Raw genomic sequence first — 278,472 nt, forward strand, 5'->3', positions numbered from 1 at the left:
TCATTTTCATGTTTATAGCCATGGAGGAATGTCCTTAATTGATGACCTTGTTCAAGGATAAACACGTCCTGTTTTAAAGATAATGAAAAGCTTAACTTTATCTTTGTATTTACAGTCTTGATGTTGGTGATGATTTGGTGGGTGTGTGCTTAGCTCCAAACTCATCAAGATGCATACATTAAATATGGAGAGCTTAGCCAGGGGCTGGTGGCTCACACCTATAATCCTAGCTACTTAGGAGGCAGAAATCTGAGAAACCCAGATTGAAGCCAGTCCTGACAGACAAATCCAAGAGAGTCTTACTTATTGAGAGAAAAAAAAAAGCTAAGAGAGAGAGCCTGGATCCTGAGGTTAAGCCCCAATATCAGCATAAAAAGAAAAAATATATATGGACAACATTTTGCATGTCAGTCACATTTCAATAAAATGATTTTATAAAATAAATGTGGCATGTCATTGTACTTGACATGTCTTTCAACACAAAATTGTGAACAATTATTTTAAACAAATCTATTACATGAAATATTAAAGAATGTGAACTAGTAATGTTGATTAAACCCTTCCTTCCTTCTTTCTTTCTATCTTTCTTTTTCTTTCTTTCTTTCTGTTAGGGTTTTAAAAAGAGGTACTCGAGTAAGAACAGCACCAGCACGTGGTATTCAGGTAATGGTCAGGTTTATTCAGTAGACCTGCTGGGACCAGGCAAGGTTGGCACTTCCACGTGGCTGGGAAAGAGAGGAAAGAGCTAGAAAAGAGCAGAGAGCAGAGAGAGAGCAGAGAGGAACAGAGAGCCTCTGGGCCTGGGCTAGGCCTTATCTAGGGTATGGGCGGAGAAAGGTGTGGCCACATCAAATTCAGATGTGACCTCAGCGGATGCAGATGTGACCTCTTCCAGGTGTCCCAGTTGCCTAGGTAACGCAGGTACTGGGTGGAGACTTTGCTGAGAGGAGGGTGGAGTCTGCTAGCCATCCAGGAGCGGACCTTACACTTACTTTCTCTCTCTCTCTCTCTCTCTCTCTCTCTCTCTCTCTCTCTCTCTCTCTCTCTCTCTCTCTCTCTCTCTCTCTCTCTCCTTCCTCCCTCTCTCCCTCTCTCTCTCTCTCCTTCCTCCCTCTCTCCTCTCTCTCTCTCTCTCTCTCTCTCTCTTTCTCTCTTTCTCTCTTTCTTTCTTTCTTTCTCTTTCTTTCTTTCTTTCTTTCTTTCTTTCTTTCTTTCTTTCTTTCTTTCTTTCTTTCTTTCTTTCTTTCTTTCTTTCTTTCTTTCTTTCTTTCTTTCTCTGAGAAACATTTCTTACTTGTGCCCATTAATTAATAGGACCTGGATAAAGGCTTGGTATTCCAGCCTCTTCTACATTTTGATTTGATTTGGAGCCAGGGTTAGGACTTGAATTCAGGGCCTTATGCTCAAGTTTAAAATCTTCTGCTCAGGCTGGGAAAGTGGCTCAGTAGTAAAGCACTTGCCTTGCATGCCTGAGGCCCTGGGTTCGATTCCTCAGCACCACATAAGCAAAAAGAAAAAAGCCAGAAGTGGCTCTGTGGCTCAAGTGGTAGAGCGCTAGCCTTGAGCTGAAGAGCTGAGGGACAATGCCCAGGCCCAGAGTTCAGGCCCCACGACTGGACCAAAAATAAATAAATAAATAAATAAAATAAAATTTTCTGCTCAAGGCTAGCCCACTACACTTGAACAACATTTCCACTTCTGTTTTTTTGCTGGTTAAGTGGCAATGAGAGTCTCTGATTTGTCTTCCCAGGGTAACTTTGAACCTCAATTACAAGCCTGAGCCACAGGCTTGGACTCCAGTCTGTTCCCTTTTGTATCCATGTTTTTTTTTTTTTTTCCTAAGCCATTCTCTTCTCTTTTTATATATATTATTTATTGTAAAAATACTGTACAGAGGAGTTACAATTACATGAGTAAGATAATGAGCACATTTCCTATCCAGTATTGTCACCTTCTCCTTTATTTTTCCCCTACCATCCCTTCCTTCCCCACTTCCCCGACTTCTACCTCCCCACCCCCCAAAGTTGTAAAGTTCATCTTCAATATAGTGTCTTGTACATCTCGTTGTTACAATGAGTTATCCTGTAACCTTATTTCAGCATTTTGTTATTTCCCTTCTCCTCCCCAAATTAGAAAAAAATGTATATACAAGATTCAGGGCACCAGAATCAAATACAGTGAAAATAAGGATTATACCCTGGAGGAAGAACATACAAAAGAAACAAAAAAAAATCACATGGTACATTATAAGTACATTAAACACAACATCAAGAAAGATAAAAACCACTTGTGTCCCTATCTTAGGGTTCATTTCGCTTAGCAACATCTTATATGGTCATATGTACATAGCTTTTGAGCTTTTCTACTTGTCCTACACATGTACTAGTTATTGCAAATAAGGGAAACCATGGGACCTATGTTTCTTTTTTTTTTGTCAGTCGTGGGGCTTGAACTCTGGGCCTGGGCATTGTCCCTCAGCTCTTCAGCTCAAGGCGAGCGCTCTACCACTTGAGCTACAGCGCCACTTCTGGTTTTCTGGTGGTTTATTGGAGATAGGAGTCTCACCGTCTTTCCTGCCCGGGCTGGCTTTGAACCGAGATCCTCAGATCTCAGCCTCCTGAGTAGCTAGGATTACAGGCGTGAGCCACCAGCGCCCGGCTGGACCTGTTTCTTTGTGCCTGGCTTTCTTCACTTATAATTTTTTCCAAGTTAAAATTAAATGTCCCAACAACAAATCCTTAAAAAACAACTGCCAGATTAATAAGTGGGCTAAAAAGACTTAAAGAGAAACTTCTCTGAGGAGGAAATAAGAATGGCCAATAGACACAGGAAGAAATTCTCAACTTCTCTAGCCATAAAAGAAATGCAAATCAAGACAACTTTGAGATTCCACCTCACCCCAGTTAGAATGACTATAATCAAGAACTCTAATAACAACAAATGCTGGAGAGGATGTAGACAAAAGGGAATCCTACTGCATTGTTGGTGGGAGTGTAAACTTGTTCAACCACTTTAGAAAGCAGTAAGTTTCCTCAAAAGACTCCACATAGAGCTCCCCTATGACCCAGCAACCCACTTTTGGGCATTTACCCAAATGTTTACAAACAAGACCATACTAAAACTACCAGCACAACTATGTTTATTGCAGCATTATTTATAATAGCTAAGATCAACCCAGATGCCCCTCAGTAGATGAATGGATCAAGAAAATGTGGTGTATATATACAATGGAATTCTATGCCTCCATCAGAAAGAATGACATTACCCCATTTGTTAGGAAATGGAAAGACTTGGAAAAAATTATATTAAGTCAAGCCATTCTCTTCTGTAGTCACTTTACAACCATCTTGGCAGCCAGGAAGGAGAGGACAGGAGCCCAGACCACTGCCAGGCATCAATGACTCTTCCTGTAGCAAGGCCCCACCTGACCCATCCTGAGAGACCAGGACTGAGTCCCAGTTTGGGTCTGAGACTGTTTTAACTCTGCCTCTCTGCCCCCAATTCTCCTTACTTAGCCTAAGGCAAATGTCCGCACTCAAATACCTGAAGATAGACTGAGGCAAGGACAGATTTGATATACAGAACAACTAAAGTCTGATGCATGGGTGCATAAAAACTCCAATTTCAGATTCTCTAACATCTTATTCAGCCTTACCTGTGAGATTTTTTTTTTTTTCTTATTATGAGTTCTAGGTCTTGAACTCAAGGGCCTGGGCACTGTCCCTGAGTCTTTACAGCTCAAAGCTGGCACTCTACCACTTGAGCCATACCTCCACTTCCAAATTGTTCCTGGTTAATAGAAGATAAGAGTCTTCTGCCTGTGCTAGAATCAAAACAGTGAACCTCAGATCTCAGCCTCCTGAGTAGTTAGGATTACAGGCATGAGCTACCAGCACCCATCCACACCTTAGATATTTTAAGGAGATGCTTGTACAGTAAATTAAATATAAGATGTTAAATTTGATCTAAACAGAGCATACTCTTCCTTCAACAATTTCAGAACTTACAATATCACTCTGGAGAAAATTCTGCCAGTCACTTTTTTTTTTTTTTTGTCGGTCGTGGGGCTTGAACTCTGGGCCTGGGCGCTGTCCCTCAGCTCTTCAGCTCAAGGCGAGCGCTCTACCACTTGAGCTACAGCGCCACTTCCGGTTTTCTGGTGGTTTATTGGAGATAGGAGTCTCACGGTCTCTCCTGCCCGGGCTGGCTTTGAACCGCGATCCTCAGATCTCAGCCTCCTGAGTAGCTAGGATTACAGGCGTGAGCCACCAGCGCCCAGCTTGCCAATCACTTTTTAAAGACATTATTGAACTCACTCATTTTAAAGGTACAATTCAATAAAGTTTCATACATTTTGCAATTTTCTTTTAAAAGTGATTAGCACTGGTAAGAAGCTGGTAGGAGTTGTCCTCAAGCTATGAATCATTTTAATTCAGGTATGTTGGCTGTTCCTGTTCCTAGGTTACTCATTTGTACTGAACTCACAGTTCTTGCTTGCTAAATGATTGAAAGGTCTGGTTTCCTCCATGACAGATTCAAACAATAGATAGGTACCTCTACATTGTAATCAGAATATTAAGAAGCCCACTAGATAATCCTACTTAACTTCACCATAAACTCTAAAGGCAGGAAAAGATATGCTAAACACTTGCAATAGTGCTGGTAGTTTGTCTTCTTGCCATCATATGTTAATATGGATTATTCTAATTAAATTAGTCATTAACTAAACTACTCTCTGCTTCTTTACAGATGTCCAACTTATCGGTTATCAGGAGAAGTACATAATTTAAAGGTGCCATGAAGTTTGTACTTCACCTATGAAATAGTGATCTTAAACAGCTTGCTCTAATTTTTTTTCATGTGTGTTGGTACTGAGGTTTGAACTTAGTACCCCTCTCTAACTCTTGCTTGGCTTTTTTACTCAATGCTGGCACTCTACTACTTGAGTACACCCCATGTTTGGCTTTTTACTAGTTAGTTGAAGATAAAGTCTTAGGGACTTTTCTGCCCAGGTTGGCTTTGAACCTTGCTCTTCAAATCTCAACCTCCTAAGTAAGTAGGATTATAGGCATGAGCACCAGTGCTCAGCTCCTTGCTATGATATTTTAGGAGCCAACAAGTATAAGTTAGCACTAATGTGATTAACTCTGAAAAAAATGGTTATGTTTTCAATGAGCCTATCCCTAATCAAAAACTAAGGAAGGATAGAAGAAAGGAAAAGAGGGAAGGAAGACTAAGAAAGAAACAATTACAATTGCTCATCATCCCTCAGCTCTTGAGTCTGTTCTGAAAGTCTCTCACATAAAATGGTTCTGTATTTACATAGGATTTATGTGTATCCTCCCATGTACTTGAAATCTAGATTATACTTTGTATAATACACATGCTATGTAAACAGCTGGTATGCCTTGTTGTTTAGAGAATAATGACTCTGGGAAGAAAGTCCATACATGTTCACCATAGTTTATGCCTGAAGTAACTCCATGGACGTAGAAAGTCGGGGTCCAAAGTCAGCTTTTTAGACAGCTTCAGTTTTAAGCCTTCTGTGTGCTTTGGACTTCCTGCTAAGCGGTGGGAGACTCAGCAATAACTCCAGGCACATTTCTGAAGAAATAAAGGTTTGTTCTAAGGTAAGAACACTAATCATAAGATCATAAATGTTAGCCGGGCGCTGGTGGCTCACGCCTGTAATCCTAGCTACTCAGGAGGCTGAGATCTGAGGATCGCGGTTCAAAGCCAGCCCGGGCAGGAGAGACCGTGAGACTCCTATCTCCAATAAACCACCAGAAAACCAGAAGTGGCGCTGTAGCTCAAGTGGTAGAGCGCTCGCCTTGAGCTGAAGAGCTGAGGGACAGCGCCCAGGCCCAGAGTTCAAGCCCCATGACCGACCAAAAAAAAAAAAAAAAAAAGATCATAAATGTTATACAAAGGAATTCATATTTAGGCATGAATTATACAGAAATACATTATCAAAGCATGTGGAAGACAAGAGATCTATATAGATCATAAGTATTAGGAAGAGTTTAAGAAAGCAAACAAGATATAAAGTGGACCCAAGGGGTCTTTGTTATTTTCTTTTATTACTATCTTTAAGTAGCTGTACAAAGGATAGTTGGTATTTTTAAGAGAAAGTTTGAAGGTATATATGGTTATAATTTCAATAGAGTAACATAACTTTTATTTATACAGCCTCCTATATTTATAGCCTCTGGAGGAATGACTCAAGTGGTGGAGTGCCATCCAAGCTAGCAAGCACTAGGCCCTGAGTTTAAACCTTAGTACCAGCTAGATGCCAGTGGCTCATCCTATAATCCTAGGTACTCAGAAGGCTGAGACTTGAGGTTTATAGTTTAAAGCCAGTATAGGAAGATAATCTTAGAGTCTCATGTCCAATCAACTAGCAAAAAACTGGAAGAAGAGGTATGGCTCAAGTGGTAGAGAAAAGAAAAAACACACACACAAAAAAAACCAAAAAACAAGCTCAAGAGCACCAGGCCCTGAGTTCAAACCTCAGTACTGGCAAAAAAAAAAAAAAAAAAAAAAAAATCAAACAGTAGCAATAACAGCAACAATAAATAGAAAAGAAAGCCAAGGCACTTGAGGCTTATGCTACTCAGCTGATCTGAGGATTGTTGTTCAAGCCAGCTGGAATAGGAAAGCTCATGAGAGTCTTATCTCCCAAAAGCCAGAAGCTATGGTAACCTTCATGGAAGGGACCATGTACGCATGTGCCCAGAGGTGGTTACTGATCCCCACTTTCATTGTCATTCACAGCATGGAGGACTTTGTCCCCTGGGTCTATTCATCCAAGATCAAGCTGTACATGCTGGCATACAATGAAGAGCATGATGACTTTGATCTTGGATGCCTAGTGGGTCTTCCTCTTGTCACAGCTACCTTTTATAGATGAGTAAACTGAGGCTTGATGTCAGAGACATTGAATCTGCTGTGTGTGTGTGTGTGTGTGTGTGTGTGTGTGTGTGTGTGTTAGTCAATTGTGGGTGCTTAAGAATCCAACCGCACAACTTTAAGTCATAGGATTTAAGTACAGGGGTAGGGAATATCATCTGTCTTCTAAGAAATTTTCTTCAAATTTGGACTGATACTCAAATGACCACTTTTGAGGACATTGGAAATCAGTTTTATACTGCAGCGTGGATTTTCTTTTTTTAGCTTCTTGGGTCTAAAATACTGTTTGAGTAAAAAGTCCACCCTCCCCTTCCTTAGTTGTCTTGACGCTGGACTGTGTGGCTCAATTTATTGAATTGGAACGCTTACCCATGGTTGTGATTAAACTGTGCACAGATGGAGAGTTTGGGCTTAAGCTTCCATAAAAATGCATGAGAATTTATTATTCAAGGGTCCCTCTCTCTCTCCTCTTATAAAGCAGTGTTCTTCTAATGCCAATAAATGGCCCTGCCACTCTGTAAAAATAAATAAATAAATAAATAAATAAATAAATAAATAAATAAATAAATAAATAAATAAATAAAACAGAGAGAGACAGAGACAGAGACAGAGAGAGAGACAGAGAGACAGAGAGAGAGAGAAAGAAGCACAAAGTGAGCTACCAAGACTTAAAAAGACAGGGGTGAACTTTAAATACATATTACTAATAAAAGAAGCCAACCAAAAAGGCTACATAGTCTGTGCTTCTACGTCCATGATATTCTAGCAAAGGTAAAAACCTGTAGACAGTAAAAAAAAAAGATCATGTTTGCCAAGAAACAGGAAAGAGGATAAATAGCAGAACATAGGGAATTGTTAGGACAGCAAGTCTATTCTGCATGATACTATATTTTTGGGTACAAATTATCAATGTGTTTAAGTACCTGGACTGTTTATAGAGGGAGTGAACCATAAATTATGGGTGTGAGTTATAATAAGGTTTGCATCAGTCATTGTGTTCGATGTGAAATCTCTTGTGCCTTCCTTGGTGCCATAAACTTAGAGCTGCTCTAAAAAAGCAAAAATCTATTTAAAAACTACTACTTCAGGCCAAGTGCTGGTGGCTAAAGCTTGTAATCTTAGCTATTCAGAAGACTGAGATTTGAATTGCAAAAAGCCAACCAGGGCAGAAAAGTCCATGAGAATTAGCTTCAATTTACCACCAAAACACCAGAAGTGGAGCTGTGGCTCAAGTAGTAGATCTCTACGGGCCTTGAGCAGAAAAAGTCAAGAGAGGGTTAGAAGCCCTGAGTTCAAGCCTCAGTATTCATACACACACACACACACACACATACACACACACACACGCATGCACAAGTACTCTGATCAGATGAAGATTATGCATCTATCCACATACATAATTTGTAAACCACCTACTTATATAATTTGTCTGGCAATAAGCTTTGTTTAAAGAAAGAAGGAGGGATTGGTATTTGGAACTCCAGTTTCAAATTTCTTCTGCAAAAGTTTGGCCCTCTAGAAACTTCCTTATCTGCATTCTCAAACCATTAGAAAGATAGAAGACCAGATTGTAACATCACAGTCAATATTGAAAGGGACAACACAGGAGGCAAAAGTCTAACTTGAATAGCTTAGGGTAGGTCAGGTAGTCTGAATGTACAGAGTGACAAAGTATAAATAACATTTTTTTTAAGTGACCAAAAATACTTCAGCAAGTATAGTGGCTCATGCCTGTAATCCTAGCTACTCAGGATGCTGAGATTCAGAGGGCTGTGGTTCAAAGCCAGCCTGGGCAGAAAATTCTGTGAGACAATGTATCCAAAATAACCAGCAAAAGCAGAACTGGAGGATTGGTCAAGTGGTAGAGTACCAGCTAAGCAAGCAAGCTGAGCAAGCAAGTCTAGCAAGTGCAAGGCTCCAAATTCAAATCCTGTAGCACCACCACCAATAACAACAACAAAAATAAAAGTTAAAAAAGGAAAAAAGAAAAGAAATAAAGAAAAATACTTCCTGGTCCTAAACATGTAAAACTGTTCAAATGCGTAGAGATTGTCACAATAAAAACATCCAATTACTAATCACTATCTTCTTCTTTTTAACTGTATAAACCTAGTTTTTCACCACCACGACTAGAGCACTTCAAACCTCTTACTTTGAAATGAAGAACCATAGCTGAATTCAGCATAGGGAGAAAAGTTCAATCTCCCCGCCCCCCCCCCAAATCCTTGAAAAATCCATCTTTTTTTTTGTGTAGAGTTTTTGCATTCCAATTCCATACTGCCTGAGTCACTTAACCACCTATTTGAATGTTGGTCCTTTTTGCTTTATGTGTATGCCAGCCCTGGGGCTTGAACTCAGGGCTTGGGCACTGTCCACGAATTTCCTTTGCTCAAGGCTGGTGCTCTACTACTTGAATCACAGCTCCACTTCTAATGTTTGTCCTTTAATCATTTTAAATTTTGACACTTAAGCCTACTGCAGTGGCCCATCTATGTAATCCTAGCTACTTAGAAGGCTGAGAGCTGAGAATTGTGGTTTGAAGACAGTCTGTGAGACTCTTAACTCCAACTAACCATAAAAAAAAAGGATGTGGTACTGTGGCTTGAGTGGTAGACTGCGAACCTTGAGCAAAAACACTAAGGAACAGTGCCCAGATCTTGAGTTTGGGCCCAGTTTTGACCCAGGAAAGAAAAAAAAAAAAGCAAAAAATCTTGACTTTCTTTTTTATTTTGCCATTTTAAACATTCTTACTATTGTTATTTTGTCACGTGAAACTCTTGGGAAATAAATGATCTCTGTCATTTATTAAATTTGGTAGTAGCCAGTTATTTGACATTGGTTCCTTACAGACTTTTCCATTTTCAAATAGGAGCTTGTCTTTATTCTCATTATTGTCTCATTATTCTTCCAGCACAGAATGAGGACAGCCCCCACCCTCTAGAGGAGTTTACCAATACAGGACAATTTTCTTATCTTAGATGACCCTGCACCAAACATAAATTATAAATTATAAACTAATGTCTGTCTCAGGAAGACACCTGAGACCACAAATTTTCCTGTATTTCATGGTAGATCAACTTTCGTCATCAAGATATATAAGTAGGGGCTGGGAAGATGGCTCAGTGATAGAGTGCTTGCCTTGCACCTGGGTTTGATTCCTCAGCACCACATAAGCAGAAAAAGCCCAAAGTGACACTGTGGCTCCAGTGGTAGAGCGCTAGCCTTGAGCTGAAGAGCTGAGGGACGGTGCCCACGCCCAAAGTTCGGGCCTCACGACCTGCCAAAAAAAAAAAAAAAAAAGACATATAAGTAGATGAAGTTTTATCCACTTTACCTTTTTTTTTTAATTTAATTTTATTTTATTTGTGAACATACTGTACAGAGGACTTACAATTACATGGGCAGGATAATGCGTACATTTCTTACCAAGCATTGCAGCCTCCTCCTTTGTTTACCCTTCACATCCCTTCCCAGCCTCCCCCCTCCCCCCCAATCCCAATCCTTCTCCTTCTCTCCCCTTCCCCCCCCCACCGACGTTGTAAAGCTCGTTTTGGACATGACAACTTGTACTTCTCATTGTTGCAACAGGTCCACTTGTATCCTTAAACAACTGGTTTTTCCCCATCTCCTCCACAAGTTATACTGACATCAAATATAGTGAAAGCAGGGGTTATACTGTGGAGGAGGGACATACAAAGCAACAAAGAGATAATCTTATAAATGCGTTAGAAACACATGCATGAAAGAAAAAAACATTAAAATATACATCTAAGGGTTCATTTTCCTGACATCACATTATCTGACCTTTTCCGCTTGACTCATACCTATACTAGATATTACAAATAAGGGAAACCATGGGACCTATGTTTCTTTGGGCCTGGCTTACTTCACTTAATATAATTTTTTCCAAACCTTTCCATTTCCTAACAAATGGGGCAATGTCATTCTTTCTGATGGAGGCATAGAATTCCATTGTGTATATATACCACATTTTCTTGATCCATTCATCTACTGAGGGACATCTGGGTTGGTTCCATATCTTAGCTATGGTAAATAATGCTGCAATAAACATAGTTGTGCTGGTAGCTTTAGTGTGGTCTTGTTTGTAAACATTTGGGTAAATGCCCAAAAGTGGGATTGCTGGGTCATAGGGGAGTTCTATGTGAAGTCTTTTGAGGAACCTCCATACTGCTTTCCAAAGTGGTTGAACAAGTTTACATTCCCACCAACAATGAAGTAAGGTTCCTTTCTGTCCACATCCCCTCCAGCATCTGTTTGTTGTTGTTAGAGTTCTTGATTTTTGCTGTTCTAACTGGAGTGAGGTGATATCTCAATGTTGTTTTGATTTGCATTTCTTTTATGGCTAGGGATGTTGAACATTTCTTCATGTGTCTATTGGCCATCCTTCTTTCTTCTTCAGAGAAGTTTCTCTTTAAGTCTTTAGCCCACTTATTTATTGGGCAGTTGTTTCTTTGAGGATTTGTTGTTGGGGGGTTTAATTTTTTGAGTTCCAAGTATATTTTAGATATGAGACCCTTGTCCGTTGTATGGCTAGTAAGGATCTTCTCCCAATCCAGGGCTTTCTATTGATCTTGCTAGCTATGTCATTTGCCCTGCAGAAGCTCTGCAACTTTATGCAATCCCATTTGTCCAACCTTTCTTTGATTTGTTGTGTTTCCGGGTCTCTATTCAGAAAATTTTAGCAGGTTATAAAATTAACCCCCCAAAATCAATGGCTTTTCTGTATGCCAACAATGAGAAAAGTGTGGCTGAAATTAGGAAAGCAACTCCATTTGTAATAGCCCCACAAAAAATAAAATACCTAGGAATTAACTAAAGAAGTGAAGGACCTCTATGATGAAAACTTTAAAATCTTAAAAAAGGAAATCAACACAGAACTTAAAAAATGGCAAAACCTCCCATGCTCCTGGATTGGAAAGATTAACATCGTGAAAATGGCAATACTTCCCAAGGCTATCTACAAATTCAACGCAATACCTATCAAAATTCCAACCTCATTCTTCAAGGAAATAGAAGAGGCAATCCAAAAATTCATATGGAACAATAAAAGACCCCGAATAGCAAAAACGCTCCTCAATGGAAAGAACACTGCTGGAGGAATATCAATACCAAATTTCAAACTCTACTATAAAGCCATAGTAATCAAAACAGCTTGGTATTGGCATAAGAACAGACCTCAGGACCAATGGAATAGAATTGAAAACCCAGAAATGAACCTACAGACCTATAGCCATCTAATCTTCGATAAGGGAGCTAAAACAATAGAATGGAAGAAAGACAACCTCTTCAGTAAATGGTGCTGGCAAAATTGGTTAACTACATGTAGAAAACTAAAGCTAGATCCTTATATATCACCCTGCACCAGAATCAACTCCTAATGGATCAAAGACCTTGAACTCAAAGCAGACACTCTGAAAACATTACAGGATGGAATAGGAGAAACCTAGGTCTCCACTTTACCTTTTATTGATGGTTGCATCTCTTGTTTTTGTTGTTGTTGTTTTGGTTTGGTTTGGTTTTGGTCAATTTTGCTGTCCCTCAACTCTTCAGCTCAAGGCGAGTGCTCTATCACTTGAGCCACAGCGCCACTTCCAGTTTTCTGGTGGTTAACTGGAGATAAGAGTCTCATGGACCTTCCTGCCCTGGCTGGCTTTGAATTGTGATCCTCGAATCTCAGCCTCTTGAGTAGCTAGGATTACAGGCACGAGCCTCCAGCACCCAGCAAGCATCTTGTTTTATCCAGCGGTATCAAAAGTCTTATTTCCTGTTCCACCGGAACATTAGAGCCAAATCTAAAGAACAGGTATTGTTGCTATCATCTGTATTCCCAGGCATTCAGGAAGCAGAGATCAAGAGGATCATAATTAAAGCCCCAATATTACAAACAAACTGTGTGTGTTGATATACTCCTGTAACCTCAGCTCTATGGGAGGCTTGGGTAGGAGCATTTCAGGCCAAGGATGGCCTAGCCAAAAAAGTTCAACACTCTGTCTGAAAAACATAAAGCAAAAATGCCAGAAGTAGAGCACTTAAAAAGAAGAAAGGAAGAAGGAAGGAAGGAAGGAAGGAAGGAAGGAAGGAAGGAGGAGGGAAACAGGGAGGGAGGGAAGGAAGGGAAAAGAAAAGAAAAGAAAGCTCAGTATATCCTGTCATACTGGAAGCATCCTCCTCATTCCCTCCTACTGCAGCTGTACCTTTAAATGATGCTTATTATGTGTTTATGTTTCTAGTACCTCACACCTAGAGGATTTGGGGATGTTTTATTTCAAAACATCCCATAGATTCCACTGTGTGGTTATTTGTTGACTCGGGAGACTTAGATCTGAGAGTCGTGGGTCAAAGCCAGCCCAGGCAGGAAAGTCTGTGAGATTCTTTTTTTTTTTTTTTAATTTAATTTTATTTTATTTGAGAACATACTGTACAGAGGAGCTACAATTACATGGGCAGGATAATGCATACATTTCTTACCAAGCATTGCAGCCTCCTCCTTTGTTTACCCTTCACCTCCCTTCCCAGCCTCTCCCCTCCCCCCACCCAATTATACCCCCCTCCCCCCCCCCACCGACATTGTAAAGCTGGTTTTGACATGACATTTTGTACTTCTCATTGTTGCAACAGGTCCACCTGAATCCTTAAACGACTTGTTTGTCCCCATCTCCTCCACATGTTATACTGACATCAAATATAGTGAAAGCGGGGGTTACACTGTGGGGGAGGGACATACAAAGCAACAAAGAGATAATCTTATAAATGCGTTAGAAACACATGCATGAAAGAAACGAAAACATTAAAATACATATTTAAGGGTTCATTTTCCTAACATCACATTATCTGGCCTTTTCCGCTTGACTCATACCTATACTAGATATTGCAAATAAGGGAAACCATGGGACCTATGCTTCTTTGGGCCTGGCTTACTTCACTTAATATAATTTTTTCCAAACCTTTCCATTTCCTAACAAATGGGGAAATGTCATTCTTTCTGATGGAGGCATAGAATTCCATTGTGTATCTATACCACATTTTCTTGATCCATTCATCTACTGAGGGGCATCTGGGTTGGTTCCATATCTTAGCTATGGTAAATAATGCTGCAATAAACATAGTTGTGCTGGTAGCTTTAGTGTGGTCTTGTTTGTAAACATTTGGGTAAATGCCCAAAAGTGGGATTGCTGGATCATAGGGGAGATCTATGTGAAGTCTTTTGAGGAACCTCCATACTGCTTTCCAAAGTGGTTGAACAAGTTTACATTCCCACCAACAATGAAGTAAGGTTCCTTTCTGTCCACATCCCCTCCAGCATCTGTTGTTGTTAGAGTTCTTGATTTTTGCTGTTCTAACTGGAGTGAGGTGATATCTCAATGTTGTTTTGATTTGCATTTCTTTTATGGCTAGGGATGTTGATCTGTGAGATTCTTATGTCCAATTAGCCACCAGAAAACCAGAAGTGGAGCTGTGACTCAAAGTGGTAGAATGCCAGTCTTGAGTAAAAAAGCTCAGAGACAGTGCCCAGGCCTTGAGTTCAAGCACCATGACTGACAGTAACAACAACAAAAGACTTTTTTTTTTTTTTTTTTTTTACAGTGAAAACAGGGTTTATACCACGGGGGAGGGACATACAAAGCAACAAAGAAATGTGTTAGAAACAATCGCATGAAAGAAAAAAAAACCATTTGAATACGTATCTTAGGGTTCATTTCCCTAACATCAACTTATCTGACCTTTTCTGCTTGACTCAGACATATACTAGTTATTGCAAATAAGGGAAACCATGGGACCTATGTTTCTTTGGACCTGGCTTACTTCACTTAATATAATTTTTTCCAAGTCTTTCCATTTCCTAACAAATGGGGCAATGTCATTCTTTCTGATGGAGGCATAGCATTCCATTGTGTATATATACCACATTTTCTTGATCCATTCATCTACTGAGGGGCATCTGGGTTGGTTCCATATCTTAGCTATAGTAAATAGTGCTGCAATAAACGTAGTCGTGCTGGTAGCTTTAGTGTGGTCTTGTTTGTGAACATTTGGGTAAATGCCCAAAAGTGGGATTGCTGGGTCATAGAGGAGGCTCTATGTAGAGTCTTTTGAGGAACCTCCATACTGCTTTCCAAAGTGGTTGAACAAGTTTACACTACCACCAACAATGCAGTAAGGTTCCCTTCTGTCCACATCCTCTCCAGCATCTGTTGTTATTAGAGTTCTTGATTTTACCCATTCTAACTGGGGTGAGGTGGTATCTCGATGTTGTTTTGATTTGCATTTCTTTTATGGCTAGAGAGGTTGAGCATTTCTTCATGTGTCTATTGGCCATCCTTCTTTCCTCTTCAGAAAAGTTTCTCTTTAAGTCTTTAGCCCACTTATTCATTGGGCAGTTGTTTCTTTGAAGATTTGTTGTTGGGAGATTTAATTTTTTGAGTTCCAGGAATAAACAAAAAACATTATTAATTAATTTAATAAAAAATATTTGCTATGTCTCACTATGTGCCTGCATCATGTGTTAATTGTTGTTATTCTGAAAGACAGAAAACATAATTTTACATATATTTTCAAAGCTAATAATGTGACTTATAGTTGCATATCTAGACAAATTACTCCAAAGAAAAGAAGCATTTTTAAAGACAAATTTAAAATGAAATTTTTTCAGTTGACAAAACAATTCATTTAGCTACTATTTTAAAGAGGTTACTATTGATGTTTGAAAAATTAATCACTTGTATCAATCAGTTTTTCACTGGTGTCACAAAATATTTGAGGCTGGTCACTTCGTAAAGAAGTTTATTTAGTTTATAGTTCTGGAAGCTCAAAGTCCAAGATCAAGTTACTTTTGTGAAGGCCTAATGGCTGATGGTATCATGGTGAGAATGAAAGAAGGGGATCACATGATGAAGCAGGAAGCCAGAGGGGGGAGAAGAGTGGGTCTTGCTCTTTTACAACAACCTTCTACCAGAGCTAATCAGGTTCCTAGAAAACTACATTAGTTAAACCCCTGTTAGAGTATAGTTTGCCACAACTGTATTGCCTTGCACTAAGATCCACCTTTGAAGGTTCTGTCACCTCAACAGGACCACATTGAAACCTTGAGCACATGAGCCCTTGTGGGACAATCCCACACTTAAACTATAGTATGATCTATGCAGGAACCTCAGAAGAATAAAGCAGACTAGGGAGAGAAAAGGAGGGGAGGTTTGCAGAAGAGGTATGGAGAGGTATTTTCAGCCATTGTGCCTTCTCTCCTAACTTCAAATAGGGACTATTTGTATTGGTTTTGGTTGAAGTGCTCATTTCTAAAGGTTTTCCTAAGGTGGAAATTTAAGATAACTCAAGTAGAAATTTCCTTTAAGAAGATGTAGCTGGATGCTGGTGGCTTATGCCTCTAAACCTAGCTGAGATCTAAGGATCACAGTGTGAAGCCAGCCCAGGCAGATAAATCTGAGAGATTCTTCAATTAATCATCTGACTCAAGTGGTAAGGCACCAGCCACGAGTAAAAGAGCTAAACCAGAGCTTTTTAAATTTACTTTTTATTTTCTCTGTCCTTCTCTGTGTGTCTCTCTCTGTCTCTGTCTCTCCTCCTCCTCCTCCCCTCTTTTTTTGTGCTAGTTCTGGGGCTTGATCTCAGGACCTTGTACTCTTCTTTTTTAGCCTTTTGACTCAAGGTTGTCACTCTATAAGCCATAACTCTGCTTCTAGCTTTTTGTGGTTAATTGGAGATAAAAGTCTCAAATTTTCCCCCTAAGCTGGCTTCCAACTATAATCCTCAGATTGCAGCCTCAATAGTTAGGATTATAGATATGAGCCACTAGCATCCACTTCACACCCATTGTTTTTATTTTACTTACTTTTAAAGACTATGTTCAGACTTAAGTCTACATAAGTATAAACCACTGATTTCATAGGTGTGTAATCTCAGTTCTTGGTATGAGAATACTTCAGCACCAAGGCCAAAGATTATCAGTCTATTTGCACATCTTCAAACTGTCAGAACCTCTAAGGAAAATTTATGTCCAGTTTGTCTTTTTTAAAAGCTATGTTTCGATAAATCCTACCAAAGTGCCACAAGCAAGGCTGTAAATCACTTCACTGGCTGAATAATGGGACTTTTATACTATGAAACCATGCCAAGAAGCCTAGTGGCTTTTATTGAGATTGAATCTTCTGTAATATTTAATATCTACTCACCTTTAAAAAAGATCTATTCTGATACTAACTAAAAATATTTCCCCCATAATTTTAGTTGAATAGCAAATAAATAGAAGTCAATGGTATTAATTCTAAAGGGTTTGAAGAGGTTTATTACCTATCAATAGAAGGAATAAAACAGAATCGATAGAAAATAAACAAATCTAAATTTAGAGCCAGGAGCTGTGCTACTCCTATTACTCCTAGCTACTCAGGAGACTGAGATCTGAATCTCAGAAAAAAGCAGAAAAAGTCGGTAAGATTTTTTTATCTCCAATTCATGAGTAAAAGGCCAGGTGGAAGTGGTAGGGCACCAGCCTTGAGCCAAAAAGCCAAGTGAGAGCCTGAGGCCCTGAGTTCAAGCTCTAGTATGGGCACAAAACAAAACTAGGTTCACTAAATCAGTGAGAATAAGTTCAGGGTTTGCTCCTAACTGTGATTTGTTAACAGAGGGATAATGGTGTGGTTTCCTTCTGAATGACTTGTTTCCAGGCTTACTCTTAGTTTATTTGATAAAACAAAGAGATGCCCCTTTGGATGTCCCACATTCTTCTCTTTCTCAATCATATTCACATAGTTACACAGAAATATACAGATGCTGGCAGCAAACTGCACTAAATTCCTAAAAGCACATGAGTCCTGTTGGGAGAAAAGTACATATGTTACACCAAAGCTCGATTTGTACCTGGTAGAGCCTTAGTAAATTTGGGAGATTAGTCCTAGAACCTCAGAATTCCAAAATACAGAAAAACAAGTCCCTAGACACTATGTTGAAAGTGAACGATACAATTTGTGGGTGGGGACAGGAGGGGAAAACTGGGAGAGAGCGAAGGAAGAAGTGACATTGCCCAAAAGGAAATGTATTCTTTATCTGACTTATGTAACTGTAACCCATCTGTACATCACCTTAAAAAAAAAAGGCCAACCCTAAGCAGGAAAGTCTGTGAGAGTCCTGTCTCCAATAAACCACCGAAAAGCTAGAAGTAGAGATGTGGCTCAAGTGATAGAGCACTAGCCTTGAGCAAAAAAGCTAAAGGTGAATGTAACACCTTGAGTTCAAGACTCAGTACCAACATAAAAAAAAATGAGAAAGGAAAAAAAAAAATCAAAAGAAAAACATACAAGTCCCTTATATAAAATAGAATAATTATTTGCCTAGACATATCCTTTCTATACTTCACTATATTACTTATGATATCCAATGCAATAGTTGTTATACCACAGTGTTGAGGGAACACTGATAGAAACATGTCAGCACTTACTTAGTATAAATGTAACCTCTTTCCAGTATTTTGTTCCATAGTAGATTGTATCCAAGCAATGGAGTTCTCTGATACAGAAGCTCAACTGATTACTAGGAAAATGAGTGAAATGAACCTTTGTTAGAGACAACTCTATGTGCATCCAATTAGGAAACTGACAGTCTGGACCATGGATTTTTATTTTAATTAAGTAATTAATAATCAGGTAATGAATTTGCCATGCTGGGGATGGAAGATAGGCCTTTAGGTATACTAGACAAGCACTCTACCACTGAGCTAGATCTCCTGCCCTTATTCTTTTGGTTTTGGTTTTTGTTTTTATTTTTTGTTTTTGTACTGGAGCTTGAACTCAGGCCTGCAGGGCTCTTTCTAAGAGCTTTCACTCCAGGCTGGTGCTTTACCACTTGGATTTAATTAGAAATAAGAATCGCATGTACTTTTCTTCTTCGGGCTAGATCTCAGCCTCCTAAGTAGATAGGATTATAGGTATGAGACCATAGCATTATGTAACTCAAGCTAGCCTTGAATTGTGGTGTAGCTCTGGCCTACAACCTGCATCCTACTGTCTACATCTCCCAAGGCCTGGGATTTACAGGCCTTGAAGGGTCTTCAAAGCACAGGTCCAGATGCAGACCAAAAGGGATAAGACCACCAAGCTCTATCTTTCTTTCCCTCTCTATCTTACCCTAATTCTGGGCATGATGGAAAAGACCCTTCCCTTCTCTGAGCTCATCTCAATAAGCTCAGGTAACTGACAGAGCCTGTTTGAGCTACTCATTCAGAAGTCACTCTTGTTCTTTTCCTGACTAGAAGTCTTCTTCTTCAATCTGCTACTGCCCCACAACCCACCTGCCATCATTTTATTTAATTCTGCTGACTCTACATATTCTTTCAATGTCTCCGGAAATCGGCTCCTCTAAGAAGCTTTTCCCCAAGTCCCAGGTGACCTCTCCCCTCCTGCACTGTCCTCCATTCTTGGCTCTCACTCAAACCAAGTACAATCTTTGCCTGTTTCCATAACCTTTTGAAATCCCACTCTTGTCAATCAGGGCTCTAGAAGATGAGATGGCACACCCAAATTCAGAAGATTAAAAGGGAGGTAGGAGAGGCCGGAGGGAACCAGAAAAGATGGTACAAATCTAGCTAAATAACTGTTGTTGGTGCCCATCCTAAGTTTGAAGAGATGAGAAGGGAGAGAAGAAAGAGAAAAACATATTGAAGAAGTTACCTGGTGAAGAACAGTGCATGCCATTGTTTGACAGTGGCCTAGACAATCTTGCAGAGACAAGCAAAGAAATAACTACCCCCACCTCATTTTCCTCCCTTCTCCTGGACCTCAGGTCAGGGTTTCCCACGCACCAAACTCAACAGCAATCAGAGGATAATACAAAAGAGTTAAAATGATCTTACAGCTTTGCATCCACAGCTTTGCAGGATAGGAAGTAGGTATAGCGATATAAATGGGTTCAAGGTCACTTGTGTATTGGTTCACCAGTCTCTCTCAACAGGCTGAATGACCCAAGGACAATGTTTCTTTTATGTCTGCATCTCTGGAATCTAACATACACTAGGTTCTCCAGAAATGCTGATGGTTTGAATCAGAGAATATGATAATATACACCATCTTTTGGAGGCAGGAACTATGCTTTCTGGAATCTCTGCAGATAATGAAAAATAGTATTTAATTTAAAATGTCTCGTATAAGGAAATATCATTTGGTCAGAAGAGATGGATCCTCAGGGATCAATGCTGAAATCAGTCATGTAATGGTCTCCAAAAAGAGACACCTAGCTTTACAACAGACAGTATTTTTAACAATGAAACCACCGATGCAGAAATACTGGGCATGTGGCCATTTAAAAATGATAGCCCTTGATAAAACTAAAGCCATATTATTTATTAAAGAGTAACCCCAAAGTGAGCTAAGACAATGTAGTCTACTTTGATTAATTTGAAAAAATTGTGCCAAAAGAAGGTAAGAGTCAAGGAGAAGGAGAAGGAAGAGGAGGAGGAAAAGAAGAAGCAAGAAGAAAAAGAGGAAGAGAAGGAGGAAGAAGAGGAGGAGGGGAGGAGGAGAATTAAAAAGAGGAGGAGGAAGAAGAAGAGGAAGAGGAGGCAGAAGAAGAAAAGAGAAGAAGAGAAAGAGGAAAGAAGAAGAGAAGGAAAGGAGGAGAAAAGAAGAAAAGGAAAGAAGAGAAGGAAAGAAAAGGAAGAGGAGGAAGTGGAGGAGGAAGAGGAAGAGGATGAAAGAAGAAAAGAAGAGGCACTGGTGGCTTGTGCCTGTAATCTTAGCTACTCAGGAGGCTGAGTTCTGAGGATAGTGGTTTGAAGCCAGCCCAGGCTTCTGTGAGACCTTTTAGAAAAAGGCTGAAGTGATGCTGTGGCTCAAGTGGTAGAACACTAGCCTTGAGCCAGAAAAGCACAGGGACCATGCCAGACCCTGATTTCACACACACTCTCTCTCTCACACACAAAGGAAGAAGGAAAGAAGAAAAGGGGGATGAGAGGAAAGAAGATGAGGACCAGAAGGAGAAAGCAAGAAAAGGAAGAAGAAAAAAAAAGGAAAGGCGAAAGAAGAGGAGGAAAGAAGAAAGGCCTTAAACTTCAACTCTCGCCTCACTCCCTAAATAAACCTCCAAGATAATCCTCTATATATCTTGTCTCTTACTAGCCAATGGGTGAAAAGAATCAACTAATAAACTCACTTTGAGGGACCATGTATCCATTGGATTGTAGAAATCTGGATCCCTTAATGATTATGTAACGTCCTCTTTCCTTTCCTGGCAAACCTAAGACAAGAAACTAATTAGACAAATCCTTGAGATTTTGAGATGTCTTAGATTTTATAGCAACAAATATTTTACCCAGAAAAATGCAGCCATAAAATCATGTCTTAAAATCTTTATTTGTGTTTAAATGTTACCACCATGATTATCATAGTACATAGTCTCAATCATCATAGATTTTTTATTTTAACCAGGATTCTTTCTCAGCTTGAATCTCATAGTTCAAGGTCCTTGTATTGTTGTCTTCTTTTTTTTTTTTTTTTTTTAATTTTTTTTATTGTAGAGATACTATACAGAGGGTTACAGTTACATGAGTGAGGTAATGAGTACACTTCCACTTCCTCTTGAACATTGTTACCCCCTCCATTGTTTTCCCCCTACCATCCCCTCCCTCCCTCCCTTCCCCAAGGTTCTTTTTTTTTTTTTTTTTTTTTTTTTGATCGTGATTAAGTGATTACTTAATTTCCGGAAATTCACAGTATTGTGGAATAATGATGCTCATTTAAAGTCACAAGTTCATTCTAACTTTCCTGGAGCAAATTGTCTATCACAGTCTATAATATATAACGGTGCTCATATGTTATATACCATATATGTGATCAGCAGCATGGGGATATTTAGTAGTGGTTCAACCAGATGAGTGGGAGTTCTTTGTTTCTTAAGTCCTGTTAGTTTTGTCATATCACCTAACATTTTGGATTCATCATCCACTTATCAGGGAGACCATGTACTGTTTGTCTCTTCGTTCTTGGCTTACCTCGCTCAACATGATTCCTTCTAGCTCCATCCATTTCCCTGCAAATGCCATTATTTTGTCATTTCTAATGGCTGCATAATATTCCATTGTGTATAGATACCACAATTTTTGGATCCATTCATCTGTGGTGGGGCATCTAGGTTGTTTCCATATCCTAGCTATTGCGAACAGTGCTGCAATAAACATGGAGGTGCATGTGTCCTTGTATATTGGTTCCTGTTGTTCAGGGTAGATGCCTAGAAGTGGTATGACTGGGTCGTAAGGGAGGTCAATCTTTAGCTTTCTAAGGACCCTCCAGACTGCTTTCCAAAGTGGTTGTATGAGTGTACATTCCCACCAGCAGTGTAATAGCGTTCCTCGTTCTCCACATCCCCTCCAGCATTTGTCGTTGGCTGATTTGTGGATGTGGGACATTCTGACTGGGGTAAGGTGGTATCTCAGGGTTGTCTTTATTTGCATTTCCTTCACCACCAGGGATGATGAACATTTCCTCATGTGTTTCTTTGCCATTTTTATTTCTTCATTTGAGAAGTCCCTCTTTAGTTCCCTTGCCCATTTAGTAATTGGTGTGTTGGGTTTGGGAGGGATTAGTTTCTTGAGTTCCCTGTATATACAGGATGTTAACCCCTTGTCTGATATATTGCTGGTAAATATTTTTTCCCAATTAGTTGGTTGTCTTTCTAGCTTGGTTGCGATAGCTTTATCTGTGCAGAAGCTTTTTATTTTAAGGTAGTCCCATTTGTCGAGTCTCTCTCCAATTTGTTGTGACCCTGGGACTCTGTTCAGGAAGTTCCTTCCTGTGCCTATTAGTTCAAGTGTCTCTCCTACTCTGTCCTGCAGTAGTTTCAGAGATTCAGGTTTAATGTTAAGGTCTTTAATCCATTTTGAGTTGATGTTGGTGCATGGTGATAGGCTGGGGTCCACTTTTAGTTTTCTGCATGTGGCTGCCCAGTTTTCCCAGCACCAGCGGTTGAAGAGGCTGTGTTTCTTCCATTGTATGTCTTTGGCTCCTTTGTCGAATATCAGCTGGCTGTAGGCCTGTGGATTTATTTCTGGATCTTCTATTCTGTTCCATTGGTCTTCGGGTCTGTTTTTGTGCCAGTACCATGCTGTCTTTGTTATTATAGCTCTGTAGTAGAGTTTGAAGTTCGGCATGGATAGCCCTCCCATATTGTCTTTATCCCCTAGAATTGTTTTGGCTATTCTAGGTCTTTTGTTGTTCCATATGAATTTTTGGACTGTTTTCTGTATTTCAGTGATGTACGTCATTGGGATTTTAATAGGAATTGCGTTGAATTTGTATATTAGTTTTGGAAGTATTACCATCTTTACTATATTAAGTCGGCCTATCCAGGAGCATGGGAGGTCTTTCCATTTCCTAGTGTCTTCTGCAATTTCTTTCTTTAACTTTTTATAGTTCTCATTAAATAGTTCTTTTACATCTTTGGTTAGGTTAATTCCTAAATATTTTATTTTTCGGGAGGTTATTGTGAATGGGGTTGCTCCCTTTATTTCCCTCTCTTCCTGTACATTATCAGTGTATAGGAAGGCAACTGATTTTTGTGGGTTTATTTTGTATCCTGCTATTTTGCCAAAGTGATTTATGATTTCTAAGAGTTTGGGGATGGAGTTTTTGGGATCGTGGAGGTATAGTATCATGTCGTCTGCAAAAAGGGATAGTTTAACTTCTTCTTTTCCTATGAGGATCCCTTTAATGTCTTTTTCTTGCCTTATTGCCCTGGCTAAGGGTTCTAGGACTATATTGAAGAGGAGTGGAGACAGTGGGCATCCTTGCCTTGTTCCTGATTTTAGGAGAATTGGTTGTAGCTTTTCCCCATTAAGTATAATATTGGCTATTGGTCTGTCATAAATGGCTTTTATTGTTTTTAGAAATGTTCCTTCTATTCCTATTTTCTCCAGAGCTTTTAGCATGAATGAATGTTGAATTTTGTCAAAGGCCTTTTCTGCATCTGTAGCGATAATCATGTGATTCTTGACCTTGGCTCTGTTGATATGTTGGATTACATTTATTGACTTACGTATGTTAAACCATCCCTGTGTCTCTGGGATGAAGCCTACCTGGTCATAGTGAATTATTTTTTTTATGTGTTTCTGGATTCTGTTAGCTAGAATCTTGTTAAGGATCTTTGCATCTGTGTTCATCAAGGAGATTGGCCTGTAATTCTCCTTTTTGGTTGGGTCTTTGCCTGGTTTGGGGATGAGTGTGATATTGGCTTCGTAGAATGAGTTTGGGATAGCTCCTTCCTTCTCTGTTTCTCTGAAGAGCTTGAGGAGTATGGGTATTAGTTCTTGTTTAAAGGTCTTATAGAATTCTGCTGTGAATCCATCTGGTCCTGGGCTTTTTTTTGTTGGAAGACTTTTGATAGCTTCCTGTATCTCATTATAGGATATTGGCTTATTTAATTGGTTAACTTCTTCTTTGCTCAGTTTGGGCAACTTGTATTTCTCTAAAAATGCATCCATTTCTGCCCGATTTTCTTCCTTTAGAGAGTATAGCTTTTGAAAGTAGTCTGTTAGAATTGTTTGGATATCTTGGGTACGTGTGGTGATGTTTCCCGTGGCATCCCTAATCCTATTAATATGGGTTTCCTCTCTTCTTTTTTTAATTAATCTAGCCAATGGGCCATCAATTTTGTTTATTTTTTCAAAGAACCAGCTTTTTGTTTGGTTTATTTTGGTTATGGTTTTCTGATTTTCTAATTGGTTAATCTGTGCTTTTAATTTGGTTATCTGGCTTCTTCTAGTAGCTTTAGGTTCCATTTTTTCCTGTTTTTCTAGCTGTTTTAATTGCAACGTGAGATTATTTACTTGGTCTGTCTCCATTCTCTTGATGTGGGCACTGAGGGCAATAAATTTGCCCCTCAGGACTGCTTTTGCTGTGTCCCACAAGTTTCTTTGTGAGGTGTTTTCATTTTCATTGAGTTGTAGGAAATGCTTTATTTCTTCTCTGATCTCTTCTGTTATCCAGGCATTGTTAAGGAGTGTGCTGTTCAATTTCCATGTATTGGAGAAATTTCTGCGGTATGCTTTGTTATTGAGAGCTAGCTTGATTCCACTGTGGTCAGATAGGATACAGGGGATTATGTCGATCCCTTTGTATTTGCTTAAGTTCCTTGCATGAACTATGATATGGTCTATTTTGGAGAAAGTTCCATGAGCTGCTGAGAAGAATGTGTACTGTGTTGTTTTAGGGTGAAATACTCGGTAGATGTCAGTTAATTCCGCTTGCAGTATGGCCTCTCTTAATTCGGTAGCTTCTTTGCCAATCCTCTGGTTGGTAGACCTGTCCTTTGGTGAGAGTGGTGTGTTAAAGTCTCCTAGTATTATCGTATTGGGATCTATTTTATTCTGTAAGTTTGAGAGCATTTGTTTGACATATCTGGGTGCACCAATATTTGGGGCATATAAGTTGATGATGGTTATATCCTCCTCTTGGATTGTTCCCTTTATTAATATGTAGTGTCCGTCCTTGTCTTTCTGTACTGATTTTAATGAAAAGTTTATTTTGTCAGATATCAGGATAGCTACACCTGCTTTCTTACTGGGGGCGTTTGATTGGTAGATCCTTTTCCACCCCTTCACTCTGAGTTTGTTTGTATGTTTGGCTGAGAGGTGGGTCTCCTGAAGGCAACAGATGGATGGGTCTTGTTTTCTTATCCAGTCCTCAGTTCGTTTTCTTTTAATTGGCGAATTCAGCCCATTTATATTAAGAGAAAGTATAGAGAGATGCATTGTTGTCCCTGCCATTCCGTTTTCCTAAGTTTTTCTTTTTTCCTTTCCTCCTGTGCTTGCTCAGTTAGACTTTGAGTAATGCCTGTTTGGGGCAGGCCCCAGTTCCTGGCTGCTTTCTTCAGGTTGTGTCCCCCCTCTTAGAATTCTTTGTAATGCTGGCTTAATGTTTATGAATTCATTTAGTTTTTCTTTGCTATTAAAAGTTTTCAGTTCTCCATCAAATGTGAATGCTAGCTTTGCCGGGTAGATCAGTCTGGGTTGGCAGTTATTGGCTCTCAGGGCTCGTATGGTGCTTTCCCAGGCTTTTCTTGCATTCATTGTTTGTGTGGAGAGATCTGCAGTAATTCTTATTTTTTTCCCATTGTAGTATAGCTCCTTCTTCATTTTTGCTGCATGCAGGATTGTTTCCTTATTATTCAGATCTATCATTTTTACTATAATGTGTCTAGAAGTGTTTCTCCTGGGGTCTTGCTTGTTGGGTGTTCGATAAGCTTTTGTGATGTAGTTAAGATGGTCGTTTTTGAGGTGGGGAAAATTTTCATTGATTATCTTGTTAAATAGGTGTTGCATTCCCTTGCTCTGGAATTCCTCACCTTCGTCCACTCCAATTATGCGAAGGTTAAATTTTTTAGCATTATCTGCTTGCTCTTGAATATCCCTTTGGTTTAATTTGAGTAATTTTTCCATATCTGTCACTTTTTGGTCCAGTTGGTGTATTCTGTCTTCTGTATCTGACACTCGACCTTCCATTTCATTCACTCTGTTGACAGTGGCTTCTATTGTGGTTTGCATGGAGGAAATGGATCCCTTTATGGATTCAATGTTGGTTCTCAGAGTACTGATCTCACCTCTCAATGAGGTATGCATTACCTCTAATTTGGCGTTTATCTCACTTCTTATTGAGGTTTGTGCAGCTTCTATTTTTGCATGCATCTCTTGTTTGATACCCTGTATCTCTTTGGATAGTTCATCCTTGTGCTCTTTCAATTTCTGATAAATTTCTCGCTTTATTTCTTGAGTCATTGCCTCCAGCAACCCTTGGAAGTAGCCTTTGTCTTCCATTCCTGCTTTGCTCCCACTGGGGCTCTCCCCTGTGTGGCTGCTGGCTTTTGGGGTGAGCTTGCTGTCCTGGGTGGTAGTAAACCTTGTGATTTTTCTCTGTGATTTTCGCATGGAGGTTCAGGAGACTGCTCTTCAATTTTGTTTTGGTGTGTCTGTCTTTGCTTGGTTGCTGATTCTGTATTGGTAGAGAGAGTCTGTGCCTGATCTGGGTTCTGTTGGGAGCCTATTTCCAGCTGCTATTCTGACTTACTTAGGATTTTCAGCTCTCTGCTGTAGATTGCTGACAGTTCCCGCCTTTGGAAGGGTTGAGCAGCCTAGACTGCTTGTGTTTGCTCCTACGGGTGCTCTTGTGAAGAACAGATGCTCTGGATGCACTCTCCCAAATGCTGGAGTCTGCTATGGGCTCCTGATGTGTTTTTGTTTATTTGTTTTGGGCTGGTTGTGGGCTTGAACTCTAGGTTTGGGTGCTGTCCCTCAGCTTTTTCAGCTCAAGGCTGGCACCCTACCGTTTGAGCCACAGCACCACTTCTGACCCTTTTTGCTTTTGTGATGCTGAGGAATCAGATGCAGGGCCTCATACATCCAAGACTATCACTCTATTGCTGAGCCGCCTTAACAGTCTGAGCTCCTGCTTACTGTCAGGTGCTGGCAGCCTGTGTTGCCCAATTCCCAGTCTAGGGTATATGGGTGGAGTTTTGGTGGGGTTTGGGCTTCTCTTGTCCTGGGCCTCCAGGTCTTTTGTTGTCACAGGCGTGCTTCCCGGGGGAGTGTTGTTTCCTGGTTTTCTCCCCTCTGTTGAGGCGTATGCTCAGCTTTTTACTTCAATTGGGAGGAGTTGGTTGTGTTGTTCAGGCGCCGGATCCCCGGGCCTGGTTCCGGCCCCAGCCTGGAGCGCGCTTGTTAGGCCTGTGCTGATGTGTATACCCCTTAGGTTATACAGCCTGGGGGACACAGTTCAAATTTCTTCTACCTGTTGGTAGTCTTGACCCAGGGGCGCTGTTCCTGGCTTGGGCATTTAAGCTCCCTTCCAGGGGTGCTCTTGCTCTAGCCTGGCCAGCTGAGTGTGCTCCACGGGCTGGTGGAGCTCTCAAACAGTTCCCAGTTTTAGTGGGTCCTGTGGTCCGGGTGCTGGGGTAGGGAGTCTAGGTCAGGGTCTGGGGATTCCCTCCAGCTCTGGTCTACCTTGAGGGATACACTTCCCCTGTGGGGTACTCACCCTGGAGCTGGTTGTTTCTGTGTGGTGTAGGTCGTCAGTTGTTGTTGCAATCCGGGCTGGGTTGGGCGGTGGTGGCTCTGTGTGATTCTTTTCTGTCTCTGCCTCTGTCGAAGCTGTTGGGTCAAGAGTGTCCACGCTCAGGCAGCTTCTTCTCGGTACCTCTGGGGCCCAAGTGACCCCGCCGGGTTGTTGCGATCGTGATCGGGCGGGCGGGTGGTCTGCAGACAGGACCCTTTGTCGCGCCGAGCCGCTTTGGCGGGATGGAACCTCTCTGCTCGGGTGGAGAGTGCTGGATCGTTACGATCGCGATCAGGCGGGCCGGGTGGTCTGCCGCAGGTCCTTTTGTCACTCTGCTGATGCCGAGCGGCTTTGGCGGGATGGAGCCTCTCTGCTCGGGTGGAGAGTGAGGGGTGGGGGTGGGATCCTCGTGGAGACTCCCGGCTGGTAGGTTTCTCTGTTCCTGGCGATCTGCTGTTCTGCAAACCAGTACCTGATGTTCTGAAAGTGGCCCCCTGTGTCTCTGCTGTTTCTCTGGGGCTCCCACAGCCCCCGCCGGGCCGGCTGGCCGGCGGCTTGGCGCGCTGCCGCGCGGCCAGTAAAAGTTGGGGGAGGGGTCTTCGCTTTTTTCTGTTTTGAAATTCTTTTCCTCTTTCTTTTTTGTTATTCTCCGCCTCTGGTTTTTCTCTGAGTGTTCGTCTTTTTGTTGTTGTCGGTCTCTTGGGGAGATTAAGCGTTGGAACTCGAACTCTCTTTTTGGTTGGAGAGAGCTGTGGCGTTCCCCTACTGCCCCGTCGCCATCTTGGTCCCCCCTCCGTATTGTTGTCTTCTTAAGAAATATCTTTTAGAGTTTGTTTTTTTTTTTAACTTGGAACATGATAGAAAATAGAATACCAAATGGCATGAGGTATTATACAAGGTTCAAAGCTCTCTTATGTTTCATTTCATTGTACAGTAAGAAAACAGAGAAGCCACATTTTGAGAGGTCAAATTGGGGGTCTTTATTAGAGCAGTGGCAGTCTGCAGATGGATTCCCGTCCCAAAGATCTGCAGCCCTAAAAATATACTTAACACTGTCAGGAAACAGAGCCATGAGAGCTGGAGAGGAAAGGAAAAGCAGAAAAACAATACCAACAAACCAGATCAGCTCCGTTGGAGACCTGAAGTGGGACACCATAGTGACTGTATAAGAATTCCAGGAGACAGAGAGACCAGACACAGGACAAGACACATGGCATAATGGTGTCTGAACTGGTCCGGACCTAAACAGGGTCAGGTCAGGAACAGGGTCACAGGGAGTTTGAGAGCTCAGGGCCCAAGACTGGCAGCTCCAGTAACCTATTGTTACTGCCCCTGGCTCTAGAAATTCAGGCATGCCCATCACCTGGGAGGTGGAATTTCCCTGCCTCTACCATGAAGACAAGATGGTGCCAGTTAAACCCAATACGCTAGCCACCATCATGTGGCCAAGATGGCACTGAGTAGATTCAGCATCCCTACTTCAATTTCTTTTTTTAAATTTAATTTTATTGACAAGGTGATATACAGAGGGGCTACAATTACATATGCAAGGTAATGAGTATATTTCTTGTCCAACATTGTTACCTCTTCCTCATTTTTCTCCCACTTTCTCTCTCCCCTCTGCATTCCACCCCCAGTTGTAAAGTCCATTTCCAACATAGTGTCTGAACACCTTTGAGAAATATGAGTCTATTATTGTTCCCATCTTGTAAGTGGTGGACTAGAGACTAAGAGGGTTATGTATAAAGTGGATTTACAGAGTTATATAAAGGTTAAGGAAGATAATTATCTAGTCTGCCTGCAACCTGGTAAGTATTACAAGTTAACATTTTCTTTTACCTTTAACTTTCTTATAAGTTAACCTATTGTTGTGTGACAAACTGTCCCAAACAATGACTTGGAACAGTTTATTTTCCTCACAGAATTTGATCTAGAAGATATTAACTAGGGCTGAAGAACGAGTTTCCTGGGGCATCTCCCTTTCCTTCTGTGATGTTTTTGCAGGTCTTTTTACATGGGAGCTCCAGAGTGTTAGGTCTGTCCAAGTCTGTGTGCAAATCTGCACAAAGGCTCCCCCTTTCATCCCCCCACTTATCCATACAGGAAGTATCTGCCCAGCACCTTGGTTACCTAGGTGATGGGCACACCTGGAGGCAGTTACCTCCACTTTCTCTGAGGTCACGTCCTGGACTTCCCCAGTCATACCTCTTCCCCTCCCCCCCCTTCCTACTTAACTATGTGGTAGCCCCTTGTTTTCCTCCAGCAGACCTCACTGTGGGGCCCGCCAGCAGTTTGCTCCCTTCCTAATAAACTGTTTTCTGCCTGAGCCATGTTGTAGTTTTCTTTCTGACAAACCTTACACAGAGTAACTATGATATCTAAAGGCTTGAAGAGGGAGAGTGGAAGAAAAGGAAAAATAGAGAATACAGATTGAGATAAAGAAAGCGACAGACAGACACTGACTCAATGCCTCAAGACCTAAACTTAGAAGTTGCAATGACATTACTACCACCAGATTTTCTTAGAGGCAAACAACTAGGATTGTGCACATATTCATGGAAGAAAATTAGATTCTATCTCATGATTGGAGGAATGTCAAAGAATTTGTGGACCTGGATTCAAATGACCTTCCTTTCTAAAATGCTTAACTAAAGTAACATGGGATGTGGAGCTCAGGGTAAGCCACGCATCTCAGGTCAGTTAGCTGTTCAATGAATGGTCCCATTGTTCAGAGGCAATCTAAAAGCTGCCTTTCTTTGCCTGATGCAGGTGGCTCACACCTGTAATTCTAGCTACTCAGGAGGCCGAGATTTGAGGGCTGCAGTTCAAAGTCAAGCCTGGGAAGGAAAGCCTTATGTCCAATTGTGTGTGTGCATGCGCACACACACACACACACACACACACACACACACACACACACACACACACACACACACACATACACACCACAAACTGCTTTTGCTGGGCCTGTGAATTGTTATTCAATTGTGAGAAAAGAGAAGCCACATTTTGAGAGGTCAAATCGGGAGTCTTTATTAGAAAGCTGGAGGCTGCAGATGGGACTCCTGTCTCAAAGACCTATAGCCCAAAACAGAGCTAGCACATAGTTTTTAAAGACAAAATCCACATGTTGGTGTGCAGACCAAGCCTTAACCATCTTAACAAAAGTGATACACATAGGCAGAACAAACTGGGTAAGGATACTTAAATCAAACAAAAACAAAGCAAGATCGATGAGGATAACTTATTCCTAATGAAAATGTCATTCGTGGGCAGAGCTGACTCTCCAGGGGAACACTAAGAGGCATCAGGACCCCAATTATCTAGGGGAAACATGAGCTTCTTGGAACCCCAAGCTCATGACAATCCAAAGAATGTCCTCTATCACCTCTAGAGTTCTGAGTCCCATCTTCTCCCAACTTCTATCAAGATGCCAAGATGGCATTACTTAGATCCAGCATCCTTATAAACGCTGTATACCCAGCCCTCCATTTTGCGTATGTGCCCTTTGACCTGAACCAGTCTCTCTTGCAGTCACTTTGTATTCAACTCCAGGAAGGAAGGGGGTTACCTATAAACATTTTGTGATAAAAGGCAAAATGTTCCTTTTTTCATCATTTGTGGCAAAAGGTGAAAGTTCCCCAAACAGCATAACCAAAAGCTCAGGTCAGACCACCTGCTAGGCAATGGTGAATTCCTTATTCCTGCTCCTCTCAAGTGATAAAGTACTAATAATTTCTTTCTTGGAGCCTTTCAAAAGACAGTCCTGAGACAGATTGTTACCTCCCACCCCACCACTCCAAACCCCAGGACTTCTGAACCTGTCTGTGACTTGGGACTGTTTTACCTATGCATTCTTCTCATTCCTGCTTCCAATTCTTCTATTTAACTTAAGGCAAATGTTTCTTCCCCTGAAGTCAGCTGATGGTGGCAGAACGATATTTGGAAGTGCTGTCTTCCTGTAGCTTCCATATAGTAACTAATCTCCTTTCTCTGCCCTTTATCATGTCTCTTTATTTGGCATATAGGCACAAGTGGCCAGATCTGACACTTAAACTCCTGGCATTTGGGCTTGTATCTAAAAACTCATTTTCACCACCGATATTAGACCCAATTTTGTAACTGAGTATCTACCCTCATTTTTTTTTTTTTGTTCTATCCCAGAAATTCTCCTGTGATAGTTCTAACAGGACAAAAAAGCCATATGTACCCCTGAATAGAGTCAATCTTTTTAATTGCCTTGAAAACTCTATTAATTTTTCAGGAAAAAAAATCTTACCAATAAAGCAGCCATTCACATTTTTCTCAAACATCTGTGTGTTTTATTTTTCCCCCAACAGATGTATTCATTTGCATTTTCCCCCAGATGAATCACTTTTGGGGGTGTTATTTCTGTCTGCATTTCTCACCTCTCTGGATCCTTTTGTATTCTCAAACCTGCAGTTAATATCACCTCCCCCTACTAGAATCTTTCCTGACTCTATTAGCCATGCTCCAAGGCTTTCAGCAAGGGCTGGTGGGTGAAATATTCTTTAAGACTAGGATCTGACTTTTGCTGGAGGCAATTCCTTTGTTTTGCAAATTTTTTCCCCTGGGGGCAAAACTTTCTCAGCTCCAAATTTCAGTCAGAGTTAGCATCCCATTTTAGAAAACGTGGAGATTTGAACAATGAAGTAGCCCAGGAAACTCAGTGAGCTCACTTAGCAGTTTTTGTAATTGTAGGGAGTGAGATGATTTGCTTTTCCCTTTTGGAATTCCACGCCTTACTCAATCCCTACTCAAAGGGAGGGTGGAAGGAGAATTATTGAAAAATGGATCAAGAGGTTACCTGTTTATCCAGTGGCTATGAGGTCTCTGTAGATCAGAACGATCCTCAGAAATGGTACTGCCACATAAACAGTTGTATTTTGTAGCAGCCACATTTGATTGGTTGATTTACTTATTTATTGCCAGTACTAGGCTTGAACTCAGGGCCCAGTTGCTGTCCCTTAGCTTTTTCCTTCAAGGCTGAGATTCTACCACTTGTGCCACAGCTCCACATCAGGCTTTCTGGTGTTTAATTGCGGATAAGAGTCTCATGGTCCTTCTTGTCCTGGCTGAATTTAAACCGTGATAACTCAGATCTAGCCTCCGGAAAAGCTAGGATTACAAGTGTGAGCCATCAATGCCTGGCTTAGTAGCCACATTTTAATTTGAATAAATTAGTTTGTAATTCATTTGAATAAACTTAATAAATATTTAGCCCAACATATCCAATTATATTTATGAAACAAAAGATAACGCATGGAATATTTTGTTATTTTCATACTGATTCGTCCAATGCATATTTATTCTAGTTCCAGGCCAACTCCTTGGGAACTACCCATATTTCCACTGATCAATACCCAATAGCGTACTGATAGCACAAATAAGCGCTTCCCTTCCGTGACTTTGTTGGGACTCTGACATCTCAAACACTTCCTTGACCTTCAGATCGCGGCTCAAAGCATCTGTTCCGGGGAGGACCCCATCTAACTCAATCCATCCCGCCATTTTTTTTGGGGGGGAGTGGGGGTCCCATTAGCTTGTTTTGTTGGGAGTGATTTCGTCTAGACTGACCTCATTTATGAGCTATTTGCGTGGGGTTCACCAGGGCAGGGATGTTAACAACCTGTTTTATTTTCGGTAGTTTCCCCCTGGCGGAGCCCGGTGCCTGGCACCCAGCAGGACCGACCATACTCTTCCGCGGGACCGAGCAATCGCGTGTCTTTCGCAACGCAGCAGGAGCGGCGAGTGGCAGGTGGGGCGCCCACGTTCCCCCCCCCGCCCCGCCTCCAGCGGCCACGCTGCGCTCCCCCGCCCGGCAGGCGTGGGTGTGGGGCGAGTGGGTGTGTGCGGGGTGTGCGCGGTAGAGCGCGCCAGCGAGCCGCGCCAGCTGAGCCGGGAGCGGGGAGCGCGGAGCCGGGCGGAGCCGCGAGCGCAACGCTCAGTCCGCGCGCGCTGATTCCTCCCGCAGCGCCAGCCCGGCGGGGCAGGTCGGAGGTGGGTGGGCCGCACCGCCAGCCCGCCCGCGGGGTCCCTGTTGGCCGCCCACTGGCCGCCGTCGCCTCGAGAGCGGCGAGGAATTGAGAGGCTGCTCCCGGAGAGGGAATCCAGAGAGCCCGATCCAAGCCGACGCCGGGGACATTGTTCCCGTCGGCCGAAGGGGCACGGCGACCCTCGCGGGTGCCCGGGATCGGAGTCGCCACCCCGGCGCGGCGTCCGCGTCCTCACGCGCTGGCTCGCTGCGCTCCGGCGCGGGTGCCTATGCTCGGCCTCCGACAGCGCTCTGGAGTGACCCGGGGAGCCCCTGGGAGCCCGGGTGAGTGGCCGCGCGGGCGGCGCCCGAGCCCTCCCAGGCCCCGCCGTCCGCTGTGGCTTTCGCGGCGGCTGCTCGGCGGGGTTTGCCCGAGCAACGCCCTGGGCTCCCGGGAAGGCCCAGGCTGGGGGTTGGGGGGTAGGGTGGGGGTGGGGAGGAACTTAGCTGGGGGGGCTGCTTGGGGAGGGGTGGTGGTTAGAGGCCCGCCGGCATCCCCTGTTTCTTTAGCCCGGGTTAGAACAGGTGGCGCGGGCCGGGCTTGGCGCTTTGTGTTGGGGGGCGCAGGGGCTCGGGGCCGGCGGCCGCTCCCTTCCCTCCCCTGCTCCCCCGGGCGGCCGCACGCCGGGTCGGCCGGGTAACGGGGAGAGTCGTCAGGAATGTGCCGCTGGGGACTGCCTGGCTCTCGGAAGGGGAGGTGGCGGGAGGGGCGGGAGCCCAGAGGTGGCGCGGGGGTGTCACCGCAGAGCCGCGCGAGGGAGATGCTTTCTTCCATCCAGGCGCGTTCCGCCGGGCGCGGGCTTCATTCTTTCACTGCGCCCCTGGAGGTGGGGAGCTGGGTGGGCGTGTGTGCAGAGAAAGGGGAGGGGGGGGGAGGCCAGCCGTTTCCGGAGCTGCTTTTGGAACCTGGGTAAACAGATCTGCGTCCGGGACTCAGACCTTGGGGTGCGGTGGTTCCCACCTTCCCGCGCCCGAGGTGGCTGGGAGCCCCTAGCCCGGGCTTAACAAAGAGTGTGAGTCTCCTCCCTGCGGGGAGGGGCGGCTGGGGAGACCTGGTCTCCAGCGTTCGCGTCTTCGTTCTGGGCATACATAGACTTCCTCCTGAGCTTGTCATTTCATCATCATCATCATCATCATTGCAATTCTTTCTTTCTTTTTTTGTTTTAAGGACTGGAGACTGATGCATGAGGGACCCACCTTGGAGCAGGAGCGGTGGTGATGGTTTGGGAAGCGGAGCTGAAGCGTGCTGGGCTTTGGTGAGACGTGACAGTTTATCATGACCGTGTTCAGGCAGGAAAACGTGGATGATTACTACGACACTGGCGAGGAACTTGGCAGGTAACCAGGGGTAAAGGAAGCTCACGCTACTGAATCGTGAGGATGCATAATGTCGAGGGCTTGGGCGGGTAAACATCTCCCCTCTCTCCCGTCCAGGAGATGTGTAAATTATGGGAAAGAGTTTCCCACCCAGCCAAAGCCAGGGACCAGAAATAAACTGCCTGACCCAAGTGGGTGGAGGAGAAGGCTGTGGCTTAGTGTTCAATTATTATGCAGAGTATATTGATCAGAAGCCCTGGTTAGGAACATATTTAATTGTCCACACTAACTCCTATTAGCCCTTGCCTTTCTGAGACAATGAGGCAAACACCAAGACTCTAATTGCAACTGGAGTTAGCCCTTCTGGTGTGATTTAAACAGAATTCAAAGTAATTAATAGGCCTTTTGTGTGGTAATATTTTACTCCCGAATTTTCAATGTAACATGAGCAAACATTGGCTGGTGGTAAGTGGAAATTTTCCTGAGGTTGATGTTGGGCTTGGCTTTTGATATTTCTTCCAATCAGGAATTTAATTACTCACTTGGTAGTAGTGGTTGGTTTGGTTTCATTTACAATGTTCAATTTTTAACAAACCAGTGAGAGTCTAATGTGGCTATTTGGATTCAGAGCATACTTCCGTGACTGTTGGAACTGTGGTTCTTAGGAAAATGTTTCAGTTTCTAGGTAAAAAAAGAATTATGTTTTTGGAAGCAGTCTAAGAACTGCTGACCGGTTCCCTTGAGCCCTCCATAGAAGGATTGTACCCTGATTTATGTTAGAACGCTCCATTTTTCATACCTCAACTTGAAATTCCACTGTAGTGTGTTTGCATGTGAGTGACATGGACAAAGTATCTTAGACAGATAGAAACAATGTGTATTAGACAGTATGCTGATTGAACTTTATTTTGTTTCATACACACCTGATGTCCTCATACATTGCTTCTTTTTTCTTCATTAAAAGGAAATAATAAAAAAAATACATCCAGCCAGACATTGGTTGCTCATGGCTGCAATCCTAGCTACTCAGGAAGCAGAGGATTGTTGCTCGAAGGCAAATGGGGAAGAAAAGCCCATGTGACTAAGTATTTCCAACTAACAGGCAAAAAGCCAAAAGGAGAGAGGTGTGGCTCAAGGGATAGAGTGCCAGCTTTGAGTGAAAAAGCCAAGGGACCATGCCCAGGGCTTTTGTTCAAGCCCCATTACTGACATACACACAAAAAAGTACACTCTAGGGTTATGATAGCTGACCGTAGGTAACTTCTTTTTTTGAATTAAAAAATAGAAATTATTGTAATGTAACAGTGTTTTTGTTTGTTTTGTGGGGCTTGAATTCAGGACCTAACCCTGATTTGTTGTTGTTGTTGTTTGTTATTTTTGGTAAAGACTAGTGCTCTACCACTTGAGCTACAGCTCCTCTTCTGGCTTTTTGGTAGATTCTTGGAGATAAGAGTCTGAGAGACTCTCCTGTCCTGGATAGCTTTGAACTGTGATTCTCAGATCTCAGCCTCCTGAGTAGCTAGGATCACAGGCACTGGCATATAGCCAACAGCAATTCTGTATATGTTTGGAATTGCTCAAAATATTGATGGCTCCCAAAGCTTAGAAGAGGCTACCTGTTGCAGATTTAGTAAGTGAATGAAGAAGGAAAACCACATTCCATGGATACATTTGAGGTTAACACTTAAAAATGCGTGGGTTTCACTGGAATTGAGTCACTATTCCTGTGGCTTTGAGTTAAATGAGTGTATATGATGTTTTCCTTTGGTACTAGAAAATAAGAAAAGGTGAAAAAATAGCTTTCAGTTTCATTTGTATAGCGTTGCCTGTTTATATAAATTACGTTCCAAAGAGAGATGGTTAAAATTAGGTGAGATAATTTTCTTTTGAATTATATACATTGATTATGCTTTTTTGTTAGTATCTTTTGGTAGAATTATGTGTTAAGAGAAAGAAAAAAGTGAAGCCTCCTGTGGTTGACAGAAGGGTTTGTGATCTTCATTTACTAGTGACAAGGGAAGGTGTCTGGCTCATCTGTAGCTTAGCATTTTGCTTTGATTTGGGATCTATTTCTTGTATAATAACATTTTATCCTACGCAGAACCAACTGACAAATTGTTTACTCAGTAATTTATGTGACTTCAGAATCTGAAAGAAGTGCTCTACAAAACTGGGTGTTGGGCATTTAAAAAATACTCATAACCATTTATTTCACATTGCTTCTGTTTACATTGCTGTTGATTTTGCCAAAAGATGATGTAAATGGTTGACTTGCTGTGCAGGATTTGCAAATCCTGGGGTTTTATGCCTGCCTTATATATAGATACTTCCCCAAAGGAAGTCTTGATGTAATTTGTTGGACACGTAGGAATGATACTACCAGTATGTATCTATGTGTCATGTGCCACTATGAAGATTAGAGTAGAGAGAAGCAGGAGCTTATTGGTAGAATAGTGGAAATGGATGCCCAGTGCCTCTGACTTATGCCTGGAATCTTAGCTACTCAGGAGGCTGAGAGCTGAGGACTGCATTTCAAAGCCAGCCTGAGCAGAAAAGTCCCTGAGACTCTTATCTCCAATTAACTAGCAAAAAAGCCTGAAGTAGAGCTGTGGTTCAAGTGATAGAGCTCCAGCCTTGAGCAAAAAAGCTAAAGCCTTTTGAGTTCAAGCCCCAGAACTCATGCAAAAGAAAAGACAGAAGAAAATACAATATCATGAGTGTTCAATGTGTACCTATGTCTGTGTATACTGCTTAAGATTTCTGTCACCTGTCCATGTTCTTACAAACTACTGTGATTGTTGCAGGAATGCTAGGGGGAAAAATACATATGTATGTGTGTATATATGTATTATATCTTAGTTCAAAACCAGATCTGTTACTTGCTAGCTATATAATCACCCCCTTTTCCCCACGGGGCTTGAACTCTGGGCCTGGGCACTGTCCCTGAGCTCTTCAGCTCAAGGCGAGTACTCTACCACTTGAGCCACAGTGCCACTTCTGGTTTTCTGGTGGTTAATTTTCTGGGCTGGCTTTGAACTGTGATCCTCAGATCTCAGCCTCCTGAGTAGCTAGGATTACAGGTGTGAGCCACCGGTGCCCCACTGTCAGCTTTATAATCTTGAACAGGTTATCAACCTACTATGACATGAGACATCCAGTGCATTTGTTTTGTTGTGAAAATCAAGTAATCTAAGGTATGTAAGCATTTTATCAGCAGAAAAGAATTAAACAAGTAAGATATTATCCATAGGTCTGGTCAATGTTGGGTGCTCCAGGAAGGCTAGAAACTTACTCTGCTTCTTCTTCTTTTTTTTTTTTTTTTTGTCGGTCGTGGGGCTTGAACTCTGGGCCTGGGCGCTGTCCCTCAGCTCTTCAGCTCAAGGCGAGCGCTCTACCACTTGAGCTACAGTGCCACTTCCAGTTTTCTGGTGGTTTATTGGAGATAGGAGTCTCATGGTCTCTCCTGCCTGGGCTGGCTTTGAACCTCGATCCTCAGATCTCAGCCTCCTGAGTAGCTAGGATTACAGGTGTGAGCCACCAGCGCCTGGCTTACTCTGCTTCTTAATATGTTTGAATTATCATCTGCTTATCCATTTTGGGCAAAAGGTCATGGCAGAGACTGGTAGCTGACAGACTTTCCATTTAGATTCTTTATTTTATCTTTTTTTGTTGGTCATGGGGCCTGAACTCTGGGCCTGGGTTTTGTCCCTCAGCTCTTCAGCTCAAGGCTAGCACTCTACCACTTGAGCCACAGTGCCACTTCCTGCTTTTTCTGCTTATGTGGTCCTGAGGAATCAAACCCAGGGCTTCATGCATGCAAAGCAAGCACTCTATCACTGAGCCACCTTCCCAGCCCCCCCATTTGATTTTTTACTCTAGAAAGTCCTCTAGGATCATACCCTCTGTCTGAGGAGGCTGAACAAAGAACTACTTCCCTTATGTGCTGTATTGAACTTTCCCATCTGTTATTACATTGGGCTGTTTAAATGGCCCAGGATGCCCTAGCATCTCTTATCAGTTGGCACTTCAGGAAGGTGATGCAGGCTGGCTCCTACTCTCCCTCCCCAGCTCCAGTTACACCTTTGGTATCATTCAGCCTAACCTGTAAGCTTCGTGGGCACCACTTGGCCCACTGCTTTTCTGTGTGGGACCTGCCTTCATTCCTGTCCCATTGTCTGATGTGATCTAAAGACTTGAGGTCCATTCATTGTCTTTTCATGATATTTTCCCCCTTTTTAAAAGGGAGACAAAACATTGTGTGAGACATTGCTTTGGTCTATGGCCATGGACCTACCCATAGTTGACATTACTGTTAGTCTTGTGTTGCTCTTTGTAGCTGTCCTATGAGTTTCAAGGTTTGTTCTGTGGTCAGTGTCCTTAGGTCCTTTCTCTACAGGGTATGCAGTGCTGAAGAACATCATACAGATGTGTGATCAATGTCTCTGGAGAGCTATGACTCATCTGTCCGTGCTGTATTAAGACCAGAATAAGGAACCCAGAGGCTCACACCCGTAATCCTAGCTACACTGGAGACTGAGATCTGAGAATCGGGGTTTGAAGTCAGTCCAGGCAGACAAATCTGAGAGATTCTTGTCTCTAATTAACTTAGCAAAAAGCTGGAAATGGAGCTGTGGCTCAAGTGGTGAAACATTAGCCTTGAGAAAAAATGTTAAGAGATAGTCCTAAGTTCAAGCCCTGGTACTAGTACCAACAAGAAAGAAAGAAAAGAGGATGGATTGAAGATGCAAAGGCAACTGTGATGTTAGAAAGGCAGTGTGGACTCACCTTAGAATAACTTCCTTGGAAAGAGGGAGACACCTAGAAACAGTGGCTCCAAATATCTGATTCATACTCAGTACTTAATGTGTTATATTAGTAACCTGTTTTGTATGTCCCAGCATTTACTACTGAATAATAATTGCTTTTTTGATCATCTACTATTTCTATAACACTGTGACATTGGGCCTACTTGTGTGTGTGTGTGTGTGTGTGAGCGCACATGCACCAGTAATGGGGCTTGAACTCAGGCCCTGGGTACTGTTGTTTAGCTTTTTCCTCAAGGTTTCTTTACCAGTTGAGCCACTGCTCTACTTCTGGCCTTTTGCTGGTTAGCTGGAAGTAAGACTCTCATAAACTTTACTGCACAGACTGGCTTTGAACTGCAGTCCTCAGATCTGGCCTTCTGAGTAGTAGCTAGGATTATAGATGTGAGCCATTGGTGCCTGCATTATGTGTATATTTAATAACCTGTTTTCTGTGTCACAGAATTTACCATCCTGCATGTAATTGCTTATTTGATTATCTGCTGTTTTCATGGGGCTGTGACCTCAGACCTCCTTATTTTCAATTTCTAATGCCTAATGAAATACATGGCACTAGTAGATGTTCAGTAAATGCATATTGATTGATAGAATCTGTCAATATATGGAAATCATCTTGGAAAAATTATATATGAGTGATAAGTATGGTGAAGATGAACACTGAGGATAGAAGAAAGCTGCAGCTTATGAAACCAAGGACTGATTTTGCTTCTGCATTCTCTGTGATGAACAATAATGAACACAGCCACCCACCAACATTCCCATGCACAAGATCAATTTTAAACAAACCCAGTGAAGTGGAGCATTAGATATTTTACATTGGTTTGGATGATTGTTGGAAGCTAATAATTCAAATTTATAACATTCTTCTTTTGGCATAAAATCCATAGGCATTTTAATTGAAGTAAGAAATTGTCTTGAGCTCTGACAGTCCATGCATGTGTTTTATTTGGTTTGCTGTGGACAGCAGGAGTTAGTTCTGTGAATAATAGCACCCGGATGTGGCTAGAAAGATGAAGGCATTTTTTTTTTCTCTTTGGTAATGGGTGGACTAGGGAGGGCTCCTGGGTAGGGCGGTGCTGAGTGTGGTATCTCTTAGGTGAAAGGCAGCCAAGGTGGTTTTAAAAAATAATTCTGCTGTTTATTGAGATGTTATACAGAGGGGCGACAATTTCATTAGTCAGTATATTCTTTTTTTGGACAATGTCACCCCTTGCTTTACTTTCCCCAGTTTCCCCTCCCATCCCTGCCCTCAAGTTACAATAGATCATTTTCCACAAAGTATATATTGTATGTATGTATGTATGTATGTGTGTGTGTGTGTGTGTGCGTGCACACTCATTTGGTACTAGGGCTCAAACTCAGGGTCTAGGTGTTGACTGTTGGCATTTTTGCTCAAGGCTGTATCTCTACTATTTCCACAACCCCATTTCTGGCTTTTTTAGTGATAAATTGGAGATAAGAGCTTCAAGGACTTTTTATGGGCTTGATCCTCGGTTCAAACTTTGATCCTCATATCTCATCCTCCTTAGTAGCTAGGATTATAAGTATGAGCTATCCACTCCCAGCTAACATGCTTCAGTCTTGATGTGGCTTCTTTTTTTTTTTTTTCGGTTGGTCACGGGGCTTGAACTCTGGGTCTGGGCACTGTCCCTCAGCTCTTCAGCTCAAGGCTAGTACTCTACCACTTGAGCCACAGCGCCACTTCTGGCTTTTTCTGTTTATGTGGTGCTGAAGAATTGAACCCAGGGCCTCATGCATGCATGCATGGCCTACCACTAGGCCACCTTCCCAGCCCTTGATGTGGCTTCTTGATAGAACCAAGAAACATAGTAAACACAAGACAGAAGGCTGCTGCTAGTGTAACACACAGTACTACTTACTATGAATAAATTTTTTATTTAGCAGAAAGTGATGTGTTATATAGTAGACATATAAATGGGTAATAATTGTTTATGATTAGCTATTATCATATACAGGGTTTTGTTGGGGCATACCTTTAGGTTCCTGAATGGCTGGCTATAGATGTATTGTTATGCCAGTTAGAGGACTGGCTGGGTTTTATACTTCTAATTTTATTTAAAAATTTTGCCCATCCTGGGGCTTGAACTCAGCGCCTGGGTCCTGTCACTGAGCTTCTTTTACTCAGGGCTAGCACTTTTACCACTTGAGCCCTAGAACCAGTTCTGGCCTTTTCTGAGAAGTTTATTCGAGATAAGAGTCTCATGGACTTTCCTGCCCAGACTGGCTTTGAACCACGATCCTCAGATTTCAACCTCATGAGTAGCTAGGATTACAGGCATGAGTCATCAGCCTGACTAGGATTTTTTTTTTTGGGTCAGGTCGTGGGGCCTGAACTCTGGGCTGGGCGCTGTCCCTCAGCTCTTCACCTTAAGGCTAGCGCTCTACCACTTGAGCCACAGCACCACTTCCGGCTTTTTGCTTATGTGGTGCTGAGGAATCGAACCCAGGGCCTCAGGCATGCAAGGCAAGCGCTCAACCACTGAGCCACCTTCCCAGCCCCTGACTAGGATTTTTTTATTTTATTTTATTTTATTTTATTTTATTTGAGAACATACTGTACAGAGGGGTTACAATTACATGGGCAGGATAATGCATACATTTCTTACCAAGCATTGCAGCCTCCTCCTTTGTTTACCCTTCACCTCCCTTCCCAGCCTCCCCCCTCCCCCCCCCCACCGACATTGTAAAGCTGGTTTTGACATGACATTTTGTACTTCTCATTGTTGCAACAGGTCCACCTGAATCCTTAAACGACTTGTTTGTCCCCATCTCCTCCACATGTTATACTGACATCAAATATAGTGAAAGCGGGGGTTATACTGTGGGGGAGGGACATACAAAGCAACAAAGAAATAATCTTATAAATGCGTTAGAAACACATGCATGAAAGAAACGAAAACATTAAAATACATATTTAAGGGTTCATTTTCCTAACATCACATTATCTGACCTTTTCCGCTTGACTCATACCTATACTAGATATTGCAAATAAGGGAAACCATGGGACCTATGTTTCTTTGGGCCTGGCTTACTTCACTTAATATAATTTTTTCCAAGCCTTTCCATTTCCTAACAAATGGGGCAATGTCATTCTTTCTGATGGAGGCATAGAATTCCATTGTGTATATATACCACATTTTCTTGATCCATTCATCTACTGAGGGGCATCTGGGTTGGTTCCATATCTTAGCTATGGTAAATAATGCTGCAATAAACATAGTTGTGCTGGTAGCTTTAGTGTGGTCTTGTTTGTAAACATTTGGGTAAATGCCCAAAAGTGGGATTGCTGGGTCATAGGGGAGTTCTATGTGAAGTCTTTTGAGGAACCTCATCCTGAGCATATTAGTAATGTGTTGTGCCGTTATAATTTTTGTGACATCACTGGCAGTAAGAATTTTCCAGCTTTATTATAAACATCTGCATGAAGTACATAACTGTGTTTGAAGTTTATCTCTCTTAAAATTTGTCTTCCTTTTACTGGGCACCGATGGTTCTTGTGTGTAATCCTAGCTACTCAAGAGACTAAGAACGGAAGATGAACAGAGATACAAAAGGGCAGGGAAATCCCAGAGACTATTACCTCCAATTAACTACCAAAATGCCAGAAGTAGAGTGTGGTTCAAGTGATAGAGCTTCTGTCTGGGGCTAAGGGACAGCGCTCAGGCCCCGAGTTCAAGCCCTAGTACTGGCACAAACAAAACAAAACAAAAACTTAAGCATTGTAAGAAGGCCTAATAATTTTCTGCCAGGCTGACAAGAGAGCTGGTGATGCTAATAGTGCTATTAGTGATGCTGGCTTGTTTGCCAGCACTATGAGGAGGCCTCATCTAGGTTTAGTGGGACCAGGAGCAGAGGGCTCCTGGGGGAAATAAGGAACACTGAAGTCAAATTTCTGGCCTTTATGTGTCTTCAATCTGGGCTTGAGTCTTTCCCCCCCACCCCCATTTTGGAACCTAAAGGCTTCCTCTAATACAGCTGTGCCCCAGCAAATCCCTGAGACACACTTGGAAGCACACAGAGATGAGTACCCAAATTAATGCCAGGAGATACATACAAGTGTTTTATCAGGGGAGGTGACCCTGTCTCTTTCAGTTTGTGCTCCTGTCTGCCAGACAAGTTAAAACCTCTTAGAGGATGACTAGTTGGAAAGGCACAAAAGCCAGTGGCTGCATACCTGCAGGTACAGTGTATGTGTGTATTTTGGGCAGGTAAGGGAGGAGACAAGATGACAAAGTCAAAGTTATTTTGCTTGACTCAGCAAACACACCCCTAATGTGTGTGCACACATACACATGCGTGCATGCATAAGCTGGTACTGGGACTTGAACTTAAGGCCTTGGGCTTTCCCTGCTCCAGAACTTTCATCTTTAATTTTTCACTAACTGCTGTGTATCCCTAGCCCTAACAAAGCCTTCTGTGCAAATGAAATAAAATAGGATCTGAGAAGAGACGTATTTTAAATCAAGACACTGGAAGCTGTCTACTGACAGGAGGGGCAGTTCCATAGGATGCCAGTTGTCCTGGGGACTTGAACTTGGGTGGTTGGTATAGACCTCTTCTCATTTATTTAGTCAGTGTTTAGACAGGTCTAGTGACAAGAGATAGGCCCAGAGCCCTGGCCAGGCTTGTTCCATTAGACAGTTCTGCTTTTCCTAAGCCTCATTAAGTTGGTCATTCAGAGGGGTCTTTCGGGCTGCTGTTGAATGGAGTCTGCCCCAACAGGGTGTGTGAGAGGGTGGGCTGGAATAGTAACCACTTCAGCAAAGGTTTTCATTGGCGGTCCTGCCAAAGACAGAGTCTTCTTCTGGTAGCTCAGAACTCTTGGAGGCCTCTAGGGTGCCCTGGGACCAAGTGGCTTAGGCTCTGTGGTTAGGAATGGACATGGGGCATACTTTTACTCAAGTCCCAAAGTTAATAGTTTAGCTTTTTAGAAACTTCACAAAACCACATTCATCATTATTTAACTTTTGAGTAAGGTAATGTAAAGGAATCTGGTCTCTGCCCACTGGACCTACATGCTTATGAGCAAGTTTCTCAGGCCATTGGTGTATGGTTGTTTGGGACTTCATATGGGAAGTTTGGATTGTTTGGATAAATGATCACAAAATGCATCCTCTCTTCACCTTGAACATTATATGCCAATCTAATACTTATTTATAACATATTTTATGTACACTACAACTTCTTTTTGGGCATGTGCCAGTGTTTCAACTCTGGGCCTGGGTGCTGTTTCTTAGCTTCTTTTCTTTGTCAAGGCTGGCACTCTACCACTTGAGCTACAGCCGCATATCTCGTTTTTTTTTTTTTTTTTTAAATTTGATACAAGAATTTTACAGACTTTCTTGCCTGGGCTGGCTGTTAACCTTGATCCTCAGATCTCAGCCTCCTGAGAAGCTAGGATCACAGGCACATGAGCTACCAGTGCCTGACTAAATGAAGCCTTTTAAGTGTGCAGGTAGGTAGTGCAGAGGAAAAGAAGGTAGCATTAGATTTTTCTGTATCACCTAACTGAAATGAATTTAATATCACTTTTCTCTGGCAAGCACATCTTTCTTTGATAAAACAAGAGGTGTTGTTGAAGCCCAACAGTTTAATGTGGTTTTTTTATTATGAAAAATTCCTAAACCCTAAACAAGCTTGTGATTTATTTTCAATCCCAATCTGAAACAAAACAAAACAGTCATGGGGTGGTAACTAATCCCTGGAGACGCCTGACAAGTGTGGGCCACAGTGACGCATGTATGTCCCTTAGGTCTTTTCTTTTTTTTTTTTTTTTTGTCGGTCGTGGGGCCTGAACTCTGGGTCTGGGCGCTGTCCCTCAGCTATTCAGCTCAAGGCTAGTGCTCTACCACTGGAGCCATAGCGCCACTTCCTGCTTTTTCTGTTTATGTGGTGCTGAGGAATAGAACCCAGGGCCTCATGCTTGCAAGGCATGCACTGTACCGCTGAGCTACCTTCCCAGCCCCTGTCCCTTAGGTCTTTTGTAGGCATTGTTGAGGCCTGTGGTTATGGATCATGCTGTGGTCACTTAAATACAATGTCACGTATTCCAGACAGATAGTCACGAGGCTTTGCTCTTATGTCCTGCCTGTTGGTGTTTCCATTTTGAGCTTGAGGCATTGTATTGAACAATCGAATATGTGCACATGTATACATGGGATAACTTGGGGCTTGAACTCAAGGCCTTGTGCTTTCCCTCCGCTTTTTCTGCTTACAGTTGGCATTCTACCACTTGAGTTCCAGCTCCACTTCTGGCTTTTTGCTGGTTAATTGGAGATAAGACTCTAAATGGTCTTTCCTGCTCTGGTTGTCTACCAACTTCAATCCTTAGGTCTCCGCCTCCTGAGTTGCTAGGATTTCAGAATGATCCCCGGGGAGGCTAGAAGGAGGAGAAGGTTGGGAGAATATCCTTATATTTTCCCCCCTTTATAAACATTTAGTTTTAGAAATGTTTGTGCAAATGAATGCTTTGAAATGTCTGATCTCTGGTGCATAAAACATTTATCTCAATGATGCTTGTATTCATAGATTCGAGTTTTGGCTGGGAAATTTGGCTTCCAGTATGGACTCTATTTTGAGATACATTTTTATTTCTATCAAAACTGCCTGATTATTCTTGTTTAAATATGTATGATGAATGATGTTCATTTAAAAATATTTAAAAATTGTATTAGAAGTTAAGCATCTTTAATCAGAAAATCTGAATTGCTCTAAAGTATGAAACTTTGAGTGCTCACATGATGCCACAGGTAGGAAATTCCACAACATGAAACTGCTTTATGTACAAATTATCTTTAAAAACTACTGTATAAACCTGGTGCCAGTGGCTCATGTCTATAATCTTAACTACTCAGAAGGGTGAGATCTGAGGATCCTGGTTCGAAGCTAGCCCAGGCAGGAAAGTCAATTAAACACCAAAAAAGCTGAAAGTGGGGCTGTGGCTTAAAGTAGTATTGAGGGCAAAAGCTCAGGGACTGGGCCCAGGCCCTTAGTTCAAGCCCCAGGACTGGTGCATGCGCGCGCGCGCACACACACATACACACACACACACACACACACACACACACACACACACACACACACAGAAAATTGTGTAAAATTACTTTAGCACACACACACACACACACACACACACACACAAAGAAAATTGTATAAAATTACTTTAAGTCTCTGTGTACAAGAGTCTCTGTGTACTTTAAGTCTCTGTGAAACTAAATCAATTTTATATTTAGAGTTGGGTCCCATCCCCCAAGATATGCAGTTGAAATCCAATCCATTTTTTAATAAGGGATATTCAGCTTCTATAAACATTCACTTAAGCTGGGAGCTGGTGGCTCACATCTGTAATCCTGGCTAAGATCTGAGGATCACAGTTCAAAGCCAGCCTGGACATGAAAGTCTTATCTTCAATAAACTACCAAAAAAAGCCAGAAGTGGTGGAGCTATGACTCAAGTAGTAGAGCCCTAGCCTTGAGCACAAAAGGGAAAGAGCTGAGGCCTAGGCCTAAGTGTGAGCCCCAGGACTGGCACCAAACAAAAAAATGCACATAAAAGAATGAACTAATTTCCACTGTGGTTCTGCCTACTTTTAAAACCATATAACTTCCCCTTTACCTCTCCTCCTCACCTCTTTTCTCCTCTTCCCTTCCCTCTTCTACCCTCCCCCTCCTTTCTCTTTCCTCCTCCTCCCCCTTCCCTTGTGCTGAGGGTTGAATCCCAGGCCTTATGCATACTAGGCAAGCACTCTACCGTCAAATCCTTCTCTGCCTCCTTTCCTCCCCCCCCCCCCCCCCCTCTTTTTGGTCAGTCATGGGGCTTGAACTCTGCCTGATCACTTTCCCTGAGCTCGTCAGCTAAAAAGCTAAACTCTACCACTTGAGCCACAGCACCACTCCCAGTTTCTGGTGATTAATAGGAGATAAGAGTCTCACTGATGTTCCTGCCCAGGCTGGCTTTGAACTGTGATCCCCAGATCTCAGCCTCTTGAGTAGCTAGGATTACAGGCATGAGCCAACAGCATCTGGCCCAATTTTCTCCTTTTAACATAAAGGTTGTCAGACTTTTTGAGACCCTACCATAGCCCCACTGCATGTTAGCCCATAGAGTACAATTTTCCAATTGAAAAGCAAATAATAGAGAAAATAGTGCTTTTCTTTTGTCCTATTATGTAGAGGATTAGATTTTCCTCTGAGCTGTCTGTCTGCCTAACCACTCATATGCCTGCCCAAGATCAGGTTGAATGAGAATTGGATGGGGGTAATAGAAGAAGTACAAACAAAAACAAACAAGCAAAAAAAAAAAAACCTACCAAACAAACCTGAGAGATCTGTTGGGACCAACAGGGAAAAGGGGTCAGTTTTAAGTGTTGATTCCGTCTGCTATTTTTGCCTTCCTTTGAGAAATTCTTTTTGCCTCTGTGTATAGCTCAGTCCTTTAGCCATCTGTGGTTTATGGGTAAGCAGCAGAACTGTGTGTCTATGTGGGAAAGTGATACAGGGTGCAGCCCTTAGCATAATATTTAATACACTGGGAGTTGAGCTGCTTGCTTTCCACAACAAAGCTATAGGCACCATAGTTTGTGTGTGTGTGTGTGTGTGTGTGTGTGTGTGTATGCTGTAGACAACAGACTTCAAACAAGTAACTAACTTCTTAGGTTAGAGATGCAGAATGGCACATGATACAAATATGCTGTCCTCGAAATCTGGTAAAGCCAACAGGTGCTAAGAACTTACTTGCTGCCTTAAAAATACAGTTTGAGCATCTCTAGTTTGAAAAATCTGAAATCTGAAGTGTTGTTTTTGAATACTGAAATGATAGTTGAAAAGCTTCAGATTTTGGAACACTTCAGTTTCCATATTCAACCCATAAATATATTAATATTCCCAAACTGGAAAAACTGAAATCTAGACTACTTCTGGTCCCATGCATTTTGAATAAGGGATGCTCAAAATTTAATATTTTATCAATCTATCAATCATTGTAATGGAAAACAGAGCCTGCCAGGGGAACACATTGTCCACTTGAAGAGAATGTAGAGGGCTATCTTTCTAAATGTTCTCTTTGCTTTTCAGAGAATGTACAACCAGCATGTGAACTACTATTAGTAATGCCAGAAACTTCCATTGCCATTGTGCTGAGGAGCTACTCTGGCTTCGGATGGCTACAGGGTCATTTTTCTTCCCTGTGGCATGCCAAGGGGTCCCTGTCTCTGCTCCTCTGTCACCTGCATGTGATACATGGTAGGGGCTGGCCCCTTTCTGCTGCTCCTTTCCTCACTAATAGCACTGAGGGTAGAAGAGAAAGCTGATTCTAGTTCTTCTAGTTAAGATTGATAAGGAGCTGCTAGGAGCATTCTCATGCACTCTACCTCACTGAGAGCTTCAGTCATCTGACTGGATTGTTTAGGAGAGGAAGTGAATTAATACAAGTGGAATGTTTCCCAAGATCACCCACTCCCCCCACATCCTTTGACTCAGAGAGATAAGCATGGACAAATATCACAGTAGATTGAGAAGTGGTAACCTGTTGGCATGAAGTCGCTTGGTTGTGTTCATAGTCACTCAGGCCTTGAAGGAGCACATCCAGATTAAAGAACATTTCTATATAATATGGACTTCTTTTATGTCAGAAGCAACATTCTCTTATATACAGAGTTTATTTCATTTTTGTACCAGTATTGGGGCTTGAACTGAGGGCCTGAGTCTGTCCCTTAGCTTTTCCACTCAAGGCTAGAGCTCTACTACTTGAGCCACATCTCTACTTCTGGCTTTTTGCTGATGAGTTCGAGATAAGAGTCTCATGGACTTTCCTACTCACATTGGCTTTGAATTGTGATCCCTAGATCTTCGCCTTCTGAGTTGCTAGGATTACAGGCATGAGCCACTGATGCCAGACTCTGATAGTTTCTTTTTATTTCTTATTTTTACCATAGATAGAACGCAAGGCCCAGTGCATGTTAGATAAGCACTCTACCATGGAACTACCCCCAGGCTTAGATGCAGATAATTTTTAAAAACTTACCTATATTAGAGAGAAGTTATAATCTGGAGAATAAGAGGCAAATAAAAAAAAATGAAATGACCTGACCAGTCTCTACTGAGAGCTTTCTCCAGAGCTGTGTGCATGGAGCTCTGCCCTGATTTCCTTATCCATTAATTTGGATTAGGTAACTGGTCACTCTCCATTCTTTTATAATTGGTACGTATGTGTGATTTGGGGCTTCCCCTCTGCATTGTGGGATTTTTTTTATGGGGAGAGACATGGCTTTGCATGTCTTCTGAATTGTTTGAGACTCATTTAAGTGCACAGTAGGCTTTGTTTACTGTACAAAAGTGTACAACTAAAAATTAGAATAGAAGTTGACTCTGTTTCCCACTCCTGTAACAGTAATTTATAAATGAACATTCTGGAACCGACAGGGCCTGTGTGCCTTGTTATCCCATGGTGAAGAAGGAAATGGCAAGAATAAGCCAACAAGAGAAAGCTGGAAGAAAGCTGATCCTGCTCTCTTACAACAACCCTCTGTCAGGATAACTAACCTGCACCTAGAAGAATGATAGTGATCCATTCATAACACATCCTACTAGGCCTCAAGTTCAGGTAATGCTACACTTGTATGTAATAAGGTTTCAACACAGAATTTGAGGGGGACATTTAAACCATCATAGAATTGAGAACCTCAATTCCACATAATGGTGTTACCCTGGAAACTTCACTTCTGTGAGACTCAGTTTTCTTATCTGTAAAGTGGCCACAATAATTGTTGCAGCTTCCTAAGGATGTTGGGAGATTATCTGTGAAAAAAGTGCTTGGCACACACTGCTAGGCACATAGGTGCTCAAGAGATGGTAGGGTTTTTTGTTTGTTTTTGTGGGGGGTTTTTGGTGCTGAGCCTGGGGCCTGGGTGCTGTTGCTAAGCTTCTTTGGTTCAAAGCTGGTGGCCTACCATTTGAGCCATAGTGCCACTTCTGACTTTTGCTGAGTAACGTATTGAAGGTAAGAGTTTCTTAAACTTTTCTGCCTGGGCTGGCTTTGAACTATGATCCTCAGATCTCAGCTTCCTTAGTAGCTACAATTATAGATGTAAGCCACCAACCCACAAGACAGAAAGAGTGAAGGAGAGGGGGAAAAAAAAAGAGGCTAACACTGTTTCTGATTCTGTTGCTGGATTCATTCTTTATTTACATGCCCGATTTCTAGCTTGGATTCCCTTCCTCTCTGCTCTATCCTTAACCCATTCTCCCTTGTTTACCTGGTTTTCTTTCTTTCCTTTCTCTGTTCTTCCCTCCTTTTCCCTCCCCCCCCCTTTCTTCCACTGGTTCTGTGGCTTGAACTTAGTGCTTTTCATTTCTACCTGGGTTGCTTGTTCATAACTGGGGCTGTGCCACTTGAGTCATGCCTTTAGTTCTGCTTTTGCTAAGTAATTAGAGATGGAATCCTGTGAACTTCTCTTCCTGGGCTGTTTTTGAGTCACAATTCTCCAGATTTTGGCCTTTAGCCTAATGAGGATAACAAATGTGAGCTACCTTGCTTGCTTCTTCTGGTTGGCTGGGCCCTAAGACTCTGTTTTTGGCCCTAAGAAGCTGTTTATGGGCTGGGCTTCCTCAGTGAGTCCTCTAGCTAGGTGGGTTTGTTCTTGGAAATATCTAGGCTAAGAATTTAGCTCTTCATTTGAAATGGGAGCTGCTGGATGCAGAGCTTAAAGAAAGACCTTTTACATAGTTCATCCAACTTGAAGAAAGGGAGCTTCTCAGTTAGGAGGCAATATTTAGGAGCTAAGATAATTCAGCGGCACTACCATTTACTCATCCTGGCATGATGGGGAGCCTTGTGTGTATTCTTAAGTTTCCACAAGTAGATTTATATTGGAAGCTAAAAAAAATTACCCTACATGTTCGAATAATAATACAACAAATCTGATCAGGGAAAGAAATGATTTTTATTATGGACCTTTCTGGAGAAAGGAATCTGGAGTGTGCATGACTGTGTGAGTTGTTGCAGAATGGAGACATATGACATACGGCAGATCAGGAGGCTCCCTTCATTTCTGACACGTACTAATTTGAGATGTGACTATGGGTCCTTGGCCAAGGCAGAGCTGTTTGTGCCAAGAAAAGCCTGTTAGATTGGTGTCTGAAAGGCTGGATTGTTAAGACTTGCTTAATGACCAGGCTCTGCCAGCTGCTGCGGGAAAATGCCCACTTACACATCTCAGTGCTCTCCTTTTGTGCCTGGAGTGGGGTCTGGCTGTTTGAGGAACATGGCTGCTGAAGGAGAGTCTACTTTAAGAAGATTCCTTTTCTTTATTCTTTTGGCCCTTTGAGTGGATCTCTTTAGTTAATAAAAGTGACACCAGACTTTTACGAACTTGGAAAGAAAGTACCTGGGATAAAATACCAAGGAGTGAAGATTGTAAATTAACAAATAGACAAATAGACTCTTTAAAAAAACTGTGGTTTGAGCTGTAGTCTTTGTCCTTTGCTTGGTCATTCATTTAGATTTGATTGCCCATCTGAATAATGTGGCATGCTCAGGGTGTTGGTGTCCAGGGTGCTGGATAGGGCCTGTAGAACAGACAAACTTTTTATATACCTAATAACCAATAAAGGAAAGCCTAAATTGGAATTGAGATAAGCCAGGCATAGGTAGCTCACACCTCTAATATTATTTAGGAGACTGAGATCTGAGGATCACGGTTCAATGAGAGTCTGTAAGACTCTTATCTCAAATTAACCAGCAATAAGATGCAAGTGGAGATAGGACTTAAGTGGTAGTACATTGGCCGTAAGCAAAAAAGCTAAAAGACAATACCCAGACCCTGAGTTCAAATCCCAGCACACACACACACACACACACACACACACACACACACACACACTTTCATAAATTCCACAGGGCTGGGATTACAGTTCTTTGGTAGAACATTAGCTTAGTAAGTACAAGACTCTGTGTCCAATCCCAATCACTGTAGAAACAAAGCAACAAAATGAGATAAACATTGTGAAGGTGGGGGATTTCAAGCAAAGAAAGACTATTCTGACGTGAAGAATTCATCCTTTCAACATCCATCCATCTCTTCATTTATCCTAATTGCTTGTGAAGGATATAAAAATGTAAGCATCAGGCTCAGGTACAGATAGTTATGTGTGTCTCTAAACACACATTTTCTGGAAGAAACTGGCAAACCGACTAGATAGAAGAAGACAAGGAACTAAGAATTACTAAAGACCAGCATGTGGAGGTAGATAAGTCCCACCATATGAATAAAAACCTGGGTTATAGAAAGATGATCCATCTTGGATAGTGTGTTTAAAATGGTAGAGGCAACAGTTGGACTCCTAAACTTCTACGTCATGACACAAAATTGAATGGTGAGCTGTGTGGCTCCTCTTAGGACCACCTCCTCGCCATTGTCTTAAGGGAGAAGTTGGAAGAAATTTTTAGTATCTAGTGCAGTGCTAGCTCATGATACACCCAATATATGTTTCCTTCTTTGCTTCCTCTCCACCAGGACTTCTCATTGGCACTAATGATAGTGTGGATGGATAACCTCTGTCATATGGGGGCATCCTGTGCATTGTAGGAAGCCGTTAGATACCCACTCCAGCTGTGATACACAAATATCTACCGCATTGGTGTGTGTGTGTGTGTGTGTGTGTGTGTGTGTGTGTGTGTGTGTGTGTGTGTGTGTGTGTTCAGAATCCTTCTCCCCAGTGGAAACCACTTGGCTTCACAATCCAGACAGATCAGTGTTGAGTGCTTGTAACCCCACTGGGCAAGAAAAATTCCCTTGAACTTCCTATGGAATGAGCCAAACTGAACATAGAGACTTTGGGTGTCCAGAGCTGAGGTGGGAAGAGAATGGGCTGTCAGATGTTATATGTACAAGTCTGAGTTTAGTCATTCTCTTTCCCTGGCTTGTGTAGGCTGCTTGGAGTACATGGCCTGCTAGGTCCCTGCTGTGCCCCAAAGGTCTGGGCTGTTAAGGTGCAGAGAAGCTGCCTGCTGCCTGACACTTAGACCTGGTGTGACAGTTAACATGTGGATCCACTGTCCACCTTCTTGCTCATTCATCACCATTGTGACTGCTTGCCTATTACCTATTTGTAGGATTATTTTGAAGTACCCTTCTCTAAAGACTGGATCTATCTAGGAAATAGAAAGGAGGCTTTTTCTTCCTTGCCTTTTTAGTTTTCTTTTCTTTTTGTTGTGTTTGTTTATCTGTCTTTGGGAAGGTAAGGGGAGGCATAGAAATAGGACAGAGGGTGAACAAATTTAGTAGTAGTACTCAGGAGGCACTATGTTGAAAGTGAACTGTACAGCTTGTATGTGCAGATGGGAGGGGAAAACTGGGAGGGAGTGAGGAAAAGGGTGACATTGTTCAAAAAAGAAATGTTCTCTACCTGACTTATGTAACTCCTCTGTGGATCACCTCTATAAAAACACTAAAAACATTTAAAAAAATCCCAGACTGGATCTAGGTCTGTGTTTTCTTCTCTATTATCATATCAAACAGATAAACTAGCCTGAAACGGATAAACTAGCCTGAAGTAGGTCTTAGTGTCGTTCCCCGCCTTCCCTTCTCTCTCCCCCAGCCCCCTCCTCCCCCCATTGCATGCAGTACTGGGGAGGTTGAACTCTGGACCTCATGCTTGCTAAATAGGTGCTCTACTGCTACCACTTGAGTCTTGTCTCTAGCCTTTTTTTTTTTTTTTGCATTGAGTAATTTTGAGATAGTCTTGCCTTTGTTTTGGATGAGCTGAATATCAACCTCCTTATTTATGCTTTATGCTTTTTTTTTTTTTTTTGGTCAGCTATGGGGCTTGAACTCTGGGCCTGGGCGCTGTCCCTCAGCTCTTCAGCTCAAGGCGAGCGCTCTACCACTTGAGCTACAGCGCCACTTCCGGTTTTCTGGTGGTTTATTGGAGATAGGAGTCTCACGGTCTCTCCTGCCGGGGCTGGCTTTGAACCGAGATCCTCAGATCTCATCCTCCTGAGTAGCTAGGATTACAGGCATGAGCCACCAGCGCCCCGCTGCTTTATGCTTTTTATAGTGGAATAAAAGGCATTCACATTGATCTCTGCTTGTTTCTCTTTTTTGGTGGGGGAGGGGGAGGGGGCTGGTCCTAGGTTGGCCTGGAACCAGTCAGTATCTTCCTGATCTGAGCTCCCAGTGTGGCTTATTTTATAGATGGTGTGTTATTGCTCCCAACTGTTAGTTGAGATGAGGCCTTGGGGCTTTTTCAAACCCCAGTACTACTGCTTAGAATCCTGAGTTGCTAGGATGACACGTGTGACCCACTGTACTTGGCTTCTTAGTGTATGTTTAAATAATTGACTTGAATAAATGGAATGGAGGGATTACATCGGTTGTTGGAATGAGCCAAACCTGACATGGTTAAACTTAACTGAGATGAGAATGAAGCTAGACAGATAAATTACAGCCCAAAGAATTGCTTCAATGCCCCAATTTTTGAGCTTTGATAATCCACAAGTAGCCTTGGAATTGGTAGCTGTGAATGTATTACAAAGGAAACCCAGGTTTCACCTGTGTCCTAGAAATTGAATGTCCCCACTGGGAAAGTATTGGTTGATCTGATTTCTATAAGGTCATTCTGCACATGGGACATGGTAATGTTCTGTTGTAGGGAACCTGTTACCTTATAAATAATGCACTAAACTGAGCTTTCAAGTCAGCTATCCTGTACAACTCTTTTTTTGCAAGTTATTAGCTGAGTGTAATTTATCAGGCTATTTCAGGGATTGGAAACTTTTCTTCCTCCTCCTCCTCCTCCTCCTCCTCCTCCTCCTCCTCCTCCTCCTCCTCCTCCTCCTCCTCCTCCTCCTCCTCCTCCTCCTCCTTCTCCTCCTCTTCTTCCTCTTTCTCCTCTTCTTGTGTTTGGTCTCATGATTTCTGTTACAACAACACAGAATTTTCCCCAAACACTTCAGAGATTGGCAGTCTTTTCTTTTTCAAGGATTACCCTTGTAATTTCTGTTGCAATTTAGACTGCTGGAGTTTGAAACCAGTACAGATAATCTGTGTCCCAGTGGGTGTGGTTGTATTCTAATAAAAACAGGCTGTGGCATGTGTTTACCCTGTGAGCCATACTTTGCTGGGCATGTAATATAAAGAAAATGAAGTAAATATGTTGAAGAGATAGCCACAACTTTATGTGTATTGCTGCATTGTTCACAAGAACCAAGATAATAGAAGCAAAGCAAATGTTTATCAATGGAGGCATAAATGGGGAAAATGTGCCCTATTCTGCATCCCTGTCATCTGTGGAGATGGATTCAAGACCTCCTGCACATACCAGGTCCCTGGAGGAGGTGTAATAGTTGCATATAACACGCACACATTTTTCTGCATACTTGCAGTCATCTTATATAGTATAATACAAATGCAATGTAAACAGTTTCACATTGTATTATTTAGGGAATAATGACAAGGAAAAAATTGTTCATTTTCTTGAAAAGAAGCAACCACAGTAGGTATCACTATATAGCACATGGCTGATTGGTTCAGTTCTGTTTCAAGGGTACAGACTGTAATCATTGGGCTGTTCCTATAGATGTAGGGTTTGTACATATTTTCATCTTTAGACTGACTCTGGGATGTCAGCCTCATAAAGGTACAGCTCTCTGCTGGTTAAGGTTGATTCCTTTCTTCTGCATAAGGGGAAATAGTCTTTCAGGTCTTGATTTTTTTATTTTTATTATTATTTATTTATCTATTTTTGTTGGTTGTGGAGCTTGAACTCTGGGCTTGGACTCTGTCCCTCAGCTCTTCAGCTCAAGGCAAGCACTCTACCACTTGAGCCACAGCGCCACTTCCAGTTTTCTGGTCATTTATTATAAGAGTCTCACAGACTTTCCTGCCCAGGCTGGCTTTGAACCGTGATCCACAGATCTCAGCCTCCTGAGTAGCTAGGATTACAAGTGTGAGCCACCAGCGCCTGGCCCAGGTCTTGATTTTTCAATGGCTTAGCCAGTGTAGGTCTGAGAGAAAGACACATGTATCTGTGGCAGAGTCTGAGCGTCATCACACCTTTCCTGGGCCTAATGTTGTTGGGATCTTTTGCTTGTTTGTTTTGCATATCTGCAGTTTAAAAATGGAAATCCAAGGGACCTGGTGTTAACCTTTATGATATTCCTCTCTGCCATCAGTTAGCCTGTCATGTCAAATCTCACTGTCTTTTAATGATGCTCGAAACTGGAGCTTCAAAAAGGCAGAAGGAAAAATTTTAGAACACAACTGACTTTTTTCATGATAAATTTTAATTAACCTGAGTGTGCGCAGAAAGGTTCATGATGTGCTGTGAAAGGGAAGCATTTAATTGTGGGTTAAAATGACTTCTATAGGATGTGCTCAGATCACTAGGAGAAGACCAGAAGGGTTCCAGCAGAATTGTGTGAACGAGTTGAGCTTGATGGGAAAATGGGCTTCTGGTGCTGAGGTTCTGGGAGGCTTGCCAGCTTTTACAAGGTGAGAATTAGCCTCTCTGGCATTTGGGGAGGAAGCAAGGAACCACCACTGTGAGCTGTGACAGGATCCGGGGAGAGCCCAGCAGCCCTGCTCAGACAGGCTAGGGTCAACAGGAGACAGAGCAGTTGCCAACCTCATTTAGTATTCATTCATTCATTCATTTGTTGGGATGCCCTTCCACCAGTCATAAGGAAGGGAAGGAAGATAGTTGCTTGAAAGTGGAAGGCCTGGAGAAAGTTGTTTGGGATCAGGTGTTTGAGAATCAGCTACTGATCCATGGGAAAGATTAGGGTAGTGATAACAACTTTATGGCTTATTTGATTTGTTTTCAGTCCATGTAGTCAGGTGGTTATTTTATCTTTCTTGAATAGCCTGGGAAATCAGAGTTCAAGCAAGTAAAATTTCAAAGGTATAACTCAAGTTGATTGAGTTATACTAAATATTAGCTCTAAAATCTGAAATTTAGCCTTTTTTTTTGGTGGTGGTGGTACTGGGAATTGAACTTGCTACATAGGGCCTTATGCTTATTAGTAGGTACTCCACTGTTGGAGCTGCAACCCCAGGACTTCAGCTTGTCTAAACTAGTAAAGTCCTTGCAAATACGCCAAAATGCAAAAATTAAAAGCCCTGTAAAATCTGAAACGGCTAAATATTTCAGATAAGGGGTACTCAAGCTGGGTGAATGTGTGTTTGTATGTATTCATATCTGTCTTTTTCTCTGTATCTATCCATCCGTATATACTTCACCTATGAATGTTACATACACACAGATATATGAATATTTGTACATAAATGTTTTTATCATAAATTTTACTGAAATAAAGTCTACATCAACACAGTTTACAAATAATAAACTGAGCTCTTTTTTGTTGTTGGTCGTGGTGGTCCTGGGGCTTGAACTCTGGGCCTGGGCACTGTCCCTCAGCTCTTCAGCTGAGGCTAGCATACTACCACTTGAGCCACAGCGCCACTTCCTTTTCTGAATGGTTTATTGGAGATAAGAGTCTTAACACTTTCCTGCCCTGGCTGGCTTTGAACCACAATCCTCAGATCTCAGTCACCTCAGTAGCTAGGATTATAGTGTGAGCCACTGGTGCCTGGCTAAAATACATTCTTTATTGTGCATTCCAATAAAGCCAATTAAGTCTACAGAATGCTTTCATTGATTTTCTCTTCTCTTCTCTTCTCCCTCCCTCCCTGCCTCCCCACCCTCTCTCCCCCTTCCTCCCTTCCCTTCCCTTCCCCTTCCTTCCTTCCTTCCTTCCTTCCTTCCTTCCTTCCTTCCTTCCTTCCTTCCTTCCTTTCCTCTCCCTCCCTCCCTCCCTCCCTCCCTCTCTCCCTTTCTCTCTCTTTCTCTCTTTCTTTCTTTCTTTCTTTCTTTCTTTCTTTCTTTCTTTCTTTCTTTCTTTCTTTCTTTCTTTCTTTCTTTCTTTCTTTCTTTCTTTCTTTCTTTCTTTCTTTCTTTCTTTCTTTCTTTCTTTCTTTCTTGCTGGGGTTAGCCGGTGATTAACAGTGGTCTGACAGAGTTGCATCTGAATTTGTCAGTTGTTTTCCTATAAATCTGATGCCCTCATATATGAGATATGATCTACAGTTGGACACTTGTATAAATCACATGCAAGGAAGCTGACCTCTGTTTTGGCTTTACCCTTGCTCATTGCAATGGCAGGAGCCATCTTTTCAGAGATTGGGGCATTATTTGATTCTGTATCATCGAACAGCTGCCCACAATCAGCTCATAGGATTTCTGAACAGTTGGTTCTTGAAAGTTAGCAGGAAAGCCTGGATACTGACTCAGATCTCTCTCACACATTGCCCCAGCCTCCTGAGTCTCTGAATATGTGGGTAGACATTGTAATTGTTGGGATGGATGAGAGGTTTCAGAGTTGGGCCTAGGTACAGTTCATGAAACTGTCCAGACCCCACGAGGACAAGGTCTTCAGGCTGCAAACTCTCAGGATATCAGGCTATCTCCACATCTGAACTACTGGCAGGACCTTGTGTCCCATTCTATCAGTGTGACAGAAAGAAGAGCAGAAGGACATTTCCTTCACATCCCCTTCTTCCAGGTTTATTTAATCTTCCAACATTTTTATTCCCTTTGAGGACATAGGAGACTTCTTTGTCCAGCCATTTTATAGTTTATGGTAGTCATGAATACCAAACTAGAATGACCAATTATGAAGAATAGGGATTTTATATACCTGTTCTTGTACAGGTATATATATGTTCTTGTACCTGTTCTTTATACTTTTTTTGCAGTTAACTAGGCAGTATGTTCATGTAGTTTAAAAGCCAAAGAGGATATCGTCCTGCCTTCGAATGACTAGTTTCTATTTATGATCTCTCCTTCTTGGTGATAGTTAGATTTCATCTATGCATACTTGTGTAAATAAAATTGTGTACATCCTATGGATTTTTTTTGAGGAGGTGGGTTGGGTGGGGGTTGGTTGTGGAGCTTGAATTTAGGGCCTAGGCGCTGTCTGTGAGCTACAACGCTCGTGTTCTACTACTTGAGCCACAGCGCCACTTAAGGATTTTTTTCTCAGTAGCTTATTGGTAATAAGACTTTCACAGACTTTTCTGCCCAGACTGGCTTTGAACCGCGATCCTCAGATCTCAGTCCCCTGAGTAGCTAGGCTATAGGCATGAGCCACTGGTGCCAAGTTAGTATTTCTATGTGTTTGCTGACATGATATTCTGTGATTTTATTTTATTTTTTGTGGCAATACTGGGACTTGAACTCAAGCCCTTGTTCCTGAGGTTTTTCACTCAAGGCTGGAGCTCTACCACTTTACCCACAGGTCCACTTCCGGTGCTAATGTATTACTTTTTGCAATTCATAATGAGTGAAATTATTCCATTACTGTGAGGAAAGAAACAATCTTTCCCTATTTTATTCATTTATTAAATCTGTTACCCATCTGTGCACTTTTGGAGTTATTTTCTAATTTTTTAATTGTAAGCAATTCTTCAAGGAATACCTTGGCAAATAATGTTGAAACTGTCAGTAGATACGTTGATAGAAGTGTAATTGCTGTGTTAAAGAGTACATGCACTTGTATGGCTTTTTTATTATTGTTGTTGTTATTGTTATTAATAGGAGGTAAATTAGTTCACTAAGCTTTTTCCTTTGGTTCTTGCCACATAATAGAGTTTTATTAATTTCTGACATATGAATGGGTAGGAACATCTTTTTCTTTTTAGTACCAGGTTTTGAACTCAGGGCCTTATGCGATGCTTGCTCTGATTGCTTAGCTGGTGTTCTCTTACTTGAACCATGCCTCCAGCCTGACTTTTTGCCAGTTACAGACTTTGCTACCTAGGATGTCTTGAGCCTGTATCTTCTGGAGCTTCGTTTCCTGCATAGCTAGGATTACAGGAGTGGGCTAACAACACTCAGCAAGTGTAAAAATCTTCTAAATATGTTCAAGAACTGTGTTTACTGTGAGCTTTCTATTTATACCTTTTGCCTGTTTTTCTGTAGCTTTGTGGACTTTTATATGTAAGCTCTTCATATATTAAAAGTGGAGCTATGTCTACAGTAGTGTTTATGTACCTTTTCTTTGGGCTATCATTTTGTCTTTTGATACTTCTAATGTTTCCTCACATAAATATTTTGTATTATAGCAAAGCATACATAACTTAAATTTATTATTTCAGCTAGTTTTCTTTCTTTTCTCTCTCCTTCCTTCCTTCCTTCCTTCCTTCCTTCCTTCCTTCCTTCCTTCCTTCCTTCCTCTGTCTTTTCTCCCTCCCTCCCTTCCTCCTTCCCTTTACTCCCTCCCTCCCTTCTCCCTCCCCTCCCCCCCCACAGACACACACTTGAATTGGGGCTTGAATTCAGAGCCTCACATCCTCACTTTTTCCACTCAAGGCTGATGTTTTAACACTTGAGCTACACCTCCTCTTCTAGCTTTTTGCTGGTTATTTGGAGACAAAAGTCTCTTGGATTTATCTGGCTGACCTGGTTTTGGAACCTCCATCCTCAGATCTCAGTCTTCTTAATAGATAGTATTACAAGTGCTAGCCTCCAGCCCTACTTCACTTTAACCTTTTCTTTTGGGAGGAGGGTCAGTCGTGGGGCCTGAACTCTGGGGCCTGGGTGCGGCAGCTCTTCAGCTCAAGGCTAGTGCTCTACCACTTGAGCCACAGTGCCACTTTGGGCTTTTTCTGCTTATGTGGTGCTGAGGAATCAAACCCAGGGCCTTATGTATGCAAGGCAAGCACTCTACCACTGAGCCACCTTCCCAGCCCCAGTTTTCCTAGTTTTATGGACTATGCATTGACTGTTATGACTTCTTTCTCTCCCCTTTCCTCTCATTATTTGCTTATACCCCTCCCCTTGACCTACCCACAGGGCCTCATGCATGCAAGGCGAGCACTCTACCACTGAGCCCCCATTTTTTTAACCATTTAAAAAAGTACAGTCAAGGATCAAGTTATGAGCACATACTTGAGCAGCTGCCACCACCATCTATCCAGAACTTTTTCATTATCAGATAGTTTCCCCATATACCATTTTTTTTCCACATACGATCACAGTTAGGAAGGCTGCTCTCACTGTGGGTTTATGTGAAGATACTCTCTCCTGGTTGTTTCTCATCCTTGTATGGTTTTTTTAACTTACGGTTAGATCTGTGTTCCACCTGGAATTCATTTTGGTGTAAAAAATGAGGCATGACTGCAAGGATTTTTTTCTGTAGAGCCTTTCCCTTGCCATTTGGTCATCGGAACCTGGTTTGAGGGCCAGCTGGATTTAACCAGGACAGTTCTGGCACCGTCGGGAAACACAAAAAGCATTCTTTTTTTTAGCTTTGTGGTGGCTTCAGAAATTAAGACTGAGCCAGACAGAGTCTGGGGAAACACAGGCTCCAAAATACTCACCATGCTTGCGTCCACTCCTAGAATCTCAGGCCTGCAGTGGCACTGTCTAAACCCCTTCAACTATGCCTATCTCCACTGAGAGAGCTGGATGAATAGGTACTGTACTGTCTCTGGACAAGGCATACCACAGGGATGAACAGTTTGTGCCCTGATCAAGATACTTCGGGAGCCTGGGCTCGGCCTAAAGCCAGGCAGATGCTGGGGGGGGGGGGGAGGGGGCTCTGCTGGGGGATCTGTTCTTGTTCCTAATTGGTCCAAAGACATTGAATCAGCCAGTGACGTTGTGACATTGGGACTATTTCTGCATTCTCTCGCCCAAATGGTATATAGCCCATAAAATCTGTCCATCTAGTCTAGGTGCTCCACATGTGCTCCACATGTGTGTCTCTTTGCCCTCAGGGCAAGAGAGTACCATATGTTCTGTCAGCTGAGGTTAGAAAGGAGAGTGAGGGAAGGCACAGACATCCTGACCTCAAAGATCTTGAAGTTCCAGTTTTAACTTTATTGTTGTTGTTTTTGTTTGTCTTGGGTCTTGAACTCTGGACCTGGGTGCTGTTCCTGAGTTCTTCAGCTCAAAGCAAGCACTCTACCACATGAGCCACAGCGCCACTTCTGGTTTTCTGGTGGTTAATTGGAGATAAGAGTCTCACGGATATTCCTGCCCGAGCTGTCTTTAATTTAAACTATGATCCTCAGATCTCAGCCTCCTGAGTAGCTAGGATTACAGGCATGAGCCACTGGCTCCTGGCTTTTATTTTACTTTTTGCTGTGTATACATACCCTGGTATTTGGGCTTGAACTCAGAGCCTAACATTCTCACTTGGTGTCACCCCCTCCCCCCACTTCTCAAAGCTGGTACTCTACCACATGAGTGACACCTCCACTCACAGCTTTTTGCAGGTTATTCAGAGTTGAGAATCTCATGGACCTTAACTTTCTCAGCTGGCTTAGAACCGCGATCCTCAGATATCAGCATACTAAATAGCTAGGAGCCCAGCTCAAAATTGCTTGCTTTAGTTGTTAGTACTGGGGTGTGGTCTCAGGGTTTTCCACCCAAGTTTCTTGAAAACTGAAGTAGACATGGCAGAATTTCCTTTGCACAGAATTCCAAGTGACAACAAATAGGGTCGGTTCACATCCCAGATAGTGTGAACGGAGCACCCCAAGCTCTCTTTCATCTCCCTTTTTTTTTAAATCTCACATGATCCTTTAATGGGAATCTATTCAAGTATAAGAAGGAGTCCCATGTAACTACCATGGCCTCCAAGACATACAGTAGTTCTATAATCTCCCACATTCATTTTTTTAATTAAAAAATTTTTAGTAAGTATTTTTCTATTGTGAAATTACCATACAGAGGGTTACAATTACATGAGCAAGGTAATAAGTACATTTCTTATCAAGCATTGTTGCTTCCTCCTTTGTTTTTCCCCTACCATCCCTGCTCTTCTATCTCCATGACTACACTCCCCCTCCTACCTCCCCCCCCCAAAGTTGTAAAGTTCGTTTTTCAACATAGCATTTTGTACATCTCATTGTTGCAATGGGTCCACCTGTATCCTTATTTAAACCATTTGTTTTTTTCCCGTCCCCTCCCTGAATTATACCAACATCAAATACAGTGAAAACAGGTGTTATACCGGGGAAAACAGGGGACATACAAAGCAACAAAACAATCACCTTATAAATATGTTAGAAACAGTAGCAAGAAAGAAAAAAAACCACTTGTGTCCTTACCTTGGGGTTCATTTGGCCTAACATCATCTTATCTGACCTTTTCTGCTTGACTCAGACATACACTAGTTATTGCAAATAAGGGAAACCATGGGACCTATGTTTCTTTGGGCCTGGCTTACTTCACTTAATATAATTTTTTCCAGGTCTTTCCATTTCCAAACAAATGGGGCAATGTCATTCTTTCTGATGGAGGCATAGAATTCCATTGTGTATATACAACATTTTCTTGATCCATTCATCTACTAAGGGAAATCTGGGTTTGTTCCAGAACTCAAAAAATCAAATCCCCTAACAACAAATCCCCAAAGAAACAACTGCCCAATAAATAAGTGGGCTACAGACTTAAAGAGAAACTTCTCTGAAGAGGAAAGAAGGATGGCCAATAGACACATGAAGAAATGCTCAACCTCTCTAGCCATAAAATAAATGCAAATCAAAACAACATTGAGATACCACCTCACCCCAGTTAGAATGGCTATAATCAAGAACTCTAATAACAACAGATGCTGGAGGAGATGTGGCCAGAAGGGAGCCCTACTGCATTGTTGGTGGGAGTGTAAACTTGTTCAACCACTTTGGAAAGTAGTATGGAGGTTCCTCTAAAGACTCCACATAGAGCTCTCCTATGACCCAGCAATCCAACTTTTGGGCATTTACCCAAATGATCACAAACAAGACCACACTAAAGCTACCAGCACAACTATGTTTATTGCAGCATTATTTACCTCCTATATTTCTGTGTGCCTTGTAGTTCACCCCACCCCCACCTCCTTCCCTCATATCTGCCAGCCAACCATTTACGAGTCCTCTGTTTTAAGTCAGTCTTTTTCAAGAAAATGTGGAGATAGTATCACAGTATATCTGCTGTTTAATTCTGACACAAAATACATTTCACATTTATGTATGCTGTTGCTATATTCATGGTTCTTCCAATTTATTTATTTATCTGAATATCTCACAGTGTGCCTAGACTGGCATTGTTCTTGATTTTCCTGCCTTAGCTTCATGCCCAGCTAGTTCATCTTTCTTTATTGTTTGATTATACTGGATGTCTATACACAGTTAATTTTTTCATTTATCAACTGCAAATCCCAAACACAATTTTTTTCAGTGCATTATGGAAGTTCTATCTTATTTAGTTTTGCTTTCAGTTGCCCATGGTCGACTTTAGCAAATTTGAATGGAGGGTTTGAAGGCCTGGCACTGGTGGCTCATGCCTGTGATCTTAGTGACTCAGGGTGCTGAGATCTGAGAATCCAGCTTGGGCAGGAAAGTCCATGAGACTCTTATCTCTAGTTAGTCACTGGAAAACTGGAAGTGGAGCTGTGGCTCAAAGTGATAGAGCACAAAAGCTCAGAGAAAGTACCCTGACCCTGGGTTCAAGCCCCACAACTGGAAAAAAATGCTTTGAAAGAGAGAGCGAAGAAGAGAGAAAGCAAAGGAAAGAGAGAGAGAGAGAGAGAGAGAGAGAGAGAGAGAGAGAGAGAGAGAGAGAGAGAGACTGACCATATTCATCTGTTTTATTACATTATAGTGTTATAATTTTCATTACGTATTTTTTTGCTATATCTGATTTGTAAATTAAATATTATCATTTTTTATGAATAGGAAAAACGTATGCACAGAATTTGGTATTACCTATGCTTTCACATATCTATTATAGGTCTTAGAAAATGTCCCCTGTAGATCAGGACTATATTAGCCGTATTCTATTTGGTATCTGATTTGAGGGCAAAGCTTTTTGGGCAGTGTCCCTAGAGACAGCCTGTAATTATGTACCAAATAGTCTTTACTGTGGTGGTAATTGGTGATGTCACTGTGCCCAAGACTGGTTGCCATCACACCATTCCACCATCCGTAATTATTCTCTGCTTGTCTCTTGGGAGTGAGAAGAGTGGCCTTCTTTGATGTGGAGGCCAATTAGAAATGTTATAAGAAGATTTCTCTGACAAGTCAGAACCCAAGCTAAACCATCTCCATATGCTGTTTTTTACTTCAAAGACAGTTGGAGGATAGTGAAACAGATTTCTTTCTGCCAGAATAGAGGAAGATGCCTTAGAAGTGGAGACCAAGAAGGAAGGGGAGGGAAGGGATCCATTGGATGCATGGTCTTAGACAGGCTGGGAAAGTGCAGTGTTACTGGGCTCACAGTATTATTATTTGTGACGTTTGTTGCCTGTATTATGGAAACCAAATTCTGTAAATATTTTGTAAGAGCAAGTCTAGTGTGTAGCTTCACACCACAGTGAGGAGATTTGGTGTCTGCATATTTCCTTGGTGGGTTGGATCCTTTTGGGCAACCCTCTGAACCTTTACATGATGTTTTCCCAATGACGTCTAAAAGCCTAATGGAGGCATGGAAGACATTCAGTCTTTGAGGACATTGATCAGCCTTGATTTGTGTACTCTTGAGTGTTCTCAGCTCCTCTTTCTGGGGTGAAGGATGATGTAGGGTGGATGTGGTTGCTTCCAGCTTTGACTCCTCTCTTTGAGGAAGCTTGGTCTTCACTGTTGGTGATGTCAAAGTGGAGGGAACTTTAAGGAGTGACATTGTCTAAGACTAAATGTATTTATTACCCCTCTGTGTATCGCCTTTATAATAACAATAAAAATATATACCTTAAAAAAAAGTGAAGCCTAGGGCATTTGTGAATGAATTAGTGCTGTCACTTACGAGTGGGCCAGGTCTCACGGGACTGGATCTGTGATGTGAGACTGGATTAGAGAAGGGGAGGGGTGGGAAGGAGGGAGATATCACCAAAGAGCAAGCTAGCCCTTCTTAGCTCTTCCCTTTCTCCTACTTCCTGTTTTTCCATTTGATCTCGCCCTCTCCTGGGTCCCTGCCAAGGTGCCATAAACTGTGATGTAGCCTCACCAGCAGTGGAACAGCCAGGACTATTATCCTTGGGAGTTCCAGCCTCCAAAGCTCAGAGTTGTATAAATTTCTTTTCTGTATCTAACCTCAGGTATTTTGTTATAGCAACGGAAAATAGAGTAAGAGAGACATAGTGGGTTTCTCAGAACCTAGCACACAGCAGTCTTTGTGGCCTGCAAGTCGACAATAACAACTCCATGCTGCAGGAAGGTTCTCTGTTCACTATTGATCCCAAGATGTAAAGGGAGCTCATACTTTTGCACAGCCTGTACTGGCCAGGTTGCTCCCAATGCTAGCAAGCACAAAGTAGAGCTTGCTCTGGCTGGGGAAAGATCCCCATGTTTTCTGAATTCACATATCCAAGGAGGGTGATCTAGCAAAAGATCCTCACAGCCTTTAAAAGAGACTCAAATAGATGTGTGTGCAGTACTGTTCTCCATTAACAAATCTATCCAGACAAAAGCTAGTATTTTCTTTGGACCTTTCCCAACACTGTACCTCTTTTTGAGCAGTTATTGGCTGGCTTATTGGGACTTCCTCTAAGTGGTTATTTCACATCCTTCTTTTCTTACAAGTAGTGACATTTAAAATATGTTTGCTTTGAAACCAGCGCCTTCAGCCGGGAGAAAATCTTAGGCTGGGAAGTGATCTTATAGCTGATGCTTTGTCTGTATAGTTAGAATACACTAATCATTATTCTTCCATTACTGTTGCAATCTACTGACCTTAAAATGGAAAATTAAATTCGGAAAAGATTCCCATTACACACACATGTACTTTACAATATTTTGTATAATTGTACATAGCTGGTTTGAACTCCAGGCATCAAGCTGTGAGGTAATGGCATGAAAATTAATGGGCAATGTAAGACGTACAGACTTTGCACACTTCCTATTAATCAAGCTTGAATAAATGCTGTGTGCCTAAGTACATGGACACATTGTCCATTTGGTTGCTTGTTTCAGTCGGCTTCCTTTTCCTGGAATGATCTTACCCTAGAGACAGCCACATAGTTAACCCTCAGCTTCTCAAGGAAGCCCAGCTTGACCATTATAAAAATCACCTCACCCCCATCTTGAACTCTCCTTCCCTCCCTCTCTCCCTTCTTCCCTCCCCCTTCCCTTCCTTCCTTCTTTCTTTCCTTCTTGGTTTCTGTTTTCTTTCTTACTGGGGCTTGAACTCAGGGCCTTGTGCTCTCAACTTGGCTTTTTTGCTCAAGGCTGTCATTCTAACATTTGAGCCACAGCTCCACTTTCTGCTTTTCTGGTGGTTAATTAGCGATTGATGTGTTAGATTTTCTGTCCAAGTTGATTCCAAACCAAAATCCTCCGATCTCAACCTCTTGAGTAGTTAGGATTGCAGACATGAGCCCTTGGTGCCCTGCCAGTGTTGGTAGTTTTGTTTAAGCTTTTCTGACTAGTACTTGGGATTAGCAAAAGCAACAGTTTGATGATACCTTTCTCTTTTTCCCAGCAAGACATTACTGTTGACTGGTATTCTGGCATTGTTACTCTGTTCATTATGACTTACACAATGGCAGCACAGCATTCCAGACTGTGAAAAATAAGCTGACCCTTAAACATGGTTGTTTTGTGTAGTCATCAGAAACTCAAAGGAAACAGTTACATCACATCTGATCTTAATGTCCAAGACACTATGCTTTTAGAACATGCTGTTGCCGGTTCCTGTGTTTAGCCTTTGATATAGGGTGGTTTGATTTTAAACGGGCAAGTTGATTTCATGTTGTCTTTGTAGGAGAAATTTATATCATGCACAGTAACAACTGTGGTCTTTCCAAGGGTCAGAGAATAGATCTGCCTTTTTTGGGAACCATTTTGAAATGGAGAAAGAAACATGCAACTATGAATTGCAGCTGTGTGTTCCCTTTTAGTTATAATAATGGCTAGAACATTCTTCAGGTCATGTTTTTACATCTCAAGTAATAATTTCCCTTTGCTTAAGGAATATGATGTTGGCTCTTTAAAATGACAAAGGGTAGCCAGGTACTGGGTGTCTCACACCTGTAATCCTACATACTTAAGAAGCTGAGATCTGAAGATCATGGTGCAAAGCCAACCTAGGCACACAAATCCAAGAAACTCTTAGCTTCATTTAGCCAACAAAAAGCCAAAGTAGAGGTGTGGCTTGGAACAGAAGGGAGAATGTGAGACCCTGATTTCAAACCCAGTACTGGCACAAAAACAAACAATTAAATAACAAGGCAGAATGTTACCTAAATTTTAAACCCCACCTTCCAGAAAAATTATGACATTGTAGAATTGTGACAGACTGAAAGACCGGGGTTGTGGGTTAAGGATCTTCCTGGGAAGGCCTCCATAGTAACCTCCAAGGAAATCCCTAGGGGGCCCTTTTGAAAGTCAGCTTCTGGAACAAGGTGGTCACTGGGGTGCTCCATATTCATGTAGGCTTCCTTGCAAGCCAGGCTTGCAAGTAATTTCCTCCCCCCCCCCCCCCCCCCCCCGCCCCAAGGAGAATGGAGCAGCTGTGAGCTAAACATCAACATCAGGCCTTTTAAAAATAGAGACTGGTGAATTTAACAAACACTTGCCCTTTGCACAGGCTAATAGAAGCATGGATTTATTTTACAGTGTCTAACCCCAAGAGAAGAGGGACGGGGAAGAAGAGGCAGAGAAGTCTTATTCAAAAAACGTTACTTAAAGAAATAGCGTTTCCTTTTTCCCTACTGTGGGCTGGGTGTATGGCCCTTGGAGTTTTATAGGAGCTTACTGGTAAGAATTTGCCTTGAATATCAGAGGAGAATTTGGGCTGGGTGGGGGTGGGGGTGGGGGTGGTACTGGGGCTTGAACTCAGGACCTGAGTACTGTTCCTTAACTTTTTCTCTGAGATGTGGCACTCTACCATGAGTCATGTTCCACTTCTAAGTTTTTGATGGTTAATTGAAGAGTCTCCCAATCATTCCTGCCTAGGCAGGCTTTGAACCTCAATCCCCAAATTTTAGCTTTCCAAATGGTAGGATTACTAGAGTGAGCCACCAGTTCCCAGTTTGGCTTTGAATGATGATCCTCAGAACTCAGCTCCTGGGCAGCTAGAATCATAGGTATGAGCCACAGTGCCAGGCACAATGGTTAAACTTGATGGACTGACAAATACATAGGAGATTTGGAAAGTGTATTTCTGCAGGTATATGTTTCTGTGAGGACTTTTCCAGAAAAGATTAAGGGTGAAGATCTGCCCTGACTGTATGGGCAACACTATCAACTGGGCTGGGCCTTAGGTGCAAAGAAATAGGAAAGAAAAGGCAGCGCTATTCCAGGCATGCTTTCTTCTCTCTGCTTCCCAGTGAACTGCTTTGCTCCACTATTCCCTGTCTACCAGGCTTTGCATCACCCTGGGTTCAAAGCTATGGAGTCAGCTCACCATGGGCTGAAAAGGCCCAAACCACCAGCCAGAACACAAATCTTCCTCCCTGAAGCTGGAATGTGTGTGGTACGGGGAGAAAACAGAGAAGCCACATTTAGAGAGGTGGAATTGGGAGTCTTTATTAGAGCACTGGTAGTTTGCAGCTTGACTCCTGTCCCAAAGATCTGCAGCCCCTCAGATACACTTAACACGGTCAGAAAACAGCCATGAGAGCTGGAGTTGAAAGGAAAAGCAGAAAACCAATACCCACAAACCAGATCAGCTCCAATGGAGAGCTGAAGTGGGGTGCCATGGTGACCAGAGAAGAGCCAGAAAACAAGACAGGTGGCATGGTGTAATGGCGCCTGAGCTGGTCTGAGCCTAAATAAAGTCATAGGGAGTTTGAGAGTTCACAACCCAAGACTGGCAGGTCCAGTAACCTATTGTCCAAGTCCCTGCCCCTGCCACTAGAAAGTCATGCATGCCCATCATTTGGGAGGTAGGCTTCTCTGCCTCCACCATGAAGGCAAAATGGCACCGGTTAAATCCAATACCCCATCATTTACCACATGGCCAAGATGCCACAGGTTAGATTCAGCATCCCTCCTTCAGTATTTTGTCTTGTAAAGCAGTAACAATTACTTTTGAATTGCTCTGCTAAACCAATTATTTATGTTTGCACTGGGGCTTAAACTCAAGGCCTGGGCTGTGTTCTGAGTCACAGCTTGACTTCTGGCTTTTTGGTGATTAATTGGAGATACGAATCTTCCAGACTTTCCTGCCTGGGCTGACTTTGAACCAAAATCCTGAGGCATCAGCCTCCTGAGTAGGTAGGATTACAAGCATAAGCAACCTCTACCCAGCTTTGTTTTATTTTTTATTATCTTTAAGTAGTTGTACAAAGAGATATCAATTTAACATATCAATTTGTAAGTACAATACATCTTGATCAATGTCACCCCTTCCATCATTCTCCCCCATCTCTCCCAACCCATCTACCTTCCCAGATTACCTTGCTCCAGTTTCACATATTTACATTGAATATTATGACTATAATCACCCATCGATTTTCTCTTTCCACTAGTTTGCCTTCCCTTCCCTCAACCCAGGTACTAACTTCCTAGGTTTCATTTTGTTGAACTGTAAATTAGTTGTTCAAAGGGATTATACCATTGGAATTCTCCCTGTTTTATTATACTTTAGTCAATTTGTTGGTGTATATATGCATATGACCTTGTATATGTTTTTATATATGTTTATAATTTAGGCCTAACTTTTACATATGAGAGAAAACATGCACCCTTCCTTTCTTGAGTCTCACATTTCTTTTCCTTATAGTGTTTTTCAGGTGCATTTAGATAGTATTTAGATAGTATAGCAGTTTCTTTGGCTCCTTCTATGAACTTGGAAGAGGTAATATCCAAGTTTCTTTTTTTTTTATATTGTTCTGAATTCTTTGATTCTTGGGAAAGTTGTTTAATAAACAGCATTCTTTTCAGTACATCTCACAACTGTTGGTATATGTCATGTGACATGCAGCTACAATGCTGATGGTTATTTTGGATTTTTTAAAAAAAATATGCTTCATTGCCCATGTAATTGTAACCCCTCTGTACAGTATTTTCACAATTAAAAAAATATGCTTCAGAAGAGGTAAGAATAGGGCTGGGAAGGTGGCTCAGTGGTAGAGAGCTTGCCTTGCATGCCTGAGGCCCTGAGTTCAATTCCTCAGCACCACATAAGCAAAAAGAAAAAAGCCAGAAGTGGCACTGTGGCTCAAGTGGTAGAGCGCTAGCCTTGAGCTGAAGAGCTGAGGGACAGTGCACAGGCCTAGAGTTCAGGCCACATGACCGGATCCATTCCTCCCCCCCCCAAAAAAAAGAAGAGGTAAGAATAGCAAAGAAACACATGAGGAAATACTCATCACCCCTGGACATAAAGGTAATGCAAATCACAACAACTCTGTGAGATCCCGTCTCACCCCAGTTAGACTGGCCAACCTTGTGAATTCAAACAACAAAAAATATTGGCAGCGATGTGGGGGAAAAAAGAATCCCATGTACTGTTGGTGGGAATGTAAAGTAGTACAACCACTCTGGATAGCAGTCTTGAACAAAACCTAAACATAGATCATCTCTATGGCCTAGCTATACCACTACTGGACATCACAAGCCAGGGTCCCATAAAGACACCTGCACATCCATGTTCACTGCTGCAGTATTCATAATAGCCAAAATATGGAAACAGCCCAGATGCCCCACAATAGATGAGTGGATTTAAAAAATGCGGTCCCTTTATACAATGGCATTTTACACAGCCATTAGAAAGAATAATATTATATCATTTGGAGGGAAATGGATGGACCTAGAACAAGTCATGTTAAATGAGGAAAGCGAAGTTCAGGGAGAAAAACAGAGCATGCTTTTTCTCATATGTGGAAGCTAGATCTAAAATACACAAGGACATGATAATTTACAAGACAGTAGACACACACAGTGAGACCAAAGAAGGACAGTCTTGTAGGAGGAGCACAAAGATACAATGTCTATGTGCCTCTGATCCTATAAAGTACTATGTATCGAAATGAACTCCAAGGAATGTGAAGGGGGTTTTTTCCTTGTAATTTCTGTTTTTTGTTTTTTTTTAATCTGTCTGGTTAGTTTGTCTTAGAGTTGGTAGAGGGGTGAACAAGTGCAGCAGTGGTGTCACTGAATACTGTATTGAAAGTGAACTATACAACTCATGGGTAGAGATGAGAGGGAGGGATGACATTATGTGAAAGGAAATACACTCATTGCACCATTTATGTAATGAATCCCTTTGCACATCATCTTTATAATAATAACAAATAAAAATATGCTTCAGGGCTGGGAAGGTGGCTCAGTGGTGGAGCGCTTGCCTTGCATTCATGAGGCCCTGGGTTTCATTCCTCAGCACCACATAAGCAAAAAGAAAAAAGCCAGAAGTGGCGCTGTGGTTCAAGTGGTAGAGCTCTAGCCTTGAGCTGAAGAGCTGAGGGACAGCTCCCAGGCCCAGAGTACAGGCCCCATGACCGGACCCCCCCCCAAAAAAAATATATGCTTCAGTGTTGTTTTGACAAGTTTGGCTTAGAAATTGTTAACATGACACTTCTTGCTTGCTCTCAGGGCAAGGTATTGGTTTTTGAAACGGTCTCAATAAGTTGTAGTCCAGTCTGCCCTCCAACTCTTGCTTAGCCCCCTAGAATACTGAGTTTACAAGTATCTGCTACCACACTTGGCTCATAGGGTCCTAGGATCCCTAAAACAATGCTGAGTCCTCTGCAGATATTCCCTAGATAATTACTTTTCACTAAGTTTGTTTTCAATTAATTTGTGTGTGTGTGCGTGTGTGCATTTGTGTGTGTGTGTGTGTGTGTGTGTGTGTGTGTGTACTGGAGTTTGAACTCAGGGTCTAGGCACTGTCTCTTAATTATGTTGCTCAAGGCTGGTACTCTGTCTCTTGAACTACACCTTCACTTCTAGCTTTTTGGTGATTAATTGGAGATAAAGAGTCTCACTGACTTTCCTGCCCAGGCTGGCTTTGAACTGCATTCCTCTGATCTCAGCATCCTGTATAGTTGGTATAACAAGTATGAGTCACCTACGCCTGGTCACTGGGTTTAAGTTATTGCTATTATATCAGTTATAAGCATATTCCATTTTTATCAGTAGACAATATTAAGACTGGTAAAAGACAAGGATTTAAATGCTTTTCTGTGAAGAGTCCTTACTGGAAAAGTGTGAGGCATTTTTTTTCCCCTCGGTGTATTTGTTGTACTGACTTGACTGGACAAATATATTTATCAATAGGAAAAATAGGTTTTAGAATGCATCTTATTTTGAAAACGAAAAAGGAAAGCCTCTCCATCGATTCCTAGCAATGGCTTTGTCTTTCTATGTGTGCATCTAGCCCTGGGCAAGTCCTGCTGTGTTGGACCTATTGTATAGCTGAAGTCATCGCTAGTTTGAAACTGCATTTCCATTAGCTTCCTCCCCCTTTCTGTGCTCAGTGACCCCCGATTTATTCTTCCCTCTGCACCACTGAGGAACAGGAAAGCAGCCCAGATTGTTCCCAAGCTCCTCCCATGAGGATCTGCTAGATTTATTTTATCTTGTATCTTGTATTTTACAGGGAATGGATCGATTTCAACATTGAGTTACAGAAAACTATTTAAAGCCTTAATTCACGTTAGTGTCAGTTTTTATAAAGGTATAAATTGAAACATTCTCTGTATGAGATCAACATCTTAATATTGTAAGTGCTGGAGCTATAGGTTTCTCTAACATGAGACGCTTCTGTGGAATGTTAAATATATCATAGTCCTTTAGTGTAATTTAGGAATTCTCTCCCTGCGAAGAAGTCTCTAGTCTTGGCCCTATGTAATCTAAATATGTAGTCCTCCAGAATTGTAGTTTTCTTTAAATCCACACTTAAGAGTGTGGATCTTTATGGATCTATAGACGTTTGTCATTTTTTTCTTTTCTTTTTGACAGTTCCAAGTTTTAAATTCAGGGCCTTGCACTTGCTTTATACTTGCTGGCACTTGGAGGATGTATCTAGCTGCCTTTTGTCTGGTTATTTTGAAGGAGTCTTGCAGACTTTTCTGCCCAGAATGGCTTTGAACTGTGATCCTTTGGATCTCAGTTCAGATCCTCTTGAATAGCTAGGATTACAGATGTGAATCACCAGCACTTGCCTTATTCACTGGTTCATTACAAAATTATTAGAAGATATATGTTATTTTCAATTAAATGGGTGATGATATAGTAAGTGCCCTCTCCCCAAGATGTACATTTCAGGCAGTATAAATATGTTTATAAACAGAAGAAAAAAGCTAGATATAAACCAGGGTGGTTATCTTAAAGGGAAGGAGATTCTTACTTGTTTTTACTTTGGGCAATGCTAAAGGTCAGACCCAGGGCCTATGACATACAAGGCCAAAACTCTACCACTGAACTCTCTCCCTTCCCCAAGCCCGCAGTTAGACAGTTTTTCTTTTGTTCATAAAATTTTTACCTTGGTAAAAGAAGTAAAATGAACAGGCTGATTTATACCTATTCCCTAGTCCCTCTGAAGTGAAAGGGGATTTGCATGCCTGCAAATTAATTAATGTTTTAATGTGTTGCTTTCTAGATTTATTTATTGCTTAAATTAACCCCAGAGAGCTCTTGGGTCAAGAGTCATAGAAGCTTGTTGGGTGGAATAGGCTCCAGCCTGGGGATTCCTTCAAGGCTGAGTGGATTTTCTGCTTTTGTTTTTGTTTTTATTTCTCAGAGCTACTTGCTTTTAGATGTAAGTCATAGCACGAATCTGCAAACCAGAATTTTTGTTTTTGTTCTAGTACTGGCATTTAAAGTCAAGGCCTGGGTGCTGCTGTTTCTTAGCTTTTCTTACTCAAGGTTGGTCTTCTATCACTTGAGCCACAGCTTTAATTCTGGCTTTTTGCTGGTGGGCTGGGAAGGTGGCTCAGTGGTAGAGCGCTTGCCTTGCATGCATGAGGCCCTGCTGGTTATTTGGAGGTAAGAATCTCACAGATTTGCCTGCCTGGCCCAGCTGGGAACCTCCTGGATCCTAGATCTTAGCCTCCTGAGCAGCTAGGATTATAAGCTTGACACACCAGTGCTCAGCTTCAGAATTTTGAAAACGCTGGAATAAACATGTGGCCCAAAGGTGGTTTATAATACTGATTTCCTGGAGGCATATGTTAAATAGTTAAAAGCTTTTATCTGTCCTGACTAATTTCTAAAACTAAAAGCCTAAGACTCTGACAGATGGATTAGTTAAATAAAAAAAAAAAAAAAAAAAAAAAAGAACAGATCCACAAGTCATTTGGGAATTGCAAAAATGTTTGGAGACAATATTAACTGAATCAATAAATAATGTAATAAGAAATAAAGCATTCCAATCAATATCTGACCCCTTCCATGACCCCAACTCATGGCAGCCTTATATTTAAGGGTATTTGGCAGACTCTTGAATTTCTTACATTTATTTAGTATTTCAGACAAATGATACCCTCTTTGAGAATGTTTTGTTCTTATTAAAATTCATCATTGTTTCCTAGATGCACAATGACAATGAAAAGTGAAGGATAGGGGAGAATTTTAATTAACCCAATCATTGTATAGTTAGTGGATTAGCAGCCTCAGCTATTTTTTGTTTGGGGGTGGGGTGGGGTGGAGGTGGCATTTGGGATTTGAGCTCGACCCTCACATATGCTAGGCAAGGTACTATATATACTATATCACTTGAACCATATCTCCAGCCCTGCAATCCAGTCTTGCATCCTCAACTTTATCATCTGAGCCAACAGTAGGCTTTTTTGTGTATGTGTGCATGCCAGTATCAGGACTCTGGACACTGTCTTTTAGCATTTTTGCTTAAGTCTGGTGCTCGAATACTTGAACTATAACTCCACTTTTGTTGTTGTTGTTGTTAATTAGAGATAAAAATCTGCACAGACTTTACTGCCTGGGCTGACTAAGAAACTTGATTCTCAGGTCTCAGCCTCCTGAGTAGCCAGAAGCACAGGTGGCTCTCAGGTAAGAAATCCACTCTTAGTGAGTTTATAACCTTTATCACCCACTGGTAAGTAGTGCATTTGTGGCCTGCCTGACTGGGAGACTGATTTTAAGGGTCAGATGCTTTAGGGTATAATAAAGAGCATTTGAGCACGCATACACACACACACGTGTGTGTGTGTGTGTGTGTGTGTGTGTGAATTGTACAATTTATATATTGGCGTGTTTATTTTGTCTGACTTTTGTGTGTATAGAATATAGTATATGTGGTGTTTTTGCAATGTATATGGTATGTGCGGTAATAAGTATGCTTGTGCATATGTGTGTATGTGATATGTGTGAGCTATGTGAAGCATGTATGTGTGTTTGTGGAGTAAGTGGCATGTGTGTGTAGACATGAGATACGTTTATGCATGGCAAGTGTGTAGTTGTGTGGGAGTGTAGGGTATGTGTGTGTGTGCTTACGTTTAAGGGAGTAATGGGGAACTCTATAAATGATGCCTTATGCTTTTTTTTTTTTTTTTTTGGTGACAATACTGGACTCAGGCTACTGTCCCTTAGCTCTTTGATCAAGGCTAGAGCTTTACCACTTGAGCCTCAGCTCCACTTCTGGCTTTCAGGTGGGTTAAATTGGGGATAAGAGTTTAAGGGACTTTTCCTACCTGGGCTGGCTTTGAACTGTGACCCTCAGATCTCAGTCTCCTGAGTAGCTAGGATTGCAAAAGTGAGCCAGGTCACCAGGTTCCTGCTCTGCTTTTAATGGAGTTGTACTGCAAGTTTAGCAGAAAATCTTAGTGTGAGGACCAGGTTGGTGCTGAGGCCATGGAAGGGGCGTCTTCAGAAAATTAGGCCCAGATGCTGTCAGCTTTGAGAACAGAAGTTGTTCCTGGGGGAATGTGGTGAGCCCCATTCCTAACAGTGGCGTCCTGCCTTCAGTCCATTCTCTCACTGCAATTGCAGTTATTTTACTGGTTTAAAATGCTCTTAGAGTTGCAGATGGCATGACAATTTCAGTGTCTTCCCATTTGGGCTGTAAGGTCAAAAGGATTCTAATTAAAGCTAAAAGTACAATCTCAGTGTCAGTCTTTAAATGAATTCAACACAACAACTGTGGAATCTTATCAGGGAAATTTAAAATGCTGATTTCCTACAGAAGCATAGTATAATAATTGAATCCCATAATAGGACCAAAGCAATGGCTTCCTACATTCTTTTTTTAAAGAAAGACTTTGCCTCTATAGTTGCAAAAGTGACAGTGGCCACTTGAGGGAAAGCTTGAAGGAAAGAAATAAAATCACTTATAACCTTAATCCTTCCCTCCCTCCCTTCCGCCTTCCCTCCCTTCCTCCCTTCCTCCCTCCCTTCTTTCCTTCCTTCCTTCCTTCCTTCCTTCCTTCCTTCCTTCCTTCCTTCCTTCCTTCCTTCCTTCCTTCCTTCCTTCCTTCCTCTGCCCTTCCTGCTCCTCTCCTTCCTTCCTTCCTCCCTTCCTCCCTCCCTCCCTCCCTCCCTCCCTTCCTCCCTTCTTCCTTCCCTCCCTCCTTCCTTCTTTTTCCTCCTCCTTCCTTCCTTTGTGCACTCCCTCCATCCCTCCTCCCTCCTTCCTTTCCTTCTCCTTTCTTCCTTCCCGCCCTCTTTTCTTCCCTCCTTCCTCTCCTCTCTTTTTCTTTCTCTCTCTCTCCTTCTTTCTGTGTGGTACTGAGGTTTGAACTCAACACTTTGTGCTTGCTAGGCTTGTTTGTTTGGTTAGTATAGTACCACTTGAACCACACCTTCAATTTGCTTTTTGCTGTTTTGGATAGAAGTTGGTGGACTTTTCTACCTGGGCTGGCCTCCTGAGTAGAATTACAGGTGTGAGCCACTAAAGCCTGGTTCTTGGAGCTTTTGAAACAGCAAATTTGTTTGGAAATGAAGTAATGTACGGAATAACCTTTGTAGGTGATTTAGATCTTTTATGAAAACTTTATTAGCTTCTGTTGTGCCTTCAGGCCAAGAGCCAGACTTATCTAGCTACTCAGGAGACTGAGATCTGAGAATCACAGTTCAAACCCAGTCCAGTTCAAACCCAGTCCAGGCAGGACTGTGGGGGAGATTCTTGTCTCCAACTAACCACTAAGGAATTAGAAGTAGTTGTGGGTGCTCATGTGGTAGAGCACCAACTTTGAGTGAAAAAGCTAAGGGAGAGCTCCTGGGCCCTCAGTTCAAGCCTCAGTATCTCTCCCCTCCCCGCCCCCTCCCCTAAGATAACAGTTCCTGAGTATTGAAGATGGTGGTAGTAGGTATGAATAGTTTTTTCTGTGGGTTATTTCACGAGCCAGCCTATGCATTCTAAGAAATTGCTGCCCATTTCACAGATGAGAAAGCAGAGATTTGTTGAGGTGATGGAATTTGCCCTTGGTCATACAGAAAGTTAAGGAACAAAGTAAACCAAGCAGCCAGATAAGCTGACAGTACCACCTGGGTTGCTGACTTTTGTCACTAAATCAGCATGAGACGGCAGGCGGTGTGTGCATGCCACCAGATTACTGGAGCTGCCTCCTACATGTTTTGAGAGACATCCAGATTCTTCTTTGCTTTTTGTGCCATTAATGGAGCTTGAACTCAGCTTCATGCACTTGCTTAGCTTTTTCTGCTCAAGGCTAGCACTCTACCATTTCAGCCACACCTCCACTGCTGGCTTTTTGCTGATCAGTTGTATTAAGAGTCTCAGATTTGTTGCCAGAACTAGCTTTGAGCTGAGACCTCCTGAGTAGCTAGGATTACCGGCTGAGCTATTAACCTTCCATCATTTTTTTTTTTCCTGGTTGTGGGACCTGAACTGGGCCTGGGCACTGTGCCTCAGCTCTTCAGCTCAAGGCTAGCGTTCTATCACTTGAGCCACAGCACTACTTCCAGCTTTTTCTGCTTATGTGATGCTGAGGTATTGAACCCAGGGCCTCATGCATGCAAGGCAAGCACTCTACCACTGAGCCACCTTCCCAGCCCCAAGACACCATTATTTATCTAGCACCTATGGAACAAGTTGGCTTACATTCAGTAAGTTAGCACGGCTCCACAAATTCTGGGAACTGGGAAAGAAGCTATGACTGAGTAGTTACCTAAATATACATGACCAGTGGAGAAGCCAAACTAGTCTAACTCCAGGTGAATGCCCTTGCCCTTGCCCTTGGAGGTGTGTTTGGCCTGAGAAACCATGCAAAGCCCCTGCATCAGGCCTTCAGATGGTATGTCTACATACATACATTTCCCCTCACCATGAGAGTCCATGAAAATATATCAAATGGAGTTGACCTTTCACCTCCATCACATCTAGCCAGGGGACCACTTGGAGGCAGGCAGGCACAGGAGAAAGATTATTACAAGGTTTATTAGAGGAGCCATATTTGCCATGGAGTGAAAGCACATGGCCACCTCCACTATCTAGGTAGCAGCAGTGTCTGGGGGTAGGAAGTGAGGTAGATGGGAGTTTAGGTGGGTCTGGGTGGGGAGAGGGAGGGGCCAGCTGTATGGCAGGAACTCTAGAGGAGGGAGCGAGCAGCTCAGTTTTGGTGGGGCTGAGGACCAAAGGTGGGCATAATGCTTACAGGAGTTATGATCTTTAATAGGTGTACAGTAACTTGGCTTATGTTAACATGGGATTTTACAATTTAGTATCATAGGACTGTATGGGTAGCCGGTTAGAAAGTGAATGATTTTTATTTTTCTACAATGAAGAAATGTAGATTTCTGAGAAGTGTTTGAAATACAACGTATGTTATATAGAACAAGTTAGAGACTGTTAACATAAAAGAACACTGAAAGAGTATTATTTAAAGTTTCATTAGGGAAGATGGCTTTATCCCTGGGAAGGAACAAAGAGAAGGAGGGAAATATGAAGGACATCTTCACACAGACACATTACAAGGGCTTCTGTAATGGACATGTGTGTGACCCCTTCTTGCTCAATGCTTACAACTAGTCATTTTTCATGGAGGTAATTTCCATTGTTTCTCAGATAAGCATAACTATAAATGGTTTTAAGGCAGGGGTGTGTGTGTTGTGGGGGGGTGGTAATGGGGCTTTAACTCAGGACCTGGTCACTGTCCTTTAGCTGTCAATCTACCACTTGAGCCACAACTCCATTTTCAACTTTTTGGTGGTTAATTGGGGATAAGAATGACATGGATTTTCCTCCCCAGGCTGGCTTCAAACTGAGATCCTCCCATCTCAGCCTCCTATGGAACTAGGATTACATGCATATGCCATCATTACTCAGTTTGAAGGCAGTTTAAAAATAACAACAACAACAAATTTTTAAACATTTCTGGAGGCATACACTTGGATTCTGAAACAGTTAAGAACACAATCAGTCACAAGATAATGAAACGATTATCTTTTCATCTCTCTGGGCTTTTTGCAAATTTGTCCTTTGTTCCGCAATTCCCTTGGGAAGCATTGCTGGGTTTGGCAGTGCAGATTGTGAGTTGGGTAATGTGATTAAGACTTGGGCAAAATGTAAAGCACATTTTTAAATGTTCAGGTTAAATGTATTACAATTTCAGGCATTTGGATTTTGTTTATTATAATTATGTGTATAGGTTGAATAATTGGCTACTCAGAAGATTTCCTGTGGCCTTAATTAGCAGTCTCTCTTACTTAAAAATAGACTCATGTTGAGATTGTAAATATGGCATCTCTCATAAGGCATGAAGTGATTTCAGTTTCAGAAGAGGAACGCACATGATTAAGTCTATATGAGATGAACTAAATAATTATGCACCAACATAATTTATTATTTATTTATTTATTTTGGGTCTGGTCGTGGGGCCTGAACTCTGGGCCTGGGCGCTGTCCCTCAGCTCTTCAGCTCAAGGCAAGCGCTCTACCACTGAGCCACCTTCCCAGCCCAATTTATTATTTATTATAGTTCTGTTGGTTGTTTTTGAGCACAGAGCCCTTGAACAGGCTCAGTACTCTCACTTGAGTCACACCTCTAGCTCTACTTTTTTTGTTGGCTATTTTGGAAACAGAATCTAGTGGACTTTTTCTTTCTTTCCTTCCTTCCTTCCTTCCTTCCTTCCTTCCTTCCTTCCTTCCTTCCTTCCTTCCTTCCTTCCTTCCTTCCTTCCTTCCTTCTTCCCACCCTGCCTCCCTGCCTCCCTGCCTCCCTGCCTCCCTGCCTCCCTCCCTCCCTCCCTCCCTCCCTTCTTTCTTTCTTCCTTCCTTCCTTTCTTTCTTCCTTCCTTCCTTCCTTCCTTCCTTCCTTCCTTCCTTCCTTCCTTCCTTCCTTCCTTCCTTCCTTTCTTCCTTTCTTTCTGATTGAGGCTTCAACTCATGGCCTCATACTCTTGCTTAGTTTTTTTTTGCTCATAGCTGAGCCACACCTCCAGTTTTGACTTTTTGCTTAAGAGTCTCATAGATTTGCATGCTACAGCTGGCTTAGAACTGTGATCATTGGATTTCATCCTCCTGGGGATAACTAGGATTCTAAGTGTGAGAGACCAGCACTCAGCTTCTAGGAAAGATGTTTTTGGTTTTCTTTTTGGCCTAGGTTGGTCCTGAACCACAATTCTTTGGATCTCAAGCTCCTGAGTAGCTAGGGTTAAAGGCACAAGCCACCAGGGTCAGTGTTGGGCCATGTGTGTGTGTGGGGGGGGGAATTAGGGGGGTGGGTTAGGTGCCTGGCCTGCAGCATTTATTTCTAATAGCAAAATTTGGATAGTCCTTATAGATTGTTTTTCTTCAGGCTCTCATTGGCCAGATGGATTATGGACATAAGATGTCAAACTGGGAATATGGGAGACCTGGATGGTGGTAATTTTTGGATGAGTATTTAAGACTGGCATATAATTTCCTCAATAGTGAAAAGGCCAGTGGATGAAATTGGAAAGTGAAGATGTACGTCTTCTCCCACCTCCATAAGAGGAAGTAGCCGTTCTGCTCTGCTTTCTAGCAGATTAACTGATCAGACACCTGGACGTTGCTAACAGAAACAAGACCCATCTTCAGACCTGAGGGTGGTGCTCCCATACTCTGTGAATTTGATGGGTTGCTTTTCAACTTGCCTTCTTCTGTCTCTTGGGCCTCCCTCCACACATCACAGCAAGTAGAGAGACTGGCATTTTTATGTGGGAAATTCCAGTCCTCCAAGAGCCTGGTGTCCCTCCTTCTTGCAGACCAGGCTTCCTGGCAAGGTGTTAGGAAGTGCTTAATGAGCTTTAGAATGTTTCCTGTGAACCTCTGACCCATTATTAATAGTCTTGGCTCTGGCACCTACTGGAGATGGAGAGATCCTAATGGCTCTTCTGATTAAGACATCCACAAAACTGGAGGCCACAAGGAGGAACTCGAATCTATTTCTCTGGATTTTAGCTGAATATTAGAAGCTGTTGGAGGAAAATTTCCTAACCAGGCATCATTCTGAGTGTTTATACTTGTCCTAGCTAATGACTTTGGGCATGATATTTCCACTGTAAAAGGAGCAACTTCATTTTGTTGTATTATGGGCTAAAAGTAAACAATTCCTTATGGTCCTGTAAGATCATTTTGCCACATTCCCAAAATGTATAAAAGAAGAGTTGTTTTCTTTATTATCATGTTCTTTATCCCCTTCCTCTTCCTCCTCCTTCTTCCTTCTTCCTCCTTGTTTTTGATACCAGTATTGGGACTTGAATTTAGGGCCTGGGTTTTGTCCTTTAGCTTTTTCACTTAGGGCTGGCATTTTACTACTTGAGCCTCACCTCCACTTCGTGTTTTTGGGTGGTTAATTGGAGATAAGAGTCTTACTGACTTTTCTGCCCAGCCTAGCTTTTAATCTTGATCTTCAGAACTCAGCCTCCTTAGTAAGTAGGATTACAAGGCATGAATCTTCTTTTATTCTTCCATCTATTTTTCTGCAATACCTGGTTGATAACACGATCAGTATAAGCCACTGGGCAATTGAAAAGCTCCACTGATTTATAGAATCAACAAGAATAACCTTAAAAGGTATTCAGATTTTGTTTTGTCTCTCAAAAAGAAAAGCAGAGTGTTATTTGCATCCTTTTTTCTTCTTTTTCAAGGAACTGTGCTGAGACAGAACTCCCCACATTTAGCTGTGTCTTTTGGGGAGTACAGAATTGATCTTATTGCTGTGTTGAAGTTGTGTTTCAGATGGTTTCTCTATTCCAGGTCTTCCATAAGGAATGTACCTTGGGAATTCACTTCCAAGTCAGGATCTCCCTCTTAGGCTGTTGGTTGATAAAGATTATCCTCACTCAGTATTTTAAGAAAGCACATCTCTCAGAGAAAGCACCTAATATAACCCATACCTTCTTTAGTTTTGTTTTTGTTTTGGTGCTGGTTCTGAGGCTTGAACTCAGGCTCTGGGTGCTGTTTCTGAGCGTCTTTTGCTCAAGACTACTACTTGAGCCACAACTCCACTGCTGATGTTTTTGGTTGTTTTAGTGGAGATTAAGAGTCTTACAGACTTATCTCTCCAGGCTGACTTTGAACCTTGAGCCTCAGATTTCAGCCTCTTGAGTAGCTAGGATTAGAAGGAATGAATCACAAGTATCTGGATAGTATTTTTAGTCTTTTTTTTTTTAGTTTTAATTTTTTTTCTTATAATTTGTTTTGATTGGTACTGGAGTTTGAACTTAGGGCCTTATGCTCTCATGCTTGGCTTTTTCTGTTCAAGGCTAGAACTCTACTGCTTGAGCCATACCTCCACTTCTGGCTTTTTGATGGTTAACTGAAGATAAGAATCTTATGGACTTTTATGTCCAGGCTAGTTTGGAACCTCAATCCTCAGGTCTCTTAGTAGCTAGGGTTACAGGCATGAACCACTAGCACCTGACTCCGAGTTGGGTATTGAAGGGTATTTCTTTATGGGGTTGAAGAACTGGCTGGTGGGTCCTCTCCCATCCATTTCTAGCAGCCCTTCCTACATGATGCTCCAATCCCATCAAAAAGTAGCACTGACAAACTACAGTGATCATGCTGTTGTGTGGACAGGATATGTCCCTACCAAAACTCATGTTGAAATCTGATTCTCAGTAGGTAGTGTTGAGCAGTGGGGGAATCTTTACAAGGTGTTGGTCATGGGGGCAGAGTCCTCATGAATGGATCTGTAGTCTCAGCAGTTCAGCCCCCTTATTTCCTCTGCCTCACATGTCAGCTTCTCCTTGTGCTTTTTGACATACATGAAACAGCACATGGCTCTCAAAAGAAATCAGGCAGATGCTAGTTCTTCTCAGTCTCCAAAATTGTGAGCTGGAATATGTCTCTTTTCTTTATAACTTATCCAGTCTCAGGTGTTCTATTACATCAGCAGGAAGACATATTTTTAGCCCAATAGCTTCCTCTTGCATAGTTTAGCATGCTCTTTCCCTAGGTAACACTAGGCCCACTTAGTAAACGCAGTAATTGATTAACCTCTACCTCCTTTACCTGGAAAGGGGACTCCTTTGGGGCAGCTAACACCATGTAAGGCAACAAGATCCCCTAAACCTAACAAGTCATATGGGTCACCTGAGAGGTCACTCCTTTGGGGCAGCTATAACCATGTAAGGGAGCAAGATCTCTCAAACCTTGGAGACTATAAAAAGGCCAGCACTTCCTCTCTTGTGAGTAGGGGTCTTTCCGGTCCCTTTACTGACAATAAACCTTTTCTTTGTACCTGGATGTCTGCATGGTTTTCTGGCAAAGTCTAATTTACTCTTAACATATATTGTCTTGTTAATTTAGATTTTTAAACCTATCTTTTGGGCTCCCTATGAGATTAGTGATGAAATCCTTAAAGATCCAAAGGCCAAATCAGGGTGTGATGGTGCACACCTGTAATCCTAGTGCTTGAGAGGCAGAGACAGGAGAATCTCAATTTTGAGAACAGTTTGAACTACATAGGGAGTTTCAGGTCAACCTGGGCTGCATAGGGAGACCCTATCTTTATGAAGCATAAACAAACACAAAGATCCAAATGTCTTAAGACTGGTGACTGTGGGTGAACGGTGGGGCAGCAGGCAAAATCCCCCAGGGCTGTCAAGAAAGGGGGAGAGACGGAGCCTATGGGAGCCCATCCCAGGTCTACAGCAGAGCTTGGGACAGAGCTCAGTGTGATGGAAAAGGGTGAGCTCCATGACCTTTTTTCAGGGCAGAGTGGGTCCTGATACAGTGACATGGAGAAGCTGTAACCAAACCAAGTGTTCCTGCCGAACCCAACATTAAGGACAGTCTTGAGATAAACATCACTGGGGTGCTGTGATCTTGGAGTGGCGAAAGTCTACCCTGCAACAGATGCAAAACTCAGATGCCTCTGTAGCCATCAAAGCTAGGATCTAGATGAACAACTCCACTCTAATCTCAGCTGCCAGTAAGCCAGGGGGCGGGCTTCCTGTGAGGAGTCCCTGTGATATCCCTGATCAAGTTCTAAGACAACCACAAGGCCTCTCAGGGCCAGCTCTCCTTTCAGGCTGCTAGTCTGGGAAATGTGATCCTAAGCTCCTCAGCCTAGGCAGGGACATGTCAGGCCCCACCAAGAGTCATCTCACACTCTCCATGACCTGGCAGGAAACCCAAAGCCTGGCCCGAGCAGGAAATAGACCAGGAATGCCTGTGCATGTGAAGTACTCAGGAAGTATGGAAAAGTTTGGTTCACCAAGGTTGCTTAATATACTACTGTTCCACAGCCCTCTGGACCTGGAAATCAAACATCCCACAAAGGAGAAGGAAGTGATGTTTATGGAAAGAGAGTGTCAGCCCATATTGTAACAAGATAACTCTTTCCATAGGGCTTTTGAAACTCTTGTCCTGGTAGATTCTGTGGCAACCTGTCCTGTGGCTACTGTGACATCTCTTTTTGCCAAGTACAAAATAAATTTACTTAAAACTTGTCTGTATATTGTAGAATGCACTTTGGTTTTTTTCTAGTATTGGGGTTTGATCTTGGGGCTTCACATTCTCCCATGGCTTTTTTGTTCTAGATTTGTGGTCTACCATTTGAGTCACACCTCCACTTCTAGGTCTTCACTGGCTATTTGGAGATAAGTGTCTTACAGACTTTACTGCCCAGGCTGGCTTTGAACTGTGATCCTCAGATCTCAGCCTCCTAGGTAGCTAAGATTATAGGCATGAATCACTGCTGCCAGCCTCCATTTAAACTATTTAAAGTGCATAGTTCAGTAGGATTACGTACGTTCTAGTAGTTGCCACATCCATCTCCCAAACTTGGATATTCCCAAGATGAAACTCTGCCCTTCTTTCTCATCACTAACCCTTCATTTCTCCTTCTCCCTGGCCCTTGGACCACCATGCTATTTTCCATCTCTGAATTTAGAAGTGCTTTTCAGAAGACATACTCTGGTCCTTGGTATTATTGATATTTAAGTTGTGGTTGGCTAGTTAGGCAAGAGACAAAGCAAAAAGGTTATTTATCTGTCTTTGAATATTTTGGTTTTTTTCCTCACTGGTTCCAAGGTCTTGAATTCAGTGTACCTTTCTCATAACTGGTACTTTACGACTTGAACCACATCTTCAGTCTCTCCTTTCAAGTATTTTCTACTGTGATTTTCCCTCCCTCCCTCCCTTCTTCCTTCCATCCATCCTTTCTCTCTCTCTCTCTCTCTGTCTGTCTCACTCTCTCTCTCTTTTGTCAGTTTGGGGCTTGAACTCAGGCCTGGGCACTATCATTGAACTTTTCTTCACAAGCCTAACACTCTACCACTTTGAACCACAGCTCCACTTCCTGTTCTCTGGTGGTTAATTGGAGATAAGAGTCTTAGGGACTTTCCTGCATGGGCTAGCCTTGAACCATGATACTCAGCTTCCTGAGTAGCTAGAATTACAGGCATGAGCCACCAGCACACAGCTTCTATCTTGATTTTTGCCTGTCATATAGGGTGGGAGTAGGTGATTGGGAATTTTTGATATCTGCACGATCTCTTACCTCCTCTGATATTCTGAGTGTATGCATCTGAATAATTAATATCATTGCCAGTTATTTATTTATGCATCTTTCATCTAACTATGAGTCCCTTAAAGACATGGGCCCTGTCTGCCTCTATTGTCCTTGGAACCTCAGATCTGAGCACTGTGTCTGTCATGTACAATGCTCGAGATTTATTTTTAATTTTTCATAGTTGAGAGTGACAAGTAGAGAAAGAGGAAGAGAAGAGGATGAGACATGTGGCCCATGGGCAGAAAAACGTTTGGCAACACCCCCACTTCACTGATTTATGGCATGTTCTATGGAAGGAAAACAGGGAAACAGATTGGGAAACTGCTGCAAATTAAGTAAACTGTAAACTTAGCCTTCAGACAATGCCCTTTGAATATGTATTCCTTTCTTCTTAGAAAAATGCTCTCAAATACCCAGACACATAAGCGTGAAGACTCAACAGAGTATCAGATTCCCAGATCAGAAATTCAGTTCTAAGACTGGGAAGAGCAGCATATACCTATAATGCCAATTTAGGAGGGTGAGGCCAATATAGGGGAGTTGGAGGCCAATAGAGGCTATATAGCAAGACTTTGTCAGAGAGAGAGGGAGAGAGAGAAAGAGAGAGAGAGAGAGAGGTCCTGCATCAAGGTATAGAATAGAAAATATTTGTATCTAAGTAAGTTAGTTTGCAAAGAGCTACTGATTATCAAAATTTTGTATTTGATTTTGTCATCAAGAAACTCTTCAAAAAATCTAAGGGAGGTTGCTTGTTTATTTATTAATACTAGTTTGTTTCGTTTGTTTTGCTGTGTAGTCAAGGTGGCCTTGAACTCACAATTTCCCTTCTGACTCCCAAGTGCTGGGATTACAGGTATGTCCCAACACACAGCAACATGCTTTTACAGTCATGTTCTTAAGGAAGGTTTTGTGTTGCTGCTTTCAAAAGTTACTGTTTCTGCTGGCACCGGTAGCTCATGTCTGTAATCCTAGCTACTCAGGAGGCTGAGATCTGAGGATCACCATTCAAAGTCAGCCTGGGCAGGAAAGTCCGTGAGACTCTTATCTCCAATAAATCACCAGAAAACTGGAAGTGCCGCTGTGGCTCAAGCAGTAGAGCGCTTGCCTTGAGCTGAAGGGCGCAGGGACAGCGCCCAAGCCCAGAGTTCAAGCCCCAAGACCACCACCACCACTACCACCACCAACAGAAGTTATTGTTTCCATTTCCTGCAGTGCCTCAAGTAGTATATTTTAGCTCAATAGTGATCATTCAAGACTTGTGAACTATTGGAAGAAACAGTAAAAATCAGTTGTAATAAACTCATCCCCCCTTCAAAAAAACCCCAAAATAACAACAACCCAAACAACCCACTGTTTACCTTTTCTATCAGGAAATTCAGGGGCTAGGAGTGTAACTCACTGGTAGATCTTGCCTGACATGTGCAAACTCTGGGTTCTACACAAAGAACTTCAGAAAAACAAGTTCAGTTCACACAGTTTAACCTCTGCATCTGTCGTGACCGAGGCTCATTCACAAAAGCCACCGCACAAAGCACTCAGAGCCAAAGGATTTGCGGGTGCACACACAGCTTCTGAAGCAGGAGTGTACCAGCTGCTCCTGTAGGTAGGAGGCATTCTGGGGGACTTGCTTAGTCTGTCTCCATGGCAATCTGGACTTAGAGCACAGAGCCTTCAGGCTTCTGACAGGCTGACTACTTTTGGGAGATGACAGGACCAGTGGATTCTCCTGCCTAGGCCTCTAGGCCACCTCCCAGAAATCCAATAGCTGCATGGCTTCTGTTCTGTGATGTTCTGTGCTCCATTGGATTTTGAAAGAGAAACCCTGCCAGTGGAGAGTTCTCTGCCACAGCCTGATTTAATGATAGCATAGTGTGTGTGTGTGTGTGTGTGTGTGTGTGTGTGTGTGTGTGTGTGCTTGAACTCAAGGCTTTTTTGTTCAAGGTTGGCACTATACCCCTTGAGCCACATCTGGCTTTTTGGTGGTTAGTTGATCTCTTGGATTTGTCGGCCCAAGCTGTCCTTCCATCTTCAGATCTCAGTCTCCGGAATAGCTAGGATTACAGGTGTGAGCCTCTGGCACCTACCTGTTGATGGCATCTTTTGGAAAGGCTCCTTGTTCTCTGGAGGAGGTTCTGGGAGCCCAGGAACTTGCTGGAACAGAGGAGGAACCATGCCTCACCCCCAGCCCTCAACAAAGCTAGTGGGAAGAGACCCAGCCTGCTGTATTATGACCAAAGCCCTGTTACCCTGTTGTGTTCAGGGCAGCCACCCTGATGACTTAGGGACTTGGGGTTTATATAACATCCCTTTTCTCAGCAGTGACTTCTGCACTTCTGAAAACCCCAGGACCCAGTTCCTGATCTAGCTGTTCCATTAGGGCAGTTCTGCAACACAAGTGTTCTTCAGCAGAAGTTACATCAGGTGATTAGGTCAGAGCTAAGCCTGGTTTTCACTGTTTTTTTTTTTTCCTGGTACTAGGGCTTGAACTCAGGGCCTTGGCATTGGCTCTTAGCTTTTTTGCTCAAGGCTGATGCTTTACCACTTTAGCCATAACTCCAATTTTTGTTGGTTAATTGGAGATAAGAATATCATAAACTTCTGCCTAAGCCAGCTTCCAATCTTGATCATCAGATCTCAGCCTCTGGAGTAGCTAGGATTATAGGCCATTCATGCTTGCTAACTTTTAAAGCGACATACCTGCCCTTCCTTGTGCTCTCTCTCTTCCACAGACACAAAAAGGAGATGGGAAAGACTCCCGGGGGCCATCTGCTACTCTTCCTCAAGCAATATTAGTAATGAAACCAGCACAACCCAGCTACCTCAAATTTAGGGGAAAAAACAAAAAGGAAGTTTAGCAAGGATTTATTCAGTACTGTGGGACAAAATCTGGAGACATAAGAAAGAGGAAGAAGAATTCTCCCTGGTATGTAGAAAGGAAAACATAAGACACTTGCAAAAAAGAAAATTAACTCTTCTGAAATTTAGAAACTTACTAAGCAGGCCTGGGCATGGTTGTAACCTCCTGTAATCCAGGCAGAGGGAAGGAGCGTGGTTTGAAGCTAGCAGAAATTCTATCTGAAAAACTAAAGCAAAAAGAAGTGAAGGTATGGCTCAAATGGTAGGACTTCAGGCCCTGTAGCCTCAGCAAAACAATGCTGAGCACTGGAAGAATCTGAACACTTACAGTTAAAAACAAATAGGCAGGACTTGAGAAACAAAGGACTTCCATTCATTCTGCCTTATCATTGCTAAATGACTCCCTGTTCTTGACCAAATATATGGAGGGAAGCTAGGAGGAAGACACAGAATCAGAGGGAAACGGGAAAACATACAACAGAGGGGCCCATCAGCTGCACATAGATGAAAATGAGCTAAGCAACCTAAAGATAGCGATGGGAGGGGAGGAATGAGAGGGGAAGAGGGAACAGCTTACACTAAGCAAAAGGAAAGAATTGTAAATATCACCTGATGTGGAAGAAAAAATTGTATTGTGAAAGCTCATAGAATTAAAAAACTTTATAGACCATGATAATGACAATTTGCGTTGTGAAAGTTAAAATGTGTTTGTGACTTTAACTAAGTAGCACTATGCCACGATACTATGAAATATGTGAAATTTATGTAATCTCAAAAACCAAAACAAAACCAACAAATAAGAGTCAGGCAAGTGTATACTGCTTAAAAGTTATTGGCTTACTAAAAGGTAGGCTAGTTCCATATCAATATCATTTAACAATGATTAGGAAAGTTATTCCTTAAGGGGAATTTAGGTTGTTACTAGTCTGTTCTAGATACTGTTCTGTTCTTAAAAAGACAAAAGAGAAAATAAGGCATACTGAAGGAAGGAAGAATTAAAGTGCATGCAACCACCCTAATTATCTTTTGGGAGCAGAGGAAGTGTTGTTCATTTGCATCCCAATCTCCCTTACAGAGACCCAAAAATAGAAGGCAATTTTGGGTAGACATTTCAATAACAATCACTCATGTGGCTGAGCTCCTGTGTTGCTGGGAATTGCTTTTGGTGCTTTTGTTTTCCTCACATAGTACCTCTTTCACCAGTCCTGTGAGACTGGTACAAGGATCGTGTTGATTTAATAGTTGAGGAAACTAAGGTGGTATAGTCAGTCTTCAGATTTCCTAGTTCAAAGTGGCAGAGCTGGGTACAGTGCACATCAGTGAGCTGTATACACTGTGTATCTGCCTCCAGTACCCATAGTGAACAAAGGAGCTCAGTTTGCTCTGATCACTGACATTCATTGGAAAAACTTTTATACATTAGCTGGTGTTCTGGCCACTGGGAATCTAGCAGTAGACAGTCTGACTGACCCCATGGTACAAGTGGCATGTGGGGGCCAGGGGATTGGTAGAGATAGGGAGCCATGATGTTTTTTAGGAAAGTCTTTTGATCAAGGCCATGGTTGAATACCCTGGAACTTTTGGTCATAGAGTAAGGCATGGGAGTGGGGATTGCAGGCCCGTGAGACCCTGTAGCCAGCCCATCCTCTCTCCTAGGACAGTTTTTTCATTAAGTTCTTAAAGAGATGGTGGGATGAATTTTGCTTGCCTTCACCTAGGAAAGGACTAAGAATGAATTATCCCTGCTGGGCCAAAAGGCTGTTGGCTTAGATAGAGGCCTTTTGCTTGTTCTTGGGTCTCCTCTGAGCTAAGGCTGTGATCCAGGAAGAGTGGTGGGTGGACTGAGATTAGCTTCCCTGAAATATGAGCAGCTTGTGGTCTGGGTGTGGGTAGACTTCTGCTTTACCACTGGCCCCTAGCCAGTCTTATCTCCTGTGGGCAGAGAAGAGGAAGGAAAGGCTAGTTCTATCCCTACTTTCCTCCATGGCTCCCTACCAGAAGTCAGGGACAGGGCCTTCCTCCAGTCTGATATGGTACCTAAAAATTCCTCTGTGAAGCCAGGGGTGGCTAAAATTCTGGTCTCAGAACCTTTGTTCAATGAGAAGCTTACTTGCTGGCCTCATCTACCCAGAGAGTCCACTGAGGAAGCTGACAATCAATCTGAAAACATATTGGAAGCCTGGGCTTCTTCATTTCCAATCACATTCCCTGTGTTCAACTGCCTTCTTTGTCCTTCCAAATGAGATTACTCATCTTATGGGGAGAACATGGGTGTCTTCCTATGACTCGAAAAGATCTTTTGTTAGAACCCATTTATATTAAGAAATTATAAATGCAATGCCTGTCATCCCAGCTACTCAATGCGTGGAAATAGGAGGATCCTGATCCAAGGCTAGCCCATGCAAAAGCCTAAGACTCTATCTGAAAAACAAAAGCCAAAGGACTAGGGGGTGGGACTCAAGTGGTAGAGTGCTTGTCTAGCAAATTGGAGGCTTTGTGTTCAATTATGGTACCACATCCCCCTACTCTCATAAATATAAAGTGATTATAATACTAAATGTATATAAATCTTACATTGGCAGTTATTTGGGTGTAAGTGCCTGCACCAGGCCCCAGCAGACTAGGCAGAAATCGAAGCAAGTCACTCCCATCAATATTCACCAACTTTTTGTTGTTTTTTTTTGTGTGTGTTGATAATGGGGCTTGAGTTCAGGCTTGGATGCATCCCTTAGCTTTTTTGCTCAAGGCTGGTGCTCCTATCACTTGAACCACAGTTTTTTAATCATAAGCCACCCATGAGTCAGGATGAGGCCAGGAGAGGTCAGGATGAGGGCTGACTTTCAGCAACATTTAGCTGTAAGACCAGAGAAAAGAAACTTCATGGAACATAGAGAGATCCCAGCCCTGGGAACCCATAAACCAGCAGTGCATAGCTGAACAAAGCAAGTTCAGATTCTGCCAGGGGGAGATCTGGGGTCTCAGGAATAAACCCAGGAAAGCACCTTGAGATTTATACCTGGTTTGGCCTCTTATTCGTTCAGGGTCATGACTGTGGAGGCAATGGTTTCTTCTGATTCTATTATTTCAACCCTGGGAATGTTGACAAAAAGAAATCTTTGTAAATGTCCTCTGACAGGCAAGGAACTTGATAGGACCCTAAATTCTCTATCCCCACTGTCTTCTGTGGATTTCCTGTAAAAATAGATTATTCAGTTTCCTAAACCCAAGGCAAAGAAACAAGGAGACAGAAGGAAGAGCAATTAGGTAGAGGCAAGTGGGGAGCAATGTCTAATTGGCCTTTCATCTTGTGTGTGTCAAAGTCTCTTTTTTCAGCATGGCAGCTAAAGATTAGGTGTAGGTAGGTTCATTGCAGTTATATTGTGAGGATGATCCAGATGCCAGTGGCTCATGCCTGTAATCCTAGCTACTCAGGAAGCTGAGATCTGAGGATCTTGATTCAGAGCCACCATGGGGAAGAAAGTCCATTAGAATCTTATCTCCAGTTAGCCATCAAAAAGCCAGATGTGGAGTTGTGGCTCAAGTGGTAAAGCGCCAGCCTTGAGTGAAAAAGCTAAGGGAAAGACACCAGGCTCTGAGATGAAGCGTGCACACACTTGCATGCACACACACACACACACACACACACACACACACACACACACACACACACACACACACACACACAGAGTTGGGTGCTGATGGCTCATACCTATAATCCTAACTACTTAGGAGACTGAGATCTGAAGATTGTGGTTCAAAGCCAGCCTGGGCATAAAAGTCTGAAACTCTTATCTTTAACCACTAGAAAGCGAGAAGTAGAGCTGTGTCTTAAGTGGTTGAGCACTAGCCTTGAGCAAAAAGTGGACAATGCCCTGAGTTCAAGCCCCAGTATAAACACACACACACACACACACACACACACACACACACACACACACACACACACACACACCCACCACTTCCCTCCGCCCCCACAAAAGTTGGGCAAAATCAGGTCACTATGTGAGCTAGCCTGAGCCTCTAATTCATGTGTCCTAACTCTGGGAGCTAATGGAGCCTCTTGTGTCTGGACAATTGAAGTTACATTGCTGATGGAGGAAAGTGTGAAAAATTGATGGCTGATTCTTGAGTCTGTTGTCTGGGACCAACACCAAAACTTGTTATTGAACAAAGAATTAATGTGGCCATATCCAGTTAAGTATCATGGGGGTACCCACTTTTCATGTCACAAGGAGACACCGGAGTTCTTTATGGTAAGAAATATTGCAGGAACTATTTAAATAGAGATATATTTTTTACAAAATAAGGGTCAGGACTTCTACATTATTTAGACCTGATAGAGGTTGAGAATGCCCACAGGACCCCTTACTATATAGTGGTTTTGCTTAATCTCAGACACAGTGTCCAGAAGGAAATGAATACATCTTGCCAAGACTAACTCATAAAATAATAGGATGTCAGCATCCCAAATTTGGAGCATGATTGAAGCATCAGGTGGCGGCTATTGCAAAATAAAGACAATTTGCTGCCTATGAAGCTTAAAAGAAGAGTTGAGGAGGATTCTACCTAGACATGATGACTTGGTTTGCTTTTTCGTGAAATCCAGATTAGACACTGACCTCACAAACATTTTTATTTACTTCATGGCGAATGATGTAATTTTGAATGAAGGTTAGAAAATGGGAAAAGAGACAACAATTGCAGAGGAATTTTTATAGGTGTGAATTCCTTTCTGTGTACTGATTGTCTTCTTGTCCATTTGTCTTAAGCTTTTTTTTTTTTTATGTGAGTACTGAGGTGCAAATTTAGGATCTTTATAGCTCTTAGCTTTTTTGTTCAAAGCTTGTGCTCTGCCACTTGGTCCATATCTCCATTTCTAGCTTTAAATGTCTATTGGACTTCCATGCCCTGGGTTAGTTTTGAACTGTGATCCTCAAATCTCAGCGTCCTAAGTAGCTAGGATTACAGGCATGAGCCATCAGCATTTGACTATTTCTTTTTCTTTTTCCAAATGGAAGACACTTTTGATTCCTTATTAACTGTGACTTTAGACATTCTTTGTTGGTATCATTCTTTTCTTTTTTGAAGTAATCATTCTTTCTTGAACTTAGGAGGAATATCCTAAGTTCAGAAACATATGCATTTGTGAAACTTGCACTTAACCATCCACACAGCTGCTATATAAAAAGAATGGTAGAAGTAAAAAGCTAAATATGACATTAAGATCTTTGAATGCTTTTGAGTGTAAGTGGTCTCTGTTCCAATTTAAATGATAAAGTATGAAACTGTGCACTGCTAATATTGTCTTTCTAAACTTCTTAACTTCTAGTGTTGCTTTTTTCCCCCTCTTTTTACTTTATCTTCTTGTCCCCCACATTTTTCTATTTCATTATTGCTACTCACTATTCCTGGTACTGTGTAAATACTTGGTTCATTACATGGCAAGCACTCTACTAAACTGTCTCCATGTATGTTTTCATTATTGAATAAACACTGAGAGGTAGATGTTCTCTTCATTTTTGACAACAATGACATTGAAACAAGAGAAGCTTAGCATCTTGCCAGATATTACACAGCATTGAATGGCTGAGCTGAAATTTGAACTATTGGACTATACTTCAGCTGACTTCCTGATGGCTGGTTTAGAGATTCCCTGCAAGGAATGAAAGGATTGCCATTTGTCCTGAATGTGATGTTGTGATACGCCTTGACTGCTCTCATTTCTGATCAACCCAGGGAATAATTAATGATTACTCACCTTCCAGATAGTCCATCAAGGGTGATACTTAAAATTCTGTGTAGGAAAGTGAAGGACTCGGAGGAGAGGGAGAGTGAACAGAGGAGAATCTATAGGAGGTTGTGCCTTGCTAGCCATCAGGAGAATGAAGGAGCCGGGTCTAATGGGGTCCCTTCTCAAAGTGCACCTTCCCAAGGTATGCTGGGAAGATGCAGGTTCTCACTTGGTCTGGAAAGACATGAGTTTTTATATTTCTAATAGTCCATCTGTGAGAAGAGAGAAACCTTGATGATGGTACTCATGGCCACTCACTGGAGAATGTGACTCATAAAGGGATCCTGATTGTTTAATTGTTTGCGTGGCACCTAGAAGGTGCCAGGTGGAATTCCTACCCAGATGGAATTGTCCAAGGGGTGATAAAGGAGCAACAGTAGATGGAAAAGAAAATTGTAAGCCAGTGGCTGGTGGCTCACCCCTGTAATCTCAGCTAGTGTGTGTGTGTGTGTGTGTGTGTGTGTGTGTGTGTGTGTGTGTGTGTGTGTGTGTGTGTGTGTGTGTGTGTGTGTGTGTGTGTGTGTGTTGTTGTTGTTGTTTTAAACTCAGTCCTGGGACGTTGAACTCAGGGCTTTGTCTCGCGCTCTCACTTAACCGTTTCTCTCAAAGTTGGCACTCTACCACTTGAGGCATACCTCCACTGACCCTCGCAACATAGGAGGCTGAGGAAACAAGCTTGGGCAGGAAAGTCCTCTAGACTCTTATCTCCAATTTAACCACCAGAAAGCCAGAAGTAGAGCTGTGGCTTGAGTGGCAGAATACCAGCCTTGAGTGATTAAAGCTAAAGGACAATGCTTAGGCCCAAAGTTCAAGCCCAAGGCTGGCACCAGAAAGAGAATTAAAAAAATAGAAATCTGTGAAAAAAATTATTTTTGGTGGTACTGGGGCTTGAACTCGGGGCCATGTACTTGTTAAGCAGATACTTCTACCACTTAACACACTCTACCAGCCTCTGAAAAATTCTAATTTTTAGAAAGTTCTGAGTACATTGATCTACTTCAAAACATTTGTACCTAGGTCTAAAGCCTGTGATTTGCTGAAGAGTCAAAGGCAGAGAGTCAAACCTTGTGTTTAGATGAAACATGACACACATCTCAGCTGAAGTAGGGGTTGAGTCCACTTTGCTCTTATACAAACTGTCTGGTCACAGAGGACAAGCTTGGTCATTGTGTAAAACTTCTATGGAAAACTGCATTTTGTTAAAGGCAAAAAATACATGTATTAGGAATGTTTTCCTATCTAAAAACAGTGCACTCTAAGGACCTGGTTATTATATGAAGCTAACCTTACTTCCTGATGAACCCTTCATGGACTAATATTGTGTTACACAGAGGATTTCAGCAGGCAGTACTAAACTTATATGGGTGGTTCAGCTGAGGATATACATGCACTGCTTATTACATGTAGTTTCTTCCAAAGCAAATGATCATCACACTAAAATATACTCCTATTGGCAAATCAAGTGAAGGCAAAGTCATAGGGATGTGGCGGACTTTAGCAATGCTTGGCCTCCCCTCCCACATAGTGGGTGCCAAGTCAATCTGTAGCTGATTATTGTCTTGAATTTGTACTCAAATTAGCTGTGTAGCAAGCCATCTGCCGTCTTCTCCAGTCTCCCTGGATGGGCCCTAGAAGAGGAAAATCCTGCCAAAATGCAAATAATCTCAATAGAAAAGTAGGGAAACGAAAAGATAAAGGCTTGAGAAGAATGGGATTAGGGAAAGGAAAGGAGTGTGGGAAGGAATAAGTGATTACTTTCTCTACACTTGTCTTTTTTTCTTTCAATGTGTCTTCAAGTTAGAGAAATACCAAGGTTAGATCAGGAGACTTAGGTCCAAATCAGAGATGCTGGGTCAGACTGGAATTAAGAGAGAATTAGGTTCAGTTGCCAGAGTACCTTTTTTAGCCTTTTTTTTTTTTGGGGGGGGGTTGGTCCTGAGCCTTTGAACTCGACTTGGGGGCTGTCCCTGAGCTTCTTTTGCTCAGTGCTAGTGCTCTATCACTTGAGCCACAGTGCCACTTCCAGCTTTTTTTGAGTAGTTGGTTGGAGACAAGAGTCTCAGGGACTTTCCCTGCTTGGGCTGGCTTTTAACCATGGTCCTCAAATCTCAGCCTCCTGAGTAGCTAGGATTACAGGAACGAGCCACTGGTGCCTGGCTTATTAGCCTTGTCTTTTTTTTTTTTTTTTTTTTTGACCAGTTATAGGGCTTGAACTCAGGGCCTGGGCTCTGTCCTGAACTTTCACTCAATGTTAGTGCTCTACTACTTTGACCCGCTACTTCTGGCTTTTTCTGTTTATGTGGTACTGCGGAATCGAACCCAGGGCTTCATGCATGCTAGGCAAGCACTTACCACTAAGCCACATTCCCAGCCCTTAGCTTTGTCTTTTGAACTGAAGAACTGCACCCACTTGGTTTCCCTGCCATCTTTGACAATGCAGTTACTGCCTGAGTTCTAGGTTTTGAGGCTATGCTCTGAGGCTGATATAGGAGGTAGGCCAGGAGTTAGGAACCTGATGGCTTGGATGTTAATTAGAAAAAAGTATCTGGACTACTGACTTTTAACAGGCTGTGGATCTAGTTACCCACAGTCCACCTAGCCTATGGAGAATTAACAGGATGTCTGACCACCCAAGGTTAAGATGTCTTGCCTGTCAATTGGGAGGAGTTGATGATGCCTTGCTTAGTCTCTGGAAGTGTGCATAAACCCCAATAAAGAGTTGAGGTCCTGGGAACCTGCAGTGCATTGCTATTTTTTGAACCTTCCCCAGTACATTTCTGTCCCTCCCTCCCTCCCTCCCTCCCTTCCTTCCTTTTGTGGGGCTTGAACTCTGGGCTTGGGCACTATCCCTGTGCTCTTCAGCTCAAGGCAAGTGCTCGACCGTTTGAGTCACAGCACCACTTCCGGTTTTCTAGTAGTTTATTGAGATGAGAGTCTCACAGACTTTTCTGCCCGGGCTGGCTTTGAACTGCGATCCTCATATCTCAGCCTCCTGAGTAGCTAGGATTACAGGTGTGAGCTAACGGTGCCCAGCTTGCTCTGCTACTTTGATTTTGCTTTGCATAAAAGTCCCCTGTAGCCAGGTGCCAGTGGTTCACACCTGTAATCCTAGCTACTCAGGAGGCTGAGATCTGAGGATGCAGTTTGAAGCCAGATTGAGCAAGAAAGTTCATAAGACTCATACCTCCAATTAACTATCAACCAGAAGTGGACCTGTGGTTCAATGGTAGAGCACCAGCCTTGGACAAAAAGGCTAAGGGCAGCAAGAATTCAAGTCCCAGTATGTGCATGCACACATGTACACACACACACGCACATCCGTACTACCAAAAAGCCAGAAGTGGCACTGTGTCTCAAGTGGTGAAGCACTAGCTCTAAGCAAAAAAGCTCAGGGACAGTGCCCAGGCCCTGAGTTCAAGCCCCAGGACCAGCACATGCTTAATTAAAGAAATTAAACTTCCATGGTTTCCCTTATTTGCAATAACTACTATATGTCTGGGACAAGCAGAAAAGGTCAGATAAGATGATGTTAAGCGAAATGAAGCCCAAGATAGGGACACAAGTGGTTTTTTTCTTCCTTGCTATTGTTTCTAATGTATTTATAAGGTACCATGTGACTTTTTTTGTTGTTTTGTATGTCCCTCCCCCACAGCATAACCCAGTTTTCACTGTATTTGATGTTGGTATAATTGGGGAGGGGAAGGGGAAAAAACAAATTGTTTAAATAGGGATATAGATTGACCCATTGCAACAATGAGATGTACAAGACTATGTCAAAAAACGAACTTTACAATTTAGGCAGGGGGTGGGGTGGGTGTAATTGAGGGATGTGGGAGGGAAGGGATTGTAGGGGAAAAACAAAGGAGGAGGCAACAATGCTGGATAAGAAATGTACTCATTTACCTTGCTCATGTAACTAACCCCTCCGTACAGTATTTTCACAATAAAAAAAACTTATTAAAAAAATGAACTCTTCTCCATGTCCTTTAAATTCTCTGATAAAACCAACAACTTTCTGGCCTCTGTACCTTTTGACCTTGGGTACAGGATGACAAGGCTGCACTTGACCTCCTCAGATTTGCCTTAGGCTAGGAGACAGGCCGGTGCCTCCTGAACTCTCTCCAGGCTCAAGAGCTCTATGTGTTGGGCTGAATGTCCTGAACCAATTGAGAATAATGATCACAAACATGAGTTCACTGCTCTTGGTCACATCTAGTTTCTGTCTGTGTATAGACACTCCAAGGAGCCATTACTGTTCCCTCTAAGTATTGATGCCAAGAAAACCAAGGATCCAGGGAGATCATAGTATCTGCCCAAGAACTCAAGACCAATGAATAGAAGACCAAAGCATGGTTACAAATCCTACCACCAGTTCTGCCCCTGTAGGGTAGTGGTGAGCTTGGTCTGCAGAGGGCAGTTAAGAATGAAAACGAATAGGCGTAAGGCAGAAGGGAGCAATGGGGCCTGCGTCCACACAGAGAAAGGAGGGTTATTTATAGGGGCAGCCATTATTCCCTTGGTTCTGGTCACCTGTGTGGACATGGGCCTATGCTGCCAGCTCTTTAAGTGTTCTAAGAAATGCCAGCACTTAAAGAGTTTTAAAATATCTACAACAGATTCAGTTCTTTACAGAATAGTAGCCCAGTGCTGTGTCGCAAGCAGATATTCCCATAACCCTTCAGTTATGATCAGTGGATTAAAGCCACATGTTCTGGCAGATGGGACTTGGCTGCATTTGAGGGTACTTACATTTTAGAAGAGTTTGTTGAAGTAATTTACTTTCTAATGAATTCAGTCCCTAAGGGAGGTGTTTGTTTTTTAATTTTTCTTTAATCTTTTTAACCTTGATACCTACTGAAGGGTCCCCCAGCTTCAAGGAATGTTGACTGGAAAGAGAAGGAAAACTTGGGTGCCCCTAGGGAGAGTGGCCCCTTGACTGTGCTCTCCTGTGTTCTCTGCATGGTGTTCTGAGTCCCACAGGGGTAGTAGGCAACCAGAGTATAGAAAGGGAGGACCGACATTGAAGTACCTTGAGAGCTTGTTAAAATGCAGATTGCTGGGTTCTGCCAGGAGCGGAGTGGGAACCTAAGGCAGAATCCTGGAATTTGTATTATTATTATTATTATTATTATTATTATTATTATATTGTACCAGTTGAACTTAGGTCCTGTGGCACTGTCCTTTAGCTAATTTTGCTTAAGGCTAGTACTCTACCACTTGAGCCTCACATCCACTTTCAGCTTTTTGATAGTTAATTGGAGATAAGAATCTCAGGGACTTTCCTGCCAGCTGGCTTCAAACCAGAATCCTCAGATCTCAGCCTCCTGAGTAGCTAGGATCGTAGATGGGAGCCACTGTACCTGTATTGGAACCTGTATTATTAAAAGTAACATTGCTAACCAGACTCCAGTGACCCTTGGCCTTAATACTGCACCTCAGGTGCCTAGAGACACATTGACACAATGAACTATCTCAGTAGGAATACTTTCCATCCCCACTTTTGACAAGTGTTTGAGGAGGAAATAGATTTGAGGAAGTGGCTGTCCACGCAGGCTCACAACGTTTGTGATTACCTAAGTTTGAAAAGCTGAGTTTCAGATTGAACTGGCCGAGCTTGATCTGGGCAATCTCATTCTAGATTAGATCTTTGCTTTCTGCTTGAATCACAGTTGTCCTTGGAGAGGTCTTAGTGATTTTGTGCCTTTGCTTCCTATCAGGAATGAATGTTTGAAGAACGGCACGAGGGGCTGGGAATGTGTCTTAGTGGTAGAGTGTTTGCCTAGCATGCATGAAGCCCTGAGTTTGATTCCTCAGCACCACATAAACAGAAAAAAACCAGAGGTGGTGTTGTGGAGTGTTAGGCTTGAGCAAAAGAAGCTCAGGTAGAGTGCGCAGGCCTCAGTTCAAGCCTCAGAACTGGCAAAAGAAAAAAAAAAAGAGAAAAAATTGGCACCAAACAGCTGTAAACGCAGGGCTAAACACTGCTTTTTCCCTTGCTTTGTTTTTTCTAAGACTCTAGAAAATAGCTAATATAGTACAAATATAGTACATATCTCTTTAGGTTAGAGAAATCACAAAAATATGCTTGTAGGTGTCTAAATATCATGTTTTTATTTCTAGCAATATAATATGTATATTTTGGGCTCTTATTTTTATTTGTTTTTGTGCTGCTACTGGAGCTTGAGATCAAGACCTTTCTCTCTGGGCTTTTTCTGGTTTAAGGCTGGTGTTCTATCACTTGAGCCACACCTCCACTTCCAGTTTTATTTATTTTTTTACTGGTTAATTGGAGATAAGAATCTCTCAGGTTTGTCTGCCTGGCTGGTCTTGTAACCATGATCCTTAGATCTCAGCCTCTTGAATAGCTAGGATTTTAGGTTTGAGCTACCAGGATATCCAGCATGTTCTGGCTCTTAAAAAACCTCCCAATCTGAGTCTTAATACCTCTTATCTTAAAGTTTACATTGCATGTCATTCTTTGCATAACCCAGTCATTGGCTAATATTTTCTTTGTCACTTAGTGATAAGAGAAGAAATTTCTGTTAGTTACCGTCAGGAGAGAAGGCACACACATGACCCATCACCTCATTTTCATATTTACATGAGACCCACTTCGTTGTTGTTTTCTTTGGGCTTTTTTGTCTACCTTAGACTTTACTTTTGACTCCAATCTTGTCTAATGATTAACATGGACATGCTACAAGTTGTCAGTTAACAAATTATGTTAATGTTTAGAGATCTATTGATTTATCTATCTACTATTATTTGTGCCAGCAGTGGGTCTTGAAATCGGAGTATAGGCTCTATCCCTTAGATTCTTGATGTTCTACCATTTGAGCCACAGCTCCACTTCTGGCTTTTTGATGGTTAATTGGAGATAGGAGTCCTGTGGACTTTTCTGCCCCAGCTGGCTTTGAACCATGATCCTGAGATCTCAATTCCTACCTACTCAAAGTAGGTAGGAATATAGTCATGAGCCTCTAGGGCCAGGTTAGGTGACTTAATTTTATTATATTTTTAAATGACTATGAAGTAAATCTGACATTGATATGTCTTTATATCATCAGATACTTGACTTTACCAGTGGGAATTCTGTCCTGCAGTTGGGCCACTTGCCTCTGACATAAATAGTGCCAGTTTTCTGCTGTAAAGCTGTGATTGTATGATACAAATGAGCAATACATTTTATTTCTCATGGAATTTCTAATGGAAGTTGCTAGAGTGTTATGAGCAACCAATTATGAGAGAGACTGGTTCCAAAGATGGAATCACCTGTTTACCTTTCTTTTCTTTCTTCCTTCTTTCTTTTTCTGCCCTCCCTTCATCCCTCCCTCCCTCCCTCCCTCCCTCCCTCCCTTCCTTCCTTCCTTCCTTCCTTCCTTCCTTCCTTCCTTCCTTCCTTCCTTCCTCTCTCCTCTCCTCTCTTTCCCTCTCTCTCCCTCCCTCTCTTTCTTTCTTCCTTTCTTCCTCTCTCTTCCTGTGCCAGTACCTCCTGCTCTCACTTGGCTTTTTCACTCAAGGCTGGCTTGAACCACACCTCCACTTGCAGTTTTTTGTTGGTTAATCAGCAGTAAGAATCTCATGGACTTTTCTGCTCAGCACGGCTTTGAACTATGATCTTTTGATGTCAGTCTCCTGAGTAGCTAGGATTACAGATGTGAGCCACCAGCCCCTGACTTGTTCACATTTCTGACTGCCTGATCCTTCGATTCTTGTGGCAGGAGACAGCAAAGAGAAGGAAATGCAGAGCATTGCGTGAAAGTGTCAGTGATTTCTCTTTTCTTCATGATGAGTGTCTTCTGCATAGCTTGTTTCCCATGCTTCCTTGTGAAACTGACCCCCAAACGCTCTGATAAGAGGAGAATGAGTAAGTAAACACTGCCAGGGTTCGAGGCTGATATAAAAGTCACTTGGTTTTAGTGAACCAGAGTGGAACACGAGCCTTTTGTTTGCTGTTGAAAGTTTTGCACTTGAATTTCAGGTTGAACTGTTTAGTTCATTAAGGAAGACGTGCATACCTCATGCCAATGCCTGTTTTCTTTAGGCCTTGAGAATAGAAGGCATTGTGCATGTGGTATACACACACACACAAAGCGAACAGTGACTTCTTTGTACCCTGGGAACAAAAGCCATTACCTGAGGACAAGATGGGGGACTTTAGACTTTTGCTTGCCATTTCCCCTTTTTGCAGAATCAGCTACTGGGATCCGTGAAGCAAGTGTGTGAATTGTTATGCCAGTGTTTTCCTGTGAAATTCTAATCTGTAGAGTGATTTATTCTGAGTTTGAACCAGAGTAGAGCTTGGGGATGCGCTCAGTAGTAGAGCTCCAGGTCTTGGACCCCAAACCCAGCATTGCAAAAAAAAAAAAAAAAAAAAAAAAAAAGATAAGCATTAAAAAAGAAGGGAACGTGGCTCACTGGGGGAACTGACTTTTTTTTTTTGGGGGGGTCTGGTCATGGGGCCTGAACTCTGGGCCTGGGTGCTGTCCCTCAGCTCTTCAGCTCAAGGCTAGCGTTCTACCACTTGAGCCACAGCGCACACTTCTGGCTTTTTTCTTTTTGCTTATGTGGTACTGAGGAATCGAACCCAGGGCCTTGAGCATGCAAGGCAAACGCTCTACCACTGAGCCACCTTCCCAGCCCGGAACTGACTTATTCTGAGCACTGCCTCTCTTCCCTCCCCCTTCTCCCCTCCCCTAGAAGTCAAGCAGAAGGAGGAGGTAGACAAGGGAATAGAGCTTGCTTCTTCCATCCAATCTGCCTCTTTGCAGGAGCTCCAGTGACATAAATTGGTGGCTTCATTATATATCATTTGCCCATCTGCCTTCTGAAAGCTGTGGGGGAAATTCGCTCCACTCAAGAAGTGCTCACATCCTTTATTTGTAGTTACCTGAGGGTAGTGGACATGCCAACATGAGGACTCGGGACCTCTACTTTTTCTGGTACTTACCCACTCCCTGTGGGCCTTCTCTCTTGTAACATAGGGGTTGGAAATTTCTCTCCCGAGAGTAGATTTTTGTTGGCTTACCACTGGGCAACCCCAAATCCCTGGTATCTTCCTCCCAGGACATTTCTAATTTTATTTTATTGGAGCTTGAACTGAGGGCCTGGGCTCTGTCCCTTAGTTTTCTCCACTCAAGCCTAGTGCTCTACCACTTGAGCCACAGCTCCACGTCCAACCTTTAAGTAGTTAAATGAAGATAAGAGTCCCATGGATTCCCCTGCCCATGTTGGCCTTGAGTCATGATCCTCAGACCTTAGCCTGCCGAGTAGCTAGGATTACAGGTGTGAGCCATCAACTCCACCATGCCTCCTTTTATCAAGCCATTCTGTTAACCTATAGACTTTGATTTCATGGTCCAGTGTGGCTGCTCCTAGCCGCTATTGCTCCTAGCATCACATCTTCCTTCATTCTGGAAGAAGAAAGGCAGAGAGGCATGATCATTTCCATTAAAGTCATTTCCTGGGTATTCAGTTGGCTAAAACATAGTCACCAGACACAAGGAAGAAGAAATGGAGCTTTCATACTGACTGGCCAGCTGCCACATTGGCAGTTCTAGGGGTCACAACATGGGAAAAATCCATTATTGGGGTCGATAATTATCCCTACTTTACTATGATCTTCCTATGATCAAATCCTGTCAGTCTCTACCCATTTAGGTAGTGTGTAGATCTGGTCCAACATTTCAGATGGGTGCTCAGCCATTCTACATTATGAGGAGGGCCATCCAGATTATTTAACTATTAAGAATTAGAGAGCTAGCTGGATTCTGGTGGCTCACCTCTTATCCTGGCTACTCAGGAGGCTTAGATCTGAGGATTGTGGTTTGAAGCTAGCCCATGCAGGAAAGTTCAGGAGACTTTTCAATAAAGTATTCATAAAAATCTGGAAGTAGCTTAAGTGGTAGAGTGCTAGCTTGTGCAAAAGAAGCCAAGGGACAGCACCTAAGCCCTGAGATCAAGGCCCAGGACTGACCCATCCCCCCTCCAAAAAAATTAGAGAGATTTCAGTCAGGTGCTGGTTGCTTATGCTTGCAATCTTATCTACTCAGAGGCTAAGAACTGGAGGAACACAGTTTGAGGATAGCCCAGGTGGAAGAGTCCTTAGATTACATCTCCAAAATAAACAGCGGCCACACAGGGCTAGAGGCATGGTTTAAGTGGCAGAGCATCAGCCTAGCAAATATGAGGCTTTTGAATTCAAAGCCCAGTTGCTTCCCCCCCCCAACAAAAAAGGATTAAGTAAAAATGTAAAGTGTGAATGAGTGATACTGTGTTCTTTTTTAGATGCTTCATTCAGTACCTAGAAAATACCTAGGATACATTTCTATGCAGGTAGAGGCTTATAGTGGGCTGGCTGTAGGTGAACACACCTTCTCTCTCTCTCTCTGTTCCTTTCCTTGTGTCTCTTTCCATTTCGGTCTCCATTTCTGTCTCTTTCTGTGTCTGTGTCTGATTCTCTCTTACCTGACAGAAAAGTTTTCCTTCAAGAATACAATGTACCAAAAGAGGTGGGAGAATAAGAATAATTTCCTTCAACCCGATCATGCCAGACTTGAACAGAACAACCCTTACCTCCTCAGGCATTAAGGAATTCCCCTGGCATGAGAAATCTAGGACAGAACTGAGATACAGATAGGATTTATACTGGTTGGGCCCCCAGAGGGAGGACGAGAATACAGTTAAGTCCTGGGAGCAAAGTATCCAGATCTCTTGGGCTTATAGATTTTATCAGTGGTTTGATGTGTTTCTTTTATTAATTAGCTCAGGTGAATAATAATCATACCTACCTTCAGTCTTTCCTTCCTCCCTTCCTCACTCCTTCTTTCCCTTCTACTCTTCCTCCTTCCCTCTCTTTCTCTCTAACAATCTCTTTAATGTTAGCATATAGCATATTTCAAATGTAGGTAAATTTTATGGTCTTACGGTCTTGTTCTTCACACAGTCACACAAATACACAGAGTAGAATCAATGAAAATTTGAGTTTTTATTAAAGGCTGGCTGGGCAAAAGTATTTTTCTGTACTTTGAATGCTTCACTGATTTGATCTGTACTAAAGAATTAGAAACAAAAACAGAAGCAAAGCCCAGAGGATTAACTAGTATTTGCTTTTATATTTTCCCCTACCTTATCTAAATCCTATTTTCTCCATAGAGTAGTGTTTGCTTCTAGGGGAAGTATTTGTCTTCTCCCATGTCTTCTTGGAGGAGAAAAAACTTGGGTGTCTTATAAGGTGGGGGTCCATTTTGTCTGCTTCTCAGAAGCTGCCTGTTCCTGACAAATCACCATGTTTCTGTGGATCTGTTTTCATCTTCCTACATTGTACTTGACTACTCCCTCTGCACAGGGTGGTTCTGGGGACAGTGGGAACTGTACACTGTGCACCGGAAGGGTGCAGCCCAGCACTTAGCTTCATAAATGGCCATTTTCTCTTTTATCTTGATTTTCCCTTTGACTTCTTTGGATCAAAACTCTGTCAGTCAGTGCTTAGGGGAAGAAATAATAATATGGTTTACCAGTTAAATCCATGTCATTCTGGTATGGAACGCCAAGCCAATTTTTATCAGTGGTTCTCTGATCATCAGTAGCAGCAGTGTTGGAGTTTTGTAGCAATACATTTTTTTGTGGCAATACAAACTCTCAGGTCCATCCCAGACTTAAAGGATTTTAAATCCTGAAGGTGAAGTCCAGGATCTGTGTTTTCACTAGGCTTGTAGGTGATGAATGCAAGCTAACATTTAAGAGCCATTCATTTCTCTATGTTGGTTCATGGACCTTATTGGACCCTCGGTTCTCCTGGGGTGCATGTTAAAGTGTAAAAGCCAGAATGTTCACCTGGAGACACTGATTAAAAGCTACAACTCAGACATGAGGACTTTTATATAAAAGCATGCAGTACTATTGTAGTGTGTAGCCAGGCTTAAAAAATTCTGCTCAGATGAGTTTTTCTCTTGTCTTCTTTCTCCTTCCCTCTTCTCTTGTTTCTTTTAACCTAAAACTATGTTACGATCATGTGCATGGTTTTAAAAAAAATTCCAATTTCAAAGCTTGCATCTACTGCACCATGTGGGTTTGTCATAATTAGCTCAACCATTTTCCCTTAGTTAATGCCAATCTTATTTTTTTCCCCAAAGAAATCTTTTCTGATTATTTCCTTAGGGTAGATTCCTAGAAGTAGAATTACTGAGCCAAAAGTTACAAACATTTTAAAGGTTCTTGTTAAATAAGTCAATTTGTTTCCAATCCTGTTGTACCATTTCACTCCCACTCCCTGGATGAGAAAATATATTTTGTACTTTTGTTGATATTGGCTGCTACCTCAAAAAATAAACTGAAGCTACTGCAAGAAGATATTTGTCAATTTGATGGGCCAAGTGCTTTTGTTTTTGCCTCCTAGAGCTCTTGGTGGACATGTGGTCACAGATTTCTATATGAATGTATCTTTGTGTGTGTGTGTGTATGTGTGCGTGCGTGTGTGCGTGCGTGTGTGTGTGTGTGTGTGTGTGTGTGTCTGTACTGGGGCTTGAACCTAGGTCTTCACAGTCTTGCTTGGCTTTTTCACTGATGACTGGAATTCTACCACTTGAGCAACACTTCTACTTCTGCCTAGGTGGGCTTTGGACTTAGATGATCACATCTCAGCTTCCTGAGTAGCTCAGATTACAGGCATGAACCAGCAGTATGCCCACCTTACAAATCATGTTTCTCTTTCAGTGTCTGAGAACTTTGGTTTGAGGATTTTCATATTATCTTGGGATTTGAAACCATCTGGAATTCTTATCTTTGTACTCGTGTCCATCACCATTGTATCTGGGCTTCATCATTAATGCTTTTATTTATTTTTAACCTGCTCATCCTCTGCACATACCAATATAGCATTTTGGATGATACCCTTAAGGCAGTATTCAGGAATATTGCAGCAAAAGGCACATATAGCATTACAGTCAGGTTACTGATGTATATATCATCTGTTGGGAGATGCATCATTCCACCCCTACCAACCTACATGCATACCACATATGCACATTTGCACCCATTCACACACATGCACTCACATGGACTTCTTCATTGCATCTTAAAAAAAAAGTCTTTAGGATCCCCATCTGAAACAGTATGAGAATCCATTGTTTTTGGCTTTCATTGACAATATTTGATGGAAGTACTAAGTGACTTGTAATCACAGACACTCAGTTGAATGGGCACTGATGGCTCATGCCAGTTGGAAGATTGCGGTTCAAAGCCAGTCTGGACAGCAAAGTCTGTGAAACTCTTATTCCCAGTTAACTACTAAGCTGGGAGTGGAAGCATGGCTCAAGTGGTAGAGCAACAACTTCAAGTGGAAAAAGCTAAGGGACAGCACTCAGGTCCTGAGTTCAAGCCCATTACTGGTACAAACAAACAAACAAAAGAAAAACTGACTGTGCTTTGCTTAGGTAGAGAAAGAGGGAGAGGCATTTTCACTGTTAAAATTTAACATCTTGTAACTACAACTGGTCACAGTAGCAAAGCTGCACGAGTCAGTAGCTTTGGGTTTGGGAGAATCGTAGAGAAAGTCCTGGGCTAGGAGAGTAGTGATGAGGTGGTGAGTCCGTGACTGTATCATTCCCAAGGCTGTTGTGGCTCACATTCTAGTTGCTCTCCTTTCAGATATGTAGATTTCAGTGCTAGCTTCGTGCCTCAGCTTATAGCACTTCTGGTTCAGAAGCCAAGCTGTTGATGAATTCCAAGTGGCTTGGTGTTGTAGTCAGCCCACAGTATTAATGTGTACCTGGCTGTAGGATGCCTACCTTCATGCAATTCTAAAATCTGTGGTTGCTCAAGTCCCTTATATAAAATGGCACTGTATTTGCATAAAACCTATGTATATCTTCCTACATACTTTACATAATCTCTAGATGACTAATAATAACATAATGCAAGGAAAATGTTATATAAATGGTTGTTAGGCTCCATTGTTTAGGGAATAATGACAGATTAAAAAAGTCTGTACATGTCCAAGACAGATGCAGTTTTCCTCCCAAATATTTTCTACCTATGATTGATTGCATCTGTGGATACAAAACGCACAAAATGAATAATGCAACTGTAATTGGAAGGTGAGGAAGAGACAAAGGTAGAGAGAAGGAATCCAATTTTAATCTAGGGTCCGGGCCTCAGATTTACACCTTCTCTTTTATTTCTGTGCACGGAGAGTCCTGTGGTCTTCCTCCTCAGTTTATGGAATTGGGCTGAGTGATATTGCTGGAATGACTGATAGCATTGTCACAAGGCTCTTAGATGTGTTCGGCCCCATCCATCTATCCATCCTTCTATCCATCCTTCTATCCATCCATCCATCCATCTATCTATCTTTCTATCCATCCTTCTATCCATCCTTCTATCCATCCATCCATCCATCTATCCATCCATCCATGCATCCATCCATCACCTCACTGTTGGGAAAATGGAGGAGAATAGAAAAGGAATAGGCTGGACTCAATTCTCAACAGGCAAGGACTGTTTATTGAGGGGCACAGACCTTCCCTCGGATTTGGAGGTTGTGCAAGGGACTGGATTTTTGGGGTGGACTTATATAGGCTTAACAAGGAAGCAGAAAATAAACAAATGAGTTACCGTTTTTTGGGGCCCAGGGTGGTGTCCTTGTCCAGGCCCACAGTGGAATTCTGGGTATGGGGGTTGTTGTCTCTTGTGGGCCAAGGACAAACACATGAGCACATACCTGATGCTTTGCTTAACCCTAGGGAATAAGGTAGGACTCAAGCCTTCATATTCCATCTTCAGATACATAAAAAGATTGGGAGAGGCAAGTCCTACACTCACCATTCCAGTAAAATAAGCAATATTGCCCTGCACCAGTGACTCACGTCTGTAATCCTAGCTACTCAGTAGACTGAGATCTGAGGATTAGAGTTCTAAGCCAGCCAGGGTAGAAAAGTCTATGAGACTCCTATCTCTAGCTAACTAGCAAAAAGTCAGAAATAGATCATGGTTCAAGTGGTAGAGCACCAGCCTTGAGGGGAAAAACCAATGTGTGAGGCCCTAACTTAAGCACCAGTACCAGTCCCCACAAAAAAATGTAATACTATCTAACCTACTACTAGAAAGTAATTGCTTATGGGTCTTGGTTTTCTAAAGCACAGCAGTGGTATACATACAATCAAGCATGTGCAATTAATTATCTGGCAACACAACAGTCCCTGGAATATTAGAGAATTCCCCTCTGCCCCCCAATGGAACTAGACCTTATTAAAAACAAGGGCTTTGGTTACAGTAAACAAAACTATTGAGGGGACAGGCAAGGAAAATCTTTTTAACTGTGGTATGAAGAATCCTTTGATTATAAATTGAACTGTCCATGCTCCTTTTGAAAGGTCAAGATGATTTCTTTAGTTCCTAATTTTAAAAATAAATAAAATTCTGTGATCATAGTCAGCTCATTTTGGGGATGTAACATTCTGTATAATGGCACCCATTGATGATCTCCTAATGCCTGAATCTGAGTATAAATGGCCTCATATGGTAAAAGGGACTTTACAGGGATTTTGACATAGAACTAACTAATGGAGTGCGAGATGATGTTCTCAGTGAAGAAGTGAGGAAGCAATCTCAGACAGTCTAACAACTTTTTTTTTGAACAAGTATTTGGTTGGAAAATGCAATCTTCCTAGAAGACTCCATTTGGAATTTATTATCACTTATCTTTGGAGGAATTGTTCATTATTGAGTTCATCAGGTGTTGCTGAGCACTTTCTGCACACAAGGTTTTACAGGTAGCTCTTGTTCTGATGAGTTTGCACCTGATTGGAGACCCCTATCATTATGGCTGCCTGTGGTATCTCAGTAGAGATTAGATCGCCCATGTAAGGGAGACCATAAATGGATTTCCCAAAAAAGACAGACTGTAGTTCAGGTAACAGATGATCATTACAGATTCACACATGTTCAACCAAGCATGGTCCCCCAAAGTAATAACTAATAACATAAATAGCAAAACAAAAACATTTAAATTTCTGGATGCATATTACATAGTTCAGTTGATGCAGAGACACTCTTGAGTATGTTTCCCTGTCCTTAATTTTGTGAAAATACACCTCCCCTAAAGCACAAGGTAGATATGAATGTACTTAACTGAAGTGATAAGGTGAAACTTTAATTTATTGAAAGATGGAATGTCTTAAGCAGAAGTTGGGTGGTATGAGAAACTCCAATCAAGCATTTATGGTACAGTACCAAATCTGTATCCTGAACAACAAGAGATTTTTTTCCTCCAGGGTGGTCTCCTTGAATCTTACACCCACAGGATTTTTACTATGTGCCCTTTGTACAACTTAATGTTGACTCTATTGTAAGTGTAGATAACACAGACTGCCAGCTTCAGGCAAGAAGATGGAGGCATGACCCAGTTAGATAACAATCAGGTAACTTACCCTCCTTGTTTTCTGTCCCTTTAACCACTTAGAACTGGGAGGCAGGCTTGCTTTCCACTGCTGTCCTGGTTAGCCACAAGAATCCCAGGTTTCTGGATAGCAGGGATTCATCTTGTCCTTAAATACACACCTAATTCCTCAAATTGCATAGTTATTGTGCTTTTGTTTTCATTTTGATTGCCAAGGGGTGGAGCTGGAAATTGCAGTAGAGGGGAGGAATGTCCCCTGAGGCTGGGCTTACCCTTGAGATTAGCATCTTAAATAAAGCTTATAATATATGGATACTTACATTCAGATTTGCTGCTGCTGATGAAACCAAGCTGGCATTAAAAAACAAAACAAAACACTTCTAGTTACAACATCTAGAAATCAGATAACTTATGGGAAGTAACCTCAGAGGCTGTGATTTTGGAGGACTTGAAGCCCATTTCAACTTAGAAATGCAAGTGCTCCAGTATCATGGTGGGTAGGTTGGTTGTAAATTAGAATCTGATTCTTCGAACTACTCCAATTCCCTGTTGGCTCTGTGGAAAGTAAGCTGTTGTGGGTCAAAAGCAATGTGCTCACATGACTAGCCTTCAAAATGGTCAGCTTCTAACCTACCTGACTGCACCAGCTTGGAAACGTGGAGAACCTGTGCCAAGCTGGAGGTGTCTGCTGCCAGGGAACAAACCAGCGATTCATCCTGTACCCTTTACCTGGAATAGATCATGTGCCCTGCCCTGAGGTCCTGTGCTGTTTTAAACATTTATTCCTTCTCATTTTCCTTAATTTGAGACTTGGGTTTAACTGAAACTTAACTTGAATACGACCTCATATAAAGAGTTCATTACTTTAAAAACAAAATTAAACTAAAAAAAAAAAAAAATTCCAGCCGGGCGCTGGTGGCTCACGCCTGTAATCCTAGCTACTCAGGAGGCTGAGATCTGAGGATCACGGTTCAAAGCCAGCCCGGGCAGGAGAGACCGTGAGACTCCTATCTCCAATAAACCACCAGAAAACCGGAAGTGGCGCTGTAGCTCAAGTGGTAGAGCGCTCGCCTTGAGCTGAAGAGCTGAGGGACAGCGCCCAGGCCCAGAGTTCAAGCCCCACGACCGACAAAAAAAAAAAAAAAAAAAAAAAAAAAAATCCAGGCCTTCAAAGCTATAGTACTTAAAGTGATCACTTTTGTTTTCAACAAAGATTTATTTTATGCTCCTCTGGAATGTAGCTCCATACTAGGTATAGCCTTCTCTGGTTCCTTCCCTAATGAGCTGTAGTTACAAGTGAGTTCTGAAGTGGGTATCCATAAAAAAGGAGTTGCTAGAATCTTGGCGGCTTTTGTGATTGCACCAAATACTTTTAAACAATGTGAAGTGGAGGTGAAATGAGTTCAGAGGTTTGGTGTGCTCTCTAAAAGCCAGTGGATCATTAGAGTACCTGTGACTGTAATGCATAATCTGTTGAGTGACTGGGCAGGAAGGGCTGGCAAGTTTGAGACTGATCCTCTCTTCCATTGCTTCCCTATTTCTGTGTTGCCTTTCTCCTGACTGTCCTCATGTTTTACCAACTGCCCCAGAATCTTTGTGTCATAAAGGACTCAGCTGCAATTGGATGCTCAAAATTGAAGCAGTTCTTGTAAGTGAAGCCCCTAAATCGTGTTATTTTTCCATCCAGAATCAATTGACTCTTGGGATATAGGAATTTGTTTTCTCCAGATTATTAATGGGTATACTTGTCCCCTATTAAAGTGGTATGCCCTTCATCTTTTCTGTTATTTTATAGGAGGAAGGAAGGAAGGAGAGAAAGTTTGTTAAGAAGTTGTAATTCTCAGCTCAGAGAGGGAAGAACAACATTCTATTATTACAGGTTTCTTTTTGATTTGTGATATATTAAAGAATCCTTTTCTCTGTCCTATGCCTTATGCTGCTCATTGAATGAATGAATGAATGAACAGTGAATGAATGCAATTAGCCATGGGGAATTCAAGTAGCAATCGAGTTATTCCTCAGCATATTTAAACTTGCCATTAGCAAGCAACCTATGGGTAAATAAATATAGCACTTTTAGTGAGTCCCATGCCATAGGGCGATAAACTTTCCTGACTTTGATAAGCAAGACAGAATAATGGGATAGCAGTTATAGGATTCTTAGAAGGGAAGACAAAAATGAATAAATGATGCATGACTTTTGTTAGCAGTGAAAATCAGGGGCTCATAGACTGACTCCCTTCTCCTCTTCCTCACTCTCTGGTACCTTCTTGCTGAAAATGTTACAGTACCTCCTGATCCCTTGACCTCCTCTCAGCTATAGTCATCTCCACAGCAGTCTGCAGAAGTATTCCCCACCACCCCCATCCCCAGATAGCCATTCCTCCTGCCCACTGTCTCATGCATCCTTCCACCATAACAGCTCTTGAGTTGCTAGAATTGAGTTGCATGAGCCATTAGCTCCCTGCCTCTATTTGTTTTGAACACTGAGGTTGAATCCCTTATTGCAGCCTTACGTATTGTGCTGCAGACAAACTTTGATGGTTGCATTTTTGGATCCAAATTTGTTTATATGAACCAGAGGTGAAACTAACAGGAACTGGCCAGAGAAGGCTATACGGAGACTTGGCAAATGTATTTGAGTATGTACATGCTTTAAGTCATCCAGTTGACTTGTAGACTCATAACAATAGTGTTTATCCAAAAGAAAACCTATCTTAGTGTACATAAGTGAAGAATTAAAGAAAGACTCATATGTTTTTCAGATAATCAACTAGAATACATAACTCAGATCTCCAACATTCTCTTGGCCAGTGTTTTACTTCTAACAGAAGAACAGTTGAATCTTTCATCTTGCAGTGATTAGTGTGCTAAATTAGCTATGGCTTACCTCCTAGGGACTCCACAATGATCCCTTCCGTTTCCTTTCTGTAAGTACTCAAGCTGTGTCCCAGTTTAGTATTCTTGCTATAAAATTAGCTCAAAGCTGTGCTGTACAATGACAGCTACACCAGTCATTTACCACTTGTTGCCATTAGTTTAAACATACAGGCTGTGAACATGATGTGTGCACCGGGTTCCAGCAATCAAAAGAGGGCAACATAGCTCAGGATTCTCTGCAATTACTGACTACATAAGTCAATTTTAGCATTTTCATGTATTGGAATAAATATATTATTAAAGCTAATTTTCCATTTATTAATGAGACTAATTATTTTTATAATTTTTATTACTTTTATTATAAATCAAACTAGTAGAGTCAGGTTGAAGTATGACATTTTATGTATTTATTTGCTTATTTTTGTGCTGGTACTGGGGCTTAAGCTCCTGTGTGAAATTTTATTCCAATTTTATGCACATGTTTGAGGATAGAGTTTGGAGTGGGAAGGGTCAATTCCAGTCTTTGGTGTTTGCCAGAACCACTGCTACTAATTCTTATAAACCTGAACATGTCAGGTAGTGACGTGATATCCACCATATGGCTTTTCAATTAAAAAATTATGATTATTCTGTTGAGATGAGTTCTTGCTGTGTTGCTGAGGTTGGCCTTGATCTCCTGAGTTTAAATAGTTCCCTTCTGCCTCAGTCTCCGGAGTGCTGGAATTCCTAGCATGCATCGCCACACCTAAAAGATAAGCCAGCATTTTTCATTTTGATTCAAGTAACCTAAATATTGGTTAGTTTGTATACCTATCTCTTTATCATTTTCTGAGGACCCACTAACTAAAAATACCTAACTAACATTCTTTTAGTGATTGGGCCAGTGAATCACACATTAACACGAAAAGCTTAGCATTTGAAGGATTGAGGCTGAATAAATCAATTCAGCCAGCATTTCCTGAGATGAGGAAGAAATGTTAGATGACATTGTTTCTGTGTTTACATTTTTACATGCTCAGCAGGGTTAGGAGTTCTCTGCTCTCTCTCAAGTATAGATTACTGTGAGATTTGCCTAAATTTTCTTGTGGGGTACTGATGGAAGCCTCCTCCATATTCCCTGGCTTTCATACAAGGCAATCAATAGGGCTATTTATTTATTTATTGTGAAAATACTGTACAGAGGGGTTACAATTACATGGGCAAGATAGTGAGTACATTGCTTATCAAGCATTGTAGCCTCCTCCTTTGTTTACCCTTCCCATCCCTTCCCATCCTCCCTCCGCCCCCCAACTCCCCCCCCTCAAGTTGTAAAGTTCGTTTACGACAGGACAACTTGTACTTCTCATTGTTGCAACAACCTGTATCCTTATTTAAACGACTTGTTTTTCCCCTTCCCTTCCACAAATTATACCGACATCAAATACAGTGAAAGCAGGGGTTATACTGTGGGGGAGGGACATACAAAGCAACAAAGAAATAATCTTATAATTGCGTTTACATTAATAATAATAGAAGAAGCTGGGCACCAGTGGCTCACACCTGTAATCCTAGCTGCTCAGGAGGCCGAGATCGGAGGAATATAGTTCAAAGACAGCCCAGACAGGAAAGTTTGTGAGACTCTTCCACAAAAAACCATAAGTACAACTGTGGCTCAATTGGTAGAGTGCCATGGTAGAGGGAAAAATCTAATAAAAGTTCAAGCCCACCTGAGTTTAAGCTCCAATACTAGCATACACCTATACATACAAAAATAATAGAAGAAAATCCAAAAGAGGTAATTCTCCATTTTGTTAGCTTTAAATTTGTTTTCTAACACAGAGCCTTTCTCAACAGAATACTGTTTATATTTTCTTGTGCATGGTAAATGCTGATCTTGAGATTAGAATCATAAAGTCTGCATGAGAAATGAAGTTTCTTTGAACATTTGCAGAATCCAGTGAGAAATAGCTTTAATTGGAGTGTTTCCATAGCAACTTGCCAAAGGATGGAACCACTGTTTGTAATCATTCATCCATAAGGCTTAGACAAGAAGAACTTCAACATAGTATTGATCATGGGCTCAAGATGTGGAGATGGACCATTTTGTCCACATACTTGTCTTCCCTTCACACAAACATTTCCATATCACAGAAATTTTAGCAGATTCACACAAACGAGTAAAAAATCACCTCCCTAAGCTGAAGTATTTGAGCACCTGCAGCCTTGGTGGAGATCTTTGGAGCAGCCCTTGTCCGCATGCATCTTTGGCAAAGAATGGAGGGCTATCCTATTTATTTCCTCTGTAGGTCTTTGTAGAGAAGGTTTTCAGCAACTCTATACAATAGTAAATATAATCGTTTCATGGCTATAACCCCTACTGTTGAAAGAGCTTATTAAATTGAACCGATTGAGTCTTCAACTATAGCACTTTAAGGAGGATATGATTATTATGTTGTTTGCCATTAATAAACGAATACAGAATGACAATATTCAAGATCACACGGGAGTGACAAAGAAAAAAAATTGCCCCCTGGGCTGGGAATGTGGCTTAGTGGTAGAGTGCTTGCCTCAGTATCACATAAACACAAAAAACCAGAAGTGGCGCTGTGGCTCAAGTGGTAGAGTGCTAGGGGGACAGTGCCCAGACCCTGAGTTCAAGCCCCAGGATTGGCCAAGAAAAAAAGTCCCTGCCAGGCTCTGAATTCATGTTGTCGTATATAAAATTATAAAAAAAAGTGATTTTTTCTTAACCTGTGAAGTACTTATGGTAAATTTTAGTTTAGGAATAATTGAACTGGATGATTCTAAATCTTGTTGAAAATTGTGTGTGTGTGTGTGTGTGTGTGTGTGTGTGTGTGTGTGTGTGTGTGTGTGTGTGTGTGTGTGTGTGTCCATTCTCTATTAGAAACTAACTCAAATCTCCATTAATGATGTTTGAACATGCAGTTTTATTTAGCAGCTGTGATCATCACTTAAACGTTCCTAAATGTTAACATATTTGTGGCACAGCATTTAGTATTTCATCTTGTAACAATCACTTTTGTGTGTGTGTGTGTGTGCTAGTATTTGAACTCAAGGCCTGGGCATTGTTCCTTACACTTTTCACTCAAGGCTGTACCACTTGAGCCATAGCTCCACTTCTTGCTTTTTTTGCTGATTAATTGGAATCTCCTGGACTTTTTCGGTCCAGACTGGCTTTGAACCTTAATCCTCAGATCTCAGCCTCCTGACTAGCTAGGATAACAGGTGTCAGTCACTAGCACTCAGCTTTAGGTTTGTTTGTTTGTTAGTTGGTGCTGGGGATTGAACTAAGGGCCTTGTGCATACTACACAGATGTTCTCGCACTGAGCTGTTCTTGTTGTATTTTCCCAAATGACTATGCTAAGAATAGACAAGGATCCGTGTGTACACAAAGGAGAAATGGGAGCGTGCATCAGCTTCCAGCCATCTCCTGATTCAGCCCTCTTCTTCTGATTCTAAATTTCCTCTCATATTATGGATTCTCTATGCTACTTTGAAAAAAAATCCAAAATACAAAGGCATAAAATATTTCCAAACAGAGACCAGAAAAGTTAATGGCATTATGGATTTAAGCTTGAAACTAAGGTATATGAAAATGACACAGTGTTCTAAGATTTCATCTGTACTTGATGACATGTATTCTTCCTATTAAGCTAAGGGCACACAGAGCTAGAGCCCCAGAGAATGGTGTGTAGATGGATGTTGTCCATGGGGGCAGAGTAGAGCATCTTAGGTTTGGAAGGAATCAGATACCATGTTCTAGCCTCCTAACTTGATGCTCAATGACCTTTGGTGATTGTACATACAAGGTCTAACTCCTTTACAACGTTTCATATGTTGACAATTCTTTCCCCAGTGCATAACCCTTCACTGCCTTCTTGTCCTCTAAGGTTACGTTCAGAGTCTGGGCCCAGTCTCAAGCACAGGGATAAACTCACCTACTCTTGCATCCTAGGGGTAACAGGGAGGGTCCACTGCAGCTTGTAGTGTTTGTTGGATTGTGTGTTTCAAATATTAACTTCCGTTATGTCAAGTCTTCCACCCCGTTCTTAGGAGGTTTATTTGTTTGGATCTAAAATGTGGGGGTTCTTAGTGAGCTTTTTATTTAGCTCATTGAGAGTACTTAAGAGTTCAGCTTGCTAGTACCTATGCCTCCCATTCCTTTCAGATCAGTTATTCAAAAGTTTGGTAAGCACACATCCATGTGATATACTAATTATCAGAAGAACTAGGTTCTACTAAAAAAAATTGTGTGTGTGTGTGTGTGTCTGTGATGTGACAACATGTTTGACACAACTTAAAAAGATAGAAAGTTCATTTGATCCCAGTTTCTGAGGTTTCCTGTCATGGCAGGGTGGGCATGGCAGAGTGGAGTGGCTTGGATCATATGGCCAGAAAGCAAGGAAAGAGTCCCCAAGCTAGCTGGCTGATTTCCTTCCTTTCCTCCTTTTATTTCATCTGGGCTGCCAGCCTAGATGTGGAACCGACATGTTGCGGGTGGGGGCATTCCCCTCCTAGTTAATCCTCTCTGAAAACACCTTGACAGACACACCCAGAGGTGTGCTTTACAGACTTACTAGTTATGAATGCATAAGCCATCATACAGGCCTCATTGAAATCTAAACATTTCTTATCTCTACCAATTCCCATTTCTTCCTGTATTACTACCGCTTGTAGGGGGCGGGAGGGGGGGCAGAAGAAAGCTCTAACTGTGCAATAGAACACCTGCTACGTGTTCTTAATTGGTCAAAATTGATTTTTGAGCTGGGTGCTGGTGGCTCATGACTGTAATCCTAGCTACTCAGGAGGTGAGATACAAGGATCCCAGTTTAAAGCTTGAGTACAAAAGCTTAGGGACAGAGCCTAGGCCTAGATAAACCCCAGGACTGGGGAAAAGGTTGATCTTTGTTGTTGACTGGGGCAAATAACAAACTAAAGGATCTTGAAGAAGCTCCATTTTGTTTCCTTCGGTCATTAGCACAACATAGATCCTTGTCCAGAATTCCAGCATGAGTGTCTAAGCCACCCAGAGATTTCACTCCTTTAAACCTAGACAGGAGTTTCTTTTAAATGTCTGGTGAAGGGATTGATCTTTTGTGATCTGTTCTGTAACCTTAAGCTCAGTTCTACCTTCACACTGTTCACTCAACTCTTCTCAAAATGAAGGCTGTTAAAATAAAATCAACAAGCCAGTCATCTGAACTTTCTTGTACCAGTACTGGGGCTTGAACTGAGGGCCTCAAAACTCTCCCTTAGCTTTTCCATTCCAGGCTGATGCTCTACCACTTGGCCAATAACCTCATTTCTATGACTATGTGACTAATTGGAGATAAAAGTTTTGCAGACTTCCCTTCCCTTCCTGGGCTGGTTTCAAACCTCTATGCTCAGATTCCAGACTTCAGAGTAGCTAGAATTGCAAGTGTGAGCCACTGACACCTGGCATCTTAATCCATTGTTTTTTCTTTGAACTGACGTTTTATGTTTGTGTTACATTTTTCTTCCCCAACCCTCAGTTCTAAAGGCATGCTGAACAATTTATTATTTTGTTATATTCACAGAAGCTTCCATTCTGTCTTCTAGTTTCTTCCTTTTAGAACTCTGCCAGACAGAGTTTACAGATTGTACTGGCCTTTTTACAGGCCAATTACAAATTACTTAATGATTAAAAATCAACTTATTATAAAATTGTATATTTTGTTTTCCAGTTAGAGAGTATACTCAGTTACCAGAGTGATGACTTAAGGCAACTTCTTATGTAAACCTCAGGAGACCAGAATTCCCCTGAAGTGGCTCATGTATGGGCTGTGAGATACTTTTGCTTTTCAAATGACTGTGTCAGGCTAAACACACTGATTATACCTTTGACACACTTCTAAGACAGGTGGGAAGCTCCCTCAGGGTCAATTGTGCCTACCAAAAATCTGGAGCCTACTAAACATACAAGACAAGTAATATAACAGGGAATTCTAAGCTATTGATTTGACATCTTGTGTGATGTTTTAAAATGTTGGAGCAATTGTTTTCCCGACCTTCCGATTTGTTAAAAAGTTTAAAAGACAACTAGATAGTCACTGTATAAATGTTGGAACCCATAATGTAGGTTTTTCAACTTGCATTGTTTCTAAAATGTTATCCAATATACTATGTTAGGCACTGGGGACCCAGTAGTGATATTAATTTCCAACCATTTTTTACATAATACATTGAATATAATGACTACATTTGCTTCCCCTTTCTCCTTCCAGTTTTTGAAAAGCTTTTGTTAGCTATTTTTAGAAGCTGATACATTGGTAGTTCACCATGAAGGGGATTAAAATTCAAATTTGACATGGCAAATTTGTCGTGTATTATTCATATTAACTTGTTTGTGGTTCTAAATGTAGTAAGGAGCGATGTATCTCTGAGAAATGTGGAACCAATCGTGAAGCAGCTGGAAAAGTGGTTTTAATGATTGTGTAGTTCTTGCCTGTGAGGTGAAAACCAAGTTCCAAATGGTTTATTGAGGTCCTACAGCTTCTTGGGCAGCCCTTCATGGTGTAAATTGGCTTTCAAAATCAAGACACCTGATGACACTGGAGTCCAATCACCATGACCAATGTGCCTGCCTGCCTTAAGGCATGTGTATAGAGTAGATTTAGAATGTCCTCCAAAGACCCATGTGTTGAAGGCTTGTGCCCAGTTACTCCTACTGACAGGTGGTGTCCTTTGACCTTGACCTTTTAAGAGGTGGGGCCTAGTAGAGGATGTTAAGTCCTCAGATAATGCTCTTGAAGGGCATACTTAGACTCCAGTTCCTTCTCTGTTTTCTTCTTCCTAATACCATCACTCGAGTAGCTTTGCTCCGGCATGACTTCTGCCACACCACAAACATCTGTAGATTGAAATCTCTGAAACCTAAATGTCTTTCTTCTTTACAAATTGTTCATCTCAGGTATTTCATCACAGTGACAGAAAACTGACTAACGCAAACATCTTGCATGTATTTATTTCAGTGTGCTTTGTGTCCATTCCTCTAAGGCTCTACCCACCATTTCCATTAGGCTTTATTCGGCTAGAAACGGTTGTGGATTCTTTAAACAGCACAGCCTGTGTGGCCCCACTGTTCCCATGTGATTTCAGATAAGCCTAGCTGCTTCATCCTAGAGACAAGTCTGCAAACCCAAAGCTCTGTGGAGTTCAAAGCTGTGTTGGGAGGGTATGGACTGGGGAGCTCCTGAGTACCTACACTGCAGGTGAGTGAAAGGGACCCCAGCAGGGTTGGCCTTCAACCCTTGAAGCCATTGTGCCTCATTTGCCTAGCAAGAAAGTAAGTTTCCATCAAACAATGCTTCTGAATCCCCTAACGATGGTTCCTCCAAGTCACCAGAAGTCAGGTTGTACACTTGTCTTAGGAAGTGACATTCCAGGCAAAGGCCCACTGGGCTTTCAATCCCTGTTTTGGGGCAGTATCATCTGTTAACTTCATACTCAGGGAATGTTTTTTTTTAAATTATTGTTGTTATTGTTGTTTTGGGATTGGGTTTTATTCTGGTACTGTGGCTTGAACCCTGGGCCTGGGCACGATCCCTTAGCTTTTTCACTCAAAGCTAGTATTTTACCATTTCAGCCACATCTCTAATTCCACACCTCTAATTTTGCTGGTTAATTAGATTAAAATCACATGGACTTTACTGCCCACTGGCTTTTGAACCCCGATTCTCAGATCTCAGTCTCCTAAGATGACAGGCGAGAACTACCGGTGCCCAGCTCAGAATAGGTTTTAATTTTCTTTAGTGTTTGATCTAAGACTTGTTTAGGACAGGTGTTCTTCCATGCTACCACTTCCCCAGGGAAGTTGCCTCTGTGCACTGTTGTCAGGCTGTAGAGTTTAGAGCCGCCTTCTGGCTCTTACGATGGGCCTCATGCGCTGGGATTGCATCCCAGGGTGAGGTCAGCCCTCTGGCAGGCTTCCAGAGAGTTCTGGTCCCATGGAGGGAAAGCTCAGGCTTCCCGAGAGCTCTGGTTTCTCTTTAACTTATCATCTTTCACTTTTATCTGAGTGACTCTCACTTCAGGTAACTCCAGCAGCGAAGTCCCCTGCCAGCCTTGCCTCATTTGGCCTCAGGTGACCCCCTCATTCTCCTATTGGTCTCCTCCTCACCCCAGACTTCCTCTGTCAGGTGAATCCCACATGATTCAGAGTCAAGATGACAGATCTATAGACAGCCCAGGGAAGGACTTGGCCAAGAGCACTCTGAAACTGATTGTTCCCATCTGGACTGACAGACAGCAGTCTGCTGCCTTCCTCAGAATGGGGCCACAGCTTCTGCAGATCCAGAGAAGGGACACCCTGTCAAATTGTCACTACCCTTGGTCCCAGTTATCTCTAGAATGGGACAGATCCACACACAGTATCTCTGGTATGCATCAGCCTTGTAGCTGTATCAGAAGCTACCTTAATGCCAGGTGTATCTGAGTGTCTTCCAAATCACAGAAGCCAAAAACTCTTCACCAATGCACTTTTTAGGATAAAGTGGCGCTAATTCTTCCAAGGACAATGTATGACAGAAAGTCTCAAACCTAATCTTAAGGCCACACCAGCACAGCTGGTTGCCAATAGTTCATGCCTATAATCCTAACTACTCAGGAAGCTGAGGTCAGAGGATCTCCATCCCAGGTCAATTCCCAGAGCAGGAAAAGTCTGGGATACTCTGAGCCTCTTATCTCCAATTAGCCATAAAAAGCCAGAAGTGGAGCTGTGGCTCCAGTGGTAGAGCACCAGCCTTGAGTGAAAAAGTTTAGGGACAGTGCCAAGGACCTCAGTTCAAGCCCTAGTACCAGTGTGCATGTACACACACACACACACACACACACACACACACACACACACACACACACACAGAAAGAGAGAGAAGAGACCATGGAAATTGTTTGAGGAAGTGGGGGAAAGGGTAAAGGAAAATGATGGAAGGGGTGAGATTGATAGGAAAATATTGTGTAGATGGGTGTAACCCGTTTGTAACCGAAGTATGTTATATACAAAAAGAGCATTTGTATTCCACTCAGCAGACCAGGATTCAGTATTCTCTGCCCCCTATCTACTCCATACCTATACTCCATTCGCAGCCATCACCAAAAATACTTAACCCACTGACTATCTGAAAGAAAAACAAAAACAAAAACCAAGATCCCTGCAGTGTCAAGTGGTAATAGGTAATGAGCTGCTTCAGGATGGAGACTGTCATGGATTTGCCTTGTTGGGATGTGTCCCAGAAGCCAGAAGGAGGTGCAAGGATCACCATGCCTGCCTAAGTATGCCAGGGCACCTCAACTTCCAGCTGGGTGTGTATTTACCAGGCCAGTGGAGGAGCTCAGCCTTTGGCATTGTGCCTTAGAAATCATTGGCTGCAGCTCTGTTGAACTTTGAAAAGACATAGCAAATGTGGAGTCCAGCTCCAGCTCTTTGTTCTGTCCAGTTAACTGGAAAAGAAGGGCAAAGCTCATCTTCCCAAGAGAGCACTGGACTTCAGAAGGCTCCACAGCCAAAAGAATAGCCAAAAGAATGTTAGTAATTTTTTTGGGGGGGGTTGGTAAATCCTGGGGCTTGAATTTAGGGCCTGGGCACTGTCCCTGAGATTTTTTTGTTCAAAGCTAGTGCTCTACCACTTTGAGCCACAGCACCACTTCTGGTTTTGTGGTGGTAAATTGGAGATAAAAGTCTCATAGGCTTTGCTGTCCTGGCTGGCTTTGAACTGCAGTCTTCAGGTCTCAGCCTCCTGAGGAGCTGGGATTATAGGCACAAATAAGTAAATTTCAAAGAAAGAATATGTGGTTTAAGAATAACACCTGATAGTGGGAAATGCTGAATGTGTGGAATGGGCCAGGTGGCTGAGTCCTGTATACTTGTATGCCCACCATTAGTCTGTAATTTTCCCCTAAACTTGTTGAACCATCTTTTTCAAAGGTCCTACTTGAGAATTGGGCTTCCAGATGAATCAGGAAATTTTTTGTGTCACTGGGTCTTGAATTTAGGACTATGTGTTTGCTTGACTTGCAATCTACTACATGAGCCATCCCTCCAGTCCAGCCTTTTGCTGGTTATTTTGGAGACGTAGTCTTGCATCTTGCAGACTTTTCTGTCTAGGCTAGCTTTGAACCTTGATCTTCTGAATCTCAGCCTCCTGAGTAGCTAAGACTACAAGCATGAAATACCAGGTGCCCCGTGTGAATCTGGAACCTTAAAGGTGCAGACAAGTGGAGAGAAACTGAAGAGAATGCTCTCCCTGGCTTCATTTTTTTCCCCTTGGTTTCACATCCTCAACTACTCTGATTTGCTGATTCCTTAGTTACACTGAGTTGCTTGAGTCACCTGTCACTGTGGGTTTATTTCTTTGACCTCACCCTGCCATTGGCCCTGGGCTGTTGGTCCTGCTGCCTTCTCCACAGTCTTCTGTGAGACCTTTTTCTCCGGTGGATGCTGTCTGGGAGACTCAAAGGCAGCCATCTCTTTCCTGCCTTCCTCCTCTGTTGTGCTGTGTGCTCTCAGTCCGCTTCTCTTCAGCCTCTTGCTCCTGACCTTGGTGTTGTTGTGGTTTCCCCAGCAACAGGATGATGTGAATCCACTCGAGAAAATGCTGCTCCCTGTTTGTGCTGTGGCAACCCTAGCAGCTTGCCTGTGAGTGAGGGACCCTCATTCTCCACATCATTTACAGAACTCTTGTGGCAGTTCAAAACATTTTAAAGATTTGAATTGACTTTTTATTGTGTATGTGCCAGTACTGGGGCTTGAACTCAAGGCCTGGGCTTTTTTTGGCTCAAGACTGACTACCACTTGAGCCACAGCTCTACTTCTGGCTTTTTGGTGGTTAATTGGAGATCAGTAGTCTCATGAATTTTCCTGGGTGGGTTACCTTTGAGCTATAATTCTCAGATCTCAGTCTTTTATGTAGTAGGTATAAGCCACCTGTCCCTGGATGTATTGATTTTTATAATTTACCCACTTTACCTTTTCTTACTCAGAAGGGGCTCTATTTGTGTGTCTGGCCTGACACCTCACTGCCATTGGTCTTTTTAGAAATATGAACCAGGCTCTGTGGTGTCTCCCTGATTCTGCTTACTACGTTCTTTCTCTCGGAAATTCTTGTCTCTATGTTGACACTGTATTAGTTTTTTTTTTTTTTTTTTACTGTTACTGTAATGAAATACCTGAGGATGCAAAGAGGTACACTTGCTTACCCTTTTGGAGGCTGAAAGAACAATCAGCTCTGGTTTATGGAGCATGCTTATGGCCAAACCCATGCAAGAAGGAATCAGCATACGGTGAGACCCTGTGGAGGTCTGAGCAGCCTGTGAGTGATTACACTTGCTTTTCATAACAGCTCTCTTTAAGAACCCTGAGAGAAGGCTCTACCATCACACCTTCCAAGAGCAGCACCCCCAGCAAACCCCCATGACTTCCCACTGGACTCCATGTCTTCAACATCCGACCACCTCTCATGTTTCCACACCAAGTACCAAGCTGCTGCCATATGAACCCTTGGGGCACACATCTCATCCAGCCCACAGCACATCCATCTGCACTTCTTTTTAAAAAAGTATCTTAAAAGTAGTTGTAGAAGGGAGTTTTAAATTCAGTATGTCAGTTTGTGAGTACAGACCCCTTCCATATTCTCTTTCATCTCACCCAACCCTATCTCCTCAAATTAACTGGTTCCATTTTTTTTACATATGTACATTGAATATTTTTTAACTTAACTTTTAATGGTTATCATAAAAGTGATGTATAAAGGAGTTGCAGTTACGTAAATTGGGTAATGAGTACATTTCTTTTTGGACAATGTCACTCCCTCCCTCATTTATATTCAACTACCCTTCCCCCTTCTTCACCAATTTTCTCTCCTCCTCTGAATTCTCTCTCCCCTCTGCTCAACAGAACATGCTTTCAGCTTGCTGGTATAGGAGTTACAGCATTGGAATCCTCCCCTGTGTATAGCATGCTTTGGTCAATTTGCATACTTCTGGATATGACCCCCCCCACACATTCATGAATGCTTATAACTTAGATCTAATCATATGCATCACTTATCTCATATTCAGTCCAGGTCCCAGACTGTACCAGCTGAGCAGGGTCTCCTGACACAGTCTGCCCTCTTCCCTATAGCACAGTGTCTTTCTGTTGCCCTTCCCATGTGCAGTGTTGTAGTTCTGTCTTTCTGCTAGCCTACAGAGCCTCAAGGTTTTTCCCCCCACCTCTGGTGTAAATGTGAATTATTATCATATACTAACTCATCCTTGAGAAAGCATTCCCTCCCTCCCCCCAAGACTTTGCATGTTGGTACTCTGGCAGGACTCAACCCCTAGCGTTATCTTCAACAAAAACAGATCAACTACACTGGCAAAACTGTTGTTCAGGGATGTGAAGTAGGATCCCCAAAGTGAAAAATTATCTTGTGTTCTTTAGAACACATTATTACAGGAGGGAAGAAATGGAACTTACTGTGCATTAGATTTAAACTAGATCTGCCTTTAGCATCAAGCTAGACAACTCTTGTTAATAATAGTTATCACAAATAGTTGTTAACTGTCATGCGGTGGGCAGATATATCTTTAACATTGAAGGTGAAAAACATGATAGGTTGAGTAGCATTTTTAAAAATCTGTAGCCACCAGCCCAAATGGGAGCTTGGCTGTCATGTAATTGCTAGGAATGACAGTGTTAGATCCTAACATTGACTAACCCATGAGGCAGAAGTTAATTGTTATGTCTGGTCACATTGTGCCTTCTCTACTCTTTATTTCCCTTGTGGTACTGGGGTTAGAACTAAGGGTCTTGCATGCTTGGTATGTATGCTACCCAGGAGCCACTCCCTGGCCCTTGTGATTTTCTTCTCTCTGGATTTCTTCATTCTTGCGTTATCAGGGCTTGAATTTAGGATCTTGTGCTTGCTGGATCATAAGCTGGCTGGCTTATGGCTGCCTGGCATTTTAATTGGAGATAGTCACATGAACCTCTCTGCCTGGGATAACTTTAAACAATGATTCTCCAATCTCAGCTTCCTGATTAGTTAGGTAGTTAGTACTTAGTACTTAGATGTAAGCCACTGGCTCCTGGCTGTTTTAAGTGTATTTGAGTCAATTTCTTTTCCTTTCCTTTCTTTTCAGTTGGTTGTAGGTTTTGAACTTTGGGCCTGGGCACTGTCCCTGAGCTTTTTTGCTCAAGGCTAGCACCCTACTACTTTGAGGCACAGCTCCACTTCCAGTTTTCTGGTGGATAATGGAAATAAAAACCTCATAGACTTCCCTGCCCGGGTTGGGAGGAAATCATGATCCTCAGATCTCAGCTTCCTGAGTAGCTAGGATTACAGCTGTGAGCCACCAGCATCTAGCTCAATTTCTTTTTATATACCACTTTTTGAAGCAAAAGTATGTCTCATTATCTTTGTGTCTTTCCACTAATAGTGTTTGTTACTTAATTGAAAATTCCTTGTGTCAAAATGAGTTTGGCTTCCTGTATACAATGCAACAAACAGTGCTATCAGTAACCAGTGGATAGAGAATTCGGTTGCATTGAAGACTGGATAGCTGAGCAGCTCACATCTCTTATCCTAGCTGCTTAGGAAGCTGAGATCTGAGGATCATGAATCAAAGCCAGCATGAGTGGTAACAGCTGTGAAACTTTATCTCAAATTAATCATTAAAAAGCTGGAGCTGGAAGTAGAGGTGTGGCTCACGTGGTAGAGTGCCAGCCTTGAGAAAAAAAGCTAAGGGGCAGTGCCCAGGCCATGAACTCAAACCCCAGTACTGGCATATACATGTACCAAAAAAATCAGTGGGAGTTACATTCTGTAAATTGCTAGAATGATTGCTCCTAGTAGAAATACAGGATTAGTTCCCAGTGAGCAGTTCACAGTATTTCTGCCAGTCTGTTGCATAACCTATTTAAGCTGTGTTATTCTGCTTCAGCCACATTGAATTCATGGCCTACAGCACCACACTCAAGCTCAATTGTCTTCTCTGTGATGCCCACCACAACATTGATTGGCTCAGAAACAGCAGAGAGCATTTTAGCACTATGCTTGGGGCTATCAACTGGACTCACCCACAAGAATTCAAAAATATGGTGGGAGGGGTAGGTGGTGCCAAGTAGACAAGTACACTCTACTAGTACCACTGGTTTACCAGGTGGGAGGTACACTCTTGAGGCAGAGGATCCCCTGGTGGTTTTCCCTTAGGAGCATACTCTTCAGCAGCTCTGGATGACCAAAACAGTGCCTTGACTTGGAGGCTAGAGAGAAATTTGAGCAAGGAGGTAACTTCACCAGCATGGTATTTGCAAGTGATGAGGGTGAATGATGCTGTCAGCAGGTTAATGGGAATACACAGGGAGCTTATTCATGCCTTCCTTCCTTCCTTCCTTCCTTCCTTCCTTCCTTCCTTCCTTCCTTCCTTCCTTCCTTCCTTCCTTCCTTCCTTCCTTCCTTCCTTCCCCCCCCCCCCCCCGCTTTTTTTTTTGCCAGTCCTGGGGCTTGAACTCAGGGCCTGGGCACTGTCCTTAAGCTTCTTTAGCTCAAGGCTAGCACTCTCCCTCTTGACCCACAGTGCCACTTCTGGCTTTTTCTGTTTATGTGACACTGAGGAATCAAACCCAGGGGCTTCATGCATGCTCGGCAAGCACTCTACCACTAAGCCACATTCCCAGCCACCCTTCCTTTTTTTCTCCCTACCTTCCTCCCTCTCTGTTCCTCTCCTTCCCTCCCTCCCTCCTTCCTTCCCTACCTGTATGCTGGTTCTGGAACATGACCTCAAGGTCTGGGCACTTTTTTGTTCAAGGCTAGCACTCTACCACTTGAGCCACATCACCACTTCTGGCCTTTTCTGTTTATGTGATACTGAGGAATCAAACCCAGGGCTTCCCGTGCAAGGCAAGCACTCTACCACTAAGCCACATTCCCACCCCCTCACAAACTTGTCTGACTGGGCTGGTTTTGAACTGTGATCCTCAGATCTCAGCCTCCTGAGTAGCTAGGATTACAGGTATGAGCCACCAACACCAGCTCACAGGGAGTTTCTGTTTGTTCATAAAGAAGCTACATTCCCATTCATTGAAGAGCTCTAGCTGTGTGTTGTTAATTACCCAGAGAGCCCTGAGTTAGGTGGGTGCTGATCCATCATTGGCCACAGGGCATTGGTAGAAGGGCAACAGAGCAGAAGGGACCACAGTAGGCTGTGATGACAGCCTGGCTTCTTTCTGTGGTTTGAGCTCATTCTCTAAATTGGATTTGGGAGCAGATAAGCTAGAAGCAAGCATCTGTGCCCCCCACCAAAAGTTTTATTTTCTTTCCCCAATTGTTTCTAGGATGGTAGAGGTTTGTGGAGGAGGAACTGTCTCCCAAAGTGGTCTGAATCCAGGGCTGAGAGTGAGCACTAGGGAACCCACAGGTGGAGGACCTGCTCTGGAGGAAAGAAACAGAGCAGCAGTAAACCAACAGCCCATCTTCAATGAAGACTCACAGATGGAGTCCAGGAATATTTTCCTTGGGGTTCCCAAGATAGCTGTTGGCTGGATGCCTGGGAAGATGCCTAGGGCATTGAGCTTAATCAAGTGTATCCCAAGCTGCCTGTTCTGTGGCTGGGCTTGGGGCCCAAGTTCTATGGCCAGGGGACCTGTGGTTTGCACTTGTGAGCCACAGCACACTCTAGGTGGGGACAGTGAGGGAGGGGGATTGGGAGGGGTTGGTGTGAGGGGAGAAATCAGAAGCCACAATTAGCAACATCTTCACACACAATTAGTATAATACAGCCTTGTGATGCACCGCTCTCTCTCTCCCTCCCTCTCTGTCTGTCTCTGTCTCTCTCTTTCTCTTTCTCTTCCCCTTCTTCCTACTTGCATCCTCTCACTCCTTGGTGTGGGAAGTGGTATTTTCAGAACAAAGTTGAATTATGTTGTAACAGTATGCTCAACAGTTATTGAAGACTTAATTTGAGTCAGGCACTTTATTTTTTTATTTTTTTGGGTCCGGTCGTGGGTCCTGAACTCTGGGCCTGGGTGCTGTCCCTCAGCTCTTCAGCTCAAGGCTAGCGCTCTACCACTTGAGCCACAGCACCACTTCCAGCTTTTTTTCTTTTTGTTTATGTGGTGCTGAGGAATCAAACCCAGGGCCTCATGCATGCCAGGCAAGTGCTCTACCACTGAGCCACCTTCCCAGCCCTGGTCAGGCACTTTATGTAGATTATTAATGCTCATTTAATCAGTTTACCCTCTTGTTATAGTTTGGAGTTTGAGTGTTGTCCAAAGGCCCATGTGTTAAAGGCTTAGTCCCCTGGGTGGTGCTCTTAGGAGTTGGTGGAACCTTTAAAAGGTAGTGGGAGGTCTTTAGTTCATTGAGGGTGTGTCCTTAAACTTCTTGGTTTCCTGCTCAGGAAGTGAGTGGTTTTTGCCCTGTCACAAGCTCCCTTCATGATGTGCCCCATCACAGGCCCAAAGCCAAAGGGATTGAAAGCTGACTAACATACACATAACTTTGCACTTCAACAGACTTTCAAGGTAGATGCTGTCATTATGCTCGCAGGTGAAGTTGTAAGTAGGCCTGTGGTTAGTTTGTAGGTGGTCTGTGCGTGTAACTGCCACACATTGCCGTTGAATGGTAACTCGGAACAGCTCTGATTCTGAGTGTCATAGCCTCAGAATCAGAAGTAACACATGAGCACTGTGCATGGCCGCAATAACCCTGCATCTAGCACCTGAGACTCAAAATGAGCTTTGAACCTTTACAGAATCTACAATCAGAAGTATTGGGAGGGGGCAAAAAAAAAAAAAAAAAAAAAAACAACCAACAAAAACAAACCAGGCAGAAAACAAGAAGTATCACAGGAAAGGTGTGGGGTGCTCTGTGGATGGGGATGCAGGAGACTGGAAGATGGAGGGGTGGTGGTGAGATAGATCTAAAGAATGAGTTCCAGAGTACTGCTTGACCATCTGCCATCAGGCTTCACGAAAGCTTGAACATTACCCATGGATGGGGCTTTACCCACCACCCAGCACCGCCATGGTGGAGACCCCAATGCGTGAAACGGGTTCATTATCAGTTCAGAAAATGAGTTTTGGATGCTTGCTGTGGACAGGCAGCTTAGTTCTGCTGTTCCGCACATGTCTTTACCCTGGCTAAGCTGCCCAGACATTGTTACGCTCCTTTTTAAAGGGAAACACTTAGTTGAACATTTGAAGGTGAAAACCCACTCAGAAGGTGTTTAAATCTAGACTTGTATTATGTTCTTTCTGACTTTCCTGCAGCAAGATATTTTTTTTGGGGGGGGAGTGGAGGGAACAGGGAGGTGCCTTGAGTTCAGGGCCTGGGCTCTGGTTTTAGATTTGCTTTTTTCTCCTCAAGGTTGGCACTCTACCACTTGAGCCACAACTCCACCTCTGGCTTTTTAGTAGTTAATTAGAGATAAGAGTCTTACAGACTTTCCTCCCTAGCTGGCTTCAAACCCCAGTCTTCAGATCTCAGCCTCCTGAGTATCTAAGATTTCAGGTGTCAGCCACCAGTACTTGGCATTTTGTTTTTCCTCTCTTAGGTTTTATATTTTAAAGCCCATGATTCAGTTCCTCCAATGTCTGCCCAATGTCTGAACCCCTGAAACAGCTTGTCCTTACCGTGTGTGAGCCAGCATCAGGCTTGGCCTCTGAGTGTTCCTGGCTGCTCCATCTTTGTCCCTTTGAATATATTCAGTGGGGACAATTCCACCTCCACTGGGGGATGGGCTGGGAGCACTTCCCAAGATAGAAGCTAACTGTACTCTGTATTCAGGTCATTTCCCTATTTCTCGGCCACCTCCCCAATCCCAGAGAAGTGGGTTTCAGACCAACAGAGCAATTAGGAAATGGCGCAGTAAAGTTTCCCCACAAATCAGTCTCACAGCTCTGGCTCTTTGAGGTAGCGCGTTCACTGGCAGCAGTGCTGGCCTTCTAGAGTAAGTTCCTCTTCCCCTTCTTTGCTAGCTGCTGCAGGAGGAAGAGAGTAGTCATAACTTGTCATGCAAAAAATTTACTACAGAAATAATCCTTCGCTCTGTGTGCTTTCATCACTGGCTGCTGCTACCTAAAGTAAATGAGTAATGTTTTAAAAATGTCCTTTTATTTTTCTGTGCCCTTAAATGGGGCTTGAACTCAGGACCTAGGCACTGTCCCTTAGCTTGCTTTTTCTTTTAAGGCTATCACTCTACTACTTGAACTACCCCCCCTCCCCCCACTCCCAGCATTTTGCTAGTTAATTAGAGATAAAAGTCTCATGGACTTTTTCTTTGGATTGGCTTTCACCTTTGATCATCAGAGTTTGGCTTCTCAAGTACCTAGGATTTCAGGTGTGAATCACAGACATATTTTTTATAATGTCTTTTTTTTTTTTTTTTGAGAAGCGGGGGGTCAGTCCCTGGGGCTTGAACTCACAGGGCCTGAGCACTGTCTCTGAGCTTTTTCTTTTTCTTTCTTTCTTTCTTTCTTTTTTTTTTTTTTTTGCCCAAGGATAGTGCTGTACTACTTTGAGCCACGGTGCCACTTCCTGATGGCTTTTTGGAGAGAAGAATCTCACAGACTTTCCTGCCCAGACTGGCTTTGAACTGTGATCCGCAGAACTCAGCCTCCTGAATAGCTAGGATTACAGACATGAGCTATGGGCACCTGGCAGTGTCTATTTTTTTTAAACATCAAAATACTAGTCTCTGTTTGATTTCTTTTGCTATGTTATGGGCTGGGAAGATGGCTCAGTGGTAGAGTGCTTGCCTTGCATGCATGAGGCCCTGGGTTTGATTCCTCAGCACCATATAAGCAGAAAAGGCCAGAAGTGGCGCTGTGGCTCAAGTGGTAGAGTGCTCTCCTTGAGCTGAAGTGCTGAGGGACAGTGCCCAGGCCCAGAGTTCAGGCCCTACAACCGACAAAAAATTGCTATGATAATCCTTTACAAAGTGGCTTTCTAGCAGGTTCCAGGAAAAGGACAGATCCCATGATGGTACAGAGTAAGTGGTAGGTGGTAGAGGAGAAATGAGATGCCAAGCTTGACCCCGGGAGGTTTTTTCTTATGTTTTACTGACTTCCAGGAGTACTCATGTGTTTTTTGCCTATACTCTATTACTTCATGTTAAGTTCTGCGAGGGTATGGTTATAGGTTCTTGACATTTATTGGCTATTATTTCCAGCAAGAAATGGTAAGCCCATATCAAACTAGCTTCAGGAGCAAAAGAGTATATTGTTGAAAAGTCCAAAAGCTGATGGCTTCAGGTGAGGCTTCATCCAACCACACCATTAGGTTACCACCATTTGATTTCTTTCTTTTTAGTGGTCTAGCTTCTGCAGTGCTTATTCACACCCTGAGTGTCTCCCTTCACAATCTCTGGATGGCTGACAGCAGCTTTTGGTGATGTATATGGTTCAGTGTTCACAAGCAGAAGGAAAAGAATCTCAGAAAGTCTTTGTCTCCCTGTTCTCTGAAAGGTTTTGCTAGGTCATGTGGTTGTCATTGAAGCCAAGGTAGTGTGCACTAATTGGCATAGTCTTGGTCACATGATCCATGTCTGTAAATGGGGGTGGAGTCAGCTGCCTAAGATACGGTTGGGATGGGAAGAAGGGCTGAGTGGGTAGTTTGGAGAGACAGCCAGTAAGTATCTAGTTCATTCATCTCTGAACAAAGTAGTGTACCTCATTTTATTCTGGGCATCTCAATTGAGCCACATTAGTGCTAGAAATATCTCTCTGAAGACAGGGCCTTATGTATTTCATGCCAGTTACCCAGCTCTATGGCTATGGCTCATCAGAACTGAGGTCGGATCAGAGTTTTTTCCTGCTGTCCCATGATCTGAAATTGGGCAGAAATGTAGACATTACTCTCCATTCAGTTAAATACCCATTTAGGGAAAAAATAGTATCCCATACAGCAATACGTATAAAGAAATAAGCTTAAGAAACGCCCCTACTCAGTTTGTTAATTTTCTGCCATTTGGTCACTCCTAGTCCCAATTCAGTTGTCCCCCCAACGTGACACCCCCGGATCAAGCTCTATTTCTGAGTGACAGCACTTCATATTACCTTTCAGCGGGCAGTTTGCCGTGGTGAAGAAATGCCGGGAGAAGAGCACAGGGCTGCAGTATGCTGCCAAGTTCATCAAGAAGCGGAGGACCAAGTCCAGCCGGCGGGGTGTGAGCCGTGAGGACATCGAGCGCGAGGTCAGCATTCTGAAGGAGGTGCAGCACCCCAATGTCATCACGCTGCACGAGGTCTACGAGAGCAAGACGGACGTCATTCTCATCCTGGAGCTGTGAGTGAGGCTGGGGAGGACACCCCATACTTGGGAGTGGGGGATGCCTGGTTGCTACTGCGTCCTGGGTGGGGGGCTGTACCTGAGAACAGCTCATTGGGCCCAGATGTAGCTGAGTTATCTGGAGAAATTCTAAGGGGCGGCTGTGTGACTGTGGCTCCCATGATTTGCAACAGGTTCCCTCAAAATGATTGCATCTTTGCGGTTCAACTTTGTTTTCTACACGCTGTGTTTTGAGTTTTCATTAAGCTTGAAATATGTAGGGCCTTCTCTCTTGTGATTGTTATCTTCTTCACTTTTTTTTCTCTCCTACATTTCTCTGTGTGTCTCTGTGTGTGTGTGTGTGTGTGTGTGTGTGTGTGTGTGTGTGTGCGCGCGCGCGCTTGTGCGCATGGGTGCTAGGACCAGGACTTGAACTCAGGGCCAGGGTGCTATCCTTTAGTATTTTTGCTCAAAGCTCCACCACTTGAGTCACACCTTTACTTACAACTTTTTGGTGGTTAATTGGACATAAGAGTCTCATAGACTTTTCTGCCCTGGCTGACTTCAAACTGTGATCCTCAAAACTCAGCCTCCTAAGTAGCTAGGATTACAGGCATAAGCCACTGGTGCCTGGTTCCTTGGTTCTCTTATCTCTTCCTTCACCCTTTTCTGGCTTGCATGACACACACACACACACACACACACACACACACACACACACACACACACACACACACACACACACACACACACACACACACACACACACACACACACACGTCTTTAACTGGTGGAACTGTCAATGGTAATTATATGGGATGGGTGAAATGGAACCAGTCTCCCATGTGATTATAGGACTTGTTTTCTCAGTGTGGTGTTAATGTCAGGCCAGCCCTGCCCATTGGATGTCATGTTGGGCAGCTGAGTGAAGCACGTTGTTCTGTGGCAGTTCATTGCCATCCCTTGTCCTTCCATGTCCCTGGCCTTCTGCCTGAGGGTGCTTGCTGTACCCTACTCCTTATCACCCAGTTCTCCAGCATGTGCTGGTGGGAACGTAGAGAGGAGCGGGGAGGAGAGGAGTCAAGGGGAGGAAAGGGAAGGGGAGAAAATAATGGGAAGGAAATGAAGAAGGGAGAGGAGGAGATGGGTGGGAATCAACCTAGGCTGCCTATGTAAAGATCTGTACGCTCTGGAAGAGGAGCCCTAACAAAGGTGTCTGTAGAGAAGAGGGACAGATGGAACAAGGGAGCGCTTTGCCAATCCAGGTCTGGGCAGCTCTTAGTGATGACAGGTCTCCTTCATTTCCTGGGACACACTTGAATTTGGATTTGCCCTTCTGCCAGCCCTTCTTTGTTTTTCAACTTAGGTATTTTTTTTTTAGATGATTGAACGTGTGCGTAGGTCTTTCTGTGTTGTCCAGGCTGGTCTAGGACTCAGTTGATCTTTCTGCCTCAGCCTTCTGGTGAGCTGGGATTTATAGGCATAAGTCACTACACTCTACTAATTCTCAGTGATGTTTAAGACTGGGGGAGAAGGCAGTAAAAAGGAGAGTTACCAGGTGGCCAGCCCAGCTCCAGATGCTGGAGATTGGGTCGGTGCTGAGACTACAAGTACTAGGCCTCTACAGTCCCCAGGCCTAGCTTCATATGTCATTGCTGGGGTTTGGCCCGTTCCTTAGGATTTTTGACTGCCATTTTCTCCTCCCTCCCTCCCTCTGTCCCTCCCGCCCTTCTTCCCTCCTTTCCCTTTCTTCCTATCACGGAGACAGGGTCTCACTATGTATATATAGCCCAGGTTTCCCACCTTTGCCACCTTCAGTGCTAGGATTACAGGGGTGCTCAGCCACACCAGTTCACACTGCTTAACTGTAGTTTGGGCCTTACCTGTAATACTGTGTTTGGATGGAATAAGGATTTCTAAATACCTAGCACAGTGCTGGCTGACAAATGTGTTTAATCCTTGAGTCCAGGAGTGTACAACTTTACACCAGGGACATTTGGGGCTGGGTGACTGCTGTTCTAACAGCTGCCCTGTGTACTGTAGAATGTCCAGCTGTTCTTCTAGTTTCTACACACAGATAACAGAGGCAGCTCAAACTGTCACCATCCAATTACAAGAAGTAATAATCTCCAAATGTAGTTAGATGTGGCTACATCTCACCCCTTCATAGAACCCACTAGTGTAAAGCAAAAGCAGGCTTTGACCGGGGGGGTGGGGGGGGGAGGGTAGGGGAGAGAAAGCCTGTTGTAGGGTATGGCAGAGGAAAAGGAACACTCCATGTCTTCATGCTCCCTAAGGTGTCATGTGCCTTCTGGGAAACCACAGGCTACAACAGAAATGGGGCTTGAGAGCCACACCTAACTGAGATCCTGCTCTGGTATGTGTGGCTCAAATGGTAGAGTGCCAACCTTGAGTGATAAGGCCAAGGGACAGGGTCCAGGCCTTGTGTTCAAGCCCCAGCACAGGCACATGCACACACATTAATAATAGATTATTAGCTAGGTGCTGATGGCTCATGCCTGTAGGCCTAGCTACTCATGAGGCTGAGATCTTAGGCTCGGGATTCAAAACCAGCCCAGACAGGAAAGTCCATGGGACTCTTATCTCCAGTTATCCACCAGAAAAACGGAAGTGGTTGTGGCTCAAGTGGTAGAGTGCTTGCCTTGAGCTGAAGAGCTCAGGGACAGTGCCCCGGTCCAGAGTTCAAGATTATTCTGTGATGTCTGTCTGAGTCATCTTTGCCTTTGAGAAAATGTTTGTAATTCTAAGTTTCAGTAGTTTTAAAGGAAAGTTTTGGTCCTTGCAGATGGATACCATGTGTTGTCTTTGCTTTTCTTTCTTTCTTTTTTTTTTCTGTGTATGTGTGCCAGTCCTGGGTCTTAAACTTAGGCACTGTGTACTGTCCCTGAGCTTCCTTTGCTCAGGGCTAGCATTCCACCACTTGAGCCACAACTCCACTTCTGCTTTTTGGGGGTCGTTTTATTGGATATAAAAGTCTCATGGACTTTACTGCCCAAGCTGGCTTTGAACCACAATCCTCAGATCTCATCGTCCTGAGTAGCTAGGATTATAGTCATGGATCCATCCCTCCTGGGTGCTCTTTCCTTTCTTAAGAGGGCCCAGTACTGGTCAAAGTGAAAATAGAAAGGAAATTTGTCAGGAAGTTACATGTGACACTGGAGATTTGTGTTTTGAGTTTGGTGGGGATGAACTCTCTCAAAGCCAGCTTCTGCTAAAGTCACTGATAAAAAATGTGACCAGGCCTTTTTTCTGAGCTGGCCCAGAGACATGTCCAAGAACTTCTGCTGCTCTTGGGGTAGATACTGTATTATAGACACAGTGGTCAACTTGTGGGCCAGCATCTGTCCTTGAACTTTTGTGTGTGTGCCAGTATTGGTGATTGAACTTAGGGCTGAGGTATTGTTTCTTAGTGTTTAAGCTCAAGGTTGGCCCTCTACCACTTGAACCCCAGTTGCACTTTTGGATTTTTTTTTTTTTTTTGGTGGCTTATTGGAGTTAAAAGTCTCATGAACTTTTATGCCCAGTCTGACTTTGAACTGTGATCCTTATATCTCAGCCTCCTGAGTAGCTTAGGAGTACAGGCATGACCATCTGGCACCCGGTTGTCCTTGAACATATTTACAAGCCTGTAACTCTAAAGCCAAAACTCTTCCTCACCTCCTCTTCCTTCACTGGAAAATAACAGAGAGCCAACAGATCAGCCATTGCAGCTGATCATAAGCATGAATCCATGGCATCTTAAAAATATGATTCCATGTCCTCCACGTGCCATTGCTCCAAGGAAGTCATGCCAACAACTCTTTCTTTTATTCACCCACCCATGTTTCATCGCTTTGCAAGCCACTTATGAAACTTAGATCTTCTGGGTTTGAGTCATTACATTTGTGCTTTGTTACCTTGCGAAGAATGAAGCCAAATTTACAGAACTTAAAATTACCTGTGTTAGTCAGATTCCCACCCTGTGATAAAATCTCTAGGTAATCTCCTTATCAGGGAGAAAGGTTTATTCTGGGTCTTAGAGGTTTCAGCCCATGGTCTCTTGGCTCCATTTGTTTTAGGGACTGTTAGGCAGAGGCATCATGGTGGGAACATGGGGTGGGGGAAAACTGCTTATCTCATGGCTGTTGGGAGAGACAGACAGACAAGAGGCAGAGAAAGCAGATAAACAGATAGGGATGCAAGAGAGGGAGAGGAAGTGGAAGGGGTCAGTGTTCCAAAACCTTTTCAAGGGGCCACTCTCAGTGACTTCACTTTATTTACCTGGACCTCACTTCCAAGCTTTGGGGGGAACATTGCAGATTGTTTTAAAGTGTGTGGCATTGTTAACCAGAGGTACTAGCTTCTAGCGCTGCTTCCCTTTCAATGAAGCAGTTTGGTTGTAGATAGTGATGCATTCTTCCTTCTAGCTCCCCTCTGTCTAATTATGGGTCAAACTCAAATGCTGTTAGGGAACAGGTGAGCAATGTACATGAGCTTGAGGCCTTTGTGAACACCAAGGAATGGTAAAGACTGTGGCTCTGTTGGAGCCTTCTCATTCCACAGCCCAGAGGGACAGCCACCAATCAGTCAATGGTTGCTCATAGGTAGAATGCTGGACATAATGTTGCCAGATCGTCCCACTTCGTTCAAGGAAATTCTGTAATCCAGGATTACAATGTTGGCAGTCATTTCCTAGTAATTATGAGAAGACAAAATAGAATATATCTAAAGGGCTACCTGTGGCATACACAAACTTCTAGATGGTAGCCAGTTGGAGGTACACAATATTATCAATTGATCACTAGTATAGAAATACAGTATGGCATAAATGCATTCAGATACGGACTGACTGAGAAGGGGAAGATACACACTTGGCTTTATAAAATGATTTTTTAAGCGTATAGTATGATTTGAAATAGTTCTCAAATATTGGCATGCATTAGAAACTTCTCATCGGTGCACCAAAATACAGACTTTTTGGCCGTGTTTCTAATGTTTCTGTGTAGAGCCCAAGATTTTGTATGTTTACCATATTCCTTGGTGCTGCCACAGGTGGTAGCGATCTGGGGTTCACTTTCTTGTCCCTTCTCATCTCAGAATGTGCTCGCTTGGAAAAAGGATCTTTTCAGGTGTTGTCAAGATGAGAGTAGAGCCAGGACACAAATCTAACCTGACTTGTCCATATCTGAAGGTCCTCATAGACAGACATAGGTAGAGAGCCATATGATGACAGAAGCATGGACCAATGGGTCCACAAGCCAAGGAAATGCATGGGCGCACACTCTGCACCTTGAGTTTGCATTGCTGGCCTTCAGAAGTGGGAGTAAAAAAATCATTTTTTCCTAGTTCATTAAAAAAAATTTAGTTGTATAAAAAGATTTTATTCAACGTATCAATTTATGAGTACAGTGTATCATGATCAATTACCACCTCCATCTCTCCCAAGGAGACAGTAAATTGTTTTAAGCGAATTAGTTTGTGGTGCTTTGTTACTGTAGACTTGGGAATCTAGCCTAGAAGCAAGCACTAGGCACAGAGAAATTGTAATTCTTCCACCAGGAACCTACTCAAATGTTAATCTAGAAATCTGTAAGCTCCTTAACAAACAAAACACTGAGCTGGGAGCAAGTGGCTCATGCCTAGAATCCTAGCTACTCTGGAGGTTGAGATCTGAAGATTTTGGTAGAGTCTAGCCTAGGTAGACAAATCCAAGAGATTCTTATCTCCAGTTAACCAGCAAAAGTCAGAAGCAAAAGGGTGCTTTAAGTGGTAGTGCTCTGGCCATGAGCAATGAAATACAGACAGATCAAGAGGCCTCGAGTTCAGTGACAGGAAACAATGATAATGCCCCTTCCTCCTGCAAAAAAAAAAAAAAGAAAAGAAAAATACCCCACTGATTCACAGTAATATTATTTAGTAGGTAACTGTGAAATAATGAGAAGCATACATTTTACACAGAAGCCTGCACAGGATAGGTCTGTAAAGGGGAGGGAGTTTGGGCCTAACATTGCCCAATCATGTCTGCTTCTGTTCGCTTCAGTAGCTTTGAGTCAACTGCCTGAAAGGTTTATAAAGTAAAATACAGTAAATTGCCAAGCAAGAATTGGGTGGAGGGGGGGAGGGGCTGTTGTTCCAAAGCAAGTTAAGCTAGTTAGTTCTCCAATCCTAAATTTCTTCCTCGTTTGTTCTATTTTAATTTTAAACCAGATCTAACATGGTGTAGCTATTACTTTTAGCATGCTCTCCCTTGGCACCCTTTCTTCCTGTTCCCCTCCCACTTACCTTCCTCTTCTCTTTCCCTCATTGTTGTCTTTCTTGAGAAGAAGAAACTGCAGCTAAGTAGTGTGCCATGCTGCGATTGTAACTAAGCACAAATCATGGAATAAACAATGCACCTTTTCTTACTTAAAGGTAAATTTTATCAAGTTATTTATTCTTTGTGTGCAGGTACTGGGGCTTGAACTCAGGGCCTGGGTGCTGTCGCCAACCTTTTCACCCAAGGCTGGCGCTCTACCACTTGAACCACAACTTCATTTCTGGCTTTTGGCTAGTTAATTGAAAATAGAGTCTCATGGATTTTCCTTCTCAGACTGACTTCAAAACTTAATCCTCAGATCTCAGCCTCCTTACTTGTAATAGAAATATGAGCTACAGGCTCCTGGTTCAACTTTTTGTTGTTCTTATTGTAGTTTTGGGTTTTTTGTTTTGTTTTGTTTTTTGTGCCAGTCCTGGGGCTTGAACTCAGTGCCTGGGTGATGTTCCTGAGTTTTTTGTTCAAGGCTGGCACTCTACCACTTGAGGCACAACTCTACTTCCAGATGTTTAGTGGTTAATTAGAGTTAAGAGTTTCATAGACTTCTGCTCAAGTTGACTTCAAACTGAGATCTTCAGATTTTTGCCAACGAAGTAGATAGGATTACTGGTGTGAGCCAGTAATTGTAGTGAAAACACTCACCACAATATCTGACATCCTAATGTGATTAAATATGTACTATAGCAGTGGGAACTATGTTAAATGCACACTGTCTGTGCAACAAATTTCTAGAACTTGTCTTGACAGCCTGAAATGCTGTTGAATGATTTCCCTTCTTAGCTCTCTTTTTGACTTTAGCTGGATTAATGAATTCTGGGATTCTGTGTTCTCATTGCAAACAACTGCTGAGTTGTGTTCAAACATTTGGACAGTGTCAGATCGCTTCATGCAAGATCATTGTTGAGTTGCTTCATTCTCTCTCTTCTTGCCAAACTGAGATACAAATTAATCCAAATAAGAATATGGGGTCTTTTATTTATCAGTTTGGTATGTGCCTATAGGTTACTTCATGCTAGCCTACTCAGTAAACCAGAATTAAAAGACCCTTACAAAACAAAGAGAGGGCTGGGAAAGTGGCTCAGAGCACTTGCCTTGCATACCTGAGGCCCTGGGTTCGATTCCTTAGCACCACATAAGCAAAAAGAAAAAAGCTGGAAGTGGTGCTGTGGCTCAAGTGGTAGAGTGCTAGCCTTGAACTGAAGAGCTGAGGGACAGTGCCCAGGCCCAGAGTTCAGGCCCTACGACCGGACCCCTCCCCCCCAAAAAACAAAAAAAAAAAACCCAAAGAGAGTAGTCAAAGCAAAGTAAACTACCTTAAAAATAGGCACAGTCTCCCAGGCTTATATACCTGTGATCCTAACTACTCAGTATTTTAAATCTGAGGATTGTGGTTTTAAGCCATCAAAGGCAGAAAAGTCTGTGAACCTCTCACCTCCAATTAACCAGCAAAAAGTCAAAAAGCTGTGGCTCAAGTGGTAGAGTGCCAGCTTTGAGCAAAAACCTAAGGGATAGTGCCAAGGAACCTGAGTTAATGATACAGTACTACTCCCATACCCCAAAGGAGAAGATGAGGAAGAGGAGGAGGAGGAAGAAGGGGGAAGGAGGAGGGGAGGAGGAAGGGAGAAGAAGAAGAAGGAGGAGGAGGAGGAGGAGGAGGAGGAGGAGGAAGAGGAGGAGGAGGAAAGAGAGCTACACATATGAATAAAGGGAAATTAAAAGGAAAGGTAATACTTATTGCTTATAAATACAGATGGAGAAAAAAATACAATGTGCCTTAGAACTATTTATGTTTATGTTTGCTGTGTGTATTTTTGTATGTGCACTAACACTGGGGCCTGAGTGCTGTCTTCTAGCTTTTTTTCTTTTTCTCAAGGGTAGTACTCTACCACTTGAGCTACAACTTTACTTCTGGCTTTTTGGTGGTTAATTGGACATAAGAGTCTCATGGACATTTCTGCTTGGGCTAGCATTGAACCAGCCCTGATCCTGTGAGTCTCCTGAGTAGCTCAGTTTACAGATATGAGCCACTACCCTTTATGTTTGTTTTTTAAACACAAATTTTCACAGACAATGGGAGGCTCTGAGTGGCTCATTGATGGTTTGGGCAGGTTGCTGTGGATTGACTGTGAGCACTTAGTTTAACAAGTTGATCCAGGGATCCATGGTTGGCTTGCACCTTTCTTCTGGAGTACTGCTGCAAAATTAAGTATCACCTGCCTCCTGTCTATATCCCCTGACCCCAGCCGTCATTCCAGAATTCTGGGTACAACAGTACCTGGACATAGGCACCATAGGACCAAACCAAGTAGAAGGTGTGAGCTGAGTCTGAACTCCCAGACTGGCAGCCTTCGGGCCTGGAAGGGAAGTGGGCTCTGGATACAGAGAGGAAGCTGTGGCAGCCGCCACAGAGCAGGGGCCTGTGACTGGGACAGAGAAGACACTGGGACAGGGAGGAGAGGAAAAGAATAAGAGGGGACACCAGGACAGCTGAGGGGTCAGCTAAGTCACAATTTCAGAGTTCCCCTTCTGTCACCACCTCTCAGTGTACTGGATCTAGGAGTGGCTGACCAAAATGGGAAGAGAAACAAGACTTGTGTGGCATGGCTAAGGAAGTGTGACCAGGACACAGGTGCAACCACGGAGTCTCTCATAACACAGTACATAGAGCCTGTAATTTCTAGGTGGGAATAGAAGTCAGCCATGTACCTGGAGTTATGGAAGTCTGGAAAGACATGGGTGGTGGCTTTTTCCTAAACCTTAAGGATTGCAAGCAGAGAGAGATTCTGCTGCTGATGTATACAATGCAGAGAACATCACTCCAGATACTGAAATATGAATCTATCCTATACTATACATCTGTGAATGCACAGATGCCATCTGTGGTTTTGTTTTCAGAGCACTATTGTCCTAATGTTTCTTAAGACTGTAGAAATCAACTAATTCTCTTAAGTCAGTGGAAATACCGATTTCATAACATGAAGGAGAGAAACACTTTTCAGCTGAATTGGCAAGGAAGAGCGTGGGATGAAGACCTACAGGGTTTGTTACCCAAGAGAATGCCTAAGTGGAAAATTGTCTATTTTCTGTGATTCAATTCTGTTGGAAAGGTTGAGGCTGTTGCCAAATGTGCTTTTCTTCTCTGCTCTTGCTTAAGAAGAGATATACCAGAAGCCAGATTCCTCAAGTGAAAGCCAGAAGAGCCCTTGAAATCACCTGTGAGAATAAAAAGGAAAGTTCAGATGTCAGAACTGGCTGCAGCTTGTGGGAGAAGAAGGCGTTGAAGAAGTCTCCATGTGTCTTTGTGTTTCCTGATCATCAGGAAGAAAGCAGGGACAGGATGACCCAAAGAACTCAGCCTCAGCCACAACTCATTGCCCAACTTTATGTAAATCCCTTGCATGCCTCAGTGCCCTCTTTACCCCTTTTTGTGATGATATAGGGCTTGACCTCCCAGTAATGTCTTTTTAAGGTGGTTACAACTGGATGGCATCATCATGAAATACACTGAGAGATCCTATAGTTCAACGACAGGGAATCTACTCCTAGTTGTGCTGCTTTAGGGCAGACATTGCGCCATTTATATGATCTCATTTAATCCTGTGTGTAGCTCAGAGAGAGCTGATGCTATCAAGAAAAGTTGTGCCCATACAATTCAGACAGATCATAGGCAGGGATGGGGAAATGGCAAATCCCACACCATTATAGCTTGTTTGGGAGGGAATGCTTTTGCTTGTATTTTCCAAGCCCTAAAGTAGTGTATATCTAAACCTGTACATACCACTGGCATGGGCTGGTGTGTCACCTCTGCCCTTTTCCTCCACAAGTGGTGACTTGCACAATCTGGTGGCCCTCCACTCTATGCTTTCCCCTCCTCTAGATTTCAAGGAGCAACTAAGAAGCTCAGTCAGTTGCAAGCCAACCTAGATGTTGAGGGCTCCTCCCTTTCCATCCCTTTCTCTAGCTCTGCTTCTCTTACAGCCATATTGTTAGTGCCCTGCATTCCTTAGCATCTTCCCAAAGTTGGGTGAAGGCAGAAATGTGTTTTTTCTGTGGCAGGCATAATGTTGGAGCTGAGATATGGGGTGGTTTGGTGGTGTTACAGCTTCCTGTGCATACTTGTCCCCTTTGAGGGCAGAATCCAGAATTCTATGCTTGGCCCAATAAGTATATGTCAAGTTCAGATAGAGCTGGGGTAGCTTGATGTGCAATGATTGTGTTTGTCTTCAGAATCAGGAAGTTCACCATTATGGAGAAATTTTTCCTTGTGCAATGATCTTTACTTACTTGACAGTTGCTTGGAGTGAGTTTATCCTCCCTTGAACTTGAGAGTTGGAATCTGGGTTCAGGAAGCAAAATTCACATGCAGACTGATGGTTAACAAGGGTATGCACAGAGTTCAGAGGAAATGACAAGGGATAGAGAACAGAATGTGTAAAGGCATAAGGCTACTACCACTACTTGGATGTGAAGGGTAAGGACAGGTATGCTTTGAGGAGCTTGGATACGGTGGAATCGGATGGGATGGGATGGAATAGGACCTCACCTGAGCGAAGCCCTTAATTGAACCACTCAACCATCTCATAGCAACGAGGAAACAGAGTAGACTTGACTTCCCTTTTTTCCCCCCAATGATATCTAGTTGCCAAACCAAATTAGAATCTACCAACAGGGAACCCTCTGATTCTGTGTCTATGAACAGCTTCCCTAGGCCCAGATCTGATTGTATAAAGGTGGATGGGGAAATAGGTAGAAAATATTTTCACTTTGGGCTTTCAACTTGACCTGCTTGTTCCTCTGACACTTGAATCCTGATGCTCTGGCTAAGTAACTACAACCCATGGCACCCTCAATGGCACCTCTGTCACCCAATGAAATCCTGCATGAGCCATGTATTATTTGTCAATGAATGGTTAAGAGGGCAGCTTCCCTGGTACCTTATTTTATAAAACTGTGCCCCTCACAAACTCTTCAAAAGAGTGAATGTTTCCTTGGAGGCTTGCTTTCTATTTCTCAGCTGTTTTCCATTTTCTTGAGAACCTTATTTGAATGGAGAGGTGGGGACAGGGATGGAAAGAGCAGAAAGTCTCGGCTCTTTGGCAGGTAGTATCTTCCCATTGTCAGGCCAGTTTTCCCTGCCTCCTCTGTCCCTTAGGTGCAACATCATATCTGAAGGGAAGGAGGCCGCCTTGGTTCTCCTGACATCCCTGTGTACAGTGGATGCTGAGGAGGGATGTACGTGGAGGAGATAGGAAGCACTCTGTACCAGCTCCCTTTGTACCCAGACTCTCTCATTTCCTCTTCAGATCACTTTAATCCCCTGTATCCTATTACAGCCATTGACAGCCATTGCTTCTGTTTAAGCTTCCTAACACATGGTGCAAATTCCTTCGTGTATTTACAGTCTCTGAGAGTCAACAGTTGCTCCTGGCTAGTTGCTGATCCTCAAGGCTGTGTCTTTAGCTCACTCTAGTGCTTCTCTGGGGGCCACTGTACTCTTCACCTAGGTCTCCCAGGTACCTCAGTCTTCACATGGCCTCAACTGAACTCCCGGCTCCAGCCTGTGGCTCCCTTCTTCTCTAGCTTGGTTAATGGCATCACCATCATTCTGGTTATTCAGACAGGACACTTTGGAACCATCCTTGCTGCCTCTGCTTCCCCCCTACCTCTCTATGGCCTCCCACATCCAGTCTTTCATTAAGTTCAGTGGTTCCACCACTGAAAGGGCTTCTAGATCTCTCTCCTCTTTTTTTTGGTGCCAGTTCTGGAGTTTGAACTTGGGGCCTCAGGGCCTCAGTGCTGTTCTGGAGCATTCTTCCTCAAGGTTAGTGCTCTACCACTTGAGCCACAGCTCCACTTTTAGGATTTTCTTGCCCAGGCTGGCTTTGAACTGGGATCCTTCGATCTCAGCCTCTTAAGTAGCTAGGATTATAGTGCCTGTCTTCACTCTTATCTTCATTACTATTCTAACACTTCTGTTCTGGTCCAGGAACTGTTTAGTTCTTCCCTGAGTTACTATACCATATTATTGTTTCTCTCTGATCCAAGTCATCTCTTGATTTATTACTACCTAGCTACTCCTTTTGCTAAAAGATCTTTGATATATAAGGACACCAAGTGCTTGGAATATAGCTCTTTTTTGCACACAAGCTCTGCCTAGGGTTTCTCTTCATCTTCTCTTGGAATTTGCTGTCATACTTTCATGTGCCCCATGTTGGAGCTAGTGCTGACAGCCATCTTTTTTTTTTTTTTTTTTTTTTTTAACCTAATGCGGAAGGCCTAACTTCCCCCTCATTACTAATTCAAGGCCCCGGTTGGAGGGATGGTAAAGACATGAAAAGATGTTCAATAGCATTCAGTAGGAATGCACAACTCAGAACCACAGAGGTGCCACATTGCATCCACCAGGACTTTGGAAAACTGTTTGTTTGTTTGTTCCACAAAATGTTAAACATAGTGACCACCTGACTTGGCATTTCCACTTCCAAGAAAAATGAATTTATCTCCACTCAAAAAATGAACCCACTTGCTACAACATTGGATTAACCTTGAAAATACTTTGTTAAGTACAGTTAGCCGGTCTCAAATTCGTATGATTTTGTGTAATATATAGATGATTTTACTTGTTAAACTGTCCACTATAGGGACATCTGTAGGGGTGGGATGTAGCAGAGGGACAGGTAGGGAGGGTGAAGAAGGAGTAGTAGCTACTAATCATCACTGTTTGTTCTAGAACCGAAGTGAATGTTCTAAAATTACATCGTGGCGATGGTTGCATAACTCTGTAAAATTCTAAAACCCAATGAATGATACAACTCAGAACATTTTTTAAAAATATCCAAGATAGCACCCTCTGCATACTGAATGGAGTCCAGGGGCTCTTTCACCTCATGCCCAAGTCCATCCTGATATCCATTATTTCCTCCTTCCTCATTTCCATTCTGCTCTTGATGTTCCATCGCTAGAGAACCTTTTGCCATTCTCAGATTGTACATTCTCTTCTTAGAGAACTCCTACTCATCCATCAAAGCCCAGCTCATATGTCACTTGATTTCTTTGGGTTTCTGCCTACTCAACAAGGTTTAATGGCTTTCACGTCACCTTTTAAAAGTGTAATTTTCATAGCACTTAACTATATTAATTCACACATGTTTGTGTGTCTTTATCCTATAATGGGGCTCCTGGGCACGTTTTACTGACTTGTCTTTGTAGGCCAAGCATCGAGAAGGGGATATGCCATTCCCTACCATCAGCAGCTGAAATTTAATTCAGTTGAAGTGAACCCTCCAGACACTAGGTGGGAGATGGCTCTAATGAGTGGCCTTTCTAGGTTTAGGAGGAGAGAAAGAATGCCAAGGAAAGCCATTGCTTCTGTATTTCAAGAGGTCCCCTTGCCGTGAGAACAAGGCAGTTTGTTGCTTAGCTCATTTCTTCTTCAGCCACAAAGTGTTGGGACATAGGTCCTTATGTCTGTGGTGGATGGATGGGATGAGGTTTCAAGGAAGAGGAGGGGAAGCCTGTTGTAAATGGACCGTTAACATGCTGTATGCCAGTGACAGGCAGTTAAAGCTCTTGGCTGGCATGCAGGAAAATACCCCTCATGTAATAGGTGCTCAGTGAATACACAGGAAGGAATGAAAGAAGGTAAGATGAGTTCCTTAGACAATTCAAAGCCCCTTTGCCCGTTGTTGTATTCTCATTGTACCCGCCCCACAGGCTTGCTGGCTCAGCTCCACAAGGAGTATGCTGGAATGAAACTCCGTTCCTTCATCTCTGTCTTCCACAAGAAGACACCTCTGGTGGGCATTGCCAGCTGCTCTGGACCCCACTTTTTCAGGAGAGCAGGGTCAAGGGCTAAATCCGTTCTTTCCTTTTTACTTAGGTGTCCTGTAGGAGCCCTGTTTTCACTCCTAATTCCCCCTCTTCTGTTGAGCCAAAATTCCATCTAGCATAGTAGCTCATACCTGTAATTCTAGCTACTCAGAATGGTTGAGGTCTGAGGACCATGGTTTTCAAAGCCAACCTGGGTAGCAGTTCATGAGACACTTATGAAGCCTTTATCTTCAATGAACCAGCAAAATGCTGAAGTGGAGCTGTGGCTCAAGTGGTAGAGCACCAGCCTTGAGTGAAAAAGACAATCACCAGGCACTGAATTCAAGCCCTAGTATTGGCCCAGAGAGAGAGAAGAGTGAGCGAGAGAGACAGAGAGTGAGTGAGTGAGTGAGAGAGAGAGAGAGAGAGAGAGAGAGAGAGAGAGAATATGATCCCTGTTAGTGAATTTTAGCCATCTTAACTTTCCCTATCCTTTTAGCTTATCCATCTCTTCTTTTCTTCTCTGTTCCTACATCCTCAAGCTGAGGTCAAAGATGTACTGCTCTATGCACACTGAATTTCCATCTTTCTACATCTCAGGGTGGCTAAGGAACAATGAAGTCCACATCGCCCTCCAGATGGCTATGCCCCCATCTGATGGGCCAGTGGTCTTTTATCCCAGGATTCTACATCATTAACAATAATCAGCAGCTTTGCTTTGAGCTCTTTTCACTGGATTGGCAGGGAGAATTAACCCAGTCCAGGAGGAGGAGGAGGAGCTGCAGCTCTGGGCTCCGCCTGGGTAATAGCCTCCCCTTGTTACCAGCAAGACCAGACAGATTGATTTTGGAATAAACCTCCATCTATGACTGGCCCTGCTTGGTTTACTGCCCACTAGCTTTTTGTTCTAGCGCCAGTTATAACTACCCCGCCTAAAGAGAGGTCTGGCTGCCCCAGCTTTCCATTTGCCCCACTTTCGATTGGTCTAATTCCTCTAGGTCTCCAAAGTTTGGGCTGAAGCCATTTAAAGTAAAAGCAAGTTTGGCATCTGCTGTGGTTGTTTCTCATTTCCCTTGGCAGAGTAGTACTTTCTTTATTTCAAGAAATCTGCATGAACCAGCTGAGTGCCTATGGCTCATGCCTATAATCCTAGCTATTCAGGAGGCTGAGATCTGAGGATCATGGTTCAAAGCCAGCCCGGGCAGGAAAACCTATGAGACTCTTATTTCCTATAGCCACCAAAAAGCTGGAAGTGAAACTGTGGCTCAAGTGGTAGAGCACCTACCTCCCTTGAAAAGGCCAAGGAACAGTGCTCAGGCCCTGAGTTTTAAACCCCAATGTCAGCAAGTAAATACTGCTTAGAACAAGTGAAAGACGGATTATAGTTTGTCCTTGAGCTGCTTTCTACCCATCCCTCTTCCCCCCACCATAGTACTTAAGGAATGCTCTCCTTCCAGTTTCTGTCATTGATACAGTGTGCTTGAAACACAGTCGTAGTTGGGATCACTGTGGCCATCTGTAGCTGGACATGGAGATCTTCAAGGTCTAACTTGAAGGGCCCCATGCAACACTACAACCTGCAGCTACAACTTGCAGCCCTGCATCCTGTACCATATCCATGGTGACTGAGCTGGCAGACTCAACCACTGAACTTAAGAATGTCCATCAGAGAGGGCCTTACCTTTCCTATTAAACTTCCTGCTTGAATCAGCTAGGTAAGAGTCAGTCCTTTCTTGCTGCCAACTGCAGTGAGCATTTCTGCATCTGGCAGCCTTCCTAAATAGAAGTCCTTTATTGTCATTCTAATGTATGCATTGCCTTCATTGTTGGTCTAACTTCCCTCTCCTCTCCTCCTCCCGCTTCCCCTCCCTTCCCTTCTTTTTCCCTTCTCCCCTGCCTTCCTTCCCTCCCTTTCTCTTCCCCCTCCCTCCCTCCTTTTCTCTCTCTTCCCTCCCTCTCCTTCTTCCCTCTGTCCCTTCCTCTCCTCTGTATATCTGTCTCTTTTTCCCTTTAGTGCTGATCATCAGACCGGGGCCTCCGTGGGCCCCATGCACTACCACCAACCAATGTGACATTTTCTGAATACTCTTTAGACTTTATATCTCTCTTAAAATGTGAAGTACAAAAATGGTCTGCAGTCCTTTGGATGGCGACAGATAGGGTGGCCCAGCCTCCTGCTTCAGGTTTTAAATACATTTAAATGCACCCTCAAATGGGGTAGCTAAGGGTCCAGGGGCCCTGTCTTGCATGCTGATATCTGTTTTCCTCACTTGAATTTGTTCATAGTTTTACCAGAAGTAGGTTCTTTGGACCCTGACTCACCTCTTCCCGGCTTCCATTGAAACAGGTTTGGGTGACCCCCGATCTGAGACTCCTCATCAATTCTAAACCGCAACCTGAGATATGCTCCCCATGTCTACCTGGCTTCCTAGTCACTGCATCAGGGCATCAGCCCTCTTCTCCTCCCCACTCCCCCCTTTGTTCTCTTTTCTATTTCTTTTTGGGTATAGATTCTAGGGCTTGGACTCAGGGCCTCTCACCCTTGGTTTTGTCTCTCATAGCTGATCCTCTACCCACTTGAACCATATCCTCATTTCTGTTTTTGTTTGTTTGTCTTAACTGATTAATTGCAGATAAAAGCCTTTCAAATTTGTCTGTCTGGGCTGGCTTCACACCGGGACCCTCCGATCTCAGTCCTCCCCAGTAGCTAGGATTATAGACATGAGCCACCAATGCCCAGCTAGGGGCCCTCTCTGGAATCTCTCCAGGGCCTCCTTTGGTGTTGTGGAAATGATCTGAGGATATTGTGCTGTCAAAGGTTTTCCTTTTTGCTAGCTTGTGATACCTAGTCTGTTTTGGATATTTCTATGTTATATTCCCCCATTCCTCTCTCTTCCCCAACCTCCTATGGAAATGGAAATGAGCAAGAACTCAGGGTCAGAGGAGAGAGGCCACTTGTTTATGTGAATCAATGGTAAATATGACAGCCACCCACACACGACCTCCTGCAGGGTGTGATGTGTCATGCCACCTGAGTAGCAGGCCTGGATATTTCAAAGAACAGCCATCACACCTTTCTTCCCCAGAGTTCTCTCTCACAGATCCTGTCTGTGAACCCAAAGGTTATTCTGCAGGTTACCAGTCATTGTGATCTGCTTTACAGGTAGAAGGAAGGTAGATTCAGTTCCCTGGAAGAGGATGAAAAATAAAAACAGCCCATGGTTTCTTGGTTTGTTTTATAAACGCCTCATGATATTGCATATGCTTTTGCAATTAAAAATAAATAAATAAAGATTAGCTAGGGTGAGATCTGAGGATGGAGATTCAAAGATAGATTCATCAGGAAAGTCCATGACTCAGCTCAAATTAACCAGCAAAAGCTGGTAGTGGAGGTGGCTCTAGTGGTAGAGTGCCAGCCTTGAGCAACAAAGCCAAGCAAAGGTAGATGCCCAGGCCTTGAGTTCAAGCTCCAGCATTGGTGAAAATATAAACAAATAAACATACATACATACATACATACATACATACATACATACATACACGTATATATATATATATATATATATTTGTGGGGAGGGTCTAGCTGAGAACTGTAGCTTTCTGCTGAGAATCTGCCTTTGTAAACTGCCATTTGATCATTTGTCTCTTGCCATCATTTAAGTTGGAGCTGCTGGAACATGAATGCATAGGCACTGACAGTGCTGTGACAGCAGCTACTGTTAACTCTTAACTCTCAGTAATGTGGCCTGGCCCATATGGGGTGGAGCCTCCTGGTACTGATAAATCAGGATGCATTTTCTTCTCTACCATCTGGCATTCTTTGCTGCTGAAAGAAAGTCATGATTCTGCTTTTGCATTCATGAATGAAAGTAATTTTAAAATAAAATCTTCATTTTTCCCACAGAGGCCTTACTTGAATACCAGCTTCATATATTAGTCCCTTTGTGACCAGAGAAGACCCAATTCTTAAGGTCAGAGATCTTTTGAGGATCACAGATTATCTCCAGATTGTGCTCTTTGTGTGTGTGTGTGTGTGTGTGTGTGTGTGTGTGTGTGCATGTGTGCATGTGTGCATGTGTGTGAGTGTGTAATCATCCTAGCCAGGCATAGTGACTCACATTTGTAATTCTAGCTGTTCAGGAATTTGGGATCTTTGTTCTGGACCAGGCTTGGTCAAAAAGACTTATTGGAAGAAGCTGTGCATGCTCATGTGTTTTTGTCCTCCCAAGTTATGATAGGAAACATAAAATAGGAGGATCGTGATCCAAGCTTAGACCTGAGAAAAATGTGAGCCTCTATTTCAAAATAATCAGTGCAACAAAGGGTTGGAGGTATATCTCTAAAGGAGAGCACCTCCTAGCAAGCTCAAGGACCTGAGTTCAAACCTCAGTACAGGGGAGGAAAAGGTAGTATTCTATGTCTCTTGCTGTACTTGCAATACTTGGTATAGTCCTGAGGTATGTAGACCAAAAATGGAAAGTCAGTTTTGTTTTTGTTTTTGTTTTGTGTGTGCCACTAACAGCAGTGTCCTTCTGGAATTTTTAGAGATCCTGTATCAAAATGGATTTAAATGAAGAGAAACAATACATTTGTATTGGGGAGGGGCAGTGAGACCACTCAGTCCGCAGTGAAAATGTGAAAGATTTTACTGAGCGAAAAATGCTGATGCACCAGGACCGCACCTGGAGTTAGGATCCCAGGAGACGGCCCCGAGTGCCAGATATGAGCTTTTAAGCATTTTGGGCTAGGGCGGGGAAAAGGGGAGGTTGGGTGTTGGTTTTAGCCAATGATTATTACAAGAAATATACACCTTAAGTTTAAATTTCCCACCAAGGTTTTGCTTGTAGGAAGCAGGGGAATAGAACAAAAGGTGGTGATGGCCCTCTGGGTTAGGGCTCCCATTGCTCAGAAAACAGTAGAAGCAGACTTACAGAGTTACAGGGTTATGGAGTTACAGAGTTGGAATTACAGTTACTAGGGAAAGTAATGAGTTACCAGGGAAATCTTATCCACAACACACTTACATTTATATCTTAAAATCATTCATTATCCATTTTACACAATCCAAGTCAAACATCATATTCCATCTTTACATCCTCCAACATATCATGTTAGTGTTATTTCTTGAAAAGATTGAAGACCTGGTAGGGTGAGATTCGGTTAGAAAAGGTATAGACGAAGTAGTCTTTAAAATTATTACCATTGTTTTTATTATTTTAAGTAGTTGTACAGAGGGGTTTCAGTTTATGAGTATAATGCATCTTGATAGTGTCACCCCTTCCATCATTCCCCTCCATCCCTTCTAACCCCAGTCAACCTCTCAAGTTACGGTCTCATGAAAATTTCTAGGCATGAAAAAGGAAGGTATATTGACAGGGAATCGACCATTATATCCCTGAGTGAAAGTTAGGTGGTGTACCATGTGGTAATACACTCTTTTCTCATCTCATTTAATGAGGAAGTCATGTACTCCAGCCTCTTTAGAAAGCTTAGCCTGAAGCACAAAACCCCTAGATAATGGGTCACATTTTTCCCCTGTCTCTGGAGAGAAGCTCACGCAGCTTCATTTTTTTTTCTTCTGAATAATCACTGAGCACTTCTTTTGTATCAGACATTGAACTAAGCACATTGTATACATCAAGTCATTTAATCCCTCAAAAACAACCCAAGCAGGGAGTGTTCTGAGCTTCTGTTGATACATAATGAACTTTCTTAAGGCTTCATGATTTAAAATGGGAACTGCCATTGATTCACATGAGGACCCTGCAGATTGGCTGGGGCTCACAGCCCCAGGGACAGTGTACCTGTCCCTTTTGCATCTCCAGCTGGGACAGCTGTCTGATGGCCTCACACATAATTGGCACTGCACGGTGGTGTTCCCTGTCAGTTAGAAATTTAATCAAAGTATTAATGATTTGCATCATTGCTTTGATCAAGTACTTGACAGAAACAACTGGAATGATTTGTTTTAAAAGATTTGATTTCATAGGGGTTCAGTCCCTGGCTGCTTTCTTTCATTTACTTAGGTAGAATATCATGGCAGCTGCTGGAATGTGGTCAGAGACTGCTCATCTCATGGCTGCCAGGACAGGACTAACATTAATAAATCAGCCAGGACCCCTATCTCCCCCCCCCCCCCCCCAGTGACTTACTTCCTCCAGGAAGGCCCACCTCCTACAGTTTTCAAACCCATCCAACATAGCAGGGGACCAAGGCCCAAGAACACAGAGAGGATATTTCATTTTTAAGCCGTAACAGGGGCTCCCTCCTAAGATCCTCCTACCCACAGATAGTGTGATAGTGGTGCTAGCCTGTCCAGTGGGATTGAGTGTGGAATGATGGTCCCACTTAGTGTGTGCCTTCCTATACAGTCTCTGGAGTCTCCCTCAGCATAGCAGATGGGCTCCAATGGCAAGTGTTGTGTAAGAGGACAAGGAAGCCACTAGACTCTTTTAAGCCTGGCCCTGGATACTGATACAGCATCACTTCTCTGCTGTTCTCTTGGCCAAGCACCCAGAACCTGTTAGATTCTAGGCAAGGAGAAAGAGACTGCATTCTCAATGGGTAATATCAAAGAATTTCAACTGTCTTTATTCTACTAGAGTCTCAGAATGGACTACCAAGTCAGCAAGAAAATAGAGTCCCACTGCTATACTACTTTCTTCGTGGGGCTATGCAATACCTGTTTTGGCTAGAGTGCCCGACTCACCTCAATCCAGGTTTCTGTATCTTTTTCAAACAATTGACTGGGTCTGGAGCACGAAAGCCCATCACAGTATCACAGACCCAGTGAAGGCTATTCCAGAACATTCTTAAATCATTTCACTTGTATCTGGACTTGATTTTACAAGCAATTCTGGCCAGATGCATGTCACAGATTGGCTTATGTTCTACAATCTGTGTTGTTCTTGAGCAGTTGCACCTGTGCTATATGTAGTCCTCAAGAAAAAAATGTTCTTGCATTTTAAAATGGTGGATGAGAAGCAAAGAAGGATGTGTAATAGAGTCAAGTAGTTGCAAGTCTCATACAGAAAAAGTTTGACTTCTGTTGTAGAAGCACAGTCAGATCAGGGTTACAGGGGTAGAATTCAGGTGCATAGAAGACATAATTTCTCAACTAGAGCGGTCCATTTGTAGGACCTGCAGCTCTGCAGGTTGATGACTGTGGCCCCAGTGTGTCAGAAGGCTGCTGGTGTTTTAAGAACATGCTCACCAGAGAAGAGAGGCCTTGGTTTGTAATGTTTGCCTGTTTCCATGGCATCCATCCTCCCTCATGGGCCAATCCCAGATCTTAGTGTAATGTCACTAAGAACAGAGCTGGGAGGAGATGAATATCATCTCTTGGGAGCCGCAGCTTTCCACTCTGGGAAGTCTGGGGACTCAGTAGTATATGATCCTGCTCTCGGTTGATTCCAGTAGAGACATGCCAGGGTTTGGAGAAGAAAAATAATATTAGTAAAAGAAAAAAGAAAAATGTGCAAGTCTATCTCTCCAACTCCCAGGCAGCCAATTATTATATGAGCACAGAAACATTAAGTACCTTGCCCTAGACTGCCAGCTACAGACACTCACCTGTTATTTTTATTGTTCTCACATTTCAATTAGAATAACCTTCATCACCACAGAAAGATTAGCCTCAGGCTGTGATCCTCTCATCTCCGTCTCCCAAATAGCTGGCCTTACAGGCATGAGCCACCCTGCCCACTCCAAACACAGGGTTCTTGCGTTGGGCTTGCCAACATTTCCTCACCTGTCTGCAACCATATTTGAAATTCTGTTCAACAGAATGTCACTTTAAGGAAAGCTAAAAGGCATGTGACCAGTTGAGAGGAAAACATTTGGAAAATTAGATTCAAGGTTTGATATCTAGAATGTGCAACAAACACAATTAAAACTTAAATCAGTGAAAATTCAAATATAAATATAAAGTGGATACCTACTCAGATATGAATGCCAGTAAAAATGAAAGATTACCAGTGTCATCACTAAGCAAGGAAATGTCTGATCAGATGTAAAGGTTTCTCCAGCAATTAGATTGGCCAAAAGTTCTACTAAGCAAATAACACAAAAATACTGATGGAAGAATCTAAGTTGACACAGCATAATCTTTCATCACACCTACTCTGTGTCCCAGAAATTAGGTATTGGGTATGTATTTTAGGACCTAGGGAAACTCATCCTGAGAATAACATGTTCACAAAGAACCATTGCCTTATAGCTGTGATATTGAAAATTTGTAAACAACATAGAAAGGATACCAGTCAAAGAATAGCTAAATAAGCGGAACTGTATACCCAAGTGAAAATAGGTAGCACTGAAAAAGGGAGGAGTAAGAGATCTATACCCATGGGTATCACAGTGTTAAAGTTATCAAATCGCAGCTCATCTCATGCAGTTCCCATACCATTCGTGGTCCTACAAATTGCATACATAAAATAAAGTTGTGTAGTTCAGAGGCTATATATAGAAATGTTCTGGAGGGCTGTTTACCACATTCATAATACTGTCACCCTTACTACATGCCAGATATACATTATTCACAAAGAGGTGTTTTTCCTCCCACATCACTAAGGCCCACCATTCGCCATAACAAGTTCCTGTCAGAGAAACAATCACATTTCAAAATTTTTTTCCTTTCTCTTTCTTTTCCTTCTTTCCTTCTTTCCTTCTTTCCTTCCTTCCTTCCTTCTCTCTTTCTCTCTCTTATCCTTCCCTCCCTTCCTCCCTCCCTCCCTCCCCCCTCTCTTTCTTTCTCTTTCTCTCTCTCTTTCTTTCTCTCTCCCTTCCTTCCTTCCTTCCTTCCTTCCTTCCTTCCTTCCTTCCTTCCTTCCTTCCTTCCTTCCTTTCTTTCTTTCTTTCTTTCTTTCTTTCTTTCTTTCTTTCTTTCTTTCTTCTCTCTCTTTCTTTCTCTTTCCCTCCCTTCCTTCCTTCCTTCCTTCCTTCCTTCCTTCCTTCCTTCCTTCCTTCCTTCCTTCCTTTCTTTCTTTCTTTCTTTCTTTCTTTCTTTCTTTCTTTCTTTTTCTTTCTTTCTTTCGTCATGGGGCATGAACTCTGGGCCTGGGCATTGTTCCTGAGCCACTTTGAGCCACAGTGCCACTCTTGGTTTTTGGTGGTTAACTGGAGTTAACAGTCTCATGACTTTCTTGCCCGGGCTGGCTTTGAACCATGATCCTCACATCTTTTACCTCAGTGCTAGGATTACAGGCGTGAGCTATGGGCATCTAGCATCCCAGAAATTTTAACCTCAAAATATTCCCACATTTCAGATGTGTCTCACTTTTAACCAGCATTGTATGTGCTTTGGGGGAAATTTAAATGTGGAGGGCCTGCATTGAGGTGAGAAGGAAAATAGATGGTTTGAAGAGTCTTTAGGTTTTGGGTTTGGGAGTTTTGTTTGATTTTCATTTTTTGATGTTTTTAGTCTGGTACTGGGGCTTGAAATTGGGGTTTTGAACTCTTACTTGGCTTTTTGTTATGGTGGTGGTTGTTCAAGGCTGGTGCTCTACCATTGTGGCTATACCTCCACTTCCAGCTTTTTGCTGGAGCCGTTTATCAGATTTGTGTGCCTGGGATGGCTTTGAACCTTGACCCTAAAACCTCAGCCTGGTCACTGGTTAGGATTATAGGTGGGAGCCTCTGGTGTCATGGGTGCTTGGTTAAGCCCTTCCTCAGGAAGCCCTGTCCAGTGGCTGACCAATACAGAACATAGCATCAGGACCAGCAAATTTCTGTGAAGGCCCAGCCATGAAATACTGCCTGCTTTGTAGGCTGCACAGTCACTATGGCAACTATTCAACTGGGCCAATATCATGTGAAAGCAACCATACCTAGCACGTAAATGACTAGGTAAGCCTGTTCTAATGAAACTTTCTAACAAAAATAGGCAGCAGCCTGAATTTGGCTAGTGGGGAATAATATGCCAGCTTGTGATCCTCAGCCCAACCAGGTATGGTTCTCAGGTGTGGTTCTGTCTCCAAAGTTCTTTGTTGGTGGTTTTGGAGCTGATCTTGAGCCTCAACACAGCTTGTCTTACCCTCTTTCTTTCTCCTTTTCCAATCTCTTTTATAAATTTACTTCTCAACACACACCTGAGCACACTTTTCCATTTCATTTTCCACCTCCTACTAACTCCAACCTGCCCCCACAAAGTGTGAGGTTTTCTTAACCTCAGCCAACAGAAATCCAGTTTTGCTCTTCCCTAGGCCTGATTACTTCATTCCCTGTTCATTTTCCTGTGGAGCCAAATCAACTCCATGGCTTCCTGACCACAGAGGACTAAGAACAAGTTGGCACTCCTAGAGTGAGGGACCAGGATCACAAAGTGACAGTACCCAGTTAAGACTGGGAGGAAAGGGCACTGGTTGTCCTTCTAATTTTCTTTTTCTCCCTGGCTTTGCTTCAGATCTCATGTTGTCCTTGATATGGTTTGGCTGGTGACTTGTACTGGTATCTAAATGTTCAGATAAGCCTCAGAATATACTCATCCTCCTTCCTTCCTACACATGTAGCCTCCTTACACATACACTCCTCTTCCTTCCTCCTAGATACACACACACACACACACACACACACATACACACACACACACACACACACACACACACACACACACACACACACACACACACTCCTCGTCCTCCTCTCTACATAGAAACTCATCCTTCATTTCATGTCCTAATTTTCACTTATGACAATGCAGGCAGGCAGATGCTTTGGGTGTGAACTTCTGCTTATAAAATCTTTAGTCAGTCATTAGCCAAGATACGTGAAATAAGATTTATTTCAGTAGACATTTGGGAAGCATGGAATGGTAATATTTCGCCTATTCAGTCTTTGCTATCTTAAGAAGGTACACAGTGACTTGATCCTTTCCCACACCACCACTTTCATGTCATGTTCAGAACCTGAACTCAGCTGCTCATGGGGTTGTTGGTGAGCAAATTTTAACAAGGAAATTGGTCAGAACATTAGTACTTTTACTGTCTGTTACAAATGCTCCATGTTGCTTAAAAGAAGGAAGGTTGATAGAAGTACAGATGAGGAATCATGCTGGAGATTTCAAAGCAAGTTTAATGCCCTTCATTAGGTCTTGGAGTCAGAGAGCTTTTGATTCCTACACTAACAGGGAATTTGTGTAAAATGCATGCTAATAAGCAGTTGCTGTTTTACCAAGAGCCAAAAACAACCAAAGGAACATCTTTCACTACCAACAGAATTTTCCTCAAGGATCACCAGGCAGAACCTGATTAGGACACCTTACAACATTAAAAACAAACTGGACCTCCCAGCTAGTATAGACAGGGAGCGGGTTCCAGAAACACACAATTTTTTAAAAAATCCTTCAGTTATTGTTATGGCCTAACTCTTAGTAAGAATTGCCCAGAACATGGCAGGACTTAGGATTCTGGACCACCTGGGTTCTTTATACCAACCACCCATTGAGTTGCCGTCTCAAAGACACTATTATAACCTATTTTAATGTGATTATATTTACAAAGACCTTATTTCCAAATAAGAGCACAAGCCAGGTGCAGTTGGCTGGAATCCTGTGAGAGGATGAGATCTGGAAGATTGTGGTTTTGAGCAGAAAAGTGTGCAAAACTCCCATCACTGGAGGAGTAGTTCAAGAGATAGCGTGAAAGCCATGAGCAAGCAAGTCTAGTGAGAGTTCAAGGCCCTGAGTTCAGACTCCTGTATCATTAAAAACAATCAGGATCGTGAGTTGTGAGGGCCTAGGTATTAAAAAATCAACATAAATTATTTGTGTGTGCAATAGAATGGTTCAAACCAACTTACAACAGTAGTAACTTTCTACAAGCTGTAAAGAAAATATTATAGGATGGCTACAGCAACTCAGGAAGACCTGGAAGGAATGAAAGGGGAAGTAATTAATGTCGACAAATATTTTTCTTTCTATCTCTGGCAGGTCCAGTGTTTGAACTCAAGGCCTTGTGCTTGCTAGGCAGGGTTTTGGCACTTGGATGAGCTACACCCCTAGTCCCATTTTTTTAAAAAAATAGGGTATTTTTGCCCAGGGCCAACCTAGGACCACAATCCTCATACACCAAGATGTCTAGCTTATTGGTTAAAATGAGGGTCTCACTAACTTTTTGTCTAGGCTGGCTTCAGCCATGATCTTTCCAATCTATGCCTCATAAACACCTGGGATTATAGACAAAAGCCACTGCATTCAACCTAAAATGTTTTAAGTTATACTTTGGGAACCTCCTGTGAACGAATGGCTTATTTGTGCCCTGTTCAACAATTATTTTTAATTTAGGTCAAGAAAAATGGGATGGGAAAAGTATATCAGGTTGTGTCCTCAAGGCATAAATAATTTCTCCAAGCATTTTGACATGATTTCTCCTTTAAATATAACTTAATGCCCCCAGGTGAAGGAGTAAGGTAGTTACCCAAATACCTCTTGACAATAACTCTAAATAAACTAAGATGAAAAATTCAGGGCTGTCTTTGAGGGCTATCTGCTGAGCTACCCTGAGCACTGGGGACAGCAGATCCTTTAACCAAGGGGACCAGGAGGAGGAGTATATAGGGAGGAAGAAGCTATGTATATGAGGATGAGTATTATGTAGGAAGGAAGGTGAGTATATAGTTGGAAGGAGTGTGTGTGTAAAAAAAAAAAATATATATATATATATATATACACACACACACATACTCATATACACTCTATATATGCAGGAAGGAAGAAGAGGAATATATAGAGAAGAGACAGGAAACAGGATGAGCACATAGGTATAGATGAAGCAAGATCAGTACATACAGAGGGTTTTCAGAGCTCCAGGGTTCCTGGACCTGTGGGACTGATGCTCTCTAATTATCCCGATGCTTAATTAAACAGCTCTTTCAGTGAAGCTTGGGATAGTATCATTTAGGTCTCAAATGAGAGCTTCAGGGAGAAGGATATGGAGGCTGCCTAGCCTGTGAAGGACCACTCCAGAGGTGGCACAGTCATTGCTGTGGTATCTTATTGGCCCAGAGCAGTCACAGGGTTTGCCCACAACCTAGAGGCCAGCCATAGATGCCTTGTCTTGGGTGAGGATGGTAAGATTTCAGTGCAGAAGGGTCCAGGGATGAGATTCCATTACGCCATCTTTGGAAAATACAGAGCACCACAGTGGGCAGGGCTGGGTCAGAGCCAGCTGGTCCAGGACACAAAGGGGTTTGTGTATCTGTCTACTCCAGTCATGACACCGTGTGGGTGGCTTAAAATGATCCTGGGGAACAAGATACTTTAGGAATGGACTTTGCAGAGCTTGTTGCTAGACATCCCAGTATAACACTGCTGCTATGGTTTGAAGCCACATAGGAAAAAAAAGACAGCAGTATTTGCCAGCACCAAGGACTTTACATGTCCGGGTACCTAGGACAACTCTATAAGCTGTGATTATCTCCCTTTATTTCCTTCCCACTCCTTCTCCTTCCTTTCTCTTCTCCCCAGTGGCTTGCCTGGACTACTGGACTAACCTGAGGAGGAGAGGAGAGCAGAAAGGGCTTTGCTACTGAAGCCTCTTTGGGCCTGGGCCCTGTTGTCTCCTGTGTCCTTCCAGTGTAGTGACAGTAGTTTCCAGTTTCTTTCTTTGGTGTCAGACCAGAGGCTTGATCTCAGAGCCTGGGCACTATCTCTTAGCTTTTTCACTCATGGCTGGCTCTCTACCATTTGCAACACAGCTCTACTTCTGGCTTTTTCCTGGTTCTCTGTAGATAAGAGGTTTATGGGCTTCTAGGCATGAGCCAATGGTGCCCAACTTAGATCCCAGGTTTTGGACTTCAGCTCAACCTAGTGCCAGACTTGGCGGTGCTGTACATTTATCTATTATCTTTGGTCCTCATAATCCTTAAAGGAAAAGGTCTTAGGAACTCTGTTTTTAGCAAATCAGGTGCAGTGGAAAGGCTAACTTCTGGGTCACTGGGCTAGCTGAGGAGACAGAAGTGAGATTTGAACCTCGACACACTAGCACACCACCCTGCTTCTTTGTCTAATGAGGGGCACGCCAAAGGAGGGTTGGACACACAAACAGGATAGCACAATTTTCTTGGAGTCGGCTAGTTTGCCATCTCCCATTCCCCCCCCCCCCTTTAAAAATCCTCTTTTATACCTGAAGAATTCCCTCCCCTCTTGTTTTTTTTTCAGAGTAGTGCAGAGAATGTCCCATTGTTAAGTTAAGGTACCCCTGTTGAAGAGGGGAGAGAGAAGGGTTGATTTTGTTTCCCCAGAGCAATACTGAGTGTGCAGGGTGGAGGGGCAGGCACCGCCTGGGTGGAGTCGATGCTCTCTGCAGGTCTCCGCAGTCCACTGGGCACACTTAGGTCATATCCAGAGAGGATGTCCATGCTTCATTCATGCCCAGGGCTCCTTGCCTCTGCCAGGCCCATGTGGCAGAGGCCCAGGGCAGGGAGAATCACACTACCTTCTGGGTGAACCACAGGGCAGATTGGAGAAGGAACACTTGGAAAGAGCTTCTCTGCTTTTGGGGTGCTTGTTCGAAGTGCTGTTTCCTAGTCTCCACTCATAAAAGGGCTCATGCAGCAGTTTAGAAGGGAGGCCCAGAATCTGCATTGCCAAAGCATCTCCAATAGCCCTGAGGCCGGTGGAGCTTGACTTGTGCAAGCTGGGCACAAGTGGCACATGTGTGTGTAATCCTAGCTACTCAGCAGGCTGAGATCTGGGGATCAAGGTTTGAAGCTAGCCTAGGCAGGGAAGTCTGTGAGACAGTTATCTTTAAGTAACCAGCAAAAAGCTGGAAGTAGAGCTATAGCACAAGTGGTAGAGCACCAGCCTTGAGTGAAAATGCTTAGTACCAGCACAAAAGATAAAAATGTGAATCTGCTCTCTTGTCATTACTGTTTAATCTCACGAACACCAGTTTTCTTATTGTGAGGAAATACAGAGTCAGTAGGTACAATGTGTATGGAACTCTTGTTGAAAGGAAGATAAAGAATGTAGAAGTTTTCTGCATAATTACACTTAATTATTATGTTGTGAGTGTATGGTTAAGTTTATAAAGATTAACTTACAAAAACCCTTATTAAAAGTTTCCTGTTATTTGCCATTAAGCACCGCTGTGGAGATTAGAAGGGAATGTGTTCTCTCGCACATGGAATGAGGTGTTGACTGCTTGCTGTGTAGCTGGCTGGCACTGATCTGTGGGCACAGCAATCACCAACAGAGGTGGGGGTCTGACAGCTGCCTGTATAGGCTTACACTCTGGAAGCAGACCAAATGAACCCTCAACCAAATATGTACATTTCAGTCTTATGTCATTACTATGTATGAGCTTCATAAGTCACATCTGCAACCATGTGTATAAACAGATACCAAACCAAAATTTCCTTATGGGACTACCTCTTATAATGGGGCTTAACATTGATAACAGTGGAGATTATCAAGAGAAAATGATGCCAGGGGTGGCATGGATCAGGATGTATTACACCCATAAAATGACATGCTGAATTGAAGCATCTTTGTACAACTATTTGCATAACAAAAAGTGGCTTGTTTAATGCGGATTATGAACTTTCTGGGTTCTGATTGGGAGAGGGTGATTTATTTTGTAAGTCTCATATGAAATGGGCATTGATTGTGAATTAAGATCTCTAAGTGTGTCTAAATAAAATGTTTTAAAGATATATTGTTGAGGTATTTTTTTTAATCCCTCACAACTTTTCCTCTCTGCTCTGTACAGCTTTAGTTGTGAACAAGGCACAATAAGAAAGTGGTCCCAAAGTGCTGAGTTTGGGCACAGTGGCTCATGGCCTATAATCCTAGCTACTCAGGAGGCTGAGATCTGTGGATCAAGGATCTAGGCCAGCTCAGACAGGAAGGTCCATGAGATTTTTAATTCTAGTTAACAACTAAAAAGGCCTTGAGCTAAAAACCTAAGGGACAGCTCCCAGGCCCTGAGTTCAAGCCCCAGTGCTGAAACACACCCCCAGACACTACCTAGATGCAAATTATCAGAGAACTGACTACAGACTTCATAGTGTCAGCAGATCTGTAAACTTTCTCATTTGCCTCTGGGCAGGTCAGCAGTCTCTGAGAGCATGTGAATCACTGTGAAATAGACTAGTCACGACTCACCTCTGCTTCCTGTCTGCTCAGTGTTGCAGGTGGAGAGCTGTTTGACTTCTTAGCTGAGAAAGAATCACTGACTGAAGAGGAAGCAACTGAATTTCTCAAGCAAATTCTGAATGGTGTTTACTACCTGCATTCCCTGCAGATCGCCCACTTTGATCTTAAGGTACGTTGCTGAGACCAGAGTGGAGCTTATGCCAGCTGCAAACTTTGTGATTTATTTGCTGAGAAAAAGTGAGACATCCGAACCAGATATATTTCTTGCTTGTTTGGGCTTAACAGATGGGATTATTAATATAAATCATGATGCATATTAATTCTGCTGGGATGCTTGATTCTGTGGGATTGTGGCTTAAAATGAATAATTGCACACAGGAATTATTGGAGAAAGCTCAGTGGGCTCTGTTAACCAGCTCTTTAAGCTAAGTGCTCCCCTGAGTTAACCTGGAGTGCCCAGTAGCTGGCAGTTTCTAGCCTCTGGTGGCTATAGGAAACAGATTCAAGATGACTTGAGTTTTATTTTCCTGTTGATTGCTGTGATGTGGTTTGATCTTGACATTAGTTATCAAGCAAACTCAACTTTTAGATTGGTTGACTTATGTCTGTGCCCAGCTTGAGACAAGGCATTATGGGAGATGAAGAGAAGTGTAAGTCACATCCCCATCTACCATAGAGTCAGACCCTCTGTGGGAAGGAAGGACACAGGAGCAACAGGTAGTGACAGTGTTAGACTCAAATTTTGACTCAAGGAACTGAGAAGAAACATGGCAAAGCTTTGGTCAGATCGATGAATGAAAAACACTGCAAAAGAAGGTTTTTCTCTACACTTCTAGCAAAGCTCTCAAGGACCCATTTGTATCTCATCAGTATTCATTAATCCATGCCCCAGAGGTGGCTTGCTACCTTTCTGCTTGATGTCTTTGTTTCTGGTCCTAAGAGCTGGGAAGGCTGAAGAATAAATACTCACAATGCAGTTCTCAGCAATGGAGGATGGGGAAATGCTGGACACTGCCCACTCCTCAGTGCTTCAGTTGAAATGATCCTGAGATCTCTTCTTTCTTCCCAAGTTTCCCAGCAGGACTGTACTACCACCTTGATACACCATAGCACACAGATTCCTTCCTTCCTTCCTTCCTTCCTTCCTTCCTTCCTTCCTTCCTTCCTTCCTTCCTTCCTTCCTTCCTTCCTTCTTTCCTTCCTTCCTTCCTTCCTTCCTTCCTTCCTTCCTTCCTTCTCCCCCTCCCTCTCCCTCTTCCTTTTCCTCCCTCCCTTTTTCTCTCTTTCTTTCTGCCCATACTATGGCTTGAACTCAGGGCCTAGGCACTCCCTGAGTTTTATTACTCAAGGCTAGTACTCTAACCACTTGAGCCACAGCTCCATTTCCAGCTCTTTGCTGATTAAAGTTAGAAGTCTCATGGACTTTCCTGGGTAGGCTGGCTTTAAACCTTGATCTTTAGATCTCAGCCTCCTTAGTAGTCACCAGTATTAGTCCTAAATTTTTATCTCACACCTGCTTCTGTGAGAGCCTAAACCAAAACATTTTTGCCCTACTAGTCTCTTGCAACTACCTTTTCTTTCCCTACTTTTTTAGGAATAAGAAGGAACTATTTTGTACTCCTATGTCAACATCATAATATATTATAGTTGTTGTTTTTTAATCTCTCTCTTTTTTAAGCCTGAGAACATAATGCTTTTGGATAGAAATGTCCCGAAACCTCGAATCAAGATCATTGACTTTGGTTTGGCCCATAAAATTGACTTTGGCAATGAATTCAAAAATATATTCGGGACACCAGAGTTTGTTGGTAAGTTCCTTTGTTCTTTCCTGTGATCATTTATGTCTTATAAATATATAACACTGACAGAATGTAAGATTATTTCCATGGTCCACATTTTTGATTGCTACATGAAGATAAATCTCTTGGTTTGCTTCCTTCCCAGGATAAATGATTGTTTATTTCTCCTTAGCTCCTGAGATAGTCAACTATGAACCACTTGGTCTTGAGGCAGATATGTGGTAAGGAGCATGTCCTTAATGTTGCTATCTTCCTGATATATTTTACTGTTCTTCTGACATGTCTTTTTATTTTGTTTTGTTTTTGTGTCTAGGAGTATCGGAGTAATAACCTATATTCTGTAAGTACCAAAATCCACAGACTCATTCATTCTTTTCTTTGAGGCCATATGTTTTAATGTGTCATGTTGATCTCTTCAGTTTGAATATGCTCAATGAAATGAATTCATGTCACACTCCCAAAGCATGTTTAGTTTATAATAATTGAGTCTTAATTAATCATTCCAAATGATAGAATAATTGCTGTAAGACAATATGTTATCACTATGAAAAAATAGGATGAGGAAGTTTTATTTTAAATTACTAGATGTTATGTATTCATGTATTTGCTTATTTTGTGCCAGAACTAGAGCTTGAATTCCAGGTCCCGGGTGCTGTGCCTTAGCTTTTTCTTCAAAGATGGTACTTACAAGGCTTGAAGACCCATACCTCTGCTTTTGGCCTCACAGACTTTCCTGCCCAGCTGACTTCATATTTCTCTCCTTAGATCTCAGCCTCCTGAGTAGCTAGAATTATAGGCATGAGCCACTAGGCCAGATTAACTTTGTAAATGAATCCTTTACATTAAGATAGCGTTTTTGGCCCTGACAGTTAAATACCTAATGACATGTAACTGAATTTTAATGTGCCTGGTCAGGTACCAGATTCTGATCTTTTCTAGGCTGTATTTACCAGATTTTATAGGGGAAAAATTATAGCATAAGGGGAAATCACTAACGTTTTGTACCCTCACTTTTCTCAGTCTAAGTGGAGCCTCCCCATTTCTTGGAGATACTAAGCAAGAAACATTAGCAAATGTATCTGCTGTCAACTATGAATTTGAGGAAGAATACTTCAGTAATACCAGTGGCCTAGCCAAAGATTTCATCAGAAGACTGCTGGTCAAGGATCCAAAGTGAGTGTCCACTATTCTACTACGCTCAGCCATAGCCTTAGGTGGCCAGGGACGGACCAGCACTGTGGTATTCAAGGTCACCATGTCTATTTCAGCTGGTCCTAGCTGAAATGCCATGGGAATGAAGGACTTCAGAAAATGCACTGAGAGGGCCTGTTAACTCTGCACACATAATGAAATAGTCAAAAGGAGTTTAATGTTTTTGGCTTTTGCTCTTCAAGTAGCCTTTGACTGTATTTTTCTGAGTGACAGTCTTGGTGATTGCTGTTATGGTAATGACAATTTTTCTCTTCCTCTCCCCCTTCCTCCATAGGAAGAGAATGACAATTCATGATAGCTTGCAGCATCCCTGGATCAAGGTAAGTTGTAAGCTATGGTGCTCTTTAAAATTATTTTCTAAGTGACTTCCTAAATTCCTCCCACTAAGCTCCATCTCTAAGTACAACCAGATACTCACCACCGTCTTTAGAATGAGTCTTTGAGGAACATTTAAGATTCACACTATATCATGGAATATGATCAGTACAGATCAAACTCACGGAACCCATAAATGGACCTCATAGAAGTAGGTTAGGGGCAAGTAATGATCTCTTGGCTTTGGTGAGTTCCCAACAGTTGCCTGAGCTCCTCTCAAGGCTGCAGCCCAGTAACCTGAATACATCTTTCACACAAAAGGCAGTAACGGGAATTTGAATGCTATAGGAAAGCAGCACTGAGATCCGTCCCAGGTCAAAACTACTTAAAGATATCCAAGTGAGTCCTCCTGAGTCTTGCCATTCCCAAACTATCAGTGTGGAAAGCTGTAATTTAATTTGGCTGCCAGCTCAACTTCTCCCCAAGAAGACTTGGTGTTTATGCATGATATCACACCCTAGCTGTTAAGAGTCAGCCTGCTGAGGCTAGGATTCTAGATCTTGCATGTTTTCCCAGCTTGGTGTGCTATTTTAGGAAAGTTAACCGTGTAAGTCTATGGGAGTAATGAGAGGCTTGGGGAAGTTGTCAGATAACCCATTTCTATAATGGGAGAACTCTAATTTTTTTTCCTTGAACTTCCATTTCAGCCTAAAGATACACAGCAAGCACTTAGTAGAAAAGCATCAGCAGTCAACATGGAGAAATTCAAGAAGTTTGCAGCCCGGAAAAAATGGAAAGTAAGATTGAAAAGGAAGGATTCATATAGTCTCTTTCTTCTTCACAAATCTGTGCCATCAGGGCTCATCTCTTCTGATATTGACAATTAAAAAAAAAATCTAATTTTTAGAAATTCACCTTGTAATCTTCTGCACTGTAATTTTATTTTCAAAGATTAAAAACTGTATTTTATTCCTATTCATTCTTTCCAATGTAAATTTGTATTTTCTTTCATCAAACAAAACTATTCCTTACTACACTACATCTTCATGGCTATGGTAGTTACATGAGTACATGTGTTTATTAAACTTAGAATTGAGCAGGAGGCTAAGATTTGAGGATCGTAGTTTGAAGCCAACCTGGGCAGTAAAGTTTGTGAGACTCCTATCTCCAAGTAACCACCAAAAAAGCTTGAAGACAAGCTGTGCCTCTAGTGGTAGAGTCCTGGCCTTGAACAAAAAAGCTCAAGGATAGCACTGAGTTCAGCACTGTGAAGCAAAAAACCATTGAGAGTGTGAGGCCTTGCGTTCTAGCCTCAGTACTAGCACAAGAAAAAAAAAAAAGCCAAGATGTCTGCAACGGTCCTTGACTGCTTCCACAGCTATATGCGGTTTTTTGTTTGTTTGTTTGTTTGTTTTTTGGTTGTTGTTGTTTTTGTCAGTCATGGGGCTTGAACTCTGAGCCTGGCTGCTGTCCCTGAGCTCTTTAGCTCAAGGCAAGCAATCTACCACTTTGAGCTGCAGTGCCACTTCCGGTTTTCTGGTAGTTAATTGGAGATAAGAGTCTCCTGAACTTTCCTGACCAGGCTGATTTTGAACTGCGATCCTCAGATCTCAGCCTATTGAGTAGCTAGGATTACAGGTGTGAGCCATTGGCACCCAGCTATATGTGTTTTAATAAGCACAATTCTACCTTTCCTGGATAAGAGGATTCTGAGTCTGTCCCCTAGCATGCTGGACTTTCCTAAGGGAACCTGTTCAGGGCTTGTCACAATATTGTCATCTTCCTCAAAGGATAGAAAACAATGCATGGAGGCAGAAGGGTCCACAGCTTCATAATGAAATGCAGAGAACCTGTCTCTACTATATTCTTGACTTGTAAGACCTTTAAAAAGACCTTTACTCTTTTATCAGATATAGTCCAATCTGCTTCAAGATCACTGCCCCATAAAAGCAGGCTGTCCTTAAGAACACATCTTAAAGGCTGTGTTGTCACTATCCTCTCTCCTGACTTTTTATGTCTTCTCGTTTCTTTATTGAAGCAATCTGTTCGCTTGATATCCCTGTGCCAAAGATTATCCCGGTCGTTCCTGTCCCGAAGTAACATGAGCGTGGCCCGCAGCGATGATACTCTGGTAAGCAGATCTGGTTGCTTCAGCCAGCTTTCTTGGTGCTGTGGATTTGTAATGTTTAAGATACCCTGTGTGTTTGACAATCCAGAAAACCTCAAGCCCTGGAGATGTCAGGCCTGTACTTAATCCCCGTTCTAGCTGGGGGACTTGCCATTACCTTGCGTCTTGCCTTCCCTTTTCACCTTGATTTGGTTGGCAATATATCTACCACCACCTTCTTACCTGTCTCTACCACACAAACACACCACACCGCACTCTACCACACACAACACACCAAAACACACACCACACACATATCTATACTAGACCTCTTTTATCACACACAACATATACACACACCACATACACATTACATATATACCATGAATACACACCACACATACACCAGACACACATATCATACACAAAGCACACATTACACATACCATACAATGCATAACACACCATACATATCACTCACCACTCATCGTACATGCTGCATTGCATACCATATATATACCATGTACCATACATACACTGCAAACATATGGTACACACACCCTATATATACCCCCGCACACACATACACAAACACACACACACACATTCATTTTCTTTCTCTGTCCCTCTTTTCTCTCTCTGGTAAAAGAGATGCTGGCTAGGACAAGAGGGAAGAACTCATTCTAATTTACATAAATTAAAATGAGACCTCTCAATTGGCGCTAACATGGGGCTTCTAGGATCATAGTAGTACAGAAGTAGCATATGGTCCCTATCTCCTTCTCTCCCACCAACATGAAACAGCTGCTGAGTGGTGAGGCTTATGTTAGACCAGAGGCCAAACTCACTTGGTTTACCGACATGGTACTGACAGCCCAGATCCCCAGACAACAGCACCACTATTTCTCCCAGCCCAAACTGAAACCTAATCACAGATGAGCTCCTCAGATATGAGTAGACATAGCTAAATTTGATGAGGCTTTTCCCTGACAGACAACAGGGTTTTGTTTACTTGGGAGGTAAAGAGTCCCCACAGAAAAGGCAGGCATGGAGGTTCTGTGGGAACCACCCTGCCCTGTAACTGAATCACCAGCATTTCCTGGCAGGCACAGGGGACTATACGTACACTAGTCAGCACACACCTGCTCTTGTTTTCTTCTCAAGCTAGTAACTGCTCCGCCAGGGCTCCAGCTCTAGCTTTGTGTGGAGTAAGAAACGAGATTGGAGAGGTTAAAGAAAGAAAAACAGATTTTTCAAAAAGAAGTAGGAAGAGAAGTAAGTAAGGAAGAGAAGAGAAAGGCTTGCTTGGAAATGCATTGAGCCAGGGGAAAGATGACAGCTATGAATCTGAGCAGAATAATGAGAGTAACTAAAGACTATAAATTATAATCATACTGAATAACCAGTTTGGAAAAATACATGTCACTGTGAAAAGTTTAGGTTGGAGAGACACCCAGGTGTCAGAATCCCCTTCCAGAGGTAGATTCCTTCCCTGCCCTGTACTGCTAATCCCAGGGGAACCTCCGACAAGTAATTTCATCCTTCGTGTTTTCTCTGTTTTTTTTTTGGACTTCCGCCCCCATGCAAATAAATGATTCCTAGTTATCCACTGGGATTAAGATAGAAGCAGAACCTGTGGTGTTCTTAAAGATGCGTCCTGCACACAAGTAAATGAGCAGATCCCTCATGGAGTGCGTCTGAATTCAGGAGAAAGAGTTTCAGCAAAGCTTTTTCCATTCTGCCCTCCCAACACACACTCAGCCTCTGGGCATACCTTTACTTAGTTGAAAATATTAGTAGCCATTACTGTATGTTTATTAGCCCAGAATTTAATTTGTTTGGGATTTTTTCCGCCCCTAGTTTATTTCTTAGTGAGTTTTTTTGTGCTGGGCAGTTGGTACTGGGGTTTGAACTCACTCAGCTTGCTCAGTTAACATTCTAACACTGGAGCCATATCTCCAGTCTTACTTTTTGCTCATCATTTTTGGAATAGAGTATAGGGAACTTTTCTGCCCAGGCTAGCTTTGAACCACAATCCTATAGATCTCAGCCTCTTCCTCAGTAGCATTATAGGCATGAACCACTGGTACCTAGCTAATTTCTTACTTTCAATGTATTGTATTTTAGAAATACAAGGTGGAAAAGATTAACAAACTTATTATTTAATATTTTGTAGTTATTTATATTCAGAAATATGTAAGTTGTGCTTCCTTTGGCCCCTGCTTTTTTTTTTAATTCTTCCTATTTAGGAGCACATGTATATACAGGAAGGAATATATTTATATAGAGAGGAACTGGCATAGACAAAAATGTATAGGATTCTATCTCAACTATAATAGCTGGATGTGATGGTGTGTGGCTGTCACCTCAGCTGTGTGAGAAACGTAAAAAACAGTATTCATGGTTCAAAGCAAGTCTGGACATAAAGTAAAACCCTACTTCAAGTATACTCAGACCAATAAATGCGGGGGGGGGGGGGGAATGGCTCAAGTGTTAGTGTTTGCCTAGCAGGCACAGTGCCCTAGGTTCAAATCTCAGTATTGCCAGGGGAAAAAAAGATAAATAATTAGAACATCTCCAAATTGAGACTTTTTCAAATATACCATTCTCTGATTCTGTAGTCTGTCTTCTTTTTTCTCTCTTTCTGTCCCTCCTTCCCTTCCTCCCTCCGTCTTCCTCCTTCTCTCCCTCCATTTCCCTCCCTCCCTCCCTCCCTCCCTCCTTCCCTCCCTTCCTCCCTTCCTCCCTTCCTTCCTTTTCTTCCTTTCTTGGTATTGTGGTTTGAACTCTTGGCCTTGCACTCTTGCCATTCCTCCACTTCTAACTTTTTGCTGGTTAATTGAAGATCTGTCTGGGTGGACCATTTTTGAACCGCAATATTCTCAGAGCTCAACCTCCTGAGTACCTAGGATTGAGACACCACTATTCAGCTTTTTATTTTCTTCACATGGGTTCTGGAACTATATATTAACAAATTCCGAAGATAAACAGAAAAGGTTACTGGTCATTACTGTTGTTCAAAATCTGAATCTTGAAAGCTGTTTGCTCTCTAGGTTACAATGCAGGTGACATAAGGTTCAGGCAGGTGGTGGTGGTTTGCCACATGGAAAGGGCAAAATTTTACCTTCCAGTTCCTTTCATGACCACACAGATGGGGAATCCAATGTCTCACTTTCTCCAGATTTCACCTTTAGCTAGTGTGTACTCATTTCTTTTATGCTGATAAGGTAAGAGGTTCTTGGCCAACAAGCTCATGCTTGTGTTTCTTGATGTCTGGCTTAGGATGAGGAAGACTCTTTTGTCATGAAAGCCATCATCCATGCCATCAACGATGACAATGTTCCAGGCTTGCAGCACCTTCTGGGCTCATTGTCCAACTACGATGTTAACCAACCCAACAAGGTAGGATTTTCTTCTCCCTGGGCTGGTGGGTGGGTATGTCACTGTGACAGTGAACCTTCAAGCCCCCATCTTGAAGGTCATTAGAATGCTTTCCATCCTCCCATTTGGAACTTTCATACTATGGGACAAAACCCACTCCTGTTCATTTTAACTTGAGTTACACAGAAGGGCTTCTTACATCTAAGGCTTTCTTTTATTCTCCAACTGTACCGCAGCCCCTGATGTGTGTGTGTGATTGTGTGTGTGTGTGTGTGTGTGTGTGTGTGTGTGCGCGTGCGTGCATGTGTGTGTGTGCGTGCGTGTGCGTGCGTGCGTGTGTGTGTGTGTGTGTGTGTGTGCACGTGCGCTTAGGGCCTGGGAGCTCAAGGCTGGCACTGTACCACTTGAGCCATAGTTGTACTTCCTGATAGGGCTCACTATGAACTTTGACCGTCAGAGCTCAGCCTCCTGATTACAGACATGTGCCACTGGGCCCAGCTACCCCTGACATTTTGGACCTTCCCATCTTGAAAATGACAGTGTTACTTTCGATTGTGAATCCAAAGGGTAGAGGGACTGCTTGACCTTCTGACTGTCTCTCTTTCTGTCAGACAGCCACACTCAGTTTGTAGAGACCCAGGAGATTTGTGGGAACAATGGTGATAAGTTTGGGCTTTTTCTCTCTTCCTAAACCTGAAAAATCATACTTTCTTCTCATCTTTTCCAGCATGGGACTCCTCCATTACTCATCGCTGCTGGCTGTGGCAATATTCAGATACTTCAGCTACTCATTAAGAGAGGATCAAGAATTGACGTCCAGGATAAGGTGAGTTCTAATTTATTGAAAAGGAATTCTTCTTCTATGTGTTTCTAAATGGCTCCTGATCACAGGGGTCATAGAAGGCAAATATGCCCTAATTTGTTTCTGTTTCCTATAAAGGAATGTGTATTGCTTAGACAGTTGTTCAGTTGTGGCACTTATGTTAGGAAAAGACTCTGATTTCTCTTGTCCTGGGCCCTGCAGCTTCATATCAGCATCCTCCTGACTGTCCTCTTTACTGACCAGGATTCGTTGAAAGGTTTTGAGGTCACACTTGGAAAGGTTTTCATTATTTGATTAAGATAGTAGAAATGCACTTGCCTATATATTTATTATACACTGAATTAAGTTGACACACTTGGAGGTTTAGATCACTTTCCACGTATAAATAATACCATTAACAACTGTGATCATTGCAAGCAGCTGTTCTCAGTTGCCATAGGCTTTTGTTATTGTTATTGTTGTTGTAGCACCAGGCTTTGAACTCAGGGCCTTACACTTGCTAGACAAAAACTCCACCACTTGAGCCATGACCCCAGCCTGTGCAATAAACTGTCAACATGGATCCATCTCGCCCTATCCAGTATAGTCAGCCCTGCCTATCCACGGGCTATATAACCATTGATTCAACCAGTTGTAGATGGAAAATATCAAGGAAGAAAATTCCAGGAAGTATTCCTTGTTATTCTGTAAACAATATGGTAATTTTTCCATCCTGTTGACTATTCTTTTTTTATTTTTTTTTGGGGGGTCCGGTCGTGGGGCCTGAACTCTGGGCCTGGGCGCTGTCCCTCAGCTCTTCAGCTTAAGGCTAGCACTCTACCACTTGAGCCACAGCACCACTTCCGGCTTTTTTCTTATGTGGTGCTGAAGAATCGAACCCAGGGCCTTGAGCATGCAAGGCTAGTGCTCTACCACTGAGCCACCTTCCCAGCCCCTTCTGTTGACTATTCTGAGTAATCTCGACTTGATTTAAAGTATATGTGAGGCTGTGTATGGGTTATATGCAAATAATACACCATTGTAGAAGGTAATTGAGCATTCAGAAAAATAGAACTTGAGGGGATGGAGGAGGTTGGGAAAAGATGGTGGAGAACAGGGGAAGGGATGACATTGATAACATGGATTCTACTCATACACTGACAGGTTAGGGGCTGGGAAGGTGGCTCAGTGGTAGAGTATTTGCCTTGCATGCATGAGGCCCTGGGTTCGATTCCTCAGCACCACATAAGCAGAAAAAGCCAGAAGTGGAGCTGTGGCTCAAGTGGTAGAGCGCTAGCCTTGAGCTGAAGAGCTGAGGGACAGCACCCAGGCCCAGAGTTCAGGCCCCATGACTGGCAAAAAAAAAAAAAAAAAAAAATCAAATAAACTGACAGGCTAAACTGAAACCTCTTTGCCCAACTACTTAAACATTAAAACAAAGAAAACAAAAAATGTGGGGTGAGGGGTAGACTTTAGCATCTATGGATTTTGGTATGTCATGGAGAGTTCTGGAATCATCCTCTGCAGGTACTGAAAACTGACTCTACAAGGAATGTTAATAAGAGGTTGAAATGAGAGTTTTACATTATTAAAATAAATAAAAGTAGAGCCTGAAATCCTGGCTGCTCAGGAGGCTGAGATCTGAGAATCGCAGTTCAAAGCTAGCCTGGGCAGGAAAGTTTGCGAGACTCTTATCTCCAGTTCACCACCAGAAAACCAGAAGTGGAACTGTGGCTCAAATTGGTAGAGCACTAGCCTTGAGCAGAAAAGCTCAGGGATAGTGCCCAGGTCCTGAGTCCAAGCCCCATGACGGACAATAATAATAATTATAATAATAATGACAATAAATTGATCAATAAGCAATAAACTTAGTTTCAAAGGTATTAGGGAGAAACCCCGTGCTGAACTTACTCTATAGCAACACCTTTGACAACTGTGGTGCAGTTGTCAGAACTAGGAATGGACACAGGCATTCATATCTGGGAGCTCTCTAGACATATGACTATGTTGGCTTCATGCAGGGTGGATCCAATGCCATCTACTGGGCCTCTCGTCATGGCCATGTGGATACTCTGAAATTTCTCAATGAGAACAAATGCCCTCTGGATGTGAAAGACAAGGTAAGGCCTCTACTCTTTAGAGAAAATAGTAAAAGGATACATCTTAGTTCTGGTCTACCAGAACTAAAGAATAAGGACCTTAAGAATTCAGGATAAAACCCTCCTGCAGATAATTTAAGGTAGAAGTTACTTTGTATCCGTGGCTCAATCTAATGTTAAAAATCTGCCTTAAATTGAAATCTGTAAAATTGTTACCATAAAATGCAAGTAGTGAATTATCTGCCATAACACAAGCTCTCTATTGCAGATGTTCAGATTCACTGTGCTGTGGAAGCACCTACCATTCTCATCTTCTTTTCAGTGGCTCACCAATCTGAGTTTACACATCACTGGCACTAGTAGATTAATAGAGTGATCACATAAAGGAAGGATTTGGAGTACATAGGAAGGTTTCCCGTTTATCAAGTGGCATTAATATGTTCATTTTATTCAGTCTGTACCAGAATCTTGTACACTAATTGGCATTTCTGGAACCAGACGCAAGCTAGGATTCCTACCTTTTCATTCGTTAGTCATTCTACTGTATATTATTTCTCTGCTTCCAAAGCTCATTTCTGATGTTTAGTCAAGGCGGCCATATGTGATTGCATAGGTCATTCACTAAACCATGTTCACTGAACCATAGTTTCTATCACTGAGACAAAACACCCGAGGGTATCAGTTCAAAAGGAGGAAAGGTTTATTTTCGCTCATGGTTCTAGAAGTCATGGTTCATGGCCAGTAGCTCTATTGCTTTTGGAAAGTTGTGGTTTGGAGTGTATGACGGGACAAAACTATTCACTTCAAGACACCTGGGAGGCAAAGAGGAAGAAAAGCATAGGCCAGAGTTTTAATACCCCTTTCAAAGGCATTCCCCCAGGGACAACTTTAAGGCCAAAGACATGAACTAGCCCCCACTCCCTATAGGCCACATACCACCCAGCAGTACAGCACCACAGGTAGGTAACAAGCATTCAACACATGGGCCTTTAGGAGACATATAAGATTCTTACCCATTCACAAATTTGTCACTGCAGTTTTCTGGCATTTGGTAATCAAATAACTTGTTCTGACTACTTTAGGTTAGTTTATTTTGACTTTTTTTTCAGGGGAAGATTGAAGTATCTTAAAGGAGGTACACTTATTATTCACTAATAAAATTAGTTGTATGAGCAGATTCTTTAAAAATCTCCCAAGAATGTAGGAAATAACTAGATCCGCCAAACATCCACGGACACAAGAAACCTGTTAATAAATAAAACTGTACATTGAAGTAACTGCCATTTGGTGAACCTAATAGTAAAAGCAGAATTATTTGGTGTGTTTTTAGAAAGAGAGGAAGGAAGGGAGGGAAACAAACAGGTAATACCAGTGATTCATACCTATACTCCTGGATACTTGGAAGGCTGAGAATGTGGGCAATCATAGTTCAAGGTTCAAGACCCAGACAGGACAGAAATGTTCTCAAACACTTATTCTCAACCCCTAGCTGGACTCCATAGTGCATACCTATTATTCTAAGCTACATGAGGCTAAGATGAGGAGGATTATAGTACCAGGCCAGCTGGGGTAGAAAAGTTCAAGAGACCCCCATCTCTATGGAGGGAAGGTGGGTACACTGACAGGTACCTGTGGATGCAAAGCCTATAGGAGGCACATGCCTGAGGAGACCATAGCTCAAAAATAACAATTGGAGAAATCAGGGCTGCTTCTATGGCCTGAAAGAGAGGACAAAAATGCCTTACCAACGGGAAGGGTGTGGACCAGCCATGCTTGAGAGGGGCCCTGTGCCGTGTTCTCCACAGCCCCTCTGAATGCTCTGCTTCTTTCGCAGTCTGGAGAGACAGCCCTCCACGTGGCAGCTCGCTATGGCCATGCCGATGTGGTCCAGCTTCTGTGCAGCTTTGGCTCAAATCCCAATTTCCAGGACAAGGTGGGTCGTGACTGCTGCTGGGCTCACCCCCTCTGCTCTCTGCATCTACACACGGGCTGCTGAGAGTACAGTGGACTCCTTTGGAGTCAGGTTCTTGTTGTCTATTATTGAGACAGGTTCTCACATGCAGTGTTGTGTAACTTGTAGTAGGTGTTGCTGTCAGGTTCTCTTCTCACCACTTCCTTCCTTCAGTTAATCCTCTGTGGTGTGTACCCCTTTGAGGTGTGTTACTGCTCTTATCATTGTTTTATAAAACCATGAGTGACAGAAAAGTTCCATAACTTTCCCATGTTCTCCCTAAGTTGCATACCCAATTGTAACCGCCACCCTGTCCCACTTGTCAGAGACAGAATTGGGTCTGTTGAGCTGGACCGGAAACATCCAGACCTCAAGGTCCCGAGCAGTTTCCTTGATTCCTTAGAATATAGTTATCCTGAGTTCTCCCTTGTCAGAGCAGTGACTGTCCTGACTCATCTTTGTCTTCCTTCCATGTCAGAAATCTTGGTGATTGAACATTGCTAGAAGAATTCTTGCTCAGAGAAACGTTCTCTCCTCCTATTAATAGTTTCAGATAAAGTTAAATGAAGGCAATTCTGCAAGCAAGAAGCTATAAAGCTACCCACATGGAGGCCCTATTGTTTAGGAAAGCTGAGCTCAGGGTTCCAGTGGGCTCCCGAAAGTCATTTGACAGTAATGTGCTGAGAAAGTCAAATTCATGCAACGCTAAGTATTCAGGAAAGAGAAGAAGGATGAAATATTGGCCCTGTTCTTAATCACAGTGGCTCACTCTGGTGTAATTATTTCAGATGAATATTTCTCCCCTTAGCCGTGATCTCCTTCTCTCCACACCCTTGATCTGCCCTTGCCATAGGATTTGACTGGGACTGACCCTACTTTGTACTTTTCCCCCATGGATGCATTCTCTTCCTCTGTGCCCTTGTGTCTGGTTAGGAAGAAGAAACCCCCCTGCACTGTGCAGCCTGGCACGGCTACTACTCGGTGGCCAAATCCCTTTGCGAAGCAGGCTGTAACGTGAATGTCAAGAACCGAGAAGGAGAGACGCCACTGCTGACAGCCTCGGCCAGGGGCTACCATGACATTGTGGAATGTCTGGCTGAACATGGAGCTGACCTCAATGCCTCTGACAAGGTGATTAATGGGCCACAGATACTGAGAATTGATCTGGGGATCTGGGGATTTGTATCTCTGAGATAACCAAGTATTATTATTAATTTTCTTGTTTGGTCAGGGACAGCACTTCACTACTTCATGTTTGCTAAATAGGTACTGTACCTCATGAACCACACCTTCAGCTCATTTTGCTTTATCTTTAAGATAGGGTCTTCTCTTTTGGCCTCATCCTTCGGGGAATCTCAATCCTCCTATTTTTGCTTCCTGCTGTAGCTAGAATGGCAGGCACATACTTCTCTTGGTTGATTGAGGTTTCATGAACTATTTGTCCAGGCTGACCTCCAACCATGATTCTTTCAATCTTTATCTCCTAAATAGCTAGGTGTGTGCCACCTACTCCAGGCTAATGAAAATTTCTTTTTTTTTGTTTTAGTCATGTATATTCATATGTGGCTTTAAAAAAAAACAAAACTGAGGAACTGGTCAAGATATTTTGTTCCTTTCGTAGCTTTAAAGCAGGTACCATGATGACTGAATCTGATATTCCTCAGTGGGGATTTAAACTGGCAGTGTAGTGTTTATTTTCAGATTCACAAGGAAACAAGGTGGTTTTGTTAGACAAACTCTTGTCTGACAGTTGTAGACCAGTTGTTTTCTTTTGGCCTAAGCAAATTCAGCATAATGTTTTTATGATGAACTTGTACTTAAAGTGAGGCTGTGGCTGTGATGTAGCTGTAGCCAGTTAGATTTAGTATTCAGTTACTTTAATAACTTGGTTTGGAAGTCTTGTCCTGGTAGGGAGCAGTGGTTCTCAAGGCGGACTCTGTGTGTGTGTGTGTGTGTGTGTGTGTGTGTGTGTGTGTGTGTGTGTGTGTGTGTGTGTGTGTGTGTGTGTGTGTGTGCGCGCGCGCGCGCACGTGCGCATGCGTGCGCACACACACACATGCACGCATACGCCAGTCCTGAGGCTTGACTCAGGGCATGAACCTTGTCCCTGCTTTTTCACCTAAGGCTGGTACTCTACCACTTAAGCCACAGCTACTTTTCTGGCTTTTTTGATGGTTCATTGGAGATAAGAGTCCTCAGGACTTTTATTCATGGACTGACTTTGAACTGTGATCCTCAGATCTCAGCTTCCTGAGTAGCCAAGATTACAAGTGTGAGCCACTAGCACCTGGCTGTCCCCAGATACTTGGTAATATCTGGAGACTGTTTTTTTGGTCACAACTTGGGGAGGGATGGTACTGGAATCTAGTAGATTAAGGTCAGTGTTACTATTAGCGTCTTACCACCCATGAGAACTATATCACAGGCAGTGACCCCACCCCTGTGGCCTCAGTTCTGAATGGAGAAACTCATACAGATAAGAGACAGAAATGCTTCAGAATTTCCCTGTCTCTCAATCCTCTGTAATAAGTAGAATGGGTTCCTAGGTTCTTTGTGTGGCATGTAGAGGCAAAGCAAGTTATACCTGCCTCCCTTACATGCAAACTATTCTTTGTCATTTAATCAGTTTTTCTTGGTTCAAAAATGAAATAGTTGAGGGGCTGGGAAGGTGGCTTAGTGGTAGAGCGCTTGCCTTGCATGCCTGAGGCCCTGAGTTCAATTCCTCAGCACCACATAAGCAAAAAGAAAAAAAACCGGAAGTGGCACTGTGGCTCAAGTGGTAGAGCGCTAGCCTTGAGCTGAAGAGCTGAGGGACAGCGCCCAGACCCAGAGTTCAGGCCCACGCTCGGACCAGCCCCCCCCCAAAAAAAGAAATAATTGAGTCTGTTTAGTATTTCGGAACAAAGGTTTTTAAAAGTGGTTTTTAGGCCAGAGCATGGTGAAACAAACCTGTAATTCTAGCTATTCAGGAAGCATATATAAGGGGATCACAACTTGACTAGCCTAGGCAAAAGTTAGTGAGAATTTATCCTATGAACAAGCCAGGCATGGTGGCCTAGGCTTATTATCCAAGTTGCTGTAGAGGCAGAGGTAGGAGGATCATGCTCTGAAGTCAGCCTTGGCAAAAGCATGAGACACAACATCAAAGCCAACTAAAAGCAAAATGAACAGTGAATCACTGGGAATGTGGCTCAAGTGGTAGAGCACTGGCTGGCAATGTGAAGAGCCAAGTTCAGTCCCCTGTACCACACACCCAACCAATCAAGAAAGAAAATAAATGATAAAAATGAAATTTTAAAAGATTTTCTTTTTGTCAACATTGGGTTATCAATCATTTCTTAATGTCTTATTGATTCAGAGTTTCACAGAAAGGAAGGTTCTTAGGCCGTGATTATTCAGCATGGAATAGATACAGCATCATACCCTTCCAAAGTAGATATAATGACTTATGGAGGCAGGGGTTGCTGGTCTTGAGCTTGAACCCAGGGCCTGGGTGCTGTCCCTGAGCACCACTGAGCACTAGCTCGCTCAAGGAATGTGCTTTGCCTCTTGAGCCACAGTGCCATTATGGTCGTTAATTGGACTTTCCCACCTGGGCTGGCTTTGAATCACGATCTTCAAATCTCACCCTTCTGAATAGTTAAGATTGCAGGCATGAGCCACTAGCACCAGGCTGAATTGATAACTTTTGTAACCTCTATTGGGCGTTGTAGTAGTGATCCTGCTGTCAGTGAAGCCTCTGCACTTTGGTGCAGAGGTGGGGGTGGGGTGGAGATGGACAGGCAGGGGCCACCTATCCAAATGAGAAGCACTCATGGAGCTGGCTGTGTTTCAGGATGGACACATCGCCCTGCATCTCGCTGTGAGGCGCTGTCAGGTGGAAGTCATGAAGGCTCTTCTCAGCCACGGGTGTTCTGTGGATTTCCAGGACAGGCATGGCAACACACCACTCCACGTGGCCTGCAAAGATGGCAATGTGCCTATTGTGGTGGCCCTCTGTGAGGCAGGCTGCAATTTGGACATCTCAAACAAGGTGAGTATGGAGGAAAGATCCCCACACATCCTACCTCAGCCTGTCCAGCCACCTGTTTCTGGATTTGGGCCAAATGCCTGCTGATATCTCTTCACTATTCACACAAACTTGCATTGTATAGCTGCATCACAAACTTGCATTGTATAGCTGTGTTTTCTGTGTGTGTGTGTGTGTGTGTGTGTGTGTGTGTGTGTGTGTGTGTGTGTGTGTGTGTGTGGGTGTGTGTGTTTATTGGGACTTGAACTCAGGGAACTGGTGCTGTAGTGCTTTTTGCTCAAGGCTGGCACTTTACCGTGGGAGTCACAGCTCCACTTCTAGCTTCTTGCTAGTGAGTGAGAGATAATAGTCTTAGAATTTCCTGTCCGGGCTGTTTTCAGATCATGATCCTCAGATCTCAGCCTCCTGAATCACCAGGACTACAGGTATGAGCAACTAGCACCCAGCTCCATCTAAATTTTCACATGAATAGGGGTGTGCGTTTAGCCCTGACGATGAACAGCAAGCACCTTTGTGCTAACACTGTGTTAACAAAGTCTAACAGGAATTAATCTTTGATAGTGGAGACTATAAGGGACACACAGTAAAAGCAGTGTTTTATTATGATTTGTTTGAGGTAAAAGAATTAATACCTAAGACAACTAGAATATTATATTTAAAAAGGATTCCTTTTGCAATTATATGATTAATTATAATGGAAGTTGCAGATGGTAACCTTTATGTTGTGGGAGTCTGAAGACAGTATTCTAAGTCTTAGGCATTGCCCACTGGCTGCTAATTCCTTTCTTATCTGGCCAGTCTAGTCCTTTGAGACTTACCAACTCGTAAAAGACAGGCATTAACCACTTCCCAGTTTAGAACCCTAATGACCTACTCACCTCCCACTAGGCCCAACTCCCAAGCTTCCACCTCCAACTGTTACTTCATTGTGAACCAAGTCTTAGTGTATGTCCACCTTTGGTGGACAAACAGTATCCATACTGTTCTTCCTCCTCTTCTCTGCTTCCTCCCCTTTTCTTTCCCTTCTTGGAAAAAAATGGTCTCGACATATTTAAAATGTGTGCAAAAAGTAAAGGGAAGACATTCCCACCAAATCATGGCCAACCTATTTTTCTGTAGTTTCTCAAGCAGTTAGCTGTTGGCATGGCCACGGCCCAGTGGTACCCACCTTCCTCAGGCACCCCATCTCTCTTTTCCTGTGGCATCGTCTCCTCTTTTTCTTGCTAGATTAGATTCCCTCAGAGATAAAGGTGATTGCTCAAACAGTACTCCTGTCACAATATGTGACAAGTTATTGTCACTGTCTTTATGAGCATTGAAGACAGTTGACATTTCTTTATGCTTCCCTCTTGTCACACGAAGAGCAGGACAGTGGCTGTTGAACATGGCTGAGTTAACAAATATAGCAGAGAAGGAAAGAGATAATGTGGAGTGTCACCAAGACACACCTTGGACACACATGGGTACAGGAGCAAGGGCTCTGTGCCCATCTAGTGCCACTGTGGACCCTTCTTACACACCACTGTGCCAGACATGGGGTGAGGAGCTTGTGGAAGCCAGACTGGGAGGTTCCACCCTCAGGCTTCATGGAGACAGATGTGTGTACTTTCTCAGGATCTTGTGTTGTCATGGCTACAAGGATGGAATCAGAAAGGTTCTCTGGATGTAACAAAACCATTAGGGCTGTGCTTGATAAAGAGATCAGAACAGCCAATTTCATACTGAGCACTGCATGTTTGTCCATTGAGGACTACAGGATATACAGAAGGGACACAGGGCAGGTGGAGGAAGAAAGGAAGAAAGGGAGAAGATTAAACTGGAAAGGGATGAGGGGTTTAGACAGTGAAGAGCTTAGAATATAATTGAGTTCTTCAAAAGAACCAGTTTTGTAACTAGAGGCATGCTTAAGTGGCAGAACACCAGCCATGGCAGAAAAACAGAGTGAAAGCTCAAGACCTTGATTTCAAGCCCTAGTACTGGCACAAAAAAGGGAAAAAAAGGAGGAGGTCAATTATTTGCTTGTGCTGTTTCTTCCCTGTTTCTCATCCCTTTTATTAAAAAAAAAAACCCTACATATTCTAGAACTACAGTTATAACTTTATTTCATCTCCCTCCACACATTTCATCTTGATATTCAAATCCTTTCTCCTCACATTAAATTTATGATATTTGAAAACCTGATGATGTCTACTCTCTAAATCACTGGAGAGATCAAAATCAACAAAATATGTATGATCGCACCCATTGTAGCATTGTTTATAAGAAGCAGGAACTGGCCAGGTGTTAGTGCTCACACCTGTAATCTTAGCTACTCATAAGGTTGAAATGTGAACATCAAAAGTTGAAGCCAGCCTGGAGAGAAAAGTCCCTGAGATGCTTATCTCTAGTTAACCACCAAAAGTCTGGGAGTAGAGCTGTAGCTCAAATGGTAGAGTGCTAGCCTTGCATGAAATAGCTAAGGGGAAAGCACCCAGGCCCTGAGTTCAAATAAAAATAAATGAATAAATAAAACAGGAAGGCACTGGAATCCCCTTTCAGTGTCTGTCTGAGGTAAGAAGTAAATCATAACATGGCCATGCAATGGGAATTCAGGAGCCCAGAACAAATTCACACCCATTGTTGGTTGGCTAAAGCAATGGACAGAAGAATGCAGAGGATGATCATATCTTGGCTCATATGTAAGGGACAACTTTACATAAGAGCTTGAAAGGAAGTACATCAAATTGTGAAGTTAGGGGAGGTGCTGAGCTGGGAAACCTGAGTGGGAAGAGGTAGAATAAGGACTGAGGATTTTAATTTTCTACCACATGGCCTTTTGTGTTGTTTGGATATTTTGTGTGAGCCTAAATGTCGTTCATAAGAAAACCCAACCTGTACAAATCAACAGTACAAAACAGAGATTCCCACATGATCAGTTCCCAGCCCCCTCAGTGTTTTGACCATTCTGCCTTGGGCAAATGAAAACCTTACAGTTCTGCTCATGAGGAAGTTGAGCCCATAGCCTTTGAGAAACATAATGCATGCAAATTAAAAGCAGGCTAATATTATTTATTTCATTCTTGCATAACCATGATTACTAACAGATGCATGTGGCTGTTGGGTATGCAGAACTTCCCAACCTTGGGCACATACTGGACACTTCTGCCAGTACCACCTATTATCCTCTTTTTTTTTTTAAATAAGTTTTTTGTAAAAATACTGTACAGAGGGGTTACAGTTACATGAGCTAGGTAACGAGTACATTTCCTATCAAGCATTATTGCTTCCTCCTTTGTTTTTCCCCTACCATCCCTTTCCTCCTACCTCCACAACTACAACTTCCCCTTCCCCCCTGCCTAAATTGAAAAGTTCATTTTTCAACATAGTGTCTTGTACATTTCATTGTTACAATGGGTCAAAAGTCCTGATGGTATCCAGTCACTGGTGGCTCACACCTCCTAGCTTCTCAGGAGGCCGAGATCTGAGGATTGAGATTCAAAGCCAGATTGTGCAGAACAATCTGTGAGACTCTTATCTTCAATTAATCACCACACTGTCAAAAGTGGAGCTGTGGCAAGAGGTAGAGAGCCAGCCTTAAGTGAAAAAAAGGTAAGGAGCAGCACCCAGTTTGAGTATAAGCCCCAGAACTGGTACATGCTCATTTAAAAGAAAATGGTTTTCTCCAGATACTCCCTTCTTTTCCTAACAATACCAGCCCACTTGGAGCAGATCTGTGAAGACAGGTTGCCCCTGTAAAGAAACACAGTCCAACAGGAAAGCCCGAACTAATACCCAAACCTTGGGGTTTCATCAAACACCTGAAATGCTCCTGAGCACTCCTGTACATTCACTATGCCAGGGCATACTGTTTAGGAACCACAGGCATAAAAACTATAGTGAGTCTGATCTTGAAATTTCTGCTCTTCCAAGTGTCATCGGCAGCTGTCCTCCCAGCCCTTACTCCCCGGCTATGTTTAAATTGAACAGATACACTAGACCATTGGGACCCTCCTGCCCTTGTCCCAGGCCTCCTTTCTTCTAGCACTACAGCAAATCTAATGTCAATTACCTGTGACTAGCCTCATTGGATTATCATTGGATGTCTTAATTTTTATGCCAGTTTTGAGGCTTGAACTCAGGGCCAGGTGCTGTCCCTTAGCAGTTTTGCTCAAGGCTAGCACTCTACCACTCGAGCCACAGCTCTACTTCTGGCATTTTGGTGGGTAACTGAAGATGAGAGTCTCACCAACTCTCCTGCCCAGGCTGGCTTTGAACTGCAATCCAAAGATCTCAGCCTCAGAGTAGCTAGGATAGCAGGTGTGAGCCACCAGCACTCAACTACCTTGGGCCTTTTGCTGGTTAATTGGACATAAGAGCCCCATGGATTTTCCTGCCCAGGCTGGCTTTGAACCAAATCCAAATATCTTAGCCTCCTGAGTAGCTTGGATTACAGGTGTGAACCACCAGCTCCTGACTTGAAGCTGCTATCTCAATGGCAAAGTAATTACGGACATTCTGCCTGGCTGTCCTGCCTCCTCTTTCTTGCTGGTGTTTCCCAGGTCCCTTCCTTAACACTGGGCTCTTGTAATATGTTCCCCACATCTGAAGCCAAAGGTTTCTGCAGCCACAACCATGAGAAGACGCTGTTATTTGTTTTCTCTTTCCAGTATGGACGAACACCTCTGCACCTTGCCTCCAACAACGGGATTCTGGACGTGGTCCGTTACCTCTGTCTGATGGGGGCCAACGTGGAGGCACTGACCTCAGTAAGTACTGGCTTGTGGCTGGAGGGAGAGGTGCTGGGAACTTCTCCCTCCTCAGGGGCATGGGGGAAGGAATTGCTTGGCAACTGCATTGTAAAGCAGACAAGCTGCTATTACACTTTCTCTCCTCCACTGCAGTATGTAGACATTTGCCCACACAAACCCAGCTTAATATCTAGTTAATGTTTTATCTTCTTGTTTCACCAGGCCCTGCTCTGCCAGCCATTCCCACTGGTTCTCACTGGCCTTTCTGTCCGTTCTGTTTCACAGTGATGCAGTTTCCATTAGATATATGGACTTCTCTGTCTTAAGTGCTCCCAGGCAGCCCCAGGGCACGGAGGCCCTTTGCATTCTGGGAGGAACTAAAGGATAAAGAAGCCTCCCGCCCCTCGGGTAGGGTACAGATATACAATTGCCCCCATCGCCTACACACACCCAGGCCATCATTAGGTAAAGAGCTCCCCTGTGATGCTTAAAGAGCACACCTTTGCTGCTAAGCCTGCAATACCATTTGAAGCGAGATGTATTTGCTTCACACTCTCCACAGACACTCAGCAGAAGAAACCCTTTAATTGGCATTCCAAGAAGTGCCAAAAAAATAATAATAACCCTAGCTATGCAGGCCACTGGGACCTGAAGCCAGGTAGGCAGAAAAGTGCAGGTGATTCCATCTCCAAGTTAACCAGCAAAAAGCCAGGCTGGAGGCCTGTGTCAAGTGGTAAAGCACCAGCCAAGTAAGCAAAGAGAGTATGAGACCCTGAATTCAAACTCTGGAACTGTTGCAAGGGGTGGGGAGAAATGCCAAAGAAAACTATGCTTTGACTGACACAATAAGGTTACAGTATTATTGCTACCTTTGTGTTGCTGGTGGTGCAAGAGTAAGTCTTCTATCCAGGCTTGTGTGGAAGGGACAGTCCTGAAATTCAGAGCCTTGCTGATATGCAGTGATTCATTAAGAAGATCAACCGTGGCCCTAAGGCTCAACTAGGAGCCTCATTTGTTGGCGATCACCAAGGGGTTAGCAGACTGTCTCACAGGGCCTAGTCTAGCCCGTGTGTGTGTGTGTGTGTGTGTGTGTGTGTGTGTGTGTGTGTGGGTGTGGGTGTGGGTGTGGGTGTGGGTGTGGGTGTGGGTGTGGTGTATGTGTGTGTGTATGTGTGTGTGTGTGTATGTGTGTGTGTGTACTGGGACTTGAATCAGAGCCTGGACACTGTCCCTTAGTGTTTACTTCCCTTCCAGATTGAAGATAAGAGTCTTACAGACTTTCCTACCCAGGCTGGCTTCAAACTGTATACTCAAATCCTCATATCTCCACCTCCTCAGAAGCTAGATCTATAGAGTCACTGCCCCCAGCTCCATGCTCTTTTTGTTTTTTAAAGCTCTGTTGGACCCCTGCAGCCATGCCCACTTATTTACTCATCATCTCTGGCGATGCAGGCTGCTTCGTTAGAGGTAGTTGTAACTGAGGCCATTTGACCACAAAGCATCTCTTCAATGGACTTCGTAGAGGACATGGCTGTGGTCTAGTATATTTCTTCCCCCGCCGTGCTCATGTTTTGCAGAGAGCTCTGTGCAGCATTGGGCTCGCTTTTGTGCTTGCTTTGCAGGCCCAGTTTTGCACACAATGTTTTGCATGTGATTTGACCTCTTCTTAGCATATCTCCTCCCTCACTGCATCCCTCCCCACTGAGAAAGGCCCCACCCTGCTGTGTATAGCACACAGTGTGGTTCCTCCGTGATAATTCATTATATGCATTTATTCTTAGATGGTGCCTCATACAGAAAAACATTAGCAAGTAATCTTCGAAGATGTGAGCAGAAGATCTGGTCAAATCTAGCATTATAGGTTGGGATTTCTATGTGTGGCCTCTGGCTCCACAGAGTCCCTCTGTGAGCCCATGGTCCTCCTTCTTCCCACCCCTATGGTCATCTCCTTGGTTGCCACCCAGCACCCCTCTTCAGGATGCCCACAGGTGCAGCTCTGTGTTCTGCTCCCTTCCTGGTCACTGGAGAGGTTCATCCTGTTATGGAATTCCATTGTGAGAAACAGAGAAGCCACATTTTGAGAGATTGAATCAGCAGTCTTCATTAGAAATCCAGTGCCTATGAGCAGACACATGTACCCCCAAAACATGCAGCCTCCAATACACTTAATACTGTTAGGAGACTTGAGTCATGAGAGTAGTAAAGCAAGAGCAGGAAAACGATCTCAGCAAACCAACTCTAATGACAAACTGAAAAGAGACACTATGGTGTCCTGAGGAAAGAGAATCAAAAGACATGAGGCATGGTGAAATGGCAGGTAAGGCCTGAATAGGGTCGGGCGAAGGGTCACAGGGAGCTCAAGAGTTCAGAGTTCGTGGTACAGGTATGTCGGATACAGAAATGTATTGTGCACATCCCCGCCCCTGCTTCTTGGAACTCAGGTTAGCCTATCAGCTGGGGGTAGGGGTGAGTTTTCAGAAAGCCCCCATCATCCACCAAAATGCCAATATGGTGCCAGTTAGACCTAGTATTCATATTAGCACCCCACCTCACATAGCCTCTCTCACCCTCCTCATTTACTCATTCTCCAGATACCAGACATCCAAGCTGCACCAGGCATGTACTCCTAACTGAGAAAATCATGGCAATAAGATAGGAGTGTGGCCAAAGATGGTGTGCATGCCTTTAATTCCAGCTATGCCAGCTATGAAGTAAGCACAAGTAGGAGAATCATAGTCTAAGTCCAGCTCCGGGCAACGGTGCATAAGACCTTATCTAAAAACTAACTAGGTTGGTCACTAGTAGCTCACACCTGTTATTCTAGCTACTGAGGAGGTTGAGATCTGGCGTTTGTGGTTCAAAGCCTGCACAGAAGACAAATTGGAGAGACTCTAGTCTCCAGTTAACCACCACAAAGTCTCAAGTGGGGCATGTCTCCAGTGGTAGCGCACCAGCCTTGAGACTAAGGAGACAGAGCCCAGTCCATGAGTTCAGACTCTAGTAAATACATACATACATACATACATACATACATGCATGCATACATATATACATACATACGTACATACATACATGCATGCATAAACCAAAAGATAAAAGGCTGGGTAAGTTGGCTCAAGTAGTACTGAGTTCAAACTCTAGTATTGCTCAATAAAACAAATAACTAGAGGTTTGCCCTAAGAAATTTCTAGAAAATAAGAGGGATGCAGACCCAAGTAGACCTAAGTGGTCACCAAGAAGAGCAAGTGCAGTGATGGAATTGAGGGGACCTGTAGTTGCTGAGGGGCTTCGGGCCCTGCAGAGTCCTGAGTGCAGCGCCCGGAGCTTGGTAACCACCAGCACTGCCCAGGAACCGGGAGGACAGTGAAGGGACACCATGTGGAGAGTCCCCTTAGAGCAAGCAGTGCCAGGCTGTACCCCTCCTTCCAGCCAGGGGAAGGGATGGGCTCCTCTTAGAGCAAGGGTGGCCATTGACTGGAATGACCATTTGGAAGCTGGGCTCTGCGCTGAGACGGTCACATCGCCAATAAACACAAAACCTCGGCATGTGTCATTTCAAATGCCCTAGCAGCCACCAGGGAAAAGGAAAAAGAAGCAGAGAAAATGAAACTTGGGAGAATGTTCTGTTTAGCAAAAGAGATACCGTATGTCATTTCAACCTGAATGTTCTGGGGTTTTTGAGGTCGTTTACACTCTTTAGTCTATAACTTGTTTTTGATATCTTCAGGCACAGCCTGTACTTCTTGGGCCACATTTCAGGTCTGTGAAGAGGGGCAGTTTCCAAATCCCATACTGAACAACCATCACTTCCCATCTTCCCATCCTACAACTAATGCTACTCAACAGCGCCCTCTACCGCCAGCTTTCTCCTGTTCTCAGCTAGAACAAGTTGAAACAAGTCCTCTAAATAGCCCGACACTTCTTTCCTCCTTTCTTTTGCCCCTCTGGTACCCTCCTCTTTTTCCATTCCACAGGACTCAGCAGAGACCTCAGTTACTCTTTTTTTTTTTTTTTTTTCGGTCCTGTCATGGGGCCTGAACTCTGGGCCTGGGCGCTGTCCCTCAGCTCTTCAGCTCAAGGCTAGCACTCTACCACTTGAGCCACAGTGCCACTTCCGGCTTTTTTCTTTTTGCTTATGTGGTGCTGAGGAATCAAACCCAGGGCCTCAGGCATGCAAGGCAAGCGCTCTACCACTGAGCCATCTTCCCAGCCCCCTCAGTTACTCTTTTCATACCTTTTTCCTTCCAAATTTTTATTGTAAAACAAAATGATTTAAAAAATAAAGTGCACAAACAAACCATAAACAAGTAACCTATAGTGAATCATTTCTACTTAGGTCAAGAAACAGGATTTTTGTAACCGTTCTAGTTGCTTCAAAGGTGGACTTAGTGCCACCTTCACCCCTCTCACCCAGAAGAAACCCCCTGTGACTGTGTGTGACTTTGATTGTGCATGCTTTTGTGTGTGTCCGTGTGTACATGTATGTGTATGTGAGAGAGAATGCACATGAGGCAGATAGCCTAGGAAAAATGAGGCATGGTAAATGGCTGCCAAGAATTTAAAAAAAACAACTCAAGCTTAAAGCTTTGTTCTCTTAAGATTAAGGCAACAGAGTCGTTTTGGGGGAAAATGAAGCAGGATAAACTAGGGGAAAAGAGATATTACAAGAGATATTAATTCATCTACTTCCCTTAAGATTAATGGACCAAAGTCATTTAGGGGGAAAATGAGGCAGGAGAAATTTAGAAAAATGAGAATGGTGAAGGCAACTCAAAAACAGAAGGGCCATCTATATTCCAAAGAAAATCAACAGGATGTATTTCTCTTCCTGAGAGATGCAATTCTCATCCCAAGAATTAACATTTGTTTGGCAGGATATAGGCCTTCCTGAGAGAAACACTCCCCCAAAATGTAAGCAACAAAATGCAGACAACAGGAGCCTGCCTTATCTAAAGGATAAGCATCTATTTTATGGCAGGATGCATTCTTACCTGGAACAAATGCCCAAAATATCCAGAAACTAAGAAAGCATAACACCTGGAGCACAGATAAGATACCTATTTGTGCATAACTTTGAAGTCAGACTTCCTGCCTTTTCCATATAAATACCCTTAACAGCCAAGGAGCTGTGTGTGTCTGTGTCTCTCTTTCACTCCTGGAGAGCATCCACACTCTATTAGAGTGTGCCCCTTCCTTTTTGCTTGTCTGTCTGCTTTTTATCTGCTTGTCTATAAAGCTCCACCAAGTTCATCGTGACTTGTCCAGAAATCCTTATTCTGCCATTGAAGTCAAAGACCCAAAGTGAAGAATTCCTACTTTGTCACAAACCTTCACCTGCATCTGGGACTTGAACTCAGGGCCTGGGTACTTACTGTCCCTTAACATTTTCACTCATGGCTAAGGCTCTACCACCTGAGTAACAGCTCCACTTCCAGCTGTTTTTGATTAATTGGAATTAAGTTAGTCTCACAGACTTCTGAGTGGGCTTTGAACCATAATCCTCAGATCTCAGCCTACTAATAAGCAGCTAGGATTACAGGCAAGAGTCATTTGTACCTAACCCTTGAGACTTTTTCCACAATGGGTCTTTGAGCTTTTCTCATTTTGCTCACCCAGGCACTAAAGGCTCTCATTTCTGTGTTCCTAGCCATCTCCCAAAGCCTGGTGTACTTGACAGTCTGCCACTCTCCTGCCTTGGATAGAAAGCCCTCCTTGCACCTGCTTCTCCTGCTGCCTCTGCCTGCCCTTTAACTCTTGTTTTTTCCCTGCTTCTTCCCGGTTCTCTATCCTTTCACTGTCTACCTGCTCTTCTCCAGGATTGGAGCCTCATCTGAACTCTACGGCCTACTGTTCCAGGTGCACCAGCCTCTGACATAACCTTTGGAAGGCCCCCAGTGGCCTGCACCCCACCCTCTCCCTACAGACTTTCTCTTCCTCATTGTTGCACCTCTGCTAAAGCTTCCCTTATATCAGTACAGAAACCAGTTTGCCAGGCTGTGCTAGCTGGCTGTGCAGTATACCGTAAGGGAAACAAGAAGCCTTTGCTTGCTCACTGGACCTGTTTCAGCACTTTAAGGAGGTGGAGAGCAACAAGCAGTCCTAACTGGGAAGTGGACCTCCTCAGAGTACCTCTCTGAATTTTGCCCTCTAGGGAACATTTGAGACTAAAGACATCTTCAGTTGTAACATCATCTTGAGGTTGAGAAACACAACTGGCACCTTGGAGGTGGAAGTCAGAAGTGCTATTAAACATCCTTACACGATGCCTGATAGCCCATGACCCAGAGTTATCTGGTCCAAAATGGTCAGTTGTGCTAAGATTAAGAATTCCTGGTTGATGCCAGGTGCTGGTGGCTCACACCTGTAATCCTAGCTACTTAGGAGGCTGAGATCTGAGGATCTCGGTTCAAAGCCAGCCTGAGCAGGGAAATCCTTGAGACTCTTGATTCCAGTTAACCACCAGAAACCTGGAAGTGACGCTGTGGCGCAAGTGGTAGAGTGCCTGCCTTGCGCTGAAGAGCTCAGGGACAGTGCCCAACCTGAGTTCAAGCCCCATGACTGACAGAAATGAAAAACAAAATGAGAAAAAAATCCCAGGTTAATTAAGCCAGGTGCCAGTAGCTCATTCCTGTAATCCTGTCTATTCAAGAGGCTTAGATCTGAGATTCGTGGTTCAAAGCCAGCCACAGTGGACACATCCAAGAGATTCCAATTAACCAGCAAAAAGCTGGCTCAAATGGAAAGCTGAGCAGGAGTGCAAGGCCCTGAGTTCAAGTCCCAGTAGCTGAGGTGGGAGGATGAACAGAACAGAACAGAACACACACACACGCGCACGCACGCACGCACACACACACACACACACACACACACACACACGACAAACAGCAAAATGCTGTGGATTCTTGGGTCCCTATTTTGGTGTTTACTAGCAATACTGAAGTCACACTATGCTGCCAGACTAAGAAGACTTTGAAATGCACGTGATTGCTAGGGGGAAAAAAAGCATCATGAAGGCTAGGGTTGTCTGTGTAAGACTATAAGACATAGGCCCACCTTATCTAGAGTTTAGCATCTAATGAACTCCTGATGGGCTGCCTGATGAGAGAGAGGTGCTCAGGACAGGGAGCCACTGGTCAGCAATTGAGTCTTGATTAAAGCCTACACACCATCTCCCTGTTATACCACAAGACTCCACCATGTGGTTGTACCTATGTCTCTTGCTTTCTTGGGTCACACAAAACAATGGTTCCACTGGCAGGAGACAGTGTAGGACGCGCTCTTTGCCTGCCAGCTCTACTTCTGATGCCTGGTATGTTGTTTTTCCCTCGGACTGATGGAGTGAGTGCATGGAACACACATTGCTCTCTTCTGCAAAGAAAAGAAACAGATGGTTTTTCTCTCACAGGATGGGAAGACAGCGGAGGATCTTGCTAAATCAGCTCAGCACGAGCACGTGGCAGGTCTCCTTGCAAGACTCCGAAAGGTGAGATGATGCTTCTCCGTCTAGAATTCTCTGCTTGTTTTTATGTTAAAAAGTCTTCAGTGTGTTCTTTGTCAGTTCTGAGAATGAACAAGAAGAGGCTTTGGACACAGATTTTGGGAAGAACATCTCTCTGTGATTTGAATGTCTGTTGACTTAGATATGGAAGCAACCTATAGATTTATGGGGTGTGTAGTTTAGATCCATTCTATAGTTGGCCTTGAAAAATAATCTGCCCTCTCCTGTTGTCTGTGCCTGGTCAATGAATGCTACCTCTTTTCTTCTTCATGTTTTGAGCTCCAGATATCATTTCAGCCCCTGTTTAGCAAACATTTCCCTAAGGTTTATAAAAACAATGACAAATATGATGATGTTGGTGTACTGTCTGCATACCCCCAAGGATTGTCATCCCTTGAAGATAGGAGCTCTTCAATGAACACCATTGTTGACTGCAAGTGATATTTAAGATTCAGTATTAAAAATTAGAACCATAAGCTAGGCACGGGTAGCTCACATCTGTAATCCTAGCTACTCAGAAGACTGAGATCTGAGAAATGCGGTTTGAAGCAAGCCTAGGCAGAAAAAGTCCTGGGCAGAAAAAGTCCCTGTGAGACTCTTATCTCCAAATAACCACTCAACAAGCAGAAATGGCACTATGGCTCAAACTGGTGAAGCACTAGCCTTGAGCAAAAGAGCTCAGGGACAGCGCCTAGGCCCTGAGTTCAAGCCTCATGAATGACAAAAAACATTAGAACCATTGGATGACTAATAATAATGTGTAGTAACTTGTCATATAGTGATGAGAATGGCTTTTTTTCCCTCCCTTATTTCTATTATTTATTTGTTTCTTTATTCATTTATTTTTGTGACTGTCCTGGGGCTTGAACTCGAGGCCTGGGTGCTGTCGCTTAGTTTTGTTGCTTAAGGCTAGGCTCTACCACTTGAGCCACAGCTTTATTTCTAACTTTTTGGTGAGTAATTGCAGATGAGTTTCATGGACTTTTTCTACCTGAGCTGGTTCCAAACTATAATGCTCAGATCTCAGCCTCTTGAGTAGCTACAATTACACATAAGAGCCACTTGCACTTGGCTTGATTTTTCTTTTTTAAGATAGGTCCTACTGTGTAGCCTTGGCTGGCCTCATACTCCTACATCAGCCTCCTAAAGGCTGGAATTACAGGTATGCACTATCTCATGTGATATAGCCCTTAGAAATATTCCTGGAGAGCTTTTAGTTCCAAGAGTTTAATATATAGACTCTCCCTGTATTCACATTATCATCCCTGCCACATTGAAGATGCATACCAAAAGCCAGGCACCAGTGGCTCAGACCTGTAATCCTAGTTGCTCAGGAGGCTAAGATCTGAGGATTTGAACCTAGCCTGAACACATAAGTTCAGGAGACTTTTATCTCTAATTAACTAGCAAGAAGCAGTCAGTGGAAATACAGTTCAAGCGATAGAGTGCCAGCCTTCAGTGCGAAAGCCAAGCAAGAGCTCAAGGCCCTGAGCTGTTGAGCATGAACAAGAAAGCATGCTCAAGATGCACAAAAAGAAGCGGTTTTTTGTATGCATAAAAAAAAGCATACAAAGGGCCTGGGAAGGTGGCTGAGTGGTAGAGCTCTTGCCTTGCATGCATGAGGCCCTGGGTTTGATTCCTCAGCACCACATAAGAAAAAAGCCGGGATTGGGTGGGGGGGAGGGGGGAGGCTGGGAAGGGAGGTGAAGGGTAAACAAAGGAGGAGGCTGCAATGCTTGGTAAGAAACGTATGCATTATCCTGCCCATGTAATTGTAACCCCTCTGTACAGTATGTTCTCAAATAAAATTAAATTAAATTTAAAAAAAAAAAAAAAGCCGGAAGTGGTGCTGTGGCTCAAGTGGTAGAGCGCTAGCCTTGAGCTGAAGAGCTGAGGGACAGCGCCCAGGCCCAGAGTTCAGGCCCCACGGCTAGACCCCCCCTCAAAAAAAAGCATACAAAGAAAATAAGTGGTTATCTTTGGCTTTTTTTCTTTTTTCATTACTCTGTTCTTCCCGATTTCTTTTAATGACCATGTCACAATTTCCATGAGACAAACTTTCTGTAAAGAAAGATAATTCAGTTGGCTTGTTGAGGAGATGTCTAAAGTAGGTTCTTGGTATCCCTCTGAGTTTCTGTTCCCTTGTTGAACACTGCAGAAGAGAGGATGGTGTATTTCCTTTAATATCTGCTGGAGGTCTGATCTTCACAGTTGTCACATAATCAAAGATGGAAGAAATAGGTTGGTGTCTTTTTTTTTTGTCCTAGTTTTGGATTTTAAACTCAGGGCTTGGGTTCTGTCCTCTAGCTTTTTTGCTCTACCACTTACTGCATAGCTCCATTTCTGACTTTTTGGTGGTTAATCAAAGACAAAGAATGGACCTTTCTGCCTGAAAGGAAGAAATGTCTAATGCCCTGGCTCACTCATTTATACCCTTTGTGCTTTGGGTGCAGTGAGCTGTTCCATAGGTACCAGGCATTCAACGGATAGGTCTGATCCCCTAGGATCCAGAGAGATCGAGACTCCTCTTTGCTCTGGAGATTCTGGAGATCAATAAGTTTGGAATATCCCTAGTCTAACCCACCTGCTCAGACAGGAAACACGCAGAGAACATTATGTGCCAGCTCAATCTGTTGCCTTTGTCACCTTCAGATGACATCCGCTTCCTGGTGAGTCAGAAGATCAGCAACAATCTTTGAAGCTTTTCTAGTCATGGTCTAGCCTTTTTTCACTTTTCTGTTTGTGTTTGTTTTGATTTTTGTGAAAATAAGTTCCCAAATATATAACTAGTTGCTCCTTCGGTCCATTGGATCCTGGGATGTGGCTTTGGAAGTGACAGGCCTATCCCAGCTGCCTCCTTGGAGACTGGAAGGGTGGCCAAAGATTACAGCAGGAGCAGATGCTCCCTGCAGAGAAAGCCAATCAAATCAATTTGTTTGTGATCATAAATTGGGTCATAAGCTGAGTAGAATGAAGGTTCAGGAAGGAAAACATTTAGTACCAGTTTTCTGTTGGTGTTATTTCTCCCATGCCCTCCCCCCCCATGTCTCTCACCAGGGTGCTGTTGGTGTTTCAGTACATGGGATGTCCTGTTTTTGTGGCTGTTCTGATTTCTGAACTCCAAAGGATGCTAATGTCATAGCCTCCCTTCCCCTGCTTCATTGTGGAAACTACAAATGACTTTACAGATTTTCAGATACCTTTATTCCCCCAGGATAGGTCACTCTGTGTGGATCTAGAGCACTCATGGGAGAGGGCCATGTTTGGAGGAGCCAGGTACAGCCTGCCATTTCTCCCTTCCCATCTGGTCTCTGCCAGGGCCACTAAGCAACTGGGAATGTACTGTTGAACTTCTGCTGGGGCAGCAATGAAAATGTGGTTTCTGGAAAGAGGACCAAAGTCATCTTGTTTGCCTGTATGAATCGAGGAGAGCAGGAAAGGCTGTTTTGGTCATTAAACACTGCAGCATGAGTCTTTAATGATCCTAAAGACACAGTGACAAGAGACCTCACAGCCTTGCATTCAAAGGGTCCACATGGGCTGACCTCTTGGCAGTGTGGGACTAAGAAGGCCAAAGGCCAAAGCCAGGTCTGTAGGAAGGAAGTTCATGGGCAGGACCTAAGGTGCTGGAACTCGGATCATGTGACATCACATGGGGATCTTGTAGTCAGCCACAGTTGAGCATTTGCACTGCAGGAGTCAGCAAACCATGAGAACTAAGTTTTCCCTTTCCCACTGAGCTAATTTACTGGCTTTAGGAGTCTCTGGCCACTCCTAGACATACACTCTGGTGGGTGGATGCCATCTCCTAACAGGAAAAGGTTACCCTTTCGCTCCATCCTGTTCAATTCCTGCCAAGATACAAAGCCCTGACCAGCCCTCCAAACCTGCCCAGAACTGTGTTGTTACCTAGCCAAACTCAATCCTCTTTGATCTCGAGCAAAGGATTCTTTCTCCTGACTAATGGCAAGAGGGTTGCATTTAGAGTTTGTATTGGTATCCATTTTCCTATGTCCTTGCCAGTGCCATTTACTGATTTAGTTATTTTAATTGTGTACTTATACTGGGGCTTGAACTCAGGGACCTATGCTCTTACTAGTCAAGGCTGATGCTTTACTACTTGGGCCACACTTCCACTTCTGTCTTTTTGCTGGTTAATTAAAGATAAGAGAGTCATAGACTTTTCTGTCCAGGTGGCTTCAAAACTTGGATCTTAGATCTCAGCCTCCTGAGTAGCTAAGATGATAGGTTTGAGCCACCAGAACCTGGCTCCACTCTTACCTGAGGTTTAAATAATAGTTTCAGACGTCTGGGGAATTGCTTTATTTTATTTTGTGTGAATTATTAGGTTTTCTTTTTTTTTTTTTTTTTTTGCCAGTCCTGGGGCTTGAACTCAAGGCCTGGGCACTGTCCCTGAGGTTCTTTTGCTGAAGGCTAGCACTCTACCACTTGAGCCACAGCACCCCTTCCAACTTTTTCTGTGTAGGTGGTACTGAGAAATCAAACCCAGGGCTTCATGCATGCTAGGTAAGCACTCTACCACTGAGTTACATTCCCAGCCCATTGTGAGACTTTTCTACAAGCGGAAAACAAGTCGTTTTCTTCTCCTGAGCCTAAGCCAGGACAGTGGGGGTGGTGCCCACTAATTTTGGAAAACAAGGAAGTGTTGGAAGTTTCCCAGAATTAAAAATTCACCAGGAGTAGAACACATGGGCATAATTAGGAGCAACCCACCCCTTCCTGCTGGGTCTGATTGCATCCTCCTGCCATCCTACCCATGGGAGTCACTTCACTGTCCAGTGATCTTCTCTGGATCCCCAGATTGTGTCTCAATGTCAGCCTGCACAGGTTTATTCATCTTTGCCGATGAGAAAGTGAAAGCTAGATTATCAAGAAAAAGGGGCTAGAAGAAAGGAAACTAGAAGTCCCGAGCTTCTCTGAGCACTCCAGACACTCACTGCTGCACACATTTAACAGATCCCCCAGGTCAGCTGTATGCCAGGACCTGTTCTGACACTGCTTACAGTATGGACAGGTAAGAAAAGTGCTAGACACTGTAGGGCAGGCCAAGGCTTGGCTAGCCTAGCAATGGTCTAGAAGCCAAAGCCAGCCACCACCTGCTTTTGTGACTAAATCTTACTGCACCACACCCATGCCCCTTCATCTGCTCTCACCTCTGGCTGGTTTGCATGCAAGGCAGAGCTGGAGTGCATCAGGGACTGTCTTTCCCTTTGCAGAAAGCTTTGCTGCCCCCTGGTGTTTGTGTCAGGCACTAACCTAAGATGGTGAGATGCAGTGATAGAGCGGGGACACTTAAGAAAAACAGGTAGATGCTGACAATCCTAGCATAGGAACAGGGGAACAGAACATGTGACACAATCCACCTCCATGACCACCTGGAAGGTTCTAGTTCAAAATTCTGAACATGTCAGAGTTGGGAGCTGTTTATGTTTCCTTCCCAATTGGTGTCCATCTGTACTGGGGAGGGCCAGCTCAGCCCCTGCATGCTCTGGGGTTCACGTGTGTTCCAGCCACTCCCACAGACCCAGTGGACACACACACCAGAGTATATCTCAAAGCAGGAGCCACACTATAGGCAGAGCCACGATCTCAGCCCCCAGCCCTCCCTTGCCCTAAGGCTAGTGGACAAGTTCCACCTGGCCCAGCCATTGAATGTAAATGACCAAATCCCTGTTTCAGGGTGGCCTTGCTGCTTCCAGAAGTATTAATCATAGATGGACATGCATCTGTCCAAAATATAGCATTCTTTAAAACAATGTGATAAAGATGAGGTACAGTGGGGTTACAGTTACATAAGTCAGGTAATGATGACATTTCTTTTAGGACAATGCCACCCCTTCCTCTCTCCCAGTTTTCCCCTCCTGTCCCCACCCAAAAGTTGTATAGTCCATTTACAACAGAGAATTTGTGTTCTTGATCACCTTCTAGAACTATCTTTGAGTCCTTCCTTTGTTGTAAAACACATTATAACTGGTTTAATGAAAGCTGCCTTCATAGAAACACTGCTGTATCAGGCAATTCCTTCTACTGCGCCATCTAGTGGCGAAAGGTGAAAAAGCACCCTCCATGAGATTTTTATAGGCCTCAGGAATATGCATTCTCCCAGGTTCTCAATAGGAAGATGGGGGTGGAGGGTGGGGGGAGTCTTCCTGCAGGACAATGTTAGATTTCCTTAGAAGGGGGAAGACCTGAGGGTAGTTTTCTTGCATTTCAAGCTTGTGGTGAGCTCTATCCATCTCGATGGGAGAGATGTTTTCTGACATATATTTCCAAGGCCATAGAGAATAACAGTGGGTACTCGCAGCCCGGTGCGCCATCTCCAGGTGGAAGGGAGAGAAGTGTGCCCCAGGGAGATGTGAAAGGTCCCTGGAAACTAAGGCAGGAAGTTGGGGGGAGGGATTGGGGAGGGGAGGGAGGGTTGGGTTCATTTTCTTGTTCTTTGTCCTTCAAACTTCTTTTTCCTGTGGGCTGTTTCCCAGGCCCCACTTGAAAAGTGAGTTGTATATCCCGAATTGAGGGCATCATAAAAGCCAAATTGAAAATATAGTATCAGATATTTTTTTAAATCTTGTTTATGATCTCCATCATTGTTTAGGAAAAAGTTACTTGAGCTTGTGACCGATTCTCTGGGAAAGAATTGAAGCCCTAGACAGATAGATCCTGAGGATGGAGAAGATTGTGTTCACACTAAGATCAGCCAGCAAATGAATCTGCCCATGAAATAAAACCCCAGAGAAGGGCTAACATGAGATGCACCATTTGTTGGTGCTAGCCTACGCAAGAGGGGCCATTTCTCCTTCTGTGTGCTTTTCTTTACCTCTGTCTCAAGATCAGGGCCTGGGCACTGTCCTAGCTGTTTTGCTCAAGGCTAGTTAGTGCTCTTGAGTCACAGGTCCACTCCACCTTTTCGGTGATTAATTGGAGATGAGTCTGTCTTTCTCAGGCTGGCTTCAAACCAGGGTCTTCAGATCTCAGGCTCCTGAGTAGCTAGGATTACCGGTGTGAGGGACCAGTGCCTGATTTTTAATTTTTTTTTTGGTAGCAGTTACTTAACAATCTTACCATCAAGATGCCCCCACAGCAGGGCACTGGTGGCTGTCAGACACATGACAGTTACTGCTACATCTTATTTTGTTTCCGTGCCTCTTCTGACCTGCTCCAGTTATAGGCACGCACCTCCCAGCAGCATCCCTGCACTGAGTTGGAAACCATACTTGTAAAGCTTAGACATCACTTCGCCCTCATCTCACAGGGGCAAGGTAACCCAGTAACTACACTATGTGTGGGTAACTGTATTCAAGTCCTCTGAGAGTTGAAAGGCTAGAAGACTGCTTCCGAATGGATGAGCTACTTATTCCTGTAGACAGGATAGAAGTGTTAGCTAGAGCTCCGTTTGTGCATAAACCAGGCAGAAATGAGCCACAGGATGGCACCATTTCCCCATGAAAACCAAGTGCTCCAGAATCCAGTGTGAAAGCAGGCTTTCTGCCTTTCTCCTGTCACAGACAAAGCAGCCACTGGCTGGTAAAAAGGACGTGTCTGTGATTTAAGGTGTTTAGAGTTCCATCTTCCCTATGAGTTGTTCACAATCCAAGGTAATCGCTGTCAGCACTGAGATGCACCTGTATACAACACCCAAGTGTGCTTCTATGTATAGCTGTGGGCAGGGCTAGTGTATTGGAAAGGACGATAGCCGCTGATTCTCCACATTAAGTAAAATGAAGTGATATGAAAAGACAGAAAGCCAAGCAGTGTTTAGCTAGGGGCTAAGGAGATGGGCAGGGCTGTTAATGGGGTAGGACTTCCTATAATGAGTTGGATTTCCTATGAGATGGGACTTTGAATAGAATAAGATAGAGGTGGTGGTTGTACAGTGCTGGCAATGTGTCCAGAGCCTCTGAATCACACACTGTATGATGATTTTACTATTCTGCTTACCAGAATTTTCTCCAATTTTTCAGTTGGGTGCTGGTGGCTCATGCCTGTAATCCTTAGCTACTCAGGATGCTCAAATCTGAGGACCAAGCTTCTAAGCCAGCCCACGCTGGAGACTCTTTCCTGTTAACTACCAAAAAGTTGGAAGTGGAGCTGGGGCTCAAGTGGTAGAGTGCCCACTTTGAGTAGAAAAGATAAGGTACAGGGCCTAGCCCTGAGTTTAAGCCCCAGTTACTCTCTCTCTCTCTCTCTCTCTCTCTCTCTCTCTCTCTCTCTCTCTCTCTCTCTCTCTCTCTCTCTCTCACACACACACACACACACACACAATCAGTGGAGATGGAGATGGTCTCTCTCACTCACTCACTCACACACACACACACACACACACACACACACACACACACACACACAAAATCAGTGGAGATGGAGATGTGGGAGGCATGTATAACATGAGTACAAATTACAGCTAGGAACCTGGAGTCCTCAAGTGTAGTCCCCTCAGCATCCTGTGACTAATGGGCTCTTGTTCCTATGTTTCCAGGACACACACCGAGGACTGTTCATCCAGCAGCTCCGACCCACGCAGAACCTCCAGCCAAGAATCAAGCTCAAGCTGTTTGGCCACTCAGGGTCTGGGAAAACCACGCTGGTGGAGTCTCTCAAATGTGGGCTGTTCAGGAGCCTTTTCCGAAGGCGCCGGCCCCGGCTTTCCTCCACCAACTCTACCCGGTTCCCACCGTCCCCTCTGGCTGCTAAACCGACAGGTAGGAGCCTTCAGATGGCCTCCATGTCTCTGGGAGCTGTTGATCTCTATACCCTCCACTCAGTGACTCCTCTGTTTTGGTTGTTGGCCTGAGTATGACTGGATCCTATGGCCTTGGTGGCTGTTGACCTTGGATCCATCCTCTTCTTGTCCAACAATGGCCAACTGCCCCAGCTCTGGAGCAAAAAGGACTTGAGAGATATCACAGTCACACTCAACCTCCACTCCTCAGAGGCAACAGCTTCATTCCTCTTCCCTCGTGGAAGTAGGCTTCCATTAGTGCTGCCTTGCTGTAATTAAGGGCTTCCAGGTTGCTTGGTGAGACTTGGGTCTTAGGGCTCTAACACGATCTGCTCTTGGCAGATCTGGAGGGGGGCGCTGCCCTAGCTCTCATCTCGGTCACTCAGACCTCAGAGCTGCCGTCTGCTGCTGAATCCCACTTCTTCCTCATCCCACCCAGGCAGCAGGAGCCTGGTTCCTCCAATGGGATGGTTAGGAAGATAAAAAGCTCTTTTTAATTTAACCCGTGCAGCCCTATTCTCCTGTCCTTCTGGCATCCCATCATTCTAAAGGAGAGGAGCTTTACCTCCAGTAGGAGCTGAAGGAAGAGATCTTTCCATATGCTTTCCCTCTGCTTGGGAAAAGTACAAGTCTCAGACAGACGACATGAGGATTTGTAAGTCATGAGAAAGTAACACAAGGGAACAAGAGAAGGGAAAGGAAATACCCAGAGATCCCCTAGCTTGCAAGCTGAGTGCTCCTCAGAAATGAAATTCCAGAGTAGGAGTGGATACTTTTGTAGAAGGCCCATGAGAAGAGCCTTGAGAGATTGGTACAGCACCCGTGAAGCTGGATTCCAGGCCTGAAGCTGGATCATTTCATTTCATGATCAGTATTCTGGGAGGTCACATCACAAACCCATTACAGCCCAAACTAACCCAAGGCCAAGTGATAGGTGGTATGTCTGGCCTGGATGAGATGGGTGGGTGCTGTGGATTGTGTAGAAAGAGGAAAGGGATAAACAAAACAGAAATCATTACCAGTGTTTAAATCAAGAGATGGCCCCTGGAAAGCTGAGTATTTGCCTTCTTTTGGAACATTGGAAGCATCAGCTACAGTATATTCACCTTCCTGTCTGGCCTCTCATTTGAGAAGGTAGTGCTCTGTTCCTCAAAACTGTATCCTTTCTCAGCTCACGCTTCCATTAGAACAGGGGAGAACACAAAAGCAGACCCCCTACCTATGTGTGAAATTCTACCCTGTGACCAGCGATATTTCAAGCCGGTGAAGAAAGGACAGTCGCTTGGAGCAGGAATGATTTGAAGTGTAGGACGCCTGGGTAAGATCATCCTGGCCCCAAGGTGGCCTCAGGGAAGACCTAGGTAAGGGCAGGATGCAAAACCCAGAGCAGCTGTCATTGCTGAAAGCCCTAGTGGCTTGGCTGCTCCAGAGAGTGGGCAGGCAGAGGGCTTCTCCGTCCATCCTGGAAGAAGGCGATTCTTCAGCCATGAAATCCAACACCTAGCTGCAGCCCATGCAGAGGCAGGAATGGTGCCCACAGGCTTCAAAATACTTTTTCCTTCTGTCTCAAGGAGTCCTGGTGAGACACCTGTGGCTCCACATTAAGAGAGATTTCACTCTGTACAGTTAGGGGTGGAGTGTACTGGGTGCAGCTCTGCACTGGGGAAGGGCATCGTCATTCTCTGGCCCTTACAGCTGATTTATCCACAGAAAGATGTTCTCAGAGTAGCTGAGCCTGGCACCGTGATTGAGGCCTTGGGAAGCTCAGTGTCTGGCAGTAGACGGTGCTTACTGAGGAACAGAAAGTGCTGTTAGTTTTGCCACCCCTGGAGAAGCCACCTGGGTGTGTGCCTCCAGCTGCGTCCACAAGCTGCAGCCTTGTTACCTTGTGGTGGCACTTTCTTGGCTGTGCTCTGCTCTTTCCCAGCCAGAGGCCAGGATCCTTGTGACCTCTCCTGGAATGGTCAGACCGTGGTCCTTTCTATGGCAGGGCCCCACCCCCACCCCCAGAGGCATTCACTCACTCAGATAATGAGAGGAGTTTCTTTGGTGTTGGGGCTTTTGGCCCTTTGGCATTACTACTCTCCTGAAGATGCTGGAAACAAAGATTGAGTTCCAAGCCAGGAGATAGGGCATGTTACTCAGCTTCGTGGCTCACTGATGGCTCAGTTGTGGTTCTACAAGATGAAAAGAAATATCCAACTTCATCTTTCCCTTGACTAGAGAATTGCATTTCAGAAAGACATAGGACCCTAGCATCAAAATGAGCTCTTCCTCAGAGACTTCCACTGGGGCAGTAGTGAGCAAAACTCACCAAAAAATGTTTCCAATGTCATGATTTGTTCTCTTTCTCAATAAGCTATTATTTGAAACCTGCTATATACAAAACTTTTATTGCCCACAAAAGCCATCATCAAGATGGAAGCTACTTACCAAATATCACCTACCCTACTCTGCAAGGAATTGCTTTTCTACCATGCCTGCTCCTGGCACATGGTCCTCCTGGATACAGGTGGAGGGCCAAGAGATGGACAGACAACATTCCCAAAGCTCTAGTGAGACATGGAAGAAAGATCTACAGAAAAGTATGCTGAGATGTCAGCCATGATTGGCTATGCCACTTTATTTTCTTCTCATTTTCCCGTTAGCCACGTTTTATGCTTTTGTAATCAGAATAATGTGTGTGTGTGTGTGTGTGTGTGTGTGTGTGTGTGTGTGTGTGAGAGAGAGAGAGAGAGAGAGAGAGAGAGAGAATCTTTCTCCTTTGCTGCCCTTCCCATTTTCCCATTTCTGTACCCAACCTTTCCTGGCTCACTCCATGGGTATTCCTGTTACCTTCATCCCAAGTCTTCATTCTTGGTCCCAGAATACAGATTTCCATCTTGTCTTTCCAGGTGGAGATGATCATTTCTCTGGCCATTTGCAATGTCTGTCATTACCATGAACCAACTGTGCCATGTGGTGAAGGTTTAATCATTGAACCCCCTCCCCAGTACATTCATTCAGTCAGTACTCAGGTAGAACTGGTCACAGGTCACACCCTGAGTCACAGTTCTGAAGCAGATGGGAGGCTTCCGTCCTCACTGTGAGGGGCCTGGTAGGCTGACTGCTAAGCCATGGGAATAGCAAGATGCTGGGGCCTATTCTTCTGTACAGGGGAACCTGACATCTACCTGTACCCTGCAACACACACACACACACACACACACACACACACACGTCTGTCACCATTTATTAGTTCCATGTTACTGTCTTTTTCTTTTTCTTTTTTCTTCAATGTGTGGATACTTGGGTTTCAACTGGGCCTGAGCACTGTCCCTGAGCTTTTTCTCTTAAGACTGTAACTCTGCTACTTAAGCCATACCTCAATTTGTGGCCTTTTGCCGGTCAATTGGAGATAAGACTCTCACAGATTTTCCTGCCCCAACTAGCTTCGAACTGCTATCAGCAGATCTTAGCCTTCCAAGTAGCTAGGATTACAGGCATGAGACACCAGCACCGGGCTTTCATATTATTGTCTTTAAACACACCTGGCGAACTTACTGAAATATGTTGGTTTGAAAATGAAACAGTTAATATCCTTCCTATAAATGGAAAACCAGTACCACCACCACAGTTAAAAAGAAACACAGAAAAGCAGGTGGTAGAAATCCATCTGTGTCTCTCCTTATTAAGGAGGGAGGTTAGCACTTACTGAGGGAATCTGAGAGACTGCCTGCCCAAACTAAGACTTGCTGTTGGAGCAACCAAAGGCTTTCAAGGGATTCTCAAAACTCCTATGGCGAGGGTCAGTGGACTTCATACCATGCCTTAGGACTGTCTAAATGCCTTTATATTCAGCCTGAATAAAAGAACTTTCATGTACCACAGTGATGTACGTCTGTGTCACTTTGGGGCCTGGTGGACACCCCCATGAAACTTTAATGAAAGGATGGTCATGCAGGGGAAACAAGACAAAATAGAAGAGATGTTGTCACACTAGCTAGGAGGGAAGCCATTATTCTTGGTGTCCTGGGGAAGGTGAGCTTTGGGGAGAAGCAGCGGCAGGTGAACGAAGAAAGAAATATCCTCACCTTGCCCTCTCCTGTGGCCCCTATCAGCTGCCTCTAGTCTAAAACCAATTGGCAAGTGAGCTTCCAAAATGCAGTCCAGAAGGTCAACATCTGGGGAGCATAGAGCAGGACAGAGAGAAGTCTGGTAACATTTTGGGATATAGACTTTGACTTCCCCAAGAAGGAAAATACAAGGTGGAGCTGGGAGGGGAAAACAAGTACATACCACCCTTTTTGAGATCTCTTTCTGGCCTACAGTCTCAGTGAGCATCAACAATCTGTACCCTGGCTGTGAGAATGTGAGCGTGAGGAGCCGCAGTATGATGTTTGAGCCTGGCCTCACCAAGGGGATGCTGGAGGTGTTCGTGGCCCCATCTCATCACCTGCACTGCTCAGCTGATGACCAGTCCACCAAGGCCATTGACATCCAGAATGCCTGTCTGAATGGTATGTACCACCTGCCCCACGGGAAGGAGCTTGTCCCAGAAAGTAGATACCTCACTTAAAGAAAATCCCATATGAACTGGCACTGACAGTGTCCCAGAAATGGACACTGGCTAACTCTCCTGAAAAACAAATCTAAACAGTAGGGTTTCATCTGCACCTAGCAATGCACTTAGCACAAAGTAGATGCTTAATACCTGACTGGTGAATAAGTGGGAATACCTTTCACTGTTAGAACCAAATGCTCATCTAGATGAAAAGTCTCATAAACCACACACTACCAAATTTGCAGGACTGAGTTTGAGAAAGATTTTTTTGTTGTTATTTGTACCAGAGTTTAAACTCAGTGCCTCATACTTGTTAGGCTGGTGCTCCATCACTTGTACCATGTCTCCAGCCCAATTTTTTGCAGGTTACTTTGAAGATATGAAGTCTTGCAGACTTGGGTGCTTGGGCTGACCTTAAACAATGATCCTCTGCATCCCAGCCTCTTGATTAGGATTACAGGCATGAGTTACAAGCACCCAGCTTACAAAAGATTATCTTTAAATACAACTAGAGTCATAGCTACTGGTGTGTGTGTGAACATAGATACTTCTTTTTACATATGCACAATTTCAAGGGGTTTGCTTGTTTGTTTGGAGGATAGAACCTCATTATGTAACACAGGCTGGCCTTTTAACTTTTCATCTTCTGCCTCAGCCTCTTAGTTGCTGGGACTACAGTCATGCACCACCACATCTTGCTAAGTGTGTTCTTCCCTTTCAGGCATTTACAAGAGGATGAAGCTTTCAGTCGTTCTAGGGAAGATTTCCTTTACCCAGCATGTACTGGGTGATCATGTGCTAAGAAAGGAAGCCCAGAGACCAGTGAGGGATGTCTTTTTCAAAACCACTCAGGTGTCACAGGAACCAACTGAATTCAAGGAGACCAGCATTGCCTCCTTCTGAGGGTGCTGGTGTCCCAGTTAACCTGACCACCTTCCACTATACTCTGCCTCTCAAAGGTTCCATCATCTGTTAATAAAGAACCTGTTTGGCTATGACATAATATCTGTTAAAGGCTGTGGTGTGTATCTAGCATGGAGAGGCCTTCAGAAGATGGCAGTTTGGGGTCATTCTCAAGTCAGCCTTATCCTATATACAAGCAGTAAAACACTAGACTATCCAGTGTTTGTTGCCTAAAGTTGAGGTTATTAAATATCAGTATGCCTGTGAATCACCTGGAGGATTGGGCCCTCTAGGACCTAGTGACTCAGAATTCATCAGGTCCAAGGGGAAACCCTTAGAACAGATGCTGCTGTTCTAAGGAGCCCTGCTTTGAGGACCACTGGATGCAGTGAGTAGAAGTAGAAGTCCATGGGTGTTTGCTGTCTTCAATGCTGAGTGTTCTGCCAGAGCCTTGAAACAGAGCTGCCCTGGCAGCACAGACAGAAGGGAAGTTTGCTGGTAGGTCTCACTTTTTCTGTCTCCACCTGCTTCTCTGCAGCTCCATCTTCATACAAGTCAGGACCCCAACATGCAAACTTTCCAGAATTTTCTCTGCTAGACTTTTCACTGCTCAATTAGAGTAGTCTCCCTGTACTCCAAGAGAGGCTGTAGAAATGGCTTTAGATATTACAGAACAACTTTTTTTTTACGAGGAGAGGAACGTACTGGGGTTTGAACTCAGGGCCTCATGCTTGCTAGGCAAGGATTCTACCACTTGGCCCATTGTTCTTGGTTTTTGCCCAGGCTGGTGTATGTGACTTCTGCAAAACTGAGATGGTAGGCTCACCCAAGCTTTTCGCCTGGGCTGGCCTAGAGCTGAGATCCTCTTGATCTTAACCTCCTGAGTGGGAAGGATTACAGGCATGTGTCACCACACCCAACACAGAATAACTCTGATTACTTGGTTTCTGGAAACACCAAGGGAGAACATTAGAAGGAAAGAGACTTCTACTCCTAAAACATAAGAGTCTTGTAAAGAAGCCTCAGAGGATGGAAGGTGGATGACACTGTCTCAGTAAAACATGGCAAAGTAGAGGTGGGGTTGTTACATGTCCAGGTGGCTAGACAGTCACTGGGAAGCCCTAGTTTCTGTTAAAAGTCCACGTCAGCATCTTGCTGCAGACTCTGGAGCGATCAGCGGTGCCCATAGCAGCATATTGGAAAGCAATGCTTCCCTTTCCACACAAGTGTTATTTCCTGTTTCTCGCCTTCCCAGCTAGTGGAATCCCCTTCCTCAAAGTTTCTCCATCTCTTCCACATCCAAACTACCTGCCAGTTACACATCTCCGCCTGTGCAGAGAAGCCAGCTCCCTTTCTTTTTCCTGTTCCTGGGATTGAACTCAGGTCTGCAAGCACTCTACAACTTGAGCTACATTCTTAGTCCTGTTTTAGCTTGTTTTAAAGATGGAGTCTCTCAAAAGCTTCTCCTAGGCTAGCCTGCAACTGTAATACTTCCACTTAACCTTCCCAAGGAGCTGGGATTCCAGGCATGTGCAGTGATACTCACTTGACTGACTCACTTCTGACCAGCCAGAACAGATCCCTGGATCACTTCAGAAGAGTGAACTTATTCACGGTGTCACCAAAATTAATGTTGCATCTCATAGTGATATAATGATATTTGGAAAATTTTATATCTCATTCTATTCTAAATATTCATACCTATTTAAGAATATGAAACTTTTTCTTGTGTGTTGTCTTACTGAATTCTACTCTGACTCTGTGGCTCCTTCCTCATCAGAAGTAAGCTCTCTAGAGATGGAATATACATATTAAGTCGATATGTGTCTAAAACTGTGCTAGGTTGAGTGTACTACTGCACATACTTCTGTGGAAGCAGATGAGATTGACCATAGTTCCTTTCCCAGGAAGATGGCTCCTTTTTTATATATCAATATTTGAGGGAGAAAAAAAGATATATTTATATAGTAACATATAATTTCCACCTACGTATCTAAGTTGTACACATACCACACTCACATGGGTGACTCTCCAGGATATTTTGAGTAGATAATAATTATATTAATATAGCAAAGGTAATACACTGAAATAAGCAGATTCAGAGAGAAGGAGAACAACAAATGTGGCTATGGCTGGTATAGTGAAGTAAGTATTGCTTTGGGTCTGTGCATCAGGAGGGGTGGACTCATGAATATATGTGTGTATCTACATACATAAATGGTGTCCTTATAAGTGTCTGTGTGTTCTTATGTACAGATGAATGCCATAAGAATACTGATCCTATACAGAATCCCTCAGAACGATTGTGTTTGAAGTCTGTGGTGGTGTTTCAGGATAGTAATCTGTATTTTTCTTTTTCTGTAGGAGTTGGTGATTTCAGCGTGTGGGAGTTCTCTGGGAATCCTGTGTACTTCTGCTGCTACGACTATTTTGCTGCAAATGATCCCACATCCATCCATGTTGTTGTTTTTAGTCTAGAAGAACCCTATGAGATCCAGTTGAACCAAGTGATTTTCTGGCTCAGTTTCCTGAAGTCTCTGGTCCCAGTGGAAGAACCCATAGGTGAGCTGAGCCCAGGGCCAGAGTGTGCCCTGCTGTCTTCCTGCTATTGCCCTGGCTTTGCCCACAGCTATGGCCATGCTCAGACTCTGCAGCTTGGATTTATATCTGGGGCTCCCTTCCTTTCCCTTTCTCATTGGGAGTTCTTCTTTCATGGTCCCATGTTCCTTTCTCAAAGACTTCATCCTAGACAATTCTTTGAGCCAGTTCTCACTTCCTTCTGCACCTTAGAGCCTTGGTCATTCTTGCTGGGTGCAGAGTGGAATTCCCCTTGGATAGCTCTCACTTTTGTCCCAGAAGGGCCCAGGACCTCAGCAGGATGAGCTGACTCCATTTAGACCCATCCACTCTGGAGAAAAGACCTCAGGCAGTCTGCCTATGGCACGTGGCCTTTCTTCCCTTTAGGACGGATGACATGGAGTGGACTTCTGTTGTTATCTACAACAGGGGGAGTACTCTTCTCTGGGGAAATGCCCTGTTCCAAAGTCAATTTCTTGTTCCAGAAAGACAGGACAATAAGATAAATTTAGCTTGATTCTCCCTTTTTTTTTTTTTTCCTTTTTTTTCAGCCTTCTCCTTTGTGGACTTTTCTTTTGAGAGAATCCCCATTAGCAAGAAGCCTGCTGTGTGAGTTGAATGCAGTTTCTCTCTGAGACTGGGAAATGGCTTCCTCTGGTCCTGTGTAGGGCACCCCCTGAGCAGAGATCTAATCTTCCCCTCCCACTCAGCAGGAGCTGTTTGGAGGAGCTCCTGAGAGCTGCCTTTTGTGTTGGCTTCTGTTCTGGAGCCTCCTTGAGACTCCGGATGGCTTATCCGTGTCATACCACACAGCAGGCTCAAAATCTCCATCCAGTGGACAGTCGACCTAGCTAGGCATGAGGCCAATTACCACTTCACCTGGGCAGAAGAACTCGTCAGGTAAGGAAGAGGCCTCGTGTCCTGACAGAGTTTATTTTGTGCCCTCAGCCTTTGGCGGCAAGCTGAAGAATCCACTCAGAGTTGTCCTGGTGGCCACACACGCTGACATTATGAACGTGCCCCGTCCAGCTGGAGGGGAGTTTGGCTATGACAAAGCCGCATCTCTGCTGAAGGAGATCAGGAACAGGTGAGGGGCGGCCACTGGCTCTCAGGGGAGGGGTGGGAGGAGTCTTCCTGCCCCTGAGACCTGAGTGGGGTATGAAAGGCAGCAGAGGTCACATGACCCATATGAGGACTGTAAGGCCTTTCTTCCTGGTTGATCTTTTTTTATTCAAGTGAGTACACATTTAACAGCCAAGCACAGAGTGCATAATAGGAAGCTTCTCTCCTACCTCCTGGCCCCTCTGCCCACAGAGAACTTCTGTGGGTTCCTGTTGCCTTCACTCTTTTCCTGGTCATCACCATAAAACAATCAGTGTGAACAAACTTTTTCTGTAATGGGGCTGAATGGGATAGGAACATCAGTAAATCAAACGGACGAGGGTGCATCTCATCTCAAGTATTGTGGGTCTTTGTGTCCCTTACAGTGTGGGCTCTACAGGTAGCGTCAGGGGTCAAATACCAATTTTTTGCTTAGACTTTTGATCAGTCATATCAATGGCTAGAATGACATAGGTGCACCTGGGGAGCTTACAAAGAAAGGTTTGTTTAGCTCAAATGTTTTTGGAGGCAAGAAGTCAGACTGTCACCGTATCTGGTGAAGACACCCATTGGTTGTGTCACATCCTGGCTCCTGGCATCACTGAGAACACTTGCTGTGACCACACAATGATACAGGAAGCCAGAAGTTCAAGGATCAGCCTCCCTCTTTTGTAACAGCCCTGCTCTGAGAAGTACCGTTACCATGTCCAAAGTTCCCATGGTCATTGGGTAGTAGTACCCTGATGACCTTAGCTCTCTTCATTTAGGCCTCACCTGTTAAAGGTTGAACCCTTGGTGTACAGGCTACAGCTAAACCATAGCAGATTTCATTTTTTGAAAGATCTGTGAACCCACAGCTCTATATCACATGCCACACCACACATCTCAAATGGTCTTTCTGAGAAGTGTGTCTCTTGTCTCCCACAAATAGAAACGGAACTTCTATGGCTATTTTCAGACAGGCATTGTAACTTTTATCTTTTGTTTTTCCTTCCTTCCTCCCGCCCACCTCCCTGCCTGCCTTCCTGCCTCCTTTTTTCTTTTTTTCTTTCATCCTAAGGGATTAAATTCAGGGCCTCAAGCTTGCTAAGCAAACACTTCACCACTTAAGCCCCTTTTTGTGTTGGATATTTTCAAGGGTGCAACTGGCTTTCTTTCCAGGATGTGATACTCCTACTTGTGCTTCCCAGTGTTGCAGGAATGATAGGCATGTACCACTGTACGCAACTTGTTTTCTACCTCTTTTCTTAGTCACTCTACTTTGAGCAGCATCTCTCCTGTTCTCACCTGGAAGTGAGTACATTGGCATGCCTTTCCCTGCATCAGGAGGAGCTCACAGCTTTCCATACTGTGTTCTGCAACTGTGTAGAAACCGATATTTCCCTGTGTATGACTAAAGTGAACCCATATTTTCCCACACCTGTATATACAGTCATCTAGCAGAGTCCCCAAATGGGCCTGTGCAGGGTCACCAGGAGTCAAACCAGCCAATAATGCCAGTAGTTTCCAGGCCCTTGCCCAGGAAGACCTGGTGAGATGGAATCAGGACTCATAAGGTCCCTGCTCTCACTCTTAGGTTTGGGAATGATCTGCACATCTCCAATAAGCTGTTTGTGCTGGATGCTGGGGCTTCTGGGTCTAAGGACATTAAGGTTCTTCGGAATCACCTACAAGAAATCCGGAGTCAGATTGTCTCGGTGAGTACGTCCTGCAGGGCCTGTTCTTAGCCCTTACCATACCTGCTCAGGGTGAACCAGGAGTTGGTCTATCTGATGTCCTCTTGGTTTGCATTGGTTTTGAGGGAACAACTTCACAGTAGGACCCAGGATTCTTGCTCTGGAGCAAGGCAGGAAGTAAAAGAGAGGGAATGGGAGAAAATGTCTCTTTAATAGGCAAGGTAGACCATCTTGAGAGTACAAAATTCCGACAGTTGTTTCTTTGATGGTTTAAACATAAAATTCCTTTTTACAAATGACAAAAGCAGTGAAGGAGAACAATAGAAAGGGTGACATTGATCAAGATGCATTGTTGGGCTAGGAATGTGGCTTAGTGGTATAGTGTTTGCTTCGTATGCTTGAAGCCCTGGGTTCAATCCCTCAATACCACATACACCTGGATGTGGCACTGTGGCTCAAGTGATAGAGTGCTAGCTGTAAGCAAAAGCAGCTCAGGGATGTGCCCAGGCCCAGAGTTCAAGCCCCAGGACTGGGGAAAAAAAATGCATTATACTCATAAGTTTATTTGTTGAATTGAAATTCCTGTGTATAATGACTTCAATATATGAAGTAATTCTAGTGTGTTTTATTGTCGAATATTTAGAAAGCAGAGTTAAGTAGACAATACAAAATTTATTGAGAGCAGTAAAGGAGATATGACAGTAACAGGGAGGAAGAACATGATCAAAATATCGAGGCATGCATGGAACTATCACAGTGTAACCTCTATGTATAATTGAGGTATGCTAATATTTTTTTAAAAAAAATAACTAGGGCTAAGCATATTGACTTACATCTCTAATCCCAGCTACCCAGAACATGGGACCAGGGATTAGCTTGAGCCAAAGTTGCTGAGACCCAATGTCAACAAGAAATCTGGGCAGAGTGGCTTGTGCCTGTCATCCTAACTATTAAGGAAGTATAAGTAAGAGGATCTTGGCCCAGGCAAAACGGGGAGACTCTACTCACTACTTAGCCCTCCATCCCTGAAAATACTTGATATATTAAATATTTAAATATGCAAATATAAAGCGTGAAATAAAATATATTAAGTGGGAATTTCAGAGAATATGTTTTTTTAAAGAGACTAAGCTTCTTAAAAATTAGAATACACTTGTATCAGGGGGCAGGGTTTCATCGACATTTCCATTCATGCATATAGGGGATCCCATCAGTCTTCCCCCTTTATCGTTCTCCCTGATCCCCAACTCTCTTAAACAATTGCAGTACATAGACCCTATTTGTCCTATTTCACCTCCCATCTCATTGACAACTATTGGCCTACATAGCATGTTGTACTTTCATGTCCTTCCCTTTTTAATTTGTTTCTTTCTCTATTTGTGTGTGTGTGTGTGTGTGTGTGTGTGTGTGTGTGTGTGTGTGTGTGTGTGTGTGTGTGTGTGTGTGTGTGTGTGTGTGTGAGTACTGGGGCTTGAACACAACTCTATTTCCAGCTTTTTGGTGATTAATTGGAGATAAGTGTCTTATTCATTTTCTTACCTGGGCTGTCTTTGAACCATGATCCTACCATTTTAACCTCCTCAGTAGTTAGGATTATAGGCATGAGCCACCAGCACGTGGCTTCAGAATGTTTAACATATACTGGTATAAACATGTGCCAAACAATCCAAAGAGTGTTTTATAATTCCCACTCCTCTGGGGAATATGTTAAATAGTTAAAAGCTTTTATCTGTCTGGGCTAATTTCTAAAACTAAGAGCCTACAATTCTCACAGTTGAATTCATTGTATACAGCTACTTAAAGATAATAAAGATCCATAAGTCATGTGAATTGTAAAAATGCTTTGGAGACAATATTAGCTGATCAAAAAATGCTGTAAGAAACAAAGTCCTCCAATCAATACCTGACCCTTTTCATGACCCCAACCCTTGGCATCTATTTGGGTTATTTGGCAGATTCCCGAATTTCTTACATTTATTTGGTTTTCAGACAGATGATACCCTCTTGGAGAATACTGTATACTTAATTAAATTTATTATTGTCTTGAATAGGCACAGTGACAATAAGTCAAAAATAGGGAAGAATTACAATTAATCCAATCATTTTATAGTTTTCTAATAGATTAGTAACTTCAGCACTTTTTTTTTTGGTGGCACTGGGGATTTGAAATCAGAACTTTATAATTGCTAAACAAGGGATTCTACTTGAGCCAGCATTGCCCCTAGCTCTGCAATCTCAGCTTTATCAACTGAGCAACAGTATTCTTTTGTGTTTAGCTCTGTGTGTGCATGCACGCACACATGCACACACACATGCAGGCACCAGTACTGGGGCTTAAATTCAAGGCCTTAGGCACTGTCCCTCAGCTGTTTTGCTCAAAGCTGGTGCTCTACCACTTGAGCCATAGCTCCACTTTCCACTTTCTGGTTGTTAATTGGACATAAGAGTCTCAAAGACTTCTACATAGGTTATCTTTGAACCATGATCTTGAGCCTCCTGAGTAGCTAGAATTACAGACCGGAGCCACTAGCTTTCTGCTTCTATCATTCATTTTTATTTTCTAAATATCTATTAAAAATAGAGCTGTACACCAGGGATTTCATCATGGTATTTTGCATGTGTATATATTATATTTTAATCAGAATAACCCCTATATTCAGTCTCTTCTTGTCTCTCTACTCATTATTAAATAGCTTTCAGCTATTCTAGCTTCTTTATTCCATCTGCACACATAGATGCAATATATTTTGATATAAAGAAACCTTTTAAATCAATGTGTATTTTTTTTTGGGGGGGTCCGGTCATGGGGCCTGAACTCTGGGCCTAGGTGCTGTCCCTCAGCTCTTCAGCTCAAGGCTAGCACTCTATCACTTGAGCCACAGCACCACTTCCAGCTTTTTTCTTTTTGCTTATGTGGTGCTGAGGAATCGAACCCAGGGTCTCATGCATGTTAGGCAAGAGCTCTACCTCTGAGCCACCTTCCCAGCCCAAACCCTGAGATTTTTGAGGGCTTTGATTAGAGGGTAGAATTTGGGTAACAGGAAATACATAGTTTGAGAGGGATACTATGTAGTATGTGGCTTGCAGGCTTTCTGATTAGGACAGTATGTCATATGAATCAGAAGCAGAGGATGGTACATTTTATAATTAAACAACTTTAAAAGGTTAAATGTCTGGGTGCCAGCGGCTCACACCTGTAATCCTAACTACTTAGGAGGCTCAGGTCTAAGATCATGGTTCAAAACCTGTCAAGGCAGGAAATTCCCCAAGACTCTTAACTCCTCTAGAACTACAAAAAAAACAAAAAACCCAAAAAAATAACCAGAAGTAGAGCTGTGACTCAAGTGGTAGAGCATTAGCCTTCAGCACAAAAGCTCAGGGACAGCACCCAGGCCTTGAATTCAAACCCCAGGACTAAGGTACATATGTGTACACACTCATATATATATATAACATATGTAATATATATTACACATAATATATTATATATGTGTAGATAGATAGATAGATAGATAGATAGATACACACACACACTAAAAAACAACTTCAAGCCAATTACTAAACATTTCAACCAAAATACTCACAAAGTACTCTACTGGTTAAAAATCCACTCGAATGTTGGAAATAATGTTCATTCTCTCTTTAAAATAAAATTTTAAATGTTACAACTTTGGGGGAAAGGAGGAGTTGGGGAGGGAAGGGGTGGTAGGGGAAAAACAAAGGAGGGGGTTACAATGCTTGAAAGGAAATGTACTCATGTAACTGTAAAAAGTACATATTAAAAAATAAACTTTACATCTGTTCAGATTGAAATAAACTATACAAACTCAATCTTCACCAAAATGATGTATTATTTCTAGAAAACAATAAAACATTTTTTATATAGGTTTCTTTTATAAATCAAGACAAAGCAGTAGGTACAATCATGGCAAAAGAAGCAAACCAACAAATCAATGACCTGACCATACGATCAGCCTCAGATTCTGTCATGACTGTGAAGCAAAGATTCCCATGATTTACTTGCTGAAAAGCTTATAAAAATATAGGCTCACGCTGGGTACAGGTGGCTCATACCTATAATCCTAGCTACTTAGGAAGCTGAGATCTGAGGTTCTTGGTTCAAAGTTAGCCTGGACAGAAAAGCTTGTGAGATTCTTATCTCTAATTAACCAGCAAAATCTAGGAAGTGGGACAGGAGAGAAAAACTTGAGAGGTTAAGGGAAGGGATGACATTGTCCAAAAAGAAATGTACTCTTTACCTGACTTATGTAACTAACGCTTCTGTATATCACTTTTTATAATAACAATAAACACATTTTAATCCATTTTAAAAAGTAGAGTAGAGGTGTTGTTCAGGTGGTAGAGCACCAGTGTTAACTGAAAAAGCCAAGCCAAGGGCATAAGGCTATGAGTTCAAACCCAGTACCAGCCAAAAAGGAAAAAAGAGGAGGAGGAGGAGGAGGAGGAGGAGGGGAGGAGGAGGGGAGGAGGAGGAAGGGGGGAGGAGAAGGAGGAGGAGGAAGAAAAGAAAAGAAGAGAAAGAAAGAAAGAAAGAAAGAAAGAAAGAAAGAAAGAAAGAAAGAAAGAAAGAAAGAAAAAAAGAAAGAAAGAAAGAAAGAAAGAAGGAAAGAAAATATAGACTCAGTGGGTACCGGAGGCTCACGCCTGTAATCCTAGCTATTCAGGACGTTCAAAGCCAGCCTGGGCAGGAAAGTCCATGAGACTCTTATCTCCATAAGTCACTCATACACCACTCATAAGTGGTGTAGTGGCTCAAGAGGTAGAGCGCTAGCCTTGAGCTGAAGAGCTGAGGGACAGCGTTCAGGCCCACAGTTCAAGCCCCACGACCGACAAAAAAAAAAAGAAAAGAAAAGAAAATGTAGACATAGTAAAGTCATGAAAATAACAACCAGCAAGGACAGGCTCTTCCATTCAAACTTTACCTCCAACTTGCTCCTCTGAACAATATGCATTCTCAGCTCCTCTCTCTCAGTTTCTAAAGTGACTTTTGCCAGACTGAATCAGTCATGTAACAGGAAGGGAAGAGCTGAGTGAACAAGTAGAGGGAGAAAGAAGGGGAGGAAGAAAGGGAGGGAAAAGTGAAGAGTAAAATACTAGGAATTAGCCTTCCAGATGGACCATCATTGTAAAGATCCACTGTTTAACATGAGTAATAGAACCGATAGTCTTCACAGAGTGATCTAACTATTGATTTCATGCTGGGACTTGAACTCAGGGCCTGGGCACTATCCTTTAGCTTTTTTCACTCCAGGCTGGCATTCTATTACTTGAGCCACAACTCCACTTCTGGCTTTTGAGTGGTTAATTGAAGATAAAAGTCTAATTGCCTAGGCTGAGTTAGATCCTTGATCCTCAGATTTCAGCCTCTTGAATAGGTAGGATTACAGCTGTGAGCCATAGGCACCTGAATTCACAATCCTAAAGTCATCATTATGAAGACCTACTGCCTGTTTAGCATCAGTAATAGAACTAAGAATCTTCACAACGCGATATTTGATAGATCTTGCTCAAGGTAACACAAAAACATTTATGTGCACCAGTACTCCATCAAAAACATCCTAGTTTGTGAATTGGAGCAGCAGTCTGTGAATGAATGAATGAATGACATGGTCTCTAGCAGGCTCCTCCGTAGACACTCACCCCTCCCCCAACAGCTTGGTAGCTAACCCATCCTGCTCTGCCCACTCTAGGGCTGCCCTCCCATGACACACCTGTGTGAGAAAATCATCTCCACGCTGCCTTCCTGGAGAAAGCTCAACGGGCCCAATCAGCTAATGTCACTGCAGCAGTTTGTGTATGATGTACAGGACCAGCTGAACCCCCTGGCCAGTGAGGAGGACCTCCGGCACATCGTGCACCAGCTCCACAGTGCAGGCGAGGTAAGAGCTTCATGAAGCTGCGAGGGGATATGGGGGGGCGGGGAGGGGGAGATCAGGGAACTTACTTCTGTCCAGCTTCTACAGCAGAGCGCCACCCTGGGTTACAAAGCAGAAACTGCTTAGCTACCCACCAAAGCTATAGGCAAGGCTGGTAGACCTGCAGCTTTTTATACCTCAGATGATTCTCAGAACTTCTCTACCTTAGCATCTATGTAAGATGCTAAGTCTTCCAGACCCTGCTAGTTAGGGGTGCAGGACCCCTGCCTCAGATGTCGGGGTCTCCATGCCCTGTCAGGTACTCTGCTCCTCTTCCCAGAAGCCCCTGCTTAGCTGCTCCTATGAGTGGAGAGGGTCTCATTTCATACAGGTTCTGAGTTGATAAATAATTGAGAAAAGGTAGTGAGGTGTTCCACTAAGACAGACAGTACACAGGTGTGCAGAGCAATTAAAATGTGAGTAATACACATTTAAATCCCCAGCAAGCAAGACATGCCCACTCAAAATGGTGAGAAATGGAAACTTTCGATTGTGTTTAGCACTGGGATATAGCACGTTTTGCTCATCATCACAGCCTTTCTGTTCCACCATCCTATAAAATCTATGAAGTGTGAGAGCTAGTCTGGCCAACAACAGAGAAAATGACCATTCATAAACAAATAGAATCAGTCCTAAGAATCCCTTATCTTTTGGGGTGCCATATCTTGACCAGAAGGGAGGTGTGTGTGTGTGTGTGTGTGTGTGTGTGTGTGTGTGTGTGTGTGTGTGTGTGTGTGTGTGTGTGTGTGTGTGTGTGTGTGTGTGTGTGTGTGTGTGTGGTGTGTTGTTACGTTGAACTCAAAAGTTGGGTTTTTGCTCAACGATGGTGCTCTGTTACACACTTGCAGCATTTTTGTTAGTTATTTGGAGAGAAGAGTCTCTCAGATTTGTCCGCTTGCTGGCTTTAATCTTGAATCCTTTAATCTCAGCCTCTTGAATAGCTAGGATTACAAGCTTGAGCCTCCAGCACCAGTCTCTGAGCTGCTGAATCTAGAAAGGAGTAGTTCCCTTGGGCCTCCAGCAGTGATGTTATCAGACGTTAAACTCAGAGTCAACAACCAGCAAATCAGCTGATTCCTCCAGCAATATTGACGAATACAATGAAAGAGACAAATGCCAGAGTCAGAGAGATCCAAGTTGAGATAGTAAGAAATACCTGAACATAAATCATGTTTTAACCATAATAATATACTCTGTTAGCACACCATTGTCTTACCTTTTAGTATTTGACCAGCAACGTTTCCAGATTATAGTATATAATCCATGTAATTTGGCATCCCACCTCTCCAGTGCTTGAAGCTTTGATTTAAAAAACAAACTTGAAAAGATCTGGACCCCACCCAGGCTGGATCTGGCCTCCTCAGGTCCTGTGGCTGTTCTGTAGATGTTACTCACATTTTCCTGTCATCCTTCTGTCTTTTTTTCTGGTCCAAGAGCCACGTAGCACACTGAGCATATAATTTCTGTGGCCTCCACAGAAATTTTTGTCTTTAGATGAGATGACATTAGTCAGTACTAAATTGCAAGCGATACTCCAGCAAATGCCCTGTTGAAAACTGTCTAGACATGGGCTATGCTGCATAAAATTTTCTATCTAAGGCGCAGTTATGAACATACCCATATAGGAAAGGTCTCTTAAGGTCTAAGCTAGGTTGGGGCAGAAGAGACATGTGTCCACAGGACACAGCATCCGAGTCTACTTTGAGGAAGGAGTCCACATTAGGTCATTATTATTCAAAGAACAAGCCTGGAACAAACAGCAGGAACAGAGGAAAAGTGAGTTCCCTTAAATGAGCAAGTTGTTTCTGTTGTCACATGATTTTCGTGGCTACTTTGGGTTTTTTAAGGAATAAACATGACCTTTAGAGTGGAAGGACGTTTTGGTTATTGTCTCTGGTCTCATTGCCAACCTCTCAGTGGGGCAAGTTGTTACCATAGTGGCACATCTTTCCACACTTACATAATGGTGGATTGACAGATCATTCTGAATCATTGTGGGGAAATTTTAAGCCTCAGAGAAACTAAACTATAAGAACACTACCATGATAGGGCACCAATGGCTCCTGTGTATAATCCTAGCTACTCATGATCTGAGGATCATGGCTGAAAGCCAGCCTAGGCAGAAAAGTAGAGGAGACTCTTGTCCCCAATACAATAGCCAGAAGTGGAGCTATGGCTCTAGGGGTAGAGCACCAGCTTTAAGCAAAATCAAGCTAATTGAGGGGAGGGATATTGGGAGAAAAATGAAGCAGTGGGTAACAATGTTCAACAAGAAATGTACTCATTACCTTATTTATATAACTGTAGCCCCTCTATACGACACCTTTACAACAAAATTAAATTTTAAAAAAAGTTAAAGCTGGGCACCAGTGGCTCACACTTGTAATCCTAACTATTCAGGAGACTGAGATCTGAGAATTGTGGTTCAAAGCCAGCCTAGGCAGGTACACTTATCTCAGTAAACCACCAGAAAACTGGAAGTGGTGCTGTGGCTCAAGCGGTAGAGTGCTAGCCTTGAGCTGAAAGGTTTGAGGGACATACCCAGGCCCAGAGTTCAAGCCCCAATCCTGCTGCCAAAAGAAAAATAAAAAAGAACACTATCATCAATACTCAACACCTAAATTGTGGCATTATTTGTGACATTTGCTTTCTCTCCTGTTCATTTTCTTCTTTATTTTGCAGACATCATCCTTTCATCCTTTTTTTTTTTTAATTTGATTTAATTTTATTTGTGAACATACTATACAGAGGAGTTACAATTACATGGGCAGGATAATGCGTACATTTCTTACCAAGCATTGCAGCCTCCTCCTTTGTTTACCCTTCACATCCCTTCCCAGCCTCCCCCCTCCCCCCCATCCTTTCATCCTTGTATCTCCAAAGAGATCCATCCCACTACATAACCCAATATAATAATCACAGTTGAAAACACAACATTGATACAGTACTATGACTGAATATATATAGTCCTCATACAAGGAGGCTTTACTTCTCGTAATTGCTCTTATAGCTATTTTGTTATTTTGTTACTCATTTACATACTGTGTTTTGGTAACTCAAAATTAAGTAAAAAAAAAAAAAATCACTCCTTGCCCTGTATAGGTTGTCATTTCTCCTCTTCTTCTTCTTCCTCTTTTGTCTATTTTTTGATTCCAGCACTTGTGTGGATTCAGGGCCTGGGCACTGTCCCTTAGTTTTTTCATTCAAACCTAGCGCTCTACAAGTTGAGCTACACTTCCACGTATGGCTTTCTGTTGGTTAACTGGAGATAATAAGAATCTCTTTCCTGACTGGGCTGGCTTTGAACCATGATCCTCAGATCTCAGTCTCCTAAGTAGCTGGGATTACAAGTGTGAGCCACCATCGCACGGCTGTTTACCTCTTCTTTATAGCTGCTGTGTCTTTTCTTTCTATCTTTTTCTTTTTGGATCTTTTGATATTCAATGACATTTGCTTCTCAGAATCTCTCTCTTTATATTTGGGAAGGTCAGTTTTTGGTTCTAGAGATGGACGTGTGCTCTGTCTTAGGATGTCTGTTCTTAGAATGCCTCCACTCCTTACTGGGCTCCGACCGTTCATTGTGCTAGTGTTGGGTTGCCCATGGCTCGGGTTGGGTTCCATTTCTATTGGTGACCTTGCATTGTCCCTTCTGACAGATCAACATCATCCAGAGTGAGACAGTGCAGGATGTGCTGCTGCTGGATCCCCGCTGGCTCTGTACCAACGTGCTGGGGAAGCTGCTGTCTGTGGAGACCCCCCGGGCCCTGCACCATTACCGGGGCCGCTACACCATGGAAGACATCCAGAGGCTAGTGCCTGACAGTGATGTGGAGGAGCTGCTGCAGATTCTGGATGCCATGGACATCTGTGCCCGGGACCTGAGCAGCGGCACCATGGTGGATGTCCCTGCCCTGATCAAGACTGACAACCTACAGCGCTCCTGGACGGACGAGGAGGATGAGGTGATGGTGTATGGTGGCGTGCGTATCGTGCCCGTGGAACACCTCACCCCCTTCCCGTGTGGCATCTTTCACAAGGTCCAGGTGAACCTGTGCCGGTGGATCCACCAGCAGAGTGCGGAGGGTGATGCGGACATCCGCCTGTGGGTGGGCGGCTGCAAGATTGCCAACCGAGGGGCCGAGCTCTTGGTGCTGCTGGTGAACCATGGCCAGGGCATTGAGGTGCAGGTGCGTGGACTGGAGACAGAAAAGATCAAGTGCTGCCTGCTGCTTGACTCAGTGTGCAGCACCATCGAGAACGTCATGGCGACCACGTTGCCCGGATTATTGATAGTGAAGCATTATCTGAGTCCCCAGCAGCTTCGGGAGCACCATGAGCCTGTCATGGTCTACCAGCCCCGAGACTTCTTCCGAGCACAGACCCTGAAAGAGAGCTCCCTGACCAACACCATGGGCGGGTACAAGGAGAGCTTCAGTAGCATCACGTGTTTTGGCTGTCATGATGTCTACTCGCAGGCCAGCCTGGGCATGGACATTCATGCTTCAGACCTGAACCTCCTAACGCGGAGGAAACTGAGTCGCTTACTAGACCCTCCTGACCCAATGGGGAAGGACTGGTGCCTTCTCGCCATGAACCTGGGCCTCCCGGATCTGGTGGCCAAGTATAACACCAATAGTGGGGCTCCTAGGGATTTCCTTCCTAGCCCAGTGCATGCCCTGCTGCGGGAATGGACCTCCTACCCAGAGAGCACCGTGGGCATCCTCATGTCCAAACTGAGAGAGCTGGGTCGCCGGGATGCAGCAGACTTTCTATTGAAGGCCTCCTCCGTGTTCAAAATCAACCTCGATGGCAATGGCCAGGAAGCCTATGCCTCAAGCTGCAACAGTGGCACATCTTACAATTCCATTAGCTCGGTGGTGTCCCGGTGAGGGCAGCCTTGGCTTGGGCAGGGTGTTTTTGGAGTGCAGACATCAAGGGGCTGCAACCCATTTTTCCCACTGGAACATCCCCCAGACATTCCTTCCTGTGCCTACATCCTGACAATGCCACCTTCCTTCCTTCTTTCCCTGCCTCCACCTCCCTCCCTCACACCCTGTCTGTGGATGGTTTTTCTGTCGAAAGCAGATCACATCGTGCACTTGGCTCACTTGAAAAGTTAAGAGTCCCTCCTTGCAGTGTTTTGGACTCCCATCTCTCCTCCTCCAGTATCTTGCTTCTTATTGATAATTTTATTGGAATTCTGAACTTTTCAATGAATTTTTTTAAACTACTTTATTGATTATCCTAAAACAAAAACAAAAAAGAAAAGAATGTGCACATTTATCCACAATGTGTATTTCTTAGATTCTTTCCATTGCTATACCAGCTCCTCAGCTTATCTCTTTTATATTTGTAGGAGAAACTTCCATGCTTGGACCCCACTGTATGATTTATAAACAGACAATATGTGAGTGCCTTTTGCAGAAGAGGGTGTGTTGAAATCATCTGAGTCAGCCCGGAGCTGTCACCAAGGAAATGCTACCTCTCTGTCCCTTGCTGTATGCTGATCATCGCCAGAGGTGCTTCACCCTGAGTTTGTTTGTTTGTTTCTGTTTTCGTTTTGGGGGTTGGGGAGAGGTGGGGGTCAATGTCTGTGTTATATTTGGCAAAGACAGGTGAGAAAGGAATCCCTCCCCCAGGGTGAGTTCATGGCCAGTATTGTTCTAAAATGATGTTTGCCAGGTTGCTTTTGTTGATATGTCCGTGTGACTGTGCACATGAAACCTATGAACTGTCACGCTTCCTCATATCCCTTTCATCTCAGGTAGAAGGTTGACACAGTTGTAAGGTTATGGAGAACTGTGTGAGAATTATGAAGACCCTCCATTCCCCAGCTCTGAACTTCTGGCAGTCCGTTGTCACTGGTTTATAGCAGATGGTTTCCACATTTAGATTCTGGTTTGATCACTTCTTGTACTTGAAGTTTAACATGCGAAAATACAGGAAGCAAGTTTTCTTACAGTTGTTTTAAATTGTGATAGAATTTTGCATTGATTTGAGGGAACGTGTCCTAATTCTTCTGTCCTGAGAAGCATGTAATGTTAATGTTATATCATTTGTATATATATATATATATATATATATACACATATATATATATGCACTATGTATATACATATATATTAATACTGATATTTTTACTTAATCTATAATATGTCCTAAAAGAATTAAGTTTGGCTTTTTATTTCTTTTTCTTTTATTTTTTTTATAAATAAACTGTTGCTTATTGCATCAGATTTGTTGTCTTTTATTCAAAAGCAAGTCTTCATTCTTCATTGGGGTTTCACTACGCAAAACCCCCCACAGTAGCACAACCCAATCTGCAACACAGAAAGTCATTAAATCTTAACCTCTGGGGAGGAAAACAACTTGTTACTGATTGTTAAAACTAGGAGTGGCAAGGGTAAGTAAACAAAATGACATCTTCTAGTCCTAGCAACAGAGACAGATAAAGGTTGCTAGTTTATGCCAAAGTGAGATAGAGGAAAGACACTAGGACCAAGAGAAAAGATACTCTCTTCTTCCCTTCGTTGGTATCACTTAGGAATTTCAGAGTTGACCTGCCTGCACCTGACAACAGGTACCAATATTACTACCTATACAAAACCAATATTGAATAAAATCTTCAAATGGCCTTAAAAAAATAGAACAGAGAAAGATGACTGGAAGGAAAAATACCAAGATGGTAATGATTTGTCACCATTTTTGTAAGAATACAGCTCATTTTACTTTACCTCAATTATCTGCAGTAAAAGATAAGAAAATAATTATTGATGAATAATTTTAAAACATAGATAACCTAGAAAGGATGAAATTGAAGTTCTGACTCTGTGCGTGTTTGTGTGTGTGTGTGTGTGTGTGTGTGTGTGTGTGTGTGTGTGTGTGTGTGTGTGTGTGTACATATGTACAACAGTATACTGGGCTTGAACTCAGGACTTCAAACTCTCAGCTTTCTTGTTCAAGGCTGATGCCCTACCTCTTGAGCCATGCCTGCAGTCTGATGTTTTGCTAGTTAATTAGAAATGGAGTTCATAGGCTTTTCTGCACAGCCTAGCTTCAAACCATAATCCTACCCAGCCAAAGTTGTATTTACTCTTGTCCAACTTAATCCTTGAATATTGGCTTTTGTCTCTCCAACTTCAGTGAAACTTTCACCTCCTGGACAGCTGAAAAGAGGCAAGGAGAGGTTTCTGGTGGGGTCTGCATGGATCACATGACTTTCCCTACACAAATCCCACACAGCTGAGTTCTTACGATTTGCCCAGTCAAACCCTTGGGCTGATGTTTGAGAGGTGCAGTTACTGCCAAAAAGATGTTCAGCTAATAGAAGAAATGGGAAGGAAGGATAGAGAGCAGACAAGATGACAAGCATCTTCCCACCTTTGTAGAAAGTTCCAGGATATGTACCTATTAAAATGATTTCATATGCCCTGGCTCCTGAAATTCAAGCCATACTCTGTACTTCTTATAAACCCACACATAAAGAGTTTATTGAGCTCATTATAGAACATGTCAGGGAGGCTTCCCAGGGAGTAGAAAGGGGACTTGAGTGCCAGGAGCTGTAGTCAAGTTGAAACAATTTGACCTAGCCCCACCGTATGGTATAGGGTACCAGGTCTACCTTCTGCAGGAAAAAGAAACCAGACTATAACTTACCTCCTGTGACCATACTATGAATCAAGATATACAAGTTCTTAGATGCCATGAAGAAAAGCCACTTATGAGACCTTTCCTTCAGAATCACTGAAATGCACTTCAGTAGAATGTTCCTTATCTTCTATCTGCGCTATGGCTGTTCCAGAGTACCAGAACAAAAGAGAACATCTCAGGATGCTGGCGATCTGAAGGATGGATGGATAAGGCATCCCAGGCCTAGAGCAGGGAGGCATTTTTGTTCATTCTATTTGATTCCAAATTCTGGATTCTGTTTCTGGAAGAAAGCAGAACTTTGGGTGGAATTCTGGTAAACCTTTTGTAATAAGCAGGTTTCTAAATTCAGCTGCAGAATTCATAGAAATCTTGACCTACATTGCACTCGATCCATATCCAGAGTCCACCTGGACTAAATAAACCCTGGGGGTATAACTGGAAAAGCAATGTGAATTCCTCTCCTCTACCTGTATCAACAGCTTTTACAACCAGCCATGTAGAAGAGCTTGAGGGCAAGTCAGGAATCAGAGCTCAGAAGTAGATGGACCCTCATTAAGAGCGGGAAAACTTGCAGTTTTCTTAAATGAAATAGTTCTGGAAATGGATGGAGTTGTGCAACAATGAGAATATATTTATTACTACAGATCTGTGCATGATTAAAGTGGTATGTTTGATCTTGTCTCTAGTCTGTATTTCACGAGTGTGTGTGTGTGTGTGTGTGTGTGTGTGTGTGTGTGTGTGTGTGTGTGTGTGTGTGTGTGTACTGGTACTGGGGCTTGAATTGAGGGCCTGGCACTCTTGCTTAGCTTTATCTGCTCAAAGCTGGCCCTCCATCACTTGAGCCACTCCTCTACTTCTGGCTTTTGCGTGGTCACAGAATTTTCTGCCCAGACTGGCTTCAAACTGGGAACTTCAGACCTCAGCTTCCTGAGTAGCCACAATTACCAGTGTGAGCCACCAACACTCAGCTCCATTTTACCACATTTTAAGAAAAGAGTAAAGATATAAACCTGAATAAAAGGACATAATCAAGCTGACGGAGTAATGTGTAAGACCACTTATGTAATTTAAAGAAGTCCAGCAAAGCAGGACCCTACATCTACATTGCAAAGATAAACAAATAGACATAATACATTAAGAAAACAAGAAAAAACAAATGGCTTTAGAAAGAATATACTTTTTCAAAAAACAACTGAATTTTCTGACTTTTTTGTTTGTTTACAATCAGTTTGTTTTCATTTGAATTCATACATTGGTTGAACCATAGTCTTAGCAGAATTGGATTCTTGATAATTTTTTAGCCCAAACTCTGAGGAGCAGGGTCTCCTCCCATCCATCTTCCTCAGATGTGTTGAAGGCCTATTATAGTGCAGCCAGCCCTGCACTACTCACAGGGATGGAGAGCTCACCGAGGAACCCTACAATACTCATGAGCAGATGTCAGTTTTTACCATTAGCTACAAGTCAAGTGCTGATGAGAGGCTGGAGTCTCCAAAGGCCTCAGTTCCAGCACTCAGCAGCTTCCAGATGTGTGAGTAACAGATCTCGTGTTCCAGATTATCTCTTGGTTAGAGAGGATGGTAGAGCGAAGCCCTTGAAAGTAATTGGCACCTTCTTCCTTGATGTAGTGAGATCTGGAATGTCCCCCAGAGCACTACATGTTAAAAGACTTGGTTCTCTGTGTGGTACTGTAGGAAGGTGGCAGAACCTCTTAGTGGGGGGTTTTGGATCAGGCTGTGCCTGATGCCCTTGAAGGAGATTATAGGACCCCATTTTCGTCCTTTCTCTTTTTTCTGTTCTAGCCTTTAGGTAAATTTGTATTCACTACAATATACTGTCTTGCCATCCTCCCAAAATCAAATGACCATTGAACTTTACAAAACTGTAAGGCAAAATAAATCTTTCCTCATTGTAAACTGATAATCATAGGTATTCATTACAGTAACAAAAAGCCAACTGATACATATTTTCATGGACAGGAAGGGACCCATAGAACAAGTCTGGTACAGAGTAGAAATGTTCCTAAGAGGTACTTTTCTCTAGAATTCCTCTTCTGAATGACAACTGGCTGTGCTCACCAGGCTAATTCTTGTCAGAAAGGAGAGAGGCAGTGTGGTCATTGGGAGGAAGGAAGAGACACAAATGTTTACAGCAGAGTCTCCCCGCCCCTGGGCTGTCCACGATACCATTACCTCTAGGCTGAAACTCAAGGCTGTGACTGTAATCTACAGGAGTCTTCCCTCCCTGGGATTACAGGTAAGGAACTCTGAGGCTATTGGTGGATGCCATCTTGTTTCACTGCAGTCACAACATTTTACAAGAAACTTTAGAGATGGTTCAACAACATCCAGATGAAAAGATTTAGATAAAGTTGAGCCCTACAATTATTAGTAATTCTGACTAGTATTAGGTCATCTGACCACAAATGGCCCATTGTAACCCTTTATAGGACTCTGCCATACATTAATACTACAACGTGCTATGTGCATACATGTAAATGAGTGTTATAAGTATATGTTTGTGTTATGCATGCACATACATGAACATGTATGTACACGCACATAGGTGTAGTGTGTCATGCATATGTGTGAATGAGTTGGTATGCATGTGTGCATATGTACATATTTTTAGTTGTGAGGATAGATGTATATAGGTGTTTACTATGCATGTAATTAAGTAAATGTGGGTTATTTAGGGTATTGATATGCACATGTGGGTTGTATGAATATTGTACATGTATGCATGGAGGATTCTCCAGCTATAAGGATTGGTTCTGGCTAGGGCCCCTCATCCTAGCTGAATGGTGTGTGTGTGTGTGTGTGTGTGTGTGCTTCCCACTATCAAGGAAATCTACAAAGAATCTAACAAGACCATTCTCTGGATGAGAACATTCTTCTACCCTGCCCCACCCCTAGCACCCCTTGGTCTCAGAATCTGAGAATCCAACACTCCAGCTTGCACCCCCTGCAGAGTTGTGCAAGTGCTTGGGTCTCATCACAGCCACTTAGATGAAAATCACTCTCTTCCAAGAAAAAAAGGCCATTCACCCAGGATCAGCTGAAGACACCTCCTCTGAATCACCTGATTCTGTGACTGATCAGCAAGGAAAGAGAAAAGCAGGTCTGGGCTGCACCTTCATTGCACCTGTCCCAGTGCTGGAAGGAGCAATTCCGGCTGGTGTCAACTTCACCTGGGGCAGGAGGTAGACCTCTGGACTTTTGGGAAAAGTAAAAGTGTTCGGGGAAATAAGGTGGTGGTTTTTCCCCACATCAGTTTTTTTTTTCTATTTTAATTTTAAAAATTGTTACTGTAAAGGCAATTTACAGAGGGGTTATAATGAGTTACTTTTTTTTTGGTCAATGTCTGCTTCAGTTGTTTTATGTAGACATATTTTGATGTAATTGAAACAATATGGGGCATCTGATTTTACACATTCTTTGAAAAAAATCCCTACCATTATACATGACCTTTATCAGTTCTAGTAGAGCCTCATTCTTCAGGAACATCCATTTTAATGCTTGCCTAACACTGTAATCATGTGTCACTCTTGGATTCACTTAACTTTCTCTCCTATGAAACACGCAAATACTTCCCCTAGTGTTAAAATAACGGAGCTAAACATCCTCAGGCACAATTATTTTCTTCTGTTTTGCTTTGATTTGTTTTTATTGTTTGGCAGAGCTGAAGATCGAAGAGGTTTAGTATAGGACAGGCACGTGATCTACCACTTGAGCTATCCCAGTTCTTTTATTACATTATGAACTGAAGCTGAAATATAGAATTACATTTTTATTTATTTTGAACTGAATATAAAATATAAATATATGTTTAGATTTTTTTTTTTACTTTTGGCACATGATAATTAAAATCCCAGGAAAGAAAAGCATAATGATTACTGAGAAAAGAATTGCATTGGGATTACCTTCTGTACTTTGTTTCACCCAGAGGAAATTTTATTAACTCATAACATTTATAATAAATTTCACTATGCACTGTTGCTATACCTATGTACATGAGAAGCATACATTAGAAACAGACATAGTAAGACTGTAAGGAAAAGTCCATCTTTTCTCTTTTTCCCATTGAAAAGACTTCAATGATTAATCAACAATTATAACTATCATCAATTTCAAAACTTAATCTTCAGCATTCATATGGCCAATGTTATATAAACATGTAGGGTGAAGTCAAACTTAGAAAACCACTTTGAAGTTGTCTTTATTTTACTTAAAGTCTAAGCTATAAGGTTCACTGATCTTTCACACTTTCCCATCTAGTGACTGATTTTAAATGCTCTTTGAATTTTCAACACCCTATTCCCAAATTGTCATCGGTGTCCTGATCTGGTATCTGGCCTGGATTTCTGGTAGGCTCTTTGCATTGAAAGGCAGCTGTATCCAGGCTCTGCTCCATTCTCTATGTGGATCAATCCACTCAGGACCCAGGGACTTCAGCCTCTAGCTTTGTTCCCACCTTGGTACCAAGACTCTGGCTTTAGGAGAACCTTGAGTTAGTGAGAGCCACAAACCACAAGGACCCTATTGCAGGCCCTTCACATGAAGAACACCCAACCAGGGGCAGGTGACTATCTGTCACGGTACAGACTGTCCCAAGCTGGGATCCTGGGATTGTTTTCTCTGTTGACCTTTTAATTCACCTTTCAACAATGGGACAGACGCAAACCAAAGGCTGAATTGGAATCTCATTCACCATTGGCACAGTGCCCTGTCCTGCAAATAAGAGGGAAGTTTAAGCCGGGCGCTGGTGGCTCACGCCTGTAATCCTAGCTACTCAGGAGGCTGAGATCTGAGGATCGCGGTTCAAAGCCAGCCCGGACAGGAGAGACCGTGAGACTCCTATCTCCAATAAACCACCAGAAAACCGGAAGTGGCGCTGTAGCTCAAGTGGTAGAGCGCTCGCCTTGAGCTGAAGAGCTGAGGGACAGCGCCCAGGCCCAGAGTTCAAGTCCCACAACCGACAAAAAAAAAAAAAAAAAAAAAAGAGGGAAGTTTATTTTCTCTCTGATCTTGAGCAATTGGTTTGCTATAAAGAGCAGCTTCTCATTGTATAAAATCTTGGACCTTGGCAGCCTGTGTATGCCAGTGGGACCCCAATGTGGAATGCTCCTTACTAGATTAAGGAGGGGACAAGTTTGCTGGCCCTGTGTCTTAGGCTATACAAGGGGAGGAGAAATAGCTCCCTGAAAAGCACCAGATTAGATTTTTCATGTGTTCAATACAACCCATTTTATAAGGAGTAAAGGAAGATTTATATAATCCAATACCACAGTGCAAACACAGGTTGTGCCAATGCATTACATGTAAATGAGCAATGTGTTCGCAATGGGCTACTAGTCTCATAAGATCAAAAGAGGCATCATGGGATCTTTGGCTAGGATTGTTTCGTTTATTTATTTGTCTTTTCTTTTTTGGGTACTGGGATCAAACCCAGGACATTATACTTGCTAGACAAGTGCTTTGCCACTGAGCTGCATTCCAGCCCAAAGCTGGTTTTTTTTTCAGTTCTACTATTATTTATTTTTTTAATATTTTTGAAAAAATATAATTTTTTACAATATTTTCAACTTAAACACTATTCACACTGAACACGTATGGCAGCTTAACCTACCCAAATATGAAGTTTAAGAAGCCAAAACTGTTCTAGTTTTGTTAAAAGAAAAATTGTGCTGCAGACTACTGTCATGATGGTTAACAATGCAAGGAAAAGCACCACTCAAATCATTTTATAATCTCTTTGTTCTACTGGACTACGAGCTGGTGTGGGTCCTAACTTACACTTTACACAGTTATGGCTATGGATACGAATCCTCAAAGGATGCAGTTCTCAAATCAAATATTTCTTCAGATACAACGTCAAGAGAATTCAATTTCTACTATGATAACATACCAGAAAAGCCAAACTAGCTCTTTATCAGTTCACGTTCTTGTACTCTCAATCACCAAAGACATATTTGTCTGTAATGAAATTAACAAATGAACCAAAAAAAGGAGATTCTTTCTGATGAGGACAAATGCAATTGAGAATTCTGCTTAACAATTAGAATTCTTTTTCTTTTAAAACAAAGTGTAGATATTTAAAAAACATTAGTAATTTTTAGGGACCAGTTTAGCCTTAAAAATGACAATTCAGTAAGATTTAGAGTTTTGTTTTTTTTTTAATTTGGTGCTTTGTCACAACTTGACTGGTGCTTCTTCCCTTGCTGTCTTTACATTAAGCCATGGGGCCAATTCTATTTTCAGTAACTGTTTGACAGCTTTTTACTCAATAACAGTCTCAGCACTTTTATTAAGCATGCAAGACTAACAAAAACTTTGGCAATGCATAAGTGTATCACAGTGACAAGAGAGAGCTTTTACAATTCAGTCTTCTAATACTGCCTTCACAGTGTGGAAATTGTGCTACATCCACCAAAAGAAGGCCGGTCTACTGAAATATTTTAGTACTTCACCCCAGGAACAAACTCCTTTGCATTTGGATTCAGCTTGCTCTTGACCACAAGATCTTCCAGAGAAGAGCCATCACTGATAACAAGGTCATTAAATTGGTCTTGGATTTGGTCCATAGTTTGTGGGAGATCTCGAGCTGGAATAAACCACTCATGTTCTTCTTCCTCCTCCAGCATTTCTTGGAAACAACGTTCAATAAATTCTTCTTCCCACAACTCTTCTTCTATTTGTCTGTTGAATTCCTCTTCATTTTCCATCCACATGTACTCTGCAAATGGATTGTCATCTTCATGAGAATGACCGTTAATAATCACATCTTCATTGATGATGCTTGGGCTAGTACTGCTGCGACTTGGATCTTTCATGGTTGGCATTAGTTGTCGTTTTTAACCCAGTGCACGGCAGCGGGGACAGCAGCCAGCGAATCCTGTCGGCCTCCGCCTATCTCCACAGGCAGCGTTGCTCCCCCACTCCACGCTCCACGTGCGCTTCGCCTTTCGCCTCCCTTCTCCAGTCCAAACAAACACCCAGTTGTTTTTTGTTTTGTATTATTATTTTTTTTGCTGGTCCTGGGACTTGAACTCAGGGCCTGGGTGCTGTCTTGAATTTCTCTGTGCTCAAGGCTAGTGCTCTATCATGTGAGCCAGAAGGCCACTTCCTAAGATTCTTTTCTAAGTTGTGTTGTGTGTGTACTGGTTTTTGAATTCAGAGTCCCTTAGCTTTTTCACTCAAGAGTCATAGCTCCACTTCTGGCGTGTGTGTGTGTGTGTGTGTGTGTGTGTGTGTGTGTGTGTGTGTGTGTGTGTGTGTGTGTGTGTGTGTGTGTGTGTGTGTGTGTGTGTGTGTATCCTAAATCTTGAACTCAGGCCTTGGGCACTAGCTTTTTTGCTCAAGGCTAGCACTCTACCACTTGATCCACAGCTCCATTTTAGGCTTTTTTTGGGGTAGCTAATTAGTGGTTAGAGTCCCACAGACTTTCCTGCCCATCTGGCTTTGAATCTCAGTCTTCAGGTTCCAGCCTCCTGTGTTGCTACGATTAAGGCATGAGCCATTAGCACCTGGAAGCTTCCAGCTTTTTGTGGTTAACTGGAGGTAAGAGTCATGGCTTTCTTGCCCAGCTAGCTTTGAGCCACAATCCTCAGATTTCAGCCTCCTGAGTATCTGTGATTATAAGTGTGATCCTATTGTATTCTGTTGTTTTTTAACTAAAAGAATACTTGGTACTAATAAAAAATTGTTAGAAAAACAATGACCAAGACCTCTCTGATAATCCTTGAATAAAGCAATCACCAAATTCACTGGGAGTACACAGGAGGGAAACCATGTCCAGTACAGAGGGTATACATGACAATATTACCTATGAGCTAGTCAACTGATTGGTTAGCTTGGCAATGAAAACTTCATAGATTCCACAGACTTTACAATAAATAAAGCCATTTTTATTGACTTTGAAGAGATCAGGACATAAAGGCTAAAATTTTAAGGCAAGTGCTCACCCAGGTCAGATCCAAGCCCAGTAAGGTCAGGCACAACACATGGACACATTAGGAAGCGTTTTGTTTGTTTGTTTGTTTGTTTTTGTTTTTTTCTGATCTGGGTCTACCACTTGAGCCATGCCTTCGCTTCTGTCTTTTTGCTGCTTAAGTGAAGAAAGGAGTCTTAAGGATTTGTCTGCCCAGGCTAACTTCAAACTGTAACTCAGATTTCATCTTCCTGAGCAGCTAAGATTACAGGCATGAGCCAAGGGCATGGGTGTCATTTTTTTCTTGGTAGGAGCATAGGCAATATTGACTTGCTGAATATGTATGTGAGAATATGCCAGAAAAAAGGCAGAACATGAACCTCCATGTTTTGTGCCTGGAACTCTGTGCCTAATCAGAGGTCTCCTCTCACTCACAGTGACAGTTTCACAGAAATGTTAGGGCTCGAGAGCCAAGAAAACAAGAAATGCAATGGTGATTGAAGCTGCCAAGAGAATCTGAAGAATTCATCCTGACATCAAAGCCCAGACAGAGCAATCAAGGTCATAAACTGAAATGGCTCTAGGCCAGCATTGATGGCCTCTTGCTCCTAATCTGTACATCTTGCTGGGCCCTAAAACCTCTATCTAAAAATCAGTATGATCTTAAGGTATGAGGTCAATAGAGTGTGCCAATCTCTAATCTGCCCATCTGTGCTGGGTCCTAAAATTTCTAAAACTCAATATCATCTTAAGGTATGATGCCAAAAAGGGTGTCTGAATGACACGTTTGGGCTTACATTCCCAAACATGTTCAAGGAGAACAATGGGAGTCTATTCTGGAACTGTATATGAATCAGTGTAACCTGTTCCCTTCATTCCTCCAATATGCACACAGGTAGACACTTCCAATTTTCCTTTCACAGGTGATAAAATGAGTATCAGTTTAAATGACTGGCTGGTACAAAAGTAAAATGAAGATTTGAACCCCGAATTATTTACTTTCCATGATAATGATCTTTGCTGTATTTATCTATTGATCTGTTGATTTATTGTGTGTCTTTGCCTGTTCACCTTTGTGCTCATCACTCATCTTTCAGTCTCTTTCAAAAAATGTCTCCTTGCATGCAAATTGGTCTCACTATGTAGCACAAAAGACCTCACTCAGCCTGTCTCAACCACATTTGGATCACTACAGTTGATCATTTCCAGCTTTTGATTGAAAGTGAAAAATGTGCACGCCTTCTATAACTTGATCTCTTAGAGGTTATGTCAAATTTCAAAGTGCTATATGTATCAGGCAGAGTTAGAAAGCTCCAGAAGAGGGACAGAGATGGAGAACTGTCCATCTGTAGAGCAGGTAGCATATGTGCTTTCACTGATTAATGTGGCTCTCTGCTGAGGACTGTACCTGAATGGGTGGGTTTCATGGCTCCTCCAAACAATCCCAATAATAACATTACAAGTCATTGATATATATACTCAGGAGGCTGAGATATGAGGATCATGGTTTGAAGCCAGCCCAAGCAGGAAAGTCTGAGAAACTCTTATCTCTGATAAACTACCAAAAAGCAGAAAATGAAGCTGTGGCTTAACTGGAAGGACACTAACCTTGAGCAAAAGAAAGTCAGGGACAATACTCAAGGCTTGAGTTTTAGTCTCAGGATTGGCAGGTGAGTGTGCATGTGCACACACACACACCACACACGCACATTATTGATTACAGATTGGGATCTCAGATCTAAAATATACTTAAACCTCAAAAAACTAAATTACCCAACAACAAATCCCCAAAGAAACAACTGCCAGATAAATAAGTGGGCTAAAGACTTAAAGAGAGACTTCTCTGAATAGGAAATAAGAATGGCCAATAGACACATGAAGAAATGCTCAACTTCTCTAGCCATAAAAGAAATGCAAATCAAAACAACATTGAGATTCCACCTCACTCCAGTTAGAATGGCTATAATAAAAAAATCTAATAACAAGAGATGCTGGAAGGGATGTGGCCAAAAGGAAACCCTACTGCATTGTTGGTGGGAGTGTAAACTTGTTCAACCACTTTGGAAAGCAGTATGGAGGTTCCTCAAAAGACTCCACATAGAGCTCCCCTATGACCCAGCAATCCCACTTTTGGTCATTTACCCAAATGATCACAAACAAGGCCATACTAAAGCTACCAGCACAGCTATGTTTATCCCAGCATTATTTACCTAGCTAAGATATGGAACCAACCCAGATGCCCCTCAGTAGATGAATAGATCAAGAAAATGTGATATATATATATGAATTCTATGCCTCCATCAGAAAGAATGACATTGCACATTTGTTAGGAAATGGAAAGACTTGGAGAAAATTGTATCAACTGAAGTAAGCCAGGCCCAAAGAAATATAGGTCCCATGGTTTCCCTTATTTGCAATAACTAGTATAAGTAAGTCTAAGACAAATAGAAAAGGTCAAAAGCTATGTACATAGGACCATATAAGATGATGTTAAGTGAAATGAACCCCAAGATAGGAACACAACTGTTTTTTTCTTTCTTGCTATTGTTTTTAATGTAGTTAAAATGTATTATGTGATTTTTTTTTGTTTATTTTGTATGTTCTTCCCCCACGGTATAACCTGTTTTCACTGTATTTGATGTTGGTCCCCTGCATCTTGTATATACATTTTTCTAATTTGGGGAGGGGAAAGGAAATAACAAAATGCTGAAATAAGGACACAGATTGACCCATCGTAGCAATGAGATGTATGACACTATGTTGAAAACAAACTTTACAACTGGGGGGAGGGGGGAGAGGGGAGGGAGACCCTGGGAAGGTGGGGGTGAAAGGCATGGTAGGGAAAAAACAAAGGAGGAGGTAACAATGCTCCATAGGAATGTACTCATTTCCTTACTTATGTAACTGTAACACCTCTGTACAGTATTTTTACAACAAAAAACATAAAAATCTTGAAAAATTGAAATATGATGCCAGTTTTCAAAGTATGAAACAGAGAAGTAAGGTGAGCACAGGTTGATTGGAGAAACTGTGCTGAAACACAGGCTCTGCGCAGTATGATGTGAACTTTCATTTCATAAAAACTACAACAAAGCCAAATGCAATCAAACACGATATATCCATATACATCCTGTAATTAATCTAGACATGGTTTGAGGTACATGGGAGATCTGTAGTTTATATACAAATACTATGCAATTTATAGATGGAACTGAAGTATGGACAGATATGGTATCTACTAGGGTAGAGATTTGTTCACTGGAACTAACTCACGGATACTGAAGGATGACAATGTGTGTGTATACAATCTTGATTTATTTCTCTATTTAATTCTTTCATAGCATAACAAAGATGCATTGACTCTATCATGATACTGTTATATTGTTAATTTACATCAAAGTGTGTAAGGTACATGGTATCAAAAACAAGCAAGCCTCCTTTGTGTGCTTCGCTTCCATTTCTTTAGCTGCAGTTCTACATATCTTTTCTTTTTTCATTTAAATAATTTTTTATTCTTGTTATTATTAAGTATTTGTATAAGGAGGTTGCAATTCCACCATTATGAGTGCAATGCTTCTGCTTTCGACTGCTTTCCTCTGTTTTTTCAGTGCTGCATTTTCAGTTGTGCACAAACAGGATTATGACTATTTTATTGCTTTTATTTGCGATAAAGTATGGTTGAAGGAGATAGGTGTCTGTGCTAAGTTGGCAAAGGCTGGATTTATGATGGTTAATTTTATGTGACTATTTGATGGGGTCACAAGGTATTCTTAATATCCAAACATCCTTAGTATATTGATAGTATATGCAGATAAATCTATTGGGATTAGATTAACAGCTAGATCTATAGACTGAATAAAGTAGATTGCTTCAGCTGAAGGCTGGAATAGACCAAACAAGTTCAGATTCCTGAAAAAGAGGAATCTTGCTCTGCCTTAAATCACAAACTGAACCATAAATTCTGCTTGAGTCTTGAACCTGCCAGCTCTCAGACTGAACACTCACCAGTGCTCTCCTGGGTCACCAGCTGGTCATCTGCAGACCTGGAGACTTATCATCTTCCATAACTATATGAGTCATTCCTATTATAAACCTGTCTGTCCATTTATCCACCTATCAATTTTTGGTACAATTTTTTTTTTCTGGAAAATCTTGACTAATCTAGTCACATGCCTCTGGACATCAGAATAAGAATCTTAGTCTTAAAGATATTTTAAGGGCTGGGACGGTGGCTCAATGGTAGAGCACTTGCCTTGTATGCCTGAGGCCCTGGGTTCGATTCCTCAGCACCACATAAGCAAAAAGAAAAAAGCCGGAAGTGGCGCTGTGGCTCAAGTGGTAGAGTGCTAGCCTTGAGCTGAAGAACTGAGGGACAGCACCCAAGCCCAGAGTTCAGGCCCCACAACTGGACCCAAAAAAGAAAAAAAAATTCAATAACATTAAAGATATTTTAGTGCTCAGTATTCACCCACAAAGCAGAGTAAATAAATGCTTCAAATCTAGCCCAAGTCTTTTAAGGATCCAGTCCTATTTAGGTCTTATTGTGCTCAACTATACACCATGTACAGACTTTTCATTTTTCTGTGTGTGCGTGCTTGAGCTCAGGGTGTTTGAACTCAGGGACTGGGCACTGTCCCTGAGCTTTTGTGCTCAACAATAGTGCTCTCTTATTGAGACCATACCTCCACTTTTGGCTTCTTGGTGGTCAATTGAAGATACGACAGCCTTTTCAGTAAATGGTGCTGGCAAAATTGGTTAAACACTTGTAGAAAACTAAAGCTAGATCCATATATATCAAAATGGATCAAAGACCTTGAAATAAAAGCAGACTCCCTGAAAACATTATAAAAGGGATAGGAGAAAATCTAGGGCTCCTTGGCACAGACTGAAATTTTCTTAATAGAGACCTAGAAGCACAACAAATCAGAGGAAGGCTGGACAAATGGGATTGCATGAAAATGCAGACTAGCCATATAATGGACAAGGGTCTCATATCTAAAATATACTTAGAACTCAGAAAACTAAATCACCCAACAACAATTCCTCACAGAAATAACTGCCCAATTAATAAGTGGGCTAAAGACTTAAAGAGAGACTTCTCTGAATAGGAAATGAGAATGGCTAATAAACACATGAAGAAATGCTCAACTTCTCTAGCCATAAAAGAAATGCAAATCAAGACAACGTTGAGATTCTACCTCACCCCAGATAGAATGGCTATAAACAAGAAATCTAGTAACAAGAGATGCTGGAAGGGATGTGGCCAAAAGGGAACCCTACTGCATTGTTGGTGGGAGTGTAAACTTGTTCAACCACTCTGGAAAGTAGTATGGAAGTTCCCCAAAAGACACTACATAGAGCTCCCTTATGACCCAGCAATCCCACTTTTAGACATTTACCCAAATGATCACAAACAAAGTCATACCAAAGCTACCAGCACAACTATGTTTATCGCAGCATTATTTACCATAGCTAAGATATTGAACCAACGCCAATGTCCCTCAGTAGATGAGTGAATCAAGAAAATATAGTATATATATATATATATATATATATATATATATATATATATATATATATGCACAATGGAATTCTATGCCTCCATCAGAAAGAATGACATTGCCCCATTTGTTAGGAAATGGAAAGACTTGGAAAAAATTATCTTCAGTGAAGTAAGCCAGGAAACATAGGTCCCATGGTTTCCCTTGTTTGCAATAACTACTACATGTCTAGGACAAGCAGAGAAGGTCAAAGGATATGTACATATGACCACATGAGATAATGTTAGGCAAAATGTACCCCAAGACAGGGACACAAGTGGTTTTTTTCTTTCTTGCTATTGTTTTTAACGTACTAATAATGCACTATGTGATTCTTTTGTTTCTTTTGTATGTTCTTCCCCCATGGTATAACCCCTGTTTTCCCTGGATTTGATGTTGGTGTTCTGCATCTTGTATATACATTTTTGTATTTTGGGGAGGGGAAGGGGTACAGTGAATGCTTAAATGGGGATGCAGTTTGACACATTGTGGGGGGTGGGCAGGAGGAGTTAGGGAGGTGGGAAGGAAGTGATGGTAGGGGGAATACTAAGGAGGAGGTAACAATGCTTGCTATGAAATGTACTCATTAGCCTACTCATGTAACTGTAACCCCTCTCTACAATATTTTTACAATAAATATATATAATAAAAAAAAGAGTCTCACAGACTTTTCTGACCAGGATGGCTTTGAACTGTGATCCTCAGCCTGTTGAGTAACTAGGATTGCTGGTGTGAGCCACCAGCACCTACACTTTTCATTTGGAGAAATAATTATTCTATTTTATGTCTTTATTCTGTGGTGCTGAGAATGGAACCCAGGGTCTCACACATAGGCAAGAAGCACTCTACCACTGAGCCTCACTCTCAGCCTACAGAGTTTCCCATTTTCACCCACCTACCTTATCCCATTCTGCCCTAGTACACATGTTTTAGGAGAGTATTAAGTATATGAAGTGATGTCCATGTTTAAAGTTTGGTTGAGATTTTCCACATGGTATGAACATATCAACATATCATGTCGTCCAACATAAATATACAATTATTACATGTCCACAAAGCAATCATATAAATGTTTAAATATAGAATTTAACAGATCCACACATTCTAAAGAGATGAGTGTGTTACATGATTGAATGAAAATAAATGGCATGTATATTTTCTTCTAAAAGAAAGAAAAGTGTGGAAATCATACACATTAACTCTTTCTTTAGCTACCTCAGTCACAATGAGAGAAAATGAGGAAAACTGTGGAGCAGTTTTTGGTTACCAGTGATTCCTTTGCTCCTCCAGATCAAGGCTGGATTTTCAGTCACTTCAACCATCTTCCACTCAGTCCTGTTAGGCAGGGCCAGCGGGTACCTTCACTCCTTCACAAAATACTACTTGAGATGGAGACTCATAAGACCCATAAGGCCCTTCAGCGTGGTATGGAGTGGTGCTCAGCCAGACATCCTAGGCAGCGTAGCTCACCATCTTCAGGTTAGTGGGTATTGCTGAGACCTTAGCAATCAATGGCTGAGACCTCATCTGTCCAGAGCTGATACCTCTCCTGTCTAGGGCTGAATCTTCACAGCGTTCGCAAGATTTGTGACCCAGAACTAGCATTTTCTCCTTCCTGGATAAAAATGCTTTATCTGCAAGTAGTGTTCTTCTGGTTTGTAGCTTGATACTTCACCATTTTTACGCATTCATCCATTTGAAATTGATATGTTTGTCCACTATAGCATAGTGGACACAGGTAAAGGACACACACGTGACATGTTGTTACATTCTCTCTTTGCCATACATCTAAAACAGGCATGCAGAAGCAAAGTAGAGCCTGGATTCAGCGTCTGAAAAACTGGTGAACTCCTCTCTAGCATGGTCCTACATTTTACACCCTTGGGAATAGTGCATGAGAATTCTGGGTGTTCCACTCCTATGTCGTATTGCCACACTAAATTGCATCCATTCCACTGGCTGTGGAATGTTATCTTATTGTAAACAGTTATTGAGCAGTTTACAGGAAAGCTCAAGCCATCCCCATATCCTTCAGTGGCATCCTTAATCTAATAAGGACAGCAAGGAACTTAACATGTGAATTTCAGGTTATCTGGGTAAAGTTATAGAAATGTGTGTCTAATTTGCCAGGACTATAATTGGTTATTCATTAAGTGGATCTTTACTGTGTGTGTGTCTATGTGGATGGTACTGGGGTTTTTACTCAGAGCCTAGGCTCGATCTCTTAGTTTTGTTTTGTTTTTTGCTTCAAATTAAAGTTGTACTACTTGAGCCATTCCTCCACTTCTGGCTTTTTGCTAGCTAATTGGACCATAAGAATCTCACAGACTTTCCTGCTCAGGCTGGCTTTGAACTGCAATCCTTAGATCTCAGCCTACTGAAGAGCTAGGATTACAGGTGTGAGCCACAGGTGCCCTGTGTAAATGCAGCTTTGCTTTACTTTTGATATGTATGCTTATCCCTATGATTCAATGATTAATTCCACCAATTAGTAAGGCTGTAAGTGAAAGTTCTGTTTGTTCCCAGTCCTGGAATAAACATTCTCTTTACTAATCAAGATTTCTGAACAATTTTGTCTCTGATCTCACAATAATACATTATTAAATTAGCTGTACTATAAAAATACATTCTCTTACTTAATCTCTACTACAATCAGAGAAGCCTAAATGATGAGATTGAGGCTCAAAGGGTTTGATGACTTGTTCAGTCCATGACTAGGAAGTCTCCCTTGCTGCTCACTCCCAATGCTGGTTGTACCCACCTCTGAGCCACCCTGGATATTTCCAGCTGGGTCTAGAACAGTGTGAAGGACAGACAGGAGGAAAGTACAAGTGCTTCACTAGATGTATTTGAAGATAAAGAACTTCATGGGTAACTGGAAATGTAGAATTGTGCTCTTAATGGCATCAGTCAGAGGGAAAATTTATCTGTTATGATATGCATCTTCTCTTGAATAGCTATTTTTTTTTTTTTGGTCCGGTTGTGGGGCTTGAACTCTGGGCCTGGGCGCTGTCCCTCAGCTCTTCAGCTCAAAGCTATCACTCTACCACTATGAACCACAGCGCCACTTCCGGTTTTTTTCTTTTTGCTTATGTGGTGCTGAGGAATCGAACCCAGGGCCTCATGCATGCAAGGCAAGTGCTCTACCACTGAGCCACCTTCCCAGCCCTTGAATACCTATTCTTGACTTGCCTTGAAACTATTGCTTAGCTTCCGGCATGTTGCAAGAGGCCACACACTCCAGGTCCACCTGACTTCCCTGACTGAGTTGCGATATTCCTCACTAATTTTAATTTCAGAGGAACATCTGCATCACAGTAAAATTCTTTTGTTAAAAGTATAAAATATATTGCCAAATGAGGGAAAATGTGAAGCAGGATATATGGTATTACTTTTTTATTTTTGGAGAGAAGAGAAGAATGTCTATACATCGATTCTTAGATTCATGAATAAAATCTAGGAGGACACTTAATGGACAAGAGCAAGGAACCTGTGCTCATGCCTGCAATCCTTGCAACTTAGGAGGCTGAGATCTGAAGATCCTGGTTTTAAGTCAGCCAAGGCAAGAAAGTCTGTGAGACTCATCTCAATTAACCACCAAATAGCTGGAAGTAGAATTGTGGCTCAAGTGGTAGATCACTAGCTTTAAGCAAGAAAGCTTGGGAACAGTACCCAGGCCCTGAGTTTAACCCCCAGGACCAGAGGGAGGAGCAGGGATGACAAGAGGTGTTAGGTGGTATTAAATGGAGACTAAAATAGAAGAAATAATCTTACTGTATACAACTTCTTACATTTGGTGTAAGGATCAAACTATATGACTATATTCCCTATTATAGGAATTTTTTTACTATGAAAATACTGTACAGAGGAGTTACAATTACTTGGGCAAGATAATGAGTATTTCTTATCAAACATTGTTGCCTCCTCTTTGTTTCTCCTTCCCATCCCTTCCTGTACTCTCCCCACCTCCCCCCACCCAATCTCCCCCCCCCACCAAAGTTGTAAAGTTCGTTTTTCGACATAACGACTTGTACATCTCATTGTTGCAATGAGTCTACCTGTATCCCTAATTAAATGATTTGTTTTTGCCCTTCCCCTCCACAAATTATACCTACATCAAATACAGTGAAAGCAGGGGTTATACCGTGGGGGAGGGACACACAAAACAACATAGAAATCATCTTATAAATATGTTAGAAACAATTGCATGAAAGAAAAAAAAACATTTGAATACTTATCTTGGGGTTCATTCCCCTAACATCAACTTATCTGACCTTTTCTGCTTGACTCAGACATATACTAGTTATTGCAAATAAGGGAAACCATGGGACCTATGTTTCTTTGGGCCTGGCTTACTTCACTTAATATAATTTTTTTCCAGCAAATCGTTTAACTAGGGATACAGGTGGACCCATTGCAACAATGAGATGTACAAGTGGTTATGTTGAAAACGAACCTTACAACTTTTGTGCAGGGGTGTGGGGGACGGGGAGGATTGGGTGGGGGGCGGGGGGGGAGGATGGGAAGGGATGGGAAGGGTAAACAAAGGAGGAAGCTACAATGCTTGATAAGAAATGTACTCATTATCTTGCCCATGTAATTGTAACCCCTCTGTACAGTATTTTCACAATAAAAAAAAAGAAAAAGAAAAAATATAATTTTTTCCAAATGATCACAAACAAGACCATACTAAAGCTACCAGCACAACTATGTTTATTGCAGCATTATTTACCATAGCTAAGATATGGAACCAACCCAAATGCCCCTCAATAGATGAATAGATCAAGAAAATGTGCTATATATACACAATGGAATTCTATGCCTCAATCAGAAAGAATGACATTGCCCCATTTGTTAGGAAATGGAAAGACTTGGAAAAAATTATTTCAGGAATTTTAAATAAAAATTTACTTAAAAAGAAGAACAGAAAAAATGTTCCTTAACACAGCTCACATTCATTTCCTTTGCCAAAGAAAACTGATAATCATTAGCTACATATTCTCCTAGGCTTTCTGGGTACCCAAGCTGTGTGTATTTACCAAAACACACAGAAATAGCTATTCATTTGCTCTTACTGAGTTTATACTGTGGCTACTGTTCTGGAATTTACTTTTTGTACTCTATGAAATGAACTTATCCCCATATTTGCAAATATGTAACTAAGTAAACATACCCTAATTAATAAATATTTAGGGTTACTTAAAGATGCTTGAAAACTGGGAGAGAAGAAAGGAAGGGGTGACATGGTACAAAAAGAAATGTGCTCATTACCTGACTTACAAAACAGTAACTCTTCTGTACATCATCTTGATAATAATAAATATAAGCTAAAAATGTTTGAATTTGTGCCGTTTGTAATTTCCATGGTTATATGATTATTTTTGAAATATAAAAGCAGATGTGGGGCTGGGAAGGTGGCTCAGTGGTAGAGCGCTTGCCTTGCAAGCCTGAGGCCCTGGGTTCGATTCCTCAGCACCACATAAGCAAAAAGAAAAAAGCCGGAAGTGGCGCTGTGGCTCAAGTGGTAGAACGCTAGCCTTGAGCTGAAGAGCTGAGGGACAGCGCCCAGGTCCAGAGTTCAGGCCCCATGACTGGACCCCCCCCCAAAAAAGCAGATGTGCTAGATTCAATTATATATTCATTCTAATGTAATTAACATTTATTTCCCAGTGGTTGCTCCCCTCTCCTCTACCCCACCAAATCACACCAACTCAAGAAGAAATAAGAAACCCCATTTCTTAAAAAAAAAATGGGAGAGATCTTACTCATCTTGCTTTCTTGGGTCACAGAAGTTCAAGCATTGTGTCTTCTTCTCATACCTAAGAATAAGTCAAGAACCTGAGAAGGAAGCTATAGGGGGAGCACCCATGGCCTCTGACCCCCTGACCCAGAAGCCTCTCACATGGAAGGAGGTATGAGCAAGTAATCTCCTGGAAGGGCTTGAGAACTGACTTGCTTTGGAGACCCTGCAGGAAAGTGCAGACCAATGCTTAGGGGATCTACTGAGGGTATGGCTTTGGGATCAAGAGAGGACAGACAGACCTTATTTAAAGATTTTTGCCTTTCACAGAGCACTCTTCAATTGCACTAAACATCTGTTGTAGGTTAGAGTTGGGACCAGATGCCACCCTTGAACTCAAACAAGCAGATGATACTTTCCCAATGAAATAAATCAAGATTTTGGTTTCTGTTAAAAAAAATTATATAATGTTTTCAAATTTCTAAGTTTCATCATCTTCATCTTCAGTGTTTTATCTTAATTTTTAACTTCCAGAAAACATGTAAGATGCTTGACTTAAAATTGAAAATCAAGAAAGAGTAATGATGAATTTGTCCAGACACCAGTGGTTCATGCTTGTTATCCTAACTACTCAGAAGGCTAAGATCTTGAGGATCACAGTTCAAAGCCAACCCTGATATAAAAAGTCTCTGAGATTCCATCTCTAATTAACAAGTAATATATCTGTCCTGGAGGCATGGCTCAAATGGCAGATTGTGTGTGTGTGTGTGTGTGTGTGTGTGTGTGTGTGTGTGTGTGTGTGTGTGTGTGTGAAAAAGAGAATGAATATGCCTTCAATGGTTTATCTCTACTTTTGCATCTATTCTCTCTCCATCAATACATTTTTGAATATTCTTACTTCTTAAGTAAGTTTAACCTTATGAAATTGCCCTTCCTTAGGCCAAAAACAGTCCAGTCTCAGTAACCTCAGTAGTTCCCTGAACGCTTGCCTGGGAACCTGGCTATTTATTTCAACCCATTAAAAATGACCAGGTCTTTTCACAGGAATCTGCAAACAATATCACAGAGATCTTAGCTCTCATATCCACTATTTCTTCTTTCTCCCTGACTCAGGCCTTTGTGTTCTTTGGTTTTTTGTTCTCAACTGCTGCTGGAGCTCTATAATAGTTTTAATGGCAGTTGAGCCTAAGAAGCAGCTGTGTCCCTGATGGGAAGAGTCTGCCTCCAGGGTCCCCTGGCTTTCAGAAGTTCTCTGCAGAGATGCCTTATGGGTGAGCTCTGACTACAAGTAGTCAGTAAGCACTGCTGGGAAAAAGGGGATATTTTGCCTGATAGGTGAAACATTATCTGTTTAGTGCAGCATCATTGCACAACTGCTGAACACGAGTCTCCTCCAGCAATGCTCCTCCTGCGCCTTGGGGTGATTGTCAACATCATTATCCTGGTCACCAGCATTAGAGTTTGTAGATCCTCCCACTTCCACAGACCACACTATTCTCAGTGCTTGGAAGAATAGAAGGAAGACAAAGAATAAGGTGACATCGTGAACTGTTAAGGCTGAGTATTTGAACATGAGGCATAGAACAAATATACCTGTAAACCCTAGTCTACCTGCGCCATGTGATAGACATACATACACATGACCACTCACTACAGAGGCTGCAGTGGCTATTCTGGCTGCAGAGAGGATGATCTGGATGGTCTTCCCACATGAAAAAATGTTGAGAGAGGTCCCCACTCTCTTTGGGGAACTCAGAATGAGACTCTGCAGATTTGGAAGGGCCTTTGTTGACCACTGAAACCTGAGGCCAGATTCTCCAGAATCCTTTTGTAATGTTCCTGACCAACGCTTGTCAAGTCTTTAAAGTCTTTGAAGGTCCAGGGAAGATTCCATGGGTTAAGAAATAGGAATTTTGCCAAGTTCTGAAAAGAAATCCTGAAAGGAAAACATACTTGAAATGATCTTAGGAAAACAATTATACAATTATTTCCAGGTACATTGATAATAGAAGAGTGTGGATTAGTTGATGACCCTTAAGATGCTGGGCACTTTGCTCCTTCATTTGGTGGTGGGCAAGAGACAGTTTCTGTTTCCTTTCTGCTAACTGAAAGTTTTGCATCTGGACAAAGCACTCTAAGGTGTGATGGTGTCAGACTTAAACTTCAATAGCTGGGAGTTTCCACCAGCTATACATCCTCAGCATCACCTGTTCTGCACATCTCTTGTCACTGTGCAGGATCCTAGTGTTCATTATGCTGTGAGACAACATAATCGCAAGAGGGTGATCTGAAGCAGAGCCAAGTAACAGCAAGTCACTTTCCATCTTTGATGAAAAGTACTAGGGCAGTGGTCAGGAGGTCTTCTGAGACAATGAAGACACAGGGAACTGTTCTGTAATGTTGATCAGAACCTCTCCTTCCTGACGAAATCTGGAGAAGGGAAGATGGCCATACTTTCTGAGGGTCCTTCCTTTAGTGTAATGAGATTGGCTATATGGAAACCGGAAACCTTAGGGACCCATAAATGAGAAAACACTCCACCTTATTATGTGTATGGGGAGAAAGGAGGAATTGAAAAGAATTCACCAAGTCCACCTTCTACACTCTGACTGTAACCTCCACAGAACAAGGAAGTAGCAGCCTTGGGAAGAGCTTCCAAAAGCAATGAGTTTAAAAAAAATAGAAGAAAATGGCCAGGTGCAAGTATCTCACCTTGTAATCCAAGCTATGAAGGGTTCTGAGATGTGAGGATCACAGCTCAAAGCCAGCTTAAACAGGAAAGTTCAAGAGACTCATCTCTAACTACCAACAAGCCAGAAGTAGAGCTGTGGCACAAGTAATAAAGCTTTAGCCTTGAGTGAAAAACTAAAGGATGGTACTCTGAGTTCAAGCCCCAGGTACAAGCAAAACAACACACACAAACACACAATACATTTATATACACGTACGTATACACACATATAAATGTGTATATATATATATATATATATATATATATATATATATATATATATATATGGACAGAGGCTCATCCTAAGTAATAGAAAGCTAGAAAGGTAACTCTGTCATTTATATAGCTTCCTGGAATGAAGACAAACATTTGAATCCAACACTTGAATATAACATTTGAGATGTGAAAGACTGCTCAGCTCTAGGAAATAAACAACATCAACATACAATTTCTTAATATCACAGTGTTGGCTGCAGTACTATAGCTTTGATTAGATGTCATTTCTCAAGCATACAAAGAGTTCAATTGAGAAATCAGCGGATGACTGGTAACATCAACCCTGTCTTGTATCATTTAATTTTAAACACAATTCTGTATGATCACTGGTGTTATCCACATTTTATACTAAAGGAGATCAACATTAGGGGATGGGAAATCATTTCCCCAAACTTCATGCCTAATAAATGAAATTGAAATTATTCATAATCCAAAACCAATGAATCAAGTTGAATTGGGTAAAAGGAGACTGAAAATTCACTGCTTCATTGGTGGCAATTTTTCTATTCATTTCTTTAAAATGTAGATATAACATGAGTGTAAAGTAGAAAAGTTTATATAAGTGAAAGCTTTACAAGATTGTGTAATGGGTTATACAGTTTAGTATTTTTCATAAAATATTCTTATTGAGCAACTCTAACACACTTCAGTAAAAATAATAAAAGAAGCAAAAAAAGCATACATATTCTCACCACTGTTACAATCCAAAATGAAAACCAAAAGGATCAAACTGAAATGAAAATTCAGACAAGTTTCCAATTATCTTATTTTCATCATTATGTGGATCAAAAATAAAGACTAAACAGGACAACTTAGCTACTATAGAAATATTCTGGTAGTTTTCTAGAAAGTTATGCATGTCAATAGTATCCTACATATTCAAAGGGAAATGAAAACGTACATTCATGCAAGTGTGTTCACAAATGTTGGTTGCATTGTCACAGTAGTTAGGAGAGTGGGAACAAACAGTTGTGCAGAGATGGCTGTCACTCCGTGACCATTCTACATGTGAGGTTGGTCAAGGCAGAGAGAATGCGGAGGTAAGCCTGGTAAGTGTTGGGGGCAGGCTGCACGTGCCTGTAATTCTAGGTACTAAGGAGTCTGAGATCTGAGGGATCATGGTTCAAAGCCAGCTGGCTGAGGAAAGTCTGTGAGACTCTTTTTATCTTTAGCAACCAGCAAGCTAGAAGAGGATCTGTAACTCAAGTGGTAGAGTGCCATCCTGCAACATAGCCAAACCCTGAGTTTCAGCACTAGTTCTGGTGCACAAAATCAGAAGAGTGATGAGTGTCAAATCCCTTCTCAGAAATAACTGTAGTGCAAGTCAGGAAATGGGGTTTAGGCGAGGAAGCTCAGGTCATAACCTTCCTTCTCTACACAGACTTTTCCCCATCTTCTTGGTGCAAGGTGAAATGGAATGCAAAGCTGAGACCATTGGAGGTAAAGCTTCAAGTCTCCTAGGGGCCACCATCAAGACTTCGGTGCAGATGTAGGTTCATCTATTGTTCTGCTAGAAGGGAAAAGACAGGCATATAGCTGTTAGTCCCAGGGCAATAATGATAGGCCCAAGCTTATATCATCCTAGCTACTTGACAGGTAGAGATGGTGGTATCACAGTTCAAGTCCAGCCTGGGCATACAAGGTAGACAGACTATTTAATGATGACTGGGCAAGGTGGCATGTGCCTGTTATACCCCTATGACACTGGGAAGCACAATAGGAAGAGGGACATTCATGCCAGCCTGCATAAAGCAAATAACTGTCTTGAAATTAACCAAGGCCAAGAGGTGGCTGGAGGCATGGTTCATAGAGTAGAACACCTAGGTTACAGCAAGCACAACTCTGAATTTAATCCCCAGCACAAGAAAAACAATGAAATACAATAATGACATACAACTGTAAAATGACACTTGTCAAAGCACAGCTAGGCATATTTGTTCAAAGGCTTTGGGACCGGAATAGGGACTACTGTAATGTGTTCTTGCAGTAACGGATGGAGGTTTGACTCAATCTCTAATGCAACATGGGCAAGAGCTAGTGGGAATTCATTTCCAGTCAGCAGAGAAGGGTCAGGAGGGAACGCTTTCAAGGAAAAAGTATACTGGTGATTCTATCTCAACAGACCTGACACAATTCTTGATGAAAACTGGCCGGAGTGGTCAGACATTACAGGTGCATGGTGGAAGAGGAATCTGATCAGATGTGAAGGATGATCAGATATGAAGAACAGGATCTTTTTGTCAGGTGCAGTGGTCATACTTGTCAGACTAGCTATTCTGAGGAGAGTGGTTGGAAGGTAGCAGAGGAAAGAAAGAAGGAAGTCACTATTTGAAAAATAAAGCAAGAGGGGTTGACAATGTGACTCAGATGGTTGCAGGAATTGCTTAGCAAGCACAAGACCAACTTCAAGTCCCAATTCTGCAAAGACAGGAAGAATGAATGAAATAAAAAATGAGAGTAAATAAGAGACAGAGAGACAGAGAGAGACAGAGAGAAAGAGAATGAGAGAGAGAGAGAGAGAGAGAGAGAGAGAGAGAGAGAGAGAGAGAGAGAGAGAGAGAGAGAGAGAGAGAGAGAGAGAGAGAGAGAGAACCAGCATTCTTTGTTAAAACTAGAAGTATGAAGACAGGACCAGAGGAAGATTCAGAGGTGGGATCAGAGTTTGCCCATGCAGGTAAACTTTATCACAATGTGAAGAGATGTTCTGTAGACAGGACTGGGGCGCCACAGCTTTCTGCCTCCAGCTCTCACGATGCCACTTGCCCTGCGCCTCATCACTGAGTCCTCCCTTGGTGATTTTTAGGAGCCAAGAGCTCAGCCTCTTGCTAGAATCATTTAACTGCATGCTTTTAAGCCTAAATCAAGCATAAACGCTTGTTAAAGCTAAAGATATTAAAAACATGCAGTTCATTCATTCACCAAGTCTAAAAACACATATAAATCCCTTTCTAACTTACAAGATCAGGAGAAAAATAGAAGCAGGTAATAAAGATCTTCAATCTCCTCCATGATTCTCATACAACCAAAGTCTGCACAATATAAGGTCTGTAAGGTTTGACTCACCAGTGACTTCCCTTGGTTTCTGTTTTCCCCGGGACCAGTCTCCCTTGCACACCTGCTCATTTTGGCGGCTGCTGACTCTACCTTGATATAACTGTCCTCACCTCACTCCTGGAGCTGTGGTCCTCAGCTAAGGATTCACTGAGAAGCCAGTTTCTGTTTGGAGATTGAAGCCAGCCTCTGAGCATGGTACCTGGTGTTTATACGGGTTGCTGCTAAGAAGCCAGATGCACTACGAAGCAAGAGCTCAGTATGGAATGCTTGGTTCTGCTTTGAGGGAGTGACCATTTTATAGCATTTTCTATTCTTTATGATTGATTTATTGATTTTTCTGATCCTTGGTCTTGAACTTGGGTGGTGTCAGGGGAACTCTTTATGATCTAGAATAGCATTCTACCATTTGAGCACCACAGCACCACATCACCTCTGGCTTTTTCTGAGTAGCTTGTTGGAGAAAAGAGTCTCATAGAATTTTCGGCCCAGGCTGGCTTTGAAGTGTCATTCTCAGATCTCAGCTCCATGAGTAGTTAAGTTTGCAGGCATGAACTACTGGTGCCTAGCTTTCATTTCCTACATTTTACATGCATTTTCATATTCTTGCTACACCAGAGTCAGGGGGAGTCAGGAGGTTCAAATCACACCTGAGGAACAGAATCTCTGGCCTCTGAAGGATGTTAGGGACCAGACATCCAGAATGGGTGTGAATAGGTGGTATTACTCCCTGACTTAATTCCCCATTATTTCCTGCCCCAGTTCAAATGAAACCTCAGAGACTATGAGAAGAAAGTGATACCTTCATTAATTCTGTTGTGCCTTTGTGTGTGTGTGTGTGTGTGTGTGTGTGTGTGTGTGTGTGTGTGTGTGTGTGTGTGTTTGTGTGAAGGTGGTCCTGGGGCTTGAACTCAGGGGCCTGGGTATTGTCCCTGAGGGTTTTTTGCTCCAGGACAGGTGCTCTACCACTTGAGCCACACCTTGCATTGAGAGTTTTACTTTCAATTGGAGATTGTTAATTGGAGATAAGAGTCTCCTGGACTTTGTTATCCCAATTGATGGCTCAGATCTGTAATTATCAGTTCTTGCTCTCCTGAGTAGTTAGGATTACAAGCTTGTAACACAAGTGCCTGGTTAGCATCATTAATTATTATTATTGTTATTATTAAATGTAGTGACAGTTCTGTGGCTTTATCCCAGGGCCAAGCCACTGTCCTGGAGCTTTGGAGCAAAAAGGCCAGCAATCTACCACTTGAGCCAAGCTCAACTTCCAGCTGTTTGGAATTGAATTGAATGAGCCTCACATATTTTCCTGCCCAGGCTGGCTTTGTACCTTGATCCTCACATATTATTTCCTACATAGCTAATATTATAGATTGAGAGACAGATGCCTTGTACAGTTTTTTTTTATTTGCCAAAGTGTTTAATGTTTGATAAAAGGTTAATTACATTTTTGCAAAATATGAAATAATCAGTTTTATTAAATGAAATCATTACTAACATTAAAAAGTTTCATGAATTATTGATGTGGATTTATTTACTTACTCAGTTAATTGACTGATGACTAAATCTCTAGGAAAAGCAAGGTACAAACACCCAGAAATTGCTGGGTGCACACCAGTTTTTCCTGCCTATAATCTTCCCTACTTTGGGGGTTGAAATCTAAGAATCATGGATAAAAGCCAGCTGGGGCAGAAATATTCACAAGACCTATCTCCAATTAACCAGCAAAATGTTGGAAGCAGAGGTATGGCTCAAGTGGCGTAGCATCAGCCTTGAATGAAAAGCTACACTGAGAAGTTGAGACTCTGAATTCAACTCTCAGTACCTGCAAAAAAACAAAACAAAAACTTCAGAAATACAATTATTTCAGGAGTCATATGAATATCAATTGACTAACACTTTTACATATTATTATAATATGTATTTTGATATGTATATGTATCTATCACCTTGGAGTAAATTTTTATTGGATAATACTGACAATTATTGGCTAATCCAGTTACTTTAAACTCATAATCTTAGGTTGGTCCCCTGGGGAGAATTGTTCAGTGATATCACAGTGTCTGGTTTACATGAGATTTGTCAGGTATTTTTTAGCTAAGAACATCAGCCACGATCACAGGGACTATACTATGACATGGGGGGTACTAGAGTAAGGATGTGAAAGAAATAACTAGAACCCTACTTTCCTCTGTACATTGTTGAGGAGATATTGTATAAATAGACACTGGTATTGTATAAACAGACATTGATAAATTGCAGTGCTCTTATCTTCTAGTTTCTTTTGAATACAGCCTTCCTTCTCTTTTTCCTGCAACTAGGGACTTCATAGTTTAATTTCTTCTTCCTCTCTCTCTCTCTCTCACTCTCTCTCTCTCTCTCTCTCTCTCTCTCTCTCTCTCTCTCTCTCTCTCTCTCTCTCTCTCTCTCTCTCTCTCTCTTTCCAGTAGTGGGGCTTGAACTCGGCCTGGGCACTGTCCCTCAGCTCTTCAGTTCAAGACTGACACTCTACTACTTGAGTCATAGTGAAACTTCTGGTTTTCTGGTGGTTTATTGGAGATAAGAGTCTCATGAATTTTCCTGTCTGGGCTGGCTTTGAACCACAATCCTCAGATCTCAGCCTCCTAAGCACCTAGGATAACAAGCCTAAGCCGCCTGCTTTTGGCTCTTGGTTTAATTTGTCTCTGGCTCCCTTGATAGAAAATGAGTCCACAGTTTCTGTATCCTAGGTTTAGGTTGTTTTCCAAGGAACCAAGAGGTTGATGTTCATAGTAGCAGCTGTCACTCAGCATTGTCAAGCTCAATGGGTCGGTGGGGCTTAGGCAGTCACAAGATTTTCTCCCTTAATCTCCAGGAGAGCAGGCCCAAGGGCAACTGTAAAATTCTACTTTAGAATTCTATACAGTAATTTTGAATGACTGTTAAATTCCATGAACTATTTCCAATGAACAGACAATCAACAATCTCCTTCCAAGTCACTAGCAATATAGTATTGTTTCACAATCACCTGTGCTTCAGCCCCTGGCTATGGAAAGTAGGGTTCCTAGTTCTTCAAAGGTCTTAGAATGGAATCTGCAGAAATTGAGTTTTAGAAAATCTTAAGGGAAAGGGATAAGGTTATCTCTTAGGGAAAGAAGATTATTTTCTACAACAATCCTAGGAAAAGCATCTTTCCACATGTAAGAGGGGTACAGAAATTAATCAAGTGAATCAAACACTTAAACATAAAGGGAAAGGTGACAAAAGAAGTAAAAACAGCATAGGATGGAACTTGGCAATCATTTTCCAAATGTATTAAAAATAATAATAGAAAAAATAGACAAATTGGATCTCATCATGATGAAAACCTTTTGAGAATTCTTTGGCTATAGATTAGAATGGAAAGTGAATCCACAGAAAACATTTGCAATTCGTGGAGATAATGAGGAATTAAAACCTAGAAAATATAAAGAGCTCCTAAGTAAAACTCAGTATCACCAACACTAATAAAATGTTTCCATTGAATATTGTCTAAAAGGAGACTGGAGTGGATATTCTTCTCCTGAATATATACAAAAAGTAAAGAAGCATATGAGAATATGTGTTATATTGTAGGCATTGTTCATGAGAGAAATACAAATCAGAATCACAATGAGACACCAGGTCACAGGCATAGGAAAAGTATTGAAAGGAAAGAGAAAGAAAAGAAGGATTGGAGAAAAAAGAGAAAGAGGAAATGAGGAAAAGGAGAGAAGAAAGAAGGGAAAAATAAACACCAAGGAAACAAGCAAGAAAATCAGAATAGAAGGAAGAAAGGAAGGCGGGATAGAAGGAAAGAAGAAAGGAAGGAAGGCAGGAAGGCAGGAAGGAAGGCAGGCAGGAAGGAAGGAAGGAAGGAAGGAAGGAAAGAAGGAAGAAAGGAAGGAAGGAAGGCAGGAAGGCAGAAAGGCAGGCAGGAAGGAAGGAAGGAAGGAAGGAAAGAAGGAAGGAAGGAAGTTAAACAGAAAGGAAGGAGAGCACAGTGAAGAGGTGATTATAAGTGGAAACCATTGGACATGGCTCGTGTTAATGAAAATAGGACATGTACTGTGGTAAATACAGAGGAAAACTCAAGTACACAATTACTTATATAGCAATTTAAGTACATATACAAAAGAATCTAAAGCAAGGAATGTAAACCTACATTTGTACATCCGTATTGATAAGAATATTTCTAAAATGCCCAAATAACTCAAACACTCAAATAATCAAAATATTCTGTCTACATAGAATAAAATATTAGTCAGGTTCAAAAGACAGGATACTTTGACACATGTTACAACAGAGCAACCTTGCTAAGACTATGCTAAGTGAACTATCCAGAGACAAAAAGACAGATACTGTGTGGTTCTACTTGTGCAGGACCTAGTCTAGGAAATTGATGGCAAGTGGATGAGCAATGTGAGAAGTTCCATATCAAGATGCCAGCGTCTAGAAAGGGCCCTCTGGCTGGCTTATGCCAGAGCAGAAGGCATCATATGGCAGAACAGAGGATGAATAAAGGAAAAAGAAGTGGAGCTGACCTTGCCAGAAGGCTGAACAGGTCATGCCCTGGGGCAGCAGGAGCCAATCACAGTTCAGGAGGTAGGGAGGATTGCAGACCAGTGAGTGTCCTGAGACTTTAAAACCTGATCTCAGGGCCAGGTGCTTTTAGGACAGCTGTCTTTGGAGAGTTGCACTGCAGAGGGCTCCTGCACAGCTTGAGATTCAGGTGAGTATCCCAGCCCACAGAGGCATGGTGGGAACAGGAATAGAAGGCCTTTCAGGGGCAAGGGCACAAGCACATCAACTTCCAATTCTGCCTCAGAAAGGACATTGGGGGCCAGCTGAGAAGGGTGGTGGGGATGGCATAGGGCGGTGGAGTGAAACCCAAGGGTGGCTACTCCATCAGCCAGAAGATCTGGGTCATGCAGTTTAGTCAAACTCAATATCTGTCCAGGTTGCATAAGGCAGGTGGATGCCTGCAAACTGCACTGTAATGCTCTCCCATTCTTGAACCATCAGGTAATATGCTCTTGTGCATCACTACCAGGTAACGTGCAGTGAGCAGAAACATGGGCTGATCCAAACCTAAGCATGGAGCCCAATGAGCTACCTGCTCCTGCACAGGGGCTCGACCTTGGAGTTCTAGCTTGCACTCTGTGCAGTACATGACCAAGGGCATGAATGTGACAACAGGTTGTGACATTGGAAGCTGATGTGTAAAAGTGAGAATGTGGGGTGTTGTTTTCCTAGTTTGTCTAGGAAGGGTATTCCAGAGGGTTTCACCCAAGAAGGGGAGAAGCAGTGCATGACTCATCCATCTTCTACTCTGCATTGGCTAAGGAGATGTCAGTGGACTCTGAGCTTTGGGGGATATCATTGCTCCTAGCTGAGATCAGATATCCCATTGGGTGAGATTTTAGCTCGAATCCTAACATTTAAACCAACCATTAACCTTGCACACGTTGCTTCAACTCCAAGAGCTCCGGGCAGGATAATTTTCATGCCCATTGCTTGACCACATACCTCTACTTTGATGTTTTAACCCAAGTATATCCTTAAGCCTTAACATAGCTCTGGACAAATATTGGAAAGTCTTATTTTAATATCTAAATGGTCATGGTGGCATTAATTCTTTTGTAGCTAAGACTAAGCAGACTGCTGACATGCATGAGTCACTGGAAATCCCGGCTTCATTTCCCTTTCTAGGCTTTCCAATATGGATCCTTCTCTGTTGCTGGCCATCCTTTGCTTGGGAATGGCCTCAGCTGCTCCAGTATTGGATCCCAGTTTGGATGCACAGTGGACAAAGTGGAAGACAGAATACGGCAAAAGCTACCATTCGGTGGGTAATATGGAAAGTGTTCTGAAGGACCCCACAGACGAGATCCTTGCTGATTTAACTTTATCCAAGCCAGGTCTCCAAGACAGTCAGCTAATACCAGTCATATAAGCAGGATGTGGGCAGATAGCCTGCTCTTCTCTGAGAACAGCTTCCCAAAATGCACAACATCCTGGACAGAGTCTCTCTCCATTTTGTCAGCAATTCCATTCAGTGAACCAGGGTTGGGTTTAAGTAGACCGAGCACTCATCCCTTGTGCTTATTCCTAGGATGAAGAGGGATGGAGGAGAGCAATATGGGAGGAGAACTGGAAAATGATTGAAATGCACAATGAGGAAGAGCGCCAAGGGAAACATACCTACACCCTGGAAATGAACGCCTTTGGAGACATGGTAAGTGTCCTGTGAATTGTTTACAATGGAGCTTGCTCTCCTTACTTCTCCACAAAATGACCCTGCTTTTGAAATATCTTCTTTACTCTTTCCTGAAGACTGATGAAGAATTGCAGCAGGGGGAAACTGAGTTTCAGCCTGTTAGGCCCAATGAGGAGGAACAAATATATCCAGATCTTCTATTTGGTGACCTGCCTGCCTCTGTGGACTGGAGAGAGAAAGGCTATGTGACCCCTGTGAAGGATCAGGTATGACAGTGTCACTGTGGACCCTTTCACTGCCCAGAGCAAAGCCAGGAGTAGTTGTCACTTCCTTTGGCAGACTCTGCAGGACAGGGCGCTGTCCTGGAGTTCGTGGTTCTTTTGGAAGGCTGTTCACACACAGGAGCTGATGTCCATGTCTTGGTATTTGCTTTGTGTATGAGGGAATTTTCTTCTCTTATCAGGGTCAATGTAATTCGTGTTGGGCTTTTTGCGCAAATGGTGCACTAGAAGGACAGATGTTCAAGAAAACGGGCAAACTGGTCTCCCTCAGTGAGCAGAACCTAGTGGACTGTTCTCGTCCCCAAAACAACGGCTGCGGTGGTGGCCTACCACATCTTGCTTATCAATATGTTAAGAACAACAGAGGCCTGGCCTCAGAGGAATCCTACCCCTATGAAGCAAAGGTAATTGCAGCTCTGTACCTTGTTGTCACTCCTGCCTGTATTGCAGACAGTCCACCAACTCCAGAGATAAGACATGCTCTTCCCAATTCACACTTCAGATGATAGGATCTTTTTCTGTCAACTCTCTGTTTCTGTCACTTTCATCATTAGCTGGGTCAGAGTTCTGTAGACTGGAGAACATAGATGGGTAACAATCCCGTGATTTTTGTATTGCTTTGTGACACAGTGTATATTTATGCTATTCTGTAGCCAAGGATCTGTCCATGGTGAACAACTGGTATGAAGAGATAGAGGTAGCTTGATTGGTTAAATAGATAAGAGAAGATTTTCCGTTTCAAATCAGCTAGGATTAGAATTTCACCTTCTGGGTTCCAACAGTGCTGACTTAGAAACCCTAAGTTGCAAAGTGAAACTTCAGAGCTGGATGGCTCTAATCACGTCTGTTCCCTCTTTCCCTTCAAAGAATGGAGCCTGCAGGTACAAACCTGAGAATTCTGCTGCTAATGTCACTGGATACGTTATTCTACCTCCCAGTGAGCAGGCCCTTATGAGGGCTGTGGCCACGGTGGGTCCCATCGCTACTGGGATTCATTCGGCCCATTCATCCTTCAAGTACTATAAAGGAGGTAAGTGTGTTCTTTGTAGAAATAGATGCAGGACAAATGACGAAAGGGTCCTAACACTTGACTGATTCTTTGGTATGCAAGGTGTAGAAATGGCACTTGGTTTCTCAATATGTACATACAATTCTTTTGAACTTTATTTTCCCTTTGGATATTATTATTATTATTATTATTATTATTATTATTATTATTATTATTATTATTATTGTTTTGTGGGGGGTACGGTCGTGGGGTCTGAACTCTGGGCCTGGGCGCTGTCCCTCAGCTCTTCAGCTCAAGGCTAGTGCTCTACCACTTGAGCCACAGTGCCACTACTGGCTTTTTTCTTGTTTATGTGGTGCTGAGGAATCGAACCCAGGGCCTCATGCATGCAAGGCAAGCGCTCTACCACTCAGCCACATTCTCAACTCCCAATTAGATATTATTTCAAGCCTGTCTCCATATCCCTATTAAAATTTGTCGAAGTAGTTGCATCATGAAGTATTGGTAGAACAATTGAAATTTTATTCAATTATGGAATATTTACAAATGGCCCAAGATTTTAATAGTTTATATTTTTGTTCACATATTCATTGATTTCTATCAATGCTGGAAGTTCAACACAGGCCCTCTGCTTTAGCCTGGCTTTTTCCACTCAAAACTGATAGTGTCCCATTTGAGACCCTTTTCTTCATTGAGCTTTTTGCTGGTTAATTAGAGATGAGTCTCATGGAATTTCCTGCCCTGTTTGGCTGGGAACTGCAAGTCTGTAATCTCAGCTTCCTTCTAGTATTATAGATAGGAACTAGTGCACCTGGAAAACATTCCTTGGTTCAAGGAACTTTGAATTTTTTGCAGTGTCCTTGAAATAAAATGCCCAGATTTCACACACTGGTCTCCTCTACTATTAGACAAGCCTTTCTACCAAGGCATATTTGCTAATACGTATTTCTGTCAGTTTTCAGCCTAATTCCTAGCTTTGATCATGTAGTTCTGAAGGCTTACCTGGACTTTACATAATTTTGGTGAATATAGAAATACTTTCCTTATTGTTCCTCAGAGTGGGGTGCTGTCAGGTTCCTGGAGCGTCCTATGTGGTTTGGTTTTCTTTTTTAGGTATTCATTATAATCCAACCTGCCCCAAGTACCTGACTCATGGCGTTGTGGTGGTTGGCTATGGATATGAAGGAGAAGAAGAAACAGAAAACAACAAATACTGGCTGATCAAGAACAGGTAAGAAATGGCCAAAATATGCAGCTTTCCAGGTTCATGATTATAATCCTACTCACTACAAGGCTGAGTTCTGAGGTTCAAGGTTCAGAGCCAGCCAGGCAGGAATGTCCATGAGACCCTCATCTTCAGTTAACCACCAAAAGATCAGAAGTGATGCTGTGGCTCAAGGGGTAGAGGACAAGCCTTGAGCAAAAAGAACAGCACCCAGGTTCTGAGTTCAAGTGCTAGCACAATCGTAAAAAAAAAAAAAAAAAGGAAAAGGAAGGAAGCAAGCAAGCAGGCAAGGAGGCAGGCAAGCAAGCAAGGAAGCAAGCAAACAAGGAGAAAAGAAAGTTGGGAAGTGAAGGAGGGAGCAATAAATTGCCTAACCTACTCGTAGTAAAAAGTCCAAGAGAATTTAATGTGGAGAGTCAGTATTGGTATATAGGCTCTACAAATTTTTATTCTACTGACCTATGAATGTGGGACTATAGAACTAGATTCTGACATCAGCTCTCTAGGGACAAGCTTTTAATATGGTATTTATTCCGATTTCATATACATTCTGAAAGTTTTGAAACAGAATGTCCTTTCTCTCTCTACTTCATATTTTATTTATCTTTTGTTGGTCATGGGTCTGGAACTCGGGGCCTGCACACTGTGCATTAGGTCTTCAGCAAAAGGCTAGTGCTCCTCCACTTGAGCCACAGTGCTACATATGGTTTTCTGAGTTGTTTTTTTTTTTTTTTTTTTGAAATAAGAGTCTCCCAGTCTTTCCTGCCTGGGTTGGCTTTGAACTGGGACCCTCAGATCTCTGCCTCCTGAGTAGCTAAGATTACAGGTGTGAGCACCAGGACCATCTAGCTCTACTTTTGTAATCCCATGTGAACTCGTTACATTGGACATGGACAAGAGGTTATGAGTAGTTTTAGATCAAGGAAGGGTGAAAGACATTGGTCCATCTCAGTTCTCTCTGCTGACTGTGTTGTGTTTAGCACGGTTTTGATTGCATGTGACTGTTCCTAAAGCCCTTGCAGTTTATGTTATGTATTAAAACTAACACTTGCTCTTCTTCAGCTATGGCACAAACTGGGGAATAAACGGCTATGCAAAGGTGGCCCGAGACCGAAACAACCACTGTGGAATTGCCTCCTTTTCCCTCTATCCCACTGTGTGAGATATTAGATGGAGATAAGTCTGGGACAGCCTTCTGTGAAGGGGGCATTGTCTTCACCACATCCGCGTCCTACTATGTAGGACGAAATCCTTGATGATCCAAGTTGTGATGTACATTTTAAGATCTTTTTCTACTTGTAAGATGATACCACGCGTATGATTGCTACCATAAATTGATGTATATTACTGATTCACTTAATAATGTGCTGACTCAAATGACTAATTTGTTTCAAATTTTCTGTTTTATTTCATTGTGTGTATGTGTGTGTGTAATCAAGTTTGCAATTAGTTCTGTCAGAAACATAGACATGAAGAGACTAATCATCCACTAGAAGAAGTGGGTGGTCTGGTCTTCCAATCATGCAGATCTCTGGAATCAGCTTCCCAGGGCTGTGTCTAAGGCAATCATTGACTGGAGTCAAATTAGACAAATATTGATAAAGGAAAATAGTTTTAATAAAGAAAAAATCACAAATGAAATGAGAAGCGTGCATTATTTTACTACTACAAAATGATCTGAGGAAATACATGCATTACATCCAAGATGGAGGCAGTCGAGTTGAGGTATGGCACCAAAGACTCAGAGCTAGCACCTAGAGCAGCTTCTTCAACTACTGGTGAAGATCTCTGGTCATCTTTCAGTGAAGAAAAACAAGACACTGGTAGATTGCCCGTGTGAAATAGGACACAAGGGAATTAAGGGAGAAAGACCTGGTTTTGAGACTTGTTGGGAATCATAGTTCCAGAACTTGGGAGGTAAATCCTAGAGGGAAAATCCTAAGTGAGAATGAGAGCTTCCTTATGCCCAAGCTAGATACAATCCTTACATTATGAAAAAGTTACACAGAAATGACTTCCAGACATTATTAGAATGCAATAAGGAGGTTCATCATCCATGTGTTTTTAAAAGCTTTAAGTGTCCCAGATAAGCATAAAGGAATGCTAGAAGTAGTTAGTGAAATAATTTCATCCTCCCTGAGAGGATAGTAAAATAAAAAACTGGATCCAGCCCACAGAGCCTACAGCACACTCCATCCTCATCCCTCTAGACTGGGCGCTATGTGGTGTTCGATTCTCTTTTGGCTTTCCCTACTACTTGAGATACTGTTTGTTTTTTAACAAAAGGACAAATGTCACACCAGAAGTGAAGCTCCTTGGGTTTTGAATAAAAGCAGGCAGTGTAGTAGGGAGACTTGGGAGAGTCACCCTGCCTCTGCAGGATGGGACCCAGATCTGTTACAACTGAAATGTGCATAGCACCCACTGAGTACCAGGCATCACTACTGTGGAACACAGTCTTGACCTCAGTGCGCAAGTGCTGCTCTACACAGGGCGTGAGGTGGCATCAGCCAGAATAGCAGTCAGTGGGAATAAAAGAGCATCTTAGCAGAGACCACAGGTCAAAACCCTTGAGACAAGAGATGTGGTTAGAGCCCTTGAGGAAGATACAGGGTTCAGATGTGCAGGATGATACTGGTGATGGGTGGGTTTGGGACATAGAGGCTCCAGCGTGGCATGGAGTAGAAGAACATTCCAGGCAGTCTCTTCTAGGAACAATGACCTAAAACCCAGCAGCCTGAAAAATAACAATGTCCCCCTTTTCTGGCTACACTCAACTTCCTAGTTTGTCATTTAGAGTTCTTTCTTCAAGCTGGAAAATCCTGGAGGTTATGCTGGGCTGAACATCCATAACATTTAATCACTGAGTAGCTGAATAAACTGAGAAAACAACCCACATCATTATGTACATGACATGCAAATGGGAATTGGAAAGGACTCACTGGTTCCTCCTTCTGCTTCCTCCAGCTGTCATTGCCCCAGAGCAAGGAAGTAGCTGGATTTTGAAGAACTTCCAAAAACAGTAAGTTAAAAAGTAGCAAGTTGCCCAGATGCCAGTGGCTCACACTTATAATCCTGAATAGAAAGGATGCTGAAATCTTAGGCTCACAGCTCAAAGCCAGCTTGAAGAGGAAGTTCCTGAGAATGTAAACTATAAGCACCAACAAGTCAGGGGTAGAGCTGTGGCTCAAATTGTGAAGCACTAGCCTTGTGTGGAAAAGCTAAAGGATAGTGTGCAGGCCCTGAGTTGATGCTTCAGTTACCAGCACAACTACAAATATGTATATACACATAAGTTTGTGTATATATGGACAAAGACCCATTCTAAATAGATGACAGGCAGAAAGGTTGCTCTGTCCTTTTCAGGGTTTCCTAAGACCAAGATAAACTCTTGAAACTTACTACATTCCAGATGTGAATGACTGGTAAGCTCTAGGCAAAAAACAGCATCAATATAGTGGGTTTTTTTGTTGTTGTTGGTCATGGGGCCTGAGCTCTGGGCCTGGGCACTGTCCCTCAGCTCTTCAGCTCCAGGCCAGAGCTCTAACACTTGAGCCACAGTACCACTTCCGGTTTTTCTGCATATATGGTGCTGAGAAATCGAACCCAAGGCCTCATGCATGCAAGGCAAGCACTCTACCACTGAATCTTCTTCCCAGACCCAATATAGAGTTTTTTAGAATCTACTGCAGTACTAATATGCCTTTGATGAAAAGTCATTTCTCAAGTATACATATAGTTCAAATGAAAAATCAGCACATGACTGGTTACACCAGAACTTTCTTGTCTCATTAAATTCTCAGAACAATTCTGTGTGGCCACTGGTGTTATCCACTTTTTATACTAGATACGATCAACATTTAGGGATGGTATATTATTTCCCTAAATTCATGCCTAATAAATGTAATGAAAATGATTTACAATTGAAAACCATATAATCAAGTAAAATTGGGTCAAGCTGCCTGGACATGCGCTGGTTAACTAATGGCAATTTTTAAATTCATTACATATAAATGTAGACATGAGTATAGAGCATAAAATTTATTTAACTAGAAGCTTCTTGATGTTGGGTAACTTGGGTTATCAATGTTTAGAATAATCAGTAAACATGTTCTTTTTTAACAACTCTAACAAACATCAATAAAATTAACAAAGGAAGCAGAAAAAGCATACATATTCTCACCACTCTGACAATCCACATTGAATAACGAAAAGATCAAACTGAAATAAAAATTCAGACAAGTCTCCAATGACCTTAGTCTCACCCATGATGTGGCTGAAAATTAAAGTGAAAACAGGACAGTTTAGCTACTGTAGAAATAGTCTGGCAGTTTCCAGAAAGTTATGCATATGATTAGTATCCTGGGTATTCAAAGGGAAATGAAAAAGTCCTTTCCTGTAAGTTTTTCACAAATGTTGGTTGCATTGTCACATTATTGAAGAGAGTGGGAACAAACAGTTGTGCAGAGGTCACTCTGTGCCCATTTTACATGTGAGGTTGGTCAAGGCAGAGAGGAATGCAGAGGTAAGTCTGGTAAGTGTTGGGGGCAGGCGGCACATGTAATTCTAGCTACCAAGGAGTCTGAGATCTGAGGGATCATGGTTCAAAGCCAGCTGGATGAGGAAAGTCTGTGAGATTTTTTTAACTTTAGCAACCAGCAAGCTAGAAGAGGATCTGTAACTCAAGTGGTAGAGTGTCATCCTGCAACATGGCCAAACCCTGAGTTTCAGCACTAGTTATGGTCCACAAAATCAGAAGAGTGATGAGTGTCAAATCCCTTCTAAAACTCAGAAATAACTCTAGTGTAAGCCAGCAAATGGGGTTTAGTAGAGGAAGCTCAGGTTTTGCACTTTTCTCCTCTATACAGCTCCATTCACCATCTACTTTATGCCAGCAGAAATGGAATGCAATGTTCAGGACATTGAGGTAAAGCCTCAAGGCTCTTAGGGGCCAGCATCAAGACTTTGGTGCAGATGTGGGTTCACCTATTGTCCTGCTGAAGAGGAAAAGCAGGCGTATAGCTGTTAGTCCCAGGGCAATAATGATAGGCCCAAGCTTCTATCATCCTAGCTGCATGGAAGGTAGAAATTGTGGTATCAAACTTCAAGAGTAGCCCGGGCATACAAGTTAGACAGACTACTTAGTGATGGCTGGGCAAGGTGGCAGGTCCTTGTTATCTTCCTATGATACTGGGAAGCAAATAGTAGGAGGGAAATTCATGCCAGTCTGGCATAAAGCAAGGAACCAAGGCCAAGAGGTGGCTGAAGGCATGGCACAGGGCCCTGAATTTAATACTCAGCACAACAAAAACCATGGAATAAAGTAATGACATGAGCTATAGAATGACACTTGTCAAAGCACAGCTAGGAATATTTGTTTAAAGGCTTTGGGACAGGTATTCCTGTATTACTATGGTATTGGGATCCTGCAGTAAGGGATAGAGATTTGCCTGAACCCCTAATGCAGCATGGGCAAGATCTAGTGGGAATTCATTTTCACTCAACAGCAAAAGGTCAGGAGGGAAACACCTCAAGGAAAAAGAACAGTGGGTGACTCTGTCTCAACAGTCCTGACACAATTCTTGACAATGACTGGCCAGAGTGGTCAGACATCACAGGTGCATGGTGGAAGAGGAATCTGATCAGATATGAAATCATTTTTTCAGGTGCAGTGGGTCATACCTGTAAGACTAGCTAATCTGAAGGAGAATGGTTGGATGCTAGCACAGGAAAGAAATAGGGAACACACTAGTTGAAAAATAACCAGAGCAAACCAGGTTGAAAGTGTGACTCAGTTGCTTGCAGTAATTGCTTAGACAAAAAGAATGTAAGAAGGAAAGAAAATAAAAGAAAGAAAGAAAGAAAGGATGAAAGAAAGAGAGAAAGAAAGAAAAGCAGGATTCTTTCGGGAACTAGAAGTATGTAGACAGGACTAAAAGATGTTTCAGGAGTGTGATCAGAGTTTTTCCATGCAGGTAAGCTTCCTCACAATGTGAAGGGACATTCTGTAGACAGGACTGGGGCACCATAGTCTTCTGCCTCCAGCACTCATGATGCCACTTGCCCTGTGCCTTATGACTGAATCCTTCTTTGGTGATTTTTGGAGCCAAGAGTTCAGCGCCTTACTAGAATCATTTAACTGCATGCCTTTAAGTCTAAATCAAGCATAAATTCTTCAGTTCAAGGTAAAGGTATTAAAAACATGCTGTTCATTCATTCACCAAGTCTAAAAACTCATACAAATCCCTTTCTATCTTACAAGATCAGGAAAAAGTAATAGAATCTGGTAATGAAGATCTTCAATTTCGTTCCTGCTTCTCATACAACCAAAGTCTGCACAATATAAGGTCTGTAAGGTTTGACTCACCAGTGACTTCCCTTGGTTTCTGCTTTTCCTGGGACCAGTCTCCCTTGCACACCTGCTCATTTTGGTGGCTGCTGCCTCTGCCTTGATGGAACTGTCCTCACATCACTCCTGGAGCTGTGGTCCCCAGTGCTATCCTCAACTGCAAATGAGTCACTGAAAAGCCAGTTTCTGTTAGGAGAGTGAAGCCAGCCTCTGAGTATGGTATCTGGTGTTTTTCTGTATGGCTGCTAAGAAGCCAGATGCACTAAGAAGCAAGAGCTCACTATGGAATGTTTAGTTCTATGTTCACGGAGTGACAATTTTAATATGCATTTTCTATTTTTTATTCTTTATTTCTTTTTTTCATTTTATTTTATTTTATTCTTTTTTGTGAACATACTGTACAGAGGGGTTACAATTACATGGGCAGGATAATGTGTCCATTTCTTATCAAGCATTGCATCCTCCTCCTTTGTTTACCTTTCACCTCCCTTCCCAGCCTCCCCCCTCACTCCCCCCACAATCCTCCCCCCTCACCCCTCCCCACCAAAGTTGTAAAGTGTGTCTTCAACATGACAACTTGTACTTCTCATTGTTGCAACAGGTCCACCTGTATCCTTAAATGACTTGCTTTTCCCCATCTCCTCCACAAGTTTTACTGACATCAAATATAGTGAAAGCAGGGGTTATACTGTGGGGGAGAGACATACAAAGCAACAAAGAAATAATCTTATAAATGCGTTAGAAACACATGCATGAAAGAAAAAAACATTAATACTCTGAATTCAAGTGGTAGTTGGTTCCTGCACAAAAACAAACCAAAAAGATCTCTGAAGTAAAATGATTTCATGAGTCATATGAATATCAATTAACTAACACTTTTCCATATGTAGTATTTATTATGATATGTGTGTGTTTGTGTTTGTGTGTGTGTGTTTGTGTGTGTGTGTGTGTATTACCTTGCAAGAAAAGTTATATTGGCTAATGCTGACAATGTTGACTTTCTGGCTAATCCATTTATTTTAAATTTCTGATCTCAGGTTGTTTCACTGGGGAGAAGTGTTAAGTGATAACAGGTGTCTGCTTCTTCTGGGATTTGTCACTTTTTTTTTTTGGTAGCTCAGGACGTCCTGGGATGGAGAGAAAATCTTAATGTGAAAAAGAACTTCAGCAGATGCACAGAAGAACATACTTTCACAGACACTGCACTTTACATAGGAACTGGGAAGATACAGGGTGGGTTTGTGCCTAATATGTGTGCATCAGCCACCATCAAAAGGATTTTACCATGTCATGGGGGTGGGGAGTAGAAGAGTTGGAAGTGAAAGAAATGGCTAGAACCCCACTTTCCTATGTGCTTTGTTGAGGAGATTTTGTCTAAACAGAAACTGGTGCCAACAAGACCTACGGTTTCTCCTATTCCATCCAGTAATATTTTCAGAGTGTCTGCTTTGACCCCGTGGTCTTTGATCCCTTTGGAGTTGATTCTGGTGCTGGGTGATATATAAAGACCTAGCTTTAGTTTTCTACAAGTAACTAATTTTTCCAGCACCACTTACTGAGGAGGCTGTCTTTCTTCCATTCTAGATGCTGGAGGAGTTGTGGACAGAAGGGAACCTTACTGCATTGTTGGTGGGAGTGTAAACTTGTTCAACACCTTTGGAAAGCAGTATGGAGGTTCCTCAAAAGACTCCACATAGAGCTCCCCTATGACCCAGCAATCCCACTTTTGAGCATTTACCCAAATGTTCACAAACAAGACCACACTAAAGCTACCAGCACCAGTATGTTTATTGCAGCATTATTTACTATAGCTAAGATATGGAACCGACCCAGAAGCCCCTCAGTAGATGAATGGATCAAGAAAATGTGGTATATATACACAATGGAATTCTATGCCTCCATCAGAAAGAATGACATTGTCCCATTTGTTAGAAAATGGAAAGGCTTGGAAAAAATTCTATTAAGTGAAGTAAGCCAGGCCCAAAGAAACATAGGTCCTATGATTTCCCTTATTTTCAATATCTAGTATATGTCTGAGTCAAGCAGAAAATGTTGCTGTTAGGGAAATGATATGTATTCAAATTCTTTCATGATTGTTTCTAACACATTTATAAGATTATTTCTTTGTTGCTTTGTATGTCCCTCCCCCACAGTGTAACCCCTGCTTTCACTTTATTTTATGTCGGTATAATTTGTGTACGGTAAGGGGAAAAACAAATTGACTCTTTTTTTTTTTTTTTTTTTTGGGTACGTTCGTGGGGTCTGAACTCTGGGCCTGGTGCTGGCCCTCAGATCTTCAGCTCAAGGCTAGCACACTACCACGTGAGCCATAGCACCACTTTCGGCTTTTTTTTTTCTTGTGCTTATGTGGTGCTGAGAAATCGAACCAGGGCCTCATGCATGCAAGGCAAGCACTCTACCACTGAGCCACCTTCTCAGCCCCGGTAAAAACAAATTGAATAAATAGGGACCCATTGCAAAAACGAGATGTACAAGTTGTTATGTCGAAAACGAACTTTACAATTTTGGTGGGGGTAGGGGAAGAATTGGGTGGTGGGGGCAGGGGGAGTATGGGAAGGGATGGGAAGGAGAAACAAAGGAAGAGCCTACAATGCTTGATAAGAAATGAACTCATTATCTTGCCCTTGTAATTGCAACCCCTCTGTACAGTATTTTCACTATAAAAAATAATAATAAAAAGAAACTGGTATTGTCTAGACAGACACTGATAACTTGCAGTGCTCATGTGTTCTAGTTTCATGTGAACACTGCCTTCTCTCTATTTCTCCTGCAGCTAGAGACTTCTTGGCATACTTCTAGTTGGGCTCACTTGGTAGAAAATGAGTCCACATTCTGTACTCTAGGTTTAGGTTGCTTTCCAAGGAACCAAGAGGCAGAGCAGCAGCTGCCACTCAGCCTGGCCAACCTCCATGGGTGGGTGGGGCCAAGGCAGTCACAAGGTTTTCTCCCTTAACCTCCTGCAGAGGAAGCCCAAGGGCAACTGTAAAACCTGCACTATAGAATTCTAATATAGATATTTGGAATGAGTCTGTTGAATTCCAGGAAGTATTTCCAAAGAACAGACAATCAATAAATCTCCTTCCAGTCACTAACAATATAGTATAGTTTCACAATCACTTGTGAAACTGGACATGGAAAGAAGGATTCCTAGTTCTTCAGAATCTGAGAATGGAATCTTGGAAAATTGAGTTTAAAATCCTTAAGGGAGAGGGTAAAAGTTATCTCCTACGGAAAGGAGATTATTTTCAACAATGATTAGAAAACCATCTTTTCATAGTTGATGTGAGTATAGAAATTAATCAAATGAATCAAACATTTAAAGATAAAAGTAAAGATGATCAAAGAAGTTAACAAAAAAGCATAGGGTAAAATCTTTATGACTTAGAACTTGGCAATGATTTTCGCATGTAGTAAAAGTAATTATAGGAAAATTAGATAAGCAAGCTGTCTTCATAATGAAATCATTTTTGCATTCAAAGGCTCCAAAATAGAAGGGAAAAGAAATCCAGAGAAAATATTTGCAAATCACACCGGGAATAAGGAATAAAATCAAGAAATTATAAAGAGCTTCAAAATAAAACTCATCACCACCACGACTAACACAATAACTGCATTGAATACGGTCCAAAAGGAGACTTGAGGACAAATAAGCGCATGAAGATATGTTTCATATTGTATGTATTACTCATGTGGGAAAGGCAAATCAGAATCATAATGAACTACCAGCTCCCAGGCATGAGGAGAAGCATTGAAAGGAAGGAGAAAGAGGAGAAAAATAGAGTGGAGAAAAGTCAGAAAGGAGAAAGAAAGAAAGGAGGGAAAGAGGAAGACAGCAAAGAAAAATGGAAGAAAGGAAGAAAACAAGGAAGGAAGAAAGGAAGAAGAGAAGGAAAGAGGAAGGAAGGAAAAATAGAAGATGTGATTAGAATTGGAAACCATTGTACTCTACTGGTGTTAATGAATATGGCACATATATTATGGAAATACAGGGAAAATCAAGCATACAATTACTGATCTAGCAATTCCAGTTTTAAGTACATACACAAATGTATCAAGAGCAAGGATTGAATGGATATTTCTACATCCATTTTGATAACCTAAATCTAGCAAAATGCTTCCATGAAAGCTAAAGGTAACATAAACATGCAGTTCATTCATTCACCTATTCTAAAAATGCATACAAATCAATTTTTTTTGTCCATATTGGGGTGTGAACTCTGTGCTTGGCCACTATTGGTCAACTCTTCAGCTCAAGGGTATCACTCAACCACTTGAGTCACAGCACCACTTCCAGTTTTCTGGTGGTTTATAGGAGATAAGAGTCACCTGGACTGTCCTGTTCTGGCTGATGACTAATTCTCTAAAAAAAAACAAGGCATAAACAACCAGAATTGGTGGGTGCTCAGTAGTTTATCATGTCTATAATCTTCCCTACTCTGGAGTTTGAAGTCAATCCAGATGCACTTGGTAGATGAATGGATCAAGAAAATGTGATATGTGTGTGTGTGTGTGTGTGTGTGTGTGTGTGTGTGTGTGTGTGTGTGTGTGTATGTATTTATAATTGAATCCTATGCTTCCAACATAAAGAATGACATTGTCCCAATTGTTAGAAAATGGAAGACTTGGAAAAAATTATATTAAGTGAAGTAAGCCAGGCTCAAAGAAACATAGGTCCCGGTTTCCTTTATTTGCAATAACTAGTATATGTCTAGGACAAGCAAAATAGTTCAAAAGCTATGTACATATGACCATATAAGATGATGCTAAGTGAAATGAAACCCAAGGTAGGAACACAAGAGGTTTTACCTTTTTTGCTCTTGTTTTTTTTTAAATGTATTTGCTATGTAGTATATGATATTTTTGTTTCTTTTTTATGTTCTTCCCCCATGGTATAACCCCTGTTTTCACTGTATTTTATTCCAGTGCCCTGCATCTTGCTTATACATTTTTCTAATTGTGGGAGGGGAAGGTAAATAATGAAATGCTGAAATAAGGGTACAGGATAACCCATGGCATCAAAGAGATGCACAAGACACTATGTTGAAAACTTTACAATTTCAGGGATGGGGGGAGTTGGGGAGGTGGGGGAAGGAAGGGATGGTAGGGGAAAAACAAAGGAGGAGGTAACAATGCTTGATAGGAAATGTACTCATTGCCTTCCTCATGTAATTGTGCCCCCTCTGTTCAGTATCTTTACAATAAATATATATATAACTAAAAACTAAAAGAAATCTCAGAATCATGGTTGGAAGCCAGTTGGAGCAGAAAATTCTCAAGATCTATCTCCAATTGGCCAGCAAACTTTGGAAGAAGAGATTTGGCTCAAGTGATACAGCACTGGCCTAGGTGAAAAAGAATTTGGGACTGAATTCAAGTCTCAGTACCTGCACAAAAACAAAACAAAAATCTTCAGACATACAATTATTTCAAGAGCCATATAAATACCAATTGACTAACACTTTTCCATATAACTTTAGTACATATTGTGATATATATGTATCATCTTGCAATTAAATTTTTATAGGACAATGCTGACAATGCTGACTCATTGCCTAATCCAGTTATTTTAAACTCACAACCTTGGGTTGGTCCAATGGGGAGAATTGTTAAGTGACATCACAGTGTCTGGTTTACATGAGATTTGCCAGGTATTTTGTAGCTAAGAACATCCTGGGTGGGAGAGGGAATCCTGTCCTGCTTCCTTAATGTGAAAAAGGACCTTGGCAGATGCGGAGAACATACTTTCACAAATATGCACTTATCGTAGGAACTGGGAAGCTCTGCCAACCTGGGTTTTGATTAAAGATGCAGCGTTGGTGATATGGTTAAATGCTTCCATCAGCCCCCAGCCAAGGGATTATAGCATGATGTGTGAAGGGGGGTGTTTGCAAGACTTGGGATGCAAAAGAAAAGCTAGAACCCTCCTTTGCTTGGTGCATTGTTGAGGAGATTTTGTATAAATAGACACTGGTATTGTATAAACAGACATTGGTAAGTGGGAGTGCTGATGTCTTGTAGTTTCTTTTGAACACAGCCTTCTCTCTGTTCCTCCTGCAGCTAGAGAAGTGTTAGTTTAATGAGGCCCTGGTTTAATTTCTTTCAGGCTCCCTTGATAGAAAATGAGTCCATAGTGTGTACCCTAGCTTGAGGTTGCTTTCCAAGGAACCAAGAGGCTGCTGTTCACAGTAGCAGCTGCCACTCAGCCTGGTCAAGTTCAATGGGTGGGTGGGGCTTAGGCAGTCACAAGATTTCACCCTTAATCTCCTGGAGAGGAAGCCCAAAGGCAACTGTAAAACCTCGATTTTAGAATTCTGTGCAGTCATTTTGAATGACTCTGTTAAATTCCATGAATTATTTCCAAAGAAGAGACAATCAACAATCTCCTTCCAGTCACTAGCAATATAGTAGAGTTTCATGATCACCTGTGCTGCAGCCCCTGGCTATGGAAAGTAAGGTTCCTAGTTCTTCAAAAGTCTTAGAATAGAAATTGAGTTTTAGAAAATCTTAACAGAAAATCTTAACAGGGAAAGAAGTTTATATTCTACAACAATGCTAGAAAACCATCTTTGCTTAAGGAAAAAGGGGTATAGAAATTAATCAAGTGAATCAAGCATTTAAACATAAACGGAAAGTTGAGGACGAAAGAAGTAAAAACAGCATGAGATGGAACTTTGCAATGATTTTTAAATATAGTAAAAATGATCATAGAAAAAATATATGAATTGGATCTTATCATGATGAAAATCTTTTGAGCATTCTTTGGTCCTAGATTAGAGTGCAAAATGAATCCACTGAAAATATTTGCAAAGCATAGAGGTAATAAGGAATTAAACCTAGAAAATATAAGGAGGGGCTGGGAAGATGGCTCAGTGGTAGAGTGCTTGCCTTGCATGCCTGAGGGCCTGGGTTCGATTCCTCAGCACACATAAACAAAAAGAAAAAAGCCGGAAGTGGAGATGTGGCTCAAGTGGTAGAGCGCTAGCCTTGACCTGAAGAGCTGAGGGACAGTGCCCAGGCCCAGAGTTCAGGCCCAACCACTGGACCCTCCCCCCAAAAAAGATAAGAAAATATAAACAGTTCCTAAGTAAAACTCATGATCACCAGGAATAACAAAATATTTCCATTGAATACTATCAGAAACGAGACTAGAGTAGCTATTTTTCTCCTGAATATATAAAAAAAGCAAAGAAGCATATGAAAATATTTTTTATTTTGTATGTATTTCTCATGAGAGTAATAGAAAGGAAGGAGAAAGAAAAGTAATTGTAGAAAAAAGAGAAAGGGGAAAGAAGGGAAAGGTGAGAAGAAAGAAGGGAAAAAGAAACATCAAGGAAGCAAGGAAGGAAGTCAGAATAGAAGGAAAGAAGGAAGGCAAAATAGAATCAAGGAAGGAAGGAAGGAAGGAAGGAAGGAAGGAAGGAAAAAAGAAAGGAAGTAAAGCACAGTGAAGAAGTAATTATAAGTGGAAACCATTGGACATGGCTGGTGTTAATCAAAATGGGACATGTGCTGTGGTAAATACAGAGGAAAACTCAAGTATACAATTACTCACCTAGCAATTCCAGTTTTAAGTACATATACAAAAGAATCTAAAGCAAGGAATGTAAACCTACATTTGTATATCCGTGTGGATAGGAATATTTCTAAAATGCCCAAATAACTCAGACACTCAAATAATCAAAATATTCTGTCTACATAGAATAAAATATTACTCAGGTTCAAAAGAAAGGATACTATGACACATGTTACAACATAGAGCAACCTTGCTAAGACTATGCTAAGTGAACTATCCAGAGACAAAAAGACAGATACTGTGTGGTTCTACTTGTGCAGGACCTAGTCTATTACATGTGGCCATAGTGGAATTCAACAGATTGTGTAATGGATCATAAGAAATTGATGGCAAGTGGATGAGGAATGTGAGAAGTTCAATATCAAGATGCCAGCATCTAGGAAGGGCCCTCTGGCTGGCTTATGCCATGGCAGAAGGCATCATATGGCAGAGGAACAGAGGATGAATCCAGGAAAAAGAAGTGGAGCTGACCTGCCAGAAGGTTGAACAGGTCATGCCCTGGGGCAGCAGGAGCCAATCACAGTTCAGGAAGAGGGGAGGACTGCAGGCCAGTGAGTGTCCTGAGACTTTAAAACCTGATCTCAGGGCCAGGTGCTTTTAGGACAGCTGTCTTTGGAGAGTTGCAGTGCAGAGGGCTCCAGCATAGCTTCAGGTTCAGGTGAGCATCCCAGCCCACAGAGGCATGGTGGGAACAGGGGTGGAATAGAAGGCCTTTGAGGGGCAAGGGCCCAAAGCAGATCAACTTCCATTTCTGCCTCAGCATGGACATTGGGGGCCAGCTGAGAAGAATGGTGGGAATGGCATAGGGCGGTGGAGTGAAACCCAAGGGTGGCTACTCCATCAGCCAGAAGATCTCAGGTCGTGCAGTTTGGTCAGACTCGGGATCTGTCCAGGTTGCATAAGGCAGCTGGATGCCTGCAAACTGCACTGTAATGCTCTCCCATTCTTGAACCATCAGGTAATATGCTCTTGTGCATCACTACCAGGTAACGTGCAGTGAGCAGAAACATGGGCTGATCCAAACCTAAGCATGGAGCCCCATGAGCTACCTGCTCCTGCCAGGGGCTC

General features: G+C 42.7%; 2 protein-coding genes and 1 pseudogene across 8 annotated transcripts; 2 read left to right on the forward strand and 1 right to left on the reverse strand.

The window, feature by feature from the left end:
- The first annotated feature begins 33,709 nt into the window (after nt 1-33,709).
- On the forward strand, nt 33,710-228,034 carry Dapk1 (death associated protein kinase 1). Of its 6 annotated transcripts, none has more exons than XM_070033691.1 (27): nt 33,710-33,747; nt 35,192-35,361; nt 135,994-136,215; nt 166,443-166,581; nt 168,091-168,220; nt 168,384-168,432; nt 168,525-168,551; nt 169,232-169,384; nt 169,698-169,743; nt 170,446-170,535; nt 171,777-171,869; nt 175,128-175,247; nt 175,954-176,052; nt 178,050-178,148; nt 179,962-180,060; nt 181,012-181,209; nt 183,914-184,111; nt 188,755-188,853; nt 196,241-196,318; nt 204,831-205,053; nt 209,384-209,572; nt 212,884-213,081; nt 214,045-214,183; nt 215,774-215,894; nt 221,585-221,773; nt 225,466-226,694; nt 227,166-228,034. In XM_070033691.1, exons 2-27 carry the CDS (start codon nt 35,300-35,302, stop codon nt 227,203-227,205), a joined length of 4,329 nt encoding a protein of 1,442 aa, XP_069889792.1. In that variant the 5' UTR covers nt 33,710-33,747; nt 35,192-35,299; the 3' UTR covers nt 227,206-228,034. The 6 variants fall into 6 exon arrangements, with proteins under 6 accessions (XP_069889792.1, XP_069889790.1, XP_069889795.1 ...); XM_070033689.1 differs by lacking the exon at nt 33,710-33,747 and adding an exon at nt 33,956-34,308; XM_070033692.1 differs by lacking the exon at nt 33,710-33,747 and adding an exon at nt 33,966-33,989.
- Nucleotides 228,035-235,880: 7,846 nt separating this feature from the next.
- On the reverse strand, nt 235,881-236,354 carry LOC138834621 (polyadenylate-binding protein-interacting protein 2 pseudogene; annotated as a pseudogene).
- Nucleotides 236,355-260,448: 24,094 nt separating this feature from the next.
- LOC138834622 (procathepsin L-like) lies at nt 260,449-264,623 on the forward strand. 2 transcript variants are annotated; one of them, XM_070033119.1, is made up of 7 exons: nt 260,449-260,574; nt 260,842-260,964; nt 261,063-261,212; nt 261,410-261,631; nt 262,095-262,257; nt 263,350-263,467; nt 264,524-264,623. In XM_070033119.1, exons 1-7 carry the CDS (start codon nt 260,449-260,451, stop codon nt 264,621-264,623), a joined length of 1,002 nt encoding a protein of 333 aa, XP_069889220.1. The 2 variants fall into 2 exon arrangements, with proteins under 2 accessions (XP_069889220.1, XP_069889221.1); XM_070033120.1 differs by lacking the exons at nt 260,842-260,964; nt 261,063-261,212.
- The last annotated feature ends 13,849 nt before the right edge of the window (nt 264,624-278,472 follow it).

Source organism: Dipodomys merriami, unplaced genomic scaffold (assembly GCF_024711535.1).
Source record: "Dipodomys merriami isolate MVZ:Mamm:240054 unplaced genomic scaffold, mDipMer1.0.p SCAF_22, whole genome shotgun sequence".
Lineage (NCBI taxonomy): Eukaryota > Metazoa > Chordata > Mammalia > Rodentia > Heteromyidae > Dipodomys > Dipodomys merriami.

What these genes read in the sequence shown, in the direction of transcription:
- LOC138834622 (XM_070033119.1), top strand. Translation starts at nt 260,449, where the DNA reads ATGGATCCTTCTCTGTTGCTGGCCATCCTTTGCTTGGGAATGGCCTCA. An exon ending in ACGGCAAAAGCTACCATTCG is followed by an intron (nt 260,575 to 260,841) that starts GTGGGTAATATG and finishes GCTTATTCCTAG; the next exon opens with GATGAAGAGGGATGGAGGAG. An exon ending in TGACCCCTGTGAAGGATCAG is followed by an intron (nt 261,213 to 261,409) that starts GTATGACAGTGT and finishes TTCTCTTATCAG; the next exon opens with GGTCAATGTAATTCGTGTTG.
- Dapk1 (XM_070033691.1), top strand. Translation starts at nt 35,300, where the DNA reads ATGACCGTGTTCAGGCAGGAAAACGTGGATGATTACTACGACACTGGC. An exon ending in GGAGTAATAACCTATATTCT is followed by an intron (nt 168,552 to 169,231) that starts GTAAGTACCAAA and finishes CACTTTTCTCAG; the next exon opens with TCTAAGTGGAGCCTCCCCAT. An exon ending in GAATTGACGTCCAGGATAAG is followed by an intron (nt 176,053 to 178,049) that starts GTGAGTTCTAAT and finishes GGCTTCATGCAG; the next exon opens with GGTGGATCCAATGCCATCTA.